The sequence below is a fragment of the Triturus cristatus genome, chromosome 3_1 (genome assembly GCF_964204655.1).
Source record: "Triturus cristatus chromosome 3_1, aTriCri1.1, whole genome shotgun sequence".
Taxonomy (NCBI): domain Eukaryota; kingdom Metazoa; phylum Chordata; class Amphibia; order Caudata; family Salamandridae; genus Triturus; species Triturus cristatus.
Window position 1 is genome coordinate 256,846,898 of NC_140583.1, and position 288,358 is coordinate 257,135,255.

Consider the following 288,358-nt stretch of genomic DNA (forward strand, 5'->3'; position numbering starts at 1 on the left):
TGGCCACCATGAAGCCCTAACCTAATATTGATAGGGATCTCAATCACAAACAGTGCCTCAAGTGAGTTGTTAATTTGTTCCGGTGTGTACCCATCAAGGCATGAGAGTTTTCCAGCAGAAGACAATTTGATGAGATTAGGGCAATTTCGAACTGGTCCTAATGAATCCCACGGACCCGTTTGGGCCTTAGAGACAAGTAACAATGCGACCTAATCTGATTCTATGGATGATTAGGCCCAATTAATTAGTCATTTGTTTTTCATCTTACCATGGAAGTCAATCACTAATAAATTCTTTAGATAAACCACATCCATCCTGGTAATTTAAAATTGTTCAAGTCTCTCGTGCCTACTCTATTACCCCTCAAGACACTTACAGCGATTTCTCAGGTGGGGGTAGAGGGGAGGGAGTTCAAAAAGCAAAGCTAGTTTGTTTGATCTTTGGAATAAAAGATTTCCATAAAGAGCTCCGTTAGAATGCCTGTCCGGTATTTCACCCCCAACCGTCACCCCACGACAAGAATCCGGTCCAGATGCTGAAGCATGCCACCTTGGTGGATGAGGGACTCTGTACCCTATTAGGAAAGCCCTGTAATTAATAGCTTGTTCCACACTGTTGATCCTTAGTTTTTGCGTTGACTACTTTTGACTACCTAAGTAAGGAAACCTGCACTGAGCTTCATACCATGCTTCATTGTCTTCTCGGTTTTTAACCCCACTCCACTTCTCTGATTAAATCTTGGACTGCTCCCCGTCGGCAACCTGAAAGTCAAGTGCATAATGGGTGTAGTCGTGCTCAGTTTAAGTTCAACCGCTATTTTCACAATTGGAGCCCAGTAACACACGATCGTGCTGCTACTCTCTCCCCCGAACCCTTTTACTCATTCTCACATCCACTCCAACGGAGGTGCATTGTGATTGGACACTGACCCTGAAGAATCTCTACATCTAACCCAGCGATCCCTGGAAAACAGAGATAGTGTGTAATGCCACGTGTGCCAGCACAGCAGGGCCATTATATCTTGTCCCTTCTCCTAAGGTGGCTAACACATCCAAGCATTATCACATGGGTGAGTATGGAGTGGGCGTTGTGTGTTGAGTAAACATATGGAAGAGGTGTGCTCCTTCGCATGTCATCAATGTATGTGATCTTTATCTATTGGTTTGACCACTTCTGGTCTTCCCTCAAAGACACTGTCGCTCTATTCCAATGGGTTATGACAGTGGTGGGTGGGGTCTAAACTGCACTAGGCTGGTTACAAACATGCATACTAGCAGTTTTACACTACCAACATCACTTGGCGTATAAACTGATATTGTCTGGAGGCTTGAGACCTTCTCGGAATGCAGAAAATTTCTGCTTGAGCCCCCTCCTTCAAAAGGGAAAAATCGATGGCTCAATCGTTCTCGGGCATTGCGGTGAGAATCTGGAACTCGCTTCCTCCATTGCTCTGTGCCACCACCTCTATCCAGATCTTCAAAGCTGACCTCCAATCTCTTCTATTCCAAAGACACTTTCAGAACTAATACCTTCATTCTCAGACCCCTCTAGGAAGTTCGTTAGTCATTGTAAATTTGTAATATTTTCTTGTACGTTCCTCACCCTTGCTTGCTGTGTTTGATATTGTGTTCTTGCCTTCTATGTTTTTCCCTACCTCTTCTTACTTGCTGTGTTTGATATTGTGTCCTTCTATTTGTGTAACGCTCTATTTTGTAACATTTCTCTCATGTAACGTAACTAGTTCTATTGTACAGCGCTCTGACACCTTCGGGTAATGTGAGAAGTTGGCCTGGTATATGATGTTCACTAGTTAAAGTGACCACCTTGTACCATGCCAAGCAACCCTTATGGTGTGGTTGTAAGTCAACCTTTTCGGACTAGCTGCCCTAGTGGTAGCGTAGGCTAAGTAGTCTTTGAGGCTAAACTCGTGAAACGTGTTAAGCAAGCTGTTTTACCAAAAGTAACCCCCTTTTATACCAATGAAAGGACACCACACAGATATATATTCAAAATATATATGTATTTATTTCTCAAAGTAACCCCTAGTCTCTTTATGAGCACAGGAGCACAAATCGTCAAACAAGATTACAGTAGAATACACAGAAGTTGCACTTTATATGGATAGGCCCTGGTGGCCACTCAAACCATATACTAAAATAGTGGTATAAGTACCACGAACAGAAAAGGGAAAAGGCCTAGGGCCTCTAGAATCGCTGGGCCTACAAGAAGCTAACTTCAGTTAGTGACCAGGAGGTCCACGGGTTGCGTGTGCAGAGCAAATAGTCACACGCGTGCTCCCATAGGTTTCAATGGGTGCGTAAAAAGTACAAAGTTACTGCAAAGAGGATCTTCCGGATGACCTAGGAACTTAAGATTGGAAACACAGACACTAGAGATGATTCTCTACACTTGGGCACCGGAGTGCCAGCTTTACCTCACCCACAGGAAGCGGGTGCATAGGCGTCGAAGTGCGTCGGGTTTCTTCTATCTGTTCAATGGAGCCTGTAGTCAAAGATGCTGCAGGCGGTCGGTCTGGAAGAGATGCGGTGGATCCAAGGGTGGATCGGAGATGTTGAAGACCTGTAAGCAGAGGGGACAGTGTTCACAGTCACTAGCCAGTGACCAGCGTGGCACCAGGTGGGTACCAGGCGATGTCTGGTGCAAACAGGAAGAGAGGTGTAGCTTGTCTCTGCAGCCATGTGGTCCCTGAAGGTCGACGACGTCCAGGAGTCGAGTCACGAGCTGTCCCACGCAGGCTCTCGCTGTCGGCGGTGTCGGCGACTTGATCGAAGCAAACAAGTCTTGGCAAAAGCAATTGTTGTAGGAAAGGAAATAAGCTGATGATTCTGACCAGCAAGGTCAGAGGGACTGCTTCTTCGGAGGGGAGCAAGGGCCAGTCTGGAGCAACCAGACCAGCGGTGTATTTTGTAAGGTTCGTCGCCAAGATGGCCACTAGCCAGCGGGCCAGCAACCGGTTAGGCGCGTCGAGTAACAAAATGCAGAAGGGCCCCACGCAGATCGTGGAAATGCTGGAGGGCTCACCTTTGGTGCAGATGCTGCTCGGATGTTGGGCTTCTCAGATCCCAAAGCACAACTTGGAGGGAGCCTTGGTTGTTGCACTTGTCAGCTTGTCGTAGTCGTTCCAAGATGGCTGGCTCCACGTGTCTCGGTGCCTCCACGGGTCTCCTCTTTTCAGGGACTGTGAATCGGGCGGTGAGAGGTCTGGAGGTCCAGGTCTTGTCAGTCTCTGGGCTCGGGCTCCGGCGGGAGGCGGCGGCAAAGCAGACGGTGATTCGCTGGATGGTGCTTGCGTTAGCAAGGTGGTCACTCCCTGACCACAGGGGAGATTGGCTTCAGTCTTCTGTGTGGCAGAGCGTCGAAGTTCCCGTCTTCTTCTTAGTTTCAAGTTGATTCCAGGATGTCTGAAGTCTTAGGACACAGCTCCTACCTTTAAGCGGATTCTAGGGGCCGGACTACCTGCTAGGTCCCTCCCTAAGGGTGGGACCAGGAAGGGGGGTGGTTACACCCCCAATCCTTTGTCCAGCTCGCCCCAGGCCCGGGACTGGTGTGCCCCAGGACCGGTTTGAACTGGCATATGCACCGAGGCTCCTTGTGAGCCTCAGGCATGTCTGGTTCCTTTCAAGCCCTACCTGACCAATACACAAAATCCTGTCTGGGGTGGTGCATGCACCTCCCCTGGCAGGAAACCCTTTGTCCACACCTCCCAAGCTGGAAGGACTCCCAGCAGCAGGAGGGCAGAATTGTGTCTGTGGTGGCAGCATCCATTTTGTGGAGCTGAGGCTATGTCTGATTTTACCCGGGTTTCAGGTACTGTACATGTCGTGTCCCTCTAGAAGGGTGGAATGCTAACCCCGTCGCCAGAATTGGCGAGGGGTTAGTATTCCAATTCGTATGACACCTTACTCGACATGTTTTGATAAAGCCAAACCAAAGTTAGCATTTAACCGCGAGGTTCATAATGCACTTAAGAGTATATGGTATGACGATATCTGGAAACAGTAGAAGGAAGTTGTTCCGACCACTGCAGACAGGCTCAGCTCATGCCAGAGCACCATCTCACATGGAACCAAGCACTCTGCCTTCAGGATTGTTAAGGCCTGCCATAGGAGTGACTTATAGGTTACCAGGTGTCCCATTTAAGGTTAGGTATAGGTATACTACACCTAAGTAAGAGGTGGTTACACCAACTTACCCCAGCTGAGTGATCAGCCAGTTGTGTCAACTTTGTTAGGCCAAGCCTGGGGTGGCATAATACATGCTTCAGCCCCTGGCAGGCCTTGGGTACACCAATGCCCTGGGTACCTAGTGTACACTGGTACAGGGGCTCACAGGGTGATCCACTTCCAATTGGTTATGCACCTAGGGTGCATAGTGTTACTTTAGTAGAGAGAACAGCAGGCTGGGGGTCTGATTGGCAGGCCCACAGCCTCAATATGTCAAAAACCAGTGAAGCAAAAAGCAAAAATTTGGGGTGACCATAGGATAGCAGACCCTACTCTCCTACAGGTAAAGTCTGCGCTTTATAAAAAATTAAATGCATTAAATAAATCACTCCCATATCCATCAGAATAGCAGTGACAACCAGTATTAGTTTCACACCTCTCACAGACTAACACCAAACACTACTGATTGCATTATCACAGACAACATACAATGTATCACATCACTGACTGAACCCTCATACTCCACAGACTAGCAATCACATAAAATCGTGCCAATTATCAGCAGTTACATATTAGCGACAGCACTTTCACATACATTAGACTAGCATCCACACACTAACTGAAGAACTCTCACAACCCTTATAAACTAGCAGAAATGCCAATGGTCTGGTTCATAACTAGTGTCTCTTCATTCATTGGTGCGTCTGTGCATGGTATTATGAATGAGAGTGGGTGCGTGCAAGAATGAGTCAATAGGTGGAAAGATTGGTGCATGTGCACAACAAGGATGAGTGGTGCATTGACTGCAAGGATGGAAGTATTCAGAAAAGTTCATTTATTTTTCAGCTCTATTAGTTTTCCAGTACTTGTTCGTAGTCGAAACAACCACGTTAGTGAATAAAACACAAGAAAATAAACTCTTTTTTAATCCTATTTATTTAGAAAAAATATTTTGCAGTCACTTGGGCTTCCACTTAGTGTTTCCTCAAACAACACATATATCACTTTTGATTTCAGGGTTAACATTCTTCATAAGACCATTTTAATACATTATTAGAGATAAAACAATGGACGTTTTGAGGCAATTGGAGAAGTGCTCCTTAACACATAGACTGAATTTACAGAAAATAAGACAGTTGGAATTGCAGCATTGGCTACTGCCTTTCCTTAATATAAAAAATAACTTACATTTTTATACTTGAATAAATAAGTAGCCCTGGCATATTCTGTACAATCACCCGGCTAAACTCTCACCTGTTTTCAGGAGTAAACTGCACTCACTCTAGGCCCTGCTCTTCCACACTTTAAACCTGTCAGGGGCGCCTCCTGTGCCTGCTATGCTGCCTTTCGAGTATAAGGTCCTAAGAAAGAGGTGGGGTTCTTGTGAGAGTGCTCTGATTCACTAGAGCTACCATTGCCAACCCAGAAAACTGGGCCTCACTTCCTGTGTCATTGGCCCAGCCCAGAGGGGCAATATAGAGGTTTTTGGCATTGCACACACAACAGGAAGTGCGTCACATTTCTCAGACGTCCAATCCCTTGCTACGTGGCCAATGCGTACTCCCATAAACTTGGACTCAAAAAGCGACTCTTAGTTTGATGTTAGGTGCTGAACTTATCGCACTCGCCCCATCAATCCAAATCACTAGCTTTCTGTTGCCATCCACAGCTTAGTTCTTATGTATGCTCAGAAGTAAACACTGTACAGAATTTCTGAAATAGATGCTCAGCAAATAAATACATTTGAAAATTCGAATACAATTTTTGGTGCTTCTGCAGGCAGACAATAGGAAGTAACTTTATCTCCTTCCATCATTTATCGCAATATTGGAAGCACCAGTAACCACGTTAGCCATAGAAATAAAAAACACAGACCCAACAACTAGCAAATTAGCTAGAACATGCAAACGAACAACCAAAGCTTCTGAGAATATTGACAGATTATGCATAGGTCTGACCACCTCAACTCACTTCCCAACCCCACAGCATATCTAAAGGTATTTTGAGTCTCTTCTTGAAGCTCATTCACAGCACCAACTCTTGTTTGCATGTCAAATATTTGTGTAGGGGTGCGTATAATGTGCGATGATCGTCCAGGACGCTTCTAGGTTGTGCGGTGACTGGATCCAATCAGAATACATTTACCCCATGTTGCAGCTTCTCTTTAGTCCAAAGCCCCAGGGGTGGCAGTGCATTTCCACCTCTTCCCAGGGGGTGATGCTGTTGCATTGAAGAAAATGAGGCTTAGGCAGTGGCTCTCGTGGAGATAGAGAGTGGTCACTTGGACAGGACAGCTGTGAGGAGAGTGTTTCATGGTAGCTGGTCCCTGCCTGGACCACAGCCTTCTACAGGAAGCAGCAGGTAACAGAATACATGAGACATAAAGGAAGCTAACATGGGCATCATTCCACATATATGTTGGTAACCGTGTTCTCATTTGTTGATCTGTCGGATATGCTCTCTCTCTTTCCATCTGGCATCTTGTATTCCTGCTCTGTCGGTCTAAGTTAGTGCGGAAGGTCATACGACCCCCGGTGACTCTGCGGAAGAAAAATAATCAAAGATGAATTCTCTCATCAAATGCTGTTTGCTGACCCCTCTGACGTCCACAGTGTTTGCTGTTCTAAGTTATCTAACCAATCAAACCCAAATAAGCTGTCCCAACTCCATGTCTCCGAGGCAGTGATTACTTTGTAAATAAAAAATAAATGTTTTTTCTTGGGAGCCAGCCACCTGTTCTGCTGAATGCTGGGGGTTCCTCCTGACCAAATCTGCTTAGTCTTTATTTCTCCTCATGCCTCTTTCTTCATTCCCTCACACTTTCTTTCTAGTAATTTTCATCCCTGCTTTCTTCTTTATCACTGTTTTTCTGGTCTTTCGCTTTGTTCATCTTTTCCAGTTTCTGTCTTTGTCTCTCTTGCTCTGAATCAAAGTCAGATGGTGGAAAATAAATCTCGGTCTCCAAAAAGGAGTGCCAGTACTCACTACCGGCACAAATTAAGCGCTGCTTGCAGGTCATGCTCCAGTCTGTCTCTTCATGGAGAGCCTAGAGTCTAGGAGTAATGACCAGGATGACTGATGGTGCATTCCCAGTGACTGAATGATTGAGTTTGTGTATATAACGGAGGAGGTGCTGAGATTCCAGGCACCCATGGAATAATTGCACAACCATAAGTTTTCATTCCCCACCAAAACACTTTTAATGACCATGTAGTACTATTTGTCTGAAGGGCTCGACTGCTGAGCAGGCCCACTTTGCACAGGCCGAATATTGTGTTACATCCTGACACCTTTCCCTTAGAGCAGAATGTGTCTTACTCCCCAGATACTGCTCAGTTTACATTCATAACATACACAATCCATACTTCAAACCCAGTTCCACTTTAAAAATAATATTCATTCTGCTCCATTATCTCAAATCCATTTCCCTTCTCTAAGGAGGGCTCTGATAACTTTATTAAAAAGGAACTTTCCAAAATATTGTTTACGCCGGTGTAATCTGTCTGATATTTCGCGTTACGCTTGGGACAGGGCATGCACAAGATGATGCCATCATGCCCCGTCTTGTAATTAAGATGTCATTTGGGTTAAAAAAAAACAACACTGTTTCGGGATCTTAGGCTCTACACAAGCAGCTATTATTCACATCACAGTTGCTTTTGCACTATTTGGATACGAGGATACATGTCGCATAATTTTTGGGACATTTCACATCATTCCTGCAATAGAAATCATGCACATTTTAAACAGGGTTAAGTTGATGTTTCTGATGTAGATCCTCTCTGAATCCAGGAAGCTTGGAGGCAAGATGGCGGCCGCTTAGGAGGTCGGCAGCAGCGCTAGCAGGCTATGGCGGGTTGACTCTATGAATTGACACCCATGTAAAGACTGAAAAAACGGAAAAACCACCCGGTCTGATTACAGGAATCCCCCCTCCTTATTCCCCCATGCGATATCCTCGTAAAAATTTTTTGTTACTTTGCTCAAGAATCGTGCTTCGTGCAGTCGGGCGAATTATTGGAGAGTACCTCACCGTGCTATTGCCCCAGAAGCCGAGAAGCAGTCGTGCGATGGCTCCCAAGGTAGCGACAAGCTCCGTTACCAGTAAAGCGGCGGCGGCCGCTCGAAAAGAGCGGGCGAAATTCCGGCGGATTCAGCGGCTTCGGTGCACTCTCCCAGCTGCTCGCAGCCGATCCTTTCACCTGACCCGCCGGCACCAAGGCGAGGAAGAGGTGGAGCTAACAACAAGAACCGCCCGGCAGGTCCATCCGTGGTGGAGCTCTTCCTACGCACGAAGGAAGCGCAGACTGGAGCAGCGGCTGGAGTAGCGGTTGTAAACAACGACGGCGCTTGGGGGCAGAATAAGGAGGTGAGTCGAGAAGATGCTCGGGTGGAAAGACAGAACACCCCCAGTACAGATGACATTACCTCGATATATATATGTACATGAAGGGGAGGTCGAGAAAGAGATACCCCCCTCCTTAGTTGATATCAGAGGTGAGGAGAATGCCAGATCAGCATTACGAGAGGAGAACTTTGCTGTTGGAGCAGAAAATTTGCCTCTAGCCTCCTCTGAAGGGTTGGCAGTGTTAGAGGTTGTAGAGGTTGTAGAGGCAGCATGCAAATTCAAAATAGGCAAAGGGGGGTACATGGATGGCAACGATGGCAGAGAAATGAAGGCTAATAAAAAAGGTAAAGCAAGAATGGCACGGGAGCATGAGAGCCTAAAAAGAGGCCAACCTGTGACCTCTATTCCGGAACTGAACGAAGTGACTATGTCAACAGAATCATTAGATAAAGCTAGAGGTGAACAAGATAAGGAACCCAGTGATTGTTTCTTTTCGGTCTCAGAAGGGGCGGTGCCCTGAGCACATCACCTGGGGCTAGTAGCCTAGAATCAGATTCTGTAGACAGTGATGTCGACCGCCCCTTGACAGCTAAAAAAAAATCTTCCTTAAAAAACGCTACGCAAAGTCGGGGGAAGAAAGACTTGAAATGGGATTATTCAGTGGCTGCTCCTCTATCAGGCCCACTCCTGGGTACATCACCAGTAGAGTCTAATGGGATTAATGATACATCCCCCACATTGGATATAATTTACCAAGCTATCCTGGCGCACAGGGAGAAAACACGCCAAGATAGCCGGAAAACTCAGGCAACTATGAGGAAAATGCAGGGGGTCGTCAGAAAGCTCTCTAAAACCTGTTTCAATATAGGAGAAAGAGTCACAAACCTTGAAGACAGAATTGTGGCAACTAAATCAGAAACAGCAAGTGCCGCGGCCCTGGTGAAGGCCCAAGGATCACAAATTCAAGATATCCAGTGGAAGCTGGAAGAATTTGAAAATAGACAAAGAAGGAATAATCTTAGGGTGCTGGGGGTGCAGGAAGGTTTGGAGGGGTCCGATGCCAGGGCGTATATAATTGATCTTTTTAAGGCTGCCTTCCCCGAATTGTCTGAGTGGAACTGGGCAGTAGAAATACAAAGAGCACATCGTACTCCTTTTAAACCACGGGTGCCTGCAAAGGAGGGGGATGGACCACGGGCCATATTAGTATTCTTCGGCAATTTCCTCCTCCAGCAAACAATCTCAGATAAAGCTAGACCAGATGCTAAAAGATCAAGCGGAGGGATTTCATTCTTCGTGCGGCCTGACTTCTGTCACTCAACGGTAGAAAGGCGTTGGAGTCTGAGACAGCTTATAAAACCTTTCCAGGAAAACAATCTCCAGGCCTATCTTTTTAATCCTGCACAATTTATGGGCATTAACCAGGGGCTCACGCGGTATTTCTCATCAGAAATAAAAGCTAAAGAATATTTGGACTCCCTGGACAAATAAAGTGGGCCTGGCATATCTAACAATGGGGGTGGTCGTGGGAAGAGAAAATGTAGGGAAAGGTATTCTAGGATATAAAAGGTCAAAAGGTTAAAAGGGGAATAGAAAAGGGAGAGAAAGAAGGTAAAGGAAGAAGAGAAGAAAAAAAGAGGGGAAAGCAAGAAAAAAAAAGAATTTTAAATTTTTTTTTTGGGGTGTAGGGGGGAAGGGGGGGCCATGGGAGTTGTCATGTTGAATTCCTATGGTACTGTATATTAGGTGGTCCTGGTTTTATGATATTTGGAATATGTATGGGTGTAATGTAAATTTTTGACGTTGGGCTTTATAGGACCCTGGCTTCTAGCGCGGCACGCATCATATGCACAGACTAAGGTCTGAGCTCCTCAAATGGGGGGTGGGACGATTTCAGGTTAGGGAGGGAGGGATGGAGGGAGGGGCCCTTAAAAAAAGAGGGGAAAGGAAGAAGATTTTTTTTTTAACATTTTGGTTTTTTTTCGGGTGTAGGGGGTAAGGAGTGGGCATGAGAGTTGTCATGTTGAATTCCTATGGTACTGTATATTAGATGGTCCTGGTTTTATGATATTTGGAATATGTATGGGTGTAATGTACATTTTTGACGTTGGGCTTTATAGGACCCTGGCTTCTAGCGCGTCACGCATCATATGCACAGACTAAGGTCTGAGCGCCTCAAATGGGTGGTGGGACGATTTCAGGTTAGGGAGGGAGGGATGGAGGGAGGGGCCCTTAAAAAAAGAGGGGAAAGGAAGAAAAACAAAGGATTTTTAATTTTTTTTTTGGGGGGGTGTAGGGGGAAAGGAGTGGGCATGGGAGTTGTCATGTTGAATTCCTATGGTACTGTATATTAGGTGGTCCTGGTTTTATGATATTTGGAATATGTATGGGTGTAATGTAAATTTTTGACGTTGGGCTTTATAGGACCCTGGCTTCTAGCGCGGCACGCATCATATGCACAGACTAAGGTCTGAGCGCCTCAAATGGGTGGTGGGACGATTTCAGGTTAGGGAGGGAGGGATGGAGGGAGGGGCCCTTAGGGGGTGTCTGGTTGGGGGGAAACAGGGTGAGGAAAAGGGGGAAAAAATGTAAAAAGGAAAATACCTGGTGTTATGTTTTCTTATGGTTTAAGTTTCTTAGTGTAAAATATTTGATTGAGTTTAGACAAAGGAGACTGGTTAACTCAGCAAATATTAATGGGGAAGCTTAATATCTGCTCAGTTAATATTGGGGGCCTGAATGATTGGAACAAGAGACAAAGGCTTGGGCAATTCTTCAGATCAAACCAGATAGATTAAATTTGTTTACAGGAGACTCATCTACCTTGGGCCAGGAAGCATCTGCTAAGTATAAGAGGTTTTGATTTGTTGGCTTGTTCCGCACAGACATCGACCGTTAAAGGTGTGGCAATATTGGCTAAATCAATGATGGGAGGGGCTAGACGCCAACGGACAGATGTTTTAGGTAGTTGGGCATTGTTGGAACTCGAGCTGGGATTTACAGTATGTACAATTTATGGCTCTAACCAGGATGAGCCCGAGCTATTTGATCAATTGGAGATAGAACTGGCGAGTTGGCCAGGCCCCTTTGTGGTCTGCAGAGACTTTAATATCTCTGCAGACCTTACAGATGTTGTTAATAATGCCGGCTATACAGGTCGTAAGCCCAAGGTATTTCGAGCACTGGGTTCCCTAATTACATTACATGGGTTGTCGGATGTTTGGGGGGATAAAGTACTGAATAACCCAGGATTTACATATATTTCATATCCCTTCAAGCGATATACTAAATTGGATTATTTTCTTATCTCATCAACGGAATTGAAGAGAGTCAGTATAAAAAAATTACCAAAAGTGATTTCCGATCATAGTCCTCTAATCATGGAGTACGATATAGATATTTTTAATAAGGGTTATTCAAGATGGACCTTCGAGAGGAGACTATTGGCAGATCCTAAATTTGTAGAGTATATAAGGATTTGGTCTCAAAACTATTATGATATGAACCGGTATAGCACATCTAGAAATATGGTTTGGGACTCCTTTAAATCTGCTCTGAGAGGTGAAACTATTAGCTACTCAGCTAGGTTCAGGAAAGAGGCTAGGGAAGAAAATGAGAGATTATTGGTCCATTTGACAGAAGCAGAAGAATTACATATGATGGATATTGTTCATGGGAGGGAGGCCGTCGAAAGTCACCAGAAGATCCTCATCATTAAAGCAGAATTACATAAGTGGATAGCTTCGAAAACTGCAGAGGAATATCAGATTTACAGGGGCAAGATGTATGAGACAGGAGAGCAGGCAGGGAAACTTCTAGCACTCAGGATCAGGCAGGGTCGGAGCAGGAATGTGATAACTAATATTCGAGAGGGGGATCAGGATTATACCGAGCCAGAAGATATTCTTAAGGTTTTTAAGAACTATTATCAAAAATTATACAGCAAGGAGAGGAGCAGATATCGCTAGTTTAGAGTTCGAGGACATAGACCCACAGCTAGTTAATGAGGATATAGTAATGTTAGAGAAGGATTTGGCAATAGGGGAAGTGGTGGAAGCACTGCAGGATTTATCAACAGGGAAAGCTGCGGGCCGGATAGTATCCCGTTGGAGTTATATAAATGTTTACAGGATATGATAGCCCCTTTGCTGTTGGATTTATTTAATGGCATAATTTGTTCTGGGGAAATCCCAGAATCTTGGAAAGAAGCCGATATTGTGGTGTTCCATAAAAAAGGTAAGCCTAAAGAAAATACTGGGTCGTATCGACCAATATCCCTCATAAATGCGGACACTAAGATCTACGCTAAGGTCCTGGCTAAAAGGTTGGGGAGGGTTATTGGCGGTCTGGTTTCTCCGTGGCAGCATGGGTTTATCCCAGGTCGAGGAACAACAGATCATATCAGGTGGGCCATTACTTTGTTTGATGTGCAGGCTGTCATGGGGGGACGGATGTCCATGATCCTCCTGGACGCAGAAAAGGAATTCGATCGTGTTACATGGAAGTATTTGTGGGGGGTATTGGAGCGAAGGGGCTTCGGCCCGAAAATTGTGCAAGCTATCAAAGCCATGTATTCAGACCCCAAGGCCAGAATTATGATGATGGGAGGAAGCTCGGAAAAAGTTTGTATCTCACGGGGGACACGGCAGGGATGCCCCTGCTCACCAATCCTTTTTGCCCTGTATATTGACCCACTTGTACGTAGAATACTACGATGTGATGATGTTAAGCCAATAGTTTGTAAGGGATATGAAACTAAACTGTTGGCTTATGCAGACGATCTAGCTATAATTACCCCAGAACCAGAGGCGTCCCTGATTGCTATTACAGGGATAGCCTTGGAATTTGGACGATGTTCGGGGTACCTGCTTAATGAAAATAAGACCCAGATAATATGTACTAATAATATCGGAAGGCTCGATCAAAGATATTTGGATTCAGCTGTTTATCTTGGGGTTAGGATAAGTTCCGCAATTGATACAATTATTAAAGATAATTTCACTCCGCTATATATATTGCGGCAGATTTAAAAAGAATAGATGTTATACACTTGTCTTTAATAGGGAGAGCTAATGTGCTTAAAATGACAATGCTACCTAAATTATTGTATCTCTTTCGCTCTATCCCGTCTATGATTGGGGAGGATATGTTAAAATCTTTAGAAGCATTATTTATGAATTATATGTGGCAATATGGCAAAATTAGGCGGTCTATCAAATATCTGTCTCTCCCATATGAAAAAGGAGGGTTGGCAATTCCTAACATTAGATTTTATCAATGGGCCTGTCTAATTAGCCAGATGGCAATATTATTCGATTCAGCCACAAATCTGGCTGATACCCCTTTGGCAATTTGAACCCGCCGTCTATTTTTGAATTACTTTTGGGTAGTGAAGCTCTTGGGCTCCTTCTGCGTAAGACTGACAGACGTTATTACAATAAAACGCAATATAAGGTCCTAGATAGTGTGTGGGAAGTCTGGAAATCAGTCCAAAGAATAATGGCAATTCCCAGAATTAACTATTGTACACCTCTCTGGAATTCCAGTATTTTTCCGCATTTTAGTAATGATAGGATGGGAAGAATTTGGGAACAGCAAGGAGTCAGAAGAATGGGTGATTTGTTTGTAGGGGACAATTTGTCGAGTTTTGATAATATCCAACGGAGATTTGAAATTCCGGACAATCAAGGCTTTAAATTTGTACAGATATATCTAACCTTGAAAGGTATCAGACCACGGCTATCTCCAGGGGGGAACATTAATATAATTGAGTTCTTATTAGGAGGTGGAACTAAAATCAAAATTATATATAGAACTTTATTATCTAGAATACCAGAGGATTTGGATAAATTTGAGTCCTCCTGGATGTCGAAATTACAAAACCCTGAGGTTGATTTAGATGAAGCATTGCAATTAGCTGGGAAATTATTTCGCTCCACGAATTTGAGAGCCCAACACTATAAAACCCTTTTTAATTTGTATTTTACACCAGCCAAGTTATATGATTGGGGTAAAAGAGTCGACGATACATGCCCAAGGTGTGTGGAAGGGCCTGCTAATCTTTTGCATATGTTTTATCAATGTGACAAATGAAGTGGAATTCGGGGAGAGATAGAGAAGTTTTGGGAGGGGCTGTTAGGTGTTAAAATTAATCTATCCCCAACCCTTATGATATTAGGAATTGATAGTAAACTGGGTCTCAGCAAGGAGGATGAAGCCTTTGTTTTTATATCTGTGGCTGTTCTCCGCATACTATTAGCGGCAGGCTGGAAGGATATTGTAGCACCTTCCTTCCAGATGTGGCTGGCCAGACTCTTGGGGATTCATAATAGCGAATCCTCCCTATATACTCGGAAGGGAAGGAAGTTGAGCAAGTTGGGGATTAGTATCTGGGCCCCCCTTAAGAGATGGAGAGACTCTCGTTTATAAATTTGCCTAAGGTTGTATATCTTGGATTGTAATGAATTTAAGAGTTTTTGGGGTTGTCGAGAGATTCGAAATTTATGTGGTGTTTATTTTTTGTTCTCTTAATTTTATAGCTGTTTTTCATTTTATTTATTTTTTCTGTGGCAGATATGTAATATTATTTTGTATATAAAAGAAATATTCCCTAATCTTTGTAAAGAAAGTTAGGTTATAGTTGTTATTCTGTGTAGATGGAAGTATAAAATGTATCGATTATTGATTGTACCAGGTATTTTTTAATAAAAAAAAAAAGAAAAAAAAAAAAAGGAATCCAGGAAGCTTATTTCCTATTGTATGGGCTTCCTGGAGTCTAATGTAATTATACTCTCGTGTGCACGGAGAGATCAACCATATCAGTAGAAAAGACACCTACAACCTTTATCCCACAGCATACAATCTACTCCTCTGCTCTCTCCTTCCTTATCACAGCACCAAGAACCGTGGTGGGCCATTCCACAGCATTTCTTACACCATTTCTCCAAACCTCAAAAATTAAGACAATGAATAGTTCAGAGGCACATTCCCTTTCACTTGGCTCTCCGGAGTCATCTATAGATTATTAAAGTTGCCTGCTCCACCAACCCCAACCCCAATGCTGCTCCTGCCAATGGTCTGTTCCAATTTGTGTTCCTTGGTCTCTCAAAATCCATGGCAACATTGGCTTAGAAAGCTGGTATGTCAACAGTGGTCGAGGGGTGATAGTCTTTACTTACTCTCCATTTTGTGATCTTTACTCCAGATTCTAGGTGATCGTAGGGAGGTTTCAGAGCGCAGGCTTTGGCTAGTTTTCTACAGACATCCGTTTTCAGGGCCTGGGAAAAGAGAAAAATCAAGGGGTTTACATTCATCTCCTGAACCTCCCTTTCCTCCAGATACTGGGGACAGTCACACCAGCCTGGGCTCCCTTTATCAATGTTAATGTTGTAAGTGGCACTACTGTCCAACCGGGCAAGAAATGCAGACTTATGCAGCATCTAAGTGTTCAGGTGTACACTATTAGTAAAGCCCTGCATTAGGATAGGATGGGAACAGAAGCACTGCCCTGGGTCATCGCTTCAAGGGAAGCTGCATTCTATAAATCCTAAAGGGAGTTAGTGGGAGGTTAAATTCTCAAGTATATCCTCTAGGAAATATAACATACAAAAAAGTACTTGAGGGTACTCTCGTTGAATCTCAGCTATTTTTTCTTTACTTACTCTAATAGGAGGGCATCAAAAGGTTTTTGAGAAGTCGTCTCACCCTCAACTTATCGAGGCATGCTTCATCAGTTTTTTTGTTTAAATTTGTTTAAGATTTTCACATTTCCTGGTACAAGTTGTTATTGCATCATTGACATGTCATAACATACATTTACGAGCATTTGGTAAGCAGTATTTGTCTCAATGCATTTAGTAGTTTTATCATACATCAATACAACTTGGATAAGGTAGCTTACATCAGCCCGGGAGTCATCTTCCAGTGTGACTCAGCATATTTTGCTATGTCATGCAATGTCTTGTTGGGCATGTATCCCGGGGGTTTGGGTTGGTGCTACGCCCTCACCTTTACCCATGTAAGTCATCCCTGACAGGATCTGGGAATGTATTCCATGGCAGATGTTTTTAGTTTCGAAAATGCCAAGCGGGGGAAAACAAACCTGTGAACTGTGGGGGGAAACCGGGTGTCAGGGAGGAATGGGAGCGATCGAAGTGTGCATTGTGGTGTGCAGTGATGTGCCTGGCTGTGATTTCGCACTACGGTATCATCACGTGTGCAGGAGGGGGATGGAGGGCAGTCCACAGGGCCACATAGGGGTGCATCTGATCCTTCTTGGACATTAATTTGGTGATGAGTGTCCCATGGCTATACCGGGGAGGCTGATATCCGTGGAGGCATGCTTCATCAGTTGATGACCTCCCACACCTGGGTGAGGATACTGCTACCCAGGCGGACTCAACCAAGGGAAGCTGGTCCATCCCTGGGAATTCTTATAAATCTGAATTCAATTACGTGTGATTGTTTTTTCGGGGGACAGTTTTAGATATAAAATATATATAGTGGTATACTCAAGACACTCCTTTATTCAGCTAGTACCACTGATATGTTTAAAAGGATACTTTAAAAAGTAGGGGTCTTATAGTGATTTGCAATGGATCACTAGAACTAGAAGTCCTAATTACCAACATGTTTTGACCTTTCTAAGAGCTTATACAGGTCTGAGTTCTTCGTCAGGGTAATGTGATAAGCAACAGTCTATTGTTGTAAACATATAAACAGGTAAGTTTTTATTATCCTACTGGTCTCTCTTCTGAATCTGTAAAACCCCAGTCATACTAGACTACGGGCTCCATAGCAAGGTGTAGGGGATGCCTCCTCCATTGTCACACATTGGTCAGGAGGTCAGCGTTGTGTTTACACTCGCTGGGGTCCCCTCTGCTGTCGTAATGCATCCTATGACAGGACTCCAAGGAAAACCCTTCATTGGGTCAGGACAGCAAGGAACATCGTGCACTAGGACAGAAGAACAAAGAAAGCACTGCCCTGGCCAGGACTTCAAGGAAAGTTCACAATGGACCAGAGGTGCATGTAAACCCCTGCCAGGACTCTTAGGAAAGCCCCGCACTAGGTCTAGCTAGCCTGGAAGGAGAGCCCCACATGGGCCTTGACTACGATAACAATTCTACGCTTGGCCAGGACTTAAAGTAAAATACTGAACTGGTTCTGGACCACTTGCACTGAGCCAGGACTACAAGAAAAGTCTGTTCTGAGGAAGGGCTACAAGAAAAGCCTTGGCCTGGGTCAGGAATAAATGGAATGCCCAACATTGTGACAGAGCTACAAGACAAACCAAACAATAATATGGGGGTGCAAAAGCCTTGCACTGGGACAGAAATGCTAGGAAAGTCATAAGCTAAGGAAAGAAACACCCGAGATAGGTTTACAAGGAAAGCCCTGCATAAGTTACGAGCTAGCGGGAAAACCATGCATTTGGCCCAAACCAGCCACGGCCCGTGCAGGTAAGAGCGGTGGGGCCGGGTGAGGGGGGATTTCTAGAGATGAGGGCAAGGGAAAATGTAATATTTCTTTAATTTTCCCTCATGGTCATCTGTCGAATACCCCCCAACCCAGCCCCATTGCTCTTACCTGAACGGGCCATGGCTGGCTGGAACAAAGAGGAAAGCAAGAGGCTGGCACAGAAGCTCCACACTGGGCCAGAGTTACAAGGAAAGGCCTGAACTGGACAGGAGTACTAGGCAAGCCCTGCACTGTTCAAGAACTCAGAGAAGAGGAAAGCTGTTTAATGGGACAGGAATACTAGGAAAGTGTACCCTGAGCTAGGACTGGAGGGATGGGAATGCGAGGGACAGCCTGCACTTGGTCAGATATGCAAGTGAAGCACACACCGAACTACAGCTGCAACAAAAAAAAAAACTAAACTACGAAATAAAAATGCCCAGCACTAAACTAGAGCCGGAGAGACATTAACACTAGGTAACCCCTGCTCTGGGCTGGAAATATCCACTATGGGTCAGTACTAAAAGGTAAGTTCCCTAGTGGGCCAGTGATAAAAAGAAAGTCCTGCACTAGAACAAGAATTCCAGGAAAGCTCTGCATAGGATAGGAACTATACGGAAATTACTACACTGGGCAAGGCTGACAAGTAAAGCCCTTTATTGGGACAGGAATGCTAAGAATATCATACACTGGGGCAGAACTATACAGAAAGACACAGTGAGCTAGAAGTTAGAAGGAGTTTCGTGCACTGGGACAGAATTACAAGGAAGACCTGTACCGGTCAATACCTGGAGGGACAGAAATAATAGGAAAAGCCCTGCAATGGTCCAGTACTACAAAGAAAGCCCCATACTGAACCCGGGAGTAAAGAGAAAAATCTGCACTTGAAAAGGAATGAAAGAAAAGCACATCACTGACTAAAAACTTCAAGAAAATGTCACACAGAGCTAGTGCTACAAGGAAAGTCCTGCACTGGGATAGCAATCCTAGGAAAGCCCTGCACCACTCAGAACTGCAAGGAAAGCCCCACAGTGACCTGGGACTAAGGAAAGGATGACAGAGAAGCGCTGTCTGCACCAGGTGTGCAAGAAAAGACTAAACAGGCCTAGAGCTACAAGAAAAGCTCTGCACTGGGATATGAGTCCTAGGAAAGCCCTGCACTCAAATAGGAGTACTAGGCAAGCCCTGCATTGGGCTAGAAATCCTAGAAAGCTCTGCATTGCGGTAGGGGTCCAAGGAAAGACCTGCACTGGGATAGGAGTACTAGGCAAGCCCTGCACTGGGATCGGAGTACTACGCAAGCCCTGCATTGAGCTAGAAATCCTAGAAAGCTCTGCATTGCGGTAGGGGTCCAAGGAAAGACCTGCACTGGGATAGGAGTACTAGGCAAGCCCTGCACTGGGATCGGAGTACTAGGCAAGCCCTGCATTGGGCTAGAAATCCTAGAAAGCTCTGCATTTCAGTAGGGGTCCAAGGAAAGACCTGCACTGGGATAGGAGTACTAGGCAAGCCCTGCACTGGGCTAGAAATCTTAGAAAGCTCTGCATTGGGGTAGGGGTCCAAGGAAAGACCTGCACTGGGATAGGAGAACTAGGAAAGTCCTTCTCTAGGGTAGAAATACTACGAAAGCCCTACACTAGCCAGAACTACAAGAAAATCTATGCCCTATAGTACATCGTTTCAAGGAAAAACCTTAACTGGCCTAGGCTTCAAGGAAAGCCAGAGACTTGGCTGGGACTAACTAAAGCAAAGCCATCCACTTGGGCACGAACACAATGAAAGCCATGCACTAGTACATGCCTGCAAGGATAAACCTGCACGTGCCTCGGTCTGGAAGGAAAAGTCTGCAACAGAACAACAAAGTAAGCCCTACAATAGGACGATCACTAGGAAAGCAGGCACTAGCACAGGAATACAAGGAAGGCTCTGCACTATAAACGCCATTACATGCACAGCACTACTAGGAAAGTTGGGGACAAGGACCTGACTTTAACGAAAATCATACACGGCAACATAACTAACGAAAGCCACGCACCAGGTCAGAAATACTAGGAATCAATACCCTAGGGCAGGAGTACGAAGACATTCATATCCTGGGGCATGACACCAATTAAAATAGAACAAGACTATAAGGAAGGCCCTGCATCGGACATGAATATAAGGTATATGGTAGGACAGGGCTGAAAAGGAACTTCATATGCGGATCAGGATTGCAAGGACAGCAATGCACTAGGACAGGAATACTAGAGAATGTGTGTTCAAGGACATGAATGCAAGCAAAGGGACACAAAGTGACAGGATTATGTAGGAAGTCCTGAACTGGCTAAGGACCATAAGGAATGTTGTGCGCTATGATCCTCACAATGGGACGGGCATACACACGCGACAAATCCATGCAAGTGCAAACGACGATACATGAAGCCCTGATAGCACTGGATGACATTTTTAGTTTTTGCTGGTATCATTTTTCAGTTCTTCCTGAAACATTTTTGACATGATGTCTATATTCTCAGGAGTGCTCAGAAGGAGGTATGATCAGAAGGGGGATTAACAGGGATGTGCTAATAATAAATGCAGATATACAAACTGAACCTTGTTTGCTTGGTTAATTTTATGCATTTGACTTTTTAATGTTATTTTTTTTCTGTTTTATTCAGGGAAAGACTTAGCTGTTTAGACACATATCAACTGATTCTTTTGTACTGCTTATATTTGTTTTGGCTGCAAGTCAGTCCAATTCACATGATTATTCTATTTTTAAATTGAGAGCTTTGGAGAGGTTGGTGGAAGCTCCACCAAATTCATCAAATGCTCTCCCTGCCCCTAGACCAAAGGAGGCTCATCAAATATTTGGCTCTAAGTGATTGCTCTGGGAACATTTTATCAACTGACATGGGGTCTATCATGCATGAGCAGAAGTGCTTCTGTTACTTACCAATATGACGAGAAGTGGGATTGACAGGATGACCAGGATACACATGACGATGATGGCCACAGCAAATCCAGGGAAATTGCTTTCAGTTTCTGGGGTGATGTTGGTGGTTGTTGTTTTGGTGGTGGGGATGGTAGTTGTAGGAGTTGTGGTGGTGGGGATGGTAGTTGTTTTGGTGGTGGGGATGGTAGTTGTAGGAGTTGTGGAGGTATCAGCACCTGAAATCGGTATTAAAATGGGTTTCATCAGAAGGAACATACAGAGGACAGAGCAACTCATTTGCCTCCCTGCTGCATCTGTTTCACTACCCATTAACATTTCACCTACAAAGTACCTTCTGCCTCGGTGCTGCAGGACCCAGCTTATTGTCCATCGATAGCACCCTTCATAATGAGCATTGAACCTCCAGCACTGTTATTCAATAAACTGGCAAGGACACACTCTGGTAGGAGGAGCAGCAGGGTCCAGTTATTCTTTGAGTCCTTATAGAGTACTGATGTTGTTGCAACTTATACCAATATTAATCACAAAATAGGGAGCGGATTCCACAGGTTTCACTGTTGTGCATATAACCAGCCAACTAGCTACATGTAGAACAGAAAAATGATGGAATTCTAATTGTGTACAAGGAAGCAAATAAAAAGGTAATAGATACTCAAGGACTTTAGGCAAGGTGTACTAAGGTAGGATCGCTGAATGCAGTCGCAATTTGCACACCAACGTTTGGTGAATTCCATGGTATTTTACTGACTGACCATGCACTAATAGGTCAGTTCACCAAATACAGAATCATAGTGGGTCACAATTCGACCAACCTCATGAATAATAATGAGGTAGTTCGCAAATTTCGACCAAATACGATGCGCTGCTATCACAAGGATGGTGGCCTACTGGGAGGAGCAGGCTACCATGTCTGTGATTGCTTTAAAATAAAGCAATCATTTTTTATTTAATGCAGTCTGTTTTCCTTAAAGGAAAATGGGAGTTTTGAAAATAATGAAAAGTTTAACCCAAATTTTTTTAAGAGTAAGCAGAGCTTCATGAACACTGCCAACTCATAAAAATTGTTTGTCGGCATGCACAAAGGAGAAGAGGTCCCTTGGGGGCTCCCTCCCTTGTCTGAATCGGTTACCACTACCTTAGTGACGCTGGTAATATATCAATGTTTTGTGGTTGGATTTCAGTTGCAAAACATTAATACTACATCCCACTGCAAATCAGTGTTTGGAAGTGCCACTATAAACACGTCCCTTCCAAATAGCGATCCTATATGTACTTGCACACCCAAATTACAATTTGATAATGGGTTACAGATAGTTATTTGAGTTTGGTACATACCAAAGAGCTCTTTTGAGGTCACAAAGGCTCCAGTTTAGCGAATCAGCGCACTTGTGATGGCAAATCAGCTTAGTGCCTCTGTCCTACCACATTTTCACAGTATTTTGTGGTTACCTTCAGTACTAGCAAATATAACATCAAAATTTGCTTTCTAAACACAACGGATTCATCATTTGTCATTGATTGGCAATAATACCAGTTGATATTCGTGAATGTAGCATAACTGCGCCACCCACCTGTTTATGCATGTTGCACAATTTTGCACTCTTGCAGTGTTTATTACAATCAGATTCAGTCCATCTTAATAGAGTGTGGCCTTCAGACAAATTACATAAAAAGCGTTTGAAATGGCATGCACAAAGACAGAGACTGAATACTAGTTACAGAAAAAATATTAGATGAACAACACCGATTTAAATGATGTATATGATTGTTCCCCCAATGGTAAGTGGGGACAATTTTCCTAGTATTCTTGCTGAATGAATTATTCCAATGCCATTTAAATTCCATGATGCTTACATCCATTTTGCACAAATTCACTGTGCCCCAGAAATTTCTCAAAATTAAAAAATGTAAACAAGATCTCTGCAATAATCAGTATGCTAATCACACTCATAGAGTATCATATTTAAAGCATTGATGGACCATGGTGAAGTCCTTGGATACTTTCGATCAAGTCGTTTACCCTTCATGGGGCAACCAGACACCCAGATTTGTCTGGACAGTGACCATCAAACAAGGATTGTCTCGACGTTTTATGCTCAGTGCTTAATTTGTAAAAATATGCCTGCCAAGGCCCTTGTCGAGAGCCCACTGCAGCTTGCACCGCCTATTTTCCCTACCAATGACAGCATCAACATAACTAATAACCATCATGCTCCTGTTATTATGACAATTCAGACTATTCCAGAACACCCAAAGCTATAAGAATGGCTTAGGCGGCAGGTATTAGCCATTAGGTCTCAGCTCTAGACAGCGCGCATGTGCTGTCTTGGAAAGAGACCTGTTGTGTGTACTTTGTGGGCAGATGTTGAGTAATTACCAGCAGAAAAGAGTTAAAATTAATATCCTGACATGCCCCTTCTCTCCACCTTGACCCTCACTCCGAAACCTGAAAAAGATTATTTTTGTTGTAGATGTGCTCGAAATGTTGCAAAAAAGAATACATTTTGTGAACCCTACCATAACATCGAAGCTTTGATGAAAAGAAAGGTCAGGTTGGTTGTACCCTGACATTTGCAGCCAACTTGTGTGATGTGAAGTACAGTGCGCGCTGATTTTAATCTGTAATGCTATATTCTGATCATGCGGTATATTGTAGTTGAAATATGCTTGTAAAGTATGTTCCTATGCCTCCATCCTCAAATAGAAGCCTCATAGGGATGAGTAAGAAAAGACATGCGAGGAAACATGAACGATTCTAGGGAAAGCGCTAATAAGGCAGATGGTTTAACATAACACTCAAACCCTGATCCTTTGGTTTTAGGCCAAAGTGATGCAAATATCCATCGTCAATTAGAAATGAATGTTTCAAATGAAGACACCATTCTGAGCCCCATACCCTCCTCGTCCATGGCTTCCCACCCCCTATAATAGTGGATGGTGAAGACGAGTCACTCACTGTTGGACTGGATGCTTGTGGGGTCCACTTTGTATCCTCCCAGGGAACCGCTGTTACTGCTCAAGGAAGCATTGAGCACAGTGACGATATCCCGTGCAGTAGGGACTGATGACGTACTGTTAAAAAGAACCTCTGCATCGGCAATCACAGAACCTTTCCTGGAATAAATATGACAAGAGTGGGTTACTTTACTTGTGCTTCAGTTCAGTCCTATGAATTTACAATGTGTCCTCAACGAGCGAAAGGGAAACATCGCAACACTTTCTATGTCACAAACGAACTGCAATAAACTGATTTTTCACAGTGTACACATCCTCTTTAAACACAGGATAAAAAACTATATTAGAAAAGAACAGAGCAAAATAGAACAGGATGCGACAAAAAGGACCACTTTAGGTTTTGGCAAAGAGGGGGACGTAGGCTAGTGATATCACTGTCCCTTTAGATACATCTAGTGATGTCATCAAGAGGGGGTGCTACTAGTGGTTGGCGCATTAGACGTATTTATAATGAATAGCGTATGTGAGAGTTAACAAATGCAGATCACAAGAAACAGTAATGAGGTATGGTGCAAGGAGAACAAAGCTTCTTGTCTTCAATTCATGCCTATCTGTGCTTGGTGTTTTTCTCCTTTTTATGTTGCTTCAGGTGTACTTTACCCAAACATACCCTTAAGGTCTGCTTCCAAAAAGCGGTTTTCAAGAGATCTCTTTTATGGCTCAACCTCGGGTACTTTCTTGTCTCTTTCTTTCTCTAAAGGTTGACTTCAGGAAATATTCCCACCAGCCGTCATCTTTATAGGCTGATGGATGAAGGCAACAGGAGAAGGTAGGCCAAGCTACTTGGCCACCACGGCACTCTCTGGTTCACGATGTGTTTGTTATAAATGACATCTTATCGACTCCCTGCTTTACTCTAGGACAGTCACTAAGAACCGCTCCATTTGTAGTTACTATTTATCCAAATAGCTTGTATTGTGTGTTTATAGTTCGCCAATATAAAAATGCTTAGCATGAGGGACAGAGGAGGGGTGGCAGGCCCAGGTCATGTCTTGCCCCATGTTCCATCACAATTTCTCCAAGAGTACTGGCCTCTCTACACCCAAGGGGAAGGTGCAGGTGAGAGAGGCCCCAAGCAGAGCTGACTGCTCCACCATGGCTCTACCCTTATCAAGATGGAGGCTGAGGCGATATGCTGAAGCCTAACTGCCCTGGCATCATGGAGGACAGAGCATCCCCATTGCGTAAAGAAAAGAGCCTGGAACATGGCTGGAATGGTATTTCAGGAAAAGCTGCTGGTCAGGAGTAAGGGAAAATAAAAGCACACTCCAGCCTTTTGCTATGTTTGGTAGCAGTGCATATGTGAAAAGCCCTTGTTGCAGTCACAAGATGAGTGGGCATTGGAGAAGTAGTCAGCCTTCATCATCTGTAGTGGCAACACTGCACAGAAATATGGGAAGGATGCTAAAGAGTTGCAGCCATGGTTTGTCTTCTTCCACTTGGATCCCGCCATGAAGGAGGGGTGTTCCCCCTTGCAGGACAAATGATTCATTATATGTAGTCTTGTATATCTAAAACGAAAACCTTGTGCTGTTTGTCTGTTTCACCAATAATGTAATGAACAGCATGCAGTAAGATGCGGTGAGGCAGACACAGAGCCTTCAGCTTGATTCAGCATATGTAGTATAGCTGCTGCTTGCCTCATTCCTCACATCACTCATGCTTCTGCAAGCACCGCCAAGGAATTTTTCTCATTGACCAGAGTTAAACAATGTACATTTTTCTGCAATGCTAACTTTTCTAGAAAAGAACCCTGTGATGTAAACTATGGAGGGAAGTACCACTGCTGTGCGGGTTATTTATTAATACACTTCTCCAAAATAAGGCCCTATGTATCACTATATGCATTTCTACTTCAGTGCTATTGCTTTTCACCATGAGAATAAAGTCACACAATGCTTTCACTAGTAGTGGATTGAATGTGGCCCAACGGCTAGGGCGGTCGACCTCGGAGCTGGGGAACCGGGGTCGAGTCTCAGCAGGGACGCTCAACATTCTGTGATTCTGGGCAAATCACTTAATCTCCCCGTGCCTAACAAAAATGAAGAGTCTGTCTGTAACATAACTGGTGCTCATGCAAAGCGCTCTGATTTTCAGGTCTAGTTTGCGCTATATAAAACTCCACACAAAAAAAGTATCAGATATGTATACTATTGAGGATTCGGTTTGAGACATTTTGATGTTAGCAGACAGATGGCTCCAGGAAGACTTGGGGTGAGCTGTTTCAGAAGGTATTAGGGTATTCAGGAAGACTGAATCTCCTGGTAAAATGGGTGGTGGGACAGCAATGATTCGGAGAACTGGGTCATTTCTGCGATGCTTACACGTGGCATCAGGAGTGATCTCTGAGCATTTCACACTCAAGTGTTCTATTTCTATTATGTGAACTATAGCTCATTGTGAAGTTAATCGACATCGTAGTCGAATATTAATATCAATCAGTGTTATCATTCAGTGAATTGCTGATCACTGGTTTGGGCGAGGTTGAATACTGAAAACTAGAAACTGAACTGAACAATTTTGCTGACATGGATTAATACAAAACGTGACAGGCTAAACTCCATGTACAGGCCTTCATTTAGATGGAATTTTCCCCTTAATTCCCTTTTAATTAAATCAATGTTGCACTCCCTTTGCTTTGGATGGGCCATGGCCTACTTTCTTTTAGAGGACTGCGTATCTCAGGTGACTCAAAAGCTAAAATTAAAAGATAAATTCTATATTGCAACATTAGGCAGGAATTGAGCTAACCTTGAGGAGGAAAAGTGAGGTCCCAACTAGAAGATCCTCCTCGTGTTATTGATTGTTCTGTGACAAATTCAAATTTGACAACCTGGTTCACTTCAGATTAAGACCAAACTATCACTTGAATACAGGAAAACAGGAATGTAAGCTATATCATCACATTGGTTTTCTTCCAATTTAGCTGCACTGAAATCAGGAATGAAAATGCCTGAACGTGCTTGGAGAGTCCAATGCTACCCCTGAGCATGAGGGAACTATAGATTACTCTTCAAATTACATAAAGATGAGCTCAGTGAAATTGACAATGAGGAATTCTCTGAGCAAGAAATAGGCTAAGGAAAACCTTTAATATGTTTAAGCAACAATCAACTCCAGCTGCAGTGAGTAATCTGATTGTTCTGATGCAGGACTTTGTAATCAATTGGCAGTTTTCATTTAGAAAAAAAGTAAAGGAATCAGGAAATACATCAAGAAAGCACAATTTACTGAATGAGGTTCCAACCCTCATTTTTTCAAGTGTTCTTGTACCTTTTTGAATCCTGCAAATGAAGCCCTGGTTTATACTGTACGCCTGGGACTGAAATCTAGCTCTTCTCTGGGCCCTGTGCTGTAAGGATCCTGCAGCTATCAGAGGAACTAATATTCCTTAATCCCAGATTATTTCTAAAAGCTTGCCTATCATCTGGAATGATAAAAGCTAACTTTAGAGCAGTAACAGTGATAACTATTGGTAAACAGCCTCTGCTGAGCTGAATGACCCGACCTGTCTGGTCATATATTTCTCCTGTCACTAGTCAAATTTCATAAAGCTCAAGACTTCAAGCAACCAGATCTGCCCCAAAAACGAATGATTTACTGGATGGTAAAAAATCATGTCTTCTCTCAAATACACCCACGCTTGCTTCAAAGGATGACCTCAGGATGTGTCAAAATAGCAAAAGTGTAAGTGTGGTTATCCCATTAAATTGGCCAGAGCCAGTTGATACTGTCAGCCTTAACATTTTTATTGATCCCCTTTAGGCTATTGACATAACCAGCACTCTCCTGGGGTGGTTCGGGCATTCCTGTCAAACAGAGTTCAAAGAGTAAGGTTGCATCCTTGCACGTGCAACCCAGAAAATCTAATTCTTGCATCCCCAAATGTATCTACTGTTTTGCAGCCGATTTAATTTATATGTTGAGCATCTGCCTCATTTTATTTGGTCTTCAGGCCTCCGATTTTATATTTAATCTTATGCGCAGATCATGTTCCTGGTGGATTGGTAGCTGGAGATGGTGCAACAAAACTTTCGGCAGTGCGTGGGGGAGGATAGAGAGTGGACGGAGGGCATCCGACTGAAGCTAAACTCTGACGAGACAGAGGTAATTTGGCTGGAAATGAGGTAACTGACCATTTGGAAAACAAAGCCTTTTGGCTCTCTTTATGCGCGGTTTGCCATGTCCTAGTGGAAATAGCCAGAAACATCTGATTTCTTTCTTTAGTCTTTCAATTTCTCCGAAGCGGACTCTTGTTTGAATAAGCTATTTTAATTTAAAACAACTCCAATCTCCACTGTGTAACTGCTTCCCCTTCCAAGAGGGTTCGGGCTGTGTCAGCATTAGTCAGGTCTCTCTTAGAGTATGGTACTTCCTTATACCTTGAATGTCTAAGCAATCTCGTGCCTGCTTTCAAATTATTCCGAATGTTTTGACTGCTGTCAGGTGCATATAAATAATCTCTTCTTGCTGCTGTGCTGTGTAACCTGCAGTGGCTGCCAGTGTTAGTCAGGATCACCTTTGGGGTAATGGGTATCATGCATTCGGCTTCAAAGACAAACCGGTGCACACAGTGAAGCCGATGCCCGCTGTTTGCTGACCGAGCCCGCTGGAAGAGATGTGTGTGGGTGGAAGGGCCTTCTCAGTGCTAGTCTTATTCATTTGGAAATACTTACCTGTTCAGTAGCAGAGAACCACTAATCACTTTGCATTTGAGAAGCCTATAAAAATCTGAATATTCTCCTCTGGCTATGTACATTAGATTTTCATTTGAAACCACCTGGTTACTGGAAAGGCTAGGGTACGCAGTCTTTGAAACACCCAGAACCCCTTCATAACTTAACAAGCATATTTATTCCTGCTTTAGTTCCTGTTCTCGGCACCCAATCTTCAACACTGGTAAAATATCTGCGAATTCTGATTAAAATAAATGTCTGTCAAATGCAATATTCATACCTAAAGCCAGTCACTCTCACTCCTGCGCAGTTGGCATACTTGGATTGGTATAATCGTGTTAGCTGTGGATGAAAAACAAACCATTGTCACATATCTCATTCCCAAGAACATTCTCCACATTTCAAAGTGAAACATTCATTAGTAGATCTGCTTATAGTTCAAGTAACAGAAGGAATTTTCTGAATGCACCTGACCATATTTTCATGATGGTCTTAGACACATGGCAGTTTGAAGGCAGGGCACACCGCTTTTCCTTCTCTAATGTGTGTTGATTTTCTTGTCACTAAATGTGCGCTGAATGTCTGTGAATTCTCTTTGATTGTTTAGTTTTAATGAGTTTGTTGTATTTGAACTTTGTAGGCAGAGCTAAACTGGGAGAAATCCTGTGCTCCATCTGATATGGGCATCTGTGTCACAGATGTTACTTCACTGCATAAAAAGAAATCGCTTGAACTAAGAAGCCCTGAGTATAGTCTTCAGTGAGGCTAAATATTTACAGCTCTCATACTCAGGCAAACTGGACATGTTCTGTAAAAATCTATTTGGACGGAGCATGAAGCTGTACCTCGAATTTCACCTATTACTAACCGGTGCTGAAAGGGGTTGCAGTAGGCAAGTGTCAAGTAAGGCGGAAGACACCATACAGACACTGTAGTGGGCTGTCAAGGAGTGAATTGCTGCTCACAACCTAGATTTGATTTCTCAGTGGGCTACCTTGTTGCTGCTAACGTCCATGCTGAGGGAGGTGGAGACAGTGTAGAGTGAGCTGGCTGTTGTTAAAAACAATACTGATGTCCTTGATCATTAGACACATTTGTCTAAATTGCTTTTGTTTGGCATTGTTTATTTGTTTCACCGTGGATGTTAACCTGCTTTTTAGGTCTTGCATAGACAGCACATGCAATGTCTCTTCGAGACATATTGTTAACAGTTAGTGGGCAACAGCCCACCTGTAGACTTACCATTGGTTAGCTTCAGCGTGGCTCGCATCTGCTTCTTTTCGATATGGCATGGTATCCCCTGGAGCATGGACTAAGTATTTGCATCCTTCCACTGCTCCTGTTTTTGAAGCGACCTTTTTGTTTGGTTTCAAGTACGCCACATGACTGCTCAGGCACTTGCTATCTCCGTTCATGTTTTTTTCTCCCTCATTCGCTCATTCCTGTTTCTTGTTTTCTTTCCCTGAGAGGTTGTGAAAGTCATGTCACAGACTGGCTAATGTGTGAGCCGTGTAGACTTTATGGCCACTGGGACACTGGGTGATTTGCCCAAAAACACGGGCTATCAGAAGATGAAACTAGCCAGCTCCACCCCTCACTCTGTTCAAGAACACTTAGAACATAAAATCACTAACAAATATGTTTTCGAAGAAATTTGTAAGACGGGTGTTAATGCACGGAGTTTGCAAGCTCAGAAAGGTGGTGGGGCAGAGAGAGGTATATTGCTTTTTATTAGGTCTCGCCTGACCCAGCGCATGAGCTGGTCTGGTGAGACTTATTGAGAGGGCTCCAAAAAGTGCTACCAGGCCAGCCTAGAGCTACAGTGCATGTGCGCAGGTGCGCGCACCGCGCTTTACCGCGATTACTTTCGCGGCCGCTTGGCATAGCAACTGTTGCATGGCTAAACACTTATAAGGTCCCAAAAGCGAGACCTATTGGCTATGACAATGCTTGTTAAAATAGCCGTGATATAGAGGTTTATAACCAGATATAACCATTCCAAAATGGGCGCACATTCTGACATACATAAGCTTGGCAGTGAATAAGTAGTATATTATGACGCATGCATGCACTGTCTAATTGAGACATTTTGTTTACAACCTAGCAAAAAGGCATTGGCAAAAACCAATAACTCTTGCATTTGCGAGACCGATTGACTTTCCCAATGCTTGTTAAACTTGTGTGCCTGGCACTTAGGACTAGTCACTAGGATCAGCTGGCTAATTTGGAGCAAAAATCAGTATTTGCAGGTGACTAAAACATAAGCATTTCTACATGCCTGCATCACAAAATAAAGTGTATAAGTGCATGTGGTTCACACTTCCACTTGAATGTACATTTACACCGTTTTGAAAGCCACAAGCATTTCAGCAGGTTGCCTGAAAAGTTTTGGGTGTTCACAAAATTAGAAATCTAAATATGCCTTGTTCCATCACACTTGAGTGTAAATCTAAACACTTGTGACATGAAATTAAGCAACAATAAAAAATGTTTACGCCTGTGAAGAATTGTTCTGTAAAATTAGGAAACACTTGTGGCATAAAATTACGCAATAGTACACATATTCACGCCGGTCAGGAATTTTCTGTAAAATTAGGAAAACATTTAATAATTGTTCGTATTAGCTGGAGATGATATCTGTAAATGTTGAATTGGCCATGGAGATGGAGTGTTTGTAAATAATAAAGTGGTTGTACTAAGTGGAGATTCATTGTTTGCAAAGGTTGAGCTAGTTATAGCAGCTGGAGATGCAATGTTTGTAAATGATGAATTGGTTCTTTCAGTTGGAGATGCAGAGTTTGTAACTAATGAATTGATTCTTTCAGTTGGAGATGCAGTGTTTTTAAATGACGAATTAGTCAAACTAGCTGGAGATGAAGTGTTTGTAAATGATGAATTAGTTGAACTAGCTGAAGATGTGGGGGCAGATCTACAAGAAAGTGCCACAGCGCGGCACCAAAAGGCTTTTGGCTGAGCCATGCTGCTGCTGCACTTTCAGAGCACAGGAATGCAACATATTTAACAATATGTCGCATTCCTATGCTCTGCCCTGCGCTGGTGCACAAACAGCTGCCATGCGCTGGTGCAGGCACCCTTGCACCATGGTGCAAGGATGCATGAGCCATGGGTAGATAGTATTTGTGCAAGAAGGTGCCCCTTCCTGCACAAAAACAATCACTACAGGCATTTTCCTCTTTCAATGCGTGCTATAGAACGCAGCACGCATTGAAAGAGAAAAAAACTAGGAGAAATTAAAACATTTTTCCTCGTTGTGCCTGGCTACGCCACCTCTAGGGTGGCGTAGCAAACTGACACATTTTACAGATTTACGATTTCTCGTAAATCTGGAAATGTCTGGTTCCATGGGTGTTGCGTGGGAACACCCACAGCAACACCCATGGAATGCCCCTTTCATGAAAAGTGCTGTGTGTAAAGGGGCCATATTTACAAGAACAGGAAAAGCCACGCAGGGTGGATTTTCCTGTCCTTGTAAATATGGCGCAGAGGAATGCGCTGCCAGCGCAAGGGGCTTGTAAATCTACCCTGAAGTGCTTTAAATTATGTATTGGTCATACTAGACCAAGGACCTGCATACATCAACAAACTTATGACCTTCACCAACCAACGCAGATACCTCCCGGATCTGCCGATCTAACAGCGGAGGACGCTCCTTCTCTCACCTGGCGGCCAAAGCCTAGAACGACCTTCCCCTGCACCTCAGGAATGCCGCATCGCTCCAGGAATTCAGAAAAGGACTCAAGACATGGTTGTTCGAAATAACAGAGCACCGCAAAGCAGCTAGCAACTCCAGTGCATTAAGACCCCCATGGGTGATTTGCTGCGCTTTATAAATCCTGATTGATTGATTAGCTGGAGATGCAATGTTTGTAAATGATGAATTGGTTGTTTAAGCTAGAGATGCAGTGTTTGTAAATGACCAATTAGTCGTACTATGTGGGGTAGAAGTGTTTGTAAATGGTGAATGCCGAACTAATTGGAGATGTAGTGTTTGCAAATGATGAATTAGTCATACTAACTGAAGATAGTGTTTGTAAAAGATGTATTGATCATACTGGCTGGCGATGCAGTGTTTGTAAATGATGTACTGGCTGTACAAGCTGGAAATGTAGTGTTACCGCATCAATTAAATCAGATGGTAAACACTAGAATGTAATCAGGGAAAGGACGTCGGATATTGGGATCACTACGCATGGCAGAGGAGACTGAAACACTGCTCATCAGCTAGATTTTACTAAAGGTCTGATTAAGAATTTGGAAACAAAGTAGTGTACCCTGTTCGACAAACTCTTGGTCCGTCTGCCAATTTTAGAGATGAGTGGGTCTTAAGCATTTGGTTGGTGTTTTGGCTCCGTCGATGGAAAACTTGCTCCAAATGCCCATGGGAGTAGTGGCCATTGGACAAAGGGTATTGGGTTGCCCACTCTACTTAGGGTGGACAGTATAATGTCCTTTTCATGTCTGTCACAGCTGGGTAAAACCTGACAGCGAATGTGTAGTCAAGTGTATTAGCATAGTTACATAAAACCATTGCATGAAAATAATCCAGCAATAAAAACATTACATAGTAAAAAAAAATCGCACAAAAAATAAAATTCATTAAAACCACCGTAAGATAATAAGCTAAATTGAGACGACCTTAAAAATGTGTAGTATACAGTAGTACAGGTAAAGCGGCATTAAAAAGATGACCATCATTAGTGAACCCCCCCTTCATCCCCCTACCGGAAGCAGTATTTATCGGGCAGAGTGGTCAGGTCTAGTTCCAAAGTGACTTGGTTAAAAGTTTGCATAGTCGTTACCTGGCATCTTCTAGGCCACAAAAACAAACAATCATACCAATCGTCAGTTCAGCTGTCGGTCCTCGGGGTGAAGCAGGCCAGAACTGCCTGTCTTCGAGTGCGGATTCCTCTCAGATTAAAAGGAGTTTTCAGCTGTTGCCGCCATTCTGACGTAAGCCCTTTGCATGTGCAAAGCAGATGTAGCAGATCGTCAGTGGACGAGCCGCATAGGCGTCAGGCTTTCTTTGAGCGGAATCTCTTTTCCAAGTCGGGAGGTGCTGAATGCACAAAAGCAACCCTTAAGCGACGTTTCAGGAATTGTTCTTTGTAGTTTTTGAGTAGTCTGGGCCGAAATATGTTTGGGGGACTGGTGCACTATACGTACTCGATGTCATCGAGTCGTGAACCCTTTGTGCTAACGCCGCTTTGTCTTCCACCAGCGATATGGAGCTTTATTGATTTCCACACTAGCCTTTTGAATGCAACGTGGGTGACTGCCAAATTCCAGAGCTTCGACGGTCCAGTATTATGCATGCATTCCTTAAGGTAGGTGGCAGCTGTTGATGACTCTCTCGGTTGCCGATAATGGTTAAAAGTAACTGAGGGGGCCTTTCGTATTTTGTCCTAGCAGATTATGAAGGCTCCATGCCTTGCCATGGTCTGCCGTTGTAATCTGAACACCAGCCTTATCTGTGCTGGTGAAGCGTGGTTAACAAAATGTAAACAATGGTTCCGTGGTTAGGCAGGATTAGATAATCCTATACACACTTATTATAGTATTGTCCAAAACGGTTGCGTCCCTGCCCCTTTGAAGTTTGCTGCCATATGCTATCCTTGGTATAAGTTTGGCTTGTGTTACTCAAACTAAGGCAGATAGTGTTGACCCCTTCAGTGTAGACTTGAGATTATTTAATGTGACTTCCATCACTAGTCCTTTCCAGCTGATTGTCTCCCTCTGACGGGCAAATTGACCTTCCTTGTCAGCAATCACTCCTAGGTATTTATATTCTGATTGATATGTGCGTTGCCCCAGAACCAAGCCAGTAATTTCCTGCAATCATTGCCTATTGTCAGTGTTTGTGTCTTCTCAAAATTGACGTTTAGGCCATTTCACTCAGAGTATTCTTCCATTGTGTTGAGAAGACACTTCAGGCAGGCTTGTGTATGGTTAATGAAGACTACATCGTCCGCATAGAGAAAGCTCGACAGCTGTAAGCCTCCAAGCCTTGAGGCATGAGAATTGCAGGCATTCAGTGCCTGTGCCAGGTCTGCCAGGAAGAAGTTAAACAGGGTCGGAGATAAGACACACCCCTGCTTGAGCCCCTTACTGGTTGGTATATGTCTTGACAGGAATGAGCCGTCGCTTAGCTTAACCTGTACCCAATTATCTGATTAACAGGTCCAACAGAATGTGAGGGATCTCCCAGCGTGCCAATTTGCTCCAAAGTTGACCACGATTCAAATAGTCAAAGGCTGCTTTGAAGCCAATAATGCAGAGATGTAACTGCAGTTTTAGTACTTTTGCCTTATCAATTAGCAGTGACATAGCCAGCATGTTTGTTATTGTGCCAGAACACTTTTAGAAACCTGTTTGGTCGAGTTTAATAATTGAATTCTCTGTGGTCCACCTTGAGAGTTCCCCTAATAGTGTTCCCACAAAATATTTCCCCTCATTGTCTATGGAGGCTACTAGGCAGTAGTTTTTTGTTAAAGATTTGTCACCACTTTAAATTTTGGAGATATTATTGAGCCCATGCGGGAGGATGGAATTGAGCTGAATAGCATTATTTCGGAGAAGGGTGGCTCCGAAGCTTCTGCCCACAATTCTGCATTCTCTTTGAATATTGGCTGGGGGAGCCCGGTGGGCCCTGCGGCCTTCTCCTTCCTGCCCTTGCTGATTTGCCATTTAATTGATGTATTGGTGGCTGCTGGAAAAAGATAGTGTATCTCACTTAGATGTGCTAAGAGAGGTGCTGAGGAGTTGCCTGCTTCTAGTAGAGTGGCAGGAAGGCTCTCTATTAAGTGCTTTATTGTTTCTGCGCCGGTCGTGTGTACAGTGCATTCCAGGTGAAAGTGCAGCCATTGCCTCATAAGCTGACTACGGTGTGAAATGGGCGCTCATGGTTCCCCAACAGTGAATGCTGACTGCTGTCTACAGAATGTGCACTTCTACATTTTGAGTTTCATAGATTTACAAAAAGTCACATGTCCCATCTTTTTCCCAATTCAACTCTAACACCCAATTGATACCACGATTCTGACAGGCTATTTAGGTCAGAGCATTGACAGAAATCATTGTATTCTGTAAGAAGCTGTTAAACCTTTATAAATCGGAAGTCTTTCCATTACCACCCAAACCAAACTCGGACGTGGGTACTTGCATGGTGACATAATCTTTTATTATGAATTTATTTATTTATTTTATAATCTTATAAAGCGTGCAGATACCCAAAAAGGGTTTCCCGTCACTAAGCATAACAAGAAACCAGATTGCCAACCTAATATAGCCATGTCTTCAAGCCTTTGTGAAACGCAAGCAGAGAAGTACCGTCTCAGAGGGATTCGTGAAGGGAATCTCAATTAATGTACTTATTCTGCCGTATTAGATATAGGTTGGTTCACATTTCACAATTTATATCTATTTATATTTTTACAAAGTGCTGAAACGTCTTCATCAAGTACACAATATAGAAAATGTGAAATGGGAGGTAACGTTGATGGAAATCGCTGCCAGCAATGTGATGGTTTTAGCATGGCAAACAATTCAACATTTTCTGCTGCTTTTGCAAGACTAACAAATGAAAGTTCACTATATTCACTTATTTCTGTGCTCTATCATAACATGTATGTACTACAGACATCCCTTACTTTCAGTGAATGACATGAGCCCATTTACACGTAAGACACATTTTATATGGCTAACCAGTTTGAAAATAGATCAGTACTTACCAGAGCTTCAAGACTGCTCTTCAAATTAATGAACTCTGTGGAGTTGGGATTAGTCAAATTGTCCGTGTAGTTTTCACTTGTAATTCTAAAGGACAAAGGTAGATTCGAAGCAGGAGCAGCAGTCCCAGTTGCATTGGAAGAGGTTGGCCCTGGGTTTGTTAGGGCTGTCGCAGTGCTGGAAGCATTTCCTGCTGTCAACATTGAGGCCTGAGTTCCAGAAGTGGAAGATGATGATGAATTAGTCGTACTCGCTGGAGATGAAGTAACTGTTAGTGTTGTGTTAGCCGTACTAGCTGGAGATGCAGTGTTTGTAAATAATGAATTGTTTGTACTAGCTGGAGATGCAGAGTTTGTAAGTGATGTATTGGTTGTACTAGCTGGAGATGCAGTGTTTGTAAGTGATGTATTGGTTGTACTAGCTGGAGATGCAGAGTTTGTAAGTGATGTATTGGTTGTACTAGCTGGAGATGCAGAGTTTGTAAGTGATGTATTGGTTGTACTAGCTGGAGATGCAGTGTTTGTAAGTGATGTATTGGTTGTACTAGCTGGAGATGCAGTGTTTGTAAGTGATGTATTGGTTGTACTAGCTGGAGATGCAGAGTTTGTAAGTGATGTATTGGTTGTACTAGCTGGAGATGCAGAGTTTGTAAGTGATGTATTGGTTGTACTAGCTGGAGATGCAGTGTTTGTAAGTGATGTATTGGTTGTACTAGCTGGAGATGCAGAGTTTGTAAGTGATGTATTGGTTGTACTAGCTGGAGATGCAGAGTTTGTAAGTGATGTATTGGTTGTACTAGCTGGAGATGCAGTGTTTGTAAGTGACGTATTGGTTGTACTAGCTATAGTTTGTGATGCGTTGTTTGTAGTTGCTGATGATGTCACTGACACAGGCTGAGTTCCAGAAGTCGAGGACACTCCATTTGTTGACGGTGGTGAGTTGGTTGATGACGTTGGAGGGATGGTACCTTGGAGAGAGAAAGATTGTCTGACCAAAGGTACACACACACATGCACTTATAGGAAAACCTGTTAAGATAGTAAGGTCTAGAGAGAGAAACGAAAAGAGAAAAAAAGATGGTGGTGTGACTGACCCAGAGGAGAGTGCTAATGAAGCCTAGCAAGGCCAAAACGAGTCTGAGGTGCTAGTTTTCCCTTTTTGTGGTTGGCCCTCACCTGTTAGGTGAGGATGGACTGATGCCATGATGTGCGGGGTCAGTACATATTTACAAACAGTGGCAAAGAGGTCACAAAAGATTGGTTGGAATGCTTTCCAGAACACCTGCAAATAGTTTCGCATGCTTATAGCATTCCTCCCATCACTTTTTGCTTGTTAAGTGTGTTAGATAGCCAAACGTCTTGAAATTAAATATTAATCCTGCTCTTCTAGATGCTGCCCTGGAAGGTGGCCATCACCATACAGCACTTTGAAATAAATTACCTGACCGTCAATTAAATTCAATTTGAGGTACATTTGTGAGTGTTTCACCCCTTTTGTCTGCAGCTTTAGAACCCGGTATTAGTGGATCTAAAAGACTCACGATTGGACTGGATGCTTGAGCCGCCCACTTCAAACTTTCGCAAGACACTACTGTTATTACCCACGGAAGCATTGAGAGTATTGATGATATCCTGCGAGACAGGGACCGACGAGGGGTTGTGAAAATCAAACTCTACATCAACAGTCGCAGACCCACTCCGAGGAAAGGAGGTTTGAAGTGGAAAGAGGAATTGAGAAAGGTGTTTTGGAGTTGCAGAGCCATCTTTTGTACTGATGTGTTGAAGGATTTCAGCCACTGGTAATGGGTCATTTGATTGCCATAGAGAGTAATTTATAAGCGGGCGCTTACAAAGCTATAGACAATGATGAGATGCGTGGTCCAAGGCAAAAATTCTGTGTGGGTGATTTTGTTCCTGTCAAGCCTGGAAGAGTGGAAAGTCGATTATTTCTGATCCCAAGAGGATTAAACACGTCTTCGGGAACACTGTCATTTTGGATAATGGTGAGGAATGGAGCACCAGAGGGCAGACACTGCGCAAAGGGAAGGGTTGTACAGAGAAGATGAACGAGCCAAGTGTTGACAGGAAGGAAAGGTGCAAAATAAGAATTATAAGAAGCCGTGAATGGTTAAAGGAGGTGTGAAGACCCATCATTCTTCAATCCACAAAGTATTTGTCCATGTGTATTCACAGGTTCATTGTTTCCTGGAGACACCATTAGTTCTTGTTTTTTCTTTAGGAAGGAAGACGTGTTATGTTCTATGTTCCTTTAGGAGCTGTTCTTTGCATGGAATGTTATTGTGGAACAAAGGCTGGGTATTCTATGGGTTGTCAGGTATGATGTTAGAGGCCTGATTAATGGATCCCTTGCCTGATCTATAGAAATGAAAGCAGCTCATTTGTGCTTGGGAATACTACTTCTTTTCAGTCTGCTGGCTGTCTTAAGGGGGGCACTTGGTAGAAGAGAGTGTTTTCAGATACCCAGACACCTGTCCACTTGACTTAGGTTTCTAGAATATATGGTTTCCTGCCTGGTGTAGGGATGAGTGGTGTCCTGATTACAGCAACTTAGTAAACATCATTAATCTCACTGGAAGGCAGGATAATAAACTAACCAAAAGCATATTTGGCATGTTGGTCAAACAGAACATGAAGAAGAATCCATGTGATCTTGTGAGCAGAATATCTGCACTGGAGCGCACACTGCCACTTCCTTGGGTACTATCTAGGGACTATTGGGACTTGATAACCAGTGTTTAGCCTTGGTACGAGACCTGCACATGCTGATATGTTTCAATACACACATTGAAAAAATAAATCCTTAGACAGTATTTGCCATGCAACCAAGATTCTCAAGCAGGTGATGGATTTAGTATATCTAGGCAGTGGTGGCTTCTCATGTGCCACAAGCTGCGGTTCACCTCTGTACACACTACCTTCGCCTGAACTCCTCACAAACCCTTGTATTGCTTCTTGTGCTTTGTCTAGCTCTGTTTTGTGCCTCTATTCTTGATCCACATGCTATTTTTGTAGCTTAAATCCCTGCCAAACACCCCGCTCTCTTTTACTGTGCTTACTTTATAGTTAGCAATGGCGAGAGTTTATAAGCTGTCATTTTGTTGTAGCTGCTTTTAAGTTTAGAGTGCCAGCTCGGCTCTGTCAGTTTATTCCTGCAGACATGTCTGCTAGTTTCACATGACAATTTGTCTGTGCTTGTGTCTCCCTGTCTCTGTGCCAGTTTGATGTTTACTGTTTCCTTGGCCAAGGAAGTACAGCCTGCTTCTGCCTGTTTCTAGTAAAAGACTCAAGGATGTCATACATAGGCAGTGATAGGCTCTAGGTACTCTAGATTTTAAGGCGGCTCACAACCCATTCCAGCTGCCAGTCCTTCCCTGCACATTCCTGCAGATGCATGGTCCAGGAATCGTCTGTCACTGTTTCCTACACTTCATGGTCTGTTCAAGTTCCTGTACTTCATCATCCTTGACCTGCAACCCTGCCAATGTCCTCTTCTGTTTGTTGCTACACTTCTATCTCTTACAGTCCGAAACCTTACTTGTTAATCTGCTGTCAAAACTTCTCCCAGTTAGTTTCTTATGGTAACGAGAATTTCAAAGGTTTCAATTCTTCTACATGTAGTCATAATTCACTCTACCATCAGACAGGATATGTTAATTTGTTGTACTAAGGGTGGTTTCTAGTTGTAAATCACGTTAACAGGGAATGTCTTGAAAACAACCTGCAAGCCGACAATTGAGTTCATATTCAGTAGTGAAATAAATACCATTTCTACAGGGATTTATACGGGTGTGGTACCTCAACTTTGGAAGTTTCTTTCTTCTTAATGCTGCAAAGATCGGAGGGAAAATAGGTTCCTGGAAGTGGGAGAATTCAGAGTTCTCCAAATTACTTTGAATCACATCAAGAATGGGCAGATGTTGAGTAATTACCTCATTTGAACGCTGCCTGTGTCTGGTCCGACACGCTCCTTTACCCTGAGGATACCTTCACGGCTGGGGGCCTGACGCTGTTGGTCTCTCCGCCGCCGCTGCTTGTCACTCTGCACGGCCGCCGTGAGGGGAGACTACAGCTCCCAGCTTGCAAAGCGGCGATCTGCACCGCCCACTTCCTGCCGAGTGCGCCCGGAGGCGCTCAAATAACAGCTGCTCCCTCGGTGGAGCGGGGGCCTCATTTGAACGCTGCCTGTGTCTGGTCTGACACGCTCCTTTACCCTGAGGATACCTTCACTGCTGGGGACTGACGCTGTTGGTCTCTCCGCCGCCGCTGCTTGTCACTCTGCACGGCCGCCGTGAGGGGAGACTACAGCTCCCAGCTTGCAAAGCGGCGACCTGCACCGCCCACTTCCTGCCGAGTGCGCCTAGAGGCGCTCAAATAACAGCTGCTCCCTCGGTGGAGCAGGGGCCTCATTTGAACGCTGCCTGTGTCTGGTCCGACACGCTCCTTTACCCTGAGGATACCTTCACCGCTGGGGGCCTGACGCTGTTGGTCTCTCCGCCGCCGCTGCTTGTCACTCTGCACGGCCGCCGTGAGGGGAGACTACAGCTCCCAGCTTGCAAAGCGGCGACCTGCACCGCCCACTTCCTGCCGAGTGCGCCCGGAGGCGCTCAAATAACAGCTGCTCCCTCCGCGTCGCGGACGCGCGCGGGCGGCGCTGAGCGAAGCCCGGGCAAAGGGCGGGCAGTCTGTGGCAGTCCGGGGCTGTCCAAGGCTGGGCTGGGCCATCTCCCTTTTGGCTGGAACACAGGAGTTAGGATCGGGATCTTACTGCTGATCAAGGAGAGGATATACTGACAGTGACTTCGGGACTACACAAACGCAAGTCGGGGCGGGGTGGGGTATAACAATAAAATACCGCAGAGTGGTTAGACTACAGAGGGCGAGGGGACATAGTTGTGGCAGCAAAACATATATATTGTCTTTTGTATTTGTTCTGGGTGGGGGGCACTAGGTTCACCTGTAGGCAGAATGGTGGGCAAAGTGGTAACTCGCTCAACTAAAACCAAATCAAAAAAAACCCTGTGCTACATAGGCACATGCAGGAGATAGGCACACTTCCTCCCCCAATTGTTCAGCCTACTGCCATTGATCGAATGCTACAGGAAGCGATTGGGGCAGTATCATTCGAAATCGAACGAACGGAGAGGCGTCTATCCCTGACTCCACTCATGGAACTCCCTAAACTAACCCAGGAACCACTGATAGAACTAGTAGACACCTCATCTCCCTGCTCACAAGAAACTAGTGAGCCCGAAATCCCGTGTGCACAACAAGAACAGGGGGGGGGGGGGGTGAGAGCGGTCACATTTTAGTGAAGTCAGCCCCGAGAGGTAGGAAATGGAAACCGTGTATAACATGACCAAAAGCCAAGAAACCTAGAACAGATACCCTGCTTGATAGAAAGGGTAGGCAAGTGGCGGAGGGGAGTAAAGAACAGCTACCACAACACACTGTACCACCAGTCTGGATGTCTCACATAGTAACAGAATTGCAAACACACCTGGAAATGTTCATTACAAGCCAAATAAAACCACTCGCTAGCAGATTAGATAAAATAATGAATGAAATAAAGTGTAGGGATAGGGCAAGGGGCCCACCATCAGAATTGCCCAACTCTATAAATATAATTGACTCTAACCCAGTCCCGGAAAAGAATGGGTGCCCATGTAGGCCCAATGAGGGACAAGTTACAACTACACCAGGGGCTCACTCGGGCATCAGGTTAAGGTTACATTACCACATGAAAAGGATCCACATAATAGATTGGAAGTACAAAGTACCCCAATGTTAAGGCCCATTCAAACAGTCCCACAGAATATAACATAGAATATTAAAGCAGTGAATCAGCCCGAGAGTATATTTAAAACCCCACCAGCTACTATATTACCTACTATCAAGTTACCCCCTGAATTTTGCCCCCTGGTAGTAATTTTCACAGAGGTCCCAGAACTAAGGGGAGAGCAGAAAGAATCACACCAGGAACTGAAAAATAAGATCATACACTGGTTGAACCAAAACAAACCATTGCCAAGGGACATAGATGGTGAAATTTTACTGGTGAGAAGAGTAAATTGGCTTGGTAGTAGGAGAAAAGACATAGACGGGAATTGCATTGTCGCCAATTTTAGGGACAGGAACGTTGTGACACATATTCTGAATGAAGAATCAACGAACTCTGCAAGCAATATAAGACCTTTGCCCTTAAGCTATTTTTATCCAAGACAGCCCAGAGCACAGGGGTTCTTGAAGTACACGGATGACCGAAGGGAGGGCCTCCAGGTAACTCACAGGAGGGATTTGAACCAATCGGGAGGGTGGATGGGGTTTAGGGATGGAGGACACCCTAGCTGGAGAAATAGGTTTAGTCCACTGGTGGCCCTAGAGGATAATGACTGACTAACACCCCCTCTTACAATAGAGGGACAGCTTAGAAATGAGGGAATACCACATAACTGGGAGGTAGCAAGAGGTGCACAGAGAATACCACTACAGGATACATCATTTATAGAGAGTCGCCCTATAGAAAAGACAGGAACACCAAGGGACTTGCAGGTGTCGGGGGTGCCAGAGACCATAGCACACCCGGTAATAAGTAATGATTTTAGACCTCAAAACAACTTATGTGGAAGGGGTCAAGTGGGAGACACTACACAGGATAGGGGGACGGTAAGGAGGCACACACCACCCTTAGAAGGATGCCTTAATACACTATAAAGTAGTAGAGGCCTTATAGTTAGGGACCGTGAATTATTAGTAAAGAGAGGCCTGAGATTTATTTCATGGAACACGGCTGGTTTGGCAAGCAAATTTAACAATCTGGAATGGAGAGAATATATGGGGCAGTTCCAGATAATTAGTTTGCAGGAGACATGGATTACCGACAATAGTCCCTTTCACATTTTAGGCTGTAAATGTTTTTGTATCCCTGCCACGAAATCTAGTTCAGGTAGGGCCAGAGGTGGGTTGTCCATATATGTAGACTTGAGGGTGCAAGGTGTTTGGACAAATACCACTGGGTCTTCCCAACATATTCAGTCACTGGGACTCAGATCGAATGGGTTTAAGCTAACTATGCTCAATGTCTACAACACAGAATAACCCCATCCTCAGGGAATTAGACTCACGATTAAGACAAGAGCATCCCACAACAATAGGGGCAAAGACCCCTTCGTACATAGTTATGGGAGACTTTAATACCCATTTGTGCCCTCGCCTGTTTCCTGTTGAGCTCGAATGGCCCAATTGCCAAGCCAGGAAAGGTCCCCACTTTGACCATACACTGGAGGGGAGGGCTTTGAGTTTAGTAGTAGTAAAGTTAGGAGTCCTAACTTTACCACTACTAAATGCCTTCTGTGAATACCAAAAGTAGTAAGTTTATGATTTTATCTCAGATTAGTTCTGGGAATACGCCCCAATATCCTGACATGCCCCTTCTCTCCACCTTGACCCTCACTCAGAAATCTGAAAAAGATTCTTCTTTATAGATATGCTCAAAATGTGGCAAAAAACATACATTTTATGGACTCTACCATAAAAATGAAGCTTTCTTGAAAACAAGGTCGGATTGGTTGTACCCTGAGGTTTGCAGCCAACTGAGCAATGCCCTGCGTGATGGGAAGTATAGTGCAAGCTGGTGAATGTTTTAATGGTAAGCAAAGCATTTGCAATGCTATAGTCTGATCATGTGGTATAATTTAGGTGCCATAACCTGCTTGTAAAGATGCTCTCAATGGCCCCATCCTCAGAAAAGTGATTGTTTCCCATACCTCGAACAGAAGCGTACCGATAAGTAAGCAAAGACATGCAAGGTAAACATGAACGATTCTAGGGAAAGCGCAAATAAGCCAGATAGTCTGACATTACACTCAAACCCTGAATCTGTGGTTATAGTCCAAAGTGATCCCAGGTATCCTTCGTCAAACAGAAATAAATCTTTCAAATGAAGCACCATACCCTTCTTGTCCATCGCTTCCCACCCCAATATTAGTGGTATCAGTGGATGGTGAAGACGAGTCACTCACTGTTGGACTGGATGCTTGTGGGGTCCACTTTATATCCTCCCAGGGCACTGCTGTTACTGCTCAAGGAAGTATTGAGCACAGTGACGATATCCTGTGCAGTAGGGACTGATGACGTACTGTTAAAAATAACCTCTGCATCGGCAATCACAGAACCTTTCCTGGAATAAATATGACCAGAGTGGGTTACTTTACATGTGCTTCAGTTCAGTCCTATGCATTTACAGTGTTTCCTCAACGAGCGAAAGGGAAACATCGCAACACTTTCTATGTCAGAAGTAATTGGCAATAAACTGATTTTGCACAGTAGTGCACACATTCTCTTTAAACACACAATAAGAGACTAATTTAGGAAAATAGAACAGGATGTGACAAAATCGACCAAGTTAGGATTTGACTAAGCGGGGGCAGTAAGCTGGTGATATCATAGTCTAGTGATGTCATCAAGCGGGGGTGTTCCGAGTGGTTGGATCATCGTACATATTTATCATAATTGTATGTGAGAGTTAACAAAATGCAGATCACAAGAAACAGAAATGAGGAATGGTACAAGGAGAACAAACCTTCTTGTCTTGTATGCATGCAAATCTGTGTTTTGTGTTTTTTCTTTTTAAGCTGCTTTAGGCATAATCTTAAGGTGTGCATCCCAAATGAGGTTTTCAAAAGATCCCTTCCAAGGCTCAGCTTCGGGAACTCTCTTGTGTCTAGTTCTTCCTCTAAAGGTTGACTTCAGGAAATATTCCCACCGGCTGTCATCTTTAGGGGCGATGGTTGAAGTAAAGAGGACAAGGTAGACCAAGCTACTTGGGCCATCGATTCCTTCATGGGTCAGGAAGTTACCTTTTAATGAAATCAATGTTGCACTCCCTGTACTTTGGCTGGGCCATGGCCTACTTTCTTTTAGAGGACTGCGTATCTCAGGTGAACCAAAAGCTAAATCCTGCATAGCAACATTAGGCAGGAATTGCGCTAACCGCGAGGTGGAAAAGTGAGGTCCCGACTAGAAGAAGCTCCTTGTGTTGCTGGTTCTTCTGTGACAAGCTCAAATGTTACAACCTGGTTCACTTCAGATTTAGAACAAACTATCACTTGAAAACATGAAAACAAGAATGTGAGCTCTATTATCACAATGGTTTCCTTCCAAGTTAGCTGCACTGAAATCAGGAATGAAAATGCCTGAACGTGGTTGGAGAGTCCAATACTACCCTTGAGCATGACTATAGATTAGTCTTCAAATTACATCAGGTTGAGCTTCCGTCAAGTTACAATCAGGAATTCTCTGAGCACATTGACATTTAAGAAATAGTCCAAGTAAACATTTTTTTATGTTTAAGAACTATCATACTGCATCGAATGAGGTTTCAATCTACATTATTCTAGGTTTTCTTGGACCTATTTGTATCCTGTAAATGAAGATCTCATCCATACGGAACTCTTAGCGCTGAAATTTAGATTATTTCTGGAACCCTGTCCTGCAAGGACCCTGCCGTTATTTGTTAGTCTCACATTAATTCCAAAAGCTTCCCTATCATCTAGACTTATAAAGGCTACCTTTCAAGCCGTAACAGTGACCACCAGTGATAAACATCCTCTGCTAACCTGAATGACACACCCTGTTGTGTCCTATATTTTTCCCGTCACTAGCCAAAATTCATGAAACTCAAAAACTTAAGGCTGCTAGATCTGGCCTGAAATCTAATGTTTTAGTGGAGGGTAACAAAGCATGTTTTCCTTCAAATATAAACACTGTTCCATGTTGGTTTCTTCAATGGATGACCTTAGGATGTGTTAAAATAGCAAAGCGTAAATGTGTGTATCCTATTGAATTTGTCCGAGGCAGTTGATATTGTCATCCTTAACATTTTTATTGATCCTCTTTAGGCTATTGACATAACCAGCACTCTCCTGGGGTGGTTCGGGCATTCCTGTGAAACAGAGTTCAAAGAGTAAGGTTGCATCCTTGCACGTGCAACCCAGAAAATCTACTTATTGGATCCCCAAATGTATCTACTGTTTTGCAGCCGATTTAATTTATATGTTGAGCATCTGCCTCATTTTATTTGGTCTTCAGGCCTCCGATTTTATATTTAATCTTATGCGCAGATCATGTTCCTGGTGGATTGGTAGCTGGAGATGGTGCAACAAAACTTTCGGCAGTGCGTGGTGGAGGACACAGAGTGGACGGAGGGCATCCGACTGAAGCTAAACTCTGACGAGACAGAGGTAATATGGCTGGAAATGAGGTAACTGACCATTTGGAAAACAAAGCCTTTTGGCTCTCTTTATGCGCGGTTTGCCATGACCTAGTGGAAATAGCCAGAAACATCTGATTTCTTTCTTTAGTCTTTCAATTTCTCCGAAGCGGACTCTTGTTTGAATAAGCTATTTTAATTTAAAACAACTCCAATCTCCACTGTGTAACTGCTTCCCCTTCCAAGAGGGTTCGGGCTGTGTCAGCATTAGTCAGGTCTCTCTTAGAGTATGGTACTTCCTTATACCTTGAATGTCTAAGCAATCTCGTGCCTGCTTTCAAATTATTCTGAATGTTTTGACTGCTGTCAGGTGCATATAAATAATCTCTTCTTGCTGCTGTGCTGTGTAACCTGCAGTGGCTGCCAGTGTTAGTCAGGATCACCTTTGGGGTAATGGGTATCATGCATTCGGCTTCAAAGACAAACCGGTGCACACAGTGTAGCCGATGCCCGCTGTTTGCTGACCGAGCCCGCTGGAAGAGATGTGTGTGGGTGGAAGGGCCTTCTCAGTGCTGGTCTTATTCATTTGGAAATACTTACCTTTTCAGTAGCAGAGAACCACTAATCACTTTGCATTTGAGAAGCCTATACAAATCTGAATATTCTCCTCTTGCTATGCACATTAGATTTTCTTTTGAAGCCACCTGGTTACTGGAAAGGCTAGGGTAAGCAGTCTTTGAAACACCCAGAACCCCTTCATAACTTAACAAGCATATATATTCCTGCTTTAGTTTCTGTTCTCGGCACCCAATCTTCAACACTGGTAAAATATCTCCGAATTCTGATTAAAATAAATGTCTGTCAAATGCAAAATTCATACCTAAAGCCAGTCACTCTCACTCCTGTGCAGTTGGGATACCGGGATTTGTATAATGGTGTTAGCTGTGGAAGAAAAACAAACCATTGTCACATATCTCCATCCAAAGAACATTCTTCACATTTCAAAGTGAAACTTTCATTAGTAGATCTGCTTATAGTTCAAGTCACAGAAGGAATGTTTTGAATGAACCTGACCATATTTTCATGTCAGTTTAAGACACAGGGCAGTTTTAAGGCAGGGCGCACCGCTTGCCCATTAATGGGTTATAAGTACTTATTTTCTTGCCACTAAATTTAAGCTGAATGTCTGTGAAGTATTTTCGATAGTTTAGGTTCAATAGTCTTGTTGCATTTGAAATTATGTTTCTAGGCAGAGCTAAACTGGGAGAAATCCTGTGCTCCATCTGATAGGGGCATCTGTATCACAGATGTTTCTTCATTGCATAACAAGAAACAACAGCATACTCAGCAGTGAGGCTAACAATGTACAGTTCTCATAGTCAGGCAAACTGGACATGTTCTGTAACAATCTTTTTGTATGGGGCATGAAGCTGTAAATCAAATAACTTTACCTATCACTAACCGCATGTCATGGTACTAAAAAAGGGGGCTGCAGTAGGCAAGAGTGTCAACTAATGCAAAAGACACCATACAGACCACTGACACTGTAGTGGGCTGTCAGGGAGTGAATTTCTGCTCACAACCTAGATTCGACTTCTCAGTAGGCTACCTTGTTACTGCTAACTGTTTTATTGTTTATATATTTTTATTAGCATTTTGTCAAACAGACAGATTACAATTGAATAAGAAGGTAAGGAACGGGGAAGGAAGGGGGAAAGAAAAGATGAGACATGTAGGTGAGAAGGCTCGGGTGAGACAGGGAACAAATAATGATTACAGGTGCAATAAAGGGGGCGGCAGGTATTGCCGGGACATTTGCAAACTGTGATAGGCATTAAGTCCATGTAGAAAGTGATTGGACACAGATTAAACTCTTGTTGTGGTACATATGTAGCAACTATTAGCAAGACCATCCCCTGGTGCACCAACAGATATAAGAAAAATATTCAACCGCTCTCGGCCGTGTACATCCATGTCAGTACCTGATTATACAATTCGATATTAAATTGAGGCAAAATCAGATGCAATTTATAATTCAACAATCAAACATAGCTGTTAACTTCTATGATGATGATATGTGGAGACTGTGTAGAGTGAGCTGGCTGTGGTTGGAACATTTCTGATGTCCTTGATCTTTAGTCACATTTTTCTAAATCGCTATTGTTCGGCATTGTTGATTTGCTTCATCATGGATGTTAACCTTACAGCCAGCCTAAAGCTTACCATTGTTAAGCTTAAGCGTGGCTCCCATTTGTGTTTTTTAAATTTGGCACTGCACAAGTGCGTCATATCATCTCTTCAGTTTGTTCATCCCCTGGAGCAAGGACTAAGAACGTGGGTCCTTCCACTGCTCCCATTTTTGGAGCTACTTTTTTCTTTGTTTTCAAGCACTCCACATGAGTTCTTGTGTTTTCAGGTACTCCCATATCCCAGTTCATTCTCTTTTCCCTCCAAACGGTCTTCTCCCCATTGTTAGATCACTCCCCTCACCCCCGTTTCATGTTATTGGACCTCCCATCCCCCCAACAATCTCCCTCTACCCGCCCTCATATCTGTTTCTTCTCTTCATCCTGTCATCCCCGTTTCTTCTTTTTTCTTTACCCGAGAGGTAGTGATGGTCCTATGATAGCCTGACTAATGTACACGCCATGTACACTTTCAGCCACTGGGACACCGGGTGATTTGCACAGAAACGCAGGCTCTTAATCAGGAGACAAGAATAGCCAGCTCTACCCCTCAATATATTCAGGAACACTTAAAACCTAAAATCACCAACAAACATTTTCTCTAGGATGTGTTAATGAATGGAGTTGCAAGCTCAGAAAGGTTGTGGGCAGAAAGACATATATTGCATGTTGTTATAATATCCTTGACTGATGATTTGCGCACAGAATGTCAGCTGACCAGTGTCACTTTCAGCCTGTCTTGTTAATTCATGTAACAGATGGAAGATTCAACGATTTGTAGGCTAATTCTTGTAATGGGTAAAGACAGTCTACATAATTAGTTAAGCTGTTTTAAAACTTGGTCTTGCCAATGGCCGCAGCTTATTCTCATCACAGCTCTCAAATTTCCTCATTCCGTACGAGAGTGGGTATGTTTTTTTTGCAGGTAGATACTTGAGGACATGCTAATTCCATTATAAATCCAGGTTTACATCCATCAATATAGAAGACAAGCTTTGGCAGAGTCAATGAATGTAGCCCTTGCAAGCTGGTACATTAACAGGTTTATGTTTTAGGTCTTCGAGACTATTTGTTTACAACCTAGCAAAAAGGCATTGGCAAAAACCAATCACTCTTGCATATGTGAGACCTATTGGCTGTGCCAATGCTTGTTAACCTTGTGTGCCTGGCACTTAAGACTAGTCGCCAGGATCCACTGGTTAATTTGGTGCTACAATTAAAATCTGCTGGTGACTTAAGAGTTAGTATTTCTACATTACCTCTTCCTCCCTCTCACCGTGATGAATCCCAGATTGAGGTCCCTGTACCTCCCTTCACAACTTTCTACCAACTTATAAAATCCCTTCCCGCCCTCCTTTCCTGTGCGTGTGCTCCAGCATTTCTATGCGGATCCTTTATCGCCGCGCAGTGCTGGTGGGCCTAGGGATGCACGGGCCTATCTCATGGCTTCGGTGAGGTGCCTACTCACGCCTGGAGATGCATGCCTATTTGCTGAGGGAGCGGGCATAATTTATGCGGTGAGTCAGGGGAGAAGGAGGGGAAGCAATTGTTTCCCGTCTCCCTGTGATGCAGCATACTAGTGCATTGGATTCTCCTCTTGGCCGTACAAAGGTCTGCTGAGCCTTCCTGCGGCCTGCAGGGGACCGTGTCTTCTTTGCCAGGGAGACAAAGACTCCTTGGACAATGGCTGATCGGATACCAACTAAGGTAGCGTGGCAGCCTAAGCTAATCTGGGGGGTTCTTACAGCAGTCTGAATGTTACATTATTTTTCTACTGTATAAGGTATTTACCTATTGGTTAATGTATTTGCATTTAGCTTAAGACTGGCTTGGCAGTCTATTAAATCTTTTTACAGGTTAAAATATTTTGGAGGGAATTTTACTACAATGGTGTCTTTTTTGTTCCTATTTATTTAGGGGTGTTTTATGATGTGGTTTCTTGTGTTACTAGCTATGGAGAGGAGAACTCCGAAGAGATGAAGGTCACAGTCCCCTGCTTCTGAAGAGGAGGGTGGTTTTTGACAGGATGTGCCAGCAAGGGGTTCTGGTGGTGCCTTGGCTGGGGCTTCTGTTTCCCTGACTGCCTTGGAAGTCCAGGCAATGAGTGATGCAGCAGTCACTAAGCCTTGTCCTTCAAACGTAAGGCTAAGCGTACTTCAGCCCAGTTGACTGATGATCAGGATTCTGAATTTTCTGATGATTAAGAGCCGGAGAGACACGTGGGGCCCGATTCACAGAACTAACTTAAGACAAAATCCTAAACTTACTACCATTTTGGTATTCACAGAAGGCACTTACTCATTTTGGTATTCACAGAAGGCACTTACTCATTTCGGTATTCACAGAAGTTAGGAGTCCTAACTTTAGGACTCCTAAATGCCTTCTGTGAATACCGAAAGCCTTAAAATTAGGATTTTTCTCAGTTTAGTAGTAGTATAGTTAGGACTCCTAACTTTAGGACTCCTAAATGCCTTCTGTGAATACCGAAAGTCTTAAAATTAGGATTTTTCTCAATTTAGTTGTAGTAAAGTTAGGACTCCTAACTTTAGGACTCCTAAATGCCTTCTGTGAATACCGAAAGCCTTAAAATTAGGATTTTTCACAGTTTAGTAGTAGTAAAGTTAGGAGTCCTAACTTTAGGACTCCTAAACTGAGAAAAATCCTAATTTTAAGACTTTCGGTATTCACAGAAGGCATTTAGGAGTCCTAAAGTTAGGACTCCTAACTTCTGTGAATACCGAAGTGAGTAAGTGTCTTCTGTGAATACCAAAATGAGTAAGTGCCTTCTGTGAATACGAAAATGGTAGTAAGTTTAGGATTTTGTCTTAAGTTAGTTCTGTGAATCGGGCCCGTGGTGCCTAGTGGAAAATTCATATCTGGAGAGGACCTGGTGGACATTCTGTCGCATAACTGAGACAATCTGGGCATGGCACCGCCTCCAGCGGAGGGGGCTGCGGAGGATATTTTCCCACGATTCGCTAAGCCTGCGGCACTGGCTTTCCCATTGTACCCCAAGATTAAAGAGGCTATCTCCAGATCATAGGAAAAGCCTGAACATAGCCAGATGACACATACCGTCAAGGTCGATTCCATCCTGGCCCCTCTCTTTGAATCCGGATGACTCTTTTCCCTTGAATCATGTAGATTGCAAGGTGGATGGTGGCCTTAAGAAGTCTTTTGCTGCCTCTAATCTGATCCCCAGGCTGGCACTGACTGCTCATTTCCTAAGTGAAGGATTTTGAGGCTCTGGGAAAGTCATGCAAGAAGGTTCGAGTGTGAAGGATATCCTAATATATATGGAACAACAGGCGAAGTTCCTGGCAGATGTGTCGGCAGATATAATCAGGGAGGTTTCAGTGGCATCCTCCTCTGCTATCATGGCCAGATGTAACCTCTGGTTGCATGACTGGAAGGCGGATCTGGCAGAGAAGTCTTCTTTCCTTAAACTACCATTTGAAGATGGCAAGCTGTTTGGTGAAAGTTTGAATGGTCTGATACAGAAATCCTTAGACGATAAGAAACACACTTCGTCCTACAGGTCCTCTTCCAATAAGTCTTCTAAGCTTTAGTATAGTTCAGAGGCCAGAGAGACCAGGAATTTCCCTTGTAAGGACAACTGCTCCTATTCATTCAGTAGGAAGAGATTTCAACCTTAGAGTGGCAAGCAGCAGGATGTTCCCTCAAAGGCAGGGCCCCCAAGCGAGAGGTCCTGACTGAAGCAGTTCTTTGGTCACAAGACCTGTAAGTGGAGAGACAGCGGCATTTCTTCCAGCATGGGTACTTTCCTTCTCAGACATGTGGGAGAGCAGCATCATTGGAAGAGGCTATCTTATCGACTTTGTCTCTCCTCCACCCTATATGGGGTTCATCCCTACTCCTGTTCTAAAGAATCCTGTAAAGAAAAAAGCTCTGTTAACTGGGGTCACGGCTCTGTTGGAAAAAAGGGCAATCATCCCTGTGCCACGGAATTAGGTCTGTCAAGGGGTTTATTGTATGCTGTATGTGGTGCAAAAGGTATTGGGGGAGTTTCTACCTGTTTTGGATCTAAAGCACCTCAACCACTGGGTGTTGTCCATTTCATTCAACATGCTGTCATCACTCTGATACCGCCTGGTGACTTCATGGCAGCAATCGACCTTCAGGATGTGTACCTGCACATTCCTGTTCTTCTGAGTCATCAGAGATTTCTGAGGTTTGCTATGGGGTCAACGCATTTTCAGTTCCAGGTTCTTCCTTTCATGCTGAAGTCCACTCGATGTGTGTTAACCAAGGTATTGGTGTATTGGCTCCCCTGATGGAAGTTCTTCACCTACAGGGGATTTCCATCTTCCCTTATCTCGATGACTGTCTGGTCAAAGAAGCATATATTCCCCTAGCTTATTTGCATGAGAAGACAGTGCAGGATTTTCTGTCGTGTCATGGCTTTTTAGGGAAGTTGCGGCTGAGTCTGACGCAGTTCCAGATGGCACTGGCATTTTGACGTTGGCAGACTCTAGTGTGTTCGAAATTCAGCAGGACCCATTGTTGGCATCTATTTAGGTGTTCTCGCTCTGGATGAGCGTGCAGGGCTATAAGGCTGCCACGCTTTCTTGGTTCCCTGGGTCAGGTGTCTCCTCAGTGTCCTCATGAGGTTAATTGTGAGGAAGTTAGTTCCCAATGTGCAGGATTCGTCTTGTCTTCTCCCCGTAACAGCGGCAATTCAGAAAGAACTGGACTGATGCATGGCTGCGTTCAACATCCTGAAGGGAGTTTGCTTGTCCACCCCAGCCCCGGTGATCTTCACAATGGATGGATGTAGGGGTACTGGTCATGTGTTCTCCAGGCCAAGGGCCTGTTGGATGTGAGCCAGAGTTCTCGGTCTTCCAACTGGAGGCTATTCGTCTGGCCCTCCTCTTCTTTTCTCCTTCTTTGAGGGGCAGGGACAGCATCATTCAGATGGGCAATTCCACTTTCAAGTCCTATGTCAATCGGCAGAAGGGGTCGAGAGCTCAGTCTTTGTCAGAAGCAGATCAGCTGTTTCTATGGGCTAAATCGCTTGTGGGTTCTCTCTGGGCCATTTGTATTAAGGGAGTTCTGAGTTGTCAGGCCAATCGCCTGAGCAGTGAGATTTCATCCTCCCAGGAACTTTTTGTCTGGTTGCCAGGGTGTGTCAGTTGTGGGGTCGCCCATGGGTGGATCTGTTTGCGAGCCCTTGCAATGCCCTTCTTCCCCGTTTTTTCCTGGTGAAGGATGGCATAGGTATCACGGGTGGATGTCCTGACTTGCGCTGGGTGATTAGGCCTGATGTTTGCTTTCCCTCTATTTCCTTTGATCCCGAAGTTTATGATTCCGGTATGGAGGGAGGGGGCTCAGGTTGATCCAGTGGGTCTGGCATAGCCCCACTCTGGTTTCCTCTACTGATGCAGATGAAAGCGGACCAGAAGTGGAAGCTTCCCTTGATTCCTTCTCCCCTGAGTTTTCCAGTTCTCCAGGTTCAGTTTCTGGCAAAACTCAAGCGGACAGCTTTGAGATTGAATGGGGAGGGTGTGGTGTTGCAGGCACTCTCTGCTTTGGTCTCTTCTTCTATGCAGGCTTCAAGGATGTTGTTCACCAGGTCTTCTTATGCCAGGAGGCATTGGAAAATGTCATAGGATTGGTGTGCTCGAAGGAGTTTGAATCCCATTGCCTTTTCCTCTCCTTCAGGTACGAAAAGATTTTCAAGATAGTTTTCAGTTGGGTCTTAATCCAGCCACTTTTAAAGTTCAGTTGGCAGCTGTTAAGGTGTTTTGGTCCTCTTGGGGTGGTCTGGTGGATGATCAGGGTCTGGTCTCCTGAATTTTTAAGGGGTTTTCAAATCTTTGTCCGATCCTGTAGGGGTATGTCCTTAGTGGGATTTACAGTTGCTTTTGCGGGCTCTCCACTATCCCTCGCTTAAGCCTTGTCTTCGGTGGGATTACGTCTTCTGATGCTGAAGGTTTTCTTTTAGTAGCAGTGACTTTGGCACACTGCCTTGGAGAGTTGGGCTCCATGTCTTGTCTGTCTTCTTTCTTTCGAGTGTTTGATGACAGGAGTGTTCTTTTATTAGTTCCAGGGTTTGTCCCAAAAGTGAATTCTATGTTTCCTCTTCAGTAGGAAGTGATTCTTCCAGTGTTCTTTCCAGATCCTAAGTCTCCAGGGGCACTTCATGCGCTTGATGTGCGGAGGGCAGTTTTGATGAACCGGGTAAAGGAGTTTTGGGTTCCCTCCCTTTTAGGTGTGAATTTCGGTCCCGCCTGAAACAGGGGAAGACTTTGACTCAGAACTTGAGCAGGTGGATCAGATCTGTGATTCTGCTGCCATACAATCAGTTTGGTCTGTCATCTGCTCTGGGGATCCAGGAGCGGTCTACTAGGCATGTCCACTTCAGTTTCTCAGGTACAGGGAGCCTAATTGCTGGAGATTTGTAAGGCTGCGATATAGGCGATTCCATCTACCTTTGTGACTCGTTGTCGGGTGGTCCAGGGTGCAGAGGTTCCGGATTTGTAGCGTTCGAAGGTTTTGGCTTCTGTGTTATAATCCTTTTTTTTACTATGGATTAAACATGTGTTTTGCATTTTCTGTACAGTTGACCTGGTCCAATATTTGGCTTGGGTACATCTCAATCTGCAAGAGGGAGGAGAAGGTAGTCCTCCGTTTACTTACCGGTTATAGCATTACTCTGACTCCTTCTCTCGCCGGGATGTATCAACCCACCCCGCCCACACCACCCCCTTCGGCCAGTCTGTGTGGTGTCATGGGCTTGGTACGCAACAGGAAGTAAGGAGTGGGAGGGGATTTTATACGTTGGGAGGACGTTGTGACGGAAGGCGGAGGGGCCTTAATCTGTAACGCTATTACCAGTAAGTTAACACAACATTACGGGCCTGTTTCACAAAATACAAGTGCATGTGGGGATTCACACTTCCACTTGATTGCACTTTTTCACTGTTTTGAAAGCCACCAGCATTTCAGCAGCGGGCCTGGAAACCTGAGTCAGGTGTAGGTTTCCAGGTGTACGAGTAGGAATATCATATGACAATTTCCATGGACTTTAGTTTCCCCTGTAGTGTACAATTACACACTTGGGAAATAGAGGCCGATATGAAAATAAGTATATTTTTTTCTTATATTTCTCAGCGAGGAAAACATTTTCGCCATTGAAAACAACCCTTCCACTACATATTCTCGAAGTAAAGCGTTCTGATCTGTTGCTGCAGTAAATATGTGACCATATTAAGGACAGGAAAGGATTAATTCGGAATTTATGAATCCTCACAAATGTACACGTTTGTGGGTATTCACAAAATTAAAAGGCTAAACATGCCTTTATACCACCTATTTCTCACACCATGAATGGGGTTTACTACAGTGTAAATCTAAACACTTGTGACATAAACTTAAGCAACAGTAATAAATATTCACACCGGTGTAGAATTATTCTGTAAAATTGGGAAATAATTTGTCATATTAGCTGAAGACACAGTTTTTGTAAAAGATGAATTGGCCATGCTAGTTGGAGATGGAGTGTTTGTAAATGAAGTAGTGGTCACACTAGCTCGAGATGAAGTGCTTGTAAATTATGTGTAGTTCGTACTAGCCGGAGATGCAGGTTATTTGTAAATGATGAATCACTCATCCTTGTTGGAGTGCGGTGCTTGTTAATGATCAATTGGTTGTACTAGCTGGTGATGTAGTGTTCGTAACTGATTAACTGTCTGGACTAGTTGGATATGCAGCGGTTTTAAACGATGAATTAGTTGAACTAGCTGAAGATGAAGTGTTTGTAAATAATGAACTGGTTATACTCGCTGGAGATGAAGTGTTTGTAAATGATGAATTACCCATACTCAGTGGAGATGTAATGGCACAGCATCAATTAAATCAGATGGCAAACACCAGAATGTAATCTGGGAAAGGACGTCACATAGTGGGATCACTATTCACGCCAGAGGAGACTGGAACGCTGCTCACCAGCTAGATTTATTCTTCAGAAGACTAAAGGTCTGATTGAGAATGTGTAGCCAGGCGCCAACTCTTGGTCCACCTGCCTTATTTAGAGATGGGTGGGCCTAAAGCATCTGTTGACCGACACCCCCACCCTGCCCCGTTGGCTTTGTCGATGGAAAACGTCCTCCAACGGCCCAAGAGAGTAGTGGCCTTTGGAGGGAGGGCATTACACTGCCCACCCTACTTGTGGTGGACAGTATGACATCCTTTTTTCTGTCTGTCACAGCTGTGTAAAACCAATCAAAGTAGATAAAAACAAATAATGACCCCCCTGCACCCTGGGAGGAAACTCCTAGGGTGTGGGAGTCATTCGTTTTTCAAAAACCGAGTCCCATTGTCGTGGTGGTCAACTCTAAATCTGGAGGATGGCGATCCATCAGAATGGCAGAGGTAATGTCCTCCTCTACTCTGACCGACGGAGTCATATCCACCAAAGGGTGAATCAGGAACCATGCTTTTACTACTTTCATCTACAGTGGGGCAAGGACTTGGTCCAAGTGCAGCCATCGCTCCCTGAGCTGACTATGGTGTGAAATGGACTACAGTGGTTTCTCAGTTAAATAACTTTAGGCGTTATGCTTCAGGCTGACAGTCCATGCGGAAACTACATCACCACACTATTAGCAGCACCTTCTATTAAGACCTAAATATTTATTTTATCTCAAGATCTGCATATGCCGTAGCAGACTCTTGTGACCTTCCACCAGAGTACAGTTCCTGCTGGTGTTAAATCAAGCTTTGTGCAGCCACTGTAGAAGCTAGCCTGTGATGCTCTCCACAGATTTGACCAAATCACCCCAATTTATTAGTTGGAACGTAAATTAAACCCTTTTTTAAATTGTGCTCCTGGCACATATTGCTAGTTTTTTTCGTGCAACAATAAATGGTGATTGCAATCTAGAGTATGTGCCCCTCTACATTTTGAGTTTCATAGATTTTATAAAAAGTCACATGTTCCATCCTTTTTCAGGTTCAATTCTGTCTCCTAATTGATACCATGATTCCGACAGGCTATTAATTTGATTTAGATCTGAGCAGTGACAGAAATCATTACATTCTGTGGGGAGCAGTTAAACCTTCATAAATCAGAAGACTTACACATTTGCCACCCAACCAAACTAGGATATAGGTACTTGTATTGTGACTTGTTTTACATAATCTTTTATTCTGAGTCTCAACTATTGTACATATGCTGCCTTATTGGATATATGCTGGTTTACATTTCACAATTTATTTTTATGTAAATATGTTAGAAAATGCTGAAAGGTCTTAGTCAAGAACACAATACATAAAATGTGAAATAAAAGATAAAGTTGGTGGAAATCGCTGACGGTTTTAGCATGGCAAAGAATACAGCACCTTCCACTGCTTCTACAGGACTGAAAAAGGAAAGTTTACTAAATTCACTTCCATTTCTGCTCCATTATCACAAGTGTGTACTGCAGACATCCCTTACTTTCAGATAATGGCATCAGCCCTTTTACACGTAAAATATATCAGTACTTACCGCAGATTCCAGACTATTCTTCAAATTAATGAACTCCGTGGAGTTGGGATTAGTCAAATTGTCCGTGTAGTTTTCACTTGTAATTCTAAAGGACAAAGGTAGACTGAGAGCAGGAGCAGCAGTCACAGTTGCATTGGAAGAGGTTGACCCTGGGTTTGTTAGGGCTGTCGCAGTGCTGGAAGCATTTCCTGCTGTCAACATCGAAGGCTGAGTTCCAGAAGTGGAAGATGATGATGAATTAGTCGTACTCGCTGGAGATGAAGTAACTGTTAGTGTTGTGTTAGCCGTACTAGCTAGAGGTGTAGTGTTTGTAAATGTTGTGTTAGCTGTACTAGCTGGAGGTGTAGTGTTTGTAAATGTTGTGTTAGCTGTACTAGCTGGAGGTGTAGTGTTTGTAAATGTTGTGTTAGCTGTACTAGCTGGAGGTGTAGTGTTTGTAAATGTTGTGTTAGCTGTACTAGCTGGAGGTGTAGTGTTTGTAAATGTTGTGTTAGCCGTACTAGCTGGAGATGCAGTGTTTGTAAATAATGAATTGTTTGTACTAGCTGGAGATGAAGTGTTGGTAAGTGATGTATTGGTTGTACTAGCTAGAGATGTGGTGCTTGTAAGTGATGTATTAGTTGTAGTAGTTTGAGATGCATTGTTTGTAGTTGCCGATGATGTCACTGATATTATAGGCTGAGTTCCAGAAGTCGAGGACACTCCATTTGTTGACGGTGGAGAGTTGGTTGATGACGTTGGAGGGATGGGACCTTGGAGAGAGAAAGAAGATTGTCTGACCAAAGGTACACAAACACACACACACACACACACACATGCACTTATAGGAAAATCTATTAAGACAGTGAGACCCAGAGACAGAAACGAAAAGAGAAAAAAAAGATGATGGTGTAGCTGGCCCAGAGGAGAGTGCTAATGAAGGGTAGCAAGGCCAAAACGAGTCTGAGGTGCTAGTTTTCCCTTTTTGTGGTTGGCCCTCACCTGTTAGGTTAGGGTGGACTGATGCCATGATGAGCGGGGTCAGTATGTATTTACAAACAGTGGCAAAGAGGGCACAAAAGATTGGTTGGAATGCTTCCCAGAACACCTGCAAATAGTTTTGCATGCTTATAGCATTCCTCCCATCACTTTTAGCTTGTTGAGTGTGTTAGATAGCCAAACGTCTTCAAAATAAATATGAATCCTGCTCTTCTAGATGCTGCTCTGGAAGGTGGCCATCACCGTACAGCACTTTGAAATAAATTACCTGACCGTCAATTAAATTCAATTTGAGGTACATTTGTGAGTGTTTCATCCCTTTTGTCTGCAACTTTAGAACCCGGTATTAGTGGATCTAAAAGACTCACGATTGGACTGGATGCTTGAGCCGTCCACTTCAAACTTTCCCAAGACACTACTGTTATTACCCACGGAAGCATTGAGAGTATTGATGATATCCTGCGAGACAGGGACTGACGAGGGGTTGTGAAAATCAAACTCTACATCAACAGTCACAGACCCACTCCGGGGAAAGGAGGTTTGAAGTGGAAAAAGGAATTGAGAAAGGTGTTTTGGAGTTGCAGAGCCATCTTTTGTACTGATGTGTTGAAGGATTTCAGCCACTGGTAATGGGTCATTTGATTGCCATAGAGAGTAATTTATAAGCGGGCGCTTACAAAGATATAGACAATGATGAGATGCGTGGTCCAAGGGAAAAATTCTGTGTGGCTGATTTTGTTCCTGTCAAGCTTGGAAGAGTGGAAAGTCGATTATTTCTGATCTCAATAGAATTAAACACATCTTCAGGAACACTGTCATTTTGGACAATGGTGAGGAATGGAGCACCAGATGACTGACACTGTGCAAAGGGAAGGGTTGTGCAGAGAGGATGGACGAGCCAAGTGTTGACAGGAAAGAAAGGTGCAAAATAAGAATTATAAGAAGCCCTGAATGGTTAAAGGAGGTGTGAAGATCCATTATTCTTCAATCCACAAATTATTTGTCCATGTGTATTCACATGTTCATTGTTTCCTGGAGACACCATTAGTTCTTGTTTTTTTCTTTAGGAAGGAAGATGTGTTATGTTCTATGTTCCTCTAGGAGCTGTTCTTTGCATGGAATGTTATTGTGGAACAAAGGCTGGGTATTCTACGGGATGTCAGGTATGATGTTAGAGGCCTGATTAATGGATCCCTTGCCTGATCTATAGAAATGAAACTAGCTCATTTGTGCTTGGGAATACTACTTCTTTTCAGTCTGCTCGCTGTCTTAAGTGGGACACTTGGCTGAAGAGAGTGTTTTGAGATACACAGACACCTGTCCACTTGACTTAGGTTTCTAGAATATATGGTTTCCTGCCTGGTGTAGGGATGTGTGGTTTCCTGACTACAGCAACTTAGTAAACATCATTAATCTCACTGGAAGGCAGGATAATAAACAAACCAAAAGCAAATTTGGCATGTTGGTCAAACAGAACATGAAGAAGAATCCATGTGAGCAGAATATCTGCACTAGAGCGCACACTGCCACTTCCCTGGGTACTATCTAGGGATTATTGGGACTTGATAACCAGTGGTTAGCCTTGGTACCAGACCTGCACATGCTGATATGTTTCAATACACACATTGAAAAAATAAATCCTTAGACAGTATTTGCCATGCAACCAAGATTCTCAAGCAGGTGATGGATTTAGTATATCTGTAAATAGGCAGTGGTGGCTTCTCATGTGCCACAAGCTGCGGTTCACCTCTGTACACACTACCTTCGCCTGAACTCCTCACAAACCCTTGGATTGCTACTTGTGCTTTGTCTAGCTCTGTTTTGTGCCTGTATTCGTGATCCGTGTCCTGTTTTTGTAGCTTAAATCCCTGCCAAACATCCCGGTCTCTGGTACTGTGCTTACTTTATAGTTAGCAATGGCGAGAGTTTATAAGCTGTCATTTTTGTAGCTGCTATTACGTTTTGAGTGCCAGCTTGGCACGGTCCGTTTATACCCGCAGACAAACATGCTAGTTTCACATGACAATTTGTCTCTGCTTGTGTCTCCCTGTCTCTGTGCCAGTTTTATATTTACTGTTTCCTTGGCCAAGGAAGCACAGCCTGCTTCTGCCTGTTTCTAGTAAAAGACTCAAGGGTGTCATACATAGGCGGTGATGGACTCTAGGTACTCTAGATTTTAAGGCGGCTCACAACCCATTCCAGTTGCCAGTCCTTCACTGCACATTCCTGCAGATGCATGGTCCAGGAATCATCTGTCACTGTTTCCTACACTTCATGGTCTGTTCAAGTTCCTGTACTTCATCATCCTTGACCTGCAACCCTGCCAATGTCCTCTTCTGTTTGTTGCTACACTTCTATCTCTTACAGTCCTAAACCTTACTTGTCAATGTGCTGTCAAAACTTCTCCCAGTTAGTTTCTTATGGTAACGAGAATTTCAAAGGTTTCAATTCTTCTATATGAGTAATGTTAATAGTTGTAACTTTACTGCCACTAATTGCCTTCAGTGAATACCAAAAGTATTAAGTTTAGGATTTTATCTGTTTAGTAGTAGTAAAGTTAGGAGTCCTAACTTTACTACTACTAAATGCCTTCTGTGAATACCAAAAGTAGTAAGTTTAGGATTTTATCTCAGTTTAGTAGTAGTAAAGTCAGGAGTCCTAACTTTACTACTACTAAATACCTTCTGTAAATACCAAAAGTAGTAAGTTTAGGATTTTATCTCAGATTAGTTCTGGGAATAGGCCCCAATATCCTGACATGCCCCTTCTCTCCACCTTGACCCTCACTCAGAAATCTGAAAAAGATTCTTCTTTATAGATATGCTCAAAATGTGGCAAAAAAACATACATTTTATGGACTCTACCATAAAAATGAGGCTTTCTTGAAAACGAGGTCGGTTGGTTGTACCCTGAGGTTTGCAGCCAACTGAGCAATGCCCTGCGTGATGGGAAGTATAGTGCAAGCTGGTGAATGTTTTATTGGTAAGTAAAGCATTTGCAATGCTATAGTCTGATCATGTGGTATAATTTAGTTGCCATAACCTGCTTGTAAAGATGCTCTCAATGGCCCCATCCTCACGAAAGTGATTGTTTCCCATACCTCGAACAGAAGCGTACCGATAAGTAAGCAAAGACATGCAAGGTAAACATGAACGATTCTAGGGAAAGCGCAAATAAGCCAGATTGTCTGACATTACACTCAAACCCTGAATCTGTGATTATAGTCCACAGTGATCCCAGGTATCCTTTGTCAAACAGAAATGAATCTTTCAAATGAAGCACCATACCCTTCTTGTCCATCGCTTCCCACCCCAATATTAGTGGTATCAGTGGATGGTGAAGACGAGTCACTCACTGTTGGAATGGATGCTTGTGGGGTCCACTTTATATCCTCCCAGGGCACTGCTGTTACTGCTCAAGGAAGCATTGAGCACAGTGACAATATCCCGTGCAGTAGGGACTGATGACGTACTGTTAAAAATAACCTCTGCATCGGCAATCACAGAACCTTTCCTGGAATAAATATGACAAGAGTGGGTTACTTTACATGTGCTTCAGTTCAGTCCTATGAATTTTTACAGTGTGTCCTCAACGAGCGAAAGGGAAACATCGCAACACTTTCTATGTCAGAAGTAAATGGCAATAAACTGATTTGCACAGTAGTGCACACATTCTCTTTAAATACACAATAAGAGACTAATTTAGAAAAATAGAACAGGATGTGACAAAATCGACCAAGTTAGGATTTGACTAAGCGGGGGCAGTAAACTGGTGATATCACTGTCTAGTGATGTCATCAAGCGGGGGTGTTCCGAGTGGTTGGATCATCGTACATATTTATCATATTTGTATGTGAGAGTTAACAAAATGCAGATCACAAGAAACAGAAATGAGGAATGGTACAAGGAGAACAAACCTTCTTGTCTTGTATACATGCAAATCTGTGTTTGGTGTTTTTTCTTTTTAAGCTGCTTTAGGCATAATCTTAAGGTGTGCATCCCAAATGGGGTTTTCAAAAGATCACTTCCAAGGCTCAGCTTCGGGAACTCTCTTGTGTCTAGTTCTTCCTCTAAAGGTTGACTTCAGGAAATATTCCCACCCGCTGTCATCTTTAGGGGCGATGGTTGAAGTAAAGAGGACAAAGTAGACCAAGCTACTTGGGCCATCGATTCCTTCATGGGTCAGGAATTTACCTTTTAATGAAATCAATGTTGCACTCCCTTTACTTTGGATGGGCCATGGCCTACTTTCTTTTAGAGGACTGCGTATCTCAGGTGAACCAAAAGCTAAATCCTGCATAGCAACATTAGGCAGGAATTGCGCTAACCGTGAGGTGGAAAAGTGAGGTCCCGACTAGAAGACGCTCCTTGTGTTGCTGGTTCTTCTGTGACAAGCTCAAATGTTACAACCTGGTTCACTTCAGATTTAGAACAAACTATCACTTGAAAACATGAAAACAAGAATGTGAGCTCTATTATCACAATGGTTTCCTTCCAAGTTAGCTGCACTGAATTCAGGAATGAAAATGCCTGAACGTGCTTGGAGAGTCCAATACTACCCTTGAGCATGACTATAGATTAGTCTTCAAATGACTTCAGGTTGCGCTTCCGTGAAGTTACAATCAGTAATTCTCTGAGCACATTGACATTTAAGAAATAGTCAAAGGAAACATTTTTTTATGTTTAAGAACTATCATACTGCATTGAATGAGGTTTCAATCCACATTATTCTAGGTTTTCTTGGACCTATTTGTATCCTGTAAATGAAGATCTGGTCCATGCGGAACTCTTAGCAATGAAATTTAGATTTTTTCTGGAACCCTGTGCTGCAAGGACCCTGCCGTTATTTGTTAGTCTCACATTAATCCCAAAAGCTTCCCTATCATCTAGATTTATAAAGGCTACCTTTCAAGCCCTAACAGTGACCACCAGTGATAAACATCTTCTGCTGACCTGAATGACCCACCCTATTTTGTCCTATATTTTTCCCGTCACTAGCCAAAATTCATGAAACTCAAAACTTAAGGCTGCTAGATCCGGCCTGAAATCTAATGATTTAGTGGAGGGTAACAAAGCATGTTTTCCTTCAAATATAAACACTGTACCATGTTGGTTTCTTCAATGGATGACCTCAGGATGTGTTAAAATAGCGTAAATGGGTGTATCCTATTGAATTTGGCAGAGGCAGTTGATATTGTCAGCCTTAACATTTTTATTGAACCCCTTTAGGCTATTGACATAACCAGCACTCTCCTGGGGTGGTTCGGGCATGTTTGTCAAACAGAGTTCAATGAGTAAGGTTGCATCCTTGCACGTGCAACCCAGAAAATCTACTTCTTGGATCCCCAAATGTATCCACTGTTCTGCAGCCAATTTAATTTATATGTTGAGCATCTGTCTCATTTTATTTGGTCTTCAGGCCTCCGATTTTATATTTAATCTTATGCGCAGATCATGTTCCTGGTGGATTGGTAGCTGTAGATGGTGCAACAAAACCTTCGGCAGTGCACCACGCAGGACAGAGAGTGGACGGAGGGCATCCGATTGAAGCTAAACTCTGATGAGACAGAGGTAATACGGTTGGAAATGAGGTAACTGACCATTTGGAAAACAAAGCCTTTTGGCTCTCTTTATTCGCGGTTTTCCATGACCCAGTGGAAATAGCCAGAAACATCTGATTTATTTCAATTTCTCCGAAGCTGACTCTTGTTTGAATTACTTATTTTAACTCCCTCCATTGTCTAACTGCCTCCCCTTCCAAGAGGGTTCAGGCTGTGCCAGCATTAGTCAGGTCTCTCTTAGAGTATGGAACTTCCTTATACCTTGAATGTCTAAGCAATCTCGTGCCTTCTTGCAAATTATTCAGAATGTTTTGACTGCTGTTAGGGGCATATCAACAATCTCTTCTTGCTGCTGTGCTGTGTAACCTGCAGTGGCTGCCAGTGTTAGTCAGGATCACCTTTGAGGTAATGGATATCATGCATTCGGATTCAAAGACAAACCGGTGCACACAGTGTAGCCGGTGCCCGCTGTTTGCTGGCCGAGCCCGCTGGAAGAGATGTGTGTGGGTGGAAGGGCCTTCTCAGTGCTAGTCTTATTCATTTGGAAATACTTACCTGTTCAGTTGTAGAGAACCACTAATCACTTTGCATTTGCATTTGAGGAGCCTATAAAAATCTGAATATTCTCCTCTTGCTATGTACATTAGATTTTCTTTTGAAGCCATCTGGTTACTGGAAAGGCTAGGGTAAGCAGTCTTTGAAACACCCAGAACCCCTTCATAACTTAACAAGCATATATATTCCTGCTTTAGTTTCTGTTCTCAGCACCCAATCTTCAACACTGGTAAAATATCTGCGAATTCTGATTAATATAAACGTCTGCCAAATGCAAAATCCATACCTAAAGCCTGTCACTCTCACTCCTGCGCAGTTGGGATACTTGGATTTGTATAATGGTGTTAGCTGTGGAAGAAAAACAAACCATTGTCACATATCTCCATCCCAAGAACATTCTTCACATTTCAAAGTGAAACATTCATTAGTAGATCTGCTTATAGTTCAAGTAACAGAAGGAATGTTTTGAATGAACCTGACCATCATTTCATGTCCGTTTAAGACACAAGGCAGTTTTAAGGCAGGACGCACCACTTGCCCATTAATGGGTTATAAGTACTCATTTTCTTGCCACTAAATTTAAGCTGAATGTCTGTGAATTCTTTTCGATAGTTCAGGTTCAATAGTCTTGTTGCATTTGAAATTAGGTTTCTAGGCAGAGCTAAACTGGGAGAAATCCTGTACTCCATCTGATATGGGCATCTGTATCGCAGATGTTTCTTCATTGCATAACAAGAAACAGCATACTCAGCAGTGAGGCTAACAATGTACAGTTCTCATAGTCAGGCAAACTGCACATGTTCTGTAACAATCTTTTTGCATGGGGCATGAAGCTGTAAATCAAATAACTTTACCTATCATTAACCGCATGTCATGGTACTAAAAAAGGGGCTGCAGTAGGCAAGAGTGTCAGCTAATGCAAAAGACACCATACAGACAACTGACAATGTAGTGGGCTGTCAGGGAGTGAATTACTGCTCACAACCTAGATTCGATTTCTCAGTAGGCTACCTTGTTACTGTTAACTGTTTTATTGTTTATATATTTTTATTTGCATTTTGTCAAACAGACACATTACAATTGAATAAGAAGGTAAGGAACGGGGAAGAAAGGGGGAAAGAAAAGATGAGACAGGTAGGGGAGGGAGCTTGGGTGAAACAGGGAACAAATAATCATTACAGGTGCATTAAAGGGGACGGCAGGTATTGCCGGGACATTTGCAAACTGTGATAAGCATTAAGTCCATGTAGCAAGTGATTGGTCACAGATTGAACTCTTGTTGTGGTACATATGTAGCAACTATTTGCAAGACCATCCCCTGGTGCACCAACAGATATAACAAAAATATTCAACCGCTCTCAGACGTGTACATCCATGTCTGCACCTGATTATACAATTCGTATTAAATTGAGGCAAAATCAGATACAATTTATAATTCAACAATTAAACATAGCTGTTAACTCCCATGATGATGATATGTGGAGACTGTGTAGAGTGAGCTGGCTGTAGTTTGAACATTTCTGATGTCCTTGATCTTTAGACACATTTTTCTAAGTCGCTATTGTTCAGCATTGTTGATTTGCTTCATCATGGATGTTAACCTCATTTTTAGGTCTTGCACAGACCGTGCATGCACCGTCTCTTTGAGACATGCTGTTTACTGTTAGTGGGCCCACTCTAGCCTAAAGCTTACCATTGTTTAGCTTAAGCGTGGCTCCCATTTGTTTTTCAGGTCTCGCCTTGGCAGCACAGGCGCTGCATGCGCGGTCTCAGCGAGACATAAAGTAATCTGTATGTTGGCTTAAAGTTTATGCAATCTGTTTTTCTGCTTGCTATTGGCTTACTTGTGGTAGTGTTGCTGTTATCTCCCTTACTGTTGGCTGTTGGTCATTTGCTAACTTCCGTGTAGTCCCGATACAGCGGCGCCTAACTACAGTTTTAGTCCGCTCTGCTTGCACCTCTTTTAATTAAAGGGCAGTGTGCCATCTGTTTTTCACGCTGTAGCCTGCGTCTGTTACTGGAGACTTTCGCTTTCGTGTACGCTGGCTAGTTTACTACTGCAGGCAGGATAACGTGCGTAGCCGGGACAATGGTGGACGCGTGTTTAATTTACATTCCTTCGCTCGCATTATTTTTTGGGAGGGGGTCTTCCTAGTTTTTGGTGTGTGACTGCTTAGATCTCCATGGCGCTTTCGTTTTATGAACACCAGGCATTGTTTCAAGTGAACTCATGGTCCAGTTCTGGCTGGTGTTTTTTCCCCTCACCTACCTATATACAGCGCCCTCAAACCCCGCAATAATATTAGCACTATAGTATATATAAATAGAATACCTCCCATACTAGACAGGAGTAAACAGCCACATATGCTCAATATTTCCCGGTAGCTTCTACAATGTTTATTCTCCGGTGTGTAACTTCTTACATCTCCATGGCGCTTCCACTTTAACACATCGAAGAGCTTTATTCTATCATACGTGACTTTTTAGATCTTCTTGGCAGAAGCTGTAATACACCCTTGAGGCATCCTCAGGAGGTTTCATTAATATAAAACATGTGTGCGTACGTGACTGAAAACAACTAAACAGCAGGGAAGTTTGAATGTACCCATTGCAATGTTTTAGAGGCAGGGGTTTGTTTTTTTGTACAGTGGCAATGGAATAAATAACATGCTTCATTGGCGTTGAAAAACTTTAAGAAGCTTGTTGCGGTGCTATATTCGCCGGTATGTGACTTGTTAGATTACATGGCACTTATACTTTAGCAAAACGCGGCACTTTATTTTCTGGTGTGTGACTTCTTAGATCTTTTATCGCTTTTACTTTAACAAACCGTGGCGCTTTTCTCCAATGTGTGCCCTCTTAAATCTTCATAGCGCTTCCACTTTAACAAATCGCAGCGCTTCATTTTCCAATATGTGACTTTTTACAACTTCACGGCGCTTTCTCTTTAACAACACCAGCCATTGTTTCAAGTTAATTCATGGTCGAGTTCTGCCTAATGTTTTGCTCACACCTACCTATATACAGTGCCCTTTAACCCCGCAATGATGTTAGTGCTATAATATATACTAGTGTATACATATACAATGTCTGCCATACCAGGCAAGGGAAAACAAATCCAGGCCACATCTCCCCGATCCTTTCCAGTCGCTTTTGCAATGTTTTGGAGGCAGCAGATTTACATAGCGCTTTCACTTCACCAAATCACGGTGCTTTATTCTCTAGTATATGACTTCTTAAATATCCTTGGCGTTTTCACTTTAGCAAATCGCAGTGCTACATTCCCGGTATGTGACTTATTCCATCTCCATAGCGCTTTCACTTTAACAAACCGCTGCGCTTTATTCCCTGGTATGGGAGTTTTTAGATCTCCATGGTGCTTTCACTTTCACAAATTGCAACGCTTCGTTCACTAGTATGTGACTTCTTGCATCTTCACGGTGCTTTACCCTTAACAACACCAAGCAACAAAAGAAGGGACAGGAAGGAGCCTTGGCTGGACACTAACCTGTCTCGACGCACCATAGTTTCATGGAAACACATTTATGAGCACATATTAAAATGCAATATATAGTGCCAACACCACCAAAACTATAGAACACATCTAAAATGCAACATTTGTGGAACAATCTTAAACTGTCTTTGTGCTGCAACTGCTTTCATAATCCCAGTAGTAATTTCTCCTTTTTACGCCTCTAGACAGTACTACAGCTGCTTCTCTCATCCCGTCAAATTATTCATTTCAAATCCTCTAAACAGTGCACACTGCTGCTACCTGCTCCTCTCAACACCGCCAGTAATTCCTCCATTTTAAGCCCACTAAATAGTGCTGCAGCTGTGTCTCAGTTACCAGTTATAATTCCCCATACTTAGTCCTCTAAACAGTGCTGCAGCTATGTCTCTTTACATAAATTCCCTATACTGCAAGCCAAAACATATTAAGAAAACATTGTCATTTACAATACCAATAGCTCTACCTCTAACAAATGCGAGACCTGTTGCATTGCAAATGTTTGTTTAAATTTGGCACTGCATGCGTGCGTCATATAATCTCTTCAGTTTGTTCATGACCTGGAGCAAGGACTAAGAACGTGGGTCCTTCCACAGCTCTCATTTTTGGAGCTACTGTTTTCTTTGTTTTCAAGCACTCCAAATGAGTGCTTGTGTTTTCAGGCACTCCCATATCCCAGTTCATGTTCGTTTCCCTCCGAACTGTCTTCTCCCCAGGCTTATAACTTCTCTCACCTCACCACCCTTATCGGACCTCCCATCCCCCCAACCAACTCCCTCTACCCGCCCTCATGTCTGTTTCTTCTTTACATCCTCTCATCCCCGTTTCTTGTTTTCTTTACCCAAAAGGTTTTGATGGTCATATGATAGCCTGACTAATGTACAAGCCGTGTACACTTTTCGCCACTGGGACATCGGGTGACTTGCACAGAAACACAGGTTCTTAATCAGGTGACAAGAATAGTCAGCTCTACCCCTCACTATATTCAGGAACACTTAAAACCTAAAATCACAAACAAAGATTTTCTCTAAGATGTGTAAATGAACGGAGTTGCAAGCTCAGACAGGTTGTGGGGCAGAGAGACATATATTGCATTTTGTTATAATAGCCTTGACTGATGATTTGAGCACAGAATGCCAGCTGGCCAGTGTCACTTTCAGCCTGTCTTGTTAATTCATCTAACAGATGGACGATTCAACGACTTGTAGGCTAATTCTTGTAATGGGTACAGACAGTCTACATAAATAGTTGAGCTGTTTAAAACTTGGTCTTGCCAATGACCGAAGCTTATTCTCGTCACAGATCTCAAATTTCCTCATTCCGTACGAGAGTGGGTATTTTTTTTTTGCACATAGATAGTTGAAGACCTGCTAATTCCATTATAAATCCAGGTTTACATTCATCAACAAAGTAGACAAGCTTTGGCAGGGTCACTAAATGTAGCCCTTGCAAGCTGGTAAAATAACAGGTTTAGTTTTTTAGGTCTTCAAATCTATTTGTTTACCACCAAGCAAAAAGACATTTGCAAAAACCAATAACTCTTGCATATGCGAGACCTATTGGCTTTGCCAATGCTTGTTAACCTTGTGTGCCTGGCACTTAAGACTAGTCACCAGGATCCACTGGTTAATTTGGTGCTAAAATTAAAATCTGCTGGTGACTTAGTTAGTAGTTAGAGTTAGTATTTCTACATTACCTCTTCCTCCCTCTCACCGTGATGAATCCCAGATTGAGGACCATGTACCTCCCTTCACAACTTTCTACCAACTAATAAAATCCCTTCCCGCCCTCCTTTCCTGTGCGTGTGCTCCAGCGTTTCTATGCGGATCCTTTATCGCCGCGCAGTGCCGGTGGGCCTAGGGATGCAATGGCCTATCTCACGGCTTCGGTGAGGTACCTACTCATGCCTGGAGATGCATGCCTATTTGCTGAGGGAGCGGGCATAATTTATGCGGTGAGTCAGGGGAGAAGGAGGGGAAGCAATTGTTTCCCGTCTCCCTGTGATGCAGCATACTAGAGCATTGGATTCTCCTCTTGGCCGTACAAAGGTCTGCTGTGCCTTCCTGCGGCCTGCAGGGGACCGTGTCTTCATTGCCAGGGAGACAAAGACTCCTTGGACAATGGCTGATCGGATACCAACTAAGGTAGCGTGGCAGCCTAAGCTAATCTGGGGGATTCTTACAGCAGTCTGAATGTTACATTATTTTTCTACTGTATAGGGTATTTACCTATTGGTTAATGTATTTGCATTGAGCTTAAGACTGGCTTGGCAGTCAAGTAAATATGTTTACAGGTTGACATATATTGGAGCGAATTTTTCTCCAATGGTGTCTTTTTAGTTCCTATTTATTTAGGGTTGTTTTATGATGTGGTTTCCTGAGTTACTAGGTATAGAGAGGCGAACTCCAAAGAGAAGAAGGTCACATTCCCCTGCTTCTGAAGAGGAGAGTGATTTTTGACAGGATGTGCCAGCAAGGGGTTCTGGTGGTGCCTTGTCTGGGGCTTCTGTTTCCCTGACTGCCTTGGCAGTCCAGGAAATGAGTAATGCAGCAGTCACTAAGCCTTGTCCTCCAAATGTAAGGCTAAGCGTACTTCAGCCCAGTTGACTGATGATCAGGATTCTGAATTTTCTGATGATTAAGAGCCGGAGAGACATGTGGTGCCTACTGGAAAATTCATATCCGTAGAGGAACTGAAGTACAGTCTGTCACATATCGGAGACAATCTCGGCATGGCACCGCCTCCAATGATGGGGGCTGCTGAGGATATTTTCCACAATTCGCTAAGCCTGCGGCACTGGCTTTGCCATTGCACCCCAAGATTAAAGAGGCTATCTCCAGATCATAGGAAAAGCCTGAACATAGCCAGATTCCCAGAAATCATATGCCTTGTAAGAAGGGGATAAGCAGTTGTCATATACTTTCAAGGTCGGTAACATCCTAGCCCCTCTCTTTGAATCCGGATGGCTCTTTTCCTTTGGATCATGTAGATTGCAAGGTGGATGGTGGCCTTAAGAAGTATTTTGCTGCCTCTAATCTGACCCCGAGGGTGCCATTGACTGTTTATTCCTTAGTGAAGGATTTTGAGGCTCTGGGAAATTCATGCAGGAAGGTTCGAGTGTGAAGGATATCGTAATACATATGGAACAACAGGCGAAGTTCCTGGCACATGTTTAGGCAGATGTAATAAGGGCGGTTTCAGTGGCATCCTCCTCTGCTATCATGGCCAAATGTAACCTCTGGTTGAATGACTGGAAGGCGGATCTGGCAGAGAAGTCTTCTTTCCTTAAACTACCTTTTGAAGATGACAAGCTGTTTAGTGAACGTTTGGATGGTCTGATGCAGAAATCCTTTGACGATAAGAAACACACTTGGTCCTACAGGTCCTCTTCCAATAAGTCTTCTAAGCTTTAGAATAGTTCAGAGGCCAGAGAGACCAGGGATTTCCCTTGTAAGGACAACTGCTCCTATTCATTCAGTAGGAAGAGATTTCAACCTTAGAGTGGCAAGCAGCAGGATGTTCCCTCAAAGGCAGGGCCCCCAAGCGAGAGGTCCTGACTGAAGCAGTTCTTTGGTCACAAGACCTGTAAGTGGAGAGACAGCGGCATTTCTTCCAGCATGGGTACTTTCCTTCTCAGACATGTGGGAGAGCAGCATCATTGGAAGAGGCTATCTTATCGACTTTGTCTCTGCTCCTCCCAAAATGGGCTGCATCGCTACTCCTGTTCTAAAAAATCCTGTCAAGAAAAAAACTCTGTTAACTGGGGTCACGGCTCTGTTGGAAAAAAGGGTAATCATCCCTGTGCCACGGAATGAGTTGTGTCAAGGGGTTTATTTTATGTTCTACGTTGTGCAATAGGTGTTGGGGGAGTTTCTACCTGTTTTAGATCTAAAGCACCTCAACCAATGGGTGTTGTCCATTTCATTCAACATGCTGTTGTTACTGCAGCTCATCCCTCTGATACTGCCTGGTGACTTCATGGCAGCAATCGACCTTCAGGATGTGTACCTGCACATTCCTGTTCATCTGAGTCTTCAGAGATTTCTGAGGTTTGCTGTTGCGTCAATTCATTTTCAGTTCCAGGTCCTTCCTTTCATGCTGAAGTCCACTCAATGTGTGTTTACTAAGGTATTGGTGTATTGGTTCCCCTGATGACAGTACTTCACCTACAGGGGATTTCCATCTTTCCTTATCTAGATGACTGTCTGGTCAAAGAAGCATATATTCCCCTATCTTATTTGCATGTGAAGACAGTGCAGGATTTTCTGTTGTCTCATGGCTTTTTACAGAAGTTACAGCTGACTCTGACGCAGGATTGCATTTTCATTGGGGCCCAGTTCCAGATGGACTGGCGCATTGTGACATTGGTAGACTATAGGGTGTTCAAAATTCTGCAGGACCTGTTGTTGGCATCTGTTTAGGTGTTCTCTCTCTGGATGAGTGTGCAGGGATATAAGGCTGCCACGCATTCTCGTCCCCTGGGCCAGGTGTCTCCTCATTGGCCTCATGAGGTTAATTCTGAGGAAGTCGGTTCCCAATTTGCAGGATTTGTCTTGTCTTCTCTCTGTAACAGTGGCAATTCGGAAAGAACTGGACCATTGCATGGTTCCGTCCACCATCCTGAAGGGGGTTTGCTTGTCCACTCCAGCCCCGGTGATCGTCACAATGGATGCCAGTGAAAGTGGTTAGGGTACTGGTCATGTGTTCTCCAGGCCAAGGGCCTGTTGGATGTCAGCCAGAGCTCTTGGTCTTCCAACTGGAGGCTATTCACCTGGCCCTCCTCCACTCCTTCGTTGAGGAGCAGGGACACCATCATTCAGATGGGCAATACCACTGCCAAGTCCTATGTCAATTGGCAGAAGGGGTCGAGAGCTCTGTCTTTGTCAGTGATTGCTGATCAGCTGTTTCTATGGGCTCAATCGCTCGTGGGTTCTCTCTGGGCCATTTTTATTCAGGAAGTTCTGAGTTGTCGGCCAATCACCTGACCAGGGAAATTTCCTCCTCTCAGGAATTTTGTGTGTTTGCCAGGGTGTGTCGGTTGTGAGCAGTGGCCTTTGGAGGGTGGGCATTACACTGCCGACCCTACTTGTGGTGGACAGTATGACATCCTTTTTTCTGTCTGTCACAGCTGTTTAAAACCAATTAGTCAAAGTAGATAAAAACAAATAATGACCCCCCTGCCCCCTGGGAGGGAACTCCTAGGGTGTGGGAGTCATTCGTTTTTCATTGTGGTGGTGGTCAACTCTAAATCTGGAGAATGGCAATCCATCAGAATGGCAGAGGTAATCTCCTACTCTACTCTGACCGACGGAGTCCTATCCACCAAAGGGTGAATCAGGAACCATGCGTTTACAACTTTCATCTACAGTGGGGCAAGGGCTTGGTCCAAGTGCTGCCATAGCTCCCTGAGCTGACTATGGTGTCAAAATGGACTACAGTGGTTTCTCAGTTAAATAACTTTAGGCGTTATGCTTAAGGCTGACAGTCCAGGCGGAAACTACATCACCACACTATTAGCAGCACCTCCTATTAAGACCTAAATATTTATTTTATCTCAAGATCTGCATATGGCGTAGCAGACTCTTGTGACCTTCCACCAGAGTACAGTTCCTTCTGGTGTTAAATCAAGCTCTGTGCAGCCACCGTAGAAGCTAGCCTGTGATGCTCTCCACAGATTTGACCAAATCACCCCAATTTATTATTTGGAACGTAAATTAAACCCTTTTTTTTACATTGTACCCCTTGCACATATTGCTGGTTTTTATTTGGTGCAACAATAAATAGTAATTGCACTCTAGAGTATATGCCCTTCTACATTTTGAGTTTCATAGATTTTATAAAAAGTCACATGTCCCATCCTTTTCCAGGTTCAATTCTGACTCCTAATTGATACCATGATTCCGACAGGCTATTAATTTGATTTAGATCAGAGCACTGACAGAAATCATTACATTCTGTGGGGAGCAGTTAAACCTCCATAAATCAGAAGCCTTACACATTTGCCACCCAACCAGGACATAGGTACTTGTATTGTGACTTGTTTTACACAATCTTTTATTCTGAATCTCAATTATTGTACTTATGCTGCCTTGTTGGATATACGTTGGTTTACATTTCACAATTTATATTTATGTAAATATGTTAGAAAATGCTGAAAGGTCTTAGTCAAGTACACAATACATAAAATGTGAAATAAAAGATAAAGTTGGTGGAAATCACCTATGGTTTTAGCATGGCAAAGAATACAGCACCTTCTGCTGCTTCTACAGGACTGATAAAGGAAAGTTTACTAAATTCACTCCCATTTCTGCTCCATTATCACATGTGTGTATTGCAGACATCCCTTACTTTCAGACAATGGCATCAGCCCTTTTACACGTAAGACACATTTTATATGGCTAAGTAGTTTGAAAATATATCAGTACTTACCGCAGCTTCCAGACTATTCTTCAAATTAATGAACTCTGTGGAGTTGGGATTAGTCAAATTGTCCGTATAGTTTTCACTTGTAATTCTAAAGGACAAAGGTAGACTGAGAGCAGGAGCAGCAGTCCCAGTTGCATTGGAAGAGGTTGCCCATGGGTTTGTTAGGGCTGTCGCAGTGCTGGAAGCATTTCCTGCTGTCAACATCGAGGCCTGAGTTCCAGAAGTGGAAGATGATGATGAATTAGTCGTACTCGCTGGAGATGAAGTAACTGTTAGTGTTGTGTTAGCTGTACTAGCTGGAGGTGTAGTGTTTGTAAATGTTGTGTTAGCTGTACTAGCTGGAGGTGCAGTGTTTGTAAGTGATGTATTGGTTGTATTAGCTGGAGATGCAGTGTTTGTAAGTGATGTATTGGTTGAACTAGCTGGAGATGCAGTGCTTGTAAGTGATGTATTAGTTGTAGTAGTTTGTGATGCATTGTTTGTAGTTGCTGATGATGTCACTGATATTATAGGCTGAGTTCCAGAAGTCGAGGACCCTCCATTTGTTGATGGTGGTGAGTTGGTTGATGACGTTGGAGGGATGGTACCTTGGAGAGAGAAAGAAGATTGTCTGACCAAAGGTACACAAACACACACACATGCACTTATGGGAAAACCTGTTAAGACAGTGAGACAGAAATGAAAAGAGAAAAAAAAGATGGTGGTGTGACTGACCCAGAGGAGAGTGCTAATGAAGCCTAGCAAGGCCATGATGAGCAGGGTCAGTGCGTATTTAAAACAGTGGCAAAGAAGGCACAAAAGATTGGTTGGAATGCTTCCCAGAGCAACTGCAAATACTTTAGCATGTTTATAGTATTCCTCCCATCACTTTTTGCTTGTTGAGTGTGTTAGATAGCCAAATGTCTAGAAATTGAATATTAATCCTGCTCTTTTAGCTGCTGACCTGGGAAGTGGCCATCACCGTACAGCACTTTGAAATAAATAACCTGACCTTCAATTAAATTAAATTTGAGGTACATTTGTGAGTATTTCCCCCTTTTTGTCTGCCGCTTTAGAACCCTGTATTAGTGGATCTAAAAGACTCACGATTGGACTGGATGCTTGAGCCGTCCACTTCAAACGTTCCCAAGACACTACTGTTATTACCCCCGGAAGCATTGAGAGCATTGATGATATCCTGTGAGACAGGGACTGACGAGGGGTTGTGAAAATCAAACTCTATATCAAGAGTCGCAGACCCACTCCGAGGAAAGGACGCTTGAAGTGGAAAGAGTAATCTAGAAAGGTGTTTTGGAGTTGCAGAGCCATATTTTGTACTGATGTGTTGAAGGATTTCAGCCACTGGTAATGGGTCATTTGATCTGACACAAGTGCCATAGAGAGTAATTTGTAAGCAGGGCGCTTACAGAGATATAGACAATGATGAGATGCGTGGTCCAAGGCAAAAATTCTGTGTGGGTGATTTTGTTCCTGTCAAGCTTGGAAGAGTGGAAAGTCGATTATTTCTGATCCCAAGAGGATTAAACACGTCTTCGGGAACACTGTCATTTTGGACAATGGTGAGGAATGGAGCATCAGATGGCTGACACTGTGCAAAGGGAAGGGTTGTACAGAGAAGATGGAAGAGCCAAGTGTTGACAGGAAGGAAAAGTGCAAAATAAGAATTATAAGAAGCCCTGAATGGTTAAAGGAGGTGTGAAGACCCATTATTCTTCAATCCACAAAGTATTTGTCCATGTGTATTCACATGTTCATTGTTTCCTGTAGACACCATTGGGGGGCATATTTACAAGGGCTTTTAAGCAGAGATAAAACCAGCGCCCTATTTACAAGAGGGTGCTAACATGCATAATCGCCTGTTAGCACCCTTTTTCCCAACGCCTCCCTTTACATCTCTAATGAGATGCAAAATGGGTGTTACTGGGCGTGCCCTGGATGGACTACCTTGCAAATATCGCTGATGGTCACATCGCGATATTTACAAGGCAGCCCACATGATTTTATCAGACGTTAGATTTTGGCGAAAACGTCAGTTTTCGCCAAAATCTAACATCTGCTAAAATCCTGATTTAGCCATCCCTAACATAGGGGGTGGATTATGCTGATACGACCCTGTGGGTCGTATCAGCAAGGTTATCGCCGTTTTGCAGGGAACATCGCTGGAAAACCAGCTATGTTCCCTGCAAAAGGGCGATAACCTCGCTATCTCTGGAATTTTTATCGCCCTGGAGAAACGCGTTGTTAATAACGCGCTACCAGGGTGATAAATTCCAGAGATAGCCTGCGATAATATTATTATCGCTAAGCACGGCCAGCGATAATTATCACTGACCGTTGATCATATGCCCCTTGGTTCTTGTTTTTTCTTTAGGAAGGAAGATGTGTTATGTTCTATGTTCCTTTAGGAGCTGTTCTTTGCATGGAATGTTATTGTGGAACAAAGGCTGGGTATTCTATGGGTTGTCAGGTATGATGTTAGAGGCCTGATTAATGTATCGTGTGCCTGATCTATAGTAATGAAAGCAGCTCATTTGTGCTTGGGAATACTACTTCTTTTCAGTCTGCTCGCTGTCTTAAGGGGGACACTTGGTAGAAGAGAGAGTTTTCAGATACCCAGACACCTGTCCACTTGACTTAGGTTTCTAGAATATATGGTTTCCTGCCTGGTGTAGGGATGAGTGGTGTCCTGATTACAGCAACTTAGTAAACATCATTAATCTCACTGGAAGGCAGGATAATAAACAAACCAAAAGCATATTTGGCATGTTGGTCAAACAGAACATGAAGAAAAATCCATGTGATCTAGTGAGCAGAATATCTGCACTGGAGCGCACACTGCCACTTCCATGGGTACTATCTAGGGATTATTAGGACTTGATAACCAGTGTTTAGCCTTGGTACCAGACCTGCACATGCTGATATGTTTGAATACACACATTGAAAAAATAAATCCTTAGACAGTATTTGCCATGTAACCAAGATACTCAAGCAGGTGATGGATTTAGTATAGCTGTAACTAGGCAGTGGTGGCTTCTCATGTGCCACAAGCTGCGGTTCGCCTCTGTACACACTACCTTCGCCTGAACTCCTCAAAAACCCTAGTATTGCTACTTGTGCTTTGTCTAGCTCTGTTTTGTGCCTGTATTCGTGATCCATGTCCTGTTTTTGTAGCTTAAATCCCTGCCAAACATCCCGGTCTCTGGTACTGTGCTTACTTTATAGTTAGCAATGGCGAGAGTTTATAAGCTGTCATTTTGTTGTAGCTGCTTTTAAGTTTAGAGTGCCAGCTCGGCTCTGTCAGTTTATACCTGCAGACATGCCTGCTAGTTTCACATGACAATTTGTCTGTGCTTGTGTCTCCCTGTCTCTGTGCCAGTTTGATGTTTACTGTTTCCTTGGCCAAGGAAGTACAGCCTGCTTCTAGTAAAAGACTCAAGGGTGTCATACATAGGCAGTGATAGGCTCTAGGTACTCTAGATTTTAAGGCGGCTCACAACCCATTCCAGCTGCCAGTCCTTCACTGCACATTCCTGCAGATGCATGGTCCAGGAATCGTCTGTCACTGTTTCCTACACTTCATGGTCTGTTCAAGTTCCTGTACTTCATCATCCTTGACCTGCAACCCTGCCAATGTCCTCTTCTGTTTGTTGCTACACTTCTATCTCTTACAGTCCTAAACCTTACTTGTTAATCTGCTGTCAAAACTTCTCCGAGTTAGTTTGTTATGGTAACGAGAATTTCAAAGGTTTCAATTCTTCTATATGTAGTCATAATTCACTCTACCATCAGACAGGATATGTTAATTTGTTGTACTAAGGGTAGTTTCTAGTTGTAAATCATGTTAACAGAGAATGTCTTGAAAACAACCTGCAAGCCGACAATTGAGTTCATATTCAGTAGTGAAATAAATACCATTTCTACAGGGATTTATACGGGTGTGGTACCTCAACTTTGGAAGTCTCTTTCTTCTTAATGATGCAAAGATCGGAGGGAAAATAGGTTCCTGGAAGTGGGAGAATTCAGAGTTCTCCTACTTACTTTGAATCACATCAAGAATGGGCAGATGTTGAGTCATTACCACCAGAATAGAGTTAAACTCTATGGAGCCGATTCACAGAACTAATCTGAGATAAAGTCCTAAACTTACTACTTTTGGTATTCTCAGAAGGCATTTAGTAGTAATAAAGTTAGGACTCCTAACTTTACTACTACTAAACTGAGACAAAATCTGTTAAGAGTCCTAACTTTACTGCTACTAAATGCCTTCAGTGAATACCAAAAGTAGTAAGTTTAGGTTTTTATCTCAGTTTAGTAGTAGTAAAGTTAGGAGTCCTAACTTTACTACTACTAAATGCCTTCTGTGAATACCAAAAGTAGTAAGTTTAGGATTTTATCTCCGATTAGTTCTGGGAATAGGCCCCAATATCCTGACATGCCCCTTCTCTCCACCTTGACCCTCACTCAGAAATCTGAAAAAGATTCTTCTTTATAGATATGCTCAAAATGTGGCAAAAAACATACATTTCATGGACTCTACCATAAAAATGAAGCTTTCTTGAAAACAAGGTCAGATTGGTTGTACCCTGAGGTTTGCAGCCAACTGAGCAATGCCCTGCGTGATGGGAAGTATAGTGCAAGCTGGTGAATGTTTTAATGGTGAGCAAAGCATTTGCAATGCTATAGTCTGATCATGTGGTATAATTTAGTTGCCATAACCTGCTTGTAAAGATGCTCTCAATGGCCCCGTCCTCAGAAAAGTGATTGTTTCATATACCTCGAACAGAAGCATACCGATAAGTAAGCAAAGACATGCAAGGTAAACATGAACGATTCTAGGGAAAGCGCAAATAAGCCAGATAGTCTGAATCTGTGGTTATAGTCCAAAGTGATTCCAGGTATCCTTTGTCAAACAGAAATGAATCTTTCGAATGAAGCACCATACCCTTCTTGTCCATCGCTTCCCACCCCTATATTAGTGGTATCAGTGGATGGTGAAGACGAGTCACTCACTGTTGGACTGGATGCTTGTGGGGTCCACTTTATATCCTCCCAGGGCACTGCTGTTACTGCTCAAAGAAGCATTGAGCACAGTGATGATATCCCGTGCAGTAGGGACTGATGACGTACTGTTAAACATAACCTCTGCATCGGCAATAACAGAACCTTTCCTGGAATAAATATGACAAGAGTGGGTTACTTTACATGTGCTTCAGTTCAATCCTATCACTTTACAATGTGTCCTCAACAAGCGAAAGGGAAACATCGCAACACTTTCTATGTCGGAAGTAAATGGCAATAAACTGATTTTGCACAGTGGTACACACATTCTCTTTAAACACACAATAAGAGACTAATTTAGAAAAATAGAACAGGATGTGACAAAATCGACCAAGTTAGGATTTGACTAAGCGGGGGCAGTAAGCTGGTGATATGACCGTCTAGTGATGTCATCAAGCGGGGATGTCCCGAGTGGTTGGCGCATCGTACATATTTATCATAATTGTATGTGAGAGTTAACAAAATGCAGATCACAAGAAACAGAAATGAGGAATGGTGCAAGGAGAACAAACCTTCTTGTCTTGTATGCATGCAAATCTGTGTTTGGTGTTTTTTCTTTTTACGCTGCTTTAGGCATAATCTTAAGGTGTGCATCCCAAATGGGGTTTTCAAAAGATCACATCCAAGGCTCAGCTTCGGGAACTCTCTTGTGTCTAAAGGTTGACTTCAGGAAATATTCCCACCCGCTGTCGTCTTTAGGGGCGATGGTTGAAGTAAAGAGGACAAGGTAGACCAAGCTACTTGGGCCATCGATTCCTTCATGGGTCAGGAATTTACCTTTTAATGAAATCAATGTTGCCCTCCCTTTACTTTGGATGAGCCATGGCCTACTTTCTTTTAGAGGACTGCTTATCTCAGGTGAACCAAAAGCGAAATCCTGCATAGCAACATTAGGCAGGAATTGCGCTAACCGTGAGGTGGAAAAGTGAGGTCCCGACTAGAAGATGCTCCTTGTGTTGCTGGTTCTTCTGTGACAAGCTCAAATGTAACAACCTGGTTCACTTCAGATTTAGAACAAACTATCACTTGAAAACATGAAAACAAGAATGTGAGCTCTATTATCACAATTGTTTCCTTCCAAGTTAGCTGCACTTAACTCAGGAATGAAAATGCCTGAACGTGCTTGGAGAGTCCAATACTACCCTTGAGCATGACTATAGATTAGTCTTCAAATTACATCAGGTTGAGCTTCCGGGAAGTTACAATCAGGAATTCTCTGAGCACATTGACATTTAAGAAATAGTCCAAGGAAACATTTTTTTATGTTTAAGAACTATCATACTGCATTGAATGAGGTTTCAATCCACATTATTCTAGGTTTTCTTGGACCAATTTGTATCCTGTAAATGAAGATCTGATCCATACGGAACTCTTAGCACTGAAATTTAGATTTTTTCTGGAATCCTGCCGTTATTTGTTAGTCGCACATTAATTCCAGAAGCTTCCCTATCATCTAGATTTATAAAGGCTTCCTTTCAAGCCGTAACAGTGACCACCAGTGATAAACATCCTCTGCTAACCTAAGTGACCCACCCGATTTTGTCCTATATTTTTCCCGTCACTAGTCAAAATTCATGAAACTCAAAACTTAAGGCTGCTAGATCTGCCGTGAAATCTAATGATTTAGTGGTGGGTAACAAAGCATGTTTTCCTTCAAATATAAACACTGTTCCATGTTGGTTTCTTCAATGGATGACCTTAGGATGTGTTAAAATAGCAAAGCGTGAATGTGTGTATCCTATTGAATTTGGCAGAGGCAGTTGATATTGTCATCCTTAACATTTTTATTGATCCTCTTTAGGCTATTGACATAACCAGCACTCTCCTGGGGTGGTTCGGGCATTCCTGTGAAACAGAGTTCAAAGAGTAAGGTTGCATCCTTGCACGTGCAACCCAGAAAATCTACTTCTTGCATCCCCAAATGCATCCACTGTTCTGCAGCCGGTGTAATTTATATGTTGAACATCTGGCTAATGTTATTTGGTCTTCAGGCCTCCGATTTTATATTTAATCTTATGCGCAGATCATGTTCCTGGTGGATTGGTAGCTGGAGATGGTGCAACAAAACTTTCGGCAGTGCGTGGTGGAGGATAGAGAGTGGACTGAGGGCATCCGACTGAAGCTAAACTCTGACGAGACAGAGGTAATTTGGTGGGAAATGAGGTAACTGACCATTTGGAAAACAAAGCCTTTTGGCTCTCTTTATTCGCGGTTTGCCATGACCCAGTGGAAATAGCCAGAAACATCTGATTTCTTTCTATAGTCTTTAATTTCTCTGAAGCTGACTCTTGTTTGAATAAGCTATTTTAATTTAAAACAACTCCAATCTCCACTGTGTAACTGCTTCCCCTTCCAAGAGGGTTCAGGCTGTGTCAGCATTAGTCAGGTCTCTCTTAGAGAATAGTACTTCCTTATACCTTGAATGTCTAAGCAATCTCGTGCCTTCTTCCAAATTATTCAGAATGTTTTGACTGCTGTTAGGGGCATATAAACAATCTCTTCTTGCTGCTGTGCTGTGTAACCTGCAGTGGCTGTCAGTGTTAGTCAGGATCACTTTGGGGTAATGGATATCATGCATTCGGCTTCAAAGACAAACCGGTGCAAACAGTGTAGCCGATGCCCGCTGTTTTCTGACCGAGCCCGCTGGAAGAGATGTGTGTGGGTGGAAGGGCCTTCTCAGTGCTGGTCTTATTCATTTGGAAATACTTACCTGTTCAGTAGCAGAGAACCACTAATCACTTTGCATTTGGAGAAGCCTATAAAAATCTGAATATTCTCCTCTTGCTATGTACATTAGATTTTCTTTTGAAGCCACCTGGTTACTGGAAAGGCTAGGGTAAGCAGTCTTTGAAACACCCAGAACCCCTTCATAACTTAACAAGCATATATATTCCTGCTTTAGTTCCTGTTCTCGGCACCCAATCTTCAACACTGTTAAAATATCTCCGAATTCTGATTAAAATAAATGTCTGTCAAATGCAATATTCATACCTAAAGCCAGTCACTCTCACTCCTGTGCAGTTGGGATACTGGGATTTGTATAATGGTGTTAGCTGTGGAAGAAAAACAAACCATTGTCACATCTCTCTATCCAAAGAACATTCTTCACATTTCAAAGTGAAACATTCATTAGTAGATCTGCTTATAGTTCAAGTAACAGAAGGAATGTTTTGAATGAACCTGACCATATTTTCATGTCAGTTTAAAACACAGGACCGTTTTAAGGCAGGGTGCACCGCTTGCCCATTAATGGGTTATAAGTACTCATTTTCCTGCCACTAAATTTAAGCTGAATGTCTGAATTATTTTCAATAGTTTAAGTTCAATAGTCTTGTTGCATTTGAAATTAGGTTTCTAGGCAGAGCTAAAGTGGGCGAAATCCTGTGCTCCATCTGATAGGGGCATCTGTATCTCAGATGTTTCTTCATTGCATAACAAGAAACAGCATACTCAGCAGTGAGGCTAACAATGTAAGTTCTCATAGTCAGGCAAACTGGACATGTTCTGTAACAATCTTTTTGTATGGGGCATGAAGCTGTAAATCAAATAACTTTACCTATCATTAACCGCATGTCATGGTACTAAAAAAGGGGGCTGCAGTAGGCAAGAGTGTCAACTAATGCAAAAGACACCATACAGACCACTGACACTGTAGTGAATTCCTGCTCACAACCTAGATTCGATTTCTCAGTAGGCTACCTTGTTACTGTTAACTGTTTTATTGTTTATATGTTTTTATTTGCATTTTGTCAAACAGACACATTACAATTGAATAAGAAGGTAAGGAACGGGGAAGGAAGGGGGAAAGAAAAGATGAGACAGGTAGGGGAGGGAGCTTCGGTGAGACAGGGAACAAATAATCATTACAGGTGCAATAAAGGGGGCGGCAGGTATTGCCGGGACATTTGCAAACTGTGATAAGCATTAAGTCCATGTAGAAAGTGATTGGCCACAGATTAAACTCTTGTTGTGGTACATATGTAGCAACTATTGGCAAGACCATCCCCTGGTGCACCAACAGATATAAGAAAAATATTCAACCGCTCTCGGCCGTGTACATCCATGTCAGTACCTGATTATACAATTCGATATTAAATTGAGGCAAAATCAGATGAAATTTATAATTCAACAATCAACCATAGCTGTTAACTCCCATGATGATGATATGTGGAGACTGTGTAGAGTGAGCTGGCTGTGGTTGGAACATTTCTGATGTCCTTGATCTTTAGTCACATTTTTCTAAATCGCTATTGTTCGGCATTGTTGATTTGTTTCATCATGGATGTTAACCTTACAGCCAGCCTAAAGCTTACCATTGTTTAGCTTAAGCGTGGTTCCCATTTGTTTTTTTTTATTTGGCACAGCACACGTGCGTCATATCATCTCTTCAGTTTGTTCATCCCCTGGAGCAAGGACTAAGTACGTGGGTCCTTCTACTGCTCCCATTTTTGGAGCTACTTTTTTCTTTGTTTTCAAGCACTCCACATGAGTTCTTGTGTTTTCAGGTACTCCCATATCCCAGTTCATAGTTTTTTCCTCCAAACGGTCTTCTCCCCATTGTTAGATCTCTCCCCTCACCCCCGTTTCATGTTATTGGACCTCCCATTCCCCCAACAATCTCCCTCTACCCGCCCTCATGTCTGTTTCTTCTCTTCATCCTCTCATCCCCGTTTCTTTTTTTCTTTACCCGAGAGGTAGTGATGGTCCTATGATAGCCTGACTAATGTACAAGCCGTGTACACTTTTCGCCACTGGGACACAGGGTGAGTTGCACAGAAACGCAGGCTCTTAATCAGGAGACAAGAATAGCCATCTCTACCCCTCTATATATTCAGGAACACTTAAAACCTAAAATCAAGGACAAATACTTTCTCTAGGATGTGTTAATGAACGGAGTTGCAAGCTCAGAAAGAGACATATATTGCATTTTGTTATAATATCGTTGACTGATGATTTGCGCACAGAATGTCAGCTGGCCAGTGTCACTTTCAGCCTGTCTTGTTAATTCATGTAACAGATGGAAGATTCAACGACTTGTAGGCTTATTCTTGTAATGGGTACAGACAGTCTACATAATTAGTAGAGCTGTTTTAAAACTTGGTCTTGCCAAAGGCCGCAACTTATTCTCATCACAGCTCTCAAATTTCCTCATTCCGTACGAGAGTGGGTATGTTTTTTTTGCAGGTAGATACTTGAGGACCTGCTAATTCCATTATAAATCCAGGTTTAAAACCATCAATATAGAAGACAAGCTTTGGCAGAGTCAATAAATGTAGCCCTTGCTGGTACATTAACAGGTTTATGCTTTAGGTCTTCGAGACTATTTGTTTACAACCTAGCAAAAAGGCATTGGAAAAAACCAATCACTCTTGCATATGCGAGACCTATTGGCTGTGCCAATGCTTGTTAACCTTGTGTGCCTGGCTAGTCGCCAGGATCCACTGGTTAATTTGGTGCTACAATTATAATCTGCTGGTGACTTAAGAGTTAGTATTTCTACATTACCACTTCCTCCCTCTCACCATGATGAATTCCAGATTGAGGTCCCTGTACCTCCCTTCACAACTTTCTACCAACTTATAAAATCCCTTCCCGCCCTCCTTTCCTGTGTGTGTGCTCCAGTGTTTCTATGCGGATCCTTTATCGCCGCGCAGTGCCGGTGGGCCTAGGGATGCACGGGCCTATCTCATGGCTTCGGTGAGGTGCCTACTCACGCCTGGAGATGCATGCCTATTTGCTGAGGGATCGGGCATAATTTATGCGGTGAGTCAGGGGAGAAGGAGGGGAAGCAATTGTTTCCCGTCTCCCTGTGATGCAGCATACTAGTGCATTGGATTCTCCTGTTGGCCATACAAAGGCCTGCCGAGCCTTCCCGCGGCCTGCAGGGGACCGTGTCTTCATTGCCAGGTAGAGACAAAGTCTCCTTGGATAATGGCTGATCGGATACCAACTAAGGTAGTGTGGCAGCCTAAGCTAATCTGGGGGGTTCTTACAGCAGTCTGAATGATACGTTATTTTTCTACTGTATAAGGTTTTACCTATTCGTTAATGTATTTGCAATGAGCTTAAGACTGGCTTGGCAGTCTATTAAATCTTTTTACAGGTTGAAATATCTTGGAGGGAATTTTACTACAATGGTGTCAATTTTGTTCCTATTTATTTAGGGGTGTTTTATGATGTGCTTTCTTGTGTTACTAGCTATGGAGAGGAGAACTCCAAAGAGATGAAGGTCACAGTCCCCTGCTTCTGAAGAGGAGGGTGATTTTTGACAGGATGTGCCAGCAAGGGGTTCTGGTGGTGCCTTGGCTGGGGCTTCTGTTTCCCTGACTGCCTTGGAAGTCCAGGCAATGAGTGATGCAGCAGTCACTAAGCCTTGTCTTTCAAACGTAAGGCTAAGCGTACTTCAGCCCAGTTGACTGATGAGCAGGATTCTGAATTTTCTGGTGATTAAGAGCCGGAGAGACACGTGGTGCCTAGTGGAAAATTCATATCTGGAGAGAACCTGGTGGACATTCTGTTGCATATCGGAGACAATCTGGGCATGGCACCGCCTCCAGCGGAGGGGGCTGCTGAGGATATTTTCCCATGATTTGCTAAACCTGCGGCACTGGCTTTCCCATTACACCCCAAGATTAAAGAAGCTATCTCCAGATCATAGGAAAAGCCTGAACATAGCCAGATGACACATACCGTCAAGGTCGATTCCATCCTGGCCCCTCTCTTTGAATCCGGATGACTCTTTTCCCTTGAATCATGTAGATATCAAGGTGGATGGTGGCCTTAAGAAGTCTTTTGCTGCCTCTAATCTGATCCCCAGGGTGGCATTGACTGCTCAAGTGAAGGATTTTGAGGCTCTGGGAAAGTCATGCAAGAAGGTTCGAGTGTGAAGGATATCCTAATATCTATGGAACAACAGGCGAAGTTCTGGCAGATGTGTCAGCAGATGTAATCAGGGAGGTTTCAGTGGCATCCTCCTCTGCTATCATGGCCAGACGTAACCTCTGGTTGCATGACTGGAAGGCGGATCTGGCAGAGAAGTCTTCTTTTCTTAAACTACCATTTGAAGATGGCAAGATGTTTGGTGAAAGTTTGGATGGTCTGATACAGAAATCCTTAGACGATAAGAAACCCACTTTGTCCTACAGGTCCTCTTCCAATAAGTCTTCTAAGCTTTAGAATTGTTCAGAGGCCAGAGAGACCAGGGATTTCCCTTGTAAGGACAACTGCTCCTATTCATTCAGTAGGAAGAGATTTCAACCTTAGAGTGGCAAGCAGCAGGATGTCCCCTCAAAGGCAGGGCCCCCAAGCGAGAGATCCTGACTGAAGCAGTTCTTTGGTCACAAGACCTGTAAGTGGAGAGACAGCGGCATTTCTTCCAGCATGGGTACTTTACTTCTCAGACATGTGGGAGAGCAGCATCATTGGAAGAGGCTATCTTATCGACTTTGTCTCTCCTCCACCCTATATGGGGTTAGTCCCTACTCCTGTTCTAAAGAATCCTGTGAAGAAAAAAGCTCTGTTAACTGGGGTCACGGCTCTCTGTTGGAAAAAAGGGCAATCATCCCTGTGCCACGGAATCAGGCCTGTCAAGGAGTTTATTTTATGCTGTGTGTGGTGCAAAACGTGTTGGGGGAGTTTCTACGTGTTTTGGATATAAAGCACCTCAACCACTAGGTGTTGTCCATTTCATTCAACATGCTGTCGTCACTCTGATACCGCCTGGTGACTTCATGGCAGCAATCGACCTTCAGGATGTGTACCTGCACATTCCTGTTCTTCTGAGTCATCAGAGATTTCTGAGGTTTCCTATGGGGTCAACGCATTTTCAGTTCCAGGTTCTTCCTTTCATGCTGAAGTCCACTCGATGTGTGTTTACTAAGGAATTGGTGTATTGGCTCCCCTGATGGAAGTTCTTCACCTACAGGGGATTTCCATCATCCCTTATCTTGATGACTGTCTGGTCAAAGAAGCATATATTCCCCTAGCTTATTTGCATGTGAAGACAGTGCGGGATTTTCTGTTGTCTCATGGCTTTTTAGTGAATGTGAAGAAGTTGCAGCTGACTCTGACGCAGTTCCAGATGGCACTAGCATTTTGACGTTGGCAGACTCTAGTGTGTTCGAAATTCTGCAGGACCCATTGTTGGCACCTATTTAGGTGTTCTCGCTCTGGATGAGCGTGCAGGGCTATAAGGCTGCCACGCTTTCTTGGTTTCCTGGGCCAGGTGTCTCCTCAGCGTCGTCATGAGGTTAATTCTGAGGAAGTTAGTTCCCAATGTGCAGGATTCGTCTTGTCTTCTCCCTGCAACAGTGGCAATTCAGAAAGAGCTGGACTGATGCATCGCTGCGTCCAACATCCTGAAGGGAGTTTGCTTGTCCACTCCAGCCCCGGTGATCGTCACAATAGATGCCAGCGAAAGTGGTAGGGGTACAGGTCATGTGTTCTCCAGGCCAAGGGCCTGTTGGATGTGAGCCAGAGTTCTCGGTCTTCCAACTGGAGGCTATTCGTCTGGCCCTCCTTTTCTTTTCTCCTTCTTTGAGGGGCAGGGACAGCATCATTCACATGGGCAATACCACTTTCAAGTCCTAAGTCAATCAGCAGAAGGGGTCGAGAGCTCAGTCTTTGTCAGAAGCAGATCAGCTGTTTCTATGGGCTCAATCGGGAGTTCTGAGTTGTCAGGCCAATCGCCTGAGCCGTGAGATTTCATCCTCTCAGGAATTTTGTCTGGTTGCCAGGGTGTGTCAGTTGTGGTGTCGCCCATGGGTGGATCTGTTTGTGAGCCCTTGCAATGCCCTTCTTCCCTGTTTTTTCCTGGTGAAGGATGGCATAGGCATCACGGGTGGATGCCCTGACTTGCGCTGGGTGATTAGGCCTGATGTTTGCTTTCCCTCTATTTCCTTTGATCCCGAAGTTTATGATTCAGGTACGGAAGGAGGGGGCTCAGGTTGATCCTGTGGGTCTGGCATGGCCCCACTCTATCTGGTTTCCTCTACTGATGCAGATGAAAGCAGACCAGGAGTGGCAGCTTCCCTTGATTTCTTCTCCCCTGAGTTTTCCAGTTCTCCAGGTTCAGTTTCTGGCAAAACTCAAGCTGACAGCATTGAGATTGAATGGAAAGGGTGAGGTGTTGCAGGCACTCTCTGCTTTGGACTCCACTTCTATGCAGGCTTCAAGGAAGTTGTTCACCAGGTCTTCTTATGCCAGGAGGCATTGGAAAAGGTTATAGGATTGGTGTGCTTGAAGGAGTTTGAATCCCATTGTCTTTTCCTCTCCCTCAGGTATGAAAAGATTTTCAAGATAGTTTTCAGTTGGGTCTTAATCCAGCCACTTTTAAAGTCCTCTTGGGGTGGTTTGGTGGATGAACAGGGTCTGGTCTCCTGGATTTTTAAGGGGTTTTCAAATCTTTGTCTTATCCTGTAGGTGGTGTGCCCTTAGTGGGATTTACAGTTGCTTTTGCGGGCTCTCCCGTATCCCTCGCTTGAGCCTGGTCTTCGGTGGGATTACGTCTTCTGATGCTGAAGGTTTTCTTTTGGTGGCTGTGACTTTGGCACACTGCCTTGGAGAGTTGGGCTCCAGGTCTTGTCTGTCTCCTTTCTTTCGAGTGTTTGATGACAGGAGTGTTCTTTTATTAGTTCCAGGGTTTGTCCCAAAAGTGAATTCTATGTTTCCTCTTCAGCAGGAAGTGATTCTTCCAGTGTTCTTTCCAGATCCTAAGTCTCCAGGGGCACTTCATGCGCTTGATGTGCGGAGGGCAGTTTTGATGAACCGGGTAAAGGAGTTTTGGGTTCCCTCCCTTTTAGGTGTGAATTTCGGTCCCGCATGAAAGAGGGGTAATACTTTGACTCAGACCTTGAGCGGGTGGATCAGATCTAGATTCTGCTGGCATACAATCAGTTTGGTTTCTCATCTGCTCTGGGGATCCAGGAGCGGTCTACTAGGCATGTCCACTTCAGTTGCTGAGGTACAGGGAGCCTCATTGCTGGAGATTTGTAAGGCTGCGATATAGGCAATTCCATCTACCTTTGTGACTCATTGTCGGGTGGTCCAGGGTGCAGAGGTTCCGGATTTGTAGCGTTCGAAGGTTTTGGCTTCTGTATTATAATCCTTTTCTTACTATGGATTAAACATGTGTTTTGTTTTTTCTGTACAGTTGTCCTGGTCCAATATTTGACTTAGGTACATCTCAACCTGCAAGAGGGAGGAGAAGGTAGTCCTCCGTTTACTTACCGGTTATAGAATTACTCTGACTCCTCTCGCCGTGATGTATCAACCCACCCCGCCCACACCACCCCCTTCGGCCAGTCTAACTGTGTGGTGTCATGGGCTTGGTACGGAACAGGAAGTAAGGAGTGGGAGGGTTTTTTTATACGTTGGGAGGACGTTGTGACGGAAGGCGGAGGGGCCTTAATCTGTCATAGATCACAGCGAGAGAAGGGCTCACAGTAACGCTATTACCAGTAAGTAAACACAACATTACGGGCCTGTTTCACAAAATAAAAGTGCATGTGGGGATTCACACTTCCACTTGAATGTACTTTTTCACAGTTTTGAAAGCCACCAGCATTTCAGCAGGGGGCCTGGAAACCTGAGTCAGGTGCAGGTTTCCAGGTGTACGAGTAGGAATAGCATATGACAATTTCCATGGACTTTAGTTTCCCCTGTAGTGTACAATTACACACTTGGGAAATAGAGGCCGATATGAAAATAAGTATATTTTTTTCTTATATTTCTCAGAGAGGAACACATTTTCGCCATTGAAAACAACCCTTCCACTACATCTTCTCAAAGTAAAGCGTTCTGATCTGTTGCTGCAGTAAATATGTGACCATATTAAGGACAGGAAAGGATTAATTCGGAATTGATGAATCCTCACAAATGTACACGTTTGTGGGTATTCACAAAATTAAAAGGCTAAACATGCCTTGTTCCACCTACTTCTCACACCATGAATGGGGTTCACTACAGTGTAAATCAAAACCCTTGTGACATAAACTTAAGCAACTGTAATAAATATTCACACCGGTGTAGAATTATTCTGTAAAATTAGGAAATAATTTGGTCATATTAGCTGAAGACACAGTTTTTGTAAAAGATGAATTTGCCATGCTAGTTGGAGATGGAGTGTTTGTAAATGAAGTAGTGGTCACACTAGCTCGAGATGAAGTGCTTGTAAATTATGTGTAGTTCGTACTAGCTGGAGATGCAGTGTTTGTAAATGATGAATCAGTCATCCTTGTTGGAGTGCAGTGCTTGTAAATGATCAATTGGTTGTACTAGCTGGTGATGTAGTGTTCGTAACTGATTAACTGTCTGGACTAGTTGGATATGCAGCGGTTGTAAACGATGAATTAGTTGAACAAGCTGAAGATGAAGTGTTTGCTAATGATGAATTACCGATACTCAGTGGAGATGTAATGACACAACCTTAATTAAATCAGATGGCAAACACCAGAATGTAATCTGGGAAAGGACGTCACATTTGGGATCACTATTCACGTAAGAGGAGACTGGAACGCTGCTCACCAGCTAGATTTAATATTCAGAAGACTAAAGGTCTGATTAAGAATGTGTAGGCAGGCGCCAAACTCTTGGTCCACCTGCCTTATTTAGAGATGGGTGGGCCTAAAGCATCTGTTGACTGACACCCCCACCCGGCCCCGTTGGCTTTGTCGATGGAAAACGTCCTCCAAGAGCCCAATAGAGCAGTGGCCTTTGGAGGGAGGGCATTACACTGCCCACCTTACTTGTGGTGGATAGTATGGCATCCCAGCTGTGTAAAACTAATCAGTCAAAGTAGATAAAAACAAATAATGACCCCCCTGCACCCTGGGAGGAACCTCCTAGGGTGTGGGAGTCATTTGTTTTTCATTGTGGTGGTGGTCAATCTGGAGGATGGCGATCCATCAGAATGGCAGAGGTAATGTCCTCCTCTACTCTGACCGACGGAGTCCTATCCACCAAAGGGTGAATCAGGAACCATGCTTTTACTACTTTAATCTACAGTGGGGCAAGGACTTGGTCCAAGTGCAGCCATCGCTCCCTGAGCGGACTATGGTGTGAAATGGACTACAGTGGTTTCTCAGTTAAATAACTTTAGGCGTTATGCTTTAGGCTGACAGTCCAGGCGGAAACTACATCACCACACTGTTAGCAGCACCTCCTATTAAGACCTAAATATTTATTTTATCTCAAGATCTGCATTTGGCATAGCAGACTCTTGTGACCATCCACCAGAGTACAGTTCCTGCTGGTGTTAAATCAAGCTCTGAGCAGCCACCGTAGAAGCTAGCCTGTGATGCTCTCCACAGATTTGACCAAATCACCCCAATTTATTATTTGGAACGTAAATTAAACCCTTTTTTAAATTGTGCTCCTGGCACATATTGTTAGGTTTTTTTTCGTGCAACAATAAATGGTGATTGCAATCTAGAGTATGTGCCCTTCTACATTTTGAGTTTCATAGATTTTATAAAATGTTTCAGGTTCAATTCTGTCTCCTAATTGATACCATGATTCCGACAGGCTATTAATTTGATTTAGATCAGAGCACTGACAGACATCATTACATTCTGTGGGGAGCAGCTAAACCTTCATAAAAAGAAAAGTCTTACACATTTGCCATCCAACCAAACTAGGACATAGGTACTTGTATTGTGACTTGTTTTATATAATCTTTTATTCTGAATCTCAACTATTGTACTTATGCTGCCTTGTTGGGTATACGTTGGTTTACATTTCACAATTTATATTTATGTAAATATGTTAGAAAATGCTGAAAAGTCTTAGTCAAGAACACAATACATAAAATGTGAAATAAAAGATAAAGTTGGTGGAAATCACCTATGGTTTTAGCATGGCAAAGAATACAGCACCTTCCGCTGCTTCTACAGGACTGATAAAGGAAAGTTTACTAAATTCACTTCCATTTCTGCTCCATTATCACATGTGTGTATTGCAGACATCCCTTACTTTCAGACAATGGCATCAGCCCTTTTACACGTAAAATATATCAGTACTTACCGCAGCTTCCAGACTAAACTTCAAATTAATGAACTCCGTGGTGTTGGGATTACTCAAATTGTCCGTGTAGTTTTCACTTGTAATTCTAAAGCTCAAAGGTAGACTGAGAGCAGGAGCAGCAGTCCCAGTTGCATTGGAAGAGGTTGACCCTGGGTTTGTTAGGGCTGTCGCAGTGCTGGAAACATTTCCTGCTGTCAACATCGAAGACTGAGTTCCAGAAGTGGAAGATGATGATGAATTAGTCGTACTCACTGGAGATGAAGTAACTGTTAGTGTTGTGTTAGCCGTACTAGCTGGAGGTGTAGTGTTTGTAAATGTTGTGTTAGTCGTACTAGCTGGAGATGCAGTGTTTGTAAATAATGAATTGTTTGTACTAGCTGGAGATGAAGTGTTTGTAAGTGATGTATTGGTTGTACTAGCTGGAGATGCAGTGTTTGTAAATAATGAATTGTTCGTACTAGCTGTATATGAAGTGTTGATAAGTGATGTATTGGTTGTACTAGCTGGAGATGCAGTGTTGGTAAGTGATGTATTGGTTGTACTAGCTAGAGATGTGGTGCTTGTAAGTGATGTATTGGTTGTAGTAGTTTGAGATGCATTGTTTGTAGTTGCTGATGATGTCACTGATATTACAGGCTGAGTTCCAGAAGTCGAGGACACTCCATTTGTTGACGGTGGTGAGTTGGTTGATGAAGTTGGAGAGACAGTACCTTGGAGAGAGAAAGAAGATTGTCTCACCAAAGGTACACAAACACACACACACACACACACATGCACTTATAGGAAAACCTGTTAAGATAGTAAGATCCAGAGAGAGAAACGAAAAGAGAAAATAAGATGGTGGTGTAACTGGCCCAGAGGAGAGTGCTAATGAAGCCTAGCAAGGCCAAAACGAGTCTGAGGTGCTAGTTTTCATTTTTTAGGGGACTCTTGCTTGTCAGGTTAGGGTGGACTGATGCCATGATGTGCGGGGTCAGTACATATTTACAAACAGTGGCAAAGAGGGCATACAAGATTGGTTGGAATGCTTTCCAGAACAAAGGCCAGTAGTTTAGCATGTTTCAAACCATTCCTCCCATTCCATTTAGCAGGTTTGAGTGTGTTATAGTCAAATGTCTTGAAATTAAATATCAATCCTGCTCTTCTAGATGCTACTCTAGAAGGTGCCAGACACCTAACATGCTTTTAAAATAAATGACATGACTGGCAATTAAATTCAATTTGAGGTAAATTTGTGAGTGTTTGATCCCTTGCATCTGCAGCTTTAAAGCAATGCATAAGTGGATCTTGAAGACTCACTATTGGACTGGATGCTTGTGCGGTCCTCTTCAAACTCTTTCAGACAGCATTGTTATTACCCACTTGATGATATCCTGTGTGGTAGGTACTGATGAGATGCTGTTAAAATCAAACTCTGCATCAACAATCACAAAGCCACTCCTGGGAAGGAGGTTTGAAATGGAAATATGATCTGAGAAAGATGTTTTGGAGTTATAGAACTATCTTTTGTACTCGACACAAGTAGCTCAGAGCATGATTTATTTGCAAGATGCTGATGGAGATAGAGGCAAAGATGGGATACTTGGTCCTGAAGATAAATTATGTGTGGGTGATTTTGTTCCTGTCAAGCTTGGAAGATGGGTGAGTTTTAATCAATTCTTTCTGATCCCAATTTGATTCCACATGTTCTCTGGAATACTATCATTTTGGGTAATGGTGATGAATGGAGCACCAGAAGGCTGGCATTGTGCAAAGGGAAGCATTGCACAGAGAGGATAGTTGAGACAAGTGTTGACAGGCAGGAGGAGAGAAGAAAAAGAACTAAAAGAAGCCCAGAAAGGAAGTGTGAGGTTTCATTAACGTTCAATCTACAGTTTGTTGTGTTCAACAGGTATGTTATTCTTATGTCTGTATGTGCATAGTATTCAGTTCTTTTTGTATTTATTTTCCCTTTATTCATGTGTATTCGCATGTTCCTTGTTTTCAGTAGAGACCATTAGTTTTTGTTTTTCTATAAGAAGGAAGATGTGTTCTGTCCTATGTTTCTTTAGGAGCTGTTCTTTGCATAGAATGTTTGTGTGGAACAAAGGCTTGGTTTTCTGTGGGTTATCAAGCATGATATTGGGGACCTGACAAATGGATTCTGTAATTGGTCTATGAGAATGAAAGCAGCTCATTTGTGCCTGGTATTGCTACTTCTTTTCAGTCAGCTCGTCGTCTTAATGGGACACTCTGCTGAAGAGAGAGGTTTCTGATGTCCCGACACCTGTCCACTTGCCTTAGTATACTAGAATGCATGCTTTCTTGACTGATGTAGTGATGGGTGGTGTCCTGACTGCAGCAACATAGCAACCAGCAGTACTCCCAGTTTAAGGTGGGATGATACAGGATCAAAAAGCACATTTGGCATGTTGGTCAAACAAAACATGAAGAAGCATCCATATTATATTAGTGGCTTTGAACAGAATATCTGCACTGGAGAGCACACGGTCATTTCCCTAGAAAGGAGTCATTGCATGAGTCTTCACAGTGTGCTATGTAAGGATTATTGGAACTTGATAACCATGGTTTATCCTTGGTACCAGACCTGCACATGCCAATATGTTTGAACAGATAAATAAATAAATAAATCCTTATGCAGTATTTGCCATGTTACCAAGATTGTCGAGCAGGTGATGGATTCAGCACACCTGTAACTAAGCAGTGGTTGCTTCTCATGTCATGTGCCACAAGCTGCGGTTCACCTCCACACACTATCTTCTAATTGGCCTGAACTCATCAGAAACCCTTTTATTGGCACGTGTGCTTTGTCTAACTCTATTTTGTGGCTGCATTCTTTATCTGCTTCCTGGTATATTTTTGTAGCTAAAAAACATGCCAAACATCCTGATCTCTAATACTGTGCATTATTTATAGTTAGCAAAGGTGAGAGTTCATAAGCTGTCATTTTTTGGAGCTACTATTAAGTTCTGAGGGCCAGCTCGGCTCTGTCAGTTTATACCTGCAGACATGCCCCCTAGTTTCACATGAAAATGTGTCTGTGCTTGTGTTTCTACATCTCTGTGCCAGTCTGACACCTACTGTGTCCTTGGCCAAGGAGGTACTGCCTGCTTCTGCCTCATCCTAGTAGATAATGAACTCACTAAGGCTTCAGTCTATGCTAATTACTCTTTTTACTTTGTGTGAAGCTGTTTTCTTTATCCTCAACCCACCACGATTAGTACTTGTTGCTAAAGCACAGATACCACCTGAGTCATTCTTTGGTGTGAATGTCCTGAGTACAATCTAGGTAGTCAGCCGTAGGCAGCAATGCACTCTAGGCACTTTAGCTTTTGTGGGCCTCACATACCCTTCCAGTTGCAACTTCTTCAAAGCACCTCTCTACGGATGCATGTTCCAGGAATTGTTTGCCACTGTTTCCTACACTGCAGGGTCTGTTCAATTTCCCGTACTTCACCATCCTTGGCCAATGTCCTCTTCTGTTTGCTACTACACTTCTATCTCTTACAATCATAAACCTTACTAGTTAGTCTGCTGACAACACGCCTCCGAGTTCCTTTTATGGCAACGAGAATTTACATGTTTATAATTCTTCTATATTTGTCATAATTCATTGCTACCTTCAGACATGAAATGTATTGGGTATACTAAAGGTGGTTACTAGTTGTAAAACATGTTAACAGAGAAAGTCTTAAAAACAACCCGAGAGCCGACAATTCGGTTCATTATAATTATTGGAATGTATACAGTTCTACAGCCTATGGGTGTGGAACCTCAACTTTGGGGGCGTCTGTCGTCTTAATGTTGCACAGCTCAATGGGAGAAATGGGTTCCTGGAAGTGGAAGGATGCAGAATGTTCCTGTTTACTTTGAGACACATCAAGCACTGGCAGATGTTGAGTAAGTACCAGCAGAAAAAAAACTCAATATTCTGAATGCCCCTCCTCTCCACCATGACCCTAACTCAGAAATCTGAAACAGATTTTTTTCATAAAAGTGCTCGAAATGTGACAACAAAGGGTACATTTTATAGATGCTACCATAAAAAAGTGTTGCTGAAAGCAAAGTCAAGTTGGTTGTCCTGTTTACATCTAACCGAGCAATTCCCTGCGTGATGTAAAGTAAATAGTGCAAGCTGATGAATGTTTTGATGGTAAGCAAATCATCTGAAATGCTATAGTGTTGAATATTTTAGTTGAAATTATTCAGAAATTTGCTATAAAGATGCTTCCTAAGAAAAGTGTTTTTCCAATAACTCAAATAGAAGCCTCAGACAGATGAGTAAGAAAAGACATGCAAGGAAAACAGGAAGGATTCTAGGGAAAGTGCTAATAAACAAGATGGCCCGGCATAACACTCAAACCTTGATTCTTTGGTTACAGGGCATAGTGATTACAGATATTCTTTATCAATTAGAAATGAATGTTTCAAATGAGGGCACCATTCTGAGTCCCATACCCATCTCGTTCATGGCTTCCCACCCCCTATATTAGAGGATGGTGAAGACGAGTCACTCACTGTTGGAATAGACGCTTGTGGGGTCCACTTGATATTCTCCCAGGGACCTTCCTGGGCCTCCCGTAGCTGTTTTGCTCTGGTGTCCAGCAGAAAACAGCAATTTAGGGACTACGTATTGAAACTGCAACCATTTTGTTATCCCTGCCATTTATCTACTTCTGTGAGATTTTTAACATGTTTAACAGAGCCTCTCATTGCAGAGATTCAGGCCCGAGTGCAGAGACTCCCCCACGACTGCATGGCCTCCACCGTGAGAGTGGAGACCCTTTGTAAATTAAGGCCAGAGTGGAATGTACTTCTTGAAGTCAGAACGTTACCATGAGAGGAAGTGCAGGATTGGACAGTGGTCTGATGCAAGCTTAAGAACCTGCCGTCCTGGGACAAAGAATGCTATTTTGAACATTAGAACCAATGGCCACTGCAAGGATTTTTGCCAACAGAAGGAAAGTGATATTTTGCCAGCTAGCATCCGAGACTATCAATGGGTTATCGACAGAGGGTACTGGTTTTCAGTGGCTGTGAAATACAGCCTCGTAAGGGGCAATGGGAAGTTAGAATTCAATCAGATGATGGAAACTATGTTGGTTATTCCTCAATCACCCACCCCCGAATCCTCTGCTCTTTACAGAGATCCGTTGAAAGACTAGCCTGCTGTCAGTCGGGAACGGTCAGTGGAGGTGCACTCAGTTTTAATGCCAGGGGGTTGGTCCTAATGTTAGCCTTGAATATCCTTGGTTTTAATAACAGTGAGTTTCTAACCTGCTGTCAGTGTTTGGAGCCCTCAGGTTCAGTGATAGATCGTGTCTGGTTTCCTAGCAATACCTAGAGCGCTCAGTTTTCATGACTAATGGTGTTCGTTGCCAGCGTCTGAAGTGTGGGATTCTGGCCCGCTGTCAGTGTTTCGGTCTCTTTGTTTAATGACTGGTAATTTCAGCCACAGTTGTAGTCTAAGCCATTGAGTTATTAGTATGTTCAGGGTCTGACCTGAAGCCAGGGTTTAGGGATCTTGATATGTATGCCAATGTGGTGGTGCACTACTCTCAGTGTCTGGAGACCTCAGTTTTAATGCCAGTAGCGTTCCATCCTCCTGTCATTGCTTGCGCCCATTAGTTATCAACGCCCAGGGAGTGGCTGACCTTCTGCAGGTTCTAGGCCATTGGTTCTGCCATGCTATTGTCTGAGGATTTACATTTTAATAAGAGGCATGTTCTGGGATGCGATCAGTTTCTGGAGCCTCGGGTAGGACAAAGCGCAGGTCCATGGAGATGTGCTTCAGTGCTCTGCAGGAGCTGAGAGAGTGTCACATCACCTTTCAACATGAATGTTCTAGCTCAGCAGTTGGGGTCTTTTACTGGTATTGCCTTTCTGTTAGTTGTAATATTCCCCATTCCCTGGTAGTTTCGAAGCTAAGACCACTTGAAGGTGGAAACATCAATTGCACAATACAAGAGTTCTACATAATGATGTCACAGTTCCTTCCATGTCTCTGTTCACAGTGTGAAATAGCTGTTTCACTTTTGTTTTCCATCTGATGATAGAAGCCCAAAGGCTGGACCCACCCCTTTGATGCTTCCCACCCTCCTGTAATCAGTGTGCTTTGGAGGCAGGGTCACTCACTGGATTTGATGCTCGTGGGGTCCACTGTGAAGTTGCCCAGGTCACCACTGGCCACGGTCTCATTGAGGGTACTGGCGATGTTATCCACAGTAGGAACCGAAGTGTTGTTAAACTCAACCTGTGTATCGACAATCACAGAACCTTGCCTACAAACAAACATGACAAGTGCTCGTTACTTTACATGAGACTCAATGAAAATATCAGGTCACCGCGCCTTTAACAGAAACAATACCCATGTGGCTAAATCAATACGTTTTTTTCTTTTTTTTTACTGAAGAGAATCAAATAGTCCTGTTTCGTTTTCACTTGTTTTTTCAATAAAGATTTCCCTGGTGGATAAAGAAAATGGCTTCTATGATGACTCCACCAAACATAACATGTAATTTAACAATCTATGATGTCTAACTTGCAATATGTGTCTATATTACTATTATGTGGATCTAATGACATTTATAAACCAGTCTCCGTTTAGCCTATTGATTTATGATCTCACCAGAACCCCTCAATCGCATTGCAGGACCATATTACAGGGTTACTTGTAGGAACACATTGCACATTATTCTTTTATATATTATGTTTATTTTTGTGCAATTGTAATGAAAATAATGCCTATTTTCAAAGACGTAAATGGTTAGTGAAAACAATAAGTGAAATTCTGGGCGATATGGATTTTTTGTCATAGAAACAAAAAAAGAAAATTATTTAACCTGTTAAAGTATGCTGGTATGTATTCTGTCCATCAGGGTGGTGAAGGACATTACGTCTGACACCCTGACAGACAAAGAAACATCATATTTAGAGATCAGTGCTGGCTCGACGGTGATCTCTATATTGTCATATGAACTACTACTTTTCTGACAAAAATACGTTTGTGACGGAGTACCCTGTCCGCCAAGGTCTGTATCATGCCCTTAATCATGTAAAAAAGAATGCAGGATTTTATAGAAAACAGGCTTTGTTTTGTTTAAAAAAAAGTAATCTGTCTATATTTATTTATAAATAAATATAACCACACTTGGGTACCATTTAATGAATTTGCACAAACATTTGCACAACTCTAGCAAAACTGAAATATGAAAACTTGGTCGTTCTGTCAATCACATTTTAATCTTTCATGAAATGTGATTGGCTAATAAGGGCTTGAAATATTGTTTTCCTGCCATCGATGAAGATTGGCCTAAAACACAATTCTGGCACATGAAAAAAATCACACAAAAAAGGGGTTGTGGCTTAGGCTTGTTGCGGAGTCTGGTTGGTCGTGTGAGATGGGCCTGGCCACAGGAATGGCCGTTCATACAACTACCGGGACACATGGGACTGTGTGTGCAGGGCCTGTCATTAACACCCTCTGTGCTTGGCAAAGGCAGTAAGGCTGTAGTCTGTGATGCAAAGGAGGGTTGGGCACAGAACCAGATCACAGGCCAAGCACTGCGTTCAGATTCTCTTCCTGCAGGCTGAACACACAGGCAGTGGTCCTCAGAATGACCTAATGACAGGGTTGAGCGCACAATCGCAAAGTTTTTAAGCATAGCATTAGCACAATGCTATCCACATCGAGCTCGAAATGGACAAGGTCTTTTGTCATTTCTACATCAAAATCTTTAATCATAGGATTAGGACAGTGCCATCAACGCCGAGCGGTTAATTGAAAATATTACAGTATTACAGTTTTGTATTCCTAAATCGCACCCAAGCCAACCTGAAATTAATTTCAAGCAAACCCTGACACATGCCCTATGCTTACATACGTTGCTAGAAGTAAATACATTTGACATGAGAAGATTCAGAGTGTTGTAGGGCGCTCTATACAGAAGCTGCTCTCCACCTAAACCTGGGAACTACCCAGAGTTCTCACCTTCTATTTTGTGTATGAATTAGTAGATACCTCTGAATCCGAAGTAACGGACGTGGAAGTGAGCGGTGACGAAAGAGAATCTCAGCCTACAGGAAGCGAGACGATCACCCCTTTTCACGAGGAGTTTCGGATCATAAGACAGACGTGGGGCAGGGGCGGAAGAGGAAAACCCTCGGAACCAAGGAGAAGAGCAAACGCCGGACGCGGAGAGGCGGCTGGCGCAAGCAGCAGTACCGCATCGCCTCGGATAACTCGGAGCAAACGGGGGATGAGACGGTAGAGTCACAAATGATCACTGTCGTTAATCTTACACCAAGACGATTAAGTGATGCAGAATTGAAGGTACTCCAACTTGGATTGGGCTTCTGCCCCTCAAAGAAATCGGAATATACCCAGACCAGGATCGATCTATTTAAATTTTCAAGAAAACTGAAACTGACCAAGTATTTTAAAGGCAAGGGATCTACCCAGAACAAAGGTAGAATGACCCAATTGGATATGGACAATCTTGTGGCGGGGGACTTGGAAACACTGGCTGTGTTGGAAGAACTCCAGGAGGAAGGAGACCCGAGGGAACTGATTCCCAACATCGCAGGAACCACTGATAAAGCAGGAATAGTGCAAATTAATCCGGGAAGCCCCTTCAAGCCCACATCGAGATTTGTTCCCATGATGCCGGCAGATTCAATTGACGTTTTCTCTGAAGCAGTCACACAAGAACTTATCAAACTACGTGGCAGAAACAATGCAAGGAGTGAACGTGGAAATATAACTGCGATTCAAAGAAAGGCCATTAAAAGTCTGCAGGAAGATAAAACGATTGTATGCAAACCATCGGATAAGGGTGGCAATGTGGTGCTGATGACTTTGGAATATTACCAAAATGAAGCCTTTAAACAACTCAATGATGAATCAAGTTATGCCAAGGTAACACGGAAGGATTTTGAAAGTAGTGTAGCGTCCTATCGAACACTTCTGAACAAGTGGTACCATAAAGGCATGCTGTCAAAAGAAGAGTATGGCTTCCTGGAATGTAAACACCCTAAAGTACCAACTTTTTACCACCTTCCGAAACTTCATAAGGACGCCATCAACCCACCCGGCCGTCCCATAGTTTCCTCCTTGGGCAGTCTGACCGAACATATGTCAACTTTTGTAGATTTCTTCCTGTCTGAATCCGTGACGAAACTCACCTCCTACATCAAGGACACCAAGGACTTCTTGATCAAAGTAGAAAGCATGCCTTGGGAGAACGATTACGTAATGATGACTCTTGACATCTCTAGTCTATACACCAGCATTGACCATATGCAAGGACTGGAGGCAATTAAGTACTTTCTGAGTAATCGCTCTATTAATCTGGTAGAACATAACAACATGCTAATAGAGTTTATAACATTCTGCCTGAGCAACAATATTTTTCTGTTCCAGGATTCCCTATTTAGACAGGTACGAGGTACCGCGATGGGGACCTGCTTCGCCCCCAGCTACGCGAACCTCTTCGTGGGCTGGTGGGAGGAGCAGGTCGCCTGGGCGGAGTCCAACTATAACTGGACCCATAGGGTCGTAAGTTGGACCAGATACATTGACGATTTATTCATTGTATTTAAAGGAACAGAAACACAGGCACTTGAATATGTGAAAGTACTGAATAATAATGACCTTAACCTCAAGTTCACGGGGGAGATAAGTAAGGTTTCCGTGAACTACCTGGACCTCACGGTGTTTGCCTCGGAGGGCAGACTGTGCACTCGCTTGCACAGGAAACCCACCGCGGGAAACTCCGTGTTGCATGCTCGAAGTTGCCATTCGGAATTAACTAAAACTAGCATTCCATATGGCGAACTTCTTCGGATTAAGAGAAACTGCACACGCAATTGCGATTATGTCTCTGCAGCACAAGAGAGCATGAATAGATTCAGGCTTAGAGGGTACCATCAGGATATTCTAGAGGTGGCCAAGAGAAAGGCCGAAGCAAAATCCAGAACCGATCTTATCATCGGGGAAGATAGCAACAACATGGAAAAAAGCAGTAAGAGAAGTAAGAACAACAACTTCAGAATGATCACCAATTTCTCAGAGGACGCCCAAACTATCAGGGAAATTTTTAGAAAGAACTGGCACATTTTGAAAGTAGATCCCATCATTGGTAGGGAGATACCCAAAGCTCCACTCATTACATTCAGAAGAGCGAGGACTCTAAGGGACGACTTAGTCCAGAGTCATTGTAACAAAATGAGCACCACACCACCCTTTGGGAAGATTACAGGCTTTTTTCCATGTATGAAGTGTAGAGCATGTAAAAACAGTCGGAAGGTCATTAATTACAGCATACCTGGTCTTGATCACCCCAGAAAGATAAACAAATTGTTGAATTGTAACACCTGTTTTACAGTGTATTGTTTGGTGTGCCCGTGTGGCTTGCGCTACATAGGCAGCACCATACACCCCACTAAGATCCGTATTCTTGAACACTTGAGGGCCATAAATAACAAGGATGTAAATTACCCGGTGGCCAGACACTTTGAAAAATTTCACCAAAGCAATAGGGACTTGCTTAGTTTCTTTTGCATAGATCATGTACCACCTAGTGTCAGAGGGGGTGATAGACAGCTACAATTGAGAAGATTAGAATCAAGACATATAATAGATAATCAGACCAGGATGCCTTTTGGTTTAAATAGTGGAGAAGAAATGTCCGTTCACCTGTAACAGTAAGAATCTGTTTGAAATTTAGGATGCAGCACTGAAGTTTTTTGGCAGCAATATACCCATCCAGGGTTTAATTGTTTTTCATGTATTATTTTGTGTTTATTGTTCAAGAAAGCCCATCCAGGGCGAGATATTGTACTTTGTAAACAATAAGAACCTTTAAGTTAACGGCAGATTTTGCATGTTTAATAATGGCTGCCACTCCGGGACTGACGGAAGTCCTATGTTCATTGCTATGATACATGAAATGTATATCTGTTTACCGAACGCGCGCGCCGACCACAATTGACGAAGGCGGCAGCCGAAACGCGTTTTGTCGTGAGGCTTGTCTTTCAATAAATTGAAGACACTGTTCCCGTGAGTGCTGGTATTTTATTTAGAGTACCACGAGCCTGTTTACACACGCGGTGTCCGTCACCGCTATGAGAGCACCCGATCGAGAGTGAAGAGAAAAAGACGGAGTTCGGAGCGTGATATATATATATATATATATAAATATATATACATATATATATATATATATACACACACACACACATATATATATATATTTATATATATATGTATATGTATATATTCCAACCAATCCCGACTCACTTAAAAATCGGACACCGACACAGGAGTACGCTCTGCTATCCAGCTTGGGTTTATTATCCTCTCGCTATATGTATATACATATATATGTGTGTGAACAAGGCCGTGAGGCTGAAACGCGTCAGTGTGACAGACTTGAGCTCTGTTAAATAAACAATTCGCAAGGTTCCAGAGTGCGGATGTCCTTTGTTTTAAAATTACTAATTGCCCACTGGCTTGGCCCAACACCCTGCACCCGCTGCTGAGTGATCCGGTTTGAAGCCACATTGGAAGAAAAAAATATATATATATATGTGTGTATATATTTTTATATATATATATATATTTTTTTTTTCTGTCCATGTAATTACGCTCTCTCAGAACAATCATCCAATGCACACGATTTTATTTCCAGTAAAGCGTTTTGGGAAGCACAGTCCCCTTGCTCTCCAACCAAGGGCAATGCAGGAAATTCCACACAAAGACCAAGCGGCACATCAAAGGACTGTACACAAGTTTATTGTGCACACAGAACAATGCGTTTCAGCGATGCCTTTGTCAAGTTGAAAAACAGTGCTCCTTCGACCATAGAAATACGATCATTGGTTGATAAACAGTGAAAACATACTACCGGTTATTAAAACATGAATCGTCTTTCGCTTGGTTCGGAATATAAATATATATATAATATATATGGCGCGAGAGAGGTTTTAATTCACTTTACACAGCTGGCATCATCATATCAGCATTTAAGGCACTATATCTATTCAGTACCTCTGCTTGGCTGTCTGAATTTCAACATCTATATAAAGTCCCTGCATTGCAATTAGAAGAATACACAATCTGTGGAAATATATACATACCGAAACCCTATCACTTTCACAGCTTTGCAGTTGGAGAATTTCCGTTTATATATCTCGGTTAGCTGTAGATGTGAACAAAAAAAAAAAAAGTTAGACAAAGCTTTTTTTTTTTTTTAAGCTCCAAAAGAACATGTCAGGGTTCAGTGAAGCACATGAAGGAGCGACTACAAAAGATCCCAGCATTACAACAGGTAAGAGGGTTAACATTGAGAATAAAATTCACATCTGAAAGACTGTTCATTCCTGAAATTGTAAGTCTCAACGAGTGACTGAAACCAATGCTAGCAATGCAATAAAGGCCCCCGCTGAGTGCCACATTAACAAAGACGCTGCACTGAACTTTAGAGAATATTAATGCCTGTTCAATTCTTCCCCATAATGACCTACACGCTGCACTACAGAAGGGCACGTGCATACTGCAGGCAGTCCAGACCTGCCCTCGTCTGCAAGGTTGTATTCATCAAGAGGCGCATTTTATTTTAACCTAATTTCAAAATGTATCAGTGCTTACCAAGGTTTCAAGAGTGTTCTTCAAATCGATGAACTCAGGTGAGGAGTCGTTCTTCAGATTTTCAGAAAAGTTCTGATTTGTAATTCTAAAACTTAAAGTGGGACTGGTGACTGGAGCCGTGCTCGCGGAAGTGCTGCTTGAAGATGACGTTGTGCTTGTTACAGCTGCCAAAGTGCTGTTTGTGCTAGAATGTGTCAAAGGTGTTGACAGTGAGAGAGAAGGAGCTATAGAAATCGATGATGTTTGAAATGATGATGAGTTGGTTGTACTCGGTAGAGACGGAGTGACTGTGAGAGATGAGTTTGATGTACTGGGTACAGATGGAGTGACTGTGAGAGATGAATTGGTTGTACTAGGTAGAGAGGGAGTGACTGTAAGAGATGAATTGGTTGTACTGGGTACAGACGGAGTGACTGTGAGAGATGAATTGGTTGTACTAGGTAGAGATGGAGTGATTATAAGAGATGAATTGGTTGTACTGGGTAGAGATGGAGTGACTGTAAGAGATGAATTGGTTGTACTAGATAGAGATGGAGTGACTGTAAGAGGTGAATTGGTTGTACTGGGTTGAGATGGAGTGACTGTAAGAGATGAATTGGTTGTACTGGGTAGAGATGGAGTGATTGTAAGAGATGAATTGGGTGTACTGGGCAGAGATGGAGTGACTGTAAGAGATGAATTGGTTGTACTGGGTAGAGATGGAGTGACTGTAAGAGATGAATTGGTTGTACTAGGAACAGACGGAGTGACTGTGAGAGATGAATTGGTTGTACTTGATAGAGATGGAGTGATTGTAAGAGATGAATTGGTTGTACTGGGTAGAGATGGAGTGACTGTAAGAGATGAATTGCTTGTACTGGGTAGAGATGGAGTGACTGTAAGAGATGCATTGGTTGTACTAGGAAGAGACGGAGTGACTGTGAGAGATGAATTGGTTGTACTTGATAGAGATGGAGTGATTGTAAGAGATGAATTGGTTGTACTGGGTAGAGATGAAGTGACTGTAAGAGATGAATTGTTTGTACTGGGTATAGATGGAGTGACAGTGAGAGATGAATCGGTTGTACTAGGAAGAGACGGAGTGACTATGAGAGATGAATTGGTTGTACTAGGAAGAGACGGCGTGACTGTAAGAGATGAATTGGTTGTACTAGGTAGAGATGGAGTGACTGTAAGAGATGCATTTGATGTACTAGGGAGAGATGGAGTGACTGTGAGAGATGAATTTGTTGTACTAGGGAAAGATGGAGTGACTGTGAGCGATGAATCAGTTATATTAGGTACAGATGCAGTGATTGCAGGAGATACATTGGTTGTACTTTGTATAGATGCAGCAACAGTGGCAGATGAATTGGTCATGGTAGCCAGAGATGTGGTGATTGCTGGTGCTGTATTGGTCACATTAGGTAAAGATGCACTGACTGCTGGGGTTGATGCAGTGTTTGTAGAAGATGTATCAGTTGCATTCTGTAGATGTGTGGTGACTGTAGAAGATGGCACAGTCACATTAGATTGAGATGCCGTGATTACAGAAGATGGACTGGTGGTATTAGATAGAAATGTAGTGCTTGTAGATGCCGATGCTGCAGACTCAGTTCTAGAGGTTGAGGAAGTTCCGCTAGTTGATGGCGGTGGGCTTGTTGTTGGAATGGTAGCGATGACACCTTGAAGAAAGACAAGACTGAATGACCAAATGTGCACTTACAGGAGAACATGTTACAAGATGTTAGTTGGAACCAATGATAAAAGTGATCCACTTATATTAACACATATCTGGGACTCCCCACCCACCTTTTTCATTGTACCCAGAGACAGAGGCTTCACCATGCTTCCCATAAAATGAGAAGAAAATATGTTATCTCCAAACAGAATAAACACTCAATTCAAATATTGAAAACAAAATGCTCTCATTGCTATAAAATGACGTGCTGCAGCAACTCTCACCCGATCTCTCGTAGAAGCTTTTGATTCATTCATCAACAAGGGGAGTGAGTGTTTGTTCACTCATAGTGCATGCTTGAACTCAAAATCATTTGATCAGCCACGTCCCATGAAGCTTATATGTTTACCAAGTGACTATTTCTGGTCTTTGAGTCATTTTCGCCAATTGCTATGTGGCGTCTCCTTTTTTGTTGTCTGTTTTCTGTTTGTCTGATTATTAAAACAGTGTTATTTTTTCACATCATGGTCATGGGATGCATGTGTAACCCCATTTTATCCCAGACCATTACCCACACCCATCCTTTATTTCACCAGGAAGGTAATTTTCTACGCCCTCTGTCTGTCTCCAAGCCCTTTCCCGCCCCATGTCTGTGTTTGACACATTTTCTGATAAGTTACTAAACTTCTTCTTGTCCTCACAATCAACATGTGTGACTACACCACTAGTCCAGGGCCTTATTTCCCAGTCACTGTCCCACACATTCTCTCTGTTATATAAACAAAGCTGTGTTACACTAGACTATTGGCCAGTTAAAGGATTTTTGGCACTCAAAGCAGGGCCATTTTGTTCACCACTAAGTCCAGAGCGCATCATCTGATTTGCAGTGATTGACTAATAATAAACTATCCGAATGTGATCTCAGATGCCCCCCTTCATGGGTGCGGCCCTAGACTTTCAATCTAAATGAGTTGGTGCGTCGTTTTCATATAAAGAGACTGGTAGCTTTTGGCTGTGAAATAAACCCCTTGTATGCACTTCTGTTCATATGTGTGCAAATATTGTACACAAGGAAAATGAGGGAATCATAAGAGCACTGGCTTTATGCTGAAAGATTGAGGAGCTCCTGCAAACCTCATAATCCACAGCATAACTTCTTAGGTATAGGTGTGCTGTGAGAGACAGTAAAAAGGGCAACACTCAATCGATCTGTTGAAATACAAGCTAGCACCTTTGATTAAGAGCTTTTATAGCACCCTACTTCAGGATGAAAAACATCTAAGAGATAAGTTGTCTATAGACATGAGCAAGCATGCAGAAACTATGAACTGACACATACAGCTCTCTTCCTGCTATCCAAATACTCTGTATATGGCCTAAGATCACATGACTCCTGCAGCCCAGGAACAGTAAATGAAAAGATTTTGTACAACCAGTATAATGAATGCAACAATGAACCTATTACAACAAACCTAAAAAACAAACTCATTGCGAAAATATTAACCCAGACAGAGTTGAAGTTCCAACTCTATCAAAGGTCAAAAAAGGCCTCAACAAAGCAAGAGCACACACAATTGACGGTAGAAACCTCTTGAAAAATTGATATTCTTTCCTTTGAATAGATAGAAAGAATAGCACTTGAGGTAGAGTGGCATTTATACCCTAGAACACTCTCAAGTGCAAGATTAGTCTGGAGTTCAACTCCCATGACTTCCAATGACTCAATACAGAAATCCTACCAAACAACATTTTTCCATGCTCTGTATTATTAATTACCACAGTGATGGACAGAATACCAGCTTCCTTGAAGACCTCACGGAATATACTATTTGAAGTACTTTCCAAACTCCAATCACATACTGGTATAAAATTTCAATATTCACTGTGGAGAAGGAAAATAACCTCAAACAATATTTCTCTGAACTGACTCCTAATATAGTCTCCTCTTAAAAATATATACTTGCGAACGAAAGTCAACGCACATTTAAGAATCTCTTAATAGTCAGTTTGACAGGCCGCCAACATACTGCTTTTGACACCAAACGTGTCATAAAAATAATAGCCCAAAATCTACATAAAGAACAGTAGAAACTTGAAAATATTTTATGAAAAGGCTTTGGGAAAACACAGAAAAGACATCAAATGGGTACTGATATTAGACTAATGCAGGAACATCTAACAAAGCTGATGTAACCCCATTAGTGAAGTAAAAGAATAAAAATGGCAGCCTGGGTCTCTAAAGTTTTGAATTTTGAAAGGAAAGTAGTAAGAGGGCTGGAAAGGAGATGGTGAAAAAACAAAATCCAATCTGAACGCCGTAAGAATATCAAGAAAACTTTATTTTCACACATTGTAAATGCCAAAGCCACATTCTATTGTGAGGAGCTTATAGCGCGGAAACAAATAGGCCCAAACAACTCTCCCACATTATCAGCAAGATAGATAAACACTTCAGCCTGTTTTCCTAGACAACTCGAAAGCAAAATTTGAACACTTTAAAAGTTCTTTCACAAACAAAATACTAAAAGTAAGGGATAACATCCAAATGAAGCTAGGAAATACACCTATCAAAGAATTGCACAAAACATTTACAATTTATAATTTACAAATCAGATACTTTTAACGTCAAATCTGAAAGCTCACTGTGAGAAAGTGGCTTTGTATATACTGTTCCCAAATAGGTACAGGGTGTACAGAGTCCACAGTCCCCAGAGGTTTGGCAGAGGTTAAAGTTAGATATAACCTTACTCTCTAAAGTGGTAGCTTGGTCGAGCAGTAAGGCAGTATCAGAGGACAGTGTAAAGCATGTGTTGCACACACTCAGTCAGCATATGGTCTCACACACTCAATAACTGAACTCTAAGCCAATGGTTTATATATAAAAATATATGCTTGTTTTATTTCAGAACCAACAATAGGTATTAAAATATACTTTCTCAGAATGAGATGCTTTATATAAATACTTTTGCAATATGCAATTGGCTTTTGTAGAAAGTTACAAGTGGTTGCAATAGGCAACACAATTGTAAACACAATAATGCATTGAGTTCAATGGAAGTTTCAAGTTATTTGCAAAAGTTTACTTTTAGGATTACTTTTGGGATTCCAGGACTGGCTCCTAGATTCAGTCCTGGGTCAGTACTTAGAAACAAGTGATAAAAGTCGACTTAGTTACTGTTGTGATTTTTAGACAATATTTTGCTATTTTAAAAGTTGACACTTAGAAAATATTTCATAGAAAACAGTCAATGATTCCCCATGGAAGAAAATTCAAGTTGCGGGTATAGTATGTTCTCGTTACTTTTGTAATCCAGTACTGGGTGCCTAGACTCAGTACTGGGACCTTTATCCAAAACAGGTAAGTAATTATGTTTTCACAATTTATACGATTTTTAAAGAATATTTAAAGTTTGCAGAAATCGACAGAAGAAATTTCACAGAAAAACAGTCAATGGTTTCCTATGGAAGAAAATTGGGTTACTGGTCAGTACAGTTGTGAATATTTTTCAAGGTCAGTGCTGGGCACCAAGATCCAGCACTGGTAGCTCACCTAATAGCAGGTGAGTTTTTTCGTTTTCGTTACTCGGCTGATTTTTGCTCAATATTTTAAGTTTTGAAAAGTCCACACTTGGAAGATATTTCAGGAAAAAACAGTCAATGTTACCCTATGGAGAAAATTGAGTTATCGGCTTTCAGGTAAGTACTCGACTGGCAAAGTTAAGGTTCTGGGCACAGACTCAGGAGTCTCCCAGGGTCAAGTAGGTACAGTTGTTACACCCTCAGCGGCACAGGGGCAGCCGGGTGCAGAGTGAGTTAGGCCCAATGTTATCCTAAGGGAGGCAGGGGGGCCTTGGTTGGTGGCTGCTGACTAGCAGGCCACGCAGCTGTGGGAGCTGGGCTCCTGGTCACTTGCTCAGGGCAAATGGGGAAGTAGATAGGTGTAGAGGTTACACTGCCAGGGCCACTCGGGCGGCTGGGTGCAGGGTGCTTTTGAGCCTTCGGGCGCTCAATTGATTTCAATGGGAAAGCTCCGGTGTAGAAAAAGACTGCACGCTCGGGGACGAAGATTCTTCAGGTGCCACCACCACTTCGAGAGGTAAGTTGGGTAGTTGGAGGATAGGTAGGTACCCCCGGAGTTGGGCACAGGGGGCCGCAGGGCGCCGGGTTGAGGGGTGCCTTTTGGTGTCGGGAAATCTTACCCTCCGTTGATCGCGGTTGGGGGGGGGTAAATCTGGTTCTGAGGCTGCAGACGCCGTCAGCAGCGTCGAGGGAAGTCCTTGGGTGCCGGACTCGGGGTCACAGTCGCCGTGGGTTCATCCTCGTGGTCTTTGTTCACTCCGGCACAGGCCAGGTTTGGCGGGTGCAGAGTGTGAAGGGTTCGCAGTTCCGGGCTGATGCCAGGGATTAGAAGCAGATTTTGAGTAGAGCCTCTACTCATGGGAGTCCCAGGGGCTTAGAGCCAAAAGGTAGCCAGGTTCTCCGGGGTTTGTGAGGTTGCTGGCCACAAGAGATGCCGGGTTGGAACAGGAGCAGGTTCGAGGGTCGACAGGCCGGTAGGGCTGGGGCCAAAGCAGTTGGTGTCTTCCTTTCTTAGCAGCTGCAGTGCAGGTCTTCTTTCTTCTTGCTCTTCTTTGTATTTCGGAATCTGGAATCTGGGGAAGGAAGGTTTAGGGTGCCCCTAAATACTAGATTTAGGGGCGTTACAGGTAGGTGAAGGGCAAAGAACAATGGGTCCCTGTCCAGGGGTGGGTACACCCCCTATCCTGCCTCTCTCCTGTGGGAGGGGGGCAGTAGCCTAGTCCTGATTGGGCAGGGTCCATCTTCAAGATGGCGAGAGCCCGGAGATGTGCTTCACCTCGCCTCCCCCACCTTAAGGGTGGGGTTGGCAGGCTGGCACATCCCCTGTCCTTATTTGGGGTTTCCGGCCAGGCTTCCCGCCAGAGTGGGGCCTGCCAGTGGCCTGGGGATGCTCACAGAGGCGGCATGCCTTTGAAGCTTCCCCCTGCCCATCCTGGGGGAGGAGATCTAGCACCTCGCCCAGGATGTGCATTGTTGCAGGCCCAGGAGATCAGGGGCTCTCCTACCCAGGGGTCCTGCAACACGTCTGCTGTGTGACAGCCTAGGCAGCCTCCCAGACCAGACGTGGATTGTAGGTTAGGTTTCAGGGGGCATCTCTAAGATGCCCTCTGGGGTGCTTGGTACATTAAATTCCACACTGGCATCAGTGCGGGTTTAATGTGCTGAGAAGTTTGATACCAAACTTCTCAGTCTTCAGTGTTGCCATTTATGGTACTGTGGAGTTTGTGTTTGACGAGCTCTCAGCACTGTGTACTCTTAAATGGCAGCACTGCAATACAGTGCCCAGGAATGGACCTGGGTACTGTAGGGGCACAGGGCTCATGCTCCTGTGCCCACACCACTGGCATAGGGCACCCAGCTAGAGGGGTGGCTGATGTATGCCAGGGCAGTGTAGGTGGTGGGCATGGCACACAGGGATGTGTGCCATGTCGACTCTTTGTTTTGTCTTGTACCCAGACACTCAGCCTGCAAGGGCTGTGTGTGTGTGTTAGGGTACAGGGCCTCTAAGGGTGGCACAATGAGTGCTGCAACCCTTAGAGGGCTTCCCTGGTCACAAGGCCCTGGGTACCTAGGGTACCATTTACCAGGGGCTGACATGTGGCCAGGGTTTGCCAATTTGTGTTTTGTCAGGGCACACTCAGTCAAAGTACATTCAGCAATTCAGCAAAAAGTGGGGGCATACCATGCAAGAAAGATGGCACTTTCTCACACTGACCTAATAAAACATTTCAGCCTCTTCACATGAAGAAGACTCTTTCCATCATCACTAAAAAACAACAGCGACAAATATATCCCCACATTGTCTTCAGTGCAATTGATGATCTGAAGATAATGTGAGGATATATTTGTTGTTATTGTTCTAAGACCTGACCTTTCTAAGAATGTAGAGGGGCCAGATCAAGTCACTGTTAAAGAAATCTTCTAACATAGATGAGCTATATTAGGCCTGTACTACCTTTTCTGCAAAATGTCAACCTACAGCTTAAAACTCCTATGAATAAAAACAGTGTCCCAGCTTGAAACAATCCTATGTTCAGGAATGGATGTGGAACATGACTTGCAACTGTAGCTGTGCTTGATAATATGGTTAACATAATGAACAAAGGAAAGAGAATCAAACAGTTTCATCCTTCTGTACCTTACAGTAGACTTTGATACAGTATTCCGTAAGGCTCCCATTAACAACCTTCAAAAATGGATGAGGATTGATGCCGCTGTTGTAAATTGGGTTGGAACTACTCAATGAAGAATTGAGAGAACTCTGTTTGAATATGCACTAATAGGTTAATGACCCTTTGCAATCTCTAAAAAATAAGCTCCGAACATGAAATGAAAATATTGAAAGGCCTCAAGAGATCTCAGACATAGCTCCACACCAACTTCCTAAATTTAAACCTAACAAGACAGAGGTTCTGATTTAAAATCAGGCAGACAGGGTACTCGATTGCAAATGTGACAAAGTACCCTGTCTGCCAAACCCTTGGTTCACTCAACTCATTTAGAGTTGCAACACACAAACCTTTGAAAACATTGTTAAATGGCTGACGTTAATGTTTGTCAAACTTTTCCTACATTGACAGGAACTGCCATGATGCTGGTTTCTGTTAATGTAGAGAGCTGGTCACAGGGCCAATGGACAACTTGAAATCTGGATGGTAAAGGTCCCTCGGAATGGGCGAGGTATTGTCCTCTGCCATTCCGAGGAAGCAAACTCTACCTCAGGCCCAGAGCACCTACACTTCACACAAAACACCAACCATAATCTAGCCTGTAACTTGTTCGTATATTCTAACCCGCTTGTGAAAAATAAAGCAAGATCTATTGAATTTGTAGTAGATGACAAATTGCCACTTCAGAGTCATGTGACCAAAACAGCCATACATTCCCAATGGAAACTGTATACCTTAGGGAACCTAAAATATTTGATCTTCACTCAACACTTCAGAACACTGTCCAGTACCTTGTTCTAACTAGAGTGGTCTACAAAACTGCATTAGTCACACAGCTTTTTAAATATATCCTTTTATCATAAAGAAAGTCCAGAACCCAGTAAAAATACTAATTTCAAACACGAAAAATGATTATGACGACCATATCCTGCCTGCACTAAAATTGGTACATAAGCTCCTAATGGACAGACAATGTATACTAAGAACTTCATGTATCACATACAAAGCCATGTCATCATAATTGTCCTGCATGTCTAATGCAGGAATTAAAACGTCTAAGTACAGACATCCAAAAAAAACAAAAAAGTGCTCAAACTACATATTATAAAATTCAATAAACCAAAACTCTATGCCGGATTCCTGCTTTAACAATCGGAACTTTCATACACTTCCTTCAAGTCAGTGATGTCGTCATCTGCGTAATGTTTGCAAATTTGTTGTCCATTGGAGTGTGGTTTGCACTGAATGTCTCACGAGATACATGTTTTACTTGAACCAGTCTTTTTGCTGGTATCCCACATGACATTTTTCCATATTGCAAGCCTCCACATAAAAAAGGTGACCCACGTGACATTTTCCTATACCGTATGCCCCCAAATGAAAAAGTCACCCTCTTCAATTAGAATGGGCATAAGAATTCCCAAAAATAACCTGTAGCAGAAGTGGGGTCAGCACAGCAATTAGCATTAGACCTAAATCTGGTAGTAAATCTCAATAACATTGAGGTCACTGAGACAGGGCAAAGTGGTAGGTGCTTTAAAAACCAACAAATATTTATTATGAAACAAGATGAGAAAGCTGGTGCAATTGTCCCCCAATTCTCATTGACTATTAAAAAGAATGTTTGTGTCGCCTCAGTAACTACTAGCATTACAAAAAAACTTAATATGGACCCCACAGATGCCATACACAGTGAAATTAGAGACCTCATGAAAGAAGGGTAAGAAGCGGGTAGGCTCACTGACCAGGATGGGGAATTCTTGATGGCTGATCATCCCGTGGACCCACCTTGCTCCTAGTCTGCCTTTTTACTTATAACTTAGGAGTTAACCCCATATATGAGACAAACAAGGCTCACTGACCAGGATGGGGAATTCTTGATGGCTGATCATCCCGTGGACCCACCTTGCTCCTAGTCTGCCTTTTTACTTATAACTTAGGAGTTAACCCCATATATGAGACAAACAATCCTTTCTGTGACAATATTAATCTATGGAACATACACAATGAGGGCGATACTTGTGGAAAACAACAGAGAAGTATTATTAAAGGCAATGCCTTAATATAAGAATGATGTGCCATTAGTAGGCGCCCATCAGCAATAAATTAAAGAAATATGCTAATGAACATCGGTCATTCCTCATCGTGGGAGGAATCACCGAGGAATAACAATCTTTGCCTTTAAAAGAGTCAAAAGCTTGAAGGATCACCTCATCCATACAAGATCCACACCCCAGAAGTGACAGACTACCCAACCCACCAAATGACTCGGAGGTTTCCCCAGTAACATACTAGTGCCCATGTAGGAAATGCAGGGTATACACATTCACGAGCATTTCTGAAGACATTGATTTGGAACTCTTTAGGGGAGTGAGAAATCTGTGTAATTTGTTTCTGCTTTATTTTCAAGAAAATATACTTGAAAGTTATGTAAAAGGCAAAACTGTCTCACAGCGCTATAGCTTAGCATGAAATGTCCTCATGCCTATTTTGCATGAGGGCACATTTTGTGCTAAAAATAGTGCAAAAATATAACTCGAGTGCCGCAAACAGCAGCAGCTCGCTCTCTGGTCATTTCTGCAGTTCCTACGAGCTCACTCAAAGCTTTTGCAAAAAATAGCATGAAGTTACGCAATGTGATTTAACAGCGTAATTTCAGGAATTTTGCGTAACGAGCATAACACATAATAATGATGCAGAATTATGTATGCCTAATGGAAGGTTCACCCAAGCGTATTCTCGATACTCCATGGAAACAAACATCACATGCCAACTGCAATAGTGCTTTTGTGATCGATTGAATCACATCTTTGTGGTTTGAGGTATATTGGCATCACGACAAGGACAATTAGGACTAAGGACTACACTCACAGCTTTGTAGTAGCGTTTAGATTGGTCACCTAACAACACAATTAGTAATCCAGTACAAGGATCTTGGCCACACAGAAAACAACCTGATATGGACAGTGATCCAGAAAGCAGGTGAGCACATCAGATCCTTACAAGTCTCCTCCTCACTTTACACCTTAAAGAGCAGAGCAAACCTTCCCCTTTGAGGATTCCCACCCTCCTGTAATCGGTGTGCCTTGGAGGCAGGGTCACTCACTGGATTTGATGCTCGTGGAGTCCACTGTGAAGTTGCCCAGGCCACCGTCGCCCGCGGTCTCATTGAGGGTACTGGTGATGTTATCCACAGAAGGAACCGAAGTGTCGTTAAACTCAAGCCGTGTCTCGACAATCACAGACCCATTCCTAGGAGCAAACACGAGAAGTTTACATTACTTTACTATGGCTGCACTAGAGTGCCTCAGTTTATGGTAAATATGCTACCTACACAAACACGTCCACAGTTAAGTAAAGACTGTAGTGAGCATTGGAAATGCATTCAAAAGAGCATGTTAAAATAACTATGAGTGATTAAAGTTATAAGAAAGAGAATACGCGTTTGATAGTGACCACATGGACACTGCAGAACACAAAACGAGCCACCTGATTGGTGGCATTTCAGCTGTCAGTGTTAATGATGTCAACAGATGGAAAGAGGAGGCAGCCAGAACTAAGGGAGCCGAACATGTAGGGAAAGTGTAGACTTATATTTTGTTTTTCCCTCCTTTTACTAAATATGTCTGCTTTCAGAAAAATGTGTTCTGGTTTCAAATATGCAGACATATTCTTCTTTTGTTTCGCCTGGGCAAAATCATCCTGAATGAATTCTTGGCCTAAAGTGCACAGACTATATATCTTCCTCGCTGATTTCACTCTACTGACTCCCGACCAATCAAAGGGACGGATTCAAGACATCAAATCGTGTGGATAAGCATCTACGTACATCTCAAACCTCTTAGTACCGTACTAGCCAACAAGATGTCAAAGATCACACACCCAAACAGTTTCTAAGGTTTGAACACGTGGTATGGTAGTTTTACACAGTTTTCTGCAGCAGGGTTGTCACAAACGTTTGTGGAGCCCACAGCAAAAACTGATGCAGGACTACTCTCTGGTAGGTAATCAATGGAACATCTCGTAATTACAAAAAGTGTTCACCATAGAAAGAGAAAACAGGGTTTGGTGCCATCTACTGGCTTGGCTGCGAAAGCTGCATCATGAAAAAAGATAAGGCCTGCATTTTAATTATTAAAATATATTTTAGTGGCAGCTTAGGACCCCAAAAAGCACATGGCCCACAGTAAAGCACCTTAGCTGCCTTTCCCTTGTGATGGCCCTACTCTGCAGTAAATAGTTTAACCCGCTAATTGTTAGAAAGTCACCCTTATTGACCTGTGCACCCCCATTTTTTTGTGATGAATGGAATTGGTGGTAGCGGACTCTAACTGTGTCCTGGGCTCTGCTAGTCAGGCCCAGGGACAGTGCTATGTTAAACACAAACAGATACATTGAGGTACACTTATGATTGGCATGACCTACACTATAGGTCCCTAGTCGATAAATGGGCAAGGGGATAAAAACTACTTATAAGTCCTAAATATATAATAGAGCATGGCAGTTTAGAGGCCAGCAGCCTTTGTTGCACATGTGCACTGCTGAGAGCCTGAGGTCGTTTTTAAAGCAGCCTTGTGTTGCAGCACTGCTTAGAAAAGTAAAATTCACTGCAAATTCAACTTTGGTGGTATGGGCTCTTTAAAAATAACATTGTGGGCATCCCCAAGTTCTCCCCTAGCTACTCCAGGGGTGGAGTGTAATGTAACTATAGGCAGGGTCCCTAAAAAGATGTGTTATAAACCCTGGGGAGTGAAAGTTGCCCATTTTATTTTTCCACAGTATAGGAAAATCAATACAAAGTTGACTTTGGTGCTGTGACAGTGAGCAGTAATAACAAAATCATTTTTACATATTAGGAACCCCCAGGTCTCCCCCAGGTGTACCAAAAGGGGGGGGGGGGATCTTGTAATTATGAACAGGGACTTTATAAAAGAGATTTAATAAACCCTGCTGAGGAGGAAATTGCACATTTCATTTTCCCCATTGAAGATAGTTGGCCTCATAGGCTAACATGGCAATAAGTTATGTTCGCATAACTATTGCTAGGTGATTGTGGAAAATATCATTCAAAGACTAAACAGAATGGTATGGATAAATTCATCAACTTAGCATTGTTGAATTTATCATAATGTGTACAGAAAATAATTTATAAGTCTTTCTTTTCTTTAAGCAAAAATCCAGCCTCTAGCCCTCTTCCCTGATTGGTCAGCCCTGAGGGGATTAGCCAGAATGCCTTAATTAGATGATACGTGGTCTGGCCGGGCAGAGGCTATCTGGAGAAGAGAGTTCTGTGGGGCACAGGAATGCCAGAGCAGGGGGTTGGGCCATCAAGCATCAGCTTCAAGGGAAGAACAGGCCAAACAGGCCTGTCAGCCAGCGCCACCGCCTCTACCTGCCAGATGGGTGGCTTAAGGGAGGAATTCACAGATGTGTTCATGGAAATAAGCCATACTCTGAGTTTGGTTTAGTTAGTTCTTGCTGCTCTGCTGACATTTTAGCCATGATGGATTTTGAGAGAATAGTGCTTTTTGGGACAAGACTATGCCTCACTTTGGAGGAAGATGGCATGCTTAGGGGTGTTGCCTTGCACCTCATTGAACAGGGGTGCTCCCCTGCTTGTCACCAGAGAACACTGGATAAATATGTATGAATATGTATGCTGCCTGAAACTACAAGAAGAAGGAGTATTCTCCTGCTGAAATCCTGATCTGCACCCAACCTGTCCGGTAAAGACTGTGCCTGCTGCACGGTTAGGTACTACAGCTCTGACAACTTTGCCGTGCTTCAAGGTGTAAGGAGTGGACTACCTGCAGCTACAGGTTAACAGAGCTTAACCGACTCTTCTCCAGCCAGAGTCCCCCTCCTGGAGTGCGTCCGGTGGAGCTTTAAGGGGTTGACCAAGTGCATTGTGGGAAGTGAAGCTCAGGCCTGCCTAGGATCATCTAGGAGATTTGGGACCCTTTGATTTGAGTTTTGGATACTTGGAACACACCAGGAGACCTTCTGGAAGGACTTCCAGAAGTTTGGGAAAGCTTTGATGGGATAAACATGATGATAAGTCCCAGAATGCAAAGCAAAACATGGAGTGGAGGAGCTTATCATGCATGAACTTGGGAAACTTTAGAGTTCTGTTTCCTCACTGCCAAAAGCACTACCCTTAGAGGCAGGTCCTCGGGCACCAGGGTCACCAATGCGTGGCTATGGAACAGTCCTGTTTCAACCCCTACCACTCAGGTTTATGGGTGTTTCTGCTGCCCTCTGGAAGCCACTGCACACAGCCACATGCCCTATCCTGACTAGGGCACGACACCCAGATGCAGAGGCCCAAGCTTTGCATGTGTGAAGTCGAGCAATGTTCTATTCACACAACCCAAGCCTTGATTTCACCTGGCATCGCTGGAATCAATTAAGTACTGGAGGACAATCTTCTAGGCCTCTGCTTCTCTACCTGAGTTTCAACATACATACAATGTTTGTGATTTCAGCAAAGATTGATAAATATCTTGTGCAAATGCTGCCTATGGTACTTACCTAAAGCCTGTCACCGTTACACTTTCGCAATTTGGGAATTTTTGTTGGTATATCGGCTTTAGCTGTGGATGTAAAAGAGACAAGTTAAACTCGGTATCATTTACATTTCAGGCTGCTGCCTAAAAATCATCTAACTGTGCCATTCCCCTCTATTGGGCTTGTAGGACTAGGCAGAAATGCTACAGAGAGCTCTAAAGGATTCCCAACGATTAACGACCAGTTGCGGCCCCTCCCCTGCCAAAGAGGCGGGGTGGGCCGGAGGAGTGACCTGGTAGGGGGGCTCCCGGGGCATGGGTGGTGGGGGAGAATCAGGGGGGAACAAATATATTATAATAATAATAAAGGAAATAAACTTACCTGATCGCTGCCGCCGCCTCTGCAGTCCGCTACGTCCTGTTCTTCCCTATTGTGGGACAGGCTCCCAGACTGCACTGGGCCAATCATGGCGCTGCAGGAAAGCAGCGTTATGATTGGTCTGAGCGCTTCAACTTTGCGCTCCTAGGCAGACTGGGAGCCTGTGCCTGCTTTCTTCAGCCCCAGCAACGCAGCTGGGGCAGGAGAAAGCTACACAGCGCATGCGCAGTGCATTCCCCCACCACAGTGTTATCCCTCCTGGGCCCGCCCCCAAGACTCATCAGAGTCCTGGAGGCGGGTCCAGGGGGATTTAAAAACAAATAATAAAACGGGTTAGAAACCAGTTTTATTATCGTTTTGTTTCTTGCTGCTGGTGGCGAGGGCGGCTCTCCTCCGCCCCTAAGGAGGGACCGCCACTTTAAACGACTGGCTCTGCACAGGTGTGTAGTGCTGGTTAGAGCACTTGTAAATAACAAGTGTTATTATTTTCACACTCAATGAAAGTCAATTGGTTGTCTGCAAAAAGGCTGAAGCCAAAAGCTGCTCTCACAGGATTCAGCGCTGGGCCCTGCAGGTGGGCACACTGTGATCAGCAAGCAATCACCTACTTCAAAGCACCACGAACGCACCTGCTCCTTTACCTACTTATGTCAACACAGATGATTTAGGCCTGATAACAGAGCAAGTTTGAGCTGGAAGTCAGTGAATGGTATTCAAATCTCCGCTGAAAAATGTTGTGTGTTCAGACCTTACGAAATTCAGAGATCCCTACCCCAGATATGTGTAGGCAGAGCAGGAGGAAGATTTAATTGAACAGCTAAATGCAAAGTGAGCTGTTGGCAGCAGTGCTCTCTCGTTCTCTCATGGGCAAGCAGGAAAGAGACGATCTGAGCCAAAAGGAGCTACATAAAGCCTTTTCCCGATGGAAAAATAGGTGCATGTAATTGTAAAAATCCTTTCCCAACCTTCAATTAGGATGAATGGACTCGAGGGTTGTTTTTAATTGACTGTGAATGTGAAAGGACGAAAAGGAGATTCAATTGAAGGTAAAGTTAATTCCTTCCCTTGACCCTCCAGTGTAAATTAAATGTCTAGAGGAAACTCAGTCACTGTCGTCTTTCTTAGAATCACACATTGCCAGGATTCTGAAAATTGCTGTGGGCTGAGCCTGTGCTATTCAGGGTTCTGCATGAATGCGGGTGTCACTGTATCCCGGATTGTTAGCTTCAGCTCGAATCACACTGTAAAATATCAGCTGGACCTCAAGGTTTGGGGTGAGCACAATAAACAGTCACATGTAACTAGTAGAGTGCTTGTTCTCTAGAACATCACCAAGAATCATCTCACCTGTGAAGGTGGGAGTCTCACACATCACCAAGAAAGTGAGAAAGTGGGAGTCTCGCACATCACCAAGAAACATCACAGGTTCAAAGGTGGAGTCTCGCACATCACCAAGAAACATCACAGGTTCAAAGGTGGAGTCTCACACATCACCAAGAAACATCACAGGTTCAAAGGTGGAGTCTCGCACATCACCAAGAAACATCACAGGTTCAAAGGTGGAGTCTCACACATACCCAAGCAACTAAGTTCATGGAGCTATGTAGTGAGGATCCCACCCATATAGTCGACTGCCAGAGTCCGCAGAATCCTTCCAAAAGTGAGGCTTATTTACAAGCCCCTTGCGCCACACGAGCAGCATATTTTTTTCACGCACCATGGGCGCAGTGTGCTATCCCATATTTACAAGGCCACGCAAAGCCACCCTGCGTGGCTTTTGTTTTCATGGCCTTGTACATCTGGCCCCTTTTCACGCATCACTCTGAGTCAAAGGGGCGTGCCATTGGTGTTGCTGGGGGTGTCCCCACACAACACCTATGGATTTTGCTGCATTTCCAGATTTACAACATTTTGTAAACCTAGGAATGCTTTAGAATCCTACACCTCCCCAGGGTAAGGAGGCGCAACAAGGAGAAATATTTGTATTTCTTCTTCTTTTTTCCTTTTTCTATATTTGCTGTATTCTGCAGCACACATAGAAAGAGGAAAAAGCCTCTTGTGACTGTTTTTGTGCAGGACGGTGTCCCTTACTGCACAAAAACAATCATCCCCATAACGCAGGCACCCTTGCACTGTAGTGCAAGGTTGCCTGCATTAGCGCAGGACAGCCAATTGTGCGCCAGTGCAGGGGAAAGCACAGGGATGCGTCATATTGTTGTAAATATGATGCATTCCTGTGCTTTTATAATGACACAGTTCAGCGCAGCAAGCTGACTTGTGGTGGCACGCTATGTCGTTATGTTGTGAATGAGGCCCAGTGTCTTTAAATTCTGACCCTTTTTCGTTTTGTCGCTCTGTCACTGAGGTATATGCACTTTTTTGCTAAAACCCCTTATGTTTAATTTTCAGAAATAGCCGCTCTCCAAAGAGGTACCTTTTATTCTAATACCTCATTTGAGTACTCACCAAATCTTCAAGTTCATTCTTCAAACTTTGGAACTCCTCTGAGGACGAATTACCCAGGCTCTCGCTGTATGGTTCACCTGTAATTCTGAAAGAGAGCAGAACAGCTGGAGGAGGCACAGTCATCGTGGTGCTGGATAAAGTTGTATCTGGGTTTCTTGTGGTTGGCCCCCCTTTAGATGTGCTAGCAAGGGATAATGAATTGAACAATGGAGTGGAAGACTCTCTTTCAAAGGTAGGAGGCGCTGCACTGGGTGATGAAGTTGGCATAAACACACTCACAGTAGACGACAGATTGGTAGTAGACAGCTGTGTTCCCGTGTTTGCAGGTGGAGATGGCGCAGACACTGCAGAGTGATTTTCAGAGGTTGTAAACACTTCAGCTGGTGATGTAGGGAAGTTGGAAATACTTATTGCAGGCGATGACCCATTAGGAGATGGTTGAGATGCAGTGCTTACAGGTGTTGATGAGACAAACAATGCTGAAGATTGATTTCCAGTTAACACTTCAGTTGATGACAGTGGAGAGACAGAAACACTCACTGCAGGCGATGACCCATTAGGAGATGGTTGAGATGCAGTGCTTACAGGTGTTGATGAGACAAACATGGCTGAAGATTGATTTCCAGTTGTTAACACTGCAGTTGATGACAGTGGGGAGACAGAAACACTCACTGCAGGTGATGACCCACTAGAGGATGGTTGAGATGCAGTGCTTAGAGGTGTTGATGAGACAAACATGGCTGAAGATTGATTTCCAGTTGTTAACACTTCAGTTGATGACAGTGGAGAGACAGAAACACTCACTGCAGGCGATGACCCACTAGAGGATGGTTGAGATGCAGTGCTTAGAGGTGTTGATGAGACAAACATGGCTGAATATTGATTTCCAGTTAAAACTTCAGTTGATGACAGTGGGGAGACAGAAACACTCACTGCATGCGATGACCCACTAGAGGATGGTTGAGATGCAGTGCTTAGAGTTGTTGATGAGACAAACATGGCTGAAGATTGATTTCCAGTTAACACTTCAGTTGATGACATTGGGGAGACAGAAACACTCACTGCATGCGATGACCCACTAGAGGATGGTTGAGATGCAGTGCTTAAAGTTGTTGATGAGACAAACATGGCTGAAGATTGATTTCCAGTTAACACTTCAGTTGATGACAGTGGAGAGACAGAAACACTCGCTGCAGGCGATGACCCATTAGAAGATGGTTGAGATGCAGTGCTTAGAGGTGTTGATGAGACAAACATGGCTGAAGATTGATTTCCAGACGTTGTTAACACTGCGGTTGATGACAGGGGAGAGACAGAAACACTCACTGCAGGCGATGACCCACTAGAGGATGGTTGAGATGTAGTGCTTAGAGGTGTTGATGAGACAAACATGGCTGAAGATTGATTTCCAGTTAACACTTCAGTTGATGACAGTGGAGAGACAGAAACACTCACTGCAGGCGATGACCCATTAGAAGATGGTTGAGATGCAGTGCTTAGAGGTGTTGATGAGACAAACATGGCTGAAGATTGATTTCCAGACGTTGTTAACACTGCGGTTGATGACAGGGGAGAGACAGAAACACTCACTGCAGGCGATGACCCATTAGAGGATGGTTGAGATGCAGTGCTAAGAGTTGTTGATGAGACAAACATGGCTGAAGATTGATTTCCAGTTAACACTTCAGTTGATGACAGTGGAGAGACAGAAACACTCACTGCAGGCGGTGACCCATTAGGAGATGGTTGAGATGCAGTGCTTGGAGGTGTTGATGAGACAAACACGGCTGAAGATTGATTTCCAGACGTTGTTAACACTGCAGTTGATGACAGTGGGGAGACAGAAACACTCACTGCAGGCGATGACCCACTAGAGGATGGTTGAGATGCAGTGCTTAGAGGTGTTGATGAGACAAACATGGCTGAAGATTGATTTCCAGTTGTTAACACTTCAGTTGATGACAGTGGAGAGACAGAAACACTCACTGCAGGCGATGACCCACTAGAGGATGGTTGAGATGCAGTGCTTAGAGGAGTTGATGAGGCAAACATGGCTGAAGATTGATTTCCAGTTGTTAACACTTCAGTTGATGACAGTGGAGAGACAGAAACACTCACTGCAGGCGATGACCCACTAGAGGATGGTTGAGATGCAGTGCTTAGAGGTGTTGATGAGGCAAACACGGCTGAAGATTGCTTTCCAGTTAACACTTCAGTTGATGACAGTGGAGAGACAGAATCACTCACTGCAGGCGATGACCCACTAGAGGATGGTTGAGACGCAGTGCTTAGAGGTGTTGATGAGGCAAACACGGCTGAAGATTGCTTTCCAGTTAACACTTCAGTTGATGACAGTGGAGAGACAGAATCACTCACTGCAGGCGATGACCCATTAGGGGATGGTTGAGATGCCGTGTCTATGGTCGGTGATGAGACAAATATAGCTGATTGATTTCCTGACGTGGTTGATACTTCAGTTGATGACAGAGGTGAGCTTGCCAAGTAAGGCAAGCTGGTAGTGCTATCTTGAGCGAATATACCTAGAGCAAGAGAGAGAAGCTTATAAGACCATGTGTATGAATATCATAAAGCACTGCAGTTGAAGCTAATAATAACCAAAGTCAATGATTGCTGGTTTACATTTATAAAAGCCCCCCACGGGGAGTGGATAGAGAAATATTATTTTTGTTTTTTGTTTAAATACTAAACGCAACTACACGAAAGGGAGAACTGAGGGGCCTCGCCCTGTGCTCACATACCACATGGCCTTACCCTGTACATTTGTATATCTTTCAAAGGGGTTTGTCCGAAGATGGCATACTAAATGTAGATGATGGCATCACTCTACAGCCAGATAGAATGTTATCAGGACTGAGGAGTGATACATGTTCACTAAGTACATGGCAATTAATGGGCTTATTTCATAGATGGATTGGGCCTGACAATATCACTAATATTCTGTGGAAAGCAACCCCTACACCTTCTAAAGAAAGTTCAGTGAATTGCTCCTGCTAGTAGCTGCTTTTTACCTTTGACCATGGCTCAATTACTGTCTCGTCTTGATAAAAAGAGTTTCTGTTCTTTTTACAATTAGAGTCAGAGCTGTGACAGTTGCAGGGAGAAATAATTCAAATCACATCATCTCCTTGGTATGTGACATGCATTTACTGCCCTTTGAGGTATGTTGTTTATTAAAATTAGTATCGCTCTTGCATGAGGTCTACGCCTGGGGAGCGCTTTTTCCTTCATCATCAAGCTTACAGAATACAGAAAACGATCGTAGACTGAGAATAGCTCCTTCAGACTCCCTCCTACACTGGACAACCCTCTCATAAACAGGAAAACGGTAACCAAACTTTTCCCTCCTTGGAATAGGAGTGGGGAGGTCATACAACCAGCGTTTGTGTGGCACAATATTCACACAGACCCAAAACCGAGCCTGAGAAAGAAACTCCTGCCTCCCTTGGATGGAAACCCGAATGAACACAATCGTATTGCTATTTTTAGGTCGAGCCAGGGCAGCGCATGCGCTGCTCTGCGAGGCTTGCTGTATTGGAGTATGGACTAAAAGTCTAGTCCACTCTCTGCCCATATTTGTCATTGGCTTGTGTCATTGCCCTTCGTAAATGTTGGCTACTGATTCGTTAATAGGCTTGTTAATCCCTCCTGAGTACCGCCTTGTCTTCATTTGTAACCTCCCATGAGGACTGGCTCTTTTACTTCGGTTGTTACACAGTACGTCTTTTTTAGCCTGTAAGCACTATTTTCTTTAATGAGTTGCTCCTACTGCAGGCACGACATGTTTTCCTGCAACATTCAGCGCGCCATGCGTGCTTTCCCTTTCCAAGCAGCCCGAGACAACGGCGGCCGCTTCTTTAAATAGGTCTCGCATTTACAAGTTTGAGCTATTGGCATTGTAAATGACAATGCCTTTTATTTATTTGTTAGTTAGCAAAACAGATAAATAAAAGGCATTTTCATTTACAATGCCAATAGCATAAACTCTCGCAAATGGGAGACCTGCTGCATTGCAAATGCTTGTTTTAATTCCAGTCTGGTTTTGAATTGACTAGTTTCTTGTAATACTTAAAAGACATCACTACTCTGATGTTATTACAGGAGTTGTGACGTCACAAAGCCTCCTAATATAGCAGACTATGGCAGGCTGATCATGGCGCAGATTCACAACTGCTGTTTAAACCAAGAAAGGGAGAAATCACTTTTACGTTATTCTGCAATATACTGCCCTTGAAAGAACATTCATAGCAGAAAGGGGGACAAGTATGGAATTGTTTATATTATTGCACCACTAAAGCTCCTTTCCTGAAAGAAAAAAGCTCACTCTTTTATGACCATACATTTGAACCTCGGGCGTTTTTGAAAGTCAAAGTCAAAAGAAACTTTATTTCGGCTACAGAAGCCATAAAAGCAGAATGAATAAACAATTCATAGGATAAAAATATATGCCAAAACACAAAAACAGTATTTCATGATTCGATGTTACAATCTTCTAGAGTTGGCAAGTTTATGAAAAATCGGGTTCAAATTATGATACTAACTATAAATACTGATCTTTCCCAGCCCTCAAAGTTGAACATACGTGTAGTTCCAGGTTTTTGAAAGTGTCACATTAAACTGCTGATAATGCATTTTGAACCAAGAAAAATGACCAGCTGCTTATCGTTGTGTTTATTTTCACACAACCGATTCTGCATTCATTATACAATCTGCTATACCCCATTCATCTGAAAAAGCAAAAAAGTGCATTTGAGGGAAGAGTTATGGGTTAAACATTTGTTCCAGGAATAAACTTCTCTCTGCTGTATAATAAAAGCCTGTGGCAACCTGCCTCGAAGTCAACCCCATGAAAGATCTCAGCCTGTGGCCTTGTTCCTCAATAAGGCCATTTTCGGTAACTTGCAGTAGCATTATTATGTAAATTAAAGCAAGTTTCATCCCATATATCTTTTATACCTGGATGTCGTACAAAAGACATCTGCATGTCTGATACAGTGTTGATGCATATCATGCCATGGCTCTAAGAAGCTCATTTGGTGTAGTTTGTACTGCCCTAAAACCCCAAAGTGAACATTAACTCTGTATATCAATGCCACAGTCCATATGGAATTAAAAGCTCAGGGGGTGCTGTTCTCTACAGCTGATGGCATAAGACACTATGGGGCATATTATCAAGACAGGCAGAAAACTGCCGCTAAAACGGCGATAATGGGCTTGATAATATGTTCTATGGAATTCCAATTGCAGCCCATGTTAGATGTCCTTCACATCTAACATGGGCTTCAATTGGAATTCCCTGCGGCATATTATCAAGCCCATTATCGCCGTTTTAGTGGGAGTTTTCTGCCGCTAAAGCGGCGATAAATGTATCGCCTGTCTTGATTATATGCCCCTATGAGCTTCATGTAAAGTAAGGATGCAATAATGAAGACACACCCAAGGGTGTCTGTTAGCGGTCTCCATGCGTATCTTGTGTGCCACCGCTGTTTGCAGTAGCACCAGCTAGGTCTGCCCTTGACCAATTGGGCACACAGGGATGTATGCCTCAGCCAGCTTTTGTTTTTTTCCCAGCTGCCAGAGCAATCCTTCTTTTTTTAATTTTTTCAGTTTATTTTCCTTTTTAGCAAAATTATTTATTATGTGTACCACAAAATATATGAGATTCACGCTTCAACTGGAACGATTGTATAGTGTGGGAATCTTTATAAAAGTCCTTTGGGGTAAAACATCCGAACAAGTTGCTTACAAGCATGAAAGGGCTCTTCATACACAGTTGGCATAGCAACCAGTGGAAGATTTCTACCAATGGGAAAACGGAGCGTTAGCACTGAGAGCTGCTGCAGGGTGCTCACTGTGCTTCTACACCCAATCCTGGTTTGTTGCTGAAGAACACTATTGGCTTCCAGCTGCCCAGCCTGTTCACTCTGAGCCCCTGACCTCACCTCTGGCGCCAACTAAGCTCATGAATTGCATCTGTTTCATACCAAAGGTTTACATACCAGCACACATGTCAACGTTTGCTGCTCCTAGAAGATGAGTACGAAAACGGCCAAGGCACTAAGCCAGGACACGGGGTCTAAAACAGGAGACTTTTGCTAGTTTGAAAAGTCACTGAAATAAGAGGGACCTGAGAGGTATCTCGGAGAATTAACTAGAGGTAATACAATTAAATGAGGTGTGGGAGGGCGATGCTAAGGAGCATCCAATGTGCATCAAAGGGGGGGCTCATTGTGCTATGTGTCCAACCAATGTGCACTGTACAGCTCTCTTTAAAGGGGGGTGAGAGGATGATGTGGTTTGTCACTTTCTTGGCTAGCGCCCATCAGCGTAAAGCGCTACTGTATAAAAACTAACAGGTACATTACATTAGATGTGCGCAAGGCAACAAATATACCTATTTTCGGGATGCAGTGTACCCTGGAGGACGTGAGTCGGCAAGATGTGACATAGAAATTCCCAAACAGAATAAACCTAGCAAGATATGGCAAAACAACCTCAGCGGCAGGGTCATCCGAGACACATGGTCCATGATATTAAAATGGAGGCAATGGACCTCAATAACTAAAGAAAGAATGTGTCTGCAAGAGGATCTCACGGGCATTGAGCCACCCTCCAGCACCAGGGCAGGGGCACATTTTAACAATTTGATAAAAGGCTGAGCCAAGTGGGTTGTCACTGGTTTGGATTAATTAAGTAAAGGACAGTAGGAACAGCACAGGACACTGCTGGCTTTGATTAATCACAAAAAGGGAGAAATGCCGGGTGAGGTGAAAGCCAATGGTCTACTGAGGCAGGTATATGTATGGCTGCCGCTATACCCCATACCCCCAGCGGAATCCAATCTCACCATTCTGCCAGGTTTACAATCCAATGGAGTAGTATCGTTGGTGGAACGACTGATTGCCGCTGATGGTGAAGCTTATCTACTGAGACCTGTAGGTATCCTGCAGGTGATGATACTAGCAGGCAGAGGAGAGGCGGGTTCTTTCGTAGTTAGATAGAAAGCATGCAGAGCTAGAAGGTCTCCCTGAAGGCTCAACAGTCAGATACTGAAAGTAAATTGGTACTGTGAAGCATTACCTGGTGTCATCAGAAGCGCACAGAAGAGCAGGAGCCAGCCCATCCCGGCTGTGCTCGCTCGCCGCATTGCAGAACTCCTGGACAGGCCACCCTGTGGACAGACACAAATGTCACTCACTGTCACAGAATAAGACAACACAAATTACTTTTAGTAAAACTCCAAGTGAATATGGTGTAGGTTTATATACAGGACACCGTCTACATGGTTGATTGGAAGCAGACAGGTAAAGGAGAGTCAGCAGTAGTGCAAGCTTCCTTCTCTCCATGTGCACAGGCTGAACAGGTAAAGCACAAAGAGAAGCAGTGCAAGCGCCCCTCTCCATGTGCACAGGCTGAACAGGTACAGCACAAAGAGCAGCGTGCAAGCGCCCCTCTCGCCATGTGCACAGGCTGAACAGGTACATCACAAGCAGCAGCAGTGCAAGCTTCCCTCTCTCCATGTGCACAGGCTGAACAGGTACAGCCCAAAGAGCAGCAGTGCAAGCGTCCCTCTCTCCAGGCGCACAGGCTGAACAGGTACATCACAAGCAGCAGCAGTGCGAGCTTCCCTCTCTCCAGGCGCACAGGCTGCACAAAAAGCAGAAGTGCAGGCTTTCCACACTTCAACACATTGAATCGGTATATCACAGGCTGGAGCAGCTCAGTGTCTCTTCCTCACACATACCATATAGGCATAGAACATAAAGCTGCAGTGCAAGCTTCCCTCACTTCAACACACTGAACTGGTACATAACGGGCTACAGCAGCGTCGTGTCTCTTCCTCACAAACAGCATATAGGTATAGCACAGACAATTGCAATGCAAGCTTATCTTATACACATAAACAGTCGTGCACATGAACACACACAAACCACAGCATAGGTTACAGCAGAGAAAGATACTTTCTTGAAGAGGAAATATATAACATAGATAGTAGCAGTGCAGGCGTTCTTCACACACACAAACTTACAAATGCATAACACAGGCTACAGTAGTGCAAGCTTCCATTTCACTTAGACACACACTTGCACACCATGGGCAGCAGTAGTGCATGCTTCGATTGCACCATGACATACACGTGCAGAGCATGGGCACCAGTAGTGCAAGCTTCCATTGCACCGAGACACACATGTGCACAGCATGGGCAGCAGTAGTACAAGCTTCCATTGCACCGAGACACACATGTGCACCACACGTGCAGCAGTAGTGCATGCTTCTATTGCACCTAGACACACGTGCACAGCATACTTCCATTGCACATAGACACACACATGCACAGCATGGGCACCAGTAGTGCAAGCTTCCATTGCACATAGACACACACGTGCACAGCATGGGCAGCAGTAGTGCAAACTTCCATTGCACCTAGACACACACGCACAGCATGGGCAGAAGTAGTGCATGCTTCCATTGCACCTAGACACACACGTGACTGCATAGGCCGCAGTAGTGCAAGCTTCCTTTGCACCTAGACACACATGTGCACAGCATGGGCATCAGTAGTGCAAACTTCCATTGCACCTAGACACACACAAGCACAGCATGGGCACCAGTAGAGCAAGCTTCCACAGCAAACAGTCACACACGTGTACAGAATGGTCAGCAGTAGTGCAAGCTTCCATTGCACCTAGACAAACACGTGCCCAGCATGGGCAGCAGTAGTGCAAGCTTCCACTGCTCACAGGCACACACGTGCACAGCATGGGCAGCAGTAGTGCAAGATTCCACTACACACAGGATTCGCGTGCACAACATGGGCAGCAGTAGTGCAAGCTTCCACTACACACAGGATACACGTGCACAACATGGGCAGCAGTAGTGCAAGCTTCCACTACACACAGGATACACGTGCACAACATGGGCAGCAGTAGTGCAAGCTTCCCTCCCCCAGAGAACAGATGACGCACAGGAAGTATCTGTACAAGCTTCTCTCACTAATACAAGCAGAAGAGGCACAAGAACCGCAGCAGCGCCAGCTTCACTCGCTCCCATAATAGGTACATAACTGTGGAGTAAGTTTGAATTAAAATGCATTTCCCAAGCTCTGTGTGGAACATATCCACTGCAGGAAATGTCGCAAGTCAGGTTAGACGAGCCTTTGTAGGGGTGCTGCGGGCTAGAACTGGGGGACATCACCCGAGCTGTGGATGCACCCCAAATGACAGAAGTGCATGGGTTGGTAGAGGTCACGATCGGGGTGCACTGATTGAGCTGATTATTTCAGCAGTAGAACTGCAGGGGTGCTGTGGGTTAAGTTACAATTACAATGCAGGAATAAGATCAAGGACATGCGCGCTCACTGGTTTGTGATGTCTAGTGGTTAATGGAGGCCTGGGATTGGGTACTTTGACTGTCACGTGTCAGAGGCCCTTTGGAGTTTAGGATTCAAGCCGTAGGAAGCGTTGATGTGGTCTGGGCTCGAGGGAGGTCAGCGCTATGGTATGTTTACGACGGTTTGTCTTTTATGGGGGCTCACGGGGCTAGGAAAGAATGTATATTGGCTCATTAGTGCTTTTTACGATGGAGGGGGCATGGCCACTGAGCGAAGAAACCTCCACATCCTCTATCCGTGCCCCAAAAGCGCACGTCACTCACCTAATCGCATCCAAACCTGAGGTACAGGTTTCAAGGTGGACACAATGGCGCCTGCTCTGCGGGTTGTTCTGTCAATAACCTGTTGTTTACAGTGTTTACCCATTGGAATGGTCCCAGTGCCCTCCTCGTGAGGCAGTCCCTGGGAAATTCCAGAGATGTTCTTCCCTTTCAGGTGGGAAGTAGGGTCAATTCAATAACCAACGACAGCTCCACTGGTGGTGGGACAATGTGCACAGTGGGGTGCTGGCATCTTGTTACACCACTGGCGTCCTAAGGATTGTGAGAAACCCCGCCTTCACACACAGAACAAGGGTAGCAAATGAGCCTCGTCTGTTCAGCAGGAGAGTGGGAAGGGTGTAGAATGTGGCTGGTGGCGCAGTTTGGAGGAAACCGTTGCAAATATATCACCAAAGCATGGTGTGGCAGCACAGTGTCATTTACAGGCAGCACGTCTCTCATTGAAAGGGCCACTAAACGTGCAGCGACGTGCAATTTTACTGATGAAACTGTATATAGTGGACAAACGATAATGTGTGGAACTCAGGTTTTAGCAAGTATTTAGAAACTGCGCGTCACACAAATAACGTGTCTGATTAGTGTTTAACCTAATAAAATCTTTGTTTCCATCACATGTCAGAATTATGAAAAACCATGTGCTTCATTTGGGCTTTCCTCACTGCAGATAGCTTTTGAAATATTTGTACAGTTCATTTCCATTTATCTAAATTGTATTGCGTTGGAAAAATGACACCCTACAGCTGTTCCTTTCCCTCCGCCTGTAACCCCAGCAAGACATTCACATTACAGAATCCCCCCGGCCTCGCAGTCAAAGAGAGCAAACACCAATTTCCATGTCAAACGAATAAGCACTAATTTGTCAGAAGACCTTTCGTGACATTTGACCTGTCTTTGAATGCACAGCACATGTGATAAAAACAAAGTTTTAAAGGCATCTTTATTGTCCATTCACCTTCTGAACTCCAGCATGGCTATTTTGGGGGTGCTGCTGCACACATACACCCTACTTCCTGCGCCTACAGGCAGATTTTGGCCACAGACTCAATATGTGAGGCAGGAACTTGGAAAATATGTCCAAGCGATGCCTGTCTTGACTCTCGCCTCCTCCCGGCCAGAAGAGGACCGGCTTCTAAGGGCAGGGCCTGCACACCTCTCGGAGGGCCTACGTGCTGGGGTCACCTTTGCGTTTCCACCCGGCTTTCCCAGATCTCTAAAATTGTGGGAGAGCTAAAGTTTGTCCTCGGATATGAGTGAAACTCATCAAGATTAACAAATATATATATAGACTCTATGAGTCACACAATGCACAAAAAGGCCTACCAAATGTGACACATAAAGAAACTTCACACGCACTTTTAAAATAAGTGTAACATGTCCACAGAAAGCAGCTTCCGGGCATCCATGAGGCGGGACAAGGGTGCACCAATGGCTGGGCCTCCACGGAGAGCCTCTAACTCACACAGAGCGGCCTGAAGATGGCCTTCTCAGCAGAGGGCGTGGAGCAAGCACCTCCACAGGAAAATGCCACCACATTTCATGCAAAAACAGACTTGAGAATCTATTAAAACATTTTCTTTAACATGCAAATCATAACTGCATGAAAATGCCGGATTTGGCAACAGATTCATTTGCCCTTTTGTGCCTTCTGCCACGAACTTCCTTGTGCAAGAGTGACAGCATTTTCAAAACCAGCGAGAAGAAAGGAGTACGCTGGAGGTGGAAGAATTTGCATACTGAAAAGAAAAGATAAAGAACTAAAAACAAATAAACACCTTTGCCAGGTGTAAAACTTTCAAACACCATGGTCTACACGTATTGACGCCACAGCGCAGAGGTGTATGTGCGGGCCTTGCAATCTGTGCACGAGGAACATTGGCTGCAAGAAGGCTTTGCATTTTCGCGGCGGTGCTTTCACCTCATTGGAGCTCTGTATCTACACCTTCTAAAAGTAATGCAAGTCATTGAGGAGTCCCGTGACCACAAAAAGGAACAAACCATTCATTTCACACATGGGCCTCAGTCTCAGCAGAGACTTTCAAGAAGTGACAGTTCTGGGTGGACTGGGGATTCCACCTGCCCCAGGCGGGTAGCAGGAATGCTGAAAAACTGGGCCCATCCAGGAAGAACAGCTTCAAAAACACCAAGGAATCCAGGCGGCTCCAGGCAGGGGCCCCTCCCAGGACATTCTGTATGGAGCCCCGAACCTGGTGCAGCAGGTGCAGTGGCACCTGGGCACAGAGCCCCAAGGCGCCTATCGAACCCTAATCATTTCTGTATTTTACTACCCCAACAGCAGTCCTTGCTGGAACCAAGATTCATCGCATCCCTGCTACACTACTAGTTAAATGGATGGGAGAAGGAGCCAAGATGTCTGCGGCAGGTGGGCCTCAGATGGGCAGCGGAGATGGGGAGGACGTTGGACTTAGGTAAGAAAACTGGGTTTTTGGTCCAAGAACGAGGGGGCTGCCACCTATCTGCTCTCTAACCTTCATACCTGCAGGAGCGCCGTGAAGTCTTGCCAAGGAGCTACACTGCCGAGGAGCTGTGACCACAGCAAGTGTTCTATAACCCTACGAAAAGTCCTATCTGGCAAGTATCAGAGGGTGAACACTGGTCTGACGTCACCATGGATCTAATGATCTACGATACAGTCTGCATTTTCTAGCCTACTCCTGTGGGACTCTATGCTATGACACACATTCATGTTAAACAGGTCTCCTGTATCCCTCAATCCCCGCGCCCCAATGCTGCAAACGTCATCTCCAAGTTGGACAGAGTGTATCCGCCTGTTCTTGCTCTGCCATATTAGGACTGGACCACACTGTGTGGAAACCGTCCAGTGCTGCTGTAGTGGGCCACAATTGATGGCCGCACGCTGCTGGTTGGCACACGCAGTAGATGCCTGGAATCACTTTTCTGCAAAATCAGCCTATGCCGAGAAGAAGCTTCTCCTTAGCAAAGGTTAATGGACAAAATACACATGTTCAGCAGAGAAACGAGCACCACCAAGTGAATAATGGCGAGCAAAAAAAAAATGATTACACAGCAATGGCCAGAGGAAACTGACCCTTTGCCCCAGTCAAAGCAGGTCCCAGTCCCAGCTCTCCCATGTTACTGCACCCTCTCCTCCCTCCCCATTTCTCTGAGTGCTTTCTCCTGCTTTTGTCTAATTTTCTACTGCTTTCTCCTTCTTTACCCCCGTTTCTCTGAGTGCTTTCTCCTGTTTTTGTCTAACTTTCTACTGCTTTCTCCTTCTTTCCCCCCGTTTCTCTGAGTGCTCTCTCCTGCTTTTGTCTAATTTTCTACTGCTTTCTCCTTCTTTTCCCCCGTTTCTCTGAGTGCTTTCTCCTCCTTTTGTCTAATTTTCTACTGCTTTCTCCTTCTTTTGCCCCGTTTCTCTAAGTGCTTTCTCCTGCTTTTGTCTAATTTTCTACTGCTTTCTCCTTCTTTCCCCCCGTTTCTGAGTGCTTTCTCCTCCTTTGTCTAATTTTCTACTGCTTTCTCCTTCTTTCCCCCGTTTCTCTGAGTGCTTTCTCCTCTTTTGTCTAATTTTCTACTGCTTTCTCCTTCTTTCCCCCCGTTTCTCTGAGTGCTTTCTCCTCCTTTTGTCTAATTTTCTACTGCTTTCTCCTTCTTTTCCCCCGTTTCTCTAAGTGCTCTCTCCTGCTTTTGTCTAATTTTCTACTGCTTTCTCCTTCTTTTCCCCCGTTTCTCTGAGTGCTTTCTCCTCCTTTTGTCTAATTTTCTACTGCTTTCTCCTTCTTTTCCCCCGTTTCTCTAAGTGCTTTCTCCTGCTTTTGTCTAATTTTCTACTGCTTTCTCCTTCTTTCCCCCCGTTTCTCTGAGTGCTTTCTCCTCCTTTGTCTAATTTTCTACTGCTTTCTTCTTCTTTTCCCCGTTTCTCTGAGTGCTTTCTCCTCCTTTTGTCTAATTTTCTTCTGCGTTCTCCTACTTTTCCTCCGTTTCTGAGTGCTTTTTCGTGCTTTTGTCTCATTTTCTACTGCTTTCTCCTTCTTTTCCCCCGTTTCTCTAAGTGCTTTCTCCTGCTTTTGTCTAATTTTCTACTGCTTTCTCCTTCTTTCCCCCCATTTCTCTGAGTGCTTTCTCCTCCTTTGTCTAATTTTCTACTGCTTTCTCCTTCTTTCCCCCCGTTTCTCTGAGTGCTTTCTCCTCTTTTGTCTAATTTTCTACTGCTTTCTCCTTCTTTTACCCCGTTTCTCTAAGTGCTCTCTCCTGCTTTTGTCTAATTTTCTACTGCTTTCTCCTTCTTTTCCCCGTTTCTCTGAGTGCTTTCTCCTCCTTTTGTCTAATTTTCTACTGCTTTCTCCTTCTTTTCCCCCGTTTCTCTAAGTGCTTTCTCCTGCTTTTGTCTAATTTTCTACTGCTTTCTCCTTCTTTCCCCCGTTTCTCTGAGTGCTTTCTCCTCCTTTGTCTAATTTTCTACTGCTTTCTCCTTCTTTCCCCCCGTTTCTCTAAGTGCTTTCTCCTGCTTTTGTCTAATTTTCTACTGCTTTCTCCTTCTTTTCCCCGTTTCTCTGAGTGCTTTCTCCTGTTTTTGTCTAACTTTCTACTGCTTTCTCCTTCTTTTCCCCCGTTTCTCTAAGTGCTCTCTCCTGCTTTTGTCTAATTTTCTACTGCTTTCTCCTTCTTTCCCCCGTTTCTCTGAGTGCTTTCTCCTCCTTTGTCTAATTTTCTACTGCTTTCTTCTTCTTTTCCCCGTTTCTCTGAGTGCTTTCTCCTCCTTTTGTCTAATTTTCTTCTGCGTTCTCCTTCTTTCCCCCCGTTTCTCTGAGTGCTCTCTCCTCCTTTTGTCTAATTTTCTACTGCTTTCTCCTTCTTTTACCCCGTTTCTCTAAGTGCTTTCTCCTGCTTTTGTCTAATTTTCTTCTGCGTTCTCCTTCTTTCCCCCCGTTTCTCTGAGTGCTCTCTCCTCCTTTTGTCTAATTTTCTACTGCTTTCTCCTTCTTTTACCCCGTTTCTCTAAGTGCTCTCTCCTGCTTTTGTCTAATTTTCTACTGCTTTCTCCTTCTTTTCCCCCGTTTCTCTGAGTGCTTTCTCCTCCTTTGTCTAATTTTCTACTGCTTTCTCCTTCTTTTCCCCCGTTTCTCTAAGTGCTTTCTCCTGCTTTTGTCTAATTTTCTACTGCTTTCTCCTTCTTTCCCCCCGTTTCTCTGAGTGCTTTCTCCTGTTTTTGTCTAACTTTCTACTGCTTTCTCCTTCTTTTCCCCCGTTTCTCTAAGTGCTCTCTCCTGCTTTTGTCTAATTTTCTACTGCTTTCTCCTTCTTTCCCCCGTTTCTCTGAGTGCTTTCTCCTCCTTTGTCTAATTTTCTACTGCTTTCTTCTTCTTTTCCCCGTTTCTCTGAGTGCTTTCTCCTCCTTTTGTCTAATTTTCTTCTGCGTTCTCCTACTTTTCCTCCGTTTCTGAGTGCTTTTTCGTGCTTTTGTCTCATTTTCTACTGCTTTCTCCTTCTTTTCCCCCTGTTGTCCTGAGTACTTTCTCCTACTTTTCCCTCGTCTGCTGCTTTCTCATTCCATGCCTCTCCGTTTTCATAGTGCTTTCTCCTTCTTTTCCCTCCTTTTTCACGTCTTCTACTTGTTTTACCCTCATTTCAGAGGTTTTTCAAATAAACAGAGCACCGTGAAGCAGCCAGCAACCAGGTCCGGCTTTAGGGTGGTGCAACGGGTGTGGGTGCACTGGACGCTGACCTGGAGGGGGCCCTGACCTCAAGGGGAGGGGGTGGTGTGTTTAGCAGTAACTTAGGGTTTAAAAGCACCTGCTGCAGAATTCCTTGTGCATCCAGTTTTCAGGCAGCAATAAAAATTTCAAGATAACTCTTGTGGTTAATGTGCCTGCTAGAGAGAAAGATCTGAGTTTTGTCTAGTAGAAGCTTTGACTCGCCATAAAGTAGCACAGAGGGTTAAGATGCCTGCTGCAAGGGACACATCGGTATTTTTTAACAGTGCTTTAAAACAAATAGAATGTATTGAGAGTGGGCTAGGGAGAGATGAGAGGCACTTTTGCTAGGTGATAGGAAATCCGAGGAGTAGGTCATGGGGGCAGGGGGAGGGGTGCCACCAGTGCTAAAGCCAGCCCTGGCAACAACTCCTGCGCCTTGAGATCCTCACGGGTGATTTGCAGCGCTTTATAAATCCTGATTGATTTATGTACTCTAAATCTGCCGTCGCGTGCACGAATCCCATATCTGAAAGGCGCTTTCAGCAAGCAATGTATGAAAGGTGCTGGCTAACGTCCACACTCCATGTATGTGGTCCTGTGTGTGATCCAACGCATGAAGGACACTCCCTGCCCAGGCAAGGCTGCCGATGCAAAATGTTATTTATGCACTGGTCAGGCTTTGCAGATCTCTTCCTACTACTCCGATGATGCAAATATAGTCAAACTCCACCAGACCCTGTATAATCTATAGAAACCAGTAGAGTGTGTCAGCGCACTGGTGAAATGTAATCTCTGTCATCCATGCACACCCTGGGAGACCTGGGGATGAGCTGGTGAAGCATTCGCCTTGAGGATCTCGACGAGGGCCTCCACACTGCCTGGAATGGCAGCTCAGTGTTCTACTCCTCGGCATTCTGGGGCATATTTACAAGCCCCTATCGCCACAGGAACGTTACTTTTATTGATGTTCCTGTGATGATAGGGCGTCGCCACATTCACAAGGCGGCATTAAGCCAAGGGGTGGGCAATGGGTGTTGTGGTGGGCGGTCCGTTCCAACAGCCATTGATTATGACGTTGTCCCATATTTACGAGGGTGACGTAAATATGGGGCAGCGCCAAAATTAAGACCAGGGAAAACGAGGAGGAATGCTTTATTTCTCCTCGTTTTGGCTGTTTCTATGTGTACTGCATTACGCAGCACACATAGAAACAACAAAACGCCATGTATGATTGTTTACGTGCAGGAAGGTGTCCCTTCTTGCACATAAAAAATCATTTTAAAAATGCCGAGTTGCAACTGTGCAGCACACACACACAGTGGAGCCATGCGTCTCTAAATGACAGAGCGTGCCGTTGCAACTTCTCTGTGTGCTGCACAAGCAGCACACACACAGTGGAGCCATGCGTCTCTAAATGACAGAGCGTGCCGTTGCAACTTCTCTGTGTGCTGCACAAGCTGCACACACACAGTGGAGCCATGCGTCTCTAAATGACAGAGCGTGCCGTTGCAACTTCTCTGTGTGCTGCACAAGCAGCACACACACAGTGGAGCCATGCGTCTCTAAAATGACAGAGCGTGCCGTTGCAACTTCTATGTGTGCTGCACAAGCAGCGCACACACAGTGGAGCCATGCGTCTCTAAATGACAGAGCGTGCCGTTGCAACTTCTCTGTGTGCTGCACAAGCAGCGCACACACAGTGGAGCCATGCGTCTCTAAATGACAGAGCTGCCGTTAGCCTTCTTGGCTTAATGCCGCGCTCCACCACTTTAGTTGTAAATATGCCCCTGGGTTTCTGATATCGCCTTGAAATCTTAGATTCAATGGGATGGGGGCGATGGCACTAGCACACGCCGATACATTTTAGGGCTCCTTGTGAATACTCCTTGCCTGGAATATTGCATAACAATTTCATAATATATACAACTTAAAAAGTAAACGTCTTAAATATTCAGATACGAACTCCCAAGCCGAGGCAGCTCGTTTCTGAAGCAAAACAAGATATATTAGCATGCATTCGATCCCTGGTGTTATCTGAATAACTGATGTCCCTTCCCCTCTCCTCCCACATACACATTGCTGAGGGGGGCAGGCAAAACCCTACATAAAATAAGTGAATCTGCCGAATTCGATAGCATCACCTGGCTGTTTCGATCATGCTCCAACGGACACTCCCGTGTCTAGAATAAGTACTTAGCGCTTTGATACTTTGAATAAGTGAAGGTGCGCTTTACAAGTTCGCTGGAATTGAAAATAAATATATATGGTGATTAGGCCAGTATCAGACCTTTGCAGCAGGTACATTAACCCTCTGAGATGTTTTGTTAGCTGTAATCTAACGAACCCAAGTGTTCTCAGGAGGCGGGAGGGGTCTTTATTGCCCGGCGAAAATGCGCTGAATGAATCCATATCCCGATGGCTGATAGTGATAGAGGATCTGTGCTATTGGCAGTCCCTGGAACTGCACGCGCGCGCGCGTGCGCGCACACACATCGCCTTTGCTAAGATAGCGCTCTGGGCGTGAGCCAGAGAAACTTGGCGCCCTTGCTGATGGTGGTGAATTAAATGAGGCAGCAGGGGGCCCTGTTGTGTTCACTGGTCAGCACCTGGAGGAGCAGGGGCTGGCCCCTGAGCACAAACATCCCTGGACCGCCACAGCTCGCCATCATTGATAGCTTAGCTGCCTCATGCGGATGACGATTTGGAGATGTGTGCCAGCGGGGGTCAGAGGGTGAAGGCAGGGGGCTAAAAGGAGTTAAAAACATCGCCAGCCTATGGCAATGAAAGGACTAAAGCCACTTTAAACTGCAAATCAGAAGGGACAAGGCTTGAGCAAGATAAGAAGGGCATAACCTTACTGCACTCACCTCCGTGCGCCCCTCGGAATATTGGCGCCCTGGGCCTGGCCCCAGCGCGCCCACGCCAGAGGCCGGCCCTGCACACACACACCATTTTACTACGCACGGATTGCTTCTACTTGATCCAGTGCTGCAGATCGCTTTTTGATTCCCCAAAAACGAGGGTATTCTGGTTACTAACATAATATGACCAGCTGAACGCATTAGACACCGCCACGTTTTAAGATACAATTTGTTTCCGAAGAATTTGCTCTATAACAGGTAAAGAGATGCCCCCAAATTAGAAGGCAATACAAAGGATCCACTAGAACCCATTTGTGATTGGTGGACTGGGACTTCCACTAGGGGAGAGTTACCACTGACTTCATGCCACCGGGTCATTGCACTACCGGTCCACTGCTTTTATTTTAGAAACCAATGCATTCTGGTAGTTGTAGTGTTACTTTAGCTTCGATGGAACTAGTAAGCGTTCATTGTTAAGGGAAAGCCCAGGATCCCTTGGCGATCACACGTCGGGATCCCTGCTCTTTGCTTGCCCATTTTTTTCGGTCAGCATGTGAGGCTCGTTGTTCCGGCACCCTCCTGGAAATCCTGTCCTTATGGCTTCGTGGGTCAGTCAGACTCCTGCAGAATTACCCATAACTCTTTGCAAACACTACTGCGCATGTCCCCCGCCTCCTGGGTGCAACACTTTATTCACTGCATTTCTGTGGCTCTTTTATTAAAAGCCCTGTGCAGGCTTTGGCTAAAGATGCTGCTAAGTACAACGCTTGTGCTTGAAAGGCCTCCAAATGTTAATCAACGCAGCTACATTGTAGCGGGCTATGATGAAAGGCGCATGGCACAATCAGCATTAGGGTTTAGGTAGAAGGGACGAATTAAAGTTTCTGGCAGAAAATGGCGCAAGAAAGTGAAAGACGGATGACAAGAGGAGCAGAGCAGCTAGGGACAATTTAAGGATTTTGGAAGCCCTGGGCCGAATTTATGTTTTTGGGCCCCTGTTCAGAACAGCTTTGAATTTATCATCCAAGTTCAGCCCTTTCATCGCTCTTTGTCCAGGTCACTGACAGGGCACAGGCGCACTCGTCCAAATTCTATATGTGTTTTCTCTGGACAATGTTTGTAATAAGCGCTCACACATCATTTTTAATTAGAAACAACCAGTGCTATTTGCACAGAGGAAGTGCTCAGCAAAATACATAACCACCGTGTTGTCCATGTTCACAACAAGAACATCCGGATCCGGAAAAACGGCAACGAACCACCCTTCTGGAGCTGCACCTCAATGAATCGAAAGCGGCCAGCCTCGCGAGGCGACCACACATCTCGAGATCACCAAGACGTGACTCCTGCACGGTGAGACCCTCAGTGTCGGGTGTAACATCTCCTTTATAGTGTCACACTTGGCGGATTCATGGGTCCCATAGGATATCTGTGTGGTGTAAGTTCTCTGAGGCCCTACATTGGGCTTAGTAGCTCTATAAAAGACATTTTACAACAATTAGTCTTTGAAAATATGTTTTTGTGTAATGACTCAGATGCATCAGGTGTTCTCCCAGTGAAGGCATATCTAGTATACGCCGGGATACGAACACTCAAAATCCCGCCTTCTAATCAGAGTTTGTGTCTTGAGCACCAATGAAGTGACAACAAGCTGAATGTCTTTGTTTCCCTTCATTGCACTGACATCTGGTGTTAAGCTCTAGCTGGCCCCAGTGTTGATGAGACTCGAAACAGGGTGCTGATTGCCCTCTAATTGTGGCACTTGTGTTTAGTACAGCTTGGAGTGAAAAGAACAGACACCCTTCCTTCCCTGCAGGTAGCTGCTCTGCCCTCAAAGCAGACACGTTGCAGGCACCGCTAAATGCTCTGCCGTCTCTGCAAATACCAGTGGGACAAAAGTCAAGCTATTTTATAGGGACACCCCGGAACCGGCTCAGTTTCAGGAAACAGCTGGATCTCCCTCATTTCCTGCACTGGCTGTAGTGGTACCCCCTACTATATTCCCCACAATATATATCACATGAAAAAAATATTGCAACTACTCCGACATGGCCGCTACATCATAAAGTAAGCAAAGTGGATGTTGAGTTAGTCATTGACAAAATAGGGAATGAAACATATTTTGTTTTATGAATGACCTCAATATATTGAAATACAATTAATTGCAGTTATTGAGGAGGGAGTTGGTTACAGAAATAATAAAATGTAAACAGCAGACATACTTGGAAAAGTACGCCTCAGAACAAAACCTGCATGCTGTACTCAAAAAATGCACACTGAATTCACTGGGGGCCAGTGCTTAATTTGAGCCTGTGGTTTCCAGTGTGGGCCCCAGCACTCTATTTCCAACACCGGCACTTGTGATAGTCTGCCACAAGGTGGCGCTCTCTGGCTAACTTAGAGATAACCACAACAATAGTGAATTATTAAATCGATATACATAAAAAAATTACTATTTCCTGCTGCCCAAGCCATTCTTATTGCTTTAAGAGCCTGAAATAGAAAAAACAGCAAATATACCATCTACCAAACAGCGCATTGCCTTTGCAACACGGGCGGTACAATGAATGCATCGGAACCACGCATTCCATTTACAACGAAAGTCGGTCCAACAACATGCATTAGGTAAAGCGGTATTGGAATTTAAAGTCCAATGCTTTCCCTACTGTTGCAGGGACTGGGGTTGGAATTGCAAATTATACTATTCCACAGTCCAGCGCTCCCCCTAAGGCAAGTCGTTGTAACAACTTGCGTTGTAAATGGAATGTGTGATTCAGGCACATTTATTGTTCTGCCCGCGTTGATAAGGAACGCGGGGGGGGGGGGGGGGAAGGAAAGCATGGTTGCGTCACACCAGCCTGAAATAGTCTCAACTGTCACACTTGTGGGCGTGTGATGGTTAGTAGTTGTGTTGTTACTATCATTGGCAGCGTAGAAGGGGCAATATGTGGTGCCAGCTGCAGTGGTCTCATAATGAGAGCCCTGGCACTTTTTATTTTTTATTTTTACTAAGCACTGCTGGGGGCTAGGCATGATCACTGCACCCTGGCAATCATTTAATTATAAATAGATGGTTTTTTCAACAGTCTACATATAACGTAATCTTGTATCCACAAACCAGTGAAAACAAGAACCTGAACTATATGTTTGACATGGAGTCCCAAACAAGCGCCAATGCTGCTCCAGGAGCAAAGGCGAGGCAAGAGCGAACAGCAAAATCTATGGCAAACATGATGGAGTTTTCCGCGCGGCCCTCCACCCCACGTACTGTAATCCACCCTCTCAGCTCCAGCACTCACCAGGAGCCCTCACAACACAAGGTGTATCACACCTGTGATGGACAATGATGTAATCGTGAAGTGCCCTCAAGTCCGGTAATGAACCCAAACTGACGAGGAACCACCACATGACCCAATCAGTGTTTCCCAAACTGGGGGTCGCAACGCACTGGTAGGTCCAGAGACAATTTTTGGTGAGGTGTAAAAGTCCAAGTAGTACATGAAGTTGCCATAAAAGCCTGTACTTATGCTGTCACATTTGCTGCGCTTCAAAGACAGAGGTTACATGTCAGGACTTTTGACAAACTATTGTCTTTTTTAACATGGGGATTATTGGTGTTTAAAAAGTCCTCTCACTTTCAGTCATGAAAAGTGAATTATGTGACAGTCTTACTAAGGTACAGGTGTGTGAAAGGAAAGGCTACATTATGTCATTATTGGTAACACGCACCAAAATGTAAAAAGCTTTAAATAAACTGAACACATTCAGCAGTCTGGAAAGCAAACATTAGGCACATATGTTTGTAATTTTTAAGTGTGATGGAAACAAAGATATTAATAGGGCCAAATCAAACCGAGACACGTGGTGTTGCATTCACTGAAACCTGATTCCCACACATGATCGTTTATGTCCAATATAGATTAACAGTAAAACTGTATATCTGTGCAAATTTAGTGGCCCTTTCAAGGGGAAGTGTGTTGTCTGTAAATGACAGTGAGCTACCACACACACGATGCTTTCGTTATATTAAAAATCGCCTCCCTCATATCTGTTAAAGCAAGGTGGGTCGCAAAAGTTTATAGTTCTAAAATGTGGGTCCTGGTTCTAAAATGTTTGGGTACCACTGCTCTATGTACTGGTCCCATAACGCAGAATCTCGCCTTTATTAAAAGCGACTATAAGAAATTAAGTTATGCCCTATGTGCCTGCCAAACAAAAAACATTTTAGCCTAGACTTTTTTTAATACGAATGGTATTCCCCAAAAAATACCCGATGCTAAAGTGTTTTTCTTTTTGATAGCACGAACGCGCAGGATCGCTTTACATGAGCACCAGTTACCTTACACATTACATTCGTTTCATTTGCTCCGAATCACAAGATATTGATCCGGCGCCGGGACTAGAACCGGCGTTCGAGTTCGGCAGTCGTGGCGCTAAGGACACATCTTCTCAGCACGTTGAAGGTGCTCTGGGTTTACAGCTCGGCGGGTCGTGTGCATGTCACCTTACCGTGAATGTCGCCTTCTCTCCTCTGTCCCGTCGTCCTCTCTGGATGTCACTTGTCCCTTGCAGGGTGTCCTCCCAGCACCAGGCCTGACTGCTTTCTTCTGCCTCTCCCAGGCCGGCAGGTGCTTATATACCAAGGGCGAGGCCTGGGTGTGAAACACGTCGCAAACGAGACGTACTTTCTCTCTCTTCACACACGTCAAACTCCCAGGGTCCCTCGAAGCACCAGAGTACCACCCCACTGGAATTTCAGGTATTTCTATACATGCAAATCTACATTTCTCAAACGTGCTTTGGTTCCTTCCTCCACGGGCGGCGGGTTCCTACGTCACGACGGATGTAGTCAAGTTGCTGTGATGACTCCAGCTGCGTCAGTCCTTTAGTCAGTAAGATGTTTTCTTCAACAAATGACATAAAACGCGTGTGTTTTTTGCTGCAGAGTCCCCCTTTTTGACGCTCATCCACCCCGGCTATAGTAACCACGGAGAAACACAAACATTGTCCCAGCACAGGACGTGCGCACCTTCTTACAGCTACCAATCAGATCCAGTCTCGGGGAAAATAAACCAGAGGCAAACAATATGGCGGACATTTACAGCAGGATGTCAGCAAGTGCGGTCATCGGTGGAAATCGAAAATGTGTAAAATATTTTTCACTTCAGCAAAGTGCAGTGGTACCTGCCCAGAGGCTGAGGGGGCCCACTGCACCCAAATCAGGGGTGCATAAGGGATTGCGGGCCCATTTTCCTTGCTTGCGGTATTGCCCAACTCTGCTTTGCTACCCCATTGATTGACCTCGTTTTGTTAGTACCACGGATACGTGTGCCATTTCTTTCCCTGAAAATGATTGGCTATTGGTCCATAAACCATAGTTTCCACATGTTTTTTTCCATCACGACCAGAGAGACGTTTTACTGCATGGGCAAAGTGGGCTCTGGCACAGGGCTCCAGCCTTTCAGGGGACCCCTGATAGAGACAGCGCTGTTCTACAGAGAGTCTTGCCCAGATAACTTTTAAGAATTCTTAAATGGACTGTTTTAAATACTGTTTTCTTTTAATTAATTTTTAATGTGGGTGATGAGTGAGTCTATCACAGACATTTTGTAGAGAAATGTGTGTTTATGTTTCAAGGATCCGTAAAAAAGTTGCTTTTACATCAAAACAGGACCTCACATATGAGAAATGGGCGGGGGTCACAGAGATTATTTGCAGTAATATCAGTGAACTGCTGCTGTGTTACAATATTGAAAACACACGTCACTACCCCGAATATTAGATGTAAGCACATTGAGAATTTGGACGAATGTGCCTGTTCACTGTTCTGGCCAAAGAGTTCATGAAATAGCTGAAATTGGATCATAAATTCGAAGCTGTTCTGAACCAGGGCCCCCAAAATATATTTAACCAAGGCCCCCGAAAATCCTTAACATGTCCTTGACTACCACACAACGTTCAAATGATTGTAGATAACAAAAATTGCAGAAGACAACACAAGCCTGTATCTTCTGTCAACCTTGATGTAGAGTCATGCAACCGAACGAGTGACTTGAGTGATGGCAAGCGCTATCTTTGATAGCACTATGGCACTAAAGGTAGCGGCACCACTCTTGCTAGAAGAAATCAAGCACTATTGGCCATGTATGAAGCCCAGCATCCTCTTCTCGTGCTGCTGGTCTCCCTCCAGAGCCCTCACTGTTGCCACTTCTTTTTTTAAAAAAGCTTAATTTAGCATTTTCAATAAAGCGTGCACATCACATAAGTTGACAAATCATAAGTATCGCAAATGTAGGAAAAATTAAACAGTTGCACTTATTGATACAACATGACGTAAAATCCTAAACTGCAGCCCGATCCCGGTCTTCTGCTGTGGAGTGGTGCCTGCGGGCTGAGTCGGCATGTATCGCGTATAACGCGTCTGGTGGTGGTGGCGGACCCAGAGGGAGAGCGGAGTCACTGCGCCAAGTGCCCAGCATTGGCATTATCAACTGCCACACTATACAGTTACCTATGCCCCATAAATGTCAGTGGCTGTCCGCCGTGCTGGAATGAAGCAAATATGTACGTCAGGGCTGTCAAATGTCTTGTTTGCGAGATGTTGGTGGTTGCATCAGCGCATATAGTCCACTGGTCGTATCACAATAGATAAGGCTCTGGAGCCAGTTTTTTATTGTAGGGTGTTGTGTGCCTTCCCAATGGATGGCAACCTCGCTCTTCGCGAGTAGTAGTGCGATTGCGACAAATCTTCAAGTTCCCTTTGGGGTGTAGCGCACATATCCAAGCAGTGCTAGCAGGGGATCGGGGGTCAGTGTTGTTTCTACCATCTGAGAGATATGTGCGAAAATGTCAGAACAATAACTGCTGACTGGAGGTACAGCCATGCCAGGTGCAGAAAATCTGTGTCGGCTGCATGACACTTGGGGCAGTTTGGTGAGCTGGCTGGGTCAATCTTGGCCTGTAGTTTAGGTGCTATGCATACGCAGCGTAGGAACTTGAAATGCAGCAGTTTGTGTCTGTGGTTGGGGGAGACTAACTTGGTCTGTGTACAACAATAATACCAGATATCATCTGGTATGGGGCGCTGTAGGTCCTCTGACCAGGCCTCCTACAGTCTGCCATCTGCGGTGGGCAACACGTCTAGACATGCGCAATACAATATGGAGACCAAGTGTTCACCAGTGTCATCCGCAATGAGGACAGTGAGGGGAGTGAAGTCGTCAGAAGCTATGGGATAGGACGGAACATGAGCCCTTAGAGCACTCTGCACTAGATGCAGAACAAATCTGTCCAACTGTATGGCATCAATGAAACAAATGTCCTCCGACCAAGTGATAGCATGACCGTCGGGGAACCGATCTCCAGTGGTGTCCAACGTGTATCTGCTGAGTGTGTGCTTGACAGTGGGGTCTGCTGTGGGGGGAGCCAACGGTTGTCCGCAAGCAGAAGTGCTGACGAGTACAAACTCTCCACTCACAAAAAAAAAGCACTGCAGTCGACGCCATGCCCAGCAGGTGGTGGAGAGCGGCTGGATATCCCTGGAATCTAGGGGCAACCCAAGTGGAAGAATGACTTTGAGGGGTATGGAACCGGCCAATTCCCTATCTACACAGCTGTAAAGAAGCCTAGAATCCCCATGGTACCAATGGTAGGCATAGTGGCACAGGGCTATTAAAAAATAAAGATGAAAGTGGGCCTTGCCGAAACCTTCCCTCGCATATAGTAGGGTGAGCGCCTGCCATCCAACACAGGGTCTGTGACCGGCCCAGATCAATCTCAATAGGAGACCTCTCAAGGTGGCAAAAAAGACGTTTGTAAGAGGGATGGGAATGTTAAGAAACAAGTAAAGAAATCAAGGCATGACAAATATTTTAATTATCGCAATGCGCCCCGCTATCGATAAGTCTAATCCATCTTTCAATTAGTGATGTTAATTCATCTACAGCCGGGCCATAGTTTAAGCGGAGAACCTGCTCCTTATTGCGATGGACATGGACACCCAGATATTTGACCGTGTCAGTGCAGCAGTGCAGTGGAAAGATGCTGTGGAACTGTTGTGCCGCCTTTGTCAGTGGAAAGAGTTTGGACTTATTCCAATTAATCTGGAGCTCCAAGAATAGTCTAAATCTCAGAATTTCTAGCAACATGGGGCTCAAGTTTGTGGCAGGATGCCAGAGAAATAGTAGGATATCCTCCGCATAGAGCAAATGTAGCAGCGTACCTGTGTCGTTCTGTAACCTGGGCCCAATATGTTTCTCCTGCAGATGCTGCCCTAGTAGGTCCATCACTATTAGAAATAAACACGGGAGAGGGGGCATCCCTGCCTCGTACCCCTGGCCAGTGGGAATGGAGCAGTGAAAGAGCCATTGGCGCAGATAGGGGCCATTGGACAGGCATAAAGGAGCTGGATCAGGGATGTGAAGCCAGGTGGGAGCACAAGCTTCTGTAGCATTGCCTACAGAAAAGGACACTCGAATGAACCAAAGGCTTTCTCTGGGTTGAGCAGGGCAACAGGTGCCGGGTGGGTCCTCCAGGGAGATCCTATTGAACACAGAGAACAGCGAGCGCAGATTTATAGAGGTAGAACGGTGGGGGACAAACCCTGCCTGCAGTGGGAAGATGATGGTATCAATACATTATTGCCATTTCAGTGTTTGTAGCACTTCATACCACTTTTGTGCTTGAAAGTGCGTACCAAGGCGGGTTGAGTAAAACTTTAGTACTCACTTATGCTTAGCTAGTAAAAGGTGGGTTTATAGTGTGGCCTATGTGGGAAGTTTTGTGTGCCATGTAGGAGGTTTGGAGAGATGCTCCAGCTGTGTTGTAGTGCTGTTGAAGCTGCTATTACGCATAAATTGGGCCAAGATAGAGTGAGGCAGAGAGTGCTGCGCCTGCTAATAAATTCTGTCTTACTCTATGACGTGTCTGAGTGATTAAGGTGGTAGGGAAGGGCCAGGTGTTTACAGCTCGTTGCAACTGCTGGTGGCTGTCAAGGATCCTTCTTCTTGGTACGGGTAATTCCAGAGCTTGGCCGTCTCACCGAAAGTGCAGCCATTGCAAGCCTTTCTGAAGGAGGGATGGTTGGGAGTGGGCCAGTCTGAGTGCGAGTGTCCTTTGACAGGAGCCGCTTTAAGACGAGGGCCTGCAAAGAAGGAAGCGAACTGTCACACGGCACAATTCATGCCATCATTGAAGCAGGACTAATGCAATGGTGGACTTTTGCCTACGTGGGAATCCAGAGTGTAAAATTCTGCAGAGCATTGCTCTCATGGTATAGAGGAAGAACATTTGGCCTCTTGATGTACCTGGGTTACCATGGATAAGCCAGAGTAATCATCCTCAGGTTACCCGCGAGAAGTCAGAGTACATCATCATTCTAAGGCTTCTCACTTCAGTGGAAGGATATCAATGTGGGTCTGAGTTCCTTGGTTCAAAGGGAAGTAGGGTGGACCTTGTCGAGGTGCCACATGGGAGGGACTCCTTTTTAAGGGCAATAGGCTTGAGATGGTTACCAGACTTCGGATGGACTACTGCTTCGAGGAATGCGACCAGGGCGTTGACATTAAGAAATAATGCGTTTTCCACCTTTAGGATGGTTTGAGTGTAATTTGGTTAATTGCAGCCGGTGAGATTTAAGGATTTGATGAGGCACAAAATAGAACTGAGGTATATATTAATGAGGAGATACAGGGAATATTTAATCTTTCAGGAAAACCAACTAATGAGGAAAAAGGTGAAAATGTGGAAGGATGAAGGGGGTTTATGTGGGATCGTTCGGTGAAGTAGAAGGAGACCGACTTGGGGATGATACCTTGGCTTCTGATATTTTTCAGTCTCTGCCCTGAGGTGGGGATGTGTGCCAAGTTGAAGGCGAAGGGGTGTCCATTTGTGTCAACGTGTTCTGGGGTGGATCCCGACCGAAACAAGAAGAACGGTGACACAGGCCCTTGTCAGCAGCAGACAGGACTACGGCAACACACTCTACGCAGGAATCCCAGCCAAACACCTATGACGACTACAACGCATCCAAAACGCCTCCGCCCGACTGATCGTCAACGGCCCCCGCCGCAGCCACACCACCCCCCACCTGAGAGACCTACACTGGCTCCCCGTCGACAAGAGGATCACCTTCAAGCTCCTCACCCACGCACACAAAGCACTCCACAACACCGGACCAGCCTACCTGAACAGCAGACTCAGCTTGTACAACCCACCCCCCAGCTCCGCTCTGCCAGCCTCGCCGCTGTCCCCCGCATCCAACGAACGACCTCCAGCGGCAGATCCTTCTCCTACCTTGCTGCCAAGACCTGGAACACCCTCCCTACCCACCTACGGCAGACCCAAGACCTACTCACCTTCAGAAGACTCCTCAAGACCTGGCTCTTCGAACAGTAGCGGCACGCCCAACCCCCTCAGCACCTTGAGACCCTCCCAGGTAAGAAGCGCGCTTTACAAGTACTCTGATTGATTGATTGATTGGATTCCATACCCCTGCCTGGATAGAGTTCTGTTTGGTGATAAGAAAGTAGTCTATTTCCTCAAGGAAGGCAGAAGGTGAAGTCTTATATTTAAATTAATTTTTGAGTAAGTGTTTGTTGAATAGGGTCTGAAGCGAAAGGGTAGGTTTAATGTGGTTAGTCTGAAAATTTGCCAGTTGTGGGTGAGGACTCTGTCTGGAACTAGTGCTGAGGTGGTGAGAAGGAAGTTCTTGAATACTTGTGCCAGGCAATGGTGTGCTGGGGAACAAAGGACGTTGATGAGTTCTGCAAAGTTTTGGTAACATAGCAGTCTTTGGTGTTGGCTAAAGCAAATGGTCTTGGGATTGGGCAAGCTTTCGACTTTGGTGATGGAGTGGGCTGCCAGTGCATCACAGAGACATGTGGGTGATTACCCCATAGGAGGTGCATCCTTGATTCTGTAATTCAACAACAATTGTGTTTAGTTCTTTTGAAGAGCAGGCGCTTTAGACATATGGGAGAGGTGGTAAAATCCCTTTGCCTTTAGAAGGCTGCTTTGAATATTCTGAGTAGTGCCGGACACCAAGCCAGTCATTACGGGTAATTTCTTTCATTGTCTTTAATGGGCTGCCTTTACTCGTTTTAATGATTTTACTACTGGAGAACCAACCAGTCATCTGTTATTGTTCAATCAATCAAGGAATTTGTAAAGCGCTCTACTTACCCGTGAGGGTCTCAAGGCGCTGAAGGGAGGGGGGAACCGCTACTGCTCGAAGAGCCAGGTCTTGAGATGTCTTCTGAAGGTGAGCAGGTCCTGGGTCTGCCGTAGGTGGGTGGAGAGGGTGTTCCAGGTCTTGGCGGCGAGGTAGGAGAATGATCTGCCACTGGTGTTCTTTCGTTGGATGCGGGGGACAGCCGCGAGGGCAAGGTTTGCTGAGCGGAGCTGGCGGGTGGGGGTGTAGAAGTTGAGTCTGTCGTTCAGGTAGGCTGGACCGGTGTTGTGGAGTGCTTTGTGTGCGTGGGTGAGGAGTTTGAAGGTGATCCTCTTGTCGACGGGGAGCCAGTGCAGGTCTTTCAGGTGGGTGGTGATGTGGCTGTGTTGGGGTATGTCGAGGATCAGACGTGCGGAGGCGTTTTGGATGCGTTGTAGTCGATGCAGGTGTTTGGCTGGGATTCCTGCCCAGAGTGCGTTGCCGTAGTCCAGCCTGCTGCTGACGAGGACCTGTGTAACAGTTCTCCTTGTTTCAGATGGGATCCACTTGTAGATCCTGCGGAGCATGCAGAGGGTGTTGTAGCAGGAGGAGGAGACGGTGTTGATCTGCTTCGACATGGAGAGGGAGGAGTCGAGGACGAATCCGAGGTTGCGTGCGTGGTCGGTTGGTGTGGGTGCCGATCCCAGCGTTGTAGGCCACCACGAGTCGTCCCAGGCCGAGGGGGTGGATCCGAGGATGAGGACCTTCGTTTTGTCCGAGTTCAGTTTCAGACGGCTGCTCTGCATCCATTCGTCGACGGCCTTCATTCCCTCGTGGAGGTTCGTTTTGGCGGTGTGTGGGTCCTTGGTGAGGGAGAGGATGAGCTGGGTGTCGTCAGCGTAGGAGATGGTGTTGAGGTTGTGCTGACGGGCTAATTGTGCGAGGGGGGCCATGTAGATGTTGAACAGCGTCGGGCTGAGTGATGATCCCTGGGGTACGCCGCAGATGATGTCGGTGGCTTCGGATAGGAAGGGTGGGAGTCAGACTCTCTGGGTTCTGCCGGAGAGGAAGGATGTGGTCCAGCTGAGGGCTGAGTTTTTAGAGTGCAATGGCAGACCGTGTCGAAGGCGGCCAAAAGGTCCAGGAGGATGAGGGCTGAAGTTTCGCCGTTGTCGAGTTGTCGCCTGATGTCATCTGTGGTGGCGATGAGGGCTGTTTCAGTGCTGTGGATTCGTCTGAACCCGGACTGGGACGGGTCCAGGATGTTGTTGTCTTCGAGGTAGCGGGTTAGTTGCGCGTTGACGATTTTCTCTATGACCTTTGTCGGGAACGGGAGGAGGGAGATGGGTCGGAAGTTCTTGAGGTCCTTGGGGTCCGCCTTGGGCTTCTTGAGGAGGGCATTGATTTTGGCGAGCTTCCAGCTGTCCGGGAATGTGGCTGTCTCGAAGGAGGTGTTGATGACCTTGGTGTGCGATGGTTGCGTCCGCTTTGTTGAACACGTGGTGAGGGCAAGGGTCTGACGGAGATCCAGAGTGGATGGAGTTCATGACCTTGCGTGTTTCTTCGTCGTTGACGTTGGTCAAGGAGGTCAGGTGTTCAGGGGGCTCAATCTGCAGACAATATCTTACTCACACCGTAGTTCGAGCACAGGATTCGGAAGTAAATTCCTCCTTCTCCCTTAGAGTTCCTTATACTCCCTGTAGAAAACCAAGGGCTGTGACTCTCATGGGGTAAAGGACGAGAGAGAGAAAAAAAAAGAGAGAGAGAAAGGAAGAGAGAGAGAAAGAGAAAGGGCGAGAGAGAGAGAAAGAGAGATGCTGGCTCCTGCAGGTGGTTGGTAAAACGGAACCGGGTGGATCAGCAGAACTTGGGGGCATATTATCAAGCCAGGCGATAAAATTATCGCCGCTTTAGCGACAGAAAACTGCTGCTAAAACAGCGATAATGGGCTTGATAATATGCTCTATGGAATTCTAATTGAAGCCCATGTTAGATGTGAAGGACATCTAACCTGGGCTTCAATTGGCATTCCATAGAGCATAATATCAAGCCCATTATCGCCGTAAAACTGCCTCTAAAGCGGCGATAATTTTATCGTCTGGCTTGATAATATGCCCCTAAAACTGGTAATACTGGTGTCTGGTTCCAGAATATTTCAGTCCTGATCGTCCCAAAGAGTAAATAAACACTATCACAATGGGTATGATTCCAAAATACATGATTGTAGACCACCGTACCTCCTCCTTTAGTAGTAAATCCCTTATCTAGTGTACACTGTTGATAAACTGTGACTAGCCCCAGGGTATACCAGGAATTCTACTCTAAAACTGAAGGATGTTTGGGCAGCACCTGAATAGAGGGAAAGATAGAGCCTGCAAGACTAAGAACCGAGGGACCTGAGAGGAGGTAAAAAACAACGGGGCATATCAGCAACAACCAGCGATAATTATCGGTCAGCGCTCTTAGCGTGAGGATAATTATCGCCGGGTAACATGGAGTTTTATCGCTGAGATAGCGTGCTATTAGCAACGCTTATCTCCTCAGTGATAAAAATCCTCACGCTAACTGCCTAACGTGAGATTATCTCTGGAAACCCAGCGATAATCTCACGTAGTGTGGCGTTAGCTTGCTGATAGGGACTCACAAACTTAGCCATGATATCCACCTTCCATAGGATATCATGGCTAAGTCAGTCCTGAAGCAGGCGTAAGGAAAGTAGCGATAACAGGGGTTATCGCTACTTTTCCTGACGCTATACTACATAGCGTGTGGCTTGATAATAGGAGAAATGTCGCCTAGCGACATTTCTCCTGTCATGTTAGGTCAGTAACACCCACTTTGCATCTCGTTAGAGATGCAAAGCTGGGCGTTAGGAATCCAGATGCTAAAGCAAGTTTTCACGCATTAGCATGGCCTTGCTAATTATGCGATAAAATTATTGCCGCTTTTCGTCCGAAAACGGCTGCAAAAGCGGCGATAATTTTTTATCGCCAGCTTGTAAATATGCCCCAACAAAGGTGTCGGGAAGGGAAGCCCAGTTGACAACGAGCACCTGCGAGGGAGTCAAACAACAGCTGTTACCAGATGCGTATGTCTGCACACGGGGAAAACGTATGTTCTGTTTCTAATGACCTGGAAGTAGTGCTTGCTTTCGATGGTCCTAAAGTATCTGGTGCCGTGTGACAGGTCTACTCTGATCCACAATGCGTGGTTAATGCATGTCAAACCTTCTACTATCATGTTCTTCACTACTTCCAGTTTTGCTTCTTTATGTTTCCTCTCCTATCTCTGATTACATATGGGGACCTGAGAGAAGGCGGTAGAGTGTTAGAGGTAGAACCGATGAACTGTCATCACAGGGATGGATGACATGTAATCTGGAAGCCGTTACCGAAGCAAATGAATTGATTTTCTTCCAAGTTGTCATGAGGATCATAGTAGTGGAGAAAATAAGCAAGAATGGAGTGGAGGTGATGTGGAGTTAGAAGAAAATGAAGTGTTGATTGCTCCAAGGGATTATTTGGATTACTGCTACTGTGTCCTGTCCTGAGCGGACAAAGATTGCATCAAGTAGGTATCCATCCCAGTGCCTGAGGCCAGAGACTAGCTTCTAGGTAAGGTGGAGATTGTGCGTTCTGCAGGTCATTTTTGTGGAACCACATGTTGACGTCACTCAGTAACCCAGGATGCTACATGGTGTGGTCAATGAGGATGTCTGTAATTAGGTCAAAGAAGGGTTCAGAAAAGGCTGCATTGTGACAAGGGGATATGCCGATCCGCAGGAAGGAGAAAAAGATGGTTGGGCAAGGTCAATATCAGCTGGGAAAGAATTCACATTAAGTAGCTAAGATATTTTCAAAGCTGCTAATCCCCTGTCAGTCTTCTTAGAAGGATGGTTTCTGTTCAAGATTTGGTAGCATGGTAGAATGGCCTCTTGCAGAGGAGTGGCAACATTTTCAACTAGCATGGGTTCTGTGATAAAGAAGAAATCCAGCCTGGAGTCTTTGATTAAGTTGAATATGTACAGGCAGTTCTTGGTCAACAACCTAGCATTGATGATGATGTAGGACAATTGATGGTTAAAGGATGGAATTACTCCACTATGGCCACACACTTGAATATGATCTGAGTCTTTCCTAAAGTGAGGTAATCATGCTCTTAAATGGAGCCGTACTCATTCCTGCATTACTGTACTGACCTTGTATACTTGAATGGGCTCTCACCCATTCTGCTACCTCTGCATACAGAGAGAACCAGAGTCCCAGAGAGTGGGTTGGCCAATCAGAGACAGCCCGCTGGGTGCGCAGGAAAGATTTGCCATTTGTTTTATTCAGGACCATGTGTGAGAAGGTGGCCTGATATATGCTGTCCACTAGTTCTAGTGGGCACCTGGTATCAGTCTAAACAACCCCTTATGGTGATAGATTAAAGACAACCTTTATTGAAAGCTATCCTAGTGGTTGCTATGGAGAGCAGCCTTCAGGCTAAGTCTTGAAGGAATGTAAAGCAGCTTGTTTTACCAGTCTATAATCTCTTGAATGATCAAATGAAAGGACAACCACACCAGGTATATATTTAAAATATATGTATTTAGGTTAACACACACCCCTCTAGTTTCTTTATGAGACTGGAGTTCGAAGTACTTAAGTTACAGGTGATCAAGCATCAGTAAATCTCTCTTTAGTAACAACAAGGGCACCCAGAAAAAAGTCAACCAGGGACCCTGGGAATTAAGTAATTCTAAACAACAATCGTCCCTAGACAGAAAAAGAGTAGCATTAGTGATAAATAAGGACCCAATCAGTACTTATATTTTGAGAGACTTGTCCAGCCGGACAGAGGTCATGAGTTTTACTAATATGGTAAGAATAACGAAAAAATTCAAAAAATTCTTAAAGTAGGACACAAGCCTGTGTCCAGTACATACATTAGGCCAAGGAAGCAAAAAAGGTTCAGGCATGAAACATAGTTTGTTGTTGGTAGCATAAATAATGGAGAAACAAACAGTACAAACAACACCCTTATGTGTCACAATCAAAGTTTTTACAACATATCGGGTATTTGTGAGTATCGACGGCGTTTCGATCCTACTAAGTGAATGCAAGGATCATCATCAGGACAAAAGACAAAAATGCCTGTAAGGTACAACCTGAATAACCTTGAAGAGAAGGGGAAGGAAGAGGGAGAAGGTATTATGAACATTATGGACTCATAAGAGTCAAGACTTAAAATGGTGACAACTAAAACCTACACGTTACAATTTGTACAGTGCGCTAGTAGTGACAGTAGGGCGGAAGGAGGAGCAATGACGTGGATATCAAGGCAGGTGCAAACATTATTAAGGCAAGTCGATAGTGAACCATTACAGAGTAGGTTTTAAATCTCTAATTATTGTAGCATTTATACAAGTAGCTATTGACAATAAATGTTTATGAGTCACAGCCATAGTATTGTTGAGATAGTGGTCAAGCAGGAATTGTGCTGCGGAGTTCAAGCCGAGGTGGCAGGCGTGAGATCTCTAATCAACCAGAGTACATGCTATACAAGTTACAGTATCGGGTGAAGGGTGCCTAAAATTGTGCTCGTAAAAGCCTTAAAACTGGAAAGGTTAAAGTGAACCAGAGTGAGAGTAGCGATTGAAAAAGGGAACAGAACGCTTACCGCAGCAGCGGTTGTATCAGGGACGTTATCTAGAGTGAAATAAGGGGACGAATCAATTAAGTAAAAAACGGTGTTTGGAACGTAGGCGCTAAGCGTGAAAGAATGTTAAAACTCACTGTGGGTATGAAGCAAGAGTCGTAGCCGATGGGCAAGGATAATATAGTCCTCGTCTTGAGTGAGATGAGTCAGCGGAACCTTGTGGAGGTTACTGCGAAAGTAAGGGAAGGGTGAATTGGTTAAAGGGTAATTGCGGGTGGTGAGGAGGGTAGGCATGCAATTACGGACAGGCAAGGAGAACTCACCGGGGTTAGTACAGGAGTGGGAGAATCCGGCGATGCGGGAGCAATAATCCGACAATACGGCTGCTAACAGAACCCGGGCGCATGAGTGTATTAAAGCGTGAAAGTGCGCCGGGCTGCGTCTGAATCAAGGAAAGAGTAGAAGGACTCGAACAGAGTTGAAAACATAGCGGCCATCTTGAGATGGTGAATTAAGTATTACATGAAATTAAGCATCATACAATGAAGGCTATATATTAGACTGAAAACAATGTCTGACAGGAAGATACATACATTAGAATTGGTGAGCGTGTGGTACATGAACCAAGAGGACAGTTAAAATATTGGAGAGAGAGAAGAGTAGATTCAGTAAGATAAGGGGTGAGTAAGGCATCCAACTGGATGTGGAATTTATACGGACCAGAAATGAATTGATTCGACAGAGGTTCCAATGAAGTTATATATTGATTGAGTAGTAAAAGGATAGAGAAGGGCCTCAGAAAATTAAGAAATAACATTATAAGGATTAGAAAGTTACGCAGTTGGAGAAGGAAATTACATTAGCACATAATCTGGTACATAACGGTGGGTAGATGGAATCATACACAGTTTTGGAGAATTTGAGGAAGAAAGTACTTAGGAATCAAGTAATAGTAGTCCAATCCTCAAGTCGATTCAATCCCGTGTTCAGGCTATCAGTTTTAAGGATCCATTTGAGCTCTTCTTTGTTTAGAATTTTGGTAATGTCACCTCCCCTAGGTGGTAGCTTTACAACAGAGATCACAGTCCAGCGAAGTTGGTCCTCAGAGTGGTTCTTTTCTAGAAAATGTTCCACCAGAGGGGCAGTGAGAATTTTACAACGGATTCTGCTCCTATGTTGAGAGATTCGTAGGCGGATCTTTTGTGTAGTTTGGCCGACATAGATTTTGTCGCACGGGCAGAAGATCGCATAAATGACATTGGTAGAATTACAGTTAGTAAACAGATTTAGTTTGTTTCTGATGTCACCAAAAACAAACGCTTTACATTCAATAGTCAGTGAGCATACAACACAATTCCCACATTTAGCATGACCTGTTAGTGGTGGAAGTGACCAGAGCTCATTCAAAGTGTTCATAGTATTCTTATTAGCAGTTATAGGGAGAGCTGCACGGACCAGGTGGTCTTTAATGTTTTTGTTCTTCTTGAATGCAAACAGAGGACGATCGAGACAAAGATTGCCCGCATTCAAGATTGGCCAACTGTGTAGAATACTTTTACGTATAACACTAGAGACTGTGGAGAATGTTGTGACACAAACCAGTCGATCGGAAACCGCTTTGGTTTTGGGTTCTGAAAGAGTTTCACGGGGACAATACCATGCACGTTTCATAGAATTACGCACTAGTCTACGGGGGTAGCCCCTTTTGAGCAGTTTTTGGCAGAGTATTTTGGCTTCATGAAAGTAATCTGTCTTTAAGTAGCAGTTTCTTCGAATTCTCAAAAATTTTGAGAAGGGCAGGGAATCTCTTAACGCACAAGGGTGGCTGCTGTTATAGCTGAGTAAGGTATTTCGTTCAGTGGGCTTACGGAAGAGGCTGGTTATTAGATAGCCATCCGTATGCTTGATTGTCAAATCAAGGAAGGGAATTAATTCTTTGTGTGTGACAGGGTAAATTTGAGACCACCGCAGTAATTTTTTAGCCAGTGGAGGAAAGGCGAAAGTAGATTCTCATCGGCCTGCCAAATCATGAATATGTCGTCTATGTATCTTTTCCACTAATAGATACAGGACGAAAAAGGGTTACCAGTGGTAAGTGTATGTCCCATTTCCAGTGCGTCCATGTAAAGAATAGCCAGATTAGGTGCAAAAATTGCACCCATGGAAGTGCCTTTGACCTGTTGAAAGAACTGATCTTCAAAAGTGAAGAAGTTCCTAGTAAGACACACTTCCAGTAGTTGCAATATAAAGTTGGTCGGAACTGCATGGGGGCGAGGTCTTTGGTTGAGAATGGTTTCAATGACGAGTAAGGAATCGCTTTGGGGTATATTAGTATAAAGGGATTCAACATCCAAGGTGCATAGGGTATTAGAATCAGGATCATATGGATGGTTCTCTATCATATTTATCGTTGCCATGCTGTCACGGATATAACAGTTGGTGTTGGGAACGAAATCTTTAATGAAGAAGTTGACATAGTGGCCAAGTGGCTCGAGAATGGACCCGCATCCGGAAACAATGGGACGACCTAGGGGTTTATCAATACTTTTATGAATCTTGGGGAGCGTATAGATTACAGGCAACCTTGGGTTTTTTGTATTTATGAATTGGTATTCGAATTTGCTCAGAAAGCCCTGGTTTAAGCTTTCATCAGTGATCTGTCTAATCAGGGTTTGTAGTTCTTTAGTCGGGTTAGTGAAGAGTTTACAGTAATGATCTGTATTTGCCAATTGATGGTTTACTTCAGCTATATAGTCGTTTATCTCCTGTAAAACTATCCCGCCACCCTTGTCTGCCGGTTTGATTATCAAATTCGTATTGTCACGGAGAGATGATATGGCTGCCTTTTCGTCCCTGGTGATGTTGTAGGGAATATAGTGGTGTGCTGCAGAAATATTCATTACCTCTTTTAGTACCAACTTCTCAAATGTAATGATCTCACTGGGGATCGTATTTGCGGGTGGTGAGAATCTAGATGGAAGTCTAAGCGGAGTGTTAGATGTTTTAGGAATAAAGGGATTCACTTGGAAGTAGCTGTAAAGTCTTATCTTCCGAAAGAACCTTAAGAGTTCCGTTTGGAGATCTAGACAATTGGGGTAAGTCGTTGGAACAAATGACAACCCTTTGCTCAGTAGTGAGATCTCATGGCTAGAGAGTACATGTGCCGAGAGATTAAAAAGGGGAATTGTTAAACTTCCGTCAGTCATATTGGTATGCAGTGTAGAGTTTACCAACGGTAAAACTTTATTATCCTTGCCCATCGGCCACGACTCTTGCTTCATACCCACAGTGAGTTTTAACATTCTTTCACGCTTAGCGCCTATGTTCCAAACACCGTTTTTTACTTAATTAATTCGTCCCCTTATTTCACTCTAGATAACGTCCCTGATACAACCACTGCTGCGGTAAGCGTTCTGTTCCCTTTTTCAATCGCTACTCTCACTCTGGTTCACTTTAACCTTTCCAGTTTTAAGGCTTTTACGAGCACAATTTTAGGCACCCTTCACCAGATACTGTAACTTGTATAGCATGTACTCTGGTTGATTAGAGATCTCACGCCTGCCACCTCGGCTTCAACTCCGCAGCACAATTCCTCCTTGACCACTATCTCAACAATACTATGGCTGTGACTCATAAACATTTATTGTCAATAGCTACTTGTATAAATGCTACAATAATTAGAGATTTAAAACCTACTCTGTAATGGTTCACTATCGACTTGCCTTAATAATGTTTGCACCTGCCTTGATATCCACGTCATTGCTCCTCCTTCCGCCCTACTGTCACTACTAGCGCACTGTACAAATTGTAACGTGTAGGTTTTAATTGTCACCATTTTAAGTCTTGACTCTTATGAGTCCATAATGTTCATAATACCTTCTCCCTCTTCCTTCCCCTTCTCTTCAAGGTTATTCAGGTTGTACCTTACAGGCATTATTGTCTTTTGTCCTGATGATGATCCTTGCATTCACTTAGTAGGATCGAAACGCCGTCGACACTCACAAATACCCGATATGTTGTAAAAACTTTGATTGTGACACATAAGGGTGTTGTTTGTACTGTTTGTTTCTCCATTATTTATGCTACCTACAACAAACTATGTTTCATGCCTGAACCTTTTTTGCTTCCTTGGCCTAATGTATGTACTGGCACAGGCTTGTATCCCACTTGAAGAATTTTTTGAATTTTTTCGTTATTCTTACCATATTAGTAAAACTCATGACCTCTGTCCGGCTGGACAAGTCTCTCAAAATATAAGTACTGATTGGGTCCTTATTTATCACTAATGCTACTCTTTTTCTGTCTAGGGACGATTGTTGTTTAGAATTACTTAATTCCCAGGGTCCCTGGTTGACTTTTTTCTGGGTGCCCTTGTTACTAAAGATGGTTAGCGCAATCGCTTGATTGCAAGGGCTTTGTCCTATTACCCCCTTCTTAGAGTGGGTCCTCCCCCTTTTTGTCCTTGTCATACCCCCCTTTTCTAACTTCACACCCTTAACTCCCTTGTTATGTCTGACAACACACCACTATACTCGGACGATTATATCAAGAAAATCTTAGAAGGTCCCTCGCTCTTCTCCAGCATAGATGAGACCCCTGGTGCCAGTAGTAATACGACTGACTATTCTGAAGAATTAGAAACACAAAAAAAGAAATTCATCCGTTTGGAACTAATGATACGTATGCTAACCGAGTATCTTAAATCTAATTCAATCCCACAAGGCCTAATAGTGAGGAACATTCCTGGTGTCTTCACTGACAACCCAAAATATATAAATAACTTTAGCTATATTGGCTCCACTTGTTCAAGGCATTGGCTTGTACTTGGAATAGACATTGCCTCTGAAGAACTCAAAGAATTAACCAAAATTATCAATGATATAGAGAAAAACATCAAAGATAACAATACAGTTCCTGACGCCAAGAAACTTCTTGAAAAGGTTGAGAAAACAATTGAGGAATTCCATCGGCTAGAACAAAACAAAAAATCTAACAAAGTTAAAAGGGATATAAAATCATTTGCCCAAGAACGAGCGTATCCTTATTTAAATAAGGATTTCTATGCCAATCGCGCTTACAATAACCCTCAGAATTCTCGACCTTGGGGCCGCTTCAATAAACGCCAGAATTTAGTAGGGTTTTCTGATATATCCGCAGAGTCCTCCGACAGTTCAGACCCAGGAGAAGGCACAAGTAACACTACCAGAACCCCTAACCTCCTTTTTTTAGGTCGAGACCAACAAGACCTACCAAGGAGAGGCAGGGGGAGACAACGCTCTCGCTGGTACAACCCCCCAGGAGAACGCCAAACGCGACAAAAGTTTTACCGTTGGTAAACTCTACACTGCATACTAATATGACTGACGGAAGTTTAACAATTCCCCTTTTTAATCTCTCGGCACATGTACTCTCTAGCCATGAGATCTCACTATTGAGCAAAGGGTTGTCATTTGTTCCAACGACTTACCCCAATTTTCTAGATCTCCAAACGGAACTCTTAAGTTTCTTTCGGAAGATAAGACTTTACAGCTACTTCCAAGTGAATCCCTTTATTCCCAAAACATCTAACACTCCGCTTAGACTTCCATCTACATTCTCACCACCCACAAATACGATCCCCAGTGAGATCATTACATTTGAGAAGTTGGTACTAAAAGAGGTAATGAATATTTCTGCAGCACACCACTATATTCCCTACAACATCACCAGGGACGAAAAGGCAGCCATATCATCTCTCCGTGACAATACGAATTTGATAATCAAACCGGCAGACAAGGGTGGCGGGATAGTTTTACAGGAGATAAACGACTATATAGCTGAAGTAAACCGTCAATTGGCAAATACAGATCATTACTGTAAATTCTTCTCTAACCCGACTAAAGAACTACAAACCCTGATTAGACAGATCACTGATGAAGGCTTAAACCAGGGCTTTCTGAGCAAATTCGAATACTAATTCTTAAATACAAAAAACCCAAGGTTGCCTGTAATCTATACGCTCCCCAAGATTCATAAAAGTCTTGATAAACCCCCAGGTCGTCCCATTGTTTCCAGATGCGGGTCCAGTCTCGAGCCACTTGGCCACTATGTCAACTTCTTCATTAAAGATTTCGTTCCCAACACCCACTGTTATATCCGTGACAGCATGGCAATGATAAATATGATAGAGAACCATCCATATGATCCTGATTCTAATACCCTATGCACCTTGGATGTTGAATCCCTTTATACTAATATACCCCAAAGGGATTCCTTACTCGTCATTGAAACCATTCTCAACCAAAGACCTCGCCCCCATGCAGTTCCGACCAACTTTATATTGCAACTACTGGAAGTGTGTCTTACTAAGAACTTCTTCACTTTTGAAGATCAGTTCTTTCAACAGGTCAAAGGCACTTCCATGGGTGCAATTTTTGCACCTAATCTGGCTATTCTTTACATGGACGCACTGGAAATGGGACATATACTTACCACTGGTATCCCTTTTTCGTCCTGTATCTATAAGTGGAAAAGATACATAGACGACATATTCATGATTTGGCAGGCCGATGAGAATCTACTTTCGCCTTTCCTCCACTGGCTAAATAATAACTGCGGTGGTCTCAAATTTACCCTGTCACACGACAAAGATCAATTCCCTTCCTTGATTTGACAATCAAGCATACGGATGGCTATCTAATAACCAGCCTCCTCCGTAAGCCCACTGAACGAAATACCTTACTCAGCTTTAACAGCAGCCACCCTTGTGTGTTAAGAGATTCCCTGCCCTTCTCACAATTTTTGAGAATTCGAAGAAACTGCTACTTAAAGACAGATTACTTTCATGAAGCCAAAATACTCTGCCAAAAACTGCTCAAAAGGGGGTACCCCCGTAGACTGGTGCGTAATTCTATGAAACGTGCATGGTATTGTCCCCGTGAAACTCTTTTAGAACCCAAAACCAAACCGGTTTCCGATCGACTGGTTTGTGTCACAACATTCTCCACAGTCTCTAGTGTTATACGTAAAAGTATTCTACGCAATTGGCCAATCTTGAATGCGGGCAATCTTTGTCTCGATCGTCCTCTGTTTGCATTCAAGAAAAACAAAAACATTAAAGACCACCTGGTCCGTGCAGCTCTCCCTATAACTGCTATTAAGAATACTATGAACACTTTGAATGAGCTCTGGTCACTTCCACCACTAACAGGTCATGCTAAATGTGGTAATTGTGTTGTATGCTCACTGACTATTGAATGTAAAGCGTTTGTTTTTGGTGACATCAGAAACGAACTAAAACTGTTTACTAACTGTAATTCTACCAATGTCATTTATGCGATCTTCTGCCCGTGCGACAAAATCTATGTCGGCCAAACTACACAAAAGATCCGCCTACGAATCTCTCAACATAGGAGCAGAATCCGTTGTAAAATTCTCACTGCCCCTCTGGTGGAACATTTTCTAGAAAAGAACCACTCTGAGGACCAACTTCGCTGGACTGTGATCTCTGTTGTAAAACTACCACCTAGGGGAGGTGACATTACCAAAATTCTAAACAAAGAAGAGCTCAAATAGATCCTTAAAACTGATAGCCTGAACACGGGATTGAATCGACTTGAGTATTGGACTACTATTACTTGATTCCTAAGTACTTTCTTCCTCAAATTCTCCGAAACTGTGTATGATTCCATCTACCCACCGTTATGTACCAGATTATGTGCTAATGTAATTTCCTTCTCCAACTGCGCAACTTTCTAATCCTTATAATGTTATTTCCTAATTTTCTGAGGCCCTTCTCTATCCTTTTGCTACTCAATCAATATATAACTTCATTGGAACCTCTGTCCAATCAATTCATTTCTGGTCCGTATAAATTCCACATCCAGTTGGATGCCTTACTCACCCCTTATCTTACTGAATCTACTCTTCTCTCTCTCCAATATTTTAACTGTCCTCTTGGTTCATGTACCACACGCTCACCAATTCTAATGTATGTATCTTCCTGTCAGACATTGTTTTCAGTCTAATATATAGCCTTCATTGTATGATGCTTAATTTCATGTAATACTTAATTCACCATCTCAAGATGGCCACTATGTTTTCAACTCTGTTCGAGTCCCTCTACTCTTTCCTTGATTCAGACGCAGCCCGGCGCACTTTCACGCTTTAATACACTCATGCGCCCGGGTTCTGTTACCAGCCATATTGTCGGATTATTGCTCCCGCATCGCCGGATTCTCCCACTCTTATACTAACCCCGGTGAATTCTCCTTGCCTGTCCGTAATTGCGTGCCTACCCTCCTCACCACCCGCAATTACCCTTTAACCAATTCACCCTTCCCTTACTTTCGCAGTAACCTCCACGAGGTTCCACTGACTCATCTCACTCAAGACGAGGACTATATTATCCTTGCCCATCGGCCACGACTCTTGCTTCATACCCACAGTGAGTTTTAACATTCTTTCCTGCTTAGCGCCTACGTTCCAAACACCGTCTTTTACTTAATTGATTCGTCCCCTTATTTCACTCTAGATAACGTCCCTGATACAACCGCTGCTGCGGTAAGCGTTCTGTTCCCTTTTTCAATCGCTACTCTCACTGTGGTTCACTTTAACCTTTCCAGTTTTAAGGCTTTTACGAGCACAATTTTAGGCACCCTTCACCCGATACTGTAACTTGTATAGCATGTACTCTGGTTGATTAGAGATCTCACGCCTGCCACCTCGGCTTCAACTACGCAGCACAATTCCTGCTTGACCACTATCTCAACAATACTATGGCTGTGACTCATAAACATTTATTGTCAATAGCTACTTGTATAAATGCTACAATAATTAGAGATTTAAAACCTACTCTGTAATGGTTCACTATCGACTTGCCTTAATAATGTTTGCACCTGCCTTGATATCCACGTCATTACTCCTCCTTCCGCCCTACTGTCACTACTAGCGCACTGTACAAATTGTAACGTGTAGGTTTTAGTTGTCACCATTTTAAGTCTTGACTCTTATGAGTCCATAATGTTCATAATACCTTCTCCCTCTTCCTTCCCCTTCTCTTCAAGGTTATTCAGGTTGTACCTTAAAGGCATTATTGTCTTTTGTCCTGATGAGGATCCTTGCATTCACTCAGTAGGATCGAAACGCCGTCGACACTCACAAATACCCGATATGTTGTAAAAACTTTGATTGTGACACATAAGGGTGTTGTTTGTACTGTTTGTTTCTCCATTATTTATGCTACCTACAACAAACTATGTTTCATGCCTGAACCTTTTTTGCTTTCTTGGCCTATTGTATGTACTGGACACAGGCTTGTGTCCCACTTTAACAATTTTTTGAATTTTTTCGTTATTCTTACCATATTAGTAAAACTCATGACCTCTGTCCGGCTGGACAAGTCTCTCAAAATATAAGTACTGATTGGGTCCTTATTTATCACTAATGCTACTCTTTTTCTGTCTAGGGACGATTGTTGTTTAGAATCAAGCATCAGTAAAAGCACAGGATAGAACATCAAAGGTCCAGGATGTACGTTGCAGAGTTTCGTCCAGGCTAATCTAAAGTCCTAGGGACTGGATTCCTATACTTATAGTGAGTTTAGGGGATGGACTAACTCTAAGGCCCCACCTATGGGTGGGCCAGGAAAGAGGGGTGGTTACACCCCTTTCCTTTGTCCAGTTTCCCGCCAGAGCAGGGGCAAGTGTGCCCCCAGTGCAGGACTTCAAAGCACCAGAGACTGCTCCCGCCCAGCCCCAATACACATCAGCCTGGCTGGGGAGGTGGGGACACCTCATCTCGACAGGAAACCTATTGTCCAGGACTCCCCTGCCGGAGTTTCGGTCAGCAGCAGGAGGCCAGACCCATGTCTGTGGCAGAGGCATCCATTTTGTGATGCCAGGGCTCAGGAAAGTCCTACCAGGTTTTGCCAGTGTGAACATGTCTTCCCCTCTAGAAGGGTGGAATGCTACCCCCGTCGCCAGAATCGGCGGGGGGGGGGGGTAGTATTCCAAAGCGTTTGACACCAAACACGACATGTTTTGATGCAGCCATTCTAAAGTTAGCATTTACCGCGAGGTTATAATGCACTGAGTATATGGTATGGCTGTATCACAGAACAGCCATAAGGAAGTATTTCTAAAAGCTGCAGAGGGGCTCTGCTCATGCTTGGGCACTCTCTCACATAAAACCAAGCACTCTGCCTTCAGGATTGTCGAGGCCTGCCATAGGAGTGGCTTATAGGTTTATATGTATCTGTATAGGGTAGTGATATAGGTAGCATATGCCACAGTAAGGGGTGCAAGCACCCCCTTACCCAGGCTGCAGTAGCAGACCTGTGGTGTCATTTTGGAGTGCTTCCCAGGGGTGGCATAATATATACTGCAGTCCCTGGTAGGCCTCTGAGGTACCTATGCCCTAGGTACATAGTATACCATATACTAGGGGCTTATAAGGCACTCCAGAATCCAATTAGATATGTACCTTATGTACATGGCAACCATTTTAGAGAGGAAGCAGCTAGGCTGATTAGCAGGGCCACAGCCAGACTAGGGTCGAAAAACAGTGACACACCAGCAAAAAGTGGGAGTACCCATGTGAAGCAGATCCTACTCTCCTACACAACCTCCCCCCCTCCCCCCCCCACAACGCAGGGACATTAAACTAACCTTGACCAGTTGAGTCTTCATGTTCTAAGTGGAAATACCTAGAGAGTGCATCTGCATTGGCATGGTTACTCCCAGGTCTATGTTCCACTGTAAAGTCCAGCCCCTGTAGGGAAATTGGCCACCTAAGCTGTTTGGGGTTTTCACCCTTCATTTGTTTTAGCCATAAGAGGGGCTTATGGTCTGTCTGAACAAGGAAGTGAGTACCAAACAAGTATGTCCTCAACTTCTTCAGAACCCAAACCACAGCAAAGGCCTCCCTCTCAATGGCTGACCAACATTTCTCTCTAGGGGTCAGCCTTCTGCTTATGAAAGCTACTGGCTGATCCTGACCTTCTTTATTCAATTGTGACAGTACAGCCTCAACCCCCAATTCAGATGCATCAGTTTGAACAATGAACTTTTTGAAGTAGTCAGGACTCTGCAGAGTGGGAGCAGTACACATGGCCTGCTTCAGGTCATCAAATGCCTTTTGACAGCTAGCTGTCCACTGAACCTTTTTGGGCATTTTCTTAGAAGTTAAGTCATTCAAGGGTGTCACTATTGATCCATACCCTTTGACAAATCTCCTATAGTACCCAGTCAGGCCTAAGAAGGCTCTCACCTGAGTCTGGGTAGTTGGAGCAGTCCATTCCATTATGGTCTGGATTTTGCTCTGCAATGGTTGAACCTGGCCCAGGTACACAACCTGACTCTGCCGTATCTGGCACTTAGTAGCCTTGATAGTTAGGCCTGCTTTTTGCAGGGCCTCCAAAACATTCCTTAGGTGGACCAGGTGATCCTCCCAGGTGGAGCTAAAGACAGCAATATCATCTAGATATGCTGCACTAAAGGCTTCCAGGCCTGTGAGAACTGTATTCACCAACATTTGGAAAGTGGCAGGTGCATTTTGCAAACCAAAGGGCATTACCACAAATTGATAGTGCCCACCAGGGGTAGAAAATGCTGTCTTTGGCTTTGCATCATCAGCTAGTCTGATCTGCCAGTAGCCAGCTTTCAAGTCAAATGTGCTAAGGTACTTGGTTGAGGCCAAAGTATCTATAAGCTCATCTGCCCTTGGTATTGGATGGGCATCAGTCCCAGTGACTGCATTAAGACCCCTGTAGTCCACACAAAACCTCATCTCTCTTTTTACACCACTGATGTGAGATTTTGGCACAAGGACCACTGGACTATCCCAAGGGCTATCTGAGGGTTCAATCACACCCAAATCCAACATTTTCTGGACTTCTGTCCTGATAAAGTCCCTGACATGGTCAGGTTGCCTATAAATCTTATTTTCAATAGGCAGACTGTCCCCAGTGTCCACTTCATGAGTGCACCAGGTAGTCTGACTTGGAGTCAGTGAGAACATGTGTCTGAACTGATTGAGAACCTGTCTGCAATCAGTTTGCTGCTGGGCCGTGAGGCTGCCTGCCAAGGCTACACCATCAACTGACCCATCATCAGGGTTCTGTGAGAGGAGGTCAGGGAGTGGGTCACTCTCTTCCTTCTGTCCATCATCAGTTGCCATGAGCAAGCCCATGTCAGCCCTGTCCACATATGGCTTTAGCCTGTTGACATGGAGAACCCTATGGGGACTCCTGGGAGTTCCTAGGTCTACTAAATAAGTAACCTCTCCCTTCTGTTCAACAATAGAGAGGGGTCCACTCCACTTGTCCTGGAGAGCTGCTGGGGCCACAGGCTCCAACACCCACACTTTCTGTCCTGGCTGATAAGCAGATGTTGTGATTTGTAAACAACCAGGCTCCCCTGACTTGGCAAGGAAGTACTGACACAGATCCGAGAGCAGCAGAGCCGCTGCCGCCTGCCGCGAGCTGAGAACCGAGAACCGAGCTGAGAGCCGCGGCGGGTGAATAGAGCGGCCAAGACTCGCGGCTCGAGACCCGCAGCTGAGGCAGGACGCGGGGGAGAGCCGCTGAGAGCCGCAGCGGGAGAACAGAGCGGCCGAGACTCGCATACTCACGGCTTGAGACCCACAGTCGAGGCGGGATGTGGGACGCGGGGGAGAGCTGCTGAGAGCCGCGGCGGGTGAACAGAGCGGCTTGAGACCCACAACCACAGCCGAGGCAGGACGCGGGGGAGAGCAGCGAGCGACCCGTGGCGAGCCTGGTGACCGGGCCCACAGCAGCCTGGCTGCCTACTGCCTGCTGCCTTACCGCCATTACAGCCACAGTGAGGGAGCCGCCTGGGAAAGCGAGAGGCGGACAGCCCACCAACCTACTACAGCACCGTCACCGTGAAACAGCCGGTGGACATCGTGATCCAGATACTAGCTGCAAGTGTCGATCAAGTAGATAGGGGTGACTGGGGGCAGTACTGAAAGAACAGAGGGGTCGAGCAGGGTTAGGGGTAGCCCCCCTTGTCTCCTCCCTCCCCCCTCCCCTGGCTCCTCTTTTTTTTTTTTTTCACACAACACTAAAGTGGTGTTTGGCTGCAGTCAACATATGCTAAGACACACAAACAAAAAAACAAAAAAAAGAGCAAAGGCGAACACATCGCATTACAAGGAAACCAAGCAAAGGGAAGGAAAAAAAAAAAAGAGTTAAAGCCAAGAGTAGCCACCACCACTCCCCCTCTTCTCAGTTAAATCATAATGCGGTCTGGAAGGCTTAAAAAAGAAACGGCAAAAAAATGCAAGAAGTTGAATAAAGAATCCACAGCACCACTCGAGAAACAGGAAACTGCGCAACCCCACCCCCTGGCGCCATTACTATCACCAACTCACCTGCAGGATCATTAACACGGTCCCGGCCTCATAGGCTGTACTACCAAGACTGAAATAACCCAAACGCCCTCAATTCAACAGTATAACATGCAGGATGAAACAACCAACGAAGTAAAAAAGAGGTCCCTCAAAGACTTCTTTAAGAAACAAGGAACTAAAGTTCAAGTTTCAATCAATCCCATTGAAATATCGCCTCAACTTGTCCAGCTGCCCTAAACTCTCCCCCATATTGACACAGTTCAGATTAAAGTGCAGGCCTTGATTCATGAACAGCTTCAAAACCAGGCCACCACTGTACCCCCAGACCGCCATTCAACAAGGGACGAACTCTCAACACCTCAAAAAAACAGGTCAAGACCAGTTACCCGGCCAGGAAATATATCTCTTCCCTTACAACAAGTTCAACAATTTAATAAGGAACAGAGTTCATCACCAATAACCATTTCAAGCGATAATTCTCCCTTCAACCTCAGATCACCCTTACAGCTGGAAACCAACTTTCATATAGATAATCTGGGCTCCCCTGGAAGCAAAATAAAATCTACCCCCCAAGCAGCACAATGGACCAGAACCATTCCAGGCAACATCAAGCCGTTAACGCCAACGACGCCACCCGTCTTTGCCCATTAGGAATCCCCTGAAACAAAGTCAGGTGAGCTCAATGACCACTCCCTCTTGGATTTATCTCTTTTCAAGACAGAACTTAATAAAACAAAAGATGCAACTGAAGGTCATGACCCATCAGCGTTTGAATCCACCATCATCTGGCCCCAGCTCCTACAACCTTTGCAATCTACAGTGTCCGCATTAAATTATCATTCAGACAAACTTGATTTACAAGTCGACCTCTTAAATACATTAGCAGTATACACGGCAGAGATCGACAACAAACTAGAAAGCTTGAATACCTTAATAACAAAAGCACAATCGAAAGTCAACCTGACCCAAGCGATATGCTGCTGCTCACCAATAATTGATAGCTTGTCTACACTTCCTCAGTTCCTCGCTATGATCCTGACAGAAATAAAGAAACTACCATCAGGTTTGCAAGCTCAACCACATCCCCCAGGTTCACACTCAATTAATGCAACCACTCCAAAAATCAAAGACCAAAGCATAAATCACAATAAATCCGGCAAAAATCATAAGGCTTCTTCAGCAAAAATCAACACTCGATCAACCAATGCCTTATAATAGTTCCGTCCCCAAATAATCGAGACAATCGAGTGGCACTTAAGGAATACGGTATCTTTCAACCAACCAAATCAAATAATAAAAATAATACTATGTTGAAAATAGACAAACCGTTCACATCCGAGACAGTGAAAAATGCTGACACCAGAGATGCTGGCCCAGGTACGGGATTAATGAATAAATCCCCTCAAAATGAACACCTTAGCAAAAGAGAAAGGATGAGATTACGGAAAAACCGCAATAAACACAGCACAGTGATTCAAAACACGACCAGCGAGCCATCACATATTGAAAAGGGTAATACACGACTCAGCTCAATCAGTACTGTAAGTTCCGATAGCATTCCTACATCACCACAAAAATCACCCCCACAATTATTCATAGAGTTACCCGGCAAGGTGCTAACAGCACCCTCCAACAGCAAAAAATACAAGGAACTACCTGGGGCTAGGGGAGAGGTTCCAGCAAAGCCTCTACAGCCTTTGACATCAGATGAGCCGGGTAAGGTCACGAAGCCAGAAATATTATCTTGCATCGTTAAGACCGGACTAGATGACCCGATAGTCCCAACAAATATGTTGAGCGCACCAAAAGAAAACCAAAACAGGGAAATCATAGAACAGCATGATGATGAGTATAGGTCAAGAGGCAAGGCAAACCTTCAGATAACTTTATTCAAGAACCTGGACATATCACAAACGGGTAAACTTGTACCCAATAAAGTAGACCATGAACCCCGAGGTGAATACGTGGGACATAAGCAACAATCGCCCTATATTCAAAGGAGAATTTACTTATCTCAAATCACGGACGAAACCAATCATAAGACCTCTGGCCAGGATCTCTTCACAATCATTTAAAAAACCTAACTGTTATTTATTCCTGAATATCACACTCAAGGACCACATGACATCCTGAATAGAGGGAACATTTTGAAACTTTTTAAATGTACCCCTGAATTGTGCCATATTGAATCCAATGATATAATCTCAATTGAGTTTAAACCAATTGGAAGTAATCAATTCACAGAATCAACGTCAATCACTTTTTCAACTGCAGCAATCAAGGAGCAGGTAATTTTAAGGTCGGACTTATTTAATAAATGGGGCATCAAAATAGTTCCCCAAACCAAACCACGGTATCCATCGGTCCTTGTAAAACCCCCGGCCGTACTAGATAAACAGGGTCCACCATTTTTCTCAATATTAAGATCAGCTAAAGGCCGATCCCCAGTAAGGGCGATCCATCCAAAAATAGAGGAGGTCAAAACCACAGCGATTGACTGGGCCTGGCTACCAGCGGACCTGGACGGGGGAAATCACAATTGAACTCAACCTGGTCTCTCAGTGTGCTCATGGAACATCAACGGCCTTACCCAAAAACTTCAATCTCCAGATGTGATAACGTTTAAAAAAAATCATGAGGTTATACTATTGCGGGAAACATGGTCCTTGGTCAGCCTCCCAATAGAAGGATACTTGGAATACAGAACACCTGCTCAGAGGCTGCATAAGTCTGGCTGACCCAGTGGCGGTCTCTCAATTTATATTTCAGCCAATTTAAATGTTAATATAGCGCAATTGACATTTGAAGAAGATTGGATTTCCGGTGTAAGGATCGACAATTCAAAACAGACCGAACAACTAATCCTGATCAATATCTACATCTCACCAAGTGTCAGAGAGAAAAAAATGAAGTTTAACCACCTAATCCAGGTTTTGTGTAATATACAAAGTAACTATAAAAGACCAGCCTGCCTAGTAACCGGCGCCTACAACACAAACCTTTTTCAAGAACTTCCGGAAGAGTACGACGCACCGTGGCCAGACATTCTGGAACAAATAAAACCCACTGGCAATAAATACAGCAAACTAGGCGAATATATGGCGCTACAACTCAGTGCTCTGGGTTACACAATCTTAAATGGTTGCTTCCCTAAGGATAATCCTCCCAGCTGGACAAGATCAAACGGTCATACCCACTCTTTTCTAGACTATACCATCTGTAATAAGGATATCCTTCCTTTTATCGAGAATTACACCATAGCTGTTCGAGGAGACAGTGACCATCGCCCCCAAGTGACCACCTTGTTTCCACTTAGTACATCATGCCATGACAAGCCTGACTTCAGAAGGTAACTATACTGAAAATCTCAAAAGGCTGAAGTGGTCTGATCCAATTATACCAGCAATAATGAGCCAATTTAGAGCCCAGCGAGATTCAATGAGTATTGCTGCATTCCTGCCTACTACATCATGGGAACTCTTCTCCCGGGAACTGCTCAAAAAATTCCCACGTACTACACGAAAAACCAAAAAAGGAAATCAGGCAATAATAACAGCCGAAATCAGGAAATTAAAATCAGTACGTTATAGACAAGTACGCAGGGTCCCAGGGGAAGATCATAATCTTAACAAATATAAGCAAGCCCAAAAAGCACTTCGACATGCAATATTCATCAAGAAAAAGAAATGCTCCGAGCAGCTCTGGCTTAAATTCTTACACACAAGTAAAAATCATAACCCCAAATCCTTCTGGTCACTTGTTAATACTAAAACATACAAACAAGGAGGACAAAGTAGCGCTAACATCTCTAAAGCTGAATGGGCATCTTATCTGATAACTCATTTTTAGGAACCAGAAAATGACGTCCCATTGGCCAGACCACTAGCTACGGCTCCACAACCTAATTCATGCCAATCACTAGGCATAATGGATGCAAGGACACTAGGAAACCACGGCGAATTAAACACAAGGACTTCATCGACAACTGAAACTGAATTTTTGCTTCAGTCCACAGAACTGTCAAAAAGTGCACCAACAACATTGGGACTCATTACGGCAACAAACGCTCTAATTAATAACCGAGGGTCGCTCAGACAGAGCTCCAGGGCCAAATGGTCTACCCCAGTCTCTGTTTAAACAAGATACAGAATTTTGGGCCAATCAATTGGCACCTCTTTTTTCCTATTGCCGGATCAAATCGGTAATACCGGAATCGTGGCAAGGTCCATCCAATTTATAAAGGTGGTAATAGATCAGACCCGAAAAACTACAGGATGATCACCCTACTGGACGTGGAATCGAAATACTATGCTAAACTGCTCTATCAAGACCTGGCATCCTGGGCCACAAAAAAATCCTCTTATACGTTTCAACCAGACAGGATTTGTGCAAGCCTTGAAGCCGATTAGGGCTCAAACTGTGGAAATGGGGGATTCCACCAGTGTTATTACAAGCCATAATCGCGCTACACACTAACACATGGATCCGTATAAAACTTGGAGATGGATCATACATCTCAAGGAAAATACAAACAACCCGCGGAGTGAAACAAGGGTGTGTGCTGGCTCTCCTTCTTTTCAACCTCTTCATTTCCGATTTGTCAGAATCACTTGACGGAGTTAATTCATATCCTCCAAAACTTGCCGGGACAAGAGTTAGTAATCTACTGTATGCAGAAGATCTGGTCCTGCTTAGTCACACCAGGGTTTCCTTGCAGAGACTACTTGATCGGTTCTGGAACTGAATTTAACAAAGACAAGGGCAATCACCTTTGGGCAAAGGAAATATCAAGGTGGCGGTTGGCAATACAATGCTAAAAACATTGACAGAGCCCTTTCTTACAAGTACCTGGGGTTCACTTGGACAGAAGGGGAACATTCTCTAAACATAGAGACAAGGTAGAAGCTAAAGCCCTGACAATCCAGGTGGCTTTTAAGACTCTTGCAAGGCAACTGTCCGGTCCTAGTCTGACCCCACTCATAACTGGGAAAGACAATAGCCACGTAAACAAAATAATAACAAGAACATTCAAACAGGTGCTGGGCCTACCAAAATCTTCATCTCCCGCTCAAATACGTCTTGAGTTTGGTCTTCAAGACCATCAAGCAGTAGGGTGTGGAGCGTACATCAGGCTGTGCAATAAGTTGCGTACCTCCAGAGAAGAAAGCCTGGAGGCTCTTTTGTGGGTGGAAATCTCAGCCGGTCAACTTGACAGTTCATACCTGCGCTATCTGCAAGATTCTTTTAAACTCCTCGATACAGAAGAAATCTTGACCTCTAATCCATCGCGGCAGGCACTTAAAATTCACATCAAAAGAAACGTCCGACTTTGGTCCTTTCATTCGGATAGAGCCCAACTGGTGCAACTTAAGCACACCTGGTCAATTGTATCAAGATTTAAGCCAGGGATCATGGCACCCCATCTGTCATGCACCTACTCAGTGCTTTGGCCCTCAGAATGGGTGAATGGCCATTCCTGTATCATCTGCCAAGATGGTGCTGTGCAAATTCCAACGTAACGTGCGGGGGTTGTGGGAGTAGCACAGAAACAATCGAGCACGTGGTATGTCTATGTCCTACAGTCCATGACGATCGAAAGATCTTGTTAAAGAGCGAATGGAACAAACTCGGCATTCACACGTGCCGGCAAGCTATCCTTGCATCAATGAACCCAGACAATCCACAGCTTAATATCCGGTTCACCAAGTTCATCACAGGAACAGCAAGAAAATGTATACACAGTGAGAGCCAGCAAGTCATCAACGGTTAATTATTAAAGGACAGATTAAGCCCCACATTGTTCCATTTTATTTGCACACTCGTCCGCACCACTCAAGAGCAGCAGATCACGGCCTCTGGAGTACGGACTATCTTGCTTTCCTGTGTATCCCTGGCATTTTCTAATTATTGTATGCAGGGATTTTATTATATAAATGGAATTGCATCACTAGGGGCATTACCACAAATAAGGAATCACATTACAGTGGTATTAATTATTGCATTTTAATAACTAATGTCTGCCTGTAGCCCTAGCAGATAATAAAATTAGAATGGATAATTATGGTTCATAACTGTTTATTAATTACTTTAAAAAAAAAAAAGGGTCGTCCTGTTTAGATGAGTTGATACTTTTTATTATTACAAAAAACAGGTTTCTAGGATCTTAAATTATTTTCTGATGAATCTTATCTTTTTACTCGTTGTGATGGTACAAATGTAAATATCCTAATAACCATTCTTGATATACGTTTTTTTATTATGGTTTATTACAATGTTCATCATTGTAATGATTTTTATGAATCAAACAATAAAGTATTTCAGCAGTCAGTACAGCCTTTTGGTCATGCCAGGCTTTTTGCAGTTCCTGGCTAGCCTCAAGGTTTTTGTTTGCCTTTTTCATGTACTCAGCCATCCTGGAGCGGAGACCAAGTACATGGTCCACTATGTCTTACTTTGGGGGCTTGAGAGGTAACTCCCATCCTTCCTTCACCAAACACAATGGACCCCTAACAGGGTGACCAAACAGAAGTTCAAATGGGCTGTAGCCAACCCCCTTCCGAGGCACCTCCCTGTATGCAAATAAAAGGCAGAGCAAGAGAAGGTCCCTCTTTTGCCTAAGCTTCTCTGGGAGTCCTTTGATCATGCCCTTTAAGGTTTTGTTGAATCTCTCAACTAAACCATTGCATTGTGGGTGATAGGGTGTGGTGAACTTGAAGTTCACTCCACACTCATTCCACATAGCAGTTAGGTAACTTGACATGAAGTTTGCATCCCTGTCAGATACTTTGGAAAACCAACTCTTGAGACAACACTCAAGAGGACTCTTGCCACTACAGGTGCTGTAGTGGTCCTTAGGGGAATTGCTTCTGGAAACCTGGTGGCATGATCCACTACCACCAGTATAAATCTGTGCCCAGGTGCTGTTTGGGGATCCATGGAACCAACAATGTCAAAGGGCACCCCCACCACAGGTAGTGGTATCAGGGGGGCCTTTGTAGTGCCACCTGCTTTGCCACTGGCTTGGCAGGTTACACAGGAGCGACAAAACTCCTTTGTGTCTTCAGACATGTGGGGCCAGTGAAAGCGAGGAACAATTCTGTCCCAAGTCTTGTTCTGGCCTAGGTGTCCTGCTAGGGGAATATCATAGGCTAGTGTCAATAGGAAACCCCCAAACGTCAGAGGTATAACCAACCTCCGGGATGCACCAGGCTTGGGGTCTCTACTCTCTGAGTAAAGGAGTCCATCATCCCAATAAACTTTATGGGTGCCATTGTATGTATGTATGTATGTATGTATGTATGTATGTATGTATAGCACATTTATAAAGCGCTACTGTCACCCATCGGGCATCCTGGCGCTGTGATCTAACTGATCCTGCAGCAAAACAATACTGTATCGGCAAGCTACTCAGTCCTTGGAAACAGGTACGTTTTTAATTCTTTTTTAAAAGAGAAGAGATCTCCTAAACATCTAAGCGGCAGTGGCAGATCGTTCCACAACTTAGATGCCATATAGACAAAGGAGCGTCCCCCCATACGCTTTCTCTGGATTTTGGGGACAACTACCAAGTTAGCTGAAGCAGAGCGGAGAGATCTAATAGGGATGTACCAAGAGAACATCTCCTGTAGGGCCCGGAAGACCAAGCATAAAGCTTTAAACTCGACCCGCTGAGAGATAGGCAGCCAGTGCAGGTCTTTAAGTGCTGCAGATGACGAATCAAAACGTCGGCGGGATAGTGCTAACTTAGCAGCAAAGTTCTGTACCCGTTGTAGTTTGCCTAATGCCGTGATAGGTGCCCCCAGAAGCAGTGTATTGCAGTAATCAAGTCTACTTAAAATGATACTGCGCACTACTTCTGGTCTGGCATGGGCGGGAAGCAAAGGGAGAATCTTCCGCAGAGTGCGCAACAGCCCCATACAGGAGGACACTGTTTTATCAATGAAACCCTCTAGTTGAAGATTGGGTTCCATTGTCACCCCCAGATTACGAACTGAGCTTGCCGCTGCTACCATACCCCAAAAGTCCCGCGGTAGGGGTCGTGGGACACGGTCCGCTGAGCAATGCAGCACCTCCGTTTTGGAGCTGTTAAATTGCAGCGAATTGTTACTCAGCCAGGTCGCCGTGGAGACCATACAATGGTGAAAGGTCTCCAGTGACACCGCCTTCTCCCCCTTAAAGGAGAAGATAAGTTGGGTGTCATCAGCATAGTTGGTGACCGTTATGCCAAAAGATTTAATTAACTTGACCAGGGGGCGGAGGTAAAGATTGAAAAGAATGGGACTGATGGCTGATCCCTGGGGTACGCCCTGCCCTACCCTTCTGATGGTAGACTTGAAGGGAGGCAGGGCAACCACCTGATGTCTGTTGGCCAGGTATGAAACAAGCCAATCTCGGGCCAGACCCATCACACCAGCCTCCTCCAATCTCCTGGTCAAGATGGCGTGATTGACCGTATCGAACGCTGCCGACATGTCAAGCAGCATTAAAAAGGCTGCTTGACCATGATCGGCACGCGAACAAAGGTCACTCAGAACGGTCACCAAAGCTGATTCGGTTCCATGCGCTGGCCTGAACCCAAACTGCGCCATGTCCAGACAATCATTAACTTCCAAAAAACCGGACAGATGTTTCGTGACCAGTTTCTCCAAGATCTTAATCGGGAAGGGAAGCAATGAAATAGGTCTGTAATTAGCGGGGGATAGAGGGTCCAGTGTTTCCTTCTTCAACAGCGGAGCAACTACCGCAAGCTTCCAGCTGTCCGGAACCTGGGCGGAGCCAAGAGACTGGCAGCAGATTGCATGGAGAGGAGGAAACAGCTCCTCCCCAAACACCTTCCAAAACTTGTGCGGAAGTACATCAAGAGGAGAACCTGAAGACACACTATCTGCTAAAGTAACAAACTCTGCAAAGGAGGGGGAGGGAAAGCTGTCCAGCCTTGCTCTCCCAGCCTCCAACTCTGATGTAGGCGGGAGAGGGCCTTTGAGATATTGGGACTCAGTTTACTCAAGATGGTCGCGATCTTATCTTCGAAGGCCACGGCCAACGAGTCGCAGAGTAACTGAGAGGCAGGAATGACTGTAGAAGCACTAGCCGGTCGAGACAGCTCGTTGACAATTTTAACCCCTTCAGTGCCCATGACGAGATAGTCTCGTCATGGAGCGCGGTTGCGCTGTGCCCATGACGAGACTATCTCGTCATGAACCCCGCCCGCTAATGAAACGCCCGGCACAGGGCGTGGAAAGGGCGGGGCACTGAAGAGGTTAAACAAAGCCTGAGCTTTATTAGAGGCTGACAATAAAGTCTCCTCTAAGAACCTTGCTTTTGCACACTTAATCTGTGACTTATAAGCTGCCAGCTCCTGCTTAAAGAGGGCTTGATCCGAAGCCAGATAGTGTTTCCTCCATCTCCGCTCTGCCCGTTTACATTGATGTTTGAGTTGGAGGAGCTCCCTCGAAAACCAAGGCATGGCAGCTCTAGTTCTGTCTCGCATTTTCCTTAATGGAGCCAGCTTGTCCAGAGAAGCCGTGATTCGCTGAATAAGGGCATTGTAACTTTCCTCCACATGTTTTTCCAGTTTAAAAGCTTTCGGGAGCAGATCAGGAAGGGATTCACCTCTCAAGAGTCTTGACCATTGTCTCCCTATCTTAGCATTTCCCGTGCTACTGCACTTAGAGTGGCCTACCGGGAGATCTGCAGAAAAAAGAACTAAAGCGTGGTCCGTCCAGCATTGCGGTAGGATATTTCCAACCCTCACCTGACTGGAGTTGGCGAAGATCAAATCCAAGATGTGTCCCCTCTGATGAGTCTTCGAGGCAACCAACTGCTCCAGATTGATGTTACAACATGCCTGAGTAAGGCATGTAACGGCTGAATCTGTTTATTAAAATCCCCCAGCACTATCAATCTGGCATGGGAATTAGATAGATCATAGATCAGGTCAATGAGTTCGGACACGGCAGACGTAGCGCCAGCTGGGGGTCTATAACACAAAAGAACAGTGAATAGCACCCCCCCTGTCCTTTCAGTGAAAAACCCATCAGTTCATATTCCCTGATTTTCTTAATTTCTAACTGGGAGAAATCCAACGACTCTCTATAAATCAACCCTACACCTCCTCCTCTAGCACCATCACGTGGGTTATGTCTGATCTTATATCCTGGGGGGCAAGCTTGCCCCAATTCTACTCCACTATCTATCCTCGTCCATGTTTCCGTCATGAATAAGGCGTCTAGCTCATGTTGTTCTATGAGTAGCGCTATCTCTGTATGATGCCTACCCAAAGATCTAACATTCAGCGGCCGCAAGCCAAAGACTTGTGGCTTTTAACGGTAGTAGTGGGTTGATGTTCTACCACAACAGCAGGTTTCAGGGCATATAGATCCTCTTTCGTGTAGGTTAGGCACCTAAGTGAGACCGGAGCCACAATTTCAGCCGCCAGCGCGCCCTGTGCGCGAACGGGCGCAAACTGGCTTACCTCTGGCGCACCTCCGGCGCGCCCACGACGCGACCGCTGCGCGCCAACGCTGCGCGCTGGGCCCTCCATTTCTTCTTATCACCGTGGAGCGCGGGAAACCGCCTATGCGAACGTCTAGCCCGCCAACCAAGATGGCGCCTAGTCACCGGCCCGTTTTCCAACCACTCACCCAGGATGGCGGCTAACGCCGCGATGTAAACCTCGCAGGAAGCCCTACACACTGAGTCCCACAAATGCGGGTGAAATTCCAATTTATAGTGCAGGTAAGACTCACTAATCACCCCCCCAGTAGTGCAAGCGTGACTGCACAAATTATGGTACGAGCGCGAACAGAGCGAAAGCCAGGCTATGACAAAATTAAAATTAGGAACAGTTTTTAAAAAGCCAATAAAGCTATGACACGCATGCAGGTTCAGAGATCTACCTGTTGGAGTAGAAAGATCGCCTTAAATGCAGAATGCAAAGCAGGATGCGAAGCAGTGCGCGGGAAACCGCCTATGCGAACGTCTAGCCTGCCAACCAAGATGGCGCCTAGTCACCGGCCCGTTTTCCAACCACTCACCCAAGATGGCGGCTAACGCCGCGATGTAAACCTCCCAGGAAGCCCTACACACTGAGTGTCAGGATCATCAGCGCTCGCCGGCCAGGATTAGAGTAAAGACGGGAAAACGCGAGGGGGACTACAATTCCCGATGGGCATTGCGGGAGGCGCGCTGCGTAACACTCGCCACGCCCCCCCACCGTGCGTCAAAAGGCGAAAGGTCGCCTCACACGTAGCCGATAATTCTTGAACCAGGAGACGAGATGAGGTAACGCGTAGTGGCGAGACATTTCCGAAGAGCTCATCACCCAGGTAGCGGCCCGTGCTTTCCCAAGGTTCGCCGATACCGAGGTAGGAGTACTTTGGCAGAGTTCCACTCGGGGCTCGGCCCATCATAGTCGGAGACACGCTCTCTGAACAAGCAGTGATACCCTGATCCGCCCCTCTGTTGGAGAGACCGGTTGGCCTCATGCAGGGGAGCGAACGTGTATGTAAATAGTTACTTGACCCACGGGGCGCGACTCGCTGTCAAAGTCAGGCAGTGATATAGCCCGAACCCGCACTGAGCAAAACGCGATCGAGTGTGCTTGTATTTGGTATTGAAAGACATATCGCAGAAGCTCAGGATTGCAGCAAGCTTCCAGAAAAGTAAGCGAAGCGTGCTTCAGCCTCCCTGACTTCAGCTTCCTGGCAGACGCTATCAGTGTGTAACGGCACCACGCGGTGGCCAGGCTTCCTCTTTGATTTCTTCTGCTTATCTCCTTAGACATATGCGAGAGTCTGGATAGAGGGGTGGTCCCACGCAGATGGCATGGAAAGAGAGGGGCTATGACAAGTGGGTATTGCGCAACAAAGAAGTTACATGGTGTGTGTGTGTGCGTATGTACGTTTATCCCTGTCCTTCTCCATACGTGTGATTTTCCTTGTCGTTTATACTAGAGCCTGCAACTAAAAGACCACGGCCTGTAGCTCTCCCACATATGTCCGGGCATACCTTATTTTTCTTTACAGGTGAGAGGGCAAGCTAGAGCTAACACACTGCTGATTAAAGGTACTGCCTGTGGTTCACGTTGAAAGCGGAAACAAAACGTCTTATGCTGTGTTCTGTTGTCTCTATTGCCTTCACAGATCTCCCTCCCTGCTGTCCCCACCCTTTCCTTCCCCCGCTCGATCACCCCAAAAGTCCGTGGTTTCACGAGCCGGACTTGGGGTCATCCAGAGGTGGGCCCCCTTAGAGCATCAACACAGCCCCGGGGACATCGGAACGAGGAACCTGACAGAATTATCGGCCCAAGAATTCTCTTATCCCCCTGGTTGTGTTGAACGCTTACCATGGCTACCTTAGACGACGTGATGGCTACGTTAGCGCAGATGCAGGTAGAATTAGCTGCCTCACGACAGGAAACAGCGTCCTTGCACTCTCGTGTCGACTATATGCAAAGGAACCCGTTTAGCATGGGTAGCCCCTCTTCCCCTACGTCTTTAGTGGTAGAAGTTCCGGCAGCCATTTCCCTGGCCCCCCAGAGAGGTTCCACGGTGATCGGAAGAAAGTACAGGTGTTCATGACCCAGGTATTACTCCATTTTACTTGCAAACCCAAGATGTTTGTTACAAACCAAGCCAGGGTCGCATTTCTTATATCATATCTGGGGAGCGAAGCTGCCCAGTGGGCCGTCCCTATCGTGAGAAACGACGACCCTCTGCTCTACGACTGGGACTCATTCCGCATGGCCTTCGAGAAAACATTCGATCGACGAGCCGAGACGTTCTCGGCGGACAAAGATCTATTGGAGCTGAAGCAAGGCTCTCTGGACCTGGTGAGCTACCTGAACAACTTTCGACGGCTAGTGGCCGAAACTGATTGGCCGGAAGCCAAACAGTCAGTCATCTTTTACCATGGCCTCACCGAAGAGCTGAAGGACGTCCTGGCACAAATCGAGCCTCAACCCAGTACCTGTACAGCCCTCATCGAGTTGACGCTGCGGTTGGACCATCGCTTAAGGGAGCGGAAAGGAGAGCATACCCGCAAAGAAAGGGGTACTCCGTGGAGTGATCGTACCGGACCTCCTGAGAAGCCCCCTTCTAAACCCGAACCTATGGAAATCGGAGCGGTGAGGGCCTCGCTAACCGTAAGCGAAAGGGATCATCGGCGCAAACAGGGATTGTGCTTATATTGTGGCAAGAAAGGCCACTTCATCAGAGAATGCCCCGTAAAACCGGCATATGGACGGCCACGTCTCGGCCAGATGGCAGCAGTGACAACGGATAAAGGGGAGGAAAACTGCCGTACCTGAGACCGGAAGGAGGGAAGGTCTCAGGGAAACATACTATCCCTTCAGTGGACTTTTCTTCCTTTAGGGAAAAAGAGCATTTTTTTATAACCCTGCAGATAGACATCAATAACGTGCTCCTACCGGTCCGAGCCATGGTTGATTCAGGAGCCACTGGCTGTTTTATGGATAAACAGGAGGCCACCAGACTTGGCGTACAGCTCCTTCTCAAAGCCTCCCCTGAACTGGTCTACGCCGTAGATGGAAAAGAACTGGAGTCAGGCCCCATACGATATCACACAGCTGAGTACGAACTCACATATGAGGGGTATCATCGTGAATGGGCATCATTCAACGTCATCCTCGCCCCTCAGTACGGGATCATCCTCGGACTCCCGTGGCTACAGAAACATGAACCAAGAATTCACTGGGCCTCGAAGACCCTCCAGTTGAGGTCAGCATTTTGTCAAACACATTGTAACCGCGAACCGGTTCATCCGGCGGCGGTGCTAGCCATCGGGCATGGGGTAGCAACTGCGGCCGAGAAAGAGATGACGCTACCGGACTGCTACCTCTCCTTCCAAGAGGTCTTCAGCGACAGCAAGGCAGAAGAACTCCCTCCACATAGGGAATTTGACTGTCGAATTGATCTGGTACCAGGGGCGGTGATACCCTGCGGGCGAATATACGCCCTGACCATTCCCGAAAACCTGCACCTACGCGCCTACCTAGACAAATACCTGGAACTCGGCTTTATTCGTCCGTCGAGATCACCTGCAGCATCACCTCTTTTCTTCATTCCGAAGGCCAATGGTGAATTGAGGTGTTGCATCGACTTTCGAGCGATCAACGCTATCACGGTAAAAAAACGATACCCTCTCCCGTTGATCCCGGTTCTCTTGGAGCAGGTGAGAGCTGCGAAAATATACACCAAGTTGGATCTGAAAGGAGCGTATCACCTCGTACGTATGCGAGAAGGCGACGAATGGAAGACGGCATTCAAGACGCGGTATGGGCTGTTTGAGTACCTCGTTATGCCCTTTGGGCTCTGTAACGCCCCTGCCGCCTTTCAGTTTTTTCTCAACGAGGTGTTGCGTGACTTCCTGGATATATTCGTAGTCGTATACATAGACGACATTCTCGTCTACTCCCTCACGGAAGAAGAACATACAACCCATGTACGAAGAGTACTACAGGCCTTGTCCACAAACCATTTGTTCTGTAAACTCACAAAATGTGAGTTTCATGTTACCACCGTAGAATTCCTCGGTGTAATCCTGATCCCTTCTGGACAAGTGATGGCAGAGAGGAAGGTGAAGGCGGTGAAGGACTGGCCCCGTCCACATAACGTGAAAGACATACAAAGCCTGCTAGGATTTGCAAATTTTTACAGGAGATTTATACAACATTTCTCCAACACTGTCGCACCTCTGACCAAGTTGACCCGAGTCAAGGTTCCCTTCGTTTGGACGGCAGAAACCCAGGAGGCATTCGAGCGATTGAAGCAAGCGTTTATCTCCGCTCCAATTCTGGTGCATGCCAAGCCGGAGATGCCTTTTTTTGTTAAAGCTGACGCCTCGGAAATCGCGGTGGGAGCGGTACTGTCGCAGGGACATGAGAACACCGGGTACCTGCACCCCATTGCCTTTATGTCCCGAAAGCTAAACTCCGCAGAGCTGAACTATACAATCGCGGAAAAAGAGCTCCTAGCGATCAAGGATGCCTTCATGGAATGGAGGCATTGGTTGATGGGGGCAGTGCATCAGATAACGGTCTATACCGACCACCGTAATCTGCAATTCTTGAGAGCAGCTCGACATCTTACCCCGCGTCAGTTGAGATGGACGTTGTTTTTTGCGGAGTTCGACTTCATAGTGACCTTTCGCCCTGGAGCGAATAATCGGAAGGCCGACGCCCTCACACGACAGGAAAACTCGCCACAGAAAGAACAGGTAAAGGAAGCAACGATCATAGAACCGAGTCGAGTGGTGGGTATCGTGGCCACCGATGACTTCCTGAACAGCGTTCGGAGAGGGATCTGCACCACAACTTGGAGAACCTGGATTCGATTCCACCCCGAATGGAAAATCCATCAGGGTCTCCCCTTGAAAGGGAGACGATTGCTTATTCCCACTGAGAAGTTGAGGAAAACGGTCTTCGGGTGGTGTCACTCCTCTCCCTGTGCCGGACATACAGGGCGCACCAAGACTCTAGAAAAAGTGCTTCGACAGTTCTGGTGGCCCTCGGTTCGTCCAGACATTCAGCAATGGGTACAAGATTGTTCCATCTGCGCCCAGATGAAATCAGATCACTGTCCAGTACCGGGCTTGCTACATCCCCTGCCCACGCCAGAGCGACCGTGGGAATGGATTTCAGTAGATTTCATCGTCGGTCTTCCTAAGGATCGTGGAATGACAGCCATCATGGTGGTGGTCGACTATTACACGAAGATGGGGCACTTTGTAGCCTGCAAACAGGCGCCCACAGCGGGGCAAACGGCCATCCTCCTGCTGACACACATCATTCGTCTTCATGGACTTCCACAGGTCATAGTATCGGACAGAGGGGCCCAATTTACATCGGGATTTTGGAAAACGTGGTGTTCCAAACTCCAGGTCACCTCTTCCCTATCAACAAGCTTCCACCCTCAGACGGATGGCCAAACCGAGAGACTAAATCAGACTTTAAAGCAATATCTCCGTTGTTATGTGAGCTCGGCTACAGATGCGTGGGTGGAGTGGTTATGGGCGGCAGAGATAGCGTATAACAGTGCCACACACTCATCCACGAAATTCACTCCGTTCTTTAGTACTTACGGGTTCCATCCCAGGTTTACTTCCTTACTTATGCCCAACACTGACACGCGACGTCCAGAACTGCGCGACAGGCTAAGGGTTATGCGAAAGGTACTTGAGTTAGCCAGAGGAAATCTGTTGAAGGCAAAGGAACAGTACAAGAGGCAGGCGGATAAACATCGGAGACCAGGGCCAGTGTATAGTCGGGGAGATTGGGTGTGGGTATCAACACGGAACATCCGCTTTAAGAAATACAGTGTGTTCAACCCCCGATACATAGGCCCATATCGAGTGCTGGAACATGTAAACTCGGTGGCGGTGAAGGTTAGCTTACCTTCGCATTTTCGGATCCACCCAGTGTTCCATGTCTCCCTTCTGAAACCTGCCCGGCAGCCCCAGTCCAGTCGTCCAGCCCCGGTCCAGGTGCTACAGGAGCAGGAGTACGAGGTAAAGGCCATTCTGGACGCAAAGACAGTGAGGGGAAGGTTGTGGTACTTGATCTCATGGAAGGGGTACGGACCGGAGGACGACTCATGGGAACCCGCCTCGGCGGTCCATGCACCCAGACTGATTGCACGGTTCCATAGGTTGCACCCAGGCAAGCCTAGCGGCCGGCGGTGATCCTCGGAAGAGGGATGTGCTGTCAGGATTATCAGCGCTCGCCGGCCAGGATTAGAGTAAAGACGGGAAAACGCGAGCGGGACTACAATTCCCGATGGGCATTGCGGGAGGCGCGCTGCGTAACGCTCGCCACGCCCCCCCACCGTGCGTCAAAAGGCGAAAGGTCGCCTCACACGGAGCCGATAATTCTTGAACCAGGAGACGAGATGAGGTAACGCGGAGTGGCGAGACATTTCCGAACAGCTCATCACCCAGGTAGCGGCCCGTGCTTTCCCAAGGTTCGCCGAGACCAAGGTAGGAGTACTTTGGCAGAGTTCCACTCGGGGCTCGGCCCATCATAGTCGGAGACACGCTCTCTGAACAAGCAGAGATACCCTGATCCGCCCCTCTGTTGGAGAGACCGGTTGGCCTCATGCAGGGGAGCGAACGTGTATGTAAATAGTTACTTGACCCACGGGGCGCGACTCGCTGTCAAAGTCAGGCAGTGATATAGCCCGAACCCGCACTGAGCAAAACGCGATCGAGTGTGCTTGTATTTGGTATTGAAAGACATATCGCAGAAGCTCAGGATTGCAGCAAGCTTCCAGAAAAGTAAGCGAAGCGTGCTTCAGCCTCCCTGACTTCAGTTTCCTGGCAGACGCTAGCAGTGTGTAACGGCACCACGCGGTGGCCAGGCTTCCTCTTTGATTTCTTCTGCTTATCCCCTTAGACATATGCGAGAGTCTGGATAGAGGTGTGCTCCCACGCAGATGGCATGGAAAGAGAGGGGCTATGACAAGTGGGTATTGCGCAACAAAGAAGTTACATGGTGTGTGTATGTGCGTATGTACGTTGTTCCCTGTCCTTCTCCATACGTGTGATTTTCCTTGTCGTTTATACTAGAGCCTGCAACTAAAAGACCACGGCCTGTAGCTCTCCCACATATGTCCGGGCATACCTTATTTTTCTTTACAGGTGAGAGGGCAAGCTAGAGCTAACACACTGCTGATTAAAGGTACTGCCTGTGGTTCACGTTGAAAGCGGAAACAAAACGTCTTATGCTGTGTTCTGTTGTCTCTTTTGCCTTCACAGATCTCCCTCCCTGCTGTCCCCACCCTTTCCTTCCCCCTCTCGATCACCCCAAAAGTCCGTGGTTTCACGAGCCGGACTTGGGGTCATCCAGAGGTGGGCCCCCTTAGAGCATCAACACAGCCCCGGGGACATCGGAACGAGGAACCTGACACTGAGTCCCACAAATGCGGGTGAAATTCGAATTTATAGTGCAGGTAAGACTCACTAATCACCCCCCCCCCAGTAGTGCAAGCGCGACTGCACAAATTATGGTACGAGCGCGAACAGAGCGAAAGCCAGGCTATGACAAAATTAAAATTAGGAACTGTTTTTAAAAAGCCAATAAAGCTATGACACGCATGCAGGTTCAGAGATCTACCTGTTGGAGCAGAAAGATCGCCTTAAATGCAGGATGCAAAGCAGGATGCGAAGCAGTGCGCGGGAAACCGCCTATGCGAACGTCTAGCCCGCCAACCAAGATGGCGCCTAGTCACCGGCCCGTTTTCCAACCACTCACCCAAGATGGCGGCTAACGCCGCGATGTAAACCTCCCAGGAAGCCCTACACACTGAGTCCCACAAATGCGGGTGAAATTCCAATTTCTAGTGCAGTTAAGACTCACTAATCACCCCCCCCCCAGTAGGGCAAGCGCGACTGCACAAATTATGGTACGAGCGCGAACAGAGCGAAAGCCACGCTATGACAAAATTAAAATTAGGAACAGTTTTTAAAAAGCCAATAAAGCTATGACACGCATGCAGGTTCAGAGCATTAGCATTCCCAGCAGCCTCATCAGCAGCTTGCTGTCTGAGGGTTTCAAGAGAGAGGCAGGTTTTCTGCTCCTGGCTCAGATCAGACCTGAAACGGCCCCCTGTCCCTAAGAATTCAACCTGGTCAGGTTCAATCTCCTCTGGGACAGTTCCTTCTTCAGGCTGAAGATCATCTCCCTGAGGAGACTGATCAGCTTCCTGAGTCAGGTGGGAAGGCTCTGCCTTAACCCTACTGCTCCTCCTCTTGTGAGGCACCTGGTCCATTATTCCAGAATCTAGGGCCTGTCCAGCTGTTGACATGTTTGCCTGTGACCTGGTCACAGCAAAGACATGTGCAGGGATCCCTAACATTTCTGCATGTGTCCTGAGCTCCACTTCAGCCCAAGCTGAAGTTTCCAGATCATTGCCAAGCAAGCACTGTACTGGTAGGTCTGCACTTACCACAACCTTCTTAAGGTCAGTTACCCCTCACCAGGAGAAGTTAACAACTGCCAGAGAATGGTCTGTTCTGACGTTGCTAGCATTGGTCACTTGGTACATTTCACCAAGTATAATCTGCCCAGGATCCACCCGATCTTTTGTCACCATTTGACACTTGCTCCTGTGTCCCTGAATGCCCAAGCTTCTACTCCATTAATTAAAGGCTGCTGTCTGTATTTGCCCAGGTTACTGAGGCTCACAAAGGGGGACATATCCATGCCCCCATCACTGACAAGCACAGCCTGAGTTGGTACTCCGACTAGGCCAGAGTCCACTACACCCTTATTCTGTGTATTCCCACCCCCAATTGTAACTGCACTAGGGAGAGCAGGTGCCTTAGGGGCATTGGTGGGGGCTGGAGTATTTTCTTTGGCCTTGGTGCAGTCACTAGTCCAGTGAGTTTTCTCCTTACAGATTTTGCACCAGGGCTTCTTTTGGCCTTTACCCTTTCCTGACTGTGAATCCCCACCTGAAGAAGATGTTTGGGGCCCTTGAGAAGACTTCTGGTCTTTACCCTTGTCCCCACCCTTATCAGAGTTTTTGGAATCTTGCTTCTTTGGGTCACCACCTTGGTTCTGTACCTTCTGACTCACCCTGGTTCTGACCCATTTGTCTGCATTCTTTCCCAATTCTTGGGGAGAGGACAGATCAGAGTCTACCAGGTACTGGTCCAACAGCTGATTTTGACAGTTATTAAGAATCTGCTCCCTCATTATCAGATTGTACAATCCTTTGAAGCCACACACTTTGCTGCCCAATAACCAACCTTCCAGAGCCTTAGCAGCAAAGTTAACAAAGTCAACCCAGTCCTGATTTTGTGCCTTTTAGGTGTCTCTGTACTTTATCCTGTATTGTTCAGTGGTTAGGCCAGACCCATTTATCAGAGCACTTTTCAAGACTTTGTAGTCATCAGCATCCTCTTCTCTTACAGTGAGGAACTTGTCTCTACCCTTGTCTGCAAAGGAGAGCCATAAGATTGCTGCCCACTGACCTTGAGGGACCTTCTGTACTTTACAGATCCTCTCCAAGGCAGTTATCCATTTTTGGATGTCATCTCCACTCTGGTAGGGAGGGACAATATTACTTAGGTTTCTATGGTCATAAGACCTCTCCCTATCTGTAGGGAAATTGCTGCCACCAAGGGATTCTAGTCCCTCCTTTTTACTAGCTCTGTAGAGCTCCGGGGCTTCCCTATCTAAGGCCATCTGCTGCTTTCTGAGGTTGAACGTGTCTTGCTCATACTTCAGCAGTCTCTCTCTCCTCTCCTGGGAGGTTTCCCTCCCTCTGTGAGAAGAAACAAAGGTTTCAATAGAGGAGTTAGACTGGATGGATCCCCTTGACAGAGATCTATCCCGTCTAGTCCTGTTGTCAGGCCTACCAGGAGGAATAAAGGAAGTGGCATTATTGTCATCATCCTCATCCTCATCCTGGTAGTCTGTGTTCAACAGAGTCAGGTCATTGTCACCAGTCTGGTCAGCATTAGAGTTAGGGTCAGGGGAGTTTACACCCCTGGACCCACCCTCAGGTGCTGCCCCACCCACACTGTCTACCTCATCAGGCCCACTAGGCCCTGTGATATCATCCAGTTTCAGCATCTTTATGAGATGCTGGGTGGATGGACTTTTGCCTGTCTTCAGCTTCCTAATGGAACATAAGGCCCTAAGCTGAGCAAAAGAGAGATCCTCATATTTATAGGGAAGGAGCTCACTGGTTCCTGGTAGGAACCCACTGGTTCCTGGCTGGTTATACATTTCTAATGTGGTGTGGTGTATTGCACTACCTACACTAGTGTGGCCTACTAAACTCTATTGAGTTGTAGAAAGGGTGTGCTATCCCTTAACACACAACTCTAAGTTCAGAAGAACTTACTGTAGCTAAACTTGAAATTATATGTACCTCAGGTACTTTTAGTGGTTTTCAGTTGATCAATTCAATTGAGATTATCTGATAAAACAATAGCAAGCTGGAATCCCACACGCTGCACACCAATGTGAGAAGGTGGCCTGATATATGCTGTCCACTAGTTCTAGAGGGCACCTTGTATCAGTCCAAACAGCCCCTTATGGTGATAGGTTAAAGACAATCTTTATTGAAAGCTATCCTAGTGGTAGCTATGGAGAGCAGCCTTCAGGCTAAGTCTTGAAGGAATGTAAAGCAGCTTGTTTTACCAGTCTATAATCTCTTGAATGATCAAATGAAAGGACAACCACACCAGGTATATATTTAAAATATATGTATTTAGGTTAACACACACCCCTCTAGTTTCTTTATGCAACTGGAGTTCGAAGTACTTAAGTTACAAGTGATCAAGCATCAGTAAAAGGACAAATACACGTTTGGTCCCTAGGGGTGTACCAAACCATATACCAAAAAAGTGGTTTAAGAACCACGACTGGAATAGGCACTAGGCCGATTGCCTCTAGAATTGTTGGGACCCCAAGGAACCACCCAAGGTAGTGACACAGGGGACCCACGGGACCTGTATACAGTGTGAAAACTCAACCGCGGGTTCCTATTATCTTCTATGGGCAATGTCGCGGTTGGAAATTTAAAGATTAGAGACACTTCTAATCGAGTCAGGACCAAACCGTTTTGGACTTAGGTAGTTCTAGGGCTAGCACCCACGTGAGCACCGGAGTACTCGAGTTACCTCACCCAGGGAAGCGGGGGGCATAGGTGCCTTTTGGTGTCGGGTCGCGTCGTCGATTTCAATGGAAGCCTGCAAAGAACTGCTGCTGCCGTGAAGAGGAGAAGTGTCCGGAGAGATCCAAGCCTGGATCTACGATGTAAGGAACCTGAAAGCAGAGGGGACAGAGTCTGGGTCACTTGCCAGTGACCTAGGGCAGGATGGACCAATGCTCACAGATGTCAGGTGCTTCAGGTGAGTTGATGGGTGTCTTGACTCTTCAGCCACGAGGTCCAGGAGGCGTCGATGAAGTCCACGAGCCAGATTCGAGCTGTCCCAGAAAGTCTGTCGAGTGCTGTGGTGTCGGCGACCAGATTGGACCCAACAAGCCTTGGCAACGGCAAGTCACTGGAAATCAGAGAAAGGACTGCGGTGCAGACTAGCAAGGTCTGATGGACTCACCCAGTAAGGGTAAGTAAGGGCACGTCAGGGTCAGCCAGGAAAGCCCAAGCATAAAAGGAGTTGCCTTCATGGGGACCTGCTAGCCAACAAGCTAGTGATCGCGAAGGAGCCTCAAGCGGTCGCACTTGAAGCTGGGCCACGGGTCACTCTTGGAGTGGAGGCCAACACTATTCGGTGCATGAGGTTCTTAAGGCTGGGACTACTCGGAGCCCAAAGCACAACTTCAAGGAGGACCAGGAAGATAGTGTTGCTGCAAAAGTTCACGGTATACAGGGGTCACGGTTCCACGTCACCCACGATAGCCACAGGCCTCAGCTTTGCTGTGGACTCAGGGTAGCCTTGGTAAAGTCTGGAAATCCAACTCTGGTGATGCAGAGACTTCAGCGTCTGGCAGGAGCTTCAGAATTGCAGACCAGTCAGTTGCTTCTTTGGTGCCTGCCAAGCAGGGGAGTCACTCCTTAAACCCAAGGGAGATCTCTTCGGTCTTCTAGTCAGGATAGAATGTCGAAGGTCCAGGATGTACATTGCAGAGTTTCGTCCAGAGTAATCTAAAGTCCTAGGGACTGGATTCCTATACTTATAGTGAGTTTAGGGGATGGACTAACTCTAAGGCCCCACCTATGGGTGGGCCAGGAAAGAGGGGTGGTTACACTCATTTCATTTGTCCAGTTTCACGCCAGAGTAGGGGCAGGAAGCCCCTGCAACCGGTTTGAACTGGAGTATGCACAGAGACACCAAGTGTGCCCCCAGTGCAGGACTTCAAAGCACCAGAGAGTGCTCCCGCCCAGCCCCAATACACATCAGCCTGTCTGGGGAGGTGGTTACAACCCCCTCGACAGGAAACCTATTGTCCAGGCCTCTCCTGCCAGAGTTTCGGTCAGCAGCAAGAGGCCAGACCCGTGTCTGTGGCAGAGGCATCCATTTTGTGATGCCAGGGCTCAGGAAAGTCCTACCGGGTTTAGCCAGTGTGAACATGTCTCCCCCTCTAGAAGGGTGGAATGCTACCCCCGCCACTAGAATTGGTGGGGGGGGGGGTAGTATTCCAAAGCGTTTGACACCAAACACAACATGTTTTGATGCAGCCATTCCAAAGTTAGCATTTACAGCGAGGTTATAATGCACTTAAGAGTATATGGTATGGCTGTATCACAGAACACAATACTGAAAATCAGGTGAAACAACACCTGAATACCGGATGCATAGCTGTAGTAGAAAATGAAAACTCATAAATACTGTATATTAAACAGAACAAACTGTCATCATAGGAGAAAAACATTCAGCATCACATATTATGATTTAACACAAACAATGCTCCTTTAATTGTTGAGCTGTGAACAATCCAAATGAAATACAATGGAATTTTTTGTTGAACAGAAATGATACTAAAGTCCTTCAGAGAACATATCAGTAATAAATCTCAGTTAATTTGAAGGAAAGCATCAACATAACAGTTGTGTTACAGAAGAGATTGACGTTGCTATGATCCATGCCCAATGCATTTCGGAATTACCCAGAATCCCTTCTTCAGGGGCCTATGTTGAAAAAATTGAAAAAAGAAGAAGATATACACTTCATTTTGAAACATAAAATGTATATAGACAAAACAAGGTAAAACAAAGATACATCGAACAACGCCAGAGTAATAAAAACACACCTGTACGTGTGCAAGTCCAGACAATTATCAACAGCTAGGGGAAATGTGAAAACAGAGACTGAAAGTTGTGTCCTCTTTTCTTGTTGAGTTTCAGTATAGTTATGGTGACGTCAGACGCTTCTTAGCATCGTTTTTAAATACGTTAGCGGCTATTTGCGGCTTTTCTATCCTTTCACCCGCGCGAACTCCGTGCCATGTTGAGTCGTTGCTCATAAAGAATATAGGTAAGGTGGCAACAATGTATCAGTTGCAACAGCTCACCATGATAACACCGTGTTTTTATTTGACGGTTCAATGACAGGCGGGTCGTTTTTTCTGTTTTCTTTTAGGTTTCCGTTTTTGCCAATCATTTTTGGCTGGTTGTGTTCCTGACCTACCCTTTTCTACTGACTTTCTTCGATATATCAGTGAGTCTCCTGGTTTTCAACTGATCACTGGATATCAGCATCGATTTTTTCGGGGTAATATAGCCTGATTTCTTCTTCCCTATTGTGGTTTTTTCATGTTGCTCATGCTTTATGGAATGGCAATGTCGTGAGTTTTATGTTTTCGTGTTTCAGCACACCAGTTGCAGTCCAACGTGGTTCCTAGTCAACCAACCCAAGGCTTTATTGATGATGAATCACAAGTTGAATCTAGTATTTTCAAACCTAAAAGTGTTTTCATGCCACCAGTTTCCCATAAAACATTAGACACTTTTGAAACTATAATTCGCAATGACCTGTCAAAATTGAAGCTCCAGTCATCCATTCAATCCAACTTCAAAAAACATGAAGCTGCCATCATTAAGCAGCTAGCTAAAGACGATCGACTTACATTCCAAATGGCTGGCAAGGGTGGTGCCCTTGTCATTATGGATAGAACTTTCTATGAAGGCAAAGTGTCCTCGTACTTATGAGACACTACGACCTATCTCAAATTAGATCAAGATCCTACCAATATGATTAAAGACACTCTTCAACAGATTTTAAAACATGCTGAAGACATGGCTTGGATCTCTCCCAAAACACACAGTTTTTTGCTTGTCACTCACCCAAGAAGACCTAAAATCTATATGTTGCCCCAAGTTCACAAGAACTTACATGATCCGCCTTTTCGACCCATTGTGTCAGGTTGTGATTCTCTATTCACGCCTCTAGGACAATTTGTAGATCACTTTCTACAAAAATTCGTCCAATCATGGTGCAGTTATGTAAAAGACACTACTCATTTTTTAAATCTTTTGAATAATGTCACTGAACCATTTTCGCCATCTTTGGCTTTTGTACACCATAGACGTCACATCTCTTTACACATCCATACCATTAAAAGAAGGTATTGAAGCGTGTGAATGGGCATTGCTTCAGTTACCAGAAATTGGTACAAATAAAGTGATTATTTTGGAACTTTTGACATTTTGTCTTCAACATAGCTACTTCCAGTGGCAAGATGAGTTTTATAACAAATCAGCGGTACAAGCATAGGGTTTTTCTGGGGCGCCTGTTTATGTCAATACATTTATGTCTAAATTTGAACATGACTATATATTCAATAACAACCAATGGAGCACTAACTTGGCATTCTATGTCCGGTTCATTGAGGAAATTTTTTTATTTGGAAAAGCTCACAATCATTACTTGAATCTTGCATCAAGGAACTGAATAACAAAAATTCACGGATTCAATTGACACGCAACATCAGTGTTGAGTCTTTACCTTTTTTGGATGTATTGATCACCAAAAAGAGTAATTCTTTGATGACCACTGTTTATTCCAAACTGACAGACCGGAATAATCTTTTGATGATTCCAGTTTTCATCCACCTTCATTGTTACATAATTTGCCCTTTTCGCACGCTTTACGTACCAAAAGAATTACATCAGATTCTAGTTGGATAAGGCACTGTCTGAGCAGTGTACCAAATTCAAATTATGTGGTTATCCGGACCACGTGTTAGATTCTTCAGTGGTTAAGACCAATCAAATTGAACGCAGTGAATTGCTCTCTCCCAAACTTGAAACAAAAAAAACACAGAATCGACAAATTTTTGTTTCGAAATATTCCACAAATTCGGTTAACATCAGAAAAATCATTAAACTCAGATGGGAATTACTCCAACAAGAATCTGAGTTTAATGGTTTATTTGCTGAACCACCTCTTTTTGCTTACACATGCAGCAGGAACATCAAAGATTTGTTGAAAAGAACTCATGTAGTTAATCTAGCACCATTTTCTGGAATGCGTAAATGTCATAATTGTGTTAACTGCCATAATGTGATTATTGGCAACGTCATCAACCACCCACATTCAGGTAAACCCATCTCGCTTAAATATAACGGAGACTGCAACAGTGTAAATGTTGTTTACACTATTAAATGTCCCTGTGGATTGTTGTACGTTGGCAAAACTTCACGGAAAATTAAGATTCGTATTTCCGAACATAAAAGCTCTATCCGTACTAAAAGTCTGAAGTCTTATTTAGTATCACACTGGTTACAACATCAGCACACCATCGCTCAATTGAAATTTATGATCTTAGAAATTATTCCAGTACAATCAGCTATAGACACCCCCAAGTTATTAGCCCAAAGGGAAGTGTGGTGGACCAAATATCTGCATACTCTAGTACCTGCGGGGCTTAATGACAAATTGGAAATGTTGTGTTTTCTATAAAGTATCGAGTCTGTAAGTACGGTCTTCTTCACACAATTATCAGCTACCTTTCTTTTGGTTTGTTTCATGTTGTCTTGTTTCTCATTTCACTTCAGGTTTTTCTATATTATTTATCAATTTTGAATCTTGACTCAGTTTGTCACATTTTCACTTGTATTCAATTAACATCACTTTTGGTTTGCCTTTATCACCATTTTGCCCTTTACCTTGTTTTGAGATCAGGCTTCTGATTTCTCAAGGAGGATTGGTGCTATGAGTTTGTTGCTTCCGGTTCTTAGCTTCACTTTCCATATCCATGGTGTGAGTTATTGACACAATATATTTTTTCTAGATTCATTTGCTTAGTTGCCTATCACTATTCACATTGTTTACCGTTAGGGACGTACACTTGTTTGCTCACTACCGCGACTCATTATGAGTGCCTCACAGCATTCATTACGTTTTTTTCATCATACGGCACTCAGCGGGTATTTTTCCAGAAGATTTTTAGATGATCACAGTCAGATTATGATAGGACTTGACCAGTTATCACTATTACGGCTTGTTCCGTATTGATTTATATATATTTTTTGTACACTCACTATTTTATTCCGTTCGCATATGGCATGCGTTTGTTTTAGTCCTCTTTTCTTGTTGAGTTTCAGTATAGTTATGGTGATGTCAGACGCTTCTCAGCGTCGTTTTTAAACACGTTAGCGGCTTTTTGCGGCTTTTCTATCCTTTCACCCGCGCGAACTCCGTGCCATGTTGAGTCGTTGCTCATAAAGAATATAGGTAAGGTGGCAACAATGTATCAGTTGCAACAGCTCACCATGATAACACCGTGTTTTTATTTGACGGTTCAATGACAGGCGGGTCGTTTTTTCTGTTTTCCTTTAGGTTTCCGTTTTTGCCAATCATTTTTGGCAGGTTGTGTTCCTGACCTACCCTTTTCTGCTGACTTTCTTCGATATATCAGTGAGTCTCCTGGTTTTCAACTGATCACTGGATATCAGCATCGATTTTTTCGGGGTAATATAGCCTGATTTCGACTTCCCATTGTGTTTTTTTTCATGTAGCTCATGCTTTATGGAATGGCAATGTCGTGAGTTTTATGTTTTCGTGTTTCAGCACACCAGTTGCAGTCCTTGTTAATTGCATAGTATTAAGAGGAGTTCGCATGTACGTTCACTCGAGTGAGTATCCAACACGTACAATTGTCTAATATGTCTGTGGTTATTCAGGCGACAGCATCTGAGCACCATTTTTTCGTTTTATTTTGAATTAGAGTGGACAGACACTTCTGCGATTAGCATCAATACATGAGAGTTTCGCGTTTTTAATTAAGGGCTGTTTATTCAGCACCATTTTTCCCTGTTTCTTTCCTTCACATTATTTGTGTGCTCACTAAGGGTGTGGTCATCACCGGTCTTTTCTCCTCCTTTTCCCTTTTCACAAGCTATTTGATTTTAGACACAACTTTCAGTCTCTGTTTTCACATTTCCCCTAGTTGTTGATAATTGTCTGGACTTGCACACGTACAGGTGTGTTTTTATTACTCTGGCGTTGTTCGATGTATCTTTGTTTTACCTTGTTTTGTCTATATACATTTTATGTTTCAAAATGAAGTGTATATCTTCTTCTTTTTTCAATTTTTTCAACATAGGCCCCTGAAGAAGGGATTCTGGGTAATCCCGAAATGCATTGGGCATGGATCATAGCAACGTCAATCTCTTCTGTAATACAACTGTTATGTTGATGCTTTCCTTCAAATTAACTGAGATTTATTACTGATATGTTCTCTGAAGGACTTTAGTATCATTTCTGTTCAACAACAAATTCCATTGTATTTCATTTGGATTGTTCACAGCTCAACAATTAAAGGAGCATTATTTGTGTTAAATCATAATATATGATGCTGAATGTTTTTCTCCTCTGATGACAGTTTGCTCTGTTTAATGTATAGTATTTATGAGTTTTCATTTTCTACTACAGCTGTGCATCTGGTATTCAGGTGTTGTTTCACCTGCTTTTCAGTATTGTGTTTAAGGTTGGCTACCTTTTCTGGTTTGTACGCACTGATTGTTTTATATTGGTAGTGAATTTTGTTAACACTTATTTACATAGGAGTCTTTTTGTGTATTTCATACGTTGTGCGCTGACTTACTTTGAATTTTACATGTATCACAGAACAGCCATAAGGAAGTATTTCTGAAAGCTGCAGAGGGGCTCAGCTCATGCTTGGGCACTCTCACATAAAACCAAGCACTCTGCCTTCAGGATTGTCAAGGCCTGCCATAGGAATGACTTATAGGTTTATATGTGTCTGTATAGGGTAGTGATATAGGTAGCCTATACCACAGTAAGGGGTGCAAGCACCCCCTTACCCAGGCTGCAGTAGCAGACCTGTGGTGTTATTTTGGAGTGCTTCCCAGGGGTGGCATAATATATGCGGCAGCCCCTGGTAGGCCTCTGAGGTACCTATGCCCTAGGTACATAGTATACCATATACTAGGGGCTTATAAGGCACTCCAGAATCCAATTAGATATGTACCTAATGTACATGGAAACCATTTTAGAGAGGAAGCAGCTAGGCTGTGGTCCTGATTAGCAGGGCCACAGCCAGACTAAGGTCGAAAAACAGTGAAACACCAGAAAAAAGTGGGGGTGCCCATGTGAAGCAGATCCTACTCTCCTACACCATGGCCTGGGTCAGATGTGCTTATGGGTATGGTAGCCTGGAAGTGTTTCCATTGGCAGTGGGCTGCGCTGTGTGTGGGCCAAGATTTTGGGCTGAATGTTTGGAGGAAGGAGTACAGTGGTAAAGATGATCAGAAGGCCAGGTGGATTAAGGACAGGATGTTGGGCTTTCCATCTCCCTTCTCATACCTTCCATGTTAGGACAATACCATTTTCCTGTGATAGTGGTATGGATGGCATTTCACAAAAATGTCGGGGGTAGAAAAGTGAGATTATATGGCCTTAAATTCTTTGGCATCACAGGAAGTGACATCACCACTGACACTGAATTTCAGACACCACTGCGAGAGCACTATTCTGCACAGCAACACAACACAAAAACAGCGTAAGGCACATGGTAATTGACATCTGTTTCAATCAAAAACTCCCACACTGTATATTATACTACCCATCCACTAATGTGTTTCAGCTCCTCATCAGGGGGTGTATTACACATATGGTGCATTTTCCTCGTTTGCGCCGGGTGCACCTTCCTAAAGGTGTGCCCTGCGCAAACACGGAAAATGCGCTGTATTAGAATGAATGCAGTGCCACCAGGGCAGCCACGAACCTGTGCTGCTATGGGGGCAGCACATTAAAGACTTAGAGGATTTGTAGCAGCTGCTCCATGTTTCACTGTGTGAACCCGCTTGCACTTTTAAGAGGGGAGAGAGATCCCCTTGCAGGCGGATGCAGTGAGTGACTGCACGTACCTGCAAGGAGACGTCTGGGGAGTCCATAGAACCCTCTTCGCCCCTTCAGTGGGCTGCCATCAGCAGGGCGCACTGACACTGTGCCACCTTTTTTGTAGCGCACTGTCAGTCTGCCTCCTGAGAGCTTCTTTCCCTTTGGGCCCGCGTCTATAACACCGCGCTGGTACAAAGGCAAAGAGATTCCCTCATTTGCATGGTGCCATGCCTAAATGCAAATGAGGTAACGCCTTCTGATGACATAGCTATATGTGCGCCAGAGCTATCTGTATTACACAAGGGACCACACAATTGTCTGTGGCCCCTTCTGTAATACCAAAGTGCCTAAGGGCGGGCAAAGTGGGCACAAAAAGTGTTTGCGTCCCTAGGGTACATTGTATAATCGGCCTCGGAAATACAAAGCGCTACGTAATTGCAATTACAATAAAATATTGCTTAACCTATATTAAAATTACAAAATCAGAGAAATAACCCTACTACAGAATTTGCACACATGGTAATGCTTAATTTACCTTTTCTTGCCACATAATTTTGTCAACCTTATTGAATAATTTGATTTTCGATTGCCACATAAAGTCAATGACCTCGCACTGAAGGCATTAAAACCTCACGCATGAGCAATTGAAAATAAGTGAACATCACAAATAAGCACAGTGAGTGCTTGACAATTATGTAGTGCTCAAGGAGGCAACATAATTGAATACTACAGTATATAAAAAAGAAAGCACTAACTGTGAATGTCTTCAATGCTGGAACAATTTGCAGGTTGAAAAAATTATCTTTTCTGAACCTTTTGACAGCACAGTTCACAAGCTCACATTGGACAGCTAGATTCCAGCAAAACTGGAAATCCAGGAAAGCCTGATTAAGATTCACGTCTTTCTAATTTATACCTTTTCTACTAAAGACAAGAGGAGAAAAGCAAAAAAATCCATAGTCTGCGGGGCAAACATACACAGTGCTTTGGGAGCTTCGTGCTTGTAATGCCTTGAAAGGTGTATTGCTGGCTGAAAAATTGAGACAGTTACTAGTTTCAACTGCTTCCTATCCCACAGCCAGCAGCAGCCTGGAGCAGCTGCCTATGGGGAATATTCTCAAGAACGTGTGATAACTACTACAAAAGTAGCCTAACGTAACTCTTCACATCGCAGTCCATCGCGGGAAATTAACTCTGTGTCAACGTGGTATTCCCAAGCCGGCGGCACCATGCGATAGTCCCACTACAAAGCGTCAAAACAAGGCGTTAAAATCAACACGATGCCGCAAAAATGCAAAACACCAACGCGAAAAAAGGGGCGATTATGCCAATCGCGATACAAAAATCAGCGAAAACCACCCACAGGCCTGCAATCCCCACGCGACATGCGGGAAAATGCACTACAAAAGATGAAAAAAACACACATACAAAAGCCAAACAACAGTGAAGCACAATGGAGTCAGTGGGAGAAAGTGCAGAGGACAACTAGAACCCCACAAGCACCCCAGAGGACCAGCCTGGGACTTCGGGGTCAGGGAAGGGCAAGGAGAAGAAGAGTAGGAAGAAAAGGTTCAGTCCGCAGGAAAACAGAATCCTGATAACGGAGGTGATAGAACACCATCAACTACTGTTCGTCACCTCCACTGTGTCACTGGCAACTAAAATTGGAATATGGCAGACCATCGTGGACAAGGTGAATGCAGTCGGAGTGCTGAAGAGGACAATGGACGAGGTCAAGAGGCGCTGGAATGATGTCAATCGCAAAACCAAGCAGAAAATCACAAACAACCGGTAGGCAGCAATGCAGACTGGAGGTGGGAGTCCAGCGCCACAGGAGGAGCTGGACAAGATGGAGGAAATGGTGTCCACAGTCATCAGTGGGGAGATGGTGGCAGGAGTTGGGGGACCGGACACTGCTCAACAGGACTGGACACAACAGCAACAAGGTGAGTAATGACCAGGGACTGGGGGGAAGGGGAAAGATGGGCACAATGGCACTCATCCACAAGTAAGCATAGTACATCTTCAGACAGACCATGCCCCAGACCCCAAACTCCCACCAAGATTACAATGCACACAAGAATGCAACATCTCAACACTGTAGAAGCAAAGAAGTCAAAGGCACACCGCATGTAAGGGATCGGGGCAGCCAAATCAGAGCTGCCGGGGCAACTCCCCCAAAGAGCGGCACACACATCACATGCAGAGCACATTAACATTGACAACGATGTGGCACAAACCGCAACACGTCCACAACAGAACAGGGGACACAACTGGTCCCGCTTGTGTGCACTGGCCAATCACATATGGCATCGCAGGGAAATGTGAGTTGACAATGTACAAGTACAAATACACATCCGTGAAGTTGTTGAAATATCCACTGTCCCACATCACATAGGCATCTCCCCACAAACAGTAACAATCTACACTGTCATTCAGTCAGCATGTAAACATGTACAATGTGTCAACATACATGTGAACACAATGTTAAACTGCATCTCCCCTTCACATTGCAGAGGGAAATTCAACACCTCCTGCAGAGCAGTCCCAACCTCTCTTCTCTGATGATGAAGAGGACAACCAGACCTCAACTCTGACGCCCTCCAACAGCTTGTGAACAGCCTGCGCAGCCCACTTCCAGGAGCAGGGCAGCCCAGCTGGTAAGAGGAGTACCCACCCCCTGCACAGTACACACAGCAGGCAGCAACCACCACCACGGCTGCCTCCCAGGACCCCCACGACGAACACATGGCCTTCCAACTCCGTGTGTTGGGGTGCCAGGAGAAGCTAGCCGATTGCATGCCGGGTGGCGCCGACACTAGAATGGGGATACACGCATTCGTTACTTCCTTGTCCAGGCCAGAATGGAAGCACGCCCACAGCCCAGGGGTCATTGTTCACACCCTTACGCTGGACTGGTATACGCCTGGCCAGCCCACTCCAATCACGCTCACAGGGGGGGGGGGGACAATGCTACATGTCCCAGGTCTTCCCTGTAGGGATCTGGTGCTCACAGGTCTAGTTGTCTGCATGCCACAGCCACTCCCTCATGGCTGGTTCACACCCACACCACACCCATTCGGCTCCGGCGTCACAGGACATGTGGCCCAGCCAATAAAAAGGGCCTTGTGCACGTGCTAGATGCCATTTCCACTCTCCAAATTGGTGTCTCCGTGTGGGAATCCGTTATGCATGAGGGCTAGGGCCCTGCCACATCACATTGCCCAGTGCTGGTGGTGACATGATGGGGTCCGCACCACGGGACTCGATCATAAAGGGTCCATGGCTAGCGGTGCACAGACTTTCTGGTACCGGATGTGCTGCAGCAGGCACAGGCACACCGTCATGGGACGGTGTCTTTTGGTGCACTGAGATAGGGGCACCTTCAGTACTGAGCGGGTGTGCAGCCTGCGATGATGCGCTCTCCGGGCAGTCTGGAATGGTGGCATTGGTATGAGTAAGTCAAAAACAGAAAATGCGCACTCTGTTTTTGACTTTCTTGTTATCACCCTTCCCTGAGCGACACAGAAAGCGCACCACCATACACATGGATGAATCTGAAGATATTCCTGAACAAAGAGCACAAACCTTAATGTACACCAATGAAGAAACGCATTTACGCACTGTTTGAGGACACCACCGGATCCAGTCACAGCACTACATCTGTTCAATATAATATCAGACAACTGTTATACACGTCGAAACGAGCTATCAATCAAAAACTTCACGCCAGTACCCTAATAAGGTACCACAAGGTACACAGGATTCCAAGAGGGTTAAGAATAGCTCTCAAATCTACCCTTTGCAAAAATAATCCACGGTTCACAGAGAAATGGGAAGCAATCCTCAATAAATGTTCACTAGATCTGATCCTATTGATAGTTGAAGAGTTATCTAAATTACTTGAAGATCTTCATAAAGAAATCGATGAACTTCGTGAAGAAATCTCCAGTAAAATTTCTGACATCGACTGGAATGCCACACTCGCAGATCTTAATAAACAACTAGACGATTACACTAAGGAAATCAATGACCGCAAAACAAGGAAGTTTAAACGCGACAGCGTTGACTACAAATTAGGAGAAGTATACACATGGGCGGAAGCCTATGCTTACAAGAGACAGCAACGTCAACAAACAGGACAAGGATCAGACACAGATGCAACATCTTCGGACGACTCATCCACCAGAGATAAGACATCTAGGATTCCCCAAACTTCACAATCTAATCTCAGACCAACAGACACTAGAGATCTACAACAAGTAGCCAGTGCAGGTCCTACAACTAGTGGTGAAGGCCAATCTCATTTTTTAGGGGCAAGCACAAGACCACTCGGAGATCCAGGCGGAAAAATACCGACAAAATCAGTGGCAAAGAGCACACACAGCCAGAAAATCTTGTAATCAATATCTCTTCTTTCCATCTCACAAGACTCCAAATTTTGACACTCCAAAAAGGAACCTCCTTTGTTCCCACTTACCATTCGAATCAACTGGAGACTGAAATTAGTCTTTTCAAATTTATGCGTTCTCTCAGACTTAAGCACTATTTTTGTAACATCCTAAACATCCAAGACATGCCACGGAACAATACCCTAATGGGACTTCGTAACAAGAGTACCTTCACAGCACCCATGAGTCATAAAGTACTGGATGCCTTTGAGACCATTGTCAAAAAAGATCTAAACAAAATTGGTTATCACAACACAAAGATTCATAAGAACATAACCAACAAAGAAGAACATGCTTTAAAAGAACTAGCTAACAAACAAGAAGTTACCATACGTCAAGCTGACAAAGGAGGGGCGTTAGTAATCATGGACACAGCTTTTTACATGGAAAATGTCAACGAACATGTCAAAGATCTACAGACGTACATGCCCGTACCATCGGATCCCACCAACGAATTTCTTGATGTATTGAAAGCCATTGTAAACACAGCCTTGGAACAGGGAGCTATCAATGAGGAAGACAAAAAATACCTGATTAAAACTCATCCATCCATACCTTACATTTATATGCTCCCCAAAATGCCGAAAAATGCAACCAAACCACCGTTTAGGCCCATAGTGTCTACTGTGAATTCATTGCATGAACCCGTTGGAAAATACCTCGATAAACACCTCCAAGCTTCAGTTCAATCTATGACTACCTACATCAAGGATACTACTGACTTTCTTAACATTCTAGAGTCCGTTCGTGATCTGATAACCATGGATACCATTTTATGTACCATTGACGTAAAATCACTTTATACTTCCATACCACATGACAAAGGCATTGAGGCAATTGAATCATTCTTAATGACCACGGACAAACCGGAGAATCTGAAAGTATTCATTATGGAACTCATGCACTTCACCCTTTATCACAGCTACTTTGAATGGGCAGGATCTTTCTACATTCAATGCTCGGGTACTTCCATGGGCAATTGTGCCGCCCCAACCTACGCGAACCTCTACATGTATCGCTTCGAATTGGACAACATTCTATCTAAACAAAATTGGACCAGACACCTTGTTCTTTACAAAAGGTATATTGATGACATTTTCATATTATGGAATGGATCTATCAACCAACTTGAATCCTTAATTGAATCCCTCAATACAGTAGACCAACGTATTCAATTCACCCATTGTATTAACAAAGAATCTATACAATTCCTGGATACATACATCACTATCAATCAAGGATACCTTACCACTCAGGTGTACACTAAACCCACTGATCGAAACAGTTTTCTTCATTATCACAGTTTCCACCAACCATCACTCAAGCAACATTTACCTTACTCGCAACTCTTGAGATTAAAAAGAATTTCAAGCACCAATGACCTTTTTGAATCAAATAAAAGTACCTGCATCTCTAAATTTGAACAACGCAAGTATCCCACAAAAGTTCTGGACAACGCTATTCTAAAATCAGATAAATCTACTCGACAGATGCTACTGTCACCTAAATCTCCTAAAACATCAGATCAAAGAATGACATTTGTATCTAAAAACTCAACACAAAGTTTTAACATAAAAAAAACCATTCTCAGATACTGGCCCATGCTAAGTTCTGAAGTAGATTTCAACAACATCTTTGAAGTACCACCCAGGTTTGCTTACCAAAGATCACGGAATTTGAAACAAATAATATCTAAAGCGGACTAGTCAATCACAAGCAATTTCAAAGGTACTTTACCTTGTCTAAATTGTGGTAATTGCAATTCTATTATCAAGGGTACCACCATTCAACATCCGTTACAAGGACACTCTACCAAATTAAGAGTCACAGCTACATGTAACAGTCAGAATCTCATTTACATGTTGAAATGTCCATGTGGACTGGTGTATGTGGGCAAGACGGAGAGAAAGATTCGTATAAGAATTAACGAACACAAAAGTAATATCCGGACACAACAGGCCAAATCTCCCATCGCCACCCATTTTCATCAGTACCAACACAACATCTGTCAACTCCAGTTTCTGGTTCTCGAACTAATCCCCCATCTCAGGGGACGAGACAATTGTCAACATCTACTGCAAAGAGAAATATTTTGGATTCACAAACTCAACTCTACGTACCCAAAAGGTCTTAATGATCGTTACGACCTAGGCTGTTTTCTATAATCAGGTCCTTTTTCACACATGGATATACTGTTCCCTACTTGGACTCCTCAACACCTTTGGTCCGTTGTAAACTTTATATTAATTGTTTACCCTATAACATTTGTTTATAACATGTTCTTTTGCTAGAAATATTGCTCGTTGTTGAATTGCAACCATGGCAATCTCATTTTTGATCTTGCCATTACTCCAGTTGTACTTGGATTTTAGTTTATGCCATTTTCTACTTTCCCTTTGAATCACCGTTATTACCTGTCCACTCTACCATGGTAATGTCATTTTAATTTGCATGCTCACGCATCCACGTTACTCTTGACCTTATTACACTTTGGAATTACTAGTCTCTTTTCTATGTAACCCACCTTAAGTGGCTTTATACCACATTATCATGACCTTTCACACCTCTTAGTGTACGTTCTCCCGGCCACATTAGGGCCAGCTATATTTTTTTCTCGCAATTCACCTGTGGGATCATTTGACATATAATATTCGAATTTTCTTTCTCTTAACTTTTTTTGACGATACACTCATGTTTTATTTACGACTTTACTCTTTTCACTTCACCGTTTAATTCTTTAGGAACTACTAGTCTTTCTTCTATGTAGTTCCTACTAACGGCTCTACTTAATCACGTGGGTTCACATTACATGATCATGATCGCTTACACCGCCCGGAGTACACTGTAACGGTTCTCCCGGTTCCTTGAGGGTCCGTTAACGTTCATCCCAATCCGTAAATCTGCTTTTGCACTTCTTGATAACCGTTTAAAACTGCACATCTTTTTTAAGTTTGGTGTTACATTCTTTTGTGACTTGTTTCACACTCGTAGCAACTGTTTTTAACATCACCAAGACAGTTAAAACTGCCGTCATACATTTCATGTTCTAGATTTTCACTTCACGTGGTGATTATTTGAGACTACACAATCGTTTCCCCCTTTAAAGCTCACGCTATATATACTAGTCACACTTTCCTTTTTCTGTCACTCGTAATCGGCACTGTGTTAAAGCTGAAACACACGTCTTTATCTCTTCTCACGATTTTTGTTTACCATAAGATTAGGAAACAGGATATACATAGATTTGACACCCATGTTGGACGGATTACTCACGGTTCGATCAGTATAGATTGATAGAATCATCACCTTTTTTACCCCAAGACTTAACGGGCACTTTCTATTTCATTTCAACCGATCTCACCCTGAGACTGATTCCTACGCTTGTCCTTTCAGAGCGTCGCCCCTGAAGAAGGGCTTAACAAGCCCGAAATGCATTGGGCACTCGGATTAATGATATGATAAATGGGCATCTGGATGAATGTTACCATGAATATTATTCTACGAAATAACACTGAAGAAAGTGTTCAATAAATTTTCATCGACGTTTAAAATCAACTTGAGTCTTCAGTTTAATTTACAAAAAGAGACGTCATCTCTAAGACTGAGTGCATTGCGAATTACATTTTCCTATTCAGGAACGTGCTAACTATTGGGCATTGGTATGAGCCCTGCTGGACCGCAGTGTAGGTCTAAGCCAGCGGGCAGTGCGGGCCCACCACCACCTGGCGTTGCCTCGAGGTTCACAGAGTTAGTGAACAGGTGTGCAGCCTGCGATGAGGCCCGGTGCACTGAAATGTTCTCTGCCATTGCGAAATCAAGACCCAGAATCAGGTCTGTGACCTGGTGGCCCGCGGTGCGTGGCTGCATGATGTAGAGGGTGCCATGGTCGTGGGCCCCGGGCTTGTTGCTCTCCATTGGCACGTGGTGGGCCCTCTTGGAGACACGCCGGTGGTGAAAGGTGAGCAGTGAGGCCTGGTCACGCAGGGGCAGGCAGGCTCCGCTGGGCGGCGGAAGGGGCTGGGGTGCAGCGGCCTGTAAGCGCAGGGGGGGACAAGCGAAGTTGGTGTGTGCTACTGTATGGACTCTGCCTGTTATGTCTCTAGCAACCGTTCCGCTTTCTCTCTGTCGCTCTCCCTCTCTATCCTTTGATGGGCGCATGTCACACCTTCTTACCTGTCTTTCTGTCTTGCAGGCTGTGACTTACGAAACTCCCGGCGAAGACCTGCCATGTCTCTTCATGATTGTTTTTTTTGTGTCATCTGTAATAAATATTTTTTTGGGGTTATATGATGTGGATGTGTGTTTCCATTTTTGTGGCCACACCTGTATGTTAGGTGTTGTGGTTGTGCAACTTCAGGCGATTTCGTGGAGTTTATGTGCATACTCTTTGTTGGAAGGGAGGGGGGTGGGTGGCGGTGGGTGTTGTTGCCCTATTGGGGCTCCGGGCTGCATGTTCAGTTGCTGTGGGGCATCTGGTGTTCTTCGTGTTTGGCTATGGGCTGTGCTCCCTTGGCTGCTGCCCGTTGTCGTCCGACCTTGCACCAGGTCAGAGCAGGTGTTAGTTTCCTGCTGCTAACGCGCCTTATCGCCTGTTTTGTGTTCTTATCGCAGGTCAGGCTAGTCGTTGTGAATGTTGCGGAGTGGTGTTGTTGCGGCTTTTTGCTCGGGAACTCCTACTCTGCATCTCATTAGCGATAGTTGCCAGGGTCATCCGTGGCGATGTTTTTTGTGGATGCTATCGCTGGAAAACTGGTGGTATCGGCTGTTTTCACCAGCTTGTGAATGGGACAGTAATTTTATTACGAGTTTGGTTGCGCTAAAGTGCCAATAACCAGGGGCATAACACAGGCCCCCGCAGCCCCCGTATTGCGGAGGGCCCGAGCTCCAGGGGGCCCTCTCAGCGCACAGTACATTAATTTACAGCGGGATCCACACTCCATTCTGGGACTTAATTTAAAAGTTATGCTCCAGTCCAGTCTCCTCAAATAAATGAAAGGCTGCGTGGTGCGCCGTGCGCAGCGCACGCACAGCTTTGTGGTCTTCGACCTCAGGGTGGGGGCGGAGCAGGGCTGGACTGGAATGTTCATTTGCAGTGTAAGCTGCACGTGAGGTGGCAGACCGGTGGGTCCTGGGCACTGGGGCAGTGAGACCATCCTTTTTAGGTCGGTAAATTAAGCACCATTAAAGTGGACGATAATAACACCTGAACAATTCCACCGCCTAAAAATGGCAGACGCATATTATGAAGCACTCCACTGTAAGTATTCCTGTATTATAGTCTAAATGCTTATAAGGTCCCAAAGGCGAGACCTATTGGCTATGCCAATGCTTGTTAATTGTGTATGCTTGCTGGCTGTTTTAGTATTAAAGCTGCAGTACTGGCAGGGAGCCCCGGCCTGGGTCTTGCAGCGGGTCCAGAGGAGGACACTGGTGGGCAGTACCGGTGTGCGAAATCTGCTGTTTGCTTTCACGAAATTACATGCAATTTCAGTAAAATTACGTGAATTATGCATAATTAAGCAAACAAAATATCTATTATTTCACACCATATTTTAGCCCTCCATGCATCCTTGTGGCATGACGATGCATTTAAACTAGGCAACGTGAACAACAGCCATGTGTGTTATGTTGTTGGTGTGATGAATTGTGCATTCCACTGTAAATGTTTACTGCAAATGAGTATGACGTCAGACGGTGTAAATACATTACACAATGATGTGGTGCCTTGGCAGACTAGGCCAGTAGGGGGCCGGGCTCTTAGCCCCCCCAGGGGAGTGCCTGGCTGCTCGTACACTGGGCAGAGCTGACCCATCCGAAACTGCCGGACAGGGTTCGCAGGGCAGCATCCTTTAACTGAAAGCCTCACCAGGGAGGCAAGCGGTGGAGAGGGGGAACTCCTGGGGCGTCACTCTGTCTGGTGGGATTTCCCCACTCATTGCCCTTCACCGGGAGGTGCAGGAGGCCGGGCAGGAAATCCCCCTGCGCCCCCCTGCACCCCGGCCTGCTCCGTTTCTGGCGGGGGGGGGGGGGGGGAGGTAGGGGCAGGCGATTGTGGGCCAGCACTACGTGCATCTGGAGCGTGAGGTTTCGTGTTAAATTAATTCTTCTGTTGGTCCCCGGGCAGGATGCTGTTAATAGCTTTAGATTTCACCGAGGCTGTCACCGGTACCTGCCCAGAGGTCTCAGAGACCAGAGGCCTCTGAAGGGACCCAGGAGACCTCTCACCGGAAGGCACCGCCACGTCTCACAACCCACAGGACTGCCTCGGACACAGCGGCCTCTCACAGACACTGTCCTCTCACAGGACCCAAGGGCCTATCAAAGACACTGTCCTCTCACAGGACCCAGGGCATCTCACAGACACGTACGCTCACAGGCATCAGGACATCTCACAGACACTGCCTCGGACACAGCGGCCTCTCACAGACACTGTCCTCTCACAGGACCCAAGGGCCTATCAAAGACACTGTCCTCTCACAGGACCCAGGGCATCTCACAGACACCGTACGCTCACAGGCATCAGGACATCTCACAGACACTGCCTCGGACACAGCGGCCTCTCACAGACACTGTCCTCTCACAGGACCCAAGGGCCTATCAAAGACACTGTCCTCTCACAGGACCCAAGGCATCTCACAGACACCGTACGCTCACAGGCATCAGGACATCTCACAGACACTGTCCTCTTACAGGCCTCAGGACATCTCACAGAGACTGCCCTCTCACAGGACCCGGGGCATCTCACAGACACTGTCCTCTCTCAAGGCCCAGGGCATCTCATAGGCACCGTCCTCTCTCAGGCCTCAGGACATCTCACAGACACTGTCCTCTCACAGACCCGAGAGCATCTCATTGACACTGTCCTCTTCAAGCCTCAGGACATATCACAGACAATGAGCTCTCATGCCTCAGGGCACCTCACAGACGCCGTCCTCTCTCAAGTCCTGGGGCATCTCACAGATGCTGTCCTCTCTCAAGCCTCAGGATATCTCACAGACACCATCCTCTCTCAAGCCCCGGGGCATCTCACAGAAGCTGTCCTCTCTCAAGCCCTGGGGCATCTCACAGACGCTGTCCTCTCTCAAGCCCTGGGGTATCTAAAAGATGCCGTCCTCTCTCAATCGCCGGGGCATCTCACAGACGCCGTCCTCTCTCGAGCCCCGGGGCATCTCACAGACGCTGTCCTCTCTCAAGCCCCAGGGCATCTCACAGACGCTATCCTCTCTCAGACCCCGTGGGCATCTCACAGACACTGTCCTCTCTCAAGCCCCAGGGAATCTCACAGATGCTATTCTCTTTCAAGCCCCGGGCATCTCACAGACACTGTCCTCTCTCAAGCCCCAGGGCATCTCACAGATATCGTACTCTCACAAGACCCAGGATATCTCGCAACACCGAGTCTGCTCCCACAACTGGAGACCTCTGACAGAGCCTAGGGCCTCTCTCAACAAGCAATGAGGGCCTTTCACAGACACAGCATCCTCTCACAGGCACAAAGGCCTCTTGCAGGCACGGCATCCTCTCACAGGCCTCTGGGCATCTCACAGCGGACACCTGGGGTCCACTTCTACATGGCCCAGGGAGAGGGATGCTGAGGTGACTTGAAGCGTTGGGTTTTCCTACTGGGGCAGTCGCAGTCGAGGGGGCCTGTATGCAGAAGCTGCAGGTGGCATTGGGGAGACCGCGAGGGGTGAAACCACGATGGACTCAAGCTCTGGAGGGCCTTGTTGACAGATTTGGCACGGGCCTAGCTTCAAAAACTTAACAATAAAAATGTTTCTGACGCTAGGCCCTGCTGGCACACAGCGTGTATATTGCTCAGAGGTGCATGGCACTGGCAGGGCCTAGCTTCAGAAACATTTCTATCTACATGTTTTTATATGACATCCCTTTATCAATGTAATAACTGCACTTTCACAATAGCTTTATTAACCTTCTTGCTTCTCTAATTTGCTTGAAAATGCACCATTTACCCACGCTTCTTTCAAAATTTTCTTGGGGGGAGGACACCCCCCAAACCCTGCATAAAGTGTTCGAGCTCGCTTGCCGTGGTACACTGCAACAGATGTTTACACCCCACCACTTTCAAATGTCACCAGCCACCACTGCCAGCGATTCATTTTGTTACGCCTGACCCGTTTCGTGTTAAGCGCTATTCAGGTCTTTCCACCCACGCATATTTCTCCCTCTTATCGAAGTTCAAATGTTGGCATGTATGCTTTTGGTCCCCGGGCAGGATTATGTTAATAGCTTTCGATTTCACCTAGGCTGTCACCGGTACCTGCCGTGAGGTCTCAGAGACCAGAGGCTTCTGAAGGGACCCGGGAGACCTCTCACCGGAAGGTACCACTACCTCTCACAACCCACAGGACTGCCTCGGACACAGCGGCCTCTCACAGACACTGTCCTCTCACAGGACCCAAGGGCCTATCAAAGACACTGTCCTCTCACAGGACCCAGGGCATCTCACAGACACCGGACGCTCACAGGCTTCAGGACATCTCACAGACACTGTCCTGTTACAGGCCTCAGGACATCTCACAGAGACTGCCCTCTCACAGGACCTGGGGCATCTCACAGACACTGTCCTCTCTCAAGGCCCAGGGCATCTCATAGGCACCGTCCTCTCTCAGGCATCAGGACATCTCACAGACACTGTCCTCTCACAGACCCGAGAGCATCTCATAGACCCTGTCCTCTCTCAAGCCCCAGGACATCTCACAAACACTGTCCTCTTCAAGACTCAGGACATATCACAGACAATGCGCTCTCTCATGCCTCAGGGCATCTCACAGACGCCGTCCACTCTCAAGTCCCGGGGCATCTCACAGACGCTGTCCTCTCTCAAGCCTCAGGACATCTCACAGACACCATCCTCTCTCAAGCCCCGGGGCATTTCACAGACGCTGTCCTCTCTCAAGCCCTGGGGCATCTCACAGACACTGTCCTCTCTCAAGCCCCGGGGTATCTAAAAGATGCCGTCCTCTCTCAATCTCCGGGGCATCTCGCAGACGCTGTCCTCTCTCAAGCCCCAGGGCATCTCACAGACGCTATCCTCACTCAGACCCTGTGGGCATCTCACAGACACTGTCCTCTCTCAAGCCCCAGGGCATCTCACAGATGCTATCCTCTTTCAAACCCCAGGCATCTCACAGACACTGTCCTCTCTCAAGCCCCAGGGCATCTCACAGACATAGTACTCTCACAGGCCCCAGGATATCTCACAACACCGAGTCTGCTCCCACAACTGGAGACCTCTGACAGAGCCAAGGACCTCTCACAACAAGCAATGAGGGCCTTTCACAGACACAGCATCCTCTCACAGGCACAAAGGCCTCTTGCAGGTACAGCATCCTCTTACAGGCCTCTGGGCATCTCACAGAGGACACCTGGGCTCCACTTCTACATGGCCCGGGGAAGAGGGATGCTGAGGTGATTTGAAGCATTGGGATTTCCTACTGGGGCAGTTGCAGTCGAGGGGGCTTGAATGCAGAAGCTGCAGGTGGCATTGGGAAGACCGCGAGGGATGAAACCACGATGGACTCATGCTCTGGAGGGCCTTGTTGACAGATTTGGGCAGCAACGGGTGCAGTGGTTGTTTCAGGTGTTGGGGTTTGGTGGTTCCAGATGCCTCCGAGTCCTTGCTTCGGAGTTTCTGCAGCGCGCAGGAGAACAGGTCCGCTGTTCATAGGAGGTCTTGGGTCTTCATCAAAGATAGGCAATCCTCCCAGGTTTCTGGAGTCAACAGCTGTAGGATGAGTCGACTTTGGTGCAGTTTTCACCAAGAGATGCAGACAGGCCGGAAGGGTTGGTACCAGGTCAGCTGCTCCTTCTCTTCTCTCTCATGGGCGTAACACAGGCCCCCGCACCCCTGCAGCCCCCGCAGTGCGGGGGTCCCTGCGTTCCAAGGGGTTCCCACAGCACAGCACTTTGGCTGGAGACCACCTGATAGAGTGTGGAGGGGGCCCCCCTGAAAGGAACGTAATTATCGTTACGTCACTGCCGATAACTCCGGGTTAGCTTCTTGAGAATATGCCACTTTTTATTTTTTTACATTAACAAAAAAGAAATGAAGCGATACCAAGTATATATTTTTTATTTATGGTTTTTGCTCCCACCGAGTGTAACTCGCCTTTCACTGGTGCTGGCGTAGCGACCTCTGAGGCCAAGGGGTCACAAGAGAAGTGCCAGGGGTAGCAAAGGATAAGTTGTGTCCCCAGTGACCCTCAAATGGCGTCCAAGGATGGAGGTTGTGGTCAGGGTTATATTAATTCCTAACCAAGTTGGTCACATTACCAGATTGTGTTGACAGAGCTCCCCTCTCCAAGATGGTGTCCAACCACTTCCCTGTGAAGTCATTTAATGTGGTATTCATATATATGAGAGTTTGGATCTGAGAAGGATGCAGTGCCATGTCCACCTTAAATACCTTTTATGCTTTTTATGCTTCACTTTTGCTCCTTTTTTCGGCATTCTTCTTTCCTGTTGGGCTATGCCAGATTCTCCCTGTACCCTGTAATAGGACAGGATTCTTGCCTAACTTATAATCTCCAAGAATCCTCTCAGGTCGCCAGGATCTTTTTATCTGCTAAATAGTGTAGAGGGGAGGAAATTCAATTCTCAGTACAAAATTAACCGAATCAAATCTCAGTTCCAAAGGCCCACTGACTCCGAATCTAACATTTTAAAGATTTTATTACAACCAAGAATAACTGCACATACCAGCACCTCAATACAAGGTGAAGAAAATAGATAGGCACTAATACATTTGAAAGTCTACGCAAGAGTCTCATTCGACTCAAAATAAGAAGAAGAATCAATTCTAAAAGCATCAACAATGCAATAGTTAGTCCAATCTCTACATTATAAATCATTTGCCTAAAGGGAAAACAGTTAGTCTATCCCTACTCTATCTCTAAGTTGACATCCCTACTTAGCTTTTCCCTCCCAGGCAAGAGAATAAAAAGGTGTCAGAAGTGAAGACTTCCTTAGAAGTACATTCACTTAGTCAGAGCTTGTTCTAAGATGCTCCTTCTAGCTTCCCATCCAAACTTCAACTGCTCCACCCTCGGGGCACTGTCCCTAATACAAAATCCGAAAAACGTAGAACACGCCCTTCGGCACACCTCTTCAGCCAGGTCTTGCTCCAGTACTTTTCCAGCGAAACTTGTACTTCATCCAACGACGGTTAGCTTGATCTTGGGTCCCAGGCACCATCTCTGCTGAAAGTATCATCCGTAAATTCCAATGTACTTCCCTGTTGGCTTCTCGTACCCTCCTAACTCCTAAAACAAAGACCTAGTCTCTCTAACGAGCTAAATGTCCTTGCACCTGTAACAGAAACATGGGAACAAAAAACTTTTCACTTCTCTAAGATTTTCCATTCTCCTGAAACCCAAATCCTTTACCAAGGGAAATCATTTTTCGGCCTACAACATTTAGCTAACATAAGAAATGAACAGGCATTTCTCTTTAAACGTATATGCGATCAGGCCTTTACACTGTTAAACACACTCCTAAGCCACACTGTAAGCATTAGTTCATTACTCCTTTATACGTGAGTAAACAGACTACACGTGCAACTTTAATATGGTGCACATCTAAACTGATACATTGCATTACATGAAAAACAAGCACGATGCAATAATCTATGACATTACTCTTCATGAAAAGCATGGTTATATTTCTAATCACACCTATGTTAAACAATTCTAGTGATACAATTTCTATGTCACACCTAAACTACTTCGATTAATATGTGGGTACGACTAACAGTGAATATGATGCACCCCTACAACTTTCAGAATAACGTGGCGCTCTATCAGTTCCCCCCTTTGATGACAAATATCATCACACCATCACACATTTAATTCCCTTGGAGAAAGAACCGACCTAAACAGTACTTGTCACCATCCTCCTCCGTCGGAATCTCTCCATATTCTTAATATTCTGATTTTGACTGTCCTGCAGTCTGGCCATTCACATTTCACTCGCTCTGAGAGCTCTTCCAATTCTGTTTCCTCTGTACCACTTATAAGCTCTGATGAATCCCTACCAGCAAACCACACAAACTACAACAATAGTGAGCGGTTTTAACACAAACCCAAGGAACCCTTTCCCCAAATTCGCAAACCAACTTCCCACACGACCAAATCCCTTACCATTCTTTTCCCACAAAACCTCTTTGGTCAAATTCTCAATCTCTTGATGAATCGTGGTAATGTTGTCTATATATCTTACAACTTTCAGAATAACGTGGCGCTCTATCACCTATCTCTGGGTAGTGTTAGTGCCTTGCATCTCAACCTTTGTGAAGCACTTCATCTTTAATCAAGAACAACTCATATTGCCAAAGAGCACTTGTTGGGGTTTTCCTCCTAATTCTTCAGGAGACACGTGACAGCCGCCATCTGCCTTTCTTATCTCATTAAGCCTTGTTTTACAGTTACGAGCCGTCATGGCTCATTAAGTGCTTTCGCACGCAGCGCACGCGCACACACCTCCACCCGCCTCTCTCTCCCGTTGCAGCCCCCATCTATGCATTCCGCGCGGCCAATGCTTGTTTTTCTAGTCCACAAGTTAGGCAATTATAGGCATGTTTGATTGTCGATCACCACTGCAAGCGACCAAAAAAAGAAGAATTCTGTCTACGTCACATTCTGACAGAAAATGCTATCCACCCCTACGTGTATGTCACTAAGTGTCCGTGCCTCTCAGTAACCGTGTCACAGTCCATGCCGCTCAGTGTTCGTGTCTCCCCATGTCAGGGTGTTCATACATTCCCTTGAGTCTCGCTGTCTCTCCCTTTCCCGGTGTCTGTGGCTTTTCTGTGTCTGCCTCCTCCACTCTCCCATTACTAGGTTCGTGTTTTCACTTGCCAGTGTCTCCATGCTTGTGTCAATGTCTTCACTATCCGTGGAACTTGAGGGGCGTTTTGTGCAGGCGCCCCTGAAGTTGGGAGAAATGGGAGCGTCACGTCAATGTAGTGAGGGGACCGTCAATACTCGGAGACGCACACACCCAGTGACACACATATCGATGCAGTCACTACCACCAACATACAAACGTACACATTATAACAGTATACCCACTCTCACCCACATTGTACAAAAATACAAAATTATAGACGGCCACTAACGCATCACACTATTTCAAAGAATCTGGATCAGAATGCACATGCACAGGCAGTCTGGCACACAGGGCCTTCATGAGAGATGCACTTTTATAAGGAAAGTGAATGCACAAGGCCACACAATCACGATAAGTACAAACAGGCACGCGGTTACGTCAAACACAGAGCACCCCTAATAAACTCAGTAACAAACAACGAAAAGCATACATTTGGAAATGTGTACACACACACACTACTCACTAGGTTACGTAATACTACACACAAAACAACACAAAGCAAAATATTAAAATTGCACATTATTGAACAGAATATCACACACAGACACAATTAGTACACCACACACAAACATATACTTTATCACTACCACGCGTACCTAATACCCACCCTACTGCGCAAAGATGCTTTTGTCTTTACACACACACACGCACACAAATAATATGATCTTTATCTCTCACACACACAGCCAGTCACACACAGCATTCTAGATACACGTGATTCCGAGCATAAGTGTGTGGATACGCTTTAAACAGCAAAACGTGCCAGTGTTTACAGACACCATCACATTGCTTTCAAAGCCACACACCTCCGTGATCACATTTATTCCTCAGGCAGCACACTCTTCGTATGTGCGCCCTCGCACATGGTCTCACTGACACAATATCAATTAGCGGTCGTTATTTGGTGATTATGCTGAAGCGGGCGCACGCTGGGCCGCTGTCGTAGGCCACTGCGTGCCCACTCTGCGCCCCGGGCGCAGCTTCCCTTTCTGGAAGGCTCGGTGCGCCGGTTCTCCTGGACGGACCTTGACCCAGGGCTGTCAGGCCAGGCCGCTCGATAGCGAGCAGGGGAGGGAAGAGCGCTGGTCACACAGTGGCTTTAGCTGGCTCCCACCACACCTTAACCACCACAGGAGTAGCCACCGCCTCACACTTACCACAGTGGCAGCTACCATCACAGGGCCAGTCTCCAAACTCTAAACCATCTCAGCTAACTCTAGTCCCTCAATCAGGTTAGGGCCACCATAGAACAAGATTCTGGCTTCTTGACCCCTGTCCCATCGGGCGAGTCACCAGTCTGAAGACTAAGGGTTCTCAACTTCGCCCTATCTTAGATCAGCCTCCTCCTCAACAAGCATTGGCATAGCCAATAGGTCTCGCTTTTGGGACCTTATAAGTATTTAGTTATGCAGCACCATATCCTTGGTGCAACAACATCAACTGTTGCATGGCTAAACACTTATAAGGTCCCAAAGGCGAGACCTATTGTCTATGCCAATGCTTGTTTCAAGCAGCCATGAAGGTCACAAGCAAGAGCTTCACTGCATCCAGTGCTAAAAATGGCATCATACTATTGCTTAGAGTCTTGCTCATTCTTCATTAATGGTCAGGCACTTAAATGAACCTCGTTCATTCTTACTTTGCTAGCCTATTAAGCTTTAATGGAGGCCAACGTTTCCTAAATTACTATAAACATGTCATACTTTTAAATAGACTTTCTCACTTGAATGCAGTCCCACACATTCCTGAAATGCTGTTCTGGCCTTATATCCTTGAATGGAGGCTTGCTCATTCCAACATCATTAGCTTCTCACACTCAAATGGCGTCTCACTCATTGCTATATCAATTACCTTATATACTTCACTGGAGTCTCACACACCCTTCATTACTGCCCTGGCATCAGACACTTGAATAGAGTCTCCCTCATTCCTGCGTCATTGGCCTATTACGCTGATGTATCATTCACTCCTGACGCTATTCTGTCATCTTACACTGTTGTGGTCGGAGGAGATCTAAAAGCATACTAAAGATTAGTCCGAGGCCTTAGAGACAGATAGATTCATTGAGATGAGTTTCTGCCCCTGTTAGTTTTGCCCTCCTCTGCCCTTGTGGAGTGCTGGAAGTACATGGAAGATCTTGTTCTACAATCTCCTCACTAGATTTGGTGATTGCTGACGTGACATTCCAGTAATGAAAGACAGTATTGCTTCACCTTTGAGTTCCAAGCATAGTTTACTCCTCTTACATTCAGAGAGCAGCTGTAATCAGTACTCTAGGTAGTCCTGCCAAGTTTCCCAGGTCCATAGGTGACTCTTAGCTCCAGTCCAGGTTTTGCATTCTGGGACTTGCAGTCTCTTTATTAAATATAAAACCAGGACTGCAAGTCCCAGAACACAAAGAAAAACCGTGACATAAAAAACATAAACAGCTACTCACACATAGACCTGGGAACCATAGCATCTGAGCTGGGGTAGGACAGTGTTTTAGAGAAGCAGCTACAGCATTTAACCAGCTTCAGAAAGACCAAAGTTAAGGATTTGCGGGGCTGTGAGTGCAAGTTGTAGATATTTTGGAAGAATTTGTTTTCTATTGCTGTAGGAAGTGGAGTGCGAGAGAGAAACTTGTTTGCTGTTATACTGTCTTGCAAAATGCGATTAACATGTATGTATGAAGTATTTCTACAGCATGAACCTAGCCAAAAGGCAGCAGTCGACTCATTGCGATGTAGTGTGCTTTCAAAAAGGCACATCTTCAACTCTTTCCTAAATTGGAGCAGCATTGGGATGGTCCTCATGGATAAGAGGATGTTGTTCCGTATTATAGATGAAAAAGGCCTGCTGCCTAGTTCAGAATTCTTTACACTTCTTAATTTGAAGTCTGATGGTTTCCTGGCTATGAAGCAAAATTCTCATGTGCATAAATGCAGTGGCGGCTGACATGCAAGGAGGGTAGTGGGGCACAAGGGAAAGTTATTAAGAAATGAAAAAAAATACACTTACTTTCAATCCTGGCACGACGTCCTCCTCGCTCAGGTCCAAGCAGGTAGGCTCCAATGTGGGACCAGGAAACTGCAGTAACCAATTCTGGAGCTGCTTTCATGCAGCATGAGAGCGGCGCCAGGATTGGAGGGAGCGGCCTCTCACACTGCTCCCGAGGGCACTGGAGACCTATGCTGTCTTTAAATCAGCTGTCTTAAACATCTGGTTTAGAGAGCTTTAAACTACACATGTCTGGACGGCCATCTCAAAATGGCCGGCCAAAAAGACATGCACACTTTAAAACTAAAGTGCCCTGCCTATCATTGCATTCTTCTGCTGCCTGAATGGCAGCGCCAGAAAGTAGAAAGCCTCGCCTCAAGCCCGGACGCTCTGCTCGGGACAGGGTTTTGAAAAATAAAATGGTAATAAATGAACTTTAATACTATTTTATTTTTCCATATTTGGGGGCAATTTGGTTAGTGGGGCGACTCTCCTCCTCCTTCAGGGAGGAGCCGCCCCGGCATAAATGATTCTTTTCACACAATTTTTGCCTCACTCTTTGCTATTCTTTTCACACACTTAAAACTCACTCTTCCCCAATTAGAGCGCTTGCACACTTCATTGGCACTCAGGCACTCGTTCTTTACTAGGTATCCCCCATCGCAGTTACATCACCCAACACCTAAACGATCTCCACTGGCTTCCAGTTGAAAGAAGAATAACATTCAAACTCCTCACCCACGCATACAAGGCCCTTTACAACACCGGACTGCCTTCCTGAACAGCCGCCTCTCCTTCCACACAGCCAAAAGACACCTCTGATCACCCCAGCTCTCAATGGCCACTTTCTTACGTATCAGCAAGACAACAACGGGAGGAAAGTCCTTCTCCTACCTCGCAGCCAAAGCCTGGAGCACCCTCCGCCTCCATCTCCAACAATCTCCTACATTGCCCCAGTTCAGGTAGGACCACAAGACCTGGCTTTTCAGGTGACCCCAGTACTCATCTGAGCCACCCTCCTTACCCCCCAGCGCCTTAAGACCCTCACAGGTGAGAAGCTCTGCTTTACCAACCCTGATGGATTAATTGAGTGAATCCCCCAAACACCTCCCCAGACCCGCTACGGGAAACTGGCATGCAAATTATCAAGCTGTATTCATTAATTCTTCTACAAACTTTGGTCCATTTGTTGGGACAGCCTCTGCCCTCATAGACTCTCCTCTCTGCCAGCATGCACCAGTCCATATCTCCCTTCCACTCACTCAGTGTAGGGGCAGATGTGGCTCTCCTCACCGTGGCTATATTGCGCGTGGCTACCATGAACCCCAATGTGACCCAGAGACACTCTTTGCTGTTTAGATCTGTTTCTTCCCATATGTTCAAAAGGCATCATTTTGGTGAATTAATAGTGTCTACATTGTATACCTCTTGCATACAGGACAGCACCGCTTCCCAGTATTCCTGAAGTACCAGGCATCCCCATATCATGTGAAAAAAGGAGCCCTCCTGCTCACATCCTCTAGGACATAGCAGTGAGTCAGACCTCCCCATTTTAACCAATGTGGTACCGGCATAGTAGGTTCTGTGTAAAATCTTAAGCTGTACTAATCTAAAGCGAGACCGTATGACCACCCCTTTAGGGGTTGCCATAGCCTCCTGCCATTCTTCATCCTCTAGGTGCTCCACATCCCCTCCCAGTGATCCCAGAGACTTGACCAGAGTTCCGGGAAGTTATTCAAGATTTGACGATATGTTAGGGAGATCGCCTTCTTCTCCATATGTTCGCCCAGCAGTCTAGCCTCTAAAGGGAATCACTCAGGAAGTTTCTCTCCTTTCAACAGTACCCCTCAACGCATAACTGACCTGGAGGTAGCGAATTGTTTCGGACTGTGCCAGCTGATATTCCTTATGCAAGGCTCAAATGACAGTACTTCACCACCCACCAATAGGTTACCCACCCTCGAGAGGCCAATTAAGTCCCATTTTTCAAAGCCCTATTGTCGCACCAATAGTCCCAGCTTTGCAGTGTCCCACAGCACGGTTACCAACATGACCTTATCTCACCAGCTTAGGGCTGTTAGTGCCTCCTGCCAGACCGGTAACATGACCAAAGTTGGTCTGGGGAACAAGCTAGTCTTCCTTTCACCATAGATCGCTCTGAGGTAACCTTCCAGTTTCGTATTATAGAGGTCCATTCTATACGCTGGGTCATCTTGGGGCCTATGAACCCAGTGATTGACCACCGTGAGCTGGGCTGCCCAGTAGCATTTCTGGAGGACCAGGAGCGCTATCCCACCATCATACCAGCTTCTGGTCAACTTCAGGAGAGAGATCCTGGGAGAACCCCCATGCCAAAGGAATAAGCGCACTGCGGCGTCCACTGATTGAAAGTATGCAGGAGGCACTGAGTGTGGAGTGTTGTTAAGTGCATAAATAAAGCAGGGCAGAGCCATCATTTTAAAGAGTGATGCTCTTCTCAGGAGGGACAGTGGCAGGGACCTCCAGTGTTGAACATCGTTTTGCAAACGCATCAGTGGGGGTTCTAGGGTTCATTCATAAAAAACCTTGGGGTCTTTGGTTATGTGAATTCCCAGATATCAGAACTTCTCCGTTACTTTTCATACTGTGCAATCCCTGGGGAGGCGTTGATGAGCACCTCAGAGCACATAGGTTGCCGACTTCTCCCAAATGATAGTATATCCAGAGTATTTGCGTAATAGGTAATATATTTGCAGTATTTTGTTGAGCGTTGTGCTCTGGTTTTCTATATACAATGGGACATCGTCAGCATAGAGTGAGATCATGTCTTCCCATTCCATGGACCACCACAGCAGCCGGGTCAGTGGGTCAACCCATATCCATACTGCCAAGGGTTCCAACACCAGCGCGAAGATAAGTGGGGAAAGGGGACAAACCTGGCTCATGCCCCGCTACAACAGGAAGATTTTCGATGTGCCTCCATTTACTGTCAAATGCGCCAGCGGGTCAGAGAATAGGGGTCTAATGAATTCTAAAAACCGAGGCCTAAATCCCAGTTTTTCTAAAATTGCGTACATGAATGACCACTCCACCGTATCGAATGCCATCTATGCATCCAGTGATACCACTGCTGCGTCCCCATGGCTATCTGTCGCTCTGCCCAATACTACATGCAGACATTAAGGTTAAGCAGGTAAAGTGCAGTGTTCCTCCTCCGCATAAAGCCATATTAGTCAGGGTGGATCAATGACTGTATGTTATGTTATTTAAATTTATAAAGCGCATTACTACCCTGAGGCTTCTAAGTCCTATAACAGAATTGATACAAGTATCAGGAAGGGGAAAAAGATGTGCTAAGTCCTGAATTACCAGGTTGTTACCGCTTTCCTAAAAGCAAGGAGGCTGGCGGTGTTTTTATACCAAGAGGAAGTAGGTTCCATGTTTTAGAAGCTTCACGTACAATGCCCCATCGTGCTTGTTTGAATCTAACCACTACTAGTAAATGTGCCTTTTCTGACCGAAGATATCTGCCAGGAAGATACTGTTTAAAACTCTGCTTCAGGAAATCTGGACCAAGACCATGAACTGCTTCATAGGCTAGATATACTGCCTTAAAGGTAATTCTCGGTTTGATGGGGAGCCAGTGTAGATTTTTTAGCTCTTTCAATACTTAGCAGAATTTGGGAATTTTCAAAAGAGTTCTGGCCGCAGTATTTTGTAAGGCCTGAAGTTTGTTAATATTATATTTATGAGTGGTCAGCAGCAAGCTATTGCAATTATCTATCCTAGACATGATTAGGGAAGTAACTAATGTCTTCTGCAGATTATCGGGTATAAACGGCATAACTCTTTTAATGATTCTGTGGGTATTAAACGTAGAGGAAGTAAGTTTGCCCACGTGATCAGAAAAATTGATTTTAGTGTCAATAATGACTCCCATGTTTTGGGCCTTTTCCTCCGGGAGGGGAATGGGGCCCAGATTTGCTGGCCAACCTGACGGACCCAAAAATATTCTTGTAGTCAGAAAATTAAGACTTCATTCTTATCTGCATTTAATTTAAGGCAGTTGTTCATCCAATCATGGACCGCTATCTTGCAATCATGGAGTCTACTTCCTGTGTCAGTGTCATGTTTTCCTATGGAGACAAGAATCTGGGTATCATTGGCATAGGAGGTAAGTGAAAAACAAAACCTTCTTATCAAATCTGCCAATGGGGAGACATAAATGTTAAAAAGGGTGGGACTCAATGAGGATCCCTGTGGGACTCCACATGGAAGGGGAAAATGGGTGTGAAGTAAAGTTCTCTGATTTTACTATTTGCTCTCTATCATTTAAATAGGATTTTAGCAAATTCCATGCGTGATCTGTAACTCCACAAGTTGTTAATCGACTTAGCAATAATTCATGATTTACTGTGTCAAACGCCGCAGAGAGATCCAACAGGATAAGGGCAGCCCCTTTTCCATTAGCTAAAGCCTGCCGTATCTCTGTGGTTGCCTTGAGCAAAGCTGTCTCCGTACTATGCTGTTTTAAAAAAACAAACTGAGTAGTGTCAAAAAGTGTATTGGTTTCGATAAAGGACACCAATTGTTCTTTCAAGAATATCTCAGCTATTTTAGCTAGCAGTGGTAGACGGGAAATGGGACGATAATTTCTTGGGTAATTCTCATCCAGTGAGGCCTTTTTAGGTCTCGCCTACGCAGCGCCCATGCGCTGCATAGTAAAACGACCTTTAGTAATCGGCACAGCTTTGCGGGCAAAAACGTGCACGCGGTGCATTTGTTTGAATGGCAACTCCTGCACGTTTGGCGATTCCCTTGCGGGAGTGAGCTTTCAAACCATATGTTTGTAATTAACTCGCTCGCTCCCGCAAGAGAAACAGGCCCAGGCTCCCTCCTCTATCCCCTCCCCCTGCTGCTTTTTATCCTTCAGCTCGAGGCGCGCGCTGACGTTTTGTTACTGCTGAGGCTGAAGGTTATTTTATTTTTCCTGACTACTCCCTTCCATGCTAATATTTGTGAATCGAGCCACTCTGTCACGGAGATGAGTAACTATTTCTTTAAAAGTTTTATCACAAAATTAGCATCCCTGGCTGCACCCAATAAAGACACATATCTTCAGGTTAAATCACTGCCGTCCTGTTTTGGCTCAAACAAACACTGCAGAACCCACCACCGCTGCAGCACACAACTGATGTCTGGGATCCTCAACTGCAGAACCACAACAATAACACTTCCAACAAACTGAGACAGCTTTCAACTCTATAGAAAGAGGGAGAGAAAAAATATGCTTGCGAAAATGAACAATGATCATAAAATAATAATAAGAGGGGAAGGCTGACGTCAATGCCAGCTCACCCCCGCCCCCTGCCCGGACTTGTGCATCGAGCCAGCTGATCATGCAGTGTTGCCTTTTTTAATGAACTTACTTTGTTGTGACTGGACTCTGCCAGATTTCACAGGCGATGGGCAGGAAACAATGACGGGAACTGCAGCTCTTATAGGGAAAAGCAGGATTGCTGCATCCAGGACTGTTTTAGTGTTACAATGTATGAGGGAAACAGGAGTAGGGATGGATCACTTCCCTCGTGTTTCTTTTCTCTCTTCTCCACCGGACCCTTCTTGCTGTGCACAGTGTGAGTTAAAACAAGCATTTCATTTACAATGCAATAGGTCTTGCATTTACGCGGGTTTAAGCTATTGGCATTATAAATGACAATGCCTATTTCTTTTGTTTTTTAAAACATGAATAAAAGGCATTGTCGTTTATGATTTATGATGCTAACTTAGTTATGTTGGGGGGACATAGGTCATATGGTGAACCTGAGTTTCTAGCAAATTATTAATATCTTCGGCTGATGGGGCAACAAACTTAGTCATTAATTTATTTACCCCCAACGGATGTTTGCTTTTATAAGTAGATCCTGTAGAAGACAATAGATTTGAGTTGGAAAATGTTATGAAGATTGACTCTACTTGATCTAAGAAGAAATCTGCTAATGAATCACAGAAGGCTTGATTTGCTGTCAGAGATTTTTTATTACAAGTATTTGTTAACTCTGTAATTGTTGACTTGCACACCCACATAGACTATTGGCTCGCAACCAGACAGTTACATGAGTGAACCCGGTCCTGCGAGGTGCTTCCCCATACGATCTCGGACCATTCCCCAATACTATTGGTGCTAGATACGCCCCAGAAGACTATCCCCCCTTTACTTGGAGGTTCCCACCTTACTCTTTGCTGGATGCAGTTTTTAAAGAGGAACTTGCAGAAACTATTGAAACGTTCTTCGCCACAAACGTGGGATCGGTGGACAGCTTTCAGGTGGTTTGGGAGGTGTTCAAAGTTGATAACTGCAGAGTTACAACTAAGCACTCTGGAGTCCTTAAGGCGATAGGAAAAAAAAAACGAACTCTAATTGTTCGAAATAGCTCTTTTGTGGATCTTTAGCTTCACGACGTGCGTCAACCGGGTCGCCAGCAATGTTGCTAATATTTTTACTTCTGCGTTTTGCAGTGGAATTGGCCTATAAAAGGCACACTCCTCCGGCGGCTTATCCTCCTTATGGATCACCACTATATTGGCTATTCTCTGATCTCTCAGAAGCAATGCCACTTCACAACTCTCCCGAAACATCTGTAGGAGAAGAGGTGCTATTTTAGCTAATGTAAGTTTTCACAGCTCAATGGGCATACCATTTGGACTTTCCACTTTTCCAGAGAGCAGTGCCTGAGTCTTTGTCCTTGGGCGTAAGACGTGGCACCTGGAGAGTCACCAGCAGCTCCCGCGCCTCCTCAATTGTGGCATTGGAGGACGGAGTATACATCTGCCTGTAATACTCCAAGAAGGCATCCACTATAATCTGTCCCTCACGAACTCGGGCACCATCCCTCCTTCTAACTTCAAACACCCATCTCGACATCGCTTCACGTTTGTCTACTCATGCAAGGAGTTTGCTTGCTGTATCTCCAACCTCATAGAGGTAGTGCTGCGTCGCACAAATTCTGGCCCAGGCCGCCTCCTCGGCCACATCTCTAAACTCCTTCCGCTTCAGTGCCAGGCAGTGTCATACTGACTCATTATCATGCAAGACCAGGTATAGGAAAGTAGGATCTGCTTTCATGGTCAACCCCACTTTTTGCTGGTGTAATTCTGTTTTCTGACAAGTCTGACTGTGATCCTACTAATCAGGATACCAGTCTCTGTGCTTCCTTCCTAAATTGGACCATGGTGAGTACTTAGGTACTCCTCAGATTGGTTACTGATGTACCCTTGTAAGTCCCTACTATGTGGTACTAGGGTACCCAGGGCATAGGTACACCATGGTTTCTCCATGGGCTGAAGTATGTATTATGCCACCCATGGAAGACCACTCAAATTGTGATTACAGGCCTGCCATTGCAGCCTGTGTAAGCTGGTGATATCACCACTTACAACAGATATAAGTTTTCTTAAAGCCTATGAGTCACCCCTAAGTCAGGCCTTTGCATCCTGAAGGCAGGGTGCTTGGTTATAAGTGTGAGGGTGCCCCATGCATAAGCAGCACACCCCTACAATCCTCGGGGTCCATTCTCCAGGTTTGTAAGTGAATCAGCCACTACGATACTTAGAGCAGCCATTCATCATTACGCAATAACTAACTCTGAACTTGCTGTAACCAATCATGGCATGTTTGTTATCAAAAATGTTGGAATCATACCCCAACACTGTAGATGGTGTTGGATGGATGATTCCATGCACTGTGGGCCTCCTCCAGGAAGCCCTCAGTGCTCCCGGTACCAGTCGTCCTAAGTCTGACAGCAAGCTACACGAATCTGCCCTCCTGCTGCTGAGCGAAGCTCGAGCAGGGGAAGGTAGGATGATAGGTTTCCTGTTACAGGGAGGTGTTAGCACCTCCCAGACAGGACTTAGTTTATTGGACCATGGTGCTTTGAAGGGCACATTTGGTGCCCTCCATGCATACTCCAGTTGGAACCAGTTCAGGGAGCGGTTGGCTGTCGCACCCGCTCAGGCGTAAAACTGGACAAAGGACATGGGAGTATCCTTCCCACTGTCCAGCCTCCCTGAATCGTCCCAACCCTTTCCTTAGGGTATTTAAGTGCTTTCCTATGGGTGGGTCTCTAGATTCATCGCGGGACATGATTCAGATCCAAAGCCACTTCCTCCCCAACCATCTGGGAACTTTGGACTTCGTTGGATATCGCTTTGGAAACTGAGACTGCACTCTGGTAGACTCCTGCTGCTCCTATTCTTATCGTCCTGCCAGTCTTCTAACTTTGGGCCTTTATCTTTGGTGAGTTGCTCAAGGTCCTCTTGCGACTCCTGCAACTCAGGTCTGTGGGTTCTCTCAAAGGTCTTCTTTGACTCCAGTGGGCTCTCCTGTTTGCTCGGGCCCTACTCTGACTTACCTGCTTGTGGTGAGTGCCTTGGACCTTGCTGGTCCTGACCCTGCACCTTTTTCATCTACTATGTTTGTTGCCACTGTCAAGGCTTATTGGTGGTCCTGCCAGACACCGACCCCCTGGCTCTTGACATCCAATGTGGGACAGCTTGTGAATGGCTCCTGGTCTTCCACTGCTTCGCCTGTTCCACACAGCTACAGGTCTACGGTCACGTCAACTCTCCTGCATCTTCCGACATTGGCGGGCAATCGTCTTCTGTGCCTCCTGGTCACTCCTGAGTGGCATAGACTGTCCCCTACCTATCATCCTGAATCCACCCCTAGATTCCACTAGACTCTTTCACCTTCTTCGCCAGTGGCATCTTTACTGAAGTCCTACATTGTGGTCTACGGCGGTTTCCAACATCCCTTCGCATCTATGTAGCCTGCTTCCCTGGTGTAGGTATCCTGGTTCACGGGGTATCCACGTGTGGGGTAACTCTCCAACCTTCCATCTTCCATGGGGTTTCTTCAGGGTCCTCTGGGAAGGGTCCTTCATCTTAAAAAAATTCAACCGTGACTTTCCTATTGACTTGTGTTGATCACACAGTCATGGTCTCACTCTGCACACGGCCTCCATGGCGTTCTTGGGTACTTATCATGGGTGGTTCCTTCGGTCCCCAACACTTTTCCGTCTTCTGGGTCCAGTCTCGACTTTGGTCGTGGTTCGCATTCCACTTTATTAGTATATGGTTTGGTCTCCCCCGGGAGACCACTGTGTATTTCTGCTACTTACGTGTTCTATTACTGTAGTATTGTGCATATTGTGATTATATCTACGGGGAGGAGATATTGCACTGTGTTAGTGAGCGTTTATAATAAATACATATTTTTATACCTTACACTGTTTGGTTCTTTTTCACTTAACTTACACTGTACGATTAGTACTGGTAAAACAACCTGCTTTACACTCTTTCTAAACTAAGCCGCCGGCTGCTCTCCACAGCTACCACTAAGAGGGCTTTCTATGGTTGTCTGAGACCACTAAAATCACCATGAGGGTTGTCTGGATTAGTGCAGGGCGCCTCACTTAAATACTTGGGCACCATATCATGATCCAGCCTCCTACACCAGGTGTGTCCCCAAGTCCTGGATCTCCCGCTCTAGGGTATCCAACTTAGAACTCTTTTCTTTTCTATGACCTGCCATTAGGGAAATTCCCTACCCCCTAATAACTGTCTTGAATGCCTCCCACTGTATACTGCGCAAACAAATGATGGACGGAATGCTGAATAAATCATTCACCACCAGTCAAGAGATCTGGTTTAAAGTCCAGACAGAACTGCGAAGCCAGGTCCTCCCTGGACCACAAACAAGCATCCTGGGACCAGTTTCTGAGTATTACCCTTAATCAGTCAGGTTAGCTTGAATCCAGTGGCACAGTGAGCAAGGGACCCACGTCTGGGAATACCCATTCCACTTAGGGTGAAAAGTGCTACGCAAACAAATGATGGACGGAATGCTGACTAAATCATACATTCACCCCCAGTCAAGAGATCTGGGTTAAATCCATTGTTTTTCTGCTCATCATGCCACCCCAGTTTAGACCCAGTCATATGCAAATCAGTCTTGACCCTGTGCCTCATGGGAACAGTCCAGCCCGAACTGCCAAGCCAGGTCCTCCATGGACCAGAAACTAGCATCCTGGGACCGGTTTCTGAGTATTACCCTTCATCAGCCAAGCTAGCTTGAATCCAGTGGCACAGTGAGCAAGTGACCCACGTCTGGGCATACCCATCCCACTTAGGGTGAAAAGTGCTACGCAAACAAATGATGGACGGAATGCTTAATAAATCATACTGTTGGAATTGGCCCTCTTTGGCTAAAGTTCCCTAATCATTTTGCCTTCCCCCTAGACCTTTATTCTGACATGGTGTTGCCAACTTAGATGCTTTGGGCACTTTCCCACTGCTGATCAGTGTAAAAGTGCAAGTGCTCCCTGTGTAAAGTGTAATGGTAATTGGTTGTCCATAATTAGTGTATTTGTTTTACACGTAAAGTCCCTAGTAAAGTGCACTATGTGTGCCAGGGCTGGTAACACAAATGCTACTAGTGGACCTGCAGCCCTAATTGTGCCACCCACACCAGTAGCCTTAAAGCGGTAACTCAGGCCTGCCACTGCAGTGCCTGCGGGCAGTTTGTTAAAATGCCTTGTTGTCCTGACAAGTGCACCCACTTTCCAGGCCTTACCCTTCCCTTTTTATGCACATTAGATGCCCCTATGGTAGGCAGAAGGTACCTCCCTGGGCAGGGTGCAGTGTATGTGAAAGGTAGGACATGTACTGAGGTGTGTACCATGTCCTGACAGTGAAAAACTCTCCATTTCGTTTTTCACTGCCATCTTGCCCATGGGACAGAATGGGGAGGCTGTGTAATATGTTTCCAGCCTATCTTCTCATAGGCTTAAGATGGAGAGGTGAAGTTTAGTGTGCCTGAACTCACAATTTAATAACACATCTTTTTGTAAAGGTGGTTTTTGCATTGTGTGTTTAGAAACCACACTTTTAGAACTGGCTGTTTTTTTGTGTTCTAACAATTCTGTGTGTCTCTGCCTGGTTGTGGATTGACTGTCTGGATTTGAAAGTGATAGGATCTGGGGAATGTCTTGACCCAGGGGAGGAGGTGAGATAGCAACAGGCTGACCTGCATCTGGAGTGTAGGGGGGAGGAGTAGCCCCTGGAGGTGAAGAGGCCTGGGCTTCCGACATAAAACAATGGCTCCATCTCCTGCTGAGTGATTGAGGATCCAGACCCCCACTATCAAAGGAAGAATGTGTCACTGGCAGGGAGACACCCAGAACTGGTTTGGACAGGGGTCGGTGCCCCCCTGAACACAAAGACTTCAAAGACATTTAAGGGTATAACTATGAGAGCTGAAACCCCTAAACGTTGGACTGATCAAGACTGAAAAGGAATGAAACTACTTCGTGGTCAAGAGGAACCTCTGCCAAGGAAGAAACAGATGAAGAGACTGAAGGAAAGGACTGACCCTTGCTGTGTGTTCTGGGGCTGGCCTGCAGTTTGCTGATTTAACCAAGGAGAGGCTATGGGACTTTGCTGTGTTCTGTGTCCCCCTGCTTGAAAGGACTTTGCTGTGTCCTGAAGTAACTTATCCTCAAGGGCCCAAGGAGAGCTGGCTCCCTGTTGTGGAAACTCAGGAACATAAAAGTTTCCAGGGGTGTCTCAGTGACGCTGTGTGTGTGTGCTTTTTGCAGCCTGAGACCTTCGTAAGAACTGCTCTGTGATCGTGTGCACCCGGAGTCCAAGTGAGTCTCAGCGACGCTGTGTACGTGTGCTTCGTGCAGCCTGAGACCTTCATGAGGATTGCCCTGTGATCGTGTACACCAGAAGCTCAAGTGAGTCTCAGCGACTCTGTGTGCGTGTGCTTCGTGCAGCCTGAGACCTTCGTGAAGATTGACCTGTGATCGTGTGCAGCCGGAGCTTAAGTGAGTCTCAGTGACGCTGTGTGCGTGTGTCCTGTTGCAGCCTGAGACCTTCGTCATTGCCATCGGCCCGGACCGGCATCCCCAGAGGAGCTGTGCCGCCGGCCCGAGCCAGCCTTTGCCAAGGAGGGACCTCGAACCATCCCCGTCGGGGGGGCCCTTGTTCCACTGCTCAAGATCAACAAAGTCGCATTGGCGGCCCAAGCTGTGAGGAGAGGAGAGGAGGGTGAGATCGTACCCCCAGGTAACTCTCAGTGAGCGTACGTGTGTCACCACCTGGGGCGGGGTGCGGGCTACGAGAGAAATGCCCTCGGCCCTCCCCCACTTTGCAGCGCGAGCCACCGCTGAAGTCCGTCTTGTGGCCCGTACTTGCTGAGAAGTGGCAGTACCGGGGCCAGAGTGTGGAGCTACACTTTGTTTTCCATCATAAACCGTGTTGGGGCATATTTTGGCAGTAGCTGACAGTGTGTCAGTAAGAGCGGCATAGAGACCGTCCAGAGCACCCCGATTGGTCTGAGCAAGATGGCGGCCGCCCGGCCGCTCGAGTGAGCAGCTCCGTACCTCGGTGGAGAGAGATGTCAGATTGCCGTGTCTAAGGATGTTCTGGCTGATCGTTGTTGAAATGCGGATCCACCTTCTCGTTTAGCCCATCTCCGCAAATTTTCAACTTGCTTTAGACCCCGCTGTAAACCCCGTTGTAGTCACCGCAATTACAGCACCGGCGCAGGCTGGCGAAGGACGTTGAAAAAGCGGTAGCGAGCTCGGACCCTGAGCCGAAGACAGATGCAAGGCGGAGGCGAGGCGGGAGCCACAATCTCATACTGAGTGCTGACAGCTGGAGCTGGGGGTCGGAAAAAACCACAAGTGAGAGCCAAGTGGAGGAGGTGATTGCTTTGTTTGCCTTCTTTGCTTCATTTGAAAACGTGGAAAGAAGAGGGGAAAAAACGAATCGTGACGGGATAAAATAAACAGCTACATTGTTGCTGCTGCTGGAAACTTTCATCATTGTTTCACCGGACTGCTGTACTGTTGTATAGAATTAGAGAGGTAAAAACGGTGAAGAGTGAAGACTGAGAAGGCTGTGAAGGGTGAGAAGAAGTCGGAGCCCTCAGAAGGAGGGTAAAGGAAGAAAAAAAACGTGAGAAGGCTTTTTTTTTTTTTTTTTTTTTTTTTGCCAAAACCAAAAGTGAATAAACCTCAAGAATCTACAAGAATCTACAAGAAAACGAAAAGAGAGCAGGTATGGCGCCGAAAGGCAGAGGCACACGAAAAGCACCTACTGTGAATCCGAGCGTGAACAACACTAGTTCTAATAATGCACTTAGCTCTAGCAATCTCGCTAATGTTAATAATAACACCAGTAGTAACACCGGTGTATCTGGAAACATGGCTCCCTCCTCTAAACCAACCGACATGGCAGCCGCAGCGCCGACCGGAGGGGATGGGGCTGGTCTGAGTAGCAATAATGGAGCACATACTGTTAGGAATAGCATGCATAATACTCCCATAATTCCTGTAATGCCTGGGAACTTGGACGCTGTGAAGGCACCTATGTTACATGCGATCTTTATGAAAAAAAAGGGCGCAAAACTTGGCGATGGGGATGATCCTAATGGTTCGGCTCCTTCTGAGTGCAGTAATAGAAAGGGAGAAGGTGGTCTAAATGAGCAACGCATTGCGACAGCGGACCTGGGAGAGACTGACTCCGCTTTGTCTGATGGTAAATTCTATTCAATGCCGGACCTGTCTGTAGTTTCGGAAGATGACGCCAGTAGTCTTCATGGTGAATGGGGCGATGAGGTGGCACTCACAGATGATGAAGATTTGAATGAGGAATACGACGACCTGATACACTCACCTAAACAAACAAAGAGATTACTGGATCAACAAGGTACAATTCGGCGAAATCCCGAAACTGAAGGAGCTTCACAGGAGAAGACTCCTCTTATACAACCTACCTGGCAATCGGGGGGAGCGGAGTCCCAATTACAGGATCCAGATCAAGGCGCTAAGGATGTTACTTTGGACCTAATATACAAGAGCATCATGGCCCATCGGGCTGAGACTAAGGCTGAAAGTAGCCGCACTCAAAGTGCAGTTCGAAAACTACAGAACACTATGCGACGGATGGTCAAGTCAGTGAATGAACTTACTAATCGGGTGACTGAGACAGAGGAACGAATATCGAGTACTGAAGATATCATTACCAAGCAGCAAACCGCGATAGAGACTTTACAGGCCACTCGAGAGGATATCGAATGGAAGATGACGGATCTGGAAAATCGCGCGCGACGCAATAACCTGCGCGTCCTTGGAATTCCAGAGATGAAAGAAGGGAAAGATGCCCGAAAGTTCATCATCGAGACTTTCACCGAAGCATTCCCAGAATTAGCCGAATGGCAGTGGGAGAAGGAGATCACCAGGGCGCACAGATATCCATTTGTTCTTCGTAAGACCCGCGGGGAATTAACACCCTTGGCAGGTTCTAAAGTGTTTCCACGAGCAATTCTAATTTGTGTAAATAATTTTGTTTTGAGAGAAGCACTATACGATTTGGCTCGCCCTGATAAACGACGCAAGGGGTCAGGGTGTGATTTTTTTGTTAGGCCGGACTACTGTTCAGCTACCGTGACCTTAAGATGGCAATTTCGACAATTATTTCAGCCATTCCAAGCTAAGGGTGCGCAGGTATTCCTTTTGAATCCTGCCAAACTCAAGGTGATTTATAAAAGTCAGGTTAAATATTTCACTTCTGAGGTACAAGCCCAAGCATATTTGAAGACCATCGCTTAATGTAGGGTGGATAACAGGCTTAGTAATATGCTACTTAAGTAGAAATAGACAACATATAATGTAATGTAATGAGAGGGTAGCAGTCTGGCAGATTCTCTGCCGAGGTGGATCCTGCACACTCACATCACTAAGGACTATGTCCTTTTGCTCACAATGGGGTGTTGATCTAGGGAGGGGGTGGGAGGGGGAGGAAGGGAGGGAGACCTCGGGTTGGGGTCAGTGGGGGGGTCAGGGTGGGATGGTTAAAAAAGGGAAAACAGGGACCACGGGTATAATTTTGATTGACTGTGTGAAAATAATGCAGGATAGGTGGCAGACTATTTTTTCTAGAACTAGAGTAGATGGTAGTTAGAAAGTTAAGAATAGGTACACTAAATGTGAGAGGCTTGAATGCTTTAAATAAAAGGCAACGTGTTGCCCGGGAATTGCAGTGGCTTAATTGTGATATCATTGCATTGCAAGAGACACACCTTGCATGGTCTAAGCGAAAGTACTTAAGCGAGCTTGGGTATAATGTGCTGGTGTGTACTAAACAGTCGATTACATCGCGGGGGGTTGCTATTTTGGCTAAGAGAAATCTAATTGAAGGCGGACGAGCTTTAGAGGATAATGCTGGAAGGTGGGCAATCACTGAATGTAAAGTAGGAGCTTTCAAATGTACTGTCTGCTCCATCTATGGATCTAATTTCGATGAGGCAGCAGTCTTAGAATATTTGAATGTTGAATTAGCAACCTGGACCGCTCCTGTTATTCTTTGTGGTGATTTGAATATTAATCTCCACTCTGGTACAATAGGCAGTGATCAATATAGGTATGTAGGTAGGAAACCAAAGGTGTATAGGGCGTTAAGCTCATTGGTGAAAGCACATGGACTAACTGATGCTTGGGCCTATCTTAGAAAAACTGAGCCCGGTTATACTTTTTATTCGGCTCCCCACCAAAAATTATTTCGCCTAGATTATTTTTTAGTTACACATAACCTGCTTTATGACGCACAAATTCAGGTCTATCCCCGAGCAACATCTGATCATGGGCCAGTTGTGCTGTCCATCCGGGCTTTATTTCCACCCTGCAAACCCCGGGATTTTTCTTTTGACCGCAAGCTGTTGTTGGACGTTAAATTTCAAGAACATATGAATGAGTGGATTTGTGAGTTTTTTAATTTAAACAGGGGAAGCACAGGTGTTGGGATAGTTTGGGATACGTTTAAAGCAGCCTTCAGGGGGGAGGTGTTCAGCTATGGTTTGTATGCTCAAAAACAGATGCGAAAAATGCTAGAGGAGCTTTACCAGGATTTAGGTACCGCTGAAGAGCTTTTGACACAAGACATTGCACATAACAGGGATACTTATAATACATCAGCCGCAGTGACGCGAGGTAAGGCCAAGGTTAACAACTATTGGAGTAAGGAAGCAGCAAAGACTTTTGAGGTCAAGAGACAGGTGTTGTATGAATACGGGGAGGCTAGTGGGAGGTGTCTAGCCCAGAGAATGAGGAACAGGGAAACTGCTCAGCGAATTAAAAGTATGAAAAATGACGCTGGGCATTATGTAGAAACCGAGAGTGGTATTTTAGAAGTCTTTAGAGGATTCTATGCTAGCTTATATGCTGCAGAAGAATATGATAGTAATAGTGCTTTGTCCTTTCTCGGACAAAACCTTGGGCCGAAACTGGATCAAGGACTGGCAGATATACTGGAGACCCCCATAGAGATGTTTGAACTAGAAGCGGCTCTTAAAGCGTTGCCAGTGGGCAAGGCTTCGGGTCCTGATAAACTTCCGCTTGAAGTATATAAATCTTTTTTCCAAGTTTTAAAACAGGATATGTTAGTTACATTCCGAAAGGCTCAGCAAGGGGAGTATCCTATAACATGGGGGGAGGCGAGTATAGCAGTGTTTAGGAAAAAGGAAAAACCGGCAGACTTACCAGGCTCATACCGACCAATTTCATTATTAAATACAGACGGGAAACTATATTCTAAGATCTTAGCTACCAGATTATCAGAAGTGATCACCCCTCTGGTTTCTATTTATCAGCACGGGTTTATCCCAAAGCGTGGTACAACCGATCATGTTAATCGGGTGATCACTATAATTGATCATGCAAAGGTGTCGGGGGACCCACTTAGTCTTGTATTATTGGACGCAGAGAAGGCCTTCGACCAAGTATCGTGGGCCTTCTTATGGGACTTGCTGAAATTACAGGGATTCGGGCCAAACTTTATTAAATCAATACAGGTACTTTATCAACAACCTAGTGCACGGATTAATGTAATGGGTCATCAATCCGCTCCGGTATTAATACAACGAGGAACTAGGCAGGGATGTCCATGCTCTCCACTACTGTTTGCTTTGTATATAGATCCTTTTTTAAGAATGATTGAGCTGAGCAGTAGGGTACCTCCAGTTAGGATACAAACACAGCAGTACCGTGTATTGGCGTATGCTGATGATGTCGCTGTGCTCTCACCAAGACCGTCTATGGCTATGAATGAAATCGAAAAGCTTGCAAAGAGATATGGATCGGTATCGGGATATAAATTAAATGCTGTCAAGACTCAAATACTGTGTATAAATATCAAGTCTTTTGCCGATCCACGAGTCTTAGAAGAGGTTTCTTATTTGGGAGTACAGATTTGTGCTGGGGCTTTGGCTACGGTTGAGGCCAACTGGCAGAAGCTGATGCAGGGGGTTCGTAAACAATTGGACCAGTTTGAATGTTTACATTTGACTCTTGTCGGCAGATGTAATATTTTGAAAATGATGGTATTACCTAAGGTGTTGTATCTTTATAGATGTCTACCATTAGAGATTAGTTCTATACGTATTTCACAATTGCAAGCAATATGTATGAGATTTATGTGGTCTCAGGGGAAAGAGCGACGGGCTAAGAAATATATGATGCTGCCTAGAGCAGTGGGTGGTTGGGCAGTCCCTGATTTCCTTTTGTATTATTATGTTTGTATGTTGCAGCGAATGAATATTTTATTAATTGGCCAGGGACCGGTGGAGTATGCACTACAACCTTCTATATACTCTTTGCTTCTAGGGACTGATGCTAAGAACTGTCTTTTTATTAACATAGACTGGAACTACTACAAACGTACAAGGTTTAAGGTGATAGCTGCCGCATATAAGGTTTGGAAAGTAATAAGGAAGCTATATAATATTCAAAATGTGTCTTTCTATACCCCTTTAATTGCATCGGTATTGCATCCCAATATATGTTGGGATTATATAGTAGTTAACTGGCGTTTAAGAGGCTTAACAAAAGTGGGGGATGTTTATACACCAGATGGGCTAAAATCTTTCTCCCAATTGAAGAAACAATACCTGTTACCCACTGCGCATTTTTTTAAGTATTTACAGTTGCGTGAGTATCTTGCTAAATTGAAAACTGTGATTGTGTCTAACCCCCTTATTGAGGCAAATAAAAAGTGTTCCCGTATAGGAGTATTATATAATATAATTATCGAGACAATGCCTAACGACCTGGAAACTCATCGTATGAGGTGGGAAGAAAGACTGGAGTGCTCTGAAATACCGTTGGAACTATCGATTGAACTGGCGTGCCGTCTATTTATGTCGGCTAATCTTAAGGCACAACACTATAAGACTCTGTTCTATCTTTATCGAACGCCCGATAAAATCGCAAAGTGGGGAGGAGATCCTGATGGAAAGTGTTTTAGGTGTAATACTTTACACGCTGATGTAGTACATATCTTTGCCACTTGTGTTAAACTATCGGAAGTGCTCAGATATATAAATGGGTTCTTATCCGAGATTCTAGGTGTCACTATACAAGTGTCAATCAGTGAGATCTTACTGGGTATAGATGTAGATGGAGTACGTACAGACTCTGGTAAGGAAGTCAGGTACCTGATATTTATGGCAGCCGCAGTGTTAAGGATTTGTATTGCCTCAGTGTGGTTACAAAGTGAAGCCCCCCCATTTGAGATGTGGAGAACTCGCTTCTTGTTTACGTATAATATTGAATATAACCTATATAGTGTTAAGGGGAAGCGGAAAATGGCTTTGGGACAGTTAATTTGGGGTGCTGTATGTACATATATGGACAAGTAGGATGGTCTTGAGTTATTTGGTGTCTTTTATTAACTAACTGTTTTCTTTTTCTCTGCAATGGACGATATAATGGAATTACTTCCTTTTCTTTTGGATATTAGATATATCAGCCGTCTCACAACTGTAATCTGCCGAATATTATTGTAATTCAAATTTACTGAATTGAACCTGCATTGTATAACTAATGGAATGTTGGGTTATGTTTTCTTTTTCTTTTTATTTCTTCATTTTTTTTTTTTCCCTTTTGTACCCGTGATCTCTATCTAATAAAGAAATTTAAAAAAACAAATAAATAAAGACAAGCCAGCTGTGAAGCCCACTTGCAAAAAAAAAAAAAAAAAAAAAAAAAGAAGTAACTTATCCTCAAGGGCCCAAGGAGAGCTGGCTCCCTGTTGTGGAAACTCAGGAACATAAAAGTTTCCAGGGGTGTCTCAGTGACGCTGTGTGTGTGTGCTTTTTGCAGCCTGAGACCTTCGTAAGAACTGCTCTGTGATCGTGTGCACCCGGAGTCCAAGTGAGTCTCAGCGACGCTGTGTACGTGTGCTTCGTGCAGCCTGAGACCTTCGTGAGGATTGCCCTGTGATCATGGGCACCCGGAATCCAAGTGAATCTCAGCGAGGCTGTGTGCGTGTGCTTTGTGCAGCCTGAGACCTTCATGAGGATTGCCCTGTGATCGTGTACACCAGAAGCTCAAGTGAGTCTCAGCGACTCTGTGTGCGTGTGCTTCGTGCAGCCTGAGACCTTCGTGAAGATTGACCTGTGATCGTGTGCAGCCGGAGCTTAAGTGAGTCTCAGTGACGCTGTGTGCGTGTGTCCTGTTGCAGCCTGAGACCTTCGTCATTGCCATCGGCCCGGACCGGCATCCCCAGAGGAGCTGTGCCGCCGGCCCGAGCCAGCCTTTGCCAAGGAGGGACCTCGAACCATCCCCGTCGGGGGGGCCCTTGTTCCACTGCTCAAGATCAACAAAGTCGCATTGGCGGCCCAAGCTGTGAGGAGAGGAGAGGAGGGTGAGATCGTACCCCCAGGTAACTCTCAGTGAGCGTACGTGTGTCACCACCTGGGGCGGGGTGCGGGCTACGAGAGAAATGCCCTCGGCCCTCCCCCACTTTGCAGCGCGAGCCACCGCTGAAGTCCGTCTTGTGGCCCGTACTTGCTGAGAAGTGGCAGTACCGGGGCCAGAGTGTGGAGCTACACTTTGTTTTCCATCATAAACCGTGTTGGGGCATATTTTGGCAGTAGCTGACAGTGTGTCAGTAAGAGCGGCATAGAGACCGTCCAGAGCACCCCGATTGGTGCTGGAGTACATTATTTTGGCATTACGAACTGCTTGATTGTTGCATTACGCATTGCATTCTTTTTGCATTACGAACTACCTGATTGTTGCATTTCGTATTGCATTAGTTTTGCATAACGAACTGCCTGATTGTTGCATGACGAATTGCATTATTTTTGCATAACAAACTGCCTGATTGTTGCAGTACACATTGCATTATTTTTGCATTACGAACTGCCTGATTGTTGCATTACGAAGTGCATTATTTTGGCATTACGAACTACCTGATTGTTGCATAGCGAACTGCATTATTTTTACATCACGAAGTGCCTGATTCTTTTTTTTAATTTTTTTTATTGAGAAAAAGGGGCATGTTACAGAGTCAAGGCAGTGGTGATCAATTAGTCATACACGATACACAGTAAAAACCTCTTCTAGGTGTACACGATACAGTTCCTGGTTGGCAATGTTCATTATGTGACATCAAGGCCCTCTGTAATGTCGTCTCTAGCTCTTGGCGGCTCACAAATCTCGCCTCTGTAAGTGTTCCAATGTCCCCAGATTTGCGTCCATTTGTTCGGACACCCCCCAGCCTCGTAGATGGATTTTTCTGTTACCATGCACCAATCCATATCGTTGGACCAGTCCACAATTTTCGGCGGGTGAGAGGCCCTCCAAAGCCGCGCGATGTTCCGTTTAGCGATCATGAGCCCAAGCGTGACCCACCTTTGCTCCCTGGAGTTTAGCTCTGTAGGGTCCCAAATATTCAACGACGCTAACTTTATATTGCAGTGGATATGCTGCCCTAGTGCTTCCTCCATTTGGCCCGCCACCCATTCCCAGTACCCCTGGATCACTGTGCATTTCCAGAGTGTGAATAAATGTGCCCTCTTGCCCGCAATGCCGTACACAGCCACCCTCCGGGACATAACCCATACAAACCAGCCAATGCCCTGATATATAGGATCTGTGAAGTAGTTTTAGTTGGACCAGTCGGAGCCAGGAGGAAATGGCCACATCACGAGGAGAAGCCATCGACGCCCGTCATTCTTCATCTTCTAGACCCGCAACATCATGGTCCCATCAGGCACGCAATCGGGTCAGAGGATCTGCCATATTGTTAATGAGCTTCTTGTAGATGAGGGATATGGCTTTTTCCAGCAGCTCTCCGTTGAGTATCCTATCCTCAAGTGGGGAGGAGTCAGGAAGATCGCTACCTCTCGGAAGGACCGCGAGCAGCGCGTGTCTGATTTGAAGATATCTAAAGTATTCAGACTGGGCGAGGTCGTACTCCTGCTGCAGTAGGGAAAAGGGCACCACATTGCCCGATTTCCATAATTCGCCAACCCTGGAGATGCCTATGAGGTCCCATTTGTATAAGCCCTTCGAACGAATCAGTCTACCCAGTTGTTCACAAAACCAGAGTGGCGTGGCATGAGTGATTCTACCCTCCCAGCCAAGACTCCTACTGGACGCCTTCTATATGGTAACTGCATGCCCAGTCGGGCCAGTCAGACAGGCCGCAAAGGTCGTCCATATAACGCACCGCCGAAGCTACCTCCCAGGAGGAGCCACATGTCGATTTGAAAGGCCCGGTCAGCATGGGATCTGTAGGTGCATTGGTTAATGGCTGCAAGTTGCGCAGCCCAATAATACTTCCTAATATCTGGGAACCCTATACCCCCATTGAACCAACCCAGCGTGAGTTTATGGGTGGCGATACGCGGTGGCTTGCCCTCCCACAGATCTCGAACAACGCCGTCAAGGTCCCTGAAGTATGTGGCGGAAACCCGAAGCGGGGAGTTTTGCAACGCATATAAAAGTCTGGGAAGTGACATAATCTTGAATAGGGCTGCATGCCCCAAGAGAGTCAACGGAAGCGATTTCAGTGTTGGATATCTGATTTAAGACGCACCAGAGGTGGCAGAAGATTAGTTTTGTAGAATCTGTCAAGGTCTTTAGAGACCCAAATTCCCAAGTATTTGAAGCCGTCAGCCGCTTCCGCTAATGGACAGCTCCGGGGAAGTGAGGGCCGTTTGCCACAAAGGACGTAAAATACTGACTTAGACCAGTTGATCGTATATCCTGCAAACCTGCCAAACACGCAGAATATGTCCATGACCACATTGAGGGATGCCGCTGGGGAGGTCAAATAAAGCAGGATGTCATCTGCATACAATGAAATGCGGTCTTCCCAGCCGTGCGTCCATTGAAGGCCCCTGATAGCAGGGTCCTGTCGGACCCACGCTGCCAAGGGTTCCAGGGCCAGAGCAAAAAGGAGCGGTGACAGAGGACAGCCTTGTTGGGTGCCTCTTCCGAGAACAAAAACGGGGGATTTCCTGTTATTAAGAACCACTTGCGCGAGCGGTTGGCAGTATAGAAGCCGCACCCAGTCAGTAAATTCAGGCCCAAACCCCAATTTGCGGAGTACGGCAAACAAGTAGGGCCACTCGATGGTGTCAAAAGCTGATGCAGCGTCCAGGAACACCACAACTGCGTCTTCCCTGATCATGTCCACCCGGCCCAGAACTCCATGAAGCCTGCGCAGGTTGAGAGAGGTATTTCTCGCAGGTATAAATCCCGATTGGTCCGGGTGGACCAGGCGGGTGAGGACCCAGAGCAAACGAGTGGCGAGAATCTTTGCCAGGATTTTCACTTCACAGTTGAGCAGTGGAATGGGCCTATAGGATGAGCATTTGTCGGCAGGCTTGCCTGCTTTAGGAATGACGATGATGTCTGCCAGTCTGTGGTCCTCAGGTAAGATACCACTTTCCTTACTTTCACGGTACATGGCGGCAAGAAAGGGCGTATTCTTGCTCGCCGTGATTTTAAACAATTCTATAGGGATACCATTAGGGCCCGAAGCTTTCGCTCCCCGCAGGTCATGGATGGTCTTTTCGACTTCTGCCACCATAATCTCAAGGTCTAGATCGGAGCGTTCCTCCTCAGTACGGAGTGGCAACGTGATGTCGCGGAGGAGAGAGGCGGAGTCCTCCTCAGTATGTGTCGTGCGGGATGTGTATAGCATTCGGTAACAGTGGCCAAACGTGTCTGCTATGTCCTATGTACTGTGGCGCAGTAAGATAGGGAAGTGAGTCAATCACAAGCTCTACCGCCACGCACTGGGCCCTATCCTTGCGATCCAGCCAGGCCAGTAGTTTGCCCGACTTGTCTCCTAAACCATAGATTTTACTGAGTGTGGCCCAGTGGTGTGTCTTAGCAGCCTCCATAGCTAAATCGGAGAATTCCTTAAATTTAATATGGAGTTTCTGGCGCGCTTCCACCGAGTCTTGTGTTCAAACTGTGTTCTCCAAATCAAGGGTCTCCGCTTCTAGTCGCGCCATGTCTGCCCCCATTTCCTTCCGTTGTCCGGCTATCTGTGCCAAGACCACCCCCTCCCCCCGGATAACCACCTTATAGGCCTCCTAGAGTACTGTTGACGAGGCAACTGAACCCTCATTTTCCTGAAACGAAGTGCCTGATTCTTGCATTACAAACTGCTTGCTGGCCTAATAACAGGCCAAGGGAAATATTACAAATACGCATATGTTGGATATTTATCGTGTGGTCTCATCGTACATCTTTCTATATAAACATATAATTGTTTTTTTATGAAACTAGTGTGGCGTCCATTTGTGGTGTTATCATTGGGTTACTGAGAGCTTGGTTGCAAATACTTTACACACTTGCCTTCGAGATAAGCCAGCCTTCTCGTGCCAAGCTACCGAGGGGGTGAGCAGGGGTTACCTGAGAAGGTGTCCTTCCTTTCCCTGACTTAGAAGCAAGGGTCCCTATTTGGCCTACGGTACCTACCTCAGCCACCTAGAGACCCCCAGTTCTAACACATACATTCACCCCCAGTCAAGAGATCTGGGTTAAATCCATCGTTTTTTTTTTTACCAAATTGGAATGGCATGGTGAGCAAAAAAACAATGGATTTAGGCCCAGATCTCTATACTGGGGTGAATGTATGACATTGTTCTGCATTCTGTCCATCAATTGTTCTTTTTGCATTTGTCACCCCGAGTGGGACGGGTATGCCCAGACAGGGTCCCTTGCTCTCCATGCCACTGGAGTCAAACTATCCTAACTGATGAGCACTGAAAGCCCGAAACCGGTCCTAGGATGCTTGTTTCCAGTCCAGGAAGGACCTGGCCTGGCAGTTCGGGCTGGACTGTTCCCATTGGGCGCAGGGTCAAGACTGATTTGCATATGGCTGGGTCCAAACTGGAATGGCATGGTGAGCAAAAAAAACATGGATTTAGGCCCAGATCTCTGTACTGGGGTGAATGTATGACATTGTTCTGCATTCTGTCCATCAATTGCTCTTTTTGCATTTCCTACTGTATACTAGCAGAGCCCACCGTCCCTTCATTTTCTGTGACATAATGTTCTGTAGCTTCCTGGAGTCCCAATCTGATGTGGGGCACATTGAGGTACCATGGGCTAATCCCCCTCAGACGAGCCTGGCCTGGGGAACTATGTCCATAATCCACACACACAAGGGAGTGGTCCGAGATGCCTCAAAGCAGATGATCGGCGTCATGAAAACAGGAGAGCTGATGTGCTAGTGTAAATATATAGTCAATATGTGATAAGCTGCTGTGCGCTCCTGGGTGAAAGGTGTAAGTTGCTGTGTGCTCCTGAGTAAAAGGTTTATCGGCATGTGCCCTCCATATGTCTATTAGTCCCATTGCAGATAAGTAGTCCCCCAGAGTCGTACACGAGTGTTCCCGTGAGCCACTGGTCGGCAGTGTGAGAGAGGGCCGCATTAGAGTCCCCCCTTCAGTATCACTGTTCTTCTGGTTGGCTAAAGAGCAGAGCCCCTACCTCTGGGAGTGCTTGAGCACGCAGTCTCGGTGTTTTAAAGCGAGATTATGTTCAGAGCTGGCCCTCTCAGTGATTCGTGACTGCCACAAAGCTCCCATGTGTGTCATGTGTGACCTGCTGGATCATGAATGGGAAAGAGGAATGCTTTAGTGTATCCCGCACGAGTCATAAGTTTGTACCCTATCTATTCATTGTCCCATACCTTGTGCCTTGGAGGTGCGTCTTAAAGCAGGACTAGTTCCGTAAAGTGCCTTTTTACATATTGCAGGACCACTTCCCTTTTTATTTCATCTCCCAAACCGTCAAGTTCCAGGAGAGGATATAAAAAAAAATTCTTGACCCCATAGATGTCATCCCTCCTGGCCATATGGGATTGCCTGATAGGATGGGGATTGTTCACATCTCCTAGTATGGCTGGGAGGGGTAATATCTACTGGCATTTTCGTCTCCACCACTTGGATTCTACAGGTGTTTCCTGTGCTCTCTGCCTGGGACGCGGGGGGGGGGGGAGGATACCCTTTGGACTATGTGACACTGGAATAGTGTCATTGCTGCTAGTAGTATATTAAACAAACACAAACAACTCACACAAACACTCGTTACATCCCACCTTCCCTGCCTCCCTGCATGATGGACTTCAAACTGCCCTCCGCCCAACTATACAGAGTGCGGGACTAGGGAGGGGCAGCAGGACATAAGCTGCGTTTCAGTGGGATTGCAGGGGTGGGGGAGGAGGCCGCACACAGACAATTGGCAAACCAACTAAGGCCTCCCAAGGGGGCGGGGTGCTACTAATCATGCTGGGAGCATAGTGCCATTATTAGTAACATCCCTACCCACAGTCTGAACATGCATGAATAAATAAATACACAAGACAACTTCTGTTATGGGAAAATATTGCTGCAGGTTTATTCCATACAAAAGTATGGAAGGCGTGTCTGGAGCAAAGAGGACGCCAGAGAGGCGGGGGAAGGTATAAGTACCCTCCCCTGACCTCTGTGCGCCGGAAGTGACGCGCCTAGCGTGCCAAGGCGAAGGACTCCTTCCCTGAGTCCAACCTTTAGACCAGTAGGGGTGGCGTTTGTGCACAAATGGCACTAAAGGGCCGCCCTTTTAGGTGGCCCCCTGTGGGGGCCACAGGCAGCCGCATATAAAGGGTGGGAGGGGGCCCTCTGGTCACTTGGGACAAGAGATAGACTGCCCTACTGTAGGGGAGTGAGCCAATGACCAATGGGGCATTGATTTCCCACCAGGACAGGCCCCTGAAGAGGAAAGTGATGTTTCACTTCCCCTGGGGAGGCAACTACATGCCTTACAGGGGGGGGTGAGCTTGACCTAGGCGCAGGGGATAACAGTGGGGATTGGGGTGGAGCCAGTCAGGATATGTTTGATGGCTGGGGGAGCGGGGAAGAGAGCACAACCGGATCCCACGGCAGAAGCACTGGGGAGGAGTGGGTCGTGGTGGAGCAGACCCCTGAAATGGGGTCTGGGAGTTGGCAGCAGTTGGTGCCTGACATTAAAGGGGACTTTTAAGGCGGACACAACATCTCCTAGGAGATTTTAGAGGATAATGATGCCACGCAAGTGGCTCACCGCAGCAGTGCTTCTGCGATCGTGGCGGACATGCTTGAATGAAGTGAGAGGGAGAAGTCAGAGGTGGATTAGGGGTCTGCTCCTCGTGACCCACACAAGGTATATGCTAAACAAAATAAGAGAGGTCAGAAGGCGGGGCAGAGTGTCAGGGCAGTACAGTTTCGAGGGGGGACAGGATTAGGATCAGATGTCAATTAGATGAGGGTGCTGCACACCCAGCCTACTTTCATGATTGCAGGTGGAGAACGCGTGGCAGGCTCCAGACCCTGGAGAGCACAGTACAGCTCGCAAACCCCGGGGAAGAAGGCGTACCCCAGAACTATCAGCCAGACTGCGTCGTGGGACCTAGCGTCAGATGGCGCAAGAAGGTCGAGGGAGGCCTCGCCATGGCACACTCAGGAGTGGAAGGGAGCATATCGGCACTGGGAACAGCTAGGAGCTCGACGGCCCGCCTAGGTGGAACCCTGAGTAGGAATGGTACGGCCCCCCTGGGATTGGCTGATGGTAGCGTAGCAGTAGGGCAGAAAGTGTCATAAGGTCAGCCAGGATACCAGGAGGTTGCCAGGATTCAGGTTTCAGAGGAGCCCCTAAACCCTACCTCTTAAGTGCGATATTGGCACAAAACACAGACAGATATTAATTTGTGCTGATGGTTATCAATTGGTCCCACTGCACTTATTTGCTTGGGAAACTGGACGCGCTTGAGCCCTTGAGTAGGCAGCAAGCCCATTAAAAAATATTCTAAGCAATATAGGTCTGCCTGCCCTTTGAGTCCTGGCCTGATGGTGCATTAGTCTGTTATACTACAGTTAGTGATGGCGTCTTAGGAGTGCTACCAATAGTGTTGCCACTTGGCTGGTTTTCTACAAAAATACGAAAATCCACATACAGCCGTCCTTTTTAGCACTCCTATATATGTACTTAATAAAGTAAACATTAATAGAAAGCACTTTTAAGTGAGTTCTGAAAGCTGTGTTTATGATCCCTGACTAATAATTAAAATAAACATAGGCAGAAAAGTCACATTATAATGAGGGCTCTCAGTTTTATGGTATTTATTGTTTTAACATTTCCGTCTGTATTTATCCATATTTATTTTTTGCCCATCTTGTCAGTATTTTTCCATATTTATTTTGTGTTCTCTAAATAGATGCAGTTGTAATATGGTATATTTCCTCATTTATTGAACTAATAAAGATGTGCGTGCTCATACTTCGACTCCTATTGTGTTTTAGCAAAATAAACAGCCAAATGTAACATAACAGCACGCTAACAGATAAATAATGGCATAATACTACAAATGGATGTTGACATATTTCGTAATTTAACGAAACCTCATCCTATTTTTTTAATTCCTATGCAATCTATCTGCTTATCTTTTAGCCTGAAATGAATAAAAGACAGTATAGAAAGTCACTCTAAAGAAGCCCAAGTTTCTGTATTTTTCCATTCTTAAAAACAAATAAATACAGGACATACAGGGTTTTCTGTCTGTATTTATCTGTAAAAATCAGTAAAAATTGAAAACTGGGAGCCCTAATTATAAATGAATGCATTCGATATTGTTTAAAGTCGTATTTAGTTTCATATCTGGCCCTTTTCAGACTCCTAAACAACAAATGTTGGAATGTTTCCTCTTAGAAAGGTGGCAATTCGAGCTACTAATGTAGCACACACATGATTTGCCTCTACTAGCCTCCAATTGGTTAAACAGCTGCGCTAGGATGGGCCATCGTGAACAACTTGTGAATTTCTGGTCCAGTATCTCATTCTCTCACGCTGCGCACTGGCCCACCCCACTACCAGCGGCTGCTGGTTAGTTTTCAGGAGCTCGTCGAGATTCCGTTGGTTCCGGAAACGAAGGTGGGACCAGTGTCCACCATTTCATTCCTAGAAATCAAATTGGATTAGGTGACAATTATGGGGCACCTGCTGCATGTCAAACAAGCATTTGCAATGCAATAGGTCTCGCATTTGTGAGAGTTTGAGCTATTGGCATTGAAAATGACAATGCCTTTTATGTATGTGTTTTAAAACTTGCAAGCTGTGCGTAAACACGCACTTTTCTACATAGTCGTTGCTTAGGAGAAGCAAGGCTGGCAGTAACTGCGCCTCTTTTACTGCCAGACTTGCTTGTCATAAGCAAGGACTACAAGTACAAAGTGCTTATTTACGCACCGCTTTCAGGTTTTCAAAGCACATAAATAAAAGGTATTGTCATTTACAATGCCAGTAGCTCAAACTCTCGCAAAGGCGAGACCTATTGCATTGCAAATGTCCTTCTTTTAATTCATAACCAAGGCCTTCTACTAATGGGAATCGATGACAAGAAGCAGACACAGAAGCTGAGCTCCAAAATAGTTAATTGTGCAGCAGTTCAGTAGGCTAATGCACATGCTACACAGCCTGCACAATACCAGACACTAAAATAATGAAGTAACATAGGATACACAAAAACAATATGGAGCCTCTAAGATCATGATGATCTTGCCCAATCTACCTTGTTTGGAGACAAGATGACTTAGTTCTGAGAGTTTCTTGTCCTTAAAACCGGTGCTCCAGAGCTCTTGTTAGAAAGGAGTAATCAAGACTCTAAGGCGATTGAGAGCTTCCAGGTTGGACCATTTCTAAAAGATTTTGGAATTCAGGATTGGTAGAAGATTACTGGCGTTGGCAGAACCTATCATGAGCATCTTAGTGCTGAAACGAGATCTCTTGGACGCAGAAAAGAACATTGCTCTTTGACTAGCCTCCCTTTTGATGGCAAATACAATAGATTTTGCAATCAGTTTAATTCAGCAGGAATGTCTTTTCTGTGCGCATCAGGAACAGACTAACAATATAGCTTCTGAGACTGTTTTGCAGACGCTCTTTCTCAGAGCTGAGGGCCTAGTTGTATGCACTTGTAGATCAGTGGTGTGACGCAAATTACCACCACACCCCCACCCTCCCAGCAGAATGGGAGGAGAGTGTCCTGAGTCTCCTAGATATTCATTGGCCTCCCGCTGCATAGGGGACTCCCTGGAGGGCTAGGGGAACCAATGCTCCGCAGGGGCTGCAGGGGTGTGAGTTACGCCCCTGGCTTACATATGAAGTTGACATACTGAGAGCGTATAAACCTTCGCGTTGGCTTAAATTATTAAAGGGGAAATGGGTGGGTGTTATTAGGAATAAAAATGTATCCTGTCTACCAAAGAGATCTGCTATGCTAAAGTAATCGGCCAGGATCCCTGTGTCCAAATCCAACGTGTTATGCTATCCTGATGAGTTGCACACGGTTTGTTTCCAGTCATGGCACTGTTGAATATCTAATGCAGCATTCGTGCTTCACAGTATAAAAATATGGCATGTTTGTGTTTGAATTGTGAATTCCCTAGTTCAAAATAATTACACTGTTCCATTCCTAGATTACACAGTTGAGGCGCGTTCAACAGTCTCCATTCCCGCTTGAGAAATTGTGCATAGGGTGTATGCCCGACGAATATTTTACATTTTTTAGGTTCAAGTGAAAACAGTGAACGCAAATTGTAATGGGGGGGGGGGCACTGTCACTGAATAAATGCTCCTGCTGGTATGAGGCGCTCCTCTTCCAAAACGTGCCTGGCACGAGTGCTGCACCCATCCACTCTCGTTGGCACGTTCGTGGTAAGTGTGAGTGAAGTGCAGAAGCCGTGAAAGCTACCAGCGTGCAGGTCTCTCGAAGCCTTCATGTTCGACGCCTCGCGCCCGTCCCCAAGCTTAGATCCGTTTATGATAAGCTTGCAACGATTTTCCAAGCATACAAGCAAGATAACAAACATAAAAACAACTACACCCGTCTTGTGGCGAATGTGGGAGAGGCAGGACGTGTGACTTTCTTGTGGCCGGTAGAGTGCTGATCGGCTATTCCCTTACATCCTGAGGGTGTTCGAGCCTCTCTCGAGGACAGCTCACCACAGATGTATGGTGCATGGTTTGAAAAAAGTCACTGCCCTTAGTGACGACTATCTTCGCGTTGTTTTGCTCCAGTATTTAAAATTCACTCATAGGCTTTACTTCACTTCTCACTGCTTCACATTGGCATCGTTAACTTCTTTTCACAATGAGCGCATTGACGTGGCTGCACCGCCCGTGCTTCGGTTTCTCCGAATGTGAACTCTGTGCACCAAGGCAGGTTCTTTCCCCCCCTAATTAAAGTCCTGTCCCGGGCACCCGCTTGGTTCTTACCTTATACCTGGGAAGTACGAGCACGCGCCTGATACTTACATTATATCTGGTAAGTAAAGCCTGGGTCGGGCACACGATGTATTGTTACTTTATGCCTGAGAATAAAGTAGTGACTTTGGCATGCGCCGGGTCATTTTCTTATACCTGGGAAGCAAAGTCCAGGCTGGAGCACGAGCTGCATTCTTACATTATAGTAATGATAGTAATGTAATGTCGTAGCTCGAGTACGCTCTGGAATCATGTTACTTTATAGGTGAGAAGTAAAGTACAGGCTCGCGCACGCGCTGGGTTCTTATCTTATACCTGGCAAGTCTCAGCTTGGGTACGCGCTCAATGCTCACAGTATCCCCGCGCGATATTTACATTCATTGAACGCCCACGAGAGAAACAGCAATGAACAAGTAAAGAAAACAAATGTTTAGCTGCTGCAGAAACGTTTTCTTTCAAACGATAACTTTAACTGTCAAGCCTTTCTCGCTGAGCACGGTGGCTGGCAAAGCCAAACAGTGGCTGAATCATTCCTGGCTGACTTGAAATTCATTCAATGGAGTTGAAAGGTTGTGGAAGTGTCGAACGTTATGGAAAGTGAGGGAAAGCTGTTTAGGATATAACAAGAGGCACTGAAGCTGACGAGGAGGGAGTGGGAGGGGGGAGTGGGGGCGGGCGAAGTGGTGCGGGCCGCAGTTGTAAAAGGCAGAGAGAGGGTGAGATTGAGGAAGGGACAGATAGGGATCAAAGGAAAAAACAAGGGGGTGGCAAATGATGTGCACTTTGATGTCCTCAGTGGCCGCGCGGCTCACTGAGGACATCAAAGTAAGTGATCAGGCAGTGCTTTTCAGGCTGCCAAATGGTGCGCGCACCCAGCGCACATGCACTGTATTTGGAGGCCTGAAAAGCCACTGTTTGCACTTCCAAAACTCGCTTACTATAAGTCTCGCCAGAGCAGCGCTAAAGCGCTGTCTCAGACGAGACCTAAAAAATGGGAATGCAAGTGCTTTTGACACAACGTTTGCAAAAGCGAAAGTCTTGGTCAGGGAGGTTTTTTCTTGGTCACTGACTGTTTCTGCAGAATGCCAGTGGCTGCTGGTTAGTTTTCAGGAGCTCATTGAGGACATAGGGGTTGATTTGGCTACGGAAAAGACGGTGGGGACCAGTGTCCGCCAGTTCATTTCTAGGAATCAAATTGGATTCAATGCGAATGATAGTGCACCATTCACATGACAAGAAAGTGGGATTGCAAGTGCTTTTGGACACGATATTGGCAAAAACAAAAGTCCGGGTCAGGGAGGTTCAAGTGCTCTTGGGACACCTAAATTTCACATGTAGGGTGGTGCAGACAGGCAGGACATTGTGCAGGAGCAAAGCATTGCATGTTTGGAGTTTTTCCCATTAGTGGTAGCTGTTTTCACTGTGGGGCGCACAATTGCAACACAAGAAGGTTCACATTAGAAAAGACGATATGGCTGTAGTTCAGGTGGTTAATTGGCAGTCAGCGAGAGACGCACAGGTCCTTTAGTTGCTGAGGGTGTTTGCTATGGGATATTCTATTTAGAGCCAGGCATGTACTATGTGGACAATGACATTGCGGATTTATTTATTTATTTTGAGAGTTTTATAGAGCGCGAACAAGATCCTTGCGGATATCAAAGCGCTTTACATTGATACAAATGTGGGTTAGCAAACAGGATAAAAGCAGGTAGCAGTCAAACAGCATATCGTACAAACAGCAGCAGGGTAGAAACCGGGAATGCATCACCGATGCGAAAGTCCAGGGCGAGGGGGAAGATTGTCACATAAAGATGAAAGGGCATAAAACATCCAGGATCTATGAAAGTCGGTGCGTATAGGATTGTGTTCATGTGAATTTTGCCATGAGAATAGCTTTGACTTCCTTTTTGAATGATACGGTAGAGGCATTCAGTCTTGTTTCGGGGGGTAGAGTGTTCCAAATTCTAGGGGCCATCCCTGAGAAGGATCGTTTGTAAGTTTTTTTCTTGTTGAACCTTTGAGGTTTCAGTAATAGGTTAACAGCACTCCTTGAGGATCTTAGACCACCAGAGATCGTTAATTTCTGTGCGAGGTAACTGGGAGTATTATGATGTAAGGCATTGAGCATCATGCATGCTATTTTTAGGTGGATCCTGGCTTCAAGCGGTAGCCAATTCAAGGCTTTTAGGTCAGGGGAGATGTGAGAACTTCTTTTCGAGCCAGTGATGAGTCTCGCTGCAGCGCTTAGTGAGGCTCTTAAGGGCGCAGTTGTCGCTTTAGGGTGGCCACAAAGGGAGATACTACCGTAATCCACACGAGGGATGACTAGCGCTTGTACTGCCAACTTGAAGTCATCGACTGGAAGGAAGGGTTACAGCTTCCTCAATGTGTTTATCTGGAAGTTTGCTCCTTTAGTAGCATTGCTAATGTGTTTTTGCATTGAGAGGTTGCTGTCAAGGGTAATACCCAGAGATTTTGCAGAGTCCACTATGGTTGGTTGCACGTTGAGTGCGGTAAGCTGTTTGATCAAGTCGTGCATTAAGGGGACTCTGGCAGGTGGGGCTATAAGGAGGAATTCTGTTTTTAGAGCATTCAATTTGAGATGGTTGTCTCCAAGCCAGGACTGGGTATTCCTGAGAGTGGAGTTCAGCAAAGTGATGTCTTCTAGGGTGTTGATCTTGAGGTAGATTTGTGTGTCGTCAGCGTACATATGAAATTGTACGTTAGAAGCATGGAGCATTTTGGTGAGGGGTTCCATGAATAGGTTTAACAGTGTCGGAGAAAGTGAGGACCCTTGCGGCACTCCCAACGTTACTGGAGAGGAATTGGAGAGCGTGTTGTTGACCTTGAATTTTTGGGTACGGTTATGTAGGAAGGAGGTAAACCATTTTAACACTGAACCTGATAAACCCATTCTGTGTTCCAGGAGATCTAATAGGTTCTCGTGTTTGACCGTATCAAAGGCTGAAGATAGGTCTAGAAGGATGAGTAAACAAGACCCGTTCTGGTCAAGGATTTGTAGCGCATCATCAATAATGTGTATCATGGCCGATTCGGTGCTGTGACCTGCTCTGAAACCTGATTGGTGTTTATCAAGGAGGTCAAAGTGATCAATGTGTTTAGTCAATTGGCGTTGTACACATTTTTCAAGAAGTTTAGCCAGGGTGGGAATATTGGAGATAGGACGATAGTTATTAAGGTCGGTAGGGTCAGCTGTAGGTTTCTTGAGAATGGATGAAACCTGTCCTATTTTGAGGGAGTTCGGTATGCAGCGTTGTTGGAGAGAGTTATTAATGATTTTGGTCCAGAGTGGCAGAAGCCAAGGTGCGAGGTCTTTGACAGCATTCGCAGGGAGAGGGTCGGTGAGGTGATTGGCCTAAAGTTTCTTCAGTGTAAGAGTCAAAGGAGGACCAGGTTGCATCGTTTTTTGGGCCAGAGTTGGGGGGGGAGTAGGGATAGCGGTGTAAGGAGAGTGGTGGTGATTTTCGTAAGAAGATCTGAGTGTGGTAATCGGTCATGAAGGAGATCCATCTTGATGTTGTCGAACTTCTGATTATAGAAGGTAGAGAATTCTTCACAGTTGGGTTGTGGGCGCGCTAAATTTTGTACACGTGGTGGTGCCTCCTTGGATTGTGTTTTGATTAACTCGAAAAGTTTTTTGGGACGATTTTTAGCTTGGTCTAATTGGTGACTGAAGAAGTCTGCTTTGGTGCCCTTGATCTTTTTGCAGTAAGCATTTCTCTTTTTCCTTAGTATTTTGAGGTGGTTAGCAGATGGCGCTGATCTCCAATTTCGTTCCAGGGATCTGAGCGCCCGTCTATCCTCATTAAGAAGACCGTTGTACCAGGGCTTTGAGACTTTAGTGGGAGCTCTCTTTAGTTGCAGGGGGACTACCTCGTTGATTAACGTGGACATGGAGTTGAGGTAGTGGTTGGTGAGGTCATGAATGTCGGAGGAACCAAGAGGGGGCTGAAGCAGATTGTAGCTGGAGGAGGGGAATGAATTAGGGTTGAGATTTTTCAGATCTCTTTTCCAGATCTTTGGATTTGTGGGGTGAGCCGGGATGAGTTTAAAAGTTTCCTTGATGTAGAAGGTGATGATATGATGGTCCGACCAATCACAAGGTTGGATCGACTCCAACTGAATGACGTCCATTTTAGAGATTATAAGATCGAGGGTTGAGACTTTGTTGTGTGTCGGGTTGTTGCAGGATTGGATGAAGGCTAGATCATCCAGGAAGTTTTTGAGGCTGTTAACTGCGGCAACATTGCTGTCATTCCAATGGAGATTGAAATCACCAAGGAATATTTGGGTGTTTTGCCTCTCGTTGTTACTAGAGATCAAGTCCATGACGTGTTCAGTGAAGAGGAGGTTGTTTCCTGGGGGATGATAGATGATGTGGAGTGAGAATACTAGTTTGCCATTGTAGCTAATACATTTAAGACGGGGTGAGATGAGGGTGGAGGAGGAGTCCTGAGTGAGAGGGATTCTTCTAAGGTTGTAATCGCTGACTCCTCTATTGTTGTAGATAGCAGGTCTGAAGGGATTGAGGGGGATAGTCGGGATGGTCAACTGAGAGGACGTACAAGGGTTGGGGAGAGCGGGATCGTAGGAGTGTAGAAGAGAGAGAAGGTCGCTCTCCGAGAGCTGATTGATGCTACGCACGATTGGTGATACGTACGTGTATTGTGGGATGGGACTGTTTTCCAACTGGAAGGAGGAGTTTTGGAGATGGAGGAAGTGAGGTGTGTGCGCTCGGTTGAGTTATAGCTTTTAGAGGAAATAGAGCACAGTGATTTTCTCGACAGCACCTCTTTAAAAGAGTGGAGCTCTGTTTTAATTTGGTGCAGGGCGATCAATATTTCGTCTAGTCTAGTGTCAGGGGCAGATATAGGCAAGGTAGGTGGCTGAGTAGTGCATGTGGATGGCTGCGCTGAGGAAAGGAAAGGTGTATGAGCAGTCGCTGGTATGCAAGGAGGTGGAAGCATTGCCATGCATGGGTGTGGGAGGGTAGTGGGTGGGAGTGGGTGAATAGTGGGAGTGGTAGGCTGATGTGTGGAAGTGGGAAAAGAAGGGAAGGGTGAAGGGATGGTGGCTTGCACTGCCGGTGACAAGGTCTCTGAGTGATGGTGGGATGACACGTTATGTGCCAACAAACTGCGTGGAGGGGGGTGGGTGTGCTGTGGGGAGGATGTGTAGGGAGAGGCAGTATGGGGAGTAGATGAGGTAATGGTAGAGAAAGTATCCATGGGAGATATGACGTTACAGAGGAGGGGGGCAATGGGCTTAAGGAGAGGGGGATCCAAAACTAAGGGGGGGACGCATGCTGTCTCAGTCATAAAGGGCTGAGGAGTGGTAGGGTTGGGTGCAGTGATGTGGGGTGTGTTGATGGGATTGATGGTGTTCAGGGGTGGTGCCAAAAGAAACCAGTGCTTGCAGTGTCAGGGCCAGACTAAGGGTGCGAGTGTCAGGCGTGCAGGGTGGAGAGGAGGAGCCGACGTGCAGTGTGTGGAACGGAAGGGAAGGTTGAGTTGGGGACGGAGGAGGAAAAGGAGGAGGAGGGGTAGTGTTGTTTGCCAGTGTGGGCGGTGTTATCAGTTTTGTGCTGGCGCAAGGTGTGGGTTGAGTATCCAAGAGGGGATTAGACACCAGGTTATTAATGATGGGGAAGATGTTGTCAAGAAGGTTTAAGTTATGGTCAGTGGCTTGGAGGAGGATAGTACCATTATTGTATATGGTGATAGTAGCTGTCGCAGGAAAGAGCTGGGAGGGGGAAATAACGAAAGCTGTACTGTGAGAGGTTTTCCTCGTGGAGGAGATCGAGAGCGAAGCTTGGAAAGCTTTTCTCCATTGGGCTCTTCGTTTCGTGTGGAAAATGAGATCCGTGGTAGTAATCCCACTGTGAAGTAAGAAATATGGATCAGTGAAGAGAGTTTCGGGGTGAAGTTTTAAAAAGTTGTGCTTAAATCGTTTGGTAGATTGTTTGGAGAGATTAGGGGGATACGTGATGCTATAGGAGTGCGTGCCTGCGTGCTCCATGATGATGTGGATAGCAGGGTAAGGGGTGAAACGTGCTCGGGGTAGGTTGATGTCAGCCATGGGTGCTGAGAAAAAAAATTAAAAATCGCTATGCGCTGAGGGGAGGGGGAGGACAGGCTAATGAGAGGAGAGGGGAAACTAGGAAAGTCGCATCAAAGGGAGCGAGCTAATAAAAGCAGTTGTGTGGCCCATAGTCAGTTTCTATAGCCTATGGAGCAACCTAGTAGTCCTATTTCCATGCCCATTAGGGAAGTGGGAGCTCTGGGAGACCAAACAATAGAGACTAGATACGCTGACCGTAAGAGCTGAGAGATGGAAAGGAAGTCCTATTTCAGTGTAGACTGATTTACATCAGTAGCTGGGGCCAGTGCTGGGAGTGGACAGGAGAAGGATAAATTAATGGTCTCGGCCATTTTAGGGATGAATAAAGCTAAGGTTGCTGCCATCTTAAGAATATCAGAGGGCATGTGAAAACAAATGCCTTGTCTTGTTCGAAGTGGGAGAGGATCCATTGATTGGCCACAGAGGCGGACAGGGACAGAACTCGGATGCCATCGCAGTCATGGACAGTGGGAAACAGTGAATGGATCCACTGGTAGTGGGGTGCTTAGCGGCGTCTATGTTTAAGTCATATTACCAGGCTTGGGGTGAATTTTTGAGTTCAGGAGCTCGCTGCCGCTAGAAAAAATGGGAGATAGTGGAGGACATAGTGCAGTTCATGTTGCATCTGACAGAAAGATGTTCATCCAGAGTCATGATCTCAGGGAAGCTGGCAGTCATTTTCTTCATGGGGAAATTGTTGTGGGGTTATGCACCATCGCCAGGATAGTTGGGTAAGAGGATGCTAGAGGATTAGAGCTAGGGAGTGGTGTAGGTCAGGACAGAAGAGAAAGCCTCTTTCTATGCAATTTCTTTGTCGAGTGAATAATATTCTGCCAGAGATTTGTTAGACACTGGTTGAACTTGTCTTGTTTTCCACATTAATGCTGTGTATGTTTTTGGGGCCTTTAGGGTATCTGAATTGATCGGGGGACAGGAGGATCAAGGTTTGAAATGGGAGGATGTTAGCTTTAGACAGGATGGTTTCGAAATCCGCTTGCTCAGGTCTAAGACTGACTAGCGGGCGAGAGGAGTTACAGTGCTATTACAGGTTCAGGAGAATGGGGTATGCCCTCTGGTATGGGGAAGAAAAATCAGTTTCTGCCCCACCAACAAGGGGATCGAGTGACCGCATTCCAAATATTATCAGTCTTTAGGAAAGGAAAGCCGTAATGAGGTTTTGGTTGGTGGATGCGGATTTTGGTACACATTCCTTTAGGATGGGCGCGTTGACGGAAGCAGGCACAAGAGGGTGCTCTAAGGAGAAAATTATGGGGCTAGGTAGATGGTCATCAGAATGTTACCAGAGATATGTCAGGGCTTATTAAGTGGATGAAAGATTGTTCAAATGATGTGTTTACATTATTCTCTCTTTCAGCTTTGGTTCCATGCCCTATGGCTGCTGGCTTGTTGGTGTGGACTGTTGGACATTCCTTCATAAAGTGGGCAGATTTAGCGGTTGTGAAGAGTTCGTAGGGTAGGGATTTGGGTTTTCATAGATCTTTGTCCATCAAGTGTTTTGGAAAAGGTGGCATGAGGTGGGAGGAGCTTTTGTCAAGGTTCAACAAGTTGATGAGGACATATAGTTGCCGGATATAGTAATGATACATTTAGAAGAGAAGGACATGGTAGTTGAAAAGGGTCTGGTGGTTTTACCAATTGAGTGGCCTTTTCCACACATATAAAGAGTTAATGGTCTGAAAATGCCCTACTTCACCCAATAGGGCTTAGGGGGACAGCAGACCAAAGGGAAGTCTGTCCCCCGGGGGTACTGGGGGAATATAGGTCTCAGTTAAGCTCAAAGGATTTATATTGCACCATTTTGGGCTGGCACCCACCATTTTGTTTGTAGGTGGACATAGTGATTTTTGGGTTGCATTTTTGTGATGCCCGTGGCCATGGGCACCAGAAGAATTTATGGAATGTTGCAGAGCAGGGTGTTCGGGGATTAATGGTGGAAGGGAGGTTGGCAGTAGATCTCCATGTGAGGAGATTGCAGTTTCTAGTCCTGCAGCATATAGAATACATCAAGCCTTCATACCTTCAATCTGTGTTACAGCATCTTCATACTGGCGAGTTGCCAGTCCGCAGGACACCCTACACGTGTCTTTTCCAGATCGTGGGCGGCAAAGTGAAGATTTCTGCATGGCCCACGATGAACTCGTCTAGGCAGGTTTTCCCCTGGTCCACCATTAGAGGTGTTCCCTGGCTCCTGCAGCGCACCTCAGAGGTACTGTGCATTTAATTTACTATCAGAGAAGAGGTCCAGCTCTGCTGCGTTTGCCTCGCTGGCTACTGCCTGACTTCCTCCATGTTCGTCACTATGTGTCACATACACCTGGCTATTTTGGATCTGGACTGCGAGTGACTGCCTGACTTCTTCACAGTGCTTTGTTGCTGCCACATATGCCGGCGGCCATTTTAGATCGGATTTCTTGCTATGTTACTGATCTATTCTTTGTGCAGTTGTGCTATCTGTGTAAACTACGGTGATTTGCACACCGAACTCTCTGTGTGTAAAATGTGTAGTGACAAGCACACAGGATCTCCTAAATACACTACAAAAAAGTGCTAGCTCATTGGTCACTTTTACTAGGGTGGTGTCGGACTTGTTACAGGTCCATTCTTTATGCAATTGAGCAAACAGTGCAAACTACTGTGATTTGCACACCAACTTCCATATGTGTCAAATCTGCAGTACAGGTCCATTCTTTATGCAATTGTGCTATCAGTGCAAACAACGATGATTTGCACACCAATCTCCCTGTGTTTCGAATTTGCGGTGACACGCACACTGGATCTCCTGGTTACTCTACTCTACAATGCTAACACATTGGGTACTATTACTAGGGTGGTGCACGGGTTATTAAGATTATGCAAGTGTTCTGTAATAGTATACTTGTACACGTATACAATTGACTGCAGTCACTCCTACATTTTGTGTGTCATTCACAGTGAAACACCCACCTCTACGCATGTTCCCACTCTGCGACGCTATGGAACAGGCAATTGCACCACCAGCTGCATTTCTTCCTAATCCTGCTTCACCTGAGTCAGATTGGGACAGATGAAAGGAAGTTTTTGAAGCATACTTGGATGCCCTCAAAGGGAATTCTTTTACACATAAGAAAAAGTTTGCCATTTTCAGGCATTGTTTATGTTCTGCAGTATTGTTAAACACATTCCTAAGGTGGTGGTACTTACAACCAAAGGTGAAGAAATGGAGTAGAAGATGAGTACGCCACCGCTATCCAAACCTTAGATTCACAGTTCAAAACATGCAGAAGTGTAACATTAGAAAGACACACATTTTAGAAAAGGGTACAGTTACAGGGGGAATCTGCATCCAGCTTTGTGGGTGCATTGACCATTCTAGTAGTCTCATGTGAGTACAAGTCATTTGAGGAGGAGATGCTAGAGGACCAATTGGTTGAGACAACTAGTGATAAAAAGCTACAGGAAGCTCTGTTGTCTAAAACTGACTTGACATTACAGAACGCTTTAGAGATAGCCACTTGAATTGAAAGCACAACCTCCTATATGGAACAGATGTCATTGTCTACATCTAATAAACCGTTGCAAAGTATACTTGCGGTCAAGACCAAGTACAAAAAGACCAAAGAGAGGTTGGATCAAGAAACGGTTGAGAAGAATGAAAAGAGTCGCAAAAGATCAACTTACAAGCGATTGGAGTGCTATAGGTATGGTAGGTCATTTCATCTTGATAATGCCAGAATGTGTCCAGCCACAGTACATCGACAAATACTGTGAAGAAAATCATAAATAGAAACTGGAGGATCCTGACATCAAACACCCTACAATGGCCTAAACCCAGGTTTGCCAACAGAAGAACACGAAACATAAAGGATTACCTAGTGCACACAAGAACGTGAATTGCAAGAGAGCAACTACCAAGATGAGTAAACACTACATTGAAAGCAACCACAGCGTAGATGACCTCAACTGGGTAGTTCTGGAGACATTACAGGTAAAGACCAAAAATGCAGAACGAGTTCTCTTTGAGAAAGAACAGCGTTGGATCCATTGTCTGAAAACTGATATAATAGGATTGAACGATAATATTCCATGGCATACACTAACGTGAGACCCCACGCACCAGCCTAAGGCCACATACGCCATTAATCATGATATCATCTATCCTGATACACTTTAAGACATGGTGACACCTGGTTCTGTCCATACTGAACTGAATACAGAACACATGCGTATTTCAAAACATGGTACTGACCCACTGATGTGCAGAACACGCATGGACTGGCATGCACCTCAAGATCAAGGAAACACTAGAAGTAGGTCAATATTATCTTGCACATTCCAAATTTTGAAACATGGAAGTTATTTATTTGTGTGCACTATTTTGACCACAATCTGTTAAAAACATCTATTATTGACCATTACTAGCGAGATAGACCACGGTGCTCATGATGCACTCTTAGCAAGAATAGTCTTTTTACCATGTTGCCCAAATAAAGTGCCAACCACTTATGCCAACCAACCACCTACGGATTAGTCCCTCAACTATTTTTCCATCGAAACATATGTAAATAGGAGCTCTGCACGGGCACGCGTCACCCGGGGCACCGCACACAGAGCTAGAACAAGTCAGTGACTTGTAGGAACCGGTAAGCTGTCGTCCGTAGCCCACGAGGCAAGGAAGAACCACACAAGGTACACGTTACTAATCCTGTTTGTCTTCACAGAATTAGGTTTCCACATCGCTCTTCGGCACCCCGAGGAAGCTGAAAACTGCCACAAAGAGGTAACATTACTATCAAAGCTTACCGGCCTGTCACCAATACTAATGCTATTTGCACGGCATGAGTCACTCCATTTGTTTAAAATAACGAGGAACAGGCGGCTTCTAATTTTTAATTTTACTATTAACCATGGAACACAGCAAAATAGTATGCATGCACATACCAACATGGCCCTGATTAAGATGCTGAATTGCAAACGCTCACAGCTCATAGTGTCCTCACCTTGATTGACCCACTAAGAACCCCGCTAATTAATAACCTTATCGTCTGTTATACTATTCCAGGGAATACCCGTCACTTTCACCTGAACAAGCCAAGCTTCCGTAGACGAAATATATGCAACTCTGACTCAATATGGTCATAGAGAATTCAGACATTAGTAAATGTATCTGTTACAGTAATCCCTATGCATACTATAGCAAACAATGGTCATCTTGCCAAAGTCGTAGGGAGATTGATAAAGACAAGTTACTACTGTACATTTCTTTTTTCTTCAGTTACAGATACCACAGATCTGACTTCATAAAACAAGAGTGGTAAGTTAACCACTAAATTAGGAGCCACAAGGTGCTCTTAAGCACAACCCGGTCCTGACGAAAGCCTCTAGAATACACCAGGAGGCTGAAACATGTTGACCAATAATAGTGCGGTAGATTAGTAACTGGGTCTACATACGCACCACTTCATTTTCAATTTCTCACATCACGATTTCTCCAATAAATATTCGTGACAAAGTGATGTAGGGAATTTTAACATCACCACACTTGAGCACACACACGCCCTCTTTTTTCATTTCTGGACGCTACTGACAAATCAGTTGGTCTTCCTCCAGGTGGAGGTCAGCATATACTGTCTAAGACCCTATGATTATGCTGTAACAGTACACTCAGGCGGAGAATCAAGATATACTGCCAATTGCCTGTGTACGTATATGAGGGTTTTTTATGACGGTTCCAATACGACCAAGACCCTGCTTAAACAGGACAAGTGGTCCATTCTCCCCCATTTTGATTTTTTGTACTAACCATTGGAAGCCGAATGGATCACAGCTTCTCTTTCCCTCCTCATTGATTATAACAGCCACAGGTAAGACATGTGCCAAAGGATTTTAAAAAGGGGCACTTTGAAAGGGTTTTCAGATTATCTGGCAAGGAACTGTTTCACAAGGAAGAAGCACAATGTAACACAATCCACGGAGGGAGAATCATAATCCAGCGAGGAGCATCAAATCTTCACCATTAGTGATGGGGCAGTTTGGGAGACATGTGGTGTTATTTTGCAAGGATCCAGAAGTCCTGTATGTTCGGTAAACATCAATGGGTTGAACATTAAGGTCTTGGCAGATTCTTATCAGCAATAAAGTTTGGAAGAAACTGTCCCAAGCTCAGGGTATTGTTTTAAGAGGTTCTTTGATACGCCCTGTAGGCTATGGTGGAAAAGTCATTGATGTTGTGGGTGTATTTGATGCTGATTTGTGCTCAGGGACATGCCTGTTGGGGTGGTACGAGCAGGGAAATTTAGGCATTATACTGGATCCCAATTATCCCCGTCAGGTTGTCCTGAAGAAAAATTATACCCAGGTTCATGCAGTCAAAGAGAAAACATGGGAACCCATGTATCATGAAGTTTTCAGGAATGAACTGGCTCTATTTAAAAGCTTTAAACATAAAATAAGGTTGGTTGAAGGGGTTAATGCAGTAGTGCATAAGGCCCGTAGATTACCTTTGTCCTTACGGGCTGAGTTGAAACAGGAACTAAACAATTTATCTGCCAATGTTGTAATAGAACCCATTGAATCCTCTGACTGGGTGGCTCCTGTGGTTCTGGCCAAAAAGTCTAATGGTACTTTACGCATGTGTGCTGATTTGTGTGATCTCAACAAGCACATATGGGTAGATCTATACCCATTACCCAACATTACAGAGATGACCTCTACGCCAGAGGTTTTCAAACTGTGGGGCGCGACCCCCAGGGGGGGCGTGAAGTGATACAAAGGGGGTCGCGCATTCCCAGTCACACTTCTGCCCAGGCCCATGGAACTACAAGGGCTTCAGCCCCCCTCCTCCCGCCGTGTGTCTCAGCCCGGGCTGCTGCAGCTGTGGGCTCGGCTGGGCAGTGTCTGGAGTCTTATCTCCGACACGCCCGAGTTTTTGACAGGTCGTTAAAGACCATTTGTATATTTAAATGCCTTTGCAAACAGCTTACTGAGGCTTCGTTTTTTTTTCTTGTTCCAGTACCCCCTGGGCCCCCACTCTGCCTATTCCTTACATTTAAACAGTTCTAGGAAACTCAGCTGTGAATAAAACTCCAGGAAGTTAAGAATGTCACAGTTCAACAACAAATGAAATTAACCAAGAACAAAAAATCGTTTAACGCTCTAGCGCTCAGAAGTGACAGAAGGGTGGAATAGCGCTGTACGAATAAGTGAATAAATGTTCATACAGACTTCAAGTCTCGTGAGCAAATCACGGAGGGAATGCACAAACTTTCCTTTATCTGAGGTCATTTAAGAGAGGGCCGTTTTAGCAGGGATCGTGTGCAGTAACACTTATTTTACATGGTGTTTATTGATACTGCTTGTCTGAAAACAGCACATAAGCAAGTTGTCCCTTAATGAAACAATTTATCTGTGCATTTGTAAAGCACCAATATTCCACCTTTCATCTAATTCCCAGGGCTTCATCTATCTTAAAAGTTTTTTTTCTGCACACAGTGTTTTCCACTTTTGCCAATTTCTATTATAAGAATAATTTATCTTATAAAAACATTATGTACAAGTCCCATTGCACCTCAGCACTCCAACTCATGAGAATTTGGTCCTGTGGATGTGCTGGAGCTGTAAAAATTTTAAAGCACTGAGGGTCAGATTTACAAGAAAGTGATGCATCTGTACAGATGCGTCACTTTCCCTGCGTCACCCTTAAAAACCCTTGCGCCACCATAGATGCGCCGTATTTACAATACGGCGCACTATGGGCAAGGATTGACAGATGCGTCAGAAATTCTGACGCATCTGTTGGCGGAAAAGTCACACATTGATGGAGTTGTGTCGCAAGCACGATGCAACTCCAGCAATGCGTGCTGAGGCCTATTCTCACTACACTGCGTCACTACTCATGCCTGTTTGAAGCAGGCGTAAGGTTTTGATGCAGTGGCGTCCTAAAAGTGGTGCAGTGAAATCTTGTAGATTTCACTGAGCCACTTTTACGAGGCCTTCCTGCGTGGGAACACCCACCCTGCATACATTATACCTGGCGCAGGTATAATGTGACGCAGGGCTTTACAACGTGACGCATCTAGGGAGATGCGTCACGTTGTAAATAGGCCGCATTGTTTGCGTCACTGTTGCGTCAAAAAAGTGACTCAACTGCACCGCAAATGTCAGGCATGGGGCTTGTAAATCTGCCCCTGAGTATGTAGGCTTAGGGAACCGTTTGTTAACCTGTGGCATTGGCAGAGCCAAGAATCCAGGCTTTTTGGCCACTCCTGCTCTGGGACCAAAACTTGTTGTGCTGCCTGGACCAGAGCTGGAGTTTGATGAATATGCAGATTTAGATGTAGATTCTTGGTGGAGCGAAGCAAAGGAGGGTGCAAGTTCCATAACTGCGCGGCCTGCACCAAAACAGTGAGACAGACAATTCATGCCTTCCTGAATTAGGGAACAATAAGCAGAGTGGTACAGGCCGAGAGGAGCATACCGGTCCGACCCGTATGCTCCGTGATGAGAGATGAGAGGATGAGGGAGGACGGCAAAGGAGTGAGAGAATTCGATTGAAGACGTCAGGGATGAGGAGAAATGTGAAGTGCCGAAGGGAAGTGCGGACACGCAAGAAGTGAGTGTGAGCAAAAGGTGAGGGCTACTGTTAAACTTTGAGAGAAATAAGCTGAGAGATGATCTGTGACCTAAAAAGATAATTTAATGCGACATGGTGAGGGACAGCAGCGATAGGGGAAGAGAAGGAGTACTGGGGTGAGTGCTGAGCAGTGATTCATTTGTAATAAAACATGTTCCAGGGCCCTCGCCAGTAGGTCACTGCAACTTTAACCACCCACCCATTGCCTGGCCTGCGTGGCCAATGACAATACCTATGCAACTACCAACCATAACACTTGTACAAGTGTGACTACTCAGACTATTTCAAGCCCCCAAAGCTATAAGAATGGCATGGGTGTCAGGAGTTTATCGTTTTTAATGTGTATTGAATTATTAAACAGCTGCTATGCTCATCTCTAAATTACACAGACAGAGCCACCATGTGGAAGTCTGTCATAGTGCCAGAATGAACACAAACTAACACAGCAAGAGACTGACACACAACAGCACTACCCCTAGGGACCAGACATTGGGGTGACACAAGCATGCATGACACCTCCACTGTGATGACAAAGGCAGATGTCTTACAAACTGTGAAAACAAGACATGTGTCCTGTGCCACAAACGTACATCACATCTACACAAACACAAATCACTCAGCATGGCCCGTCATCCATGGACAAACGGGAGCTAGGGGCCCATCCATGCAAACATTTACATCAGTCCACCCTCAACACCACACACTCTGAACTGCAAAAATGTAATTGTTTAAATATTATTATTGTTTGTTTCTCTTACATTCATCACTTTCCTTACTGTTGCACTCACTGGAGTGGGAATAGTAATTTTTACTCCTCCTCCGTACAGCACTTTCCCTACTGTTGTACTCATTGGAGTGGGAATAGTAATTTGTACCCCTCCGCTATCCAACACTTTCCCTACTGTTGCACTCACTGGAGGTGGAATAGTAATGTTTACCCCTGATCCATCTACTACGTTTCCTACTATTGCACTTATTGGAGTGGGAATAGTAATTATTACTCCTCGGCTATCCAGCACTTTCTTTACTGTTGCACTCACTGGAGTGGGAATAGTAATTTGTACTACTTAGCTATCCAGCACTTTCCCTACTGTTGCCCTCACTGGAGTGGGAATAGTAATTTTTACCTCTCCACTATCTAAAAGTTTCCCTACTGTTGCACCCTCTGGAGTTGGGATAGTAATTTTCACCCCTCCGCTATCCAACTCTTTCCATACTGTTGCACCCACTGGAGTGGGAACAGTAATTTTTTACCCTCCACCATCCAGCACTTTCCCTACTATTGCACTTATTGGAGTGGGAATAGTAATTTTTACTCATCCACTCTACAGCACTTTGCCTACTGTTGCACTCATTGGAGTTGGAATAGTAATTTTTACCCTTCCGCTATCCATCACTTTCCCTACTGTTGCACTCAATGGAGTGGGAATAGTAATTTTTACCCCTCCACTATCCAAAACATTCCCTACTGTTGCACTCACTGGAGTGGGAATAGTAATTGTTTACCCTTCCGCTATCCAATACTTTCCTTATTGTTGTACTCACTGGAGTGGGAATAATAATTTTTACCCCTCCACTATCCAGCACTCTCCCTACTGTCGCACTCATCAGAGTGGGAATAGTAATTTTTACGCCTCCGCTATTTAGTACTTTCTCTACTGTTGCACTCACTGGAGTGGGTTTAGTAATTTTTACTCCCCTGCTATCCAACAATTCCTCTACTGTGGTATTTATTGTATTGCGAAATGTACGTTTTAATTTTGTTTTAATAATTTCAATTAATTATAAAATGGTTCTTTTCTTAATTTGTGTGTTTATTTTGTTTTAATTAAGTTTATTTGTTATATTTAGTTAAAATGTATATTAAATTTAATTTATTTAAAATATTTTATTTTTTTAAGTCAATATTTACATCTATATTTTTGCATTCTATATTTTTTCATCTATATTTTTGTCAGTGAACCGTCTATGATGTAGACCTAGAAATCAGGGAGGTCATGAGGGACATAAGTAAAGGCTGCTCAGGTGTGAATTCTATGCATAGTCCCATTAACAAATATAAACACGTGTTTGACAAACTGTCTGTAGTCAATGGGTTGTTATACTGTGCCTCTTTGTTGGTAGTTCCTGATGCAATGAGAGTCAAAGTGCTCACTTTAACTCACGAAGGCCACATGGGCATGGGGCTACGAAGAGAAGAATCGTGGAGAATTTCTGGTGGCCTGCTCTAGATTAGCAGGTGGGGTACTTTGAGAGAGACTGCATGCACTGTGTCATAAGCAACAAATCACAGGTCCTGTGGAGGAGGTGGAGGTTCCCACCAAGGAGTGGGCTAAACAGACCATAGACATTATAGGCCCTTTGGCACGCACCAGTGGATTAACAGAGTATGGCCTTATTCTTATGGATTAGTATAGCCATTGGCCAGAAGTCAAATTTGGGAAAGTTCCAAATTCAGCATGTGTGATTGAATTTCTAGAGTCCTTATTTGCCTGGGAAGGGGTGCCTGATGATGTGCTTTCCGACAAAGTGTCAGTTTACATCTGCACAAGTTGAGGAGTTTTTGATGTTCATGAGCATTCAACACACTAATACGTACTTTTATCATGCCAGGAATAACGGTCTCATTGAGAGATTCAATAGAGTTATCAAAGCAAACATACAATTGTCTATGGCCAATGGGCTGAGCTGCAAACTAGAACTCGAAAAGCTGTTGTGGGCGGTGCGCACCACAGCCAGTGCAGATACTGAAGTATCAGCATTCATTTTATTGAGGGGACGTGTTCCCTCTTCCAAAATATTGAGGAGGTGGATGTGTGAGTTGGGGTTGCTTGAAAAGAAAATAAGGGACTTGGGAAGGAAGCGAATTGAGCACCTAACAAATATGATCAAACGTATCTGAAGCAGGGGTCCAAAATATTGACAGTAAATGTAAGAGATCTTGTGAGAGTGAAATGTTCCAGGATTGTACCCAAGGGAGAGTCAAGATTCGCTAATCTCAAAAAAGTTGTGAAAGTCAATGAAAGTGCTGTGAAGCTGGGGGTGGCAAATAGTGGAACAGGTGTCAGATGGCTCTGTCTCGATGGCGCCAAGAGGAAGGGCCTGCAGAACAGGTGCTTGAAAAAGGTTTTAGTGGTGACAATCTCGGGGCAAAAGGCAGTGCCCTGTCTGCCAGGGCTACTAGATTGTCAACCAAGGTCAGAGATTATGCTTTGCATTAATAACATGAACTTTTTTTTCTCAATGTGCTATGTCATTGTTCATGTATGCATGCGCTCCCAAAGCATTACTTAGACATAGTTAAGTATCACCTTTCTTAGCATTATGTACTTTTGTTTTGATACCTGTTCTTTATTCATTGTATAGGGGTAAGATGCGTTGGGTTGCATTCTTCTGGTGCCCATGGCCACGCGCACCAGAAGAATGCATGGAATGTTGTGGGGCGGGCGTTCAGGGATTAACGGTGGAAGGGTGGTTGGCAGTTGAAACTGTGTGAGGAGGTTGCAGTTTCTATTCCTGCTGAGTACAAAATAAATCAAGCCTTCATACCTTCAATCTGCATTATAGCGTCTATAGAGTTAGCAGCCCATTAGCTCAGTGAGAATCCTTCTCCCGCCCACCCACTCCTTTTGCTAGTAGTTGGGGAAAGCTAGGTTTTATGCGACGGTCTTTTAGGCGTTCTGGTTGCAACAGGTGCGCAGGGGCACGATTGGTACTGGCTGTCGCTCTGAGACAGGTGCAAGGATGGGGCGGTTGACTCACAAGTTTGCAGGCCTTTACTCAAGGTTATTTAATTTGGTTAATATAGGCTAAGCAGACGGAAAGGGAGGGTCTTAGCAAACCCACACCGGAAGTCCTGGAGTTACATCATACGAAGTTCAAGCTGAGCAATGATGTTAAAGTCTGAAGGGTATGTTTACTGGGGTTAGGGTTATAGCAGGGGGGTATGGAATGTAGGTTATTGAATATACAGTGGGGTTTCAGTTCTGTAATAGCATAAGCCAAGGATGCGTATGTGATACTAACCTTTTTCACTAAAGTGGCCTTTTCCACCCATATAAAGAGTCAGTGGTCTGCACGTGCCCCATTTCACCCAAACTGCTATTCCAATTGGCACTACACATTCACAATTTGATTACATCATTAACTACAATCTCTACACAATTTATCTGCATTATAATCTTCCAGCCACGGCAGGTAAAAGCGGTGGGGCTAGGTGAGAGGGGATTTCGAGAAATGACCACGAGGGAAAATTAAATAAATAATTAATTCTCCCTCTTGGTCGTCTCTCGAAATCCTGCCTTACCTGGCACCACCACTCTCACCTGCAGCGGCCGCAGCTGTAATCTCCGGACAATGTAGCTGTTTAGTTTCATGCCAGTGGGCTTGCAAGTTTTTCTGTTCCCTTTTTCTACTATTCCATTATCGAATTCCATCCCCTTGTCATGCCCTAGTGGGCTCACTGTATTTAATCTCATGGCATCGGGAGAAATAAAAAATCCAAAATAATATAAAAAAAACAAGCTGTGTGTTAATCTGGGAAGGTCTGCAAACCGGGGTTTTCATACCTCCTGTGAAAACAGTCAAACCTGGCTGTATTAGGGAGCTCTTTCTCCCAACAACCATTTCGGTTGAAAAAAAATCTAAAACCATGTTTGCGAAATGGAAGTCCTCCGATTGGCTGGTCACCGGTGTTCCCATTTGTGCGGGAAATAACTCTCCTGGCGGGGTGCACATATTTGGACTTTATTATGTCCTGTGTGCACAAACTTCCAGAATGCTTTGGTGCCATCAAACGAAATGTTGCCCAGCTCATGAACTCTGCAGAGTAGGGCTGTCAATCATTCATAGCGTGAAAGCGCTACCTATGACGGCCCTGCTACATTTTGATGGCCTGCTCCCAAGAGTTACTGAACCAATGTGGTCACCAGGGGCATGCCTGTTATTTTTTTTCTGGATTGCCTGATGGTTTGGGCAGACCTCAGGCTCGGCTGTCTTGAGTGTCAAGCTCGTCTGGTTACTGGTGAGCCCGCCCACCAGCCTGCTGGTATTCTGAGAACCTGTGCGTGTCCCGTCATTTTCAAGAGATAAAAGCAACAGTAAGATAACTCTCGTGGTTAGAATCTGATTTGAGAGAGATTTGCTTTGTCTAGTCAGTTTAGCCTCATTATAAAATAGCACAGAGGGTCAATGTGGCTGCTGCAAAGCACCACTTACCACCTTTCCCGGGGGAAAATATGGACTTATTTTCACATTTGAAGAATCTGTAAATGCCTTGGTATGATACTTAGGGGCCGATTCCGATCCGGGCCGGAAGGGCACCGAACGCGATCCGGCCAGAAAAACTACGAGCCGTACGCGTGTTTTCCGCCCGACTCGTACAGCTGTACGAGCAAGCAAGTATGATGCGAGCTACGTGAAATTCACCGACAAAGTCGTTTCAAGGTGCGAACTGCTCCGTACGTCTCGGCCGTAAGCTAACCGTGGTGTGCAATGGATGCGATTTTCGACCGAGCCAGTACGATGCATGTGTCGGACAGCCGGTGCGAGCCGTACGCGTTTTTTCCGCCCGACTCGTACGGCTGTACGAGCAAGCAAGTACGATGCGAGCTACGTGAAATTCACCGACAAAGTCGTTTCAAGGTCCGAAATGCTCCGTACGTCTCGGCTGTAAGCTAACCGTGGCGTGCAATGGATGCGATTTTCGACCGAGCCAGTACGATGCATGTGTCGGACAGCCGGTGCGAGCCGGACACCCCGGCTCACAAAACATCCGGGAAGTTTCCTTTGGGGGTCCGCGTCGGACCCCCTGACACCCGAAGCCCTACGACTCGGATACAGAGGGAGACCCAAGGGTCCCCCCAACACAGGCATGTACGGTGCGGATGGCACCGACGCGTACCCACTGTAGGGGGCGCCCTTGTGCGAGACATACCCATTCAGTCAATGGGAGCCCATGTACGCGTCGTACGACCGGCTCCCATTGATTTCTATGGGAATCCGACCGAACCGAGTCCCGCAGCATACGGCCGCATCGTACTCGCTCGGTCGGACTGCAGGACTCCGGCTCGGTCGGAAAACACTCAGGATCCGGCTCGGTCGGAGAGCTTTCCGACCCAGATCAGAATCGGCCCCTTAGATGTAACTTTAAATAAAATCCCCAGCATTCATTCTCAACGTGGCTTTTCTGTCTTTGTTTATTCTAATTTTCAGTCAGGTACCCTTAATGCAGCTCTAGATCACATTTTGCTTTCTTGTTATAGTTACTGTGTAAAGGATGTACTGATTAGGGTAAGAACACCAGCTTTTGGCGATTTTGCTATTTTTTCTACTTAGGGGCCGATTACGATCCGGGTCGGAAAGCACTCCGACCGAGCCGGATCCGGAGTGTTTTCCGACCAAGCCGGAGTCCTGCAGTCCGACCGAGCGAGTACGATGCGGCCGTATGCTGCCAGACTCGGTTCGGTCGGACTCCCATAGAAGTCAATGGGAGCTGGTCGTACGACGCGTACATGGGCTCCCATTGACTGAATGGGTACGTCGCGGACAAGTGCGCCCCCTACAAAGGGTGCGCGTCGGTGCCATCCGCACCGTACATGCCTATGTTGGGGAGATCCATGGGTCTCCCCCTGTGTCTGAGTCGTAGGGCTGCAGGTGACAGGGGGTCCGACGCGGACCCCCAAAGGCAACCACCCGGACAATTTGCGAGTCGGACACTCCGGCTCGCACAGGCTGTCCAACGCGTGTATCGTACTGGCTCGGTCGTGAATCGCATCCATTACACGCCACGGTTAGCTTACGACCGAGACGTACGGAGCGGTTCGGACCCGGAAACGACTCGGTCGGTGAATTTCATGTAGCTCGCATCGTACTTGCTCGCTCGTACAGCTGTACGAGTCGGCCGGAAAATACGCGTGCGGCTCGTAGTTTTTCCGGCCGGATCGCGTTTGGTGCTCTTCCGACCCAGATCGGAATCGGCCCCTTACTGGGACCTTAAAATAGTGGTCATGGCAGTACAAATCCAACCAGGTGTCAACCCTACTTGTAAGATGCAGATCCCAGATTTGTATTGTATAGAGATAGCTTAGTGGGTTACTGCGTTTGCCTTTAGTTACTAGTAGTTAATAAGTTACAATTCTCCTAACATCGCACATTGAACAATAAATGGGCATCAAGGAGCTGTATACAAACTGCAAGGCATTGCTTTAGACATTTTTTTTCTCCAAAAGCATTGGTTATTCCAACCTTGCTAAAAAGGGCCCATTTGAACACTAATAGAGTCTTATCAGCACAAGCAGCCATTGCATTATTATGTTGTATATCCCAACTTTGTGTTTCTTCAAACCAAGTACTTCTAACATATAATGCCTAGTATGCCCAGTATGGATGTGACTCCTACACCGTGTAACACTGATTGCCTTATGTCAAATCCCATGAACACTGATTTATATACTTGTATGATTCATTGTTTCCGTAGAATATATTGTGTGTTGTAAAGCGCTCTGACGGTATACATAAGGTTTAATAGCGCTGTAAAAGAAATTGAATAAAACAAAAAAATTAGTAAGTGGTATTTACATCAACAGTCTAATTACTCATACAGTCATACATCTGACATTCTTACAGGGAGTGTATGCATATCTTTTACATACATGTGATGAACAAAGTAAAAAATGTGCCTCCAAATCATAGTGTTCTTAAGCACTTGTGAGGTGATAACAAGCTGAGTGTATTTGTTTCACTCCATTACATAGATATTTTGGTGTTAGGATCCAGATAGCATTCAGCCAGGATGGGACTTCAACAAAAGGAGGGCTGATGGCCCTTTAACTGAGAACTTTGTTTTGGGCCCAGATGGAAGTGAAAATAAGAAACCCCCCTACAGGTTGCTGCTCTGAAAATAAAGCAGACAGTGTGCAGTTGCAGCAGAAAAAGTCCTGGTGTCAGAAGATTACACTTGGACAAATTCAGTGTAGTTCACTGATGCTGCCCTCGATCCATGTCAATAATAGCTGCCAACTTCCCCTCACTTCCTGCCTTGATTAAAGGAAATACGTACAGAAAAAAGAAAGTGGAAACTGCTGCTGAAGATGAAAGCGATGTCGTGAGATATGCAAACGCATGATTTCAGAAAGATGTGGGGATTAAACGGACCTTACAGCTCTGACCTCACCTCGCCCTGATGGGCATGACCCAGCATCCTGCGGTACACGTGTAGTGCTGCTTTCATTTACAGTTGGCATATATGTGACTATCGATCTGTTTGCTCTGCAGAGAGGCCAAGGATTGCATGTGCATTTAATCTGACATCCTTGGCAGGCTCTGTAAAAAACACATACTGCTTTCAGACTGAGGGCTCTCAATCATGTCCATTCTGAACATCCATCCCCAATCTGAACTCACCCAGACACCAGCAGGTAACTAAGTTCACAGTATGTACTATGCTATAGTCATAAGTTGCATAAAAGTAAAACAACTGAAGACCCAGCATCTGGAAAAAGCAAATGTTCTTGGGGATGAAGTAAAGCGTGTGAAATATAAACAGGGACTTCTTTACTGACATGGATTACCTCGGGGTTTTTACTGTCATTGTTGAGAAATCGATCAGTGCTTTTGCCTTTATAGTTAAGTACATGAATATAGGTAGCCATTTCAAACTCAGCTTGAGGACGCACCCTGTGTGAAGCTCATTGTGGGTGATCAGCACAGGCCAGCGGCACAGGCTCATGAGATTGTCCAGGTCATCGGTAGTGTGATAGCGGGACAGCCCGAAGGATGAAGGGGAAGGAATTGTGATGGGACGAGAGCAGAGATGACAGTGTCATACGAGCTTGGAGGGCATCAGTGTTCACATGTTGAGTTGAGGGTGCTGCCGAAAGGTCTGGGGAAAAGGGTCTTTTAGACCCCAAACAAAGACTGCTGCTTCATGCCAAGACTGGGAGCTTTCGACTAGTGGCGCAACATGAAGGCAGCAGCATAGGTACTTTATTACATTTAGTGCCAGATTATGTACATGGTGAAATGCTTTGGAGTGGGAGGCAGTGAAAGGAATTGTGAATGTCTCTTTTCTGGCCTCTCATTTTACTGCGGTGCCCCTAGCAGCTGTCAGACAGGACTCCTCTTTTAACCTTTAAAGTTTTCGCACGGTGGCTTCATATTCAAGCACACTTGTTAATTGTCTGCCACAATGTTTGGGTGTATTGTTGTCCCATACTGTCACGAATGCCTTGTAAAATAAGCTTTTTTGTTCGAATTTCGTTAGGCCAATACATAGAATGCAAACCCTGCCGGACAAGTCAGACTGGAATTAGTTTAACACCAGAGTTGTTTCCTTGTGCGGTGCTCCCTCTCCGAGACCCATTCAAAGGTCTTTTATGGAGCCACACTGCTGACATAGCTTTGACGTTCCAGTTATTAGATTTTATTAAGACTGATTATAATCTGCTCCTGTAGAGTTAATTTATGAGCACCAGGCTCAAGTTTGCATTTGTGGTGACAGAAGTGCCACTTAAAAGGTCACAGGGAGGACTAGTTGTCAAAACGAGTGTTTTTAATAGAATTTAGGAATCACTGCAGAAGCCCATTGTTGCCCAGTGTACCTCTTCCAACCATATGTATATTAAATAGACTTTAGAATTAACTATAAACATCTTCGGGCTGATATTCGGGCTGAGACTGCTCTGCGTTAGGCTGGGTTTGGGCTTGTACTGGGACAGCTTTAGGCTTGAGCTGGGTTTCAAAATCTGACAACACTGCAGGCCTTTCATAGTAAATTCTGTTGCTATCACTGGTACAGGACTCAACGCTTCAGCCCCCGAATCCTGAAAAATCAATTGAAAAGAGACAAAAGAGGGACATGGATCAGGTAAGACAGCCACAAGAGGATTCTCCAAATAGCAACATTTAAAACAAGCATTTGCAATGCAATAGGTCTCGCATTATTGAAAGTTTGAGCTATTGTGATTGCAAATAATAATGCAACGGCATTAGTTAAAACTTTCATTAATGCGAGACCTAATGCTGCTTTTCTCAAAGTGTACAAATGAGAAATTTTTCAAAGTGGTTGCAGAGTTTAAGTTAAGAAAACTGGTACTGGGAAGTTGAAATATTTTACATCCATCAGGTAAGGCCTTTTTCTGACACATTCCTGCTTTTCCAACAAGGACCGTTCCTGGTCTGACAGCATCCACAAAACATCTCAGAATCCCACCAGTTCTCATAAGGAGCACAGTTCATTTAAAGAACATACGTTTCCTAAGGCAGTTTGTTTATAAAATTATTATATAAATAACACGTTCTGTAATTTCACACAAATAATTTTAAAGCATCGGGAACACGTTAAATGAAAAGTCCCATATCTAAAGAACGTGTCAAAGCAGCGTACTTTATGAATGTGGGTTTTAAGAACTTCCCACATGAAACTGGACAATTAATTACCAGTTGTAGACTTGTGCATCTACAGTTAATCCGAAATATGCAATATTTATCATTCTTTTTCACCTTCGCACTTAAATCTGCTATTTAAGTACCTCAGATCTTAATTGCTGTTCGGGTTGGCTTTAAGGAAGCATTTTCAATTTCTAACATGACTAAAGTCAGGGCGGTTTTCAGTCAAAATAATGTATAATTGATACTGACAAAGAATGGGAGAGGGTGCTACATGGACCGAGGAGGGTGCCTAGGAATATGAGATTCCGTCAGATACAATTCTTCATCATCCATAGGGCATACCTCACGCCGGCTGCCATTAATAGGTATTTCCATCGCGTGGACGAATGCTGTCCTCGTTGTACGGAAGAGGATGCTGATCTAATCCACATGATGTGGGGTTGCCCGGAGCTGGACACATACTGGCAGACAATACAGGAGGTACTACGCAGGTGCACGGGGCAGGAACTCCCCTCTGAGTGGACTACTTACCTGCTGCACCTCTTCCATAGACCACCCCCGGCTAAGGTTGCCTCTCGTTTTGCAGACCTGGGGATCATAGTGGCGAAGCGATTTATCACCAAGCGCTGGAAGGCGGACACTGCGCCACATGTACGGGCATGGCGCGGCTCTTTCTCAGTCTGGGCAAAGGCGGAGGAGGTGGCACTTCGACGGGAGGAAACACTGGGCCTTAGGATAACGCCTATCGCAACCCAATGGGGGGAGATGCTGCGGGCCCTTCTGCAGACAGAGGGGGCAACCCGTGAGGATGATGGCGGTGAACTGCAGGAGCTGCGTTAGGAATTAGGGGACTGTCTTGCCTGACGGGGTCTCACGATGCTGGGTATTGCTACTTTGACACAGACGATGATGCATGGCGCTGCGTAGATTGTAGTAGATATAACACTCCTGGAGGCAGGGGCCGGGGGCAGGGACCCGGCGGGAGAGGGGTTGGGAGGGGACGGGCACCTAGAATCGTGTTAAGAGCTGCTGTTGGATGTTGTTTTGGTTGCTAAGCTGTGGAGTAGACAGCTCCCCAGTTGCAGAATGGTGCGTTTAGTACTGTTTGATTATCTGTTTGCTGGTGCACCTGGAAAAGTACGCATTTGGCGATAGAAATGGCGATATGTTAAACTCCATAAGACTGCAAATCCGCATGCAGGGGTAATTTTCCTCACATCCTCAAAGTTTCTCGCCTGGGGCAATGCTGCGAGCCACGCAATTGGTACAGGATGTTAGGATTACATGTGATGTGTTATAAGACTTTACCGTGTGGTATATGTAACTATGCTCTCAGCCCACCTGAAATGTATTGTATGATTCCGCTTGCAAACTCAATAAACAGATTTCTAAATAAAAAATAATTTATAATTGATAATTAATGAGGATTTGTTCATTAGGAGCAGAGAGAGCATTCAGTTTCTGGTGTGCCAGAAGTAAAGCCTTACCAAGCATTCAATAAATTAGCACTTTCCTGACAACTCAAATAACACAGTACTTGCCGGCCTGATCCCCTACTTTGTGCACATTCAAAAAAATATTTACTAATACTTTTTGTACCATACAATGGGCACGTTTTTTTAAGCTTACATTATTTACAATAGCAGCAACGTTGTTGGTGACTATCTTTGAAAAACGTATTATTTTGACTGAATAATTGTGCAATTTTAGAAATTCAATGCAACAGTGATGGAAGTTGCATCAGTGGTGTATTTCTTTATTTGTTTAGAACTTGTTTTTATTGGCAACATTACATCATATCACATATTAGACAAGTAGCATATACATTTAGCCTCCAACATTAAAGTGGGATGTCAAGGCGTTCCCCCTTCTAGCCACCAGGGCACAGCATCTAGCTCTGTGTGCGCAACAAGCATAACCATGAGATACAGAACTTACTCCAGTACAATAACTAGACTTGTGGAGATTTCTCCACATGCCGCCATGGCTATCTGCTCTGTTGCTGCAGTAGCCATAACCGTATCAGCATCGGCCTACCATGTGCCATGATGCCAATTCCTCTCTCTCAACCACAGCACCAGTAATCATTACGAATTTAAAATAAGCAAGGTGTGTTTAAGTCCTGTCTAAATGCCTCCAAGTACAGTTCATAGGTAAAGTATTAGGACTACAAACATATTGAATAAAGAAACCTATTTAATATGAAATTAGTGTGCATAGGCAAAATGAGATCCTACATAAAAGTTGCGAAATTACAAACTTAACCAGTATTAGAGGACTTCAATCAGAAACAATTGAAAAGTTGTAGATGAGCAGGTCAGAAGCCAAAGTTTGTGAAGGTGTGGAGTCAGACACTTCTTGTATGTTGATACCAAAAGCCGACACGTGTTTCATCAAAGACGACTTTTTCAAGGTTTTGAAGTGTACATACATGATGAATAAAGTACTAAAATGATAACATCATATTATAAATGAATGGTGCAAAGATGTTATTCCTCAAAAAGTACAAAACAGGATAGGCAAATAGAAAATCGCCTTAAAAAGTGAGTGATGTTAACCTGTGAAAACCAATGTGCCAAGAAAAACTACCTTGGCAAAAGAGATGCAGTGAGAGAGAAAGCACGCTCAAGGGACCAGGTTTCAGTCCGCTATTGAGAAAACCACCATCAATATACAGAGAGTGTACTCCCCAGGCAAAGGCCAAGCATTATATCATGCGCTCGATCACAGCTAGTGAGTGTGTAAACAATAGACATAGTTCCAGATTTGATACCACTTTCCACTCACTGTCTCACCCATGTTATAGAGTGATCTCACTGGCGGGTGTGGTTTATCCCCATCGTCTGGTCTGCCATGATGAACCCAGAAGAACAAGTGCACGAGAGCTTCTTCCTGTAAACCTGCTCGGAAGAGGCGTCCCAGAAAGGCCAGAAGCCTCTAAGCTTGTCTCTAAAAATGAGTGAACAGTAGTCCGTCCGAGCGAGTACGATGCAGCTGTATGCTGACGGACTCGGATCGCTCGTACTACCATAGAAGTCAATGGGAGCCAGTCGTACGACGCGTACACGGGCTGCCATTGACTGAATGAGTACGTTGCGAACAAGGGTGCCACCTGTAGTGTGTACGCGTTGGTGCCATCCGTATCGTACATGCATGTGTGGGGGGACCCTTGGGTCTCCCCCTGCAATCGATTCGTAAGGCTACGGGTGAAGGGGGGTCCGGCACGGACCCCCGAAGTCCACTTCCTGGTGGGTTTACGCGTCAGAGGCTCCGACTCGATCCAGCTGTCCAAATCGTGAATCGTACTGGCTCGGTCGGAAATCGCCTCCATTGCACGGCACGGTTTGCTTACGGACGAGACGTACGGAGCGGTTCGGACCCTGAAACGAGTCGGTCAGCGATTTCGCGTTTCTCGCATCGTACTTGCTCGCTCGTACAGCTGTATCAGTCAGTCGGTAAACACGCGTACGGCTAGTACTTTTTCCGTCCGGATCGCGTTCGGAGCCCTTCCGAGCGAGATCGGAATCAGCCCCTAAGTATGGTATCTTACTGCCACATTGCTCTCTGTACTGAAATTGTATTGTATTGTATTGTATTGTATAGATTCTTGTAACGCGCGAGTCTGCCACCCAACGGGTATCCTGGCGCTAAATGATATCCTATTGCTGCAAATTCAGCTGTTCTGTACTAAATCTGCTTGATTAAATTATGGCCACCAAACCGAAACCAAAGAGAGCCTAAAGTCAGACTTCAGGTTGCAAGTAACAATACATCAGTCCTCAGAGGCCCTGTTCTTCCGTAGTGTAACCAAAACTATCCACACAAATCGAGCCCTGATGTTCAATCATGAAACCTTAATCAGTAACAAATGTCACCGCCATAGACTGAGGTCCATTAAAACTGGCCCACCATTTTATTAAGGGCATAACTTCCTTCCTGTACCACTGCACTATGCTCCTTAGTCTAAAAGAGCACAAAACTACCCTACAGGAAAAGTGCTATCTCAGGTTACCATAAGCAAATCCGTGAGTGCCAGATCATCATGTATGAGTAAGTTAAGGTCATGAGCCACGCGTTAGATATCTATCTTCATATCCGCATCACATTGTTTGATACCATGAATGCCCAAAATGCTTCACAAAGGGGAAGGGATGTTACCAATGACACCCTGCCTGCCATCTGTCCTGACTGCAATGCCACTAGTTCACTCTCCTCCATTCCCTTCATTACCCCCTTATAAATTCCCTGCTTGACGAATGATTGAGTATAAATCAATGTGGTCAGGACCATACCCTTGAACAAAGCCACCCCTACACTAGCACAGACTGATAAACCACATCCACAGCCCACTTGGCAGCTATCATCACCCCTAGATACAGGCTCCCTTTGCCAACCACTGTTCCAGTTCTGTCCAGCTATATGAAAACAACAACACACAAACTGGCCCTTCAAACAAAGACTCAACCAACCATGGGCATGATGCTTATCAGAGTTGAGATTATCCGCCTCATATGTCATTATTGCCACTTACTAGTGGCCAAATGCACAAATCTCTCATTCATCCCCCCCAAAATTAACTGTTTGATATCAAACTGAAGTTGAAAGTATGTAAACCTCACTCTCCGTATCTCTCTCCTAAGCATTCCCCTCTCATGAACTGCTCTTCTGCCGCCCTCCCTGTCACACCTTACTTGACACACCTACTCCTTAAGAGTCAATCACACAAATCAATCCCAATGATCCAGAGTATTCTTCCACAAACATTACTTCTAAAGCACCCTACAAACCCCCACCTCTGAATACTCTGTGATCACAGATCCTACAACTTCAAGCGATACCTGTCCAAAATCTCCAGAGCTTGATGTCCTAAAGACAATCAAAGACCAATCTACCCAAACAACGTAAAACAATAACCTTACAACCCAGTCACCCATCACATTGAAGCTGCCCTTCTGAACTGTATATTTGCCAACTTAAATGCAACTTTCAAATCTTCCCTCTTCCAAGGCTTTGATCTTGAGGGTGTTACACTTACAGAAACCTGGTTCTGCTCATCATCCCTACTGCTATCACACCACTATGATACTATGGGCCTCATGTTGTAACACTCACAGACCCTAGGTTCGGTTAATCTGAGGGGTTTTAACCACTACAACACCTTTTGGAATGTACTAGACCCACTTTAGGAAACACTATAGAATCGCTGTTGGAAAGGGGAGTTTTAAGGGCATACCTTCCAAATACTGATTCATGTACTCAGTCACAAACTTATTATTTATTTATTTATTAAGGTGTTTTATATAGCGCTTGCCAGACCCGAAGGTATCGGAGTACTTTACAACACTTTGTAAAGAGGAAAACACATGTTATAGCAGTAGTGAACAGAAAGCCATAGGGTGCAGTAGAGGACTTGGTGCGTTGTATAATGATAGAGGGAAAGTTACATAGTCTCGTAATAGTGAACACAGTAGCTCAAGCCGCGCATCCTTCTGATCCAGGGGGATAGTAGGGAGGAGTCGGGCTAGGTATGAGGTAGAGGTCTTGGTTATAAAGTGTCATAGTGCAGTAATGTGCATGCTTGTGAGTTTTGGTTGTAATCTATCCATTTGGGAAGGTACGATTGAGGTAGAGGTCTTTGAGCTGCCTTTTGAATTTTAGTAAGGAGGGGATAGTCCTGATATGGACTGGGATGAAGTTCCACATTTTGGGAGCATTTCCAGAGAAGGACCGGGCTGCGGTTTTTTGTTTGCGGGTTTTTAGCGGGATGAGGAGTAGAGTTTTGGAGCTCCTGAGGCTCCTTGCCTTCGTGAGTTTCGAGGCCAGGTTGGCGGGTTTCCCTGTGTGGAGGGCTTTGTGCATGAGGCAGGCAGTTCTGAAACTGGCTTGCAATTCAACTGGGAGCCATTTCAACTCTCTGAGTGCGGGCGAGATATGGTCATATTTTTTTACTCCGGTGACCATTCTTGCAGCTGCATTAAGAGTTGATCGGAGGGGAGCTAGGTGAGATTTTGCTGTGCCTGTGAGGGTAGCATTCCCGTAGTCTAATCTGGAAAGTACCAGGGATTGAGTCGCTTGTTTGAGGTTGTTGGTCGGGATGAAGGGTTTTATCTTATTGAGTAGTTTCAGGTTGAGGAAAGCGCTCTTTGCAGTGTTCTTGATTTGTTTGTCCATGCTTAGCTTAGGGTCCAGGGTGATTCCCAGCCATTTGACGGAGTCGGCCAGGGAGAGATTGTCGTTGAGAGCATCAATTGCTTTTAGCCATTCTGCGACTTTGGAATTCTCAGTTTTGTTGGAAATGAGGAGGATTTCCGTTTTATCTTGATTCTATTTCAGGTGGTTTAGAGAGACCCAGTGTTGGACTTCTCTAAGAGTGTCATTGAGTCTCTGGATGTCTTCAATGGAGGAGGTTTCAAGGTAAATCTGGGTGTCGACTGCATAAAGGTGGAAGGGAATGTTGGATCTTTTGAGTATAGTGGTGAGGGGTTCCATGTATATGTTGAAAAGTTGCGGGGAGAGGACTGATCCTTGGGGGACGCCTCTGCTGACAGGGTGAAGGTCCGATGAGAAGTTTTTGATTTTGACTCTTTGAGAGCGATTCTGGAGAAAGGAGCCGAACCAGCGTAAGACCACCTCTTCAGCCCCTAGCCTTTCTTGGAGTACCTTAATGAGTAGTTGATAGTCCACCATATCGAAGGGTGCCGATAGGTCCAGGAGGATTAGTAAGGAGAATTGGTCTGTATCAAGGGACTTGTATATAACATCTATGATATTAAGGATCACTGTCTCTGTGCTTGATGATGTCCATGTGTTGAGTCATTTGAAGGAGAACACACTTTTCCATAGTTTTGGCCAGGATAGGGAGATTGGAGACGGGTCTGTAGTTGTTCAAATCCTTGGTGTCCAAGCCTGTTTTTTTCAGTAAAGGCGTGACTTGGCCAACTTTGAGGCAATCCGGAATGACTCCAGAGCTCAAGGAGCTCTTTATGATCCTGGTCCAGAGCGGTGCTAGGGAGAATTTTAGCTTCTTGGCCAGTTGGGCAGGAATAGGGTCCAAGGCATGTGAGGAGAGTTTAGAGGTGGAGATCAGTTTGACTATCTCTATTTCTGATACCGGATTGAATGATTTCCACCGATTGGGGGGTGATTGGGTGAGTTACCCCCTACTCTTGGGGCCGGGCTCCTATAGACGAGGTTGCGGTTGGAGACCAAGGAGAGCTCAATCTTGGAGATTTTGTCGTTGAAAAAGTTGGCAAAGTTCTCGCACAGGGCATTAGAGGCCTGTGTTGAGGGTACGGGGGGCTTGGAAGTTTGTTGCCTGATGAGGGTGAAGAGCTCTTTGGGTCTGTTTTTAGCGTTTTCAAGGGCGTTGCAAAAGAAGGACGTTTTTTCATAATTGATGTGGACTTTGTACTTCTTGCGTTTTGCTGTGAATTGGTCCAGGAGGATTGGGAACGATTGTTCTGCCAGAGTCTTTCTGCTGCTTTGAATTGTCGCCTTTCGTCGTTTATGTCTGTGTTGAACCAGGATCTGGAGAGAGAGGTCCTAGCTCTTTTTTGTTTTAAGGGGGCTAATTGGTCCAGAATGTTGATCATAGTGGAGTTGTAGTGAGAGGTGAGCTCTGTAGTGGATAGATCGCCAGAGGAGATGGGGAGGAGTGAGCTTATCCTTTCTTCCAAAACGTCCATGGGAATCTGCTTTAGATTTCTTGCCAAGTGGGAGTGTTCCTGATTAGGGGGTTGGCGTAGGATCGCTTGGTTGATGTGGAATAGGATGATGTGATGGTCAGACCAGTCAACGGTCATGGTGCAGTCGATTGCGACTGCGTCAGGTTGGGCAATGATAGCATCAAGGATTGATCCTTTGTTGTGGGTTTCCTCTAAGCAGTGTTGGGTGAGGTTGTTGTTATGAAGGAGTTCGTTCAGGTTATGAATCAGCAGGTTGTTTTCCTCATCCAGTGAAGGTTGAGGTCGCCTAGAATTAGGTTACTGGAGTCCCGAAGTGTGCAGTTAGATATCAGATCAGATAGGTGTTCTCCAAATGAAGAGTTTTTGCCTGGCGGATGGTAGAGGAGATGACAGGATAGTTTTGTTTTCCCTCGTCTTGATGTTGGCGGTAAGACATTCAAAAGTGTTGTACTTTAGGGCTTCGGTTTCCGTCACGGAGATGGTGTTCTTGTGCATGATTGCTATGCCCCTGGATTTTTCTGTCTTTGTTGATGATTGCAAAGCCTGGGGGCACAAGCATGTCCATGATTGGAGAGGAGAACTCGTTTAGCCAAGTTTCGGGGATGCACGCGATGTCTATGTCGTGGGTCAGGATGGTTTCAGCCATCTCTGTGGTGTGTTTGATGGCTGATCTGCAGTTAATAAGCATGCAGTTGGTGTTGGTCTCTCCGTTTGTGAGTTTCTTCGCTGTGGGGGCCCTCGGAATGGTCGTGAGGCATGTTGGGGGTCTTGGAGAACTGGGTGGAGAGCGATCCCTTCGAAATCCAGTGATGACATGGATTAGGGGTGACAGTTGGGGAAGTATCGTAGGAGGAGGCAAGGTCTAAAGCTTCGCACATGGACATTGCAGCTATTTTTCTTTTGGGTCTTTGTGCCAGGTAAAGGAGTGGGGTTGTGCTCCAGCAGGGCCCTGGAGCCCTAGAGTGCCTTAGGCGTTTACTGTTGGTAGTGGTGGGGGTCAAGAGCGGGTGTTGGCTGGGCCTACGGAGTGATGAGAGGTTCATTGTGATTTCTTTGAGGCCTAGTAATGCCTTTTTTAGATGGCTGTCTAGCAGGGCAAAACGTAGCGCCATCTACTTGGTAGAGGAAATGAGGGTGTTCTGGGGAGAGACGTCTCTAGACGGCGGGAGCGTGTTGGTGTTTGTGTTGTCAGTGTTGACTCTCTGGGTAGTCATGGGGAAGGGGTGAGAGGATTTACGTCTAGAAATCGGAGGCCTCAGCTTGCATGTGGGAAGGGAGAAGGAGCTGGGCGACATAGATTGCGGGTTGGTGGCACTGGAAGATTGTTGAGAGGGTAGAGTGGGGCGGGAGGGGGAAGGATTCGGGCCTCAAGGGGTTGGGGAGTGTTAGAACCGGCGGTCTCTAGTTGGCAGAGGTATACACTTCTGACAAATAGGGACCAACCAACTCTAGTCAGGGAAAGGGGATTACACACTCAGATAACCCCTGCTACCCCCTTGGTAGCTTGGCAGAGCAGACAGGCTTATCTCAGAGGCAGTGTGTTAAGCATTTATGACCACATACAGTAATAAAGTGAATACACTACAGATGGACACGACACAGAAGTTATTATAAAAATAGTATTTTTATATAAGGCTTAGCACAAGACCAAATAACGACAAAAATATACCACAGTCTTAATAAATACTCTTTGGAAGGAAAATAATAGTTCAAGTAAGGTTTCTTCTTGGCAAATAGTTCTTTAGCAAAGTATTCTTCTGAGCACAGTTCTTTGGCAACAATGTAACCCCCACAGGAGTCACACGACGTCGAGTCTACAAGATTCCCAAGGTTCGGCGTCGACCGCGAGGAGCGCTACGTCGAGCCTGGAGTTGCAACAGACCCCACAAGTACAGTACCTTGAGAAACGAAGAAAACGATGATCCACGGCATCGAGATGTCGGCGTCGATCGTGCCTCGGAGTCGGGTCAATCCGCAGCGGTGTCGAGGGATGTCGGGCCGGAGCAGCGCTCACGGCGTCGAGAAGGGCGTCGAGTCGATGCGATCAGCAGCGGCGTCGGGACGGGGTCGCTTGGAGGTAGAGCCGATACTCACTCCTCACTGGCGTCGATACCGGCGTCGAGACGGGGTCACTTGGAGCCGGGGCCGATACCCACTGCTCACTGGTGTTGCTGCTGGCGTCGAGACTGCAGATTTTCCCTTGTGTACTGGAAACAACACTTTCCAGCAATTCAGCAATTCAGTAGATGGTGAAGTCCTTTGGCCCTGTGACTTCAACAGGAGACTGGCACTCTTCCCTCACTCTATGTGTAAACGCCCCATTCACCCCACACTGACTCATTCAGACCTCTGGAGCCACCCAGCCCCTGACACACACACCAAACCAGCAGAGACCGGTAGATAGTTGGACAAGAAAATAGACACTTTCTAAAAGTGCTATTTTCAAACATAGAATTTAAAAACCATCCATCCTAAAGGGTGTGTTATTAAATTCTGAGTTCAGGGATACTAAACTCGACTTGCTACCATGCTCCCTGAGTCAGATAGATTATAATGGAGTTAATAATCAGTCTGCCCAGTCTGGCCTATTGGAGGCAGGTAGCCCTTCAATAGTGAAAAACGAAAATGGCTGTAATTCACTATTAGGTCATGCCACACACATCAGGGCATGACCTACCTTTTACCAACAATGCACCCTGCCCTAGGGCCTACCATAGAGGTGTCTGAAATGTGGCAAAGTGAAGGTTTAGAGACTGGCAAGTAGGTTTCCTTACCAAGTCGACATGGCAGTCAGGGACTGCACGCAGGCGCTGCGGTGGCAGGCCTGAGACACATTTTACACGCTGCTTCTGTGGGTGGCACAACCAGTGCTGCAAGCCCACCAGCAGCAGTTAACTTACACGCCCTTGGCACACGCAGTGCACTAGACTAGGGTCTGAACAGTAAGTCAACCCAGCCAATCATGGTAACACCAATCAATGTAACAATTTAACATAGGGAGCACTTGCACTGTGGCACTGATCAGCAGTGGCACAGTGCCCAAAGCAATAATCCAGCAAAAACATCGTAAACAGAGG

At 45.0% G+C, this 288,358-nt stretch overlaps 1 protein-coding gene and 1 long non-coding RNA gene across 3 annotated transcripts in view; one reads left to right on the forward strand and one right to left on the reverse strand.

Annotated features, from left to right (window-relative positions):
* Window positions 1-5,109: 5,109 nt before the first annotated feature.
* Window positions 5,110-146,123, reverse strand: LOC146860055 (uncharacterized). The gene is made up of 23 exons (XM_085643830.1): window positions 146,041-146,123; window positions 130,401-130,491; window positions 123,303-125,842; window positions 120,483-120,544; window positions 117,058-117,203; window positions 106,044-107,707; window positions 105,533-105,594; window positions 99,530-99,675; window positions 93,395-94,104; window positions 83,366-83,427; window positions 80,327-80,484; window positions 75,320-75,903; window positions 65,666-65,727; window positions 62,620-62,777; window positions 58,287-59,038; window positions 47,470-47,531; window positions 44,401-44,558; window positions 36,366-37,330; window positions 28,898-28,959; window positions 23,883-24,040; window positions 20,927-21,141; window positions 15,711-15,809; window positions 5,110-6,724 (listed from the first exon to the last, which is right to left on the reverse strand). Exons 2-23 carry the CDS (start codon window positions 130,465-130,467, stop codon window positions 6,692-6,694), a joined length of 8,925 nt encoding a protein of 2,974 aa, XP_085499956.1. The 5' UTR covers window positions 130,468-130,491; window positions 146,041-146,123; the 3' UTR covers window positions 5,110-6,691.
* Window positions 146,124-198,726: 52,603 nt separating this feature from the next.
* Window positions 198,727-288,358, forward strand: part of LOC146860056 (uncharacterized) — a 134,575-nt gene continuing 44,943 nt past the window's right edge. For both annotated transcript variants that reach the window (XR_014979084.1, XR_014979088.1), the window contains exons 1-2: window positions 198,727-198,838; window positions 198,944-199,075. This is a non-coding gene — a long non-coding RNA (uncharacterized LOC146860056). The remainder of the gene's footprint in view (window positions 198,839-198,943; window positions 199,076-288,358) is intronic.

What these genes read in the sequence shown, in the direction of transcription:
- LOC146860055 (XM_085643830.1), bottom strand. Translation starts at nt 130,467, where the DNA reads ATGCGGCGAGCGAGCACAGCCGGGATGGGCTGGCTCCTGCTCTTCTGT. An exon ending in CTCCACGAGCATCAAATCCA is followed by an intron (nt 107,708 to 117,057) that starts GTGAGTGACCCT and finishes TCTTTCTTCAAG; the next exon opens with GTGTCATCGCTACCATTCCA. An exon ending in TAAAGATCACAAAATGGAGA is followed by an intron (nt 6,725 to 15,710) that starts GTAAGTAAAGAC and finishes TTTCTTCCGCAG; the next exon opens with AGTCACCGGGGGTCGTATGA.